This window comes from Peromyscus californicus, unplaced genomic scaffold, assembly GCF_007827085.1.
Source record: "Peromyscus californicus insignis strain IS unplaced genomic scaffold, ASM782708v3 Scaffold_11__1_contigs__length_118956290, whole genome shotgun sequence".
NCBI classification, from domain to species: domain Eukaryota; kingdom Metazoa; phylum Chordata; class Mammalia; order Rodentia; family Cricetidae; genus Peromyscus; species Peromyscus californicus.
In genome coordinates, this window is record NW_026294402.1 from 73,349,531 (window position 1) to 73,593,323 (window position 243,793).

The 243,793-nt window shown below is 43.0% G+C and overlaps 3 protein-coding genes and 1 long non-coding RNA gene across 4 annotated transcripts; 2 read left to right on the forward strand and 2 right to left on the reverse strand.

Moving 5' to 3' along the window:
- Positions 1–7,846: 7,846 nt before the first annotated feature.
- Positions 7,847–11,182, reverse strand: Eef1a1 (eukaryotic translation elongation factor 1 alpha 1). The gene is made up of 8 exons (XM_052715068.1): positions 11,079–11,182; positions 9,913–10,090; positions 9,623–9,802; positions 9,239–9,535; positions 9,009–9,159; positions 8,669–8,925; positions 8,354–8,588; positions 7,847–8,259 (listed from the first exon to the last, which is right to left on the reverse strand). Exons 2-8 carry the CDS (start codon positions 10,054–10,056, stop codon positions 8,135–8,137), a joined length of 1,389 nt encoding a protein of 462 aa, XP_052571028.1. The 5' UTR covers positions 10,057–10,090; positions 11,079–11,182; the 3' UTR covers positions 7,847–8,134.
- A 37,846-nt stretch (positions 11,183–49,028) lies between these two features.
- Positions 49,029–50,829, forward strand: LOC128104511 (uncharacterized). Its single transcript, XR_008216035.1, has 2 exons — positions 49,029–50,368; positions 50,478–50,829. It is a non-coding gene; the product is annotated as an uncharacterized LOC128104511 (long non-coding RNA).
- A 7,805-nt stretch (positions 50,830–58,634) lies between these two features.
- Positions 58,635–98,801, reverse strand: Slc17a5 (solute carrier family 17 member 5). The gene is made up of 11 exons (XM_052715081.1): positions 98,608–98,801; positions 87,711–87,907; positions 86,343–86,576; positions 83,752–83,839; positions 81,507–81,593; positions 78,518–78,636; positions 76,951–77,109; positions 75,883–76,015; positions 72,810–72,957; positions 62,548–62,638; positions 58,635–60,400 (listed from the first exon to the last, which is right to left on the reverse strand). The coding sequence occupies exons 1-11, from the start codon at positions 98,699–98,701 to the stop codon at positions 60,263–60,265; spliced, it is 1,488 nt and encodes a 495-aa protein (XP_052571041.1). The 5' UTR covers positions 98,702–98,801; the 3' UTR covers positions 58,635–60,262.
- A 22,849-nt stretch (positions 98,802–121,650) lies between these two features.
- On the forward strand, positions 121,651–228,891 carry Cd109 (CD109 molecule). Its single transcript, XM_052715092.1, has 33 exons — positions 121,651–122,111; positions 123,146–123,318; positions 141,706–141,734; positions 143,755–143,985; positions 148,590–148,715; positions 164,308–164,347; positions 168,390–168,474; positions 170,106–170,202; positions 170,738–170,879; positions 171,521–171,630; positions 174,008–174,232; positions 175,640–175,741; positions 175,830–175,892; positions 177,417–177,593; positions 179,693–179,845; positions 184,549–184,623; positions 185,331–185,391; positions 190,295–190,436; positions 191,096–191,213; positions 194,431–194,544; positions 197,863–198,081; positions 198,851–198,995; positions 200,384–200,560; positions 209,080–209,161; positions 211,416–211,644; positions 212,703–212,868; positions 214,525–214,712; positions 215,157–215,312; positions 216,208–216,273; positions 220,619–220,758; positions 223,749–223,896; positions 226,323–226,425; positions 228,416–228,891. The coding sequence occupies exons 1-33, from the start codon at positions 122,032–122,034 to the stop codon at positions 228,580–228,582; spliced, it is 4,329 nt and encodes a 1,442-aa protein (XP_052571052.1). The 5' UTR covers positions 121,651–122,031; the 3' UTR covers positions 228,583–228,891.
- Positions 228,892–243,793: the final 14,902 nt, after the last annotated feature.

A 243,793-nucleotide genomic window follows, 5' to 3' on the forward strand; every position in this document is an offset into this window, starting at 1 on the left:
GAACCAACTCCGGAAGAAGACAGACAATTCAGTCAGTGAGTGGACACGCTGAGGGTTATCAAGGCCCCAGAAGGCCTGTCTGCTAGTATGCAAATAGATGAGTTAATGTGACAACCCCATCCCCATATTGTGTGCAAGGGGCTAGTGTCCTATTGCTGTAGGCCGAAGGAATATATCATAAGAACTTAGCTGGTTATGGCAAAGTCACTACCTGGAGGAATCAGGGAATTCCTCCAGAGGAAGCCAAATCCCAAGGAGTTTTTGGTGTTACTTGGCTTGTTATATATCAGCTGTCTTCTGTTATGAAAATCATGTGTGCCTTCATAGTTTTCCCAATTGACTTTTCCCTAAGAAGGGCTAACAATGTGGACTGATCACTCTCTAGACATACACATTCCAGGCATTTGGAGAACAGCCTCAGGAAAGGCTTTCTCTGGAATCAGATATCTCCCTTGGCCACTTTCAACGACTACAGGAAACACCACCCAGGTGGTCGCCCAACTTCCGAGGACTAACAGTGATAACCACCCACAGGTGAGTCTCCTGACTTAAGGTAAATTCCACAAGGAGACACCGCCTAGGTCAGGTGGACGTTAAGTAATAGCTTTACACAATTCAGCTCGGACCCTCCTTATATATACCGGGACTTCCAGGGCAGAGGGAGGAGAAGAGAAAAGAGAATGAAAGAACGAGATGGGTAAGAACTTGAGAGGAACAAACTGAGATGGGGAAGAACTAGATTGAAGGGCTAGAAGAGAGGACTAGAGGAACGAGATGGAAGATGTGGAAGAGCCAGATGAGAGAGAAGGAGACGGGAGAGGAGCTGATAGCAGAAAGAACTAGATAGATGAGAACCCAGAAGGGACAGAACTAGATAAGGAATTAAGATAGAACCTAGAGGGGACAGTAGACAAATATAGAGAGAAATCAGGCAAGAACGGAGCTAGACATGAGAGCAGAATAGAAGCTGTGCAGAGAGAGGACTATCACAGAATAATAAAGTGTATGAACTAAGGAGTTTCGTGTACATAGATTCATTTCTTTTCATCAAAGATTAATTATCAGCTGGTTGTAGATTCTTCCTGGACCCTGGGAGGGGACTATCGAGGGGCTGGGCCCCCATAGTCCCCGATATCCTATGATGTTTTTACAAGTAAACAAGATAGGAAAAAACTTGAAAAAGAAAAAAAAGATCAATTTGTAGATTTGCTACCCAAGCCCATGTGTAAAGTTAATTTGGAATACTTTACTCATAAAGTACACCAAATCACAGGCTTAACCTTGTCTGCTTACTGTAGGTTAGAAAGCAAGGATAAGAAATGAAGACTGAAGCCAGGCGGTGGTGGCGCACGCCTTTAATCCCAGCACTCGGGAGGCAGAGCCAGGTGAATCTCTGTGAGTTTGAGGCCAGCCTGGTCTACAGAGGGAGATCCAGGACAGGCACCAAAACTTCACAGAAAAACCAAAAAAGAAAAATGAAGACTACAAAACCTGCCAGATCTCTCTTAAGTTTTCAGCACATGTGCTATTACACTATTACACACATATAATCCTAATACTGGGAAAGGCAGCAGAGGAAAGAGGAGAGCAGATGAAGAAATGAATCAGCAGTTAAGTGCAGTGAGATCAAGTCTCAATACACACATGGTGGCTCACAACAGTATAGAACTCCAGTTCCAGGGGATCCAACACCTGGCCTTCATGGCCTTGTGGCACACAGACATACATTTAATTTTAGCACTTGAAAGAGGAGGCAGGAAGCTCAGAAATTCAAAGTCATCTGTTTAGGCTAGTCTGAGCTACATCAAGACTCTGCCTCAGGTGTATGGGTGGGTGGGAGGCTATATGTGTAACCCATGTAGTTTTGGAATTTGTAGGTTAAAAGCTGACTTAGGACATTTAAATCTTAGATTTCAGTACTTTGGAAATTTTCAATAATCATTAGTTTTGAACATTAATGAAAGTGCTATAAAACACAAAGTTATTTTGTAAGCTGGTTACGGGAGGTTAAAGATGGACATATTTCATACAATAAAAATGTTTGCTGATGTAACTGACCTGGCCATTATTTAACATTAATAAAGCAATCCATCCATAGTAACTGAATTGTGTCTAGTAATGCCATATCCTTTTCTGGTACACAGTATGATTCAAGAGCAGGATTGGGGTGACTAATGTGGCCCCTTGACTAGCCTTTATGGGTAGACTAGGGGATGAACGTAGCCAAATGGGCCAGATGATCCTGTTTCTTTAATGCCAGCCAGTTTGTTAGCCTACCTAGGAAGCAGCACCTGTGCTTGCTTAGGCTTCAGCTAGAACTTAGTGTTCCAAGGGCGCCAGTCACTTTGGCCGTATATCCAAGGTCTGATTATGGGGGAGGCAACCAAATGTTTTATTATATATGATATAGCCATTTGGATTTGTATGTTTCATCTAGTTTTAGTCTTCCCAGGTCAGGTCAGTGTCTTTTGTTCTATAAATTTTAAAATATATTTTTATGTGCATTGGTGCTTTGCCTGTATGAACATCTGTGCCAGATCCCCTGAAACTGGAGTTAGTTTGGTGAGCTGTGTGGGTAGTGGGAATTGAACCCGGGTCCTCTGGGAGAACAGCCAGTGCTCTCAACTGCTGAGCTATCTCTCCAGCCCTGATACCTTTGAAAAGGTAGCTTTTCTTTTAGTCCATACCGTGTGTGTGTGTGTGTGTGTGTGTGTGTGTGTGTGTGTGTGTACACAAATACATAGAATACATAGCAAACTTTAGCCAGGCACGGCAGGTGACTGCATTGCACATCTGCAGCTAACGGGCTGTACAGTGAGACTATCTTTAAATTAAAAAAATGGAGTGCACACCTGTAATCCCAAGACTTGAGAGGAAGGAGGATTGCCTCAAATTGGGAGGCAAGCATAGAGTATGTAGCAAAACAAAGCCAGGCCAGCCTGTAATCCCAGCAGTGCTGGGGAAGCAGAGACAAGTGGAAAGTCGCAAATTCAAGGTCAACCTGGTCTACCTAGTATTAGGCAGTTCCAAACAAGCCAGAACCACACAGCAAGGTGTGCTCAAAAGTAGGGGGATGAGGTCGGGTAACTAAAAAGATGGCTTACCAGGTTAAGATCACATGCTGTTCTTTCAGGACTTGGGTTCAATTCCCAGCATCTACATGGTGGCTAACACTCATCTGTAACTCAGGTCCAGAGGATCCAAAACCCTCTTCTGGCCTCTACAGGTACTAGGCATGCATGTGGTGCACAGGTAATACCTGCAGGCAAAACACGTATACATAATAGGAAAACGCTGTATGCAAAAATGGATGAACCTTAAGCACATGCTGCTAAATGGAAGAAAAGGGGGGCAGGGGGAGGGCTAGACTCAGATCTACCATGAGCTCCAGGCTAGCTGGGCTACAAGAGTTGGACTTGTCTCAAAAAGGGAAGAGATGCCAGATGGTGGTGCAAGGCGTTTACTCACCAACCCCACAGTTTCCCAGAGTTTTCTTGAGTGAGAGCAGCAGGAAATATTAGAAGGATTTAGATTGTGGAGACAAATAGAAAATACAGGATAGCCTCGAGAGGGCTTGGAAACTATTCCAATGAGCCCTGTCTCTGCCCTACAGCATTTATAGAAATGCCAAGGAGTGGAGCAAAAGACCTCCCCCCAGCACAGCCAAGTGCAGACATCTCAGACACCTGCACTCAGGCCCGTGGTCCCATCAACTTCTGTGTGCAGACCTGCTGGGTAAAGCCACTAGGAACCTGAAAACAGGCTCCCACATGGTGATGGCGCAGGCCTTTAATCCCAGAACTAGAGAGGCAGAGGCAGTCAGATATCTAAGTTCAAAGCTGGCCGGGTCTACAGAGTGAGTTCCAGGACTGCCAGCCAGGAAGAAACCCTGTCTCAAAAACAGCAAAACAAAAACGGGGAGGGGGGGAGTGGTGAATTTTAGTTATCTAAATATCTTAGCAAATAGGCTAAGGGGGTGGGGGTGGAATCTCTTGTGTAGTTTACTTTTGCAATTTAATGTTCTTTATTGTCATGTCTGCTATAGAGATCACAAACTGAACTCTTCAACCCTTATTCATAGGCCTTTTGGAGATTTCCACTAGATGAAAGTCAACACTATTTGGTACCCAGTTATACAGCTTTTTCCTAAAATAATTTTTCTTCAGAACGGGTACTGAGAAAACAATGTATGTCATGGAAGTTCCCAAAGACTTGCAGATGATGGAAGTGACTTTGGTGCCAAATAAGCAATACTGGGTAAGGGAGCACCTAAGTAACATGAACCAGGTCAGGAAAGTAAATTCTTAGGGAAAACAAGATGAGGCCTCCTTTTCGTTTCATACAGGACCTAGAAGCTACTGTTCACTCCTATCAAGTTATCAGTCCTACACAACCAAAAATTCCCAAGAGACAAGAAAAACAAAAAACCCACTGACTGGATCATGATGAACTAACATTGAAGGCCTAAAACACATGTAAGGCCATCTTTGACACACTAGTTTTCACCCTTGTTTTCATAAACGGACTTCTACAGTCAAACTTGCTTTGCATCAGCTTAGTTCTCAATTCAGAGTAAATAAAACAATTCATGCTGAAATGATCCTTCGTCTCAACTTCTGAAAAAGCTGAGACTAAGCACCCCAAATTTAATAAAACTCAGCTGTACGTGGTGCTATGTGCCAGCCTTGCCTACATAGCAAATTCAAAGCCAGTCTAGACTACAGGAGACCCTATCTCAAGAAAGAACAATTTTATTTAGTTTTGGTTCTTCAAGATTCCTGTGTTGGGCTTGAGAGATGGCTTAATGGTTAAGAGCACTAGCTGTTCTTCCAGAGGTCCCCGAGTTCAATTCCCAGGCACCACATGGTGGCTCAAGAACATCTGTAATGAAACCTGGCACCCTCTGCTGGCCTGCAGGCACACGCAGGCAAAACACTGTATACATAATAAAAAAGTGTTATCACTGGCTGTCCTGAAACTCGCTCTGTAGACCAGGCTGTCTTCAAACTCAAATCCACCTGCCTCTGCCTGGAGGTGAAAAAGTACCCTCTGTTATGTTCCATTTCTTCCTAGTTCCTTGAGGGATATATCACAAAATGAAATGTCAATTCCAGTCTTCCTGAGAATCTCAGCAACAGGGGAGTGCTGGAATAAAAGGTGTGTACCACCACCACCCAGTTGAAAAGAACCAGTTTAGATTTAAAACAAACAAAAAAACTGTAGCTGGGCGTGGTGGCATTATGCCTTTAATCCCAGCACTGGCAGGCAGATCTGAGTTCAAGGATAGCCTGGTATACAGAGCAAGTTCCAGGACAGTCAGGGCTGAATACAGATAACCCCCAACCTCCCATACTACACCCCCCCCAAAAAAAAATGGTAGAGCCAGGTTGTGGTGGTACAGCCTTTAATCCCAGCACTTGGGAGGCAGAGAGGCAGGCAGATCTGACACCAGCCCGACCCTGTCCCAAAACACAAATAGTATTTTGAAATTCCCATATTGGAATAGGTTTGTAATAATATTCTCAGGAGGCCACGATGGGGGGAATCACAAATTTAAGGATTGCCTCAGCCTAAATTTCTTTAAAAAGGAATGATAGTTCAGTAGTATGCCTGCCGACCATGTACAAAGGTTCAACACCCAGTACCTTCCCAAGAAAAATTGCCAAACTAGGTTGATTTTAAACACCTGGGGTGGCTGAGAGTAGCAGTGTAGGCAACAGCATTCAAGAGCATTAAAAATGATTCATCCATTTAGAAGAGCATGTGCCTGTGGACGAAATACAACTTAATAGGCTCTTCTGCTTGTGTCCTAGTGACTGAGCTTTTATCAGGCTCAGCAGCACATACCTTTAACCACTGAGCAGTCTCACCAGGCTTTGATTTCTTGAAACAAAATATAGTCCAGTCTGGTTTCTAAGGATGTTGGTCTCCAAAACCTATTTAACCCAGGTAGGCCTGCAACTCCCTGAGAATGAGCCTGAGAATAACCTTCAATCCTATATTTAATAGCAACACCCCTAGATTATTGATGTGCAAAAGGCTTAGGTGTTTGCCCAAGCACTGCACTCAGGCAGAGGCCAGCCTGGTCTACAGAGCTAGTTCCAGGACAGCCAGGCTACAGAGAAATCCTGGGGGCGGGGGGGATTCTCTAGAATGGCCTTTCTCAATTCTTTAAATTCCTTGATTTTTGCCTAAATTTATGTGCACATTTAAGGCCTGGTACACAGGCCATCAAATCCCCCAAATTATGAGTGTTGTGTACCACCATATGGGTGCTAGAAATTGAACCAGAATACTCCCCTCACTTTCCATACCTGAATGAGGGCAAATTCAACACAAGTCCACACTAAAGTCATTAACTGTTATCAGCTAGCCTACTTAAAGCAAGCACTAAATATTTAAATCAGCTTTCACTTCTATGCTTTTTCATCAATGCAAAAACTACTGGTGCATACCTGGCATGTAGCTAACTTGGTAGAGGGCTTGTCCAACAGGTACTGGATTCCACCCCCAGCTCCAAACACATGCTCCTTTATCCTTTTCAATTTTAGAAGTTATCTCTGAAGTGCCAGTAGGTGGTGCTATTCCACTAAACTACCACTTAATGCATTCACAAACTAGTTTGACAAATTTCCATATGCAACAGACATCTGCTCTTACAGATCAATTTTCCAAATAGACGCCATTCTTTGAGAGTACAGCTTAGTGAAAAATTTTAGTTTAGCTAAGACTTCTCACATCTGCAACCCATCATACTTGCACTAAACTGAAAAAAGTATAACTGAGAATCCCAAAAGCCCAATCAATCCCACAAGCAAACACTATAATGGGCATTCTTAAACCCAGGTACTTCAAAGTGATGTCTAAACTTAGACCACCTGTTATGATCACATCTGTGCTTCATGAGTAGCAAACCCTTACACCAACACATCCTACACAATTTTGCCCATCCATTCAGAGCCTAGAACTCATGTTTTGCCACTATTTCAAACTCAAAGAAGATCCTGCATCTTACTCAAAATTAAGTGTTCTGGCCATCCCTTTAATATGCAGGATGTTTCTGGGCTGGAGATAATGGTGCTCTGCTCTTAAAGTCCCAGCAACCACATGGTGCCCCAAAATCCATCTATAGTGGGGATCTGATGCCCTCTTCTGGCATAGTCATGCTACATGTAGAAAGCACTCGTGTCTTTTTCCCAGTCTATTTCAAGTCTATTCCCAAGTCTATTTCCCAAGTCCATTCTGAGAAGTCTTACCTTGATCTCTTCAGCTGAATCAGGTTTGTGCCCCAGGAGCTTGAATTCCTGATACCACTTACAAATACTTAGCAATGTTTTACATCCCACAAAAGCTTATATATCCCAGCCAAAAAAAGCTAAGAAAAACTGTAGGCAAGTAGATTTAACTTTTTGCTTACCATTTATCATTGCTTAATTCTAAATCAGACCAAAGCCTGTCTCACATTTTAATGTTCAAATATACTGTAAAGTTCTACTGTATGGTGGCACATTGCCTTTTATAAACCCCAGCAATGGCTCAAGGCAAATCAACTTGACATCTGTTAGCCTGGGTTCATCCATGCCTGCCCACTAGACTATCCTGTATCTAACCTTATCAACTTCTTTACATACCTTCAAATGTCCCAACCACTAACTAGAAACCAGGATTCCCATAGCTAATTAAGATTACAAGTTTACAGTTTTAAAGCCATCCCTTGGGCCCTTGAAATGGCTCAGCCCTGGGTAAAGACAGATGACAAGAGTTCAATCCCCAGGGATGCAAGTTGGACACCATCCAACTTGTCTAAAGCACTTAGTGATGACGTTTCAGCATTGACCGAGACAGATTTCTCATTAAACTTGTTTTAATGGGTCTCAAAATTCTGTGACAGATTTTTGGTCAAGTTGTTTCCATTAAAAAGTACTGATTTTGAAAACTAATAACTTAAAACTGCCACACACAAAAAAAAATGGTCCACAAAACATTCTCCTTTCCTTCTGAAGGTTTTACGATGCATTGTTATCATTAACCAGTCTTTTACTATTAAACTTAAATGGCCAATTGAGACAAACAGTTCTGAGACCGTTCTTCCACCACTGATTAAGACTGGGGTGGCAGGTGTTAGAGAGAATATTCATTTAGCCTTCTGAGCTTTCTGGGCAGACTTGGTGACTTTGCCAGCTCCAGCAGCCTTCTTGTCCACAGCTTTGATGACACCCACAGCAACTGTCTGCCTCATGTCACGAACAGCAAAACGACCTATTACAGAAAGACCATTGGTGAGAATTTGTTCATACACCATTTCACAGTCCATAAAAGTATTTAGTGCAACAGAAACTTCAGTTATGCTTACCCAATGGAGGATAATCAGAGAAGCTCTCAACACACATGGGCTTGCCAGGAACCATATCAACGATGGCTGCATCACCGGATTTCAAGAATTTAGGGCCATCTTCCAGCTTCTTACCAGAACGACGATCAATCTTTTCTTTAAGCTCAGCAAACTTGCATGCTATGTGAGCAGTGTGACAATCCAGTACAGGAGCATAGCCAGCACTGATTTGGCCTGGATGGTTCAGGATAATCACCTGAAGAAAAACAGCTCTTAAGTACTGCCTTCAGCTTCTGCGTGCAACCAACTTACACACTTGCCACCCATCTTAATTACCTGAGCGGTGAAGCCAGCAGCTTCCATGGGTGGGTCATTTTTGCTGTCACCAGCAACGTTGCCACGTCTAACGTCTTTGACGGACACGTTCTTTACATTGAAGCCCACATTGTCCCCAGGAAGAGCTTCACTCAAAGCTTCATGGTGCATTTCAACAGACTTTACTTCTGTTGTCACATTGACTGGAGCAAAGGTAACCACCATTCCAGGTTTTAAAACACCAGTCTCCACTCGGCCCACAGGGACGGTTCCAATACCTGAAACATTTACAGTATATAAGGTGAAGACAAGTGGACATACCTCAGAATAGTTCAGCCCAGCATCCCAATGTTCTACTTACCACCAATTTTGTAGACATCCTGGAGGGGCAGTCGCAGAGGCTTGTCAGTTGGACGAGTTGGTGGCAGAATGCAATCCAAAGCTTCCAGCAGTGTGGTCCCACTGGCACTGCCATCTTTGCGGGTGACTTTCCATCCCTTGAACCAAGGCATCTAAAACACAGGGTAACCAATGTTATATAGCCTCCCCACTTCCAGCTTTTTCCATTGAACTACCTGCAAAGTCACTTACATTAGCACTTGGCTCCAGCATGTTGTCACCATTCCAACCAGAAATTGGCACAAATGCTACTGTGTCAGGGTTGTAGCCAATTTTCTTAATGTAGGTGCTGACTTCCTTAACAATTTCCTCGTATCTCTTCTGGCTGTAGGGTGGCTCGGTGGAATCCATTTTGTTGACACCAACAATTAGCTGTTTCACACCCAGAGTGTAAGCCAGAAGGGCATGCTCACGGGTCTGCCCGTTCTTGGAGATACCAGCTTCAAATTCACCAACACCAGCAGCAACAATCAGGACAGCACAGTCAGCCTTTAAGAAATAAGGTGTCATACTCCGTTAATTAATGATAACCTTTCGCTGGTTAATAAGAGTCAGGAGTCTGTAAATTTTACAAACCTGAGATGTGCCTGTAATCATGTTTTTGATAAAGTCTCTGTGTCCTGGGGCATCAATGATAGTCACATAGTATTTGCTGGTCTCAAATTTCCACAGGGAGATGTCAATAGTGATACCACGCTCACGCTCAGCTTTCAGTTTGTCCAAGACCCAGGCATACTTGAAGGAGCCTTTTCCCATCTGTTGAGCAATTCAGAATTACTACACTCAAACCTCTAGGTTTTCAGAAAAGTATTTCCTCCTTAGAGTATATTCCCACCCTCCTTCCTTTCCCTTTGCATCAGACTTGCCTCGGCAGCCTCCTTTTCGAACTTTTCGATGGTTCGCTTGTCGATTCCACCACATTTGTAGATCAGGTGGCCGGTTGTGGTGGACTTGCCTGAATCTACGTGTCCAATGACGACGATGTTGATGTGAGTCTTTTCCTTTCCCATTTTGGCTTTGAATTAGCGGTGGTTTTCACAACACCTTTTAAAATGAAAAAAAAAAAAAGAGGTCGAAAATCACCTTTGAACCGCTAAGCAGCTCGAGACATTAGCCTTCGCTCCAAACGCAAAGGGGCAAATTCCAAGAATGACTTCCCTCGCCAGGCTGGCCTGCCTGCAGTCTCCACCCACCAAATGTGAGCAAACTCCAACGCCATTAGCCTGCTCCCCCTCCCCCAGCCGAGACGAGCGCGGCTCCGAAAGCAGCAGCCCGAGGTGACTGAACTGCGGCCGGGTACACTACGGGGTCACAGGAAGCAGCGGCCGGCGAGGGGCAAGGCCCTCTTCCTTTGTGTGGGTGACTCACCCGCCCCGCTCCGCCGGGCTGCCGCGTCCTCCATTTTGAGCTGCGAGCTACAGGGCCCGGGAGCGGCCATCTTTCCGCGCACGCAACTGGTGCCGGGCGGGCGGGCGGGCCGGCCTCGCCCTCGTCGGGGGCGAGAGGACACGGCGCCGCCAGGGCAGACCGCGTCGGGCGCCGGGGACCCCCTGGCCCCAGCACCTCAATCCCACGCCTGGTCGCCCCGGCAAACCACGGGCCTCGCCCCGTCCAAGTGGCGTCGGACATGTGCTCCGAGACGGGCGGGCCCCAGTGCCGCCCGCACGCCTGTCGCCGATCCCACCCAACATGAGGTCCACGGGGTCCGTAGGAGCAACTCCACACCCGTCCTTTGTTAGCCCGGGCCGCCGCGGAGGTAGCCGGGGACAGCGGGGCAGAAAGCCCCAAGTGCGCTCGGCGCGGCACGCGGCGGCGGCGGCGGCGCCGCAAGCACGCTAGGCCGCAAGCCGGACACGAGGCGAGGCTCCGGGGCTGCCGCTGGGCCGCACACGCTCCCTCCCGCACGGCCCGCCGATCGCGGCGGCAATGCTCGCAGGGAAGCCTGGAGGTCGACCCCCCCCCCCCTGCACGCCAGCCCGGCCCGCTCAAAGAAGGGACCCCCGGGCCCGCGGGAGCCACATCCGCCACTCACCTGCGTTCTGACGGCAAACCCGTTGCGAAAAAGAACGTCTAAGGCGACTACCGCACTTTTATACCGTCCTCCCCCCACCCTCGGGAAGGGGGCGGGGCCGGCACACGACACCACTTTCCCAGTTTGCCCCGCGCCGGCTCCCCGGCCCCCGCTCGGCGCGCCCTTCCCCCACCGCCGGGGACTGTGGGCTTGTGCGCTCCGGCCGACCCGCGAGCAGCCCCCGGCGCATGCTCCCCCCGCTGTGCAGGGCGGGCACCGCGATTCGGGGCTGTGAGGGCGGGGGGAACTTAGCGACGGTCCCTGGATTCCCCGGAGGCGAAGGCGATCCCTCCTTTTGTATGAATTACTCTCGGCTCCAGCCGGGGGTGGGGCGGTGAGGCGCTGGCCAAGAGGGCGTCCGGAATCCGTCCCTACCCTTCCTGGCTCCACTGCCTGGGCTGTGTCGAGATCTGGGTGTCCCTTCCCACGGAGGCTACCTCCCGACGTCACCCCGCCATCCTCCCGCTCGACCCCCGCCTCCCTTGCTCCTCCAGCCCGGAGAGGAGCACAATGCTGGGGACCCTTCAGGGTCCCAGACCCCAAGGGCTGAGCTCGGTGGACGAGAGAGCTCGACGGATCTGCCCCTGTGCTGGCCTCTTGGTTCATTCCATCCAACGCCAGCTGCTTCTCTGGAAGCCTGAAGCGCGCTTCACGCCCTAGGAGTTCCGTTCAGAATATGCTTCAATCCTACAGTTAGCTTTACTCCTGATTCTAGGCTTGTTACGCTAAAAATGATGGTGGGTGCGCGCATTTTTTTTTTTTTCGTGTGCAGTTATTTGGTAGAGCATGAGGAATCCGAAAAGAATCTAGTCACTCCACATGGTCTCATTTAGAGGCCAGCATCAGCAATCTTACTCTCCCAGTGCCCATCCCTAACACTTTTGTGAAATCAGAGCTTCTCAAAAATGGCTCGTCATATTATTTAAGTGCTTTTCTTCCCTGCAGTTCCAGTGATCATAACTGCATTTTTTTTGTTGTTTTGTTTTGGTTTTGAGACAAGGTCTCTCTTTTTAGCCCTGGGTGCCCTGGAACTCACTATGTAGACCAGGCTGACCTCAAACTCAGAGATCCTCCCTGCCTCTGCCTCCTGCGTGCTGGAATTAAAGGCGTGCACCACCATGCTTGCGGTGGCCATTTTTAAATGCCTCTCAGGGCAGGCACTTAGAAGTGTTTCTCAGGAGAAAAACTTCTTTGCTGTTTGTTTCTTAAGGTTAGCGGTGGAAAAAAGTATTTTGAAATGGGATATGGGGTGGTGGAGATGGAACCCAGGGCCTCTGCACATCAGGCAAACACTCTTATCACTAAGCTACATTTTTAGCCCATAGAGCATTTATTTTTAATAACCTGATTATGGATCATTAGATCTCCTCTTCCAGATGTACAACATCACTGCCTAGTAACAAACATTGGGTGTTTTTGAACCAACCTAATGAGTATTTGAGGACCTACTGTTCAATGTCCACGGAAACACGTGACATCTGCAAAGGAACTATTTGCTTCTGGAGAGGAGTCCACAGTCAAGCTAGAAAGGAAAAAATGAAACAGTTCAAAGCAAATTTACATGGTGCTTACTTGCTTCTAATCTATTATCTACTTCTAGTTTTCAATTATATTTCACAAGCCAAACTGTTGTTGCTTTTTAACTTTATAAAAAAAATAGCACTTTTTAGTGTGTGTGAATGCACATGCCACAGCACTTGTGTGGAGACCAGAGGACACCCACCTTTCAGGAGTCGGTTCTCTCCCTCAGCTGTGTAGGTCGAAGGGGTCCAACTCGAAGTCAGGCTTTGCAGCGAATGCCTGTACTCACTGAGCCATCCTACCACCTCCTTAAGTTGTTTTTGTTTGAGACAGAACCTGCCATAGCCCAGGGTAGGTTCAAATTCACTATGTTGCTGAGGCTGGCCTTCACCTTCTAATCTACCTCCACCTCTCAGATGCTGGGATTACAGACTTGCCCCCACCATACAGGCTTCTTTTCTTCCATAATTGAAAAAAAAAAAAAGCCTTCTGTGATAGCCTTCCTAATCCTTACTTTACAGATCCTTACAACCTTCTAAAAGCAGGTTTTCTCATTCATCAGGAGGTTTCTACCTTCCTTTTCCTTTAACTCGGGTCATTGTCACCAAAGCATCTCGGACAAACTTTCTCTAAAGTATATACAACTAATCATTTTCTATCCACAGAAGCCTTTTCTGGCCAAGGAGGGTCTTGAGGGACCAAACACCGGGTCTATGCAGGCTAGGCACACAAAAGCCTTTTCTGTAATGTCCACATTACCCTCTCTCATTTCACAAATTCTTTTTTCACACGGAATTTTTCTAGGGTTCTTAGCCAGTCCTATAAAATTATCTTGATACCCTAGTGCCTATTTGTAACCAGAGAAATCGTAAGAAACACACGAAAACCAACCCCTACCAATAGACCCAATCTGTCTGCTCTCATTTATTTCCTTGGAAACACTGGTTAGTGATTCCTCTTTGGAATCCCACAGTCGGCTAGCTATGTTAGTGTATTACAGTAGTAGTAACTGTGCCACACTAGATATTATTTTCCATGCTTGCTTTAACAGCGCATGCTTCTAATGGTTTAGGCTTATATATTACTGGGGTAATACGATAGTACACTTTTTTTTTTTTTTTTTTTTTTTTGCTTTTTTCTAGACAAGGTTTCTCTGTGTAACAGCCCTGGCTGTCCTGGAACTCACTTGGTAGACCAGGCTAGCCTCATTCACAGAGATCCTCCTGCTTCTAGCTCCCCCAATGCTGGGATTAAAGACGTGCATTGCCCTGCCTAACAACAGTACCATATCTTAACAACAATGGCAAATTTTTGACCATGTAAAGAAACGATTATTTCATGACCTGGGGTGTTGAAGCAAAGACTAAATAAAGACTGAAAGTTTAGGGGGTTTATTTGTTGTAATTTGTTATCTTATGTGTATGGATGTTTTGCCTACATCTGTGTCTATGCACTATGGTGTCTGCCTGGTGCCCTCTGAGGTCAGGGTGTCAGGTCCCCTGGAGCTAGTTACAGAAGGTGGTATGCTGCCTGATCAGGGTACTGGGAACTGAACCCCTGTCTTTTGCAAGAGCAGCAAGTGCTCTTAACTGTTGAGCCATCTCTCCAGCCCTAGTTGTTGTGTGTTTGTTTTCTGAGGCAGGATTTTACTGTGTAGCCCTGGCTGGCCTAGAACTTACAATGTAGACTATGCTGGCCTCAGAGATCCTCTTGACTCTGCCTCCCAAGCTTGGGGGTCTGGTCTTTGTTCTGTTCTGTTTGTTTGTTTGTTTTCTTTTTTGTGTGGGGGAGGGTTCAAGACAGGGTTTTTCAGTATACACCAGGCTGGTCTCTAACTCAGAGATCCACCTGTCTCTCTCTACCTCTCAAGTGCTGAGGTTAAATTAAAGGCTTGCACCAACACAGCCTGGTGTATTTGTTTTCTTAAGACAGAGCCTCAAGTAGCCTAGGCTGGCCTGAGACTCATTATGTAACTAAGGATAACCTTGAACTTCTGATTCCCCTGCCTCCACCTCTCATGCGGAGAATATAGGCATTCATCACCATACCTGGTTTTATGCGGTGCTGGGGAATCTAACCCTGGGCTTCACAAATGCTAGACAAGCACTCTAGCAACTAAAACTGGTCTTCAGTCTTGAAAGCTGAAAGATGAGCTTTTGAAAGTTTTAATCGAGGTCCAGAATCAAGGCTAAAATCTAATCCTTAAAAAGAGTCAGCCGGGCGGTGGTGGCGCACGCCTTTAATCCCAGCACTCAGGAGGCAGAGCCAGGCGGATCTCTGTGAGTTCGAGGCCAGCCTGGTCTACAGAGCGAGATCCAGGAAAGGCGCAAAGCTACACAGAGAAACCCTGTCTCGAAAAACCAAAAAAAAAAAAAAAAAGAGTCTTGAAGCCGGACAGTGGTGGCACACGCCTTTAATCCCAGTACTCGGAAGGCAAAGCCAGGCCGATCTCTGTGAGTTCAAGGCCAGTCTGGGCTACAGAGAGAGCTCCAGAACAGCCAAGGCTGCACAGATAAACCCTGTCTTCAAAAACAAAAGCAATAAAAAGACAAGGTTGGAGAGATGGCTCAGTCGTGAAGAGCACTGGCTGTTCTTCCAGAGGGCAGAAGTTTAGTTCCCGGTTCTAGGGGATCCAACACCTCTGGCCTCCCAGGGCACCTGCATTCATTGGCAGATCCACAGTACAGACATGTAACACACCTACATATAATTAAAAATAATAAAAATAAGGGCTGGAGAGATGGATCAGCACTTAAGAGCACTTAGTTAACTGCTCTTCCTGAGCATACAAGTTCAGTTCCCATCTTCTGGGGAACCTGATGTCTCTGGCCTCTAAGGATAACCCACCCAAAGACATACACACACACACTTAACATAATAAAAGTAAATCTTCAGCCAGGTATTATGGTACCTCTCTTTAATTCCAGCACTCAGGAGGTAGAGGCAGGAGTAGCTCTTTGAGTTTGAGGCCAACCTGGTCTACATAGTGAGTTCCAAAAGAGTCAGGACTATATAAAGAGATCCTTTAAAACAAACAAACAAAAAATGAGGGCTGGAGAGATGGCTCAGCAGTTAAGCTTTTGCAGAGGACCCCGGCTCAATTCCAGAACCCACATGATGGCTCACAACCTACCAACCCTCTGTATCTTCAATTCCAGGGGATCTAGTGCCTTCTTCTGACCTTCCTAGGCATGAAGTGTGGACATGTTGCACATGCATACATGTAAGCAAAATACTCATAAAATAAAATTAGAGTGAATCTAATTTTTAAAATAGATGGACCTATTACAAACTGTCTTACAGAGGTGTGTTTGTGTATATCCAGCACCATGTTGCATTTCTTTAAGAAACTACAAATAGGGGCTGGATTTTTTGGTAGGATTGGTTGATGACCAAAGGTGGTGGTTAATTCCTTATACCCATTTTTGCCCTCCTGATACAAAAAACTATTGATGAGTGGGTATGTACCCTAAAGATTTAAGGTAGAGCTGACTGAATCTTTTGTACATATAAAAGTTTAGAGTTGTGATTCCTTTAAGATTCCGTATAAGATTACCTTTCAAGATAAGCAACAAAGTAATTGGCCCTTTCTTTGTAACTGAAAAATGCAGCCTGCCAGTAAAAGACCTGACTGAGAAGAATATCTTGCTTGCCCACACGGTTAATCTACAACAAGTTGCTTGGGGCGGTGGTGGCGCATGCCTTTAATCCCAGCACCTGGGAGGCAGCGCCAGGCGGATCTCTGTGAGTTCAAGGCCAACCTGATCTACACAGCAAGATCCAGGACAGGCACCAAAACTACACAGAGAAACCCTGCCTTGAAAAACAAACAAACAAAAAAACAAACAACCAAACAAGTTGCTTGGGTATGAATGTATGTAGGTTCTTGTGACAATTTGTTTTTCACCTGTAATATGTAAAATGTTTAATCATGTAAGGGATATGTAAAACATGCTATTTTTTATTTGTATTCATTGAAAAAAAAGAAAAACCCTTAAAACAAACAAACAAACAAACAAACAAACAAAAACAAATAGGGGCTGGAGAGATGGCTCAGAGGTTAAGAGCACTGGCAGCTCTTCCAGAGGACCTGAGTTCAATTCCTAGCACCCACATGGTGGCTCACAACCATCTGTAATGAGATCTGGTGCCGCCTTCTGGCCTGCAGGCACACATGCAGACAGAACACTGTATACATAATAAATAAACAAATCGGAAGAACATTTGCTGCTCTTGTAGAGGACCTGCATGCTGTTTTTGGCACCCACGTGGTGACTCACAGCCATCCATAACTGCAGTACCAAGGGATCTGGATCCGACCTCTTATGACCTCCTTGGGCACTGTGCATACATGTTACACATGCAAACAGGTAAATTCTCATATACAGGACAGAAATGAATCTCTAATTTTTTTTTCTTTTAAAAAAAAGTCAAGCCGGGCGGTGGTGCCGCACGCCTTTAATCCCAGCACTCGGGAGGCAGAGCCAGGCGGATCTCTGTGAGTTCGAGGCCAGCCTGGGCAACCAAGTGAATCCCAGGAAAGGTGCAAAGCTACACAAAGAAACCCTGTCTCAAAAAACGAAAAAAAAAAAAAAAAGTCAAGCTGGACACTGGTGGCACATGCCTTTAATCCCAGCATTCCAGAGGCAGAGGCAGGTGATCTCTGTGAGTTCAAGACCAGCCTGGTCTACAAAGCAAGTTCCAAGACAGTTTGGGCTGTTACATAGAGAAACCCTGTCTGGAGGGTGGGGGTGGTAGTAGCAGTTCACGTATATCATTTCAGCATTTGGGAATGTCAGAAAAACATCCATGAATAAAGCTGAGTGAGGAGAATTCAGAAAGCTTGGAGAAAACTCCAAGAAAACAAAAGGAGAGTCTTGTAACCTCTGTTACTCCATAACATGGGTTGTTCTTGGAATGTGCTTGCATGTCCTTCCCAGGTAGAATAAATAGGAGTGGGTTTGCTTGGAATTACACATTGCTATTACTTTTGTTATTCAAAGATGTTTCCAAGCACAGGTTGTCCTTGTGACTATATACAGCCTAAACTCACATGAACATGTCTTGCCTTTGTAACTGTATACAGCTTGAACTCAAGTGAACTTTGCTTATATGACCTTGCTTAACCCTCAGAATATCAACTGTCTGATGCTCTGAATAAAGTGGGTTATTGCATGAAACGAAAAAAAAATCTTTAAGGGGTTGGGGACTTAGCTCAGTGGTAGAGTGCTTGCCTAGCAAGCTCAAGACCTTGGGTTCGGTCCTCAGCTCTGAAAAAAATAAATAAAAATAAATCTTTTAAAAAAGGAAAAAAAAAGAAACTACAAATATTTCCACAGCTTATGGAAAATACATTTCCTGATTGAAATATGTCTAGAGCTTTTGCCTATGGTTAAAAAAAAAAAACCCAACATTCTAATCAGACATTCTAAATATAATTGACAGAATGGATCCAAAATTACTCCTGAAACAAAAGTGATGTTTAGCCGTATATTCACCATCACTGTCGTTATTGCTATTATTATTGTTATTTGATAGTGGGAAGTGAACCTAGACCCTTGCCCCATGCCAAGCCAGCATTCTATCTGTATTCTAATGCAGTGAAAAAAAATACTTTATTTCCTTGCATTTAGAGGCAGTTTCACATAGCCTAGACTGGCCTTATCTTCCTAAGTGCTACCATTTCAGGTGTGGGTTTCAAAGCCTGCTTCACTTTATTTTTTGAGACAGGGTCTTGCTAAATTGCTCAGGCAGGCATCGAGCTTGAGGTGGTCTTGCCTCGGCATCCTGGGTAGCTGGAATTACAAACCTGTCACCAGGTACAGCTCACATTATGATTATGCTAAATAAGGCAGAAAAGTAATATTCAAAAATTGAACCACTCCTCCCAAAGCTATCCTAGAATGTAGATCTTTTCTTAGATATTAGAGAATGAGAGCATACACTTTATAAACGCCATAAGGAGCATGCATGCTATCTACAATACCAACCCGAAAAAGAGAAAAATCGCTCAAGACTCCTAAGGAGCCTACAGGGTGCTTTTGAAGTTAGGTAATGGTTGGGACTTTCTACAAAGGAAGAGAAATCTCGAGTCTTGGGTTTAAGCGTAGATAGATACCATTTAGCCGAGGGGAGTCTAATGTTTATGTATTTCTGGTAGACACTGGCTGCAGCCTGCGCTGCTGGCAGGGAGCCACTTCCGCTTGGGGGGGGCAGCGCAGTCCCCTCCCCTCCCCCCGCGGGACCACAGCGCCTCCCTGTCGCCTCCGCCGGGACACCTGCTAACCTCCTGCCCCACCGAGGGCCACGTCTGTTCTCCCAAGAATGAGGTGGCCCAGGCCACCCCTCCACCCGCCCCCACGCTGAGGTCACTTTCGTGTGTCCTCCGTCTGCGGAGGAGACCTGGAGGGATGGAAAGGTTCAAGTGCTTCGCCTCTGAAAGACTGAAGTTAGTATCAGGATTCATTAAAAGCACGCACATTTTGCGCAATCCCAGTTTTGAGCGCAACCCTAACTCGTTCTGGCTCCCCCCTCCCCACTTCATGTTACAGCAGATACGGTGTGCTTTTTGCTAAAAACAGTGACTTCAGCCGGGCGGTGGTGGCTCACCCCTTTAATCCTTTAATCCCAGCACTCGGGAGGCAGAGGCAGGTGCATCTCTGTGAGTTCGAGGTCAGCCTGGGCTACAGAGTGAGTTCCAGGACAGGCTCCAAAGCTACACAGAGAAACCCTGTCTCGAACCCCCCCCCCAAAAAAAAGAAACCAGTGACGTCGTTGAGACTATATCTATCTATACACAAACACACACACACACACACACACACACACACACACACACACACACACACACACACACATGTTTTCGAAATAGGATTTCTCTGCATAGCCCTGACTGTCCTGGAACTCCCTCTGTAGACTAGGCTGGCCTTAAACCCAGAGATCCTCCTGCCTCTGCCTCCTGAGTGCTGGGACTAAAGGAGTGCACTACCACCACCCGGCTGTTTTTTTTTTTAACTAATAATCATATTTTGCCTGATACTTTCCTTAATTTGCTCACACATCCACAAGGGTGCACTCTTAGGAAGAAAGGTAAAGATTACAGGTATTAACAGAGTAAAGAGGCATACTAACATTCCTCTACTATACAATTGCAGACTGACTATACTGTAGGTCCTAATTTTAGGCACTTATAGACACTAACATTTTTCTGTGACATTTTCATCCTGCTATACCAATTGAAAATGATCTCTCCTGAACATTGCAGTGTATGACTTTAATCCCAGTGCTCAGGAGGCAGAGGCAGGCAGATCTCTGTGTTCAAGGCCAGCCTGGGCTACAGAGTGAGTTCCAGGACAGCCAGGGCTACACAGTGAAACCCTATCTCAAACAAAAGAAAACAACATCAGCAAAAAGAAAATTATTTCTTCACTGCATAGCCCAGGCTAGCCTTGAGCGGGGGCTCTTTCCCTTAACTTCTAAGTACTGGGATTATAGGTAGGCCTGCACCACCTGCTCACTCAGACTTTGAAAGGTACTTTTTAGAGCTGGGAATATAGCTCAGTAGTAAAGCACTGCTTTAGCCGCACAGTTCAGATTCTCGAATTTTCATTTTCTTATCCCCTCTCCTGCTCTCTCCCTCTCTTCTCATGTAGCCTGAGCTGACCTTGAACTCCCTAAGTAACCAAAACCTGCCTTAGAGCCCTGAACTTCTGGCTCCAGCTCCTGGGTGCTGGGATTACAGGAGTGCAGGATGAAAGCGATTTTTTTTTTTTTTTTTTTTTTTTGGTTTTTCGAGACAGGGTTTCTCTGTGCAGCTTTGCGCCTTTCCTGGGACTCACTTGGTAGCCCAGGCTGGCCTCGAACTCACAGAGATCCGCCTGGCTCTGCCTCCCGAGTGCTGGGATTAAAGGCGTGCGCCACCACCGCCCGGCCGAAAGCGATTTTTTTGTTTGTTTGTTTGTTTGGAGACAGGGTTTCTCTGTGTGGTTTTGTTGCCTGTCCTGGATCTCACTCTGTAGACCAGGCTGGCCTTGCACTCACAAAGATCCGCCTGGCTCTGCCCCTCCCCCCCTACTGCTGGAATTAAAGGTGTGTGCCACCACCACCCAAAATCGATTTATTAAAGACTATTTAAGAGTAGGATTAGGCCGGGCGGTGGTGGCACATGCCTTTAATCCCAGCACTGGGGAGGCAGAGGCAGGCGGATCTCTGTGAGTTCTAGGCCAACTTGTTCTATATAGCAAGCAAGAGTTCCAGGAAAGGCGCAAAGCTACACAGAGAAACCTTGTCTCGAAAAACAATATCAAACAAACAAACAAACAAAAAAAGTAGGATTAGGCCAGGAAGTGGTGGCGCACGCCTTTAGTCCCAGCAATCTGAGGCAGAGGTAGGCGGATCTCTGTGAGTTCTAGGCCAACTTGTTCTATATAGCAAGCTACATAGTGCAACCCTATATAAACACACACACACACACACACACACACACACACACACACACACACACACACACACACACACACACACACGGCAGGGAGAAGACAATTAAATAATGTTTTGAACGGATGATAATCCAACTAAAATGGCCCATCTGTGTGGAAGACATTTTCTTAAAATTTGCAGTATGCAATATGTAATGTAGTCTCACTACCAACATTTTATAGATGTAGAAGTTATAAGCAACAGTGTGGGAGCAGGGGAAGGCCTGAGTGAGTGAAGTCCTGAGAGAATGTTTATTGATGACAATAGGCAGGGCCATGTAAGGACCCATAGCCCCAGGCTCACAGAGATGGCAAAGCCTTCCTAGGGGACACTGAGTGCAAGTGTTGACAGAGTGAAAAAAAAGATGCCCACCAAAGCTTTCATCCCCCTCCCCCATATTTACAGCCTGGTAACTGCTCCCTACCTAGACTGTCCTACTCACATTACCTAAGCCTGTCTCCTTGGCCCAGCTGTATACCATAAACTGTGCCTCCTTGTTTGTCTGTACGTAATAACTCGCCTCCTTGTTCAGCTGTCTGCAGTAACTCCACCTCCCTGTCCAACTCTTTATAATAAACACATGGAGCTTCCTAGTTGCTGCAGCTTCTCCATCAGAGAGCCCAGACTGCCCAATCCCTAGCTTTCTGTCTGTGTTTATCTTTTCTTCAGGCCCTTCCCTGGAGCAGTGGATGCACAAGTTTATACATAAGCCATGTACATTCTTTTCCCGAGTTTCACTATTTTTACATAAAGTAGTAAAATACAAACTTATCACCTTGCTTTTTTCATTTAATGCATCTTGTCAGTCTCTTTGGGGGAGGACTCCATTGGGGTCTAGCAGAGAAGAATCAGAATTTGGAGGTGGCCTGGCATAATGAAATGAGCAGGGTTTCTGGAGCCTGAGAATTAGGGACTAAGTCTCCATACTCCTTGGTTCACAGACTTTGTGACAAGTGGCGGTTGTGGGTCTCTCGAGAGCGTCTACAAAACAGATGGCTTCTTATCCATACTTAGTATCTACCTCACAGTCCTAATATGTCATGACCCAAAGTGACATTGGACACATGCTTAGCTAGTGAAAACATGTGCCTATAGACTTTCTGAGGAAAGTCTGCTCTCAATTTATATGCTTTGTGACATCGATTTAAGTCAGTCCAGAGAAGTTCATTGTTATCTTTTAAATTGCAAACATTTAAAAATGACTGGTGATACAAAAACATAGTAAATAATTGTCAGAGGTTGTACAGAGAACTGTCACCTTTTTTAAAGACAGGGATAGGTTCTGACAATATATAACCCAGGCTGGCCTCACACTCACAGAGATCCCCCTGCCTCTGCCTCCCACGTGCTGGGATTAAAGGCGTGCGCCACCACCTGGCCTCACAACTGGCTTCTTACATTCTTTCTTGCAGTTGAAGAAAACTTTGGCGAGGTGCTCCAGCAGGTAAGAGCTCCTGCTGTCAAGCTTGACAACGTGTGTTCCATCCCTGGAATCGACATGACGGAAGGAGAGAACTTACTCCTGCAAGTTGCCCTCTGACCCCCATGTGCATGCTGTGGTACTTACATGTCCTCCTCGTGCACAAAATACATGAATTAAAAGAGGCCGGGGATACGACTCAGTTTATGTGTGTTAAGCCCTGGGTCTGACCCCCAGCTCCACGTAAACTGGGCACAAGGCTCCTTCAAAAAACAAGAAAAATCTAGCTTGGTGTGATGGTATGTGCCTACATCCCAGCACTTCCAGTGTTCAGAGGTAGAAGTAGAGAGAACACTTTTAGGAAAAACTAGGCTACATAGCAAGATACTGGGAGCAAATGGGGAGGAAATAATATTTCCCTTATTAGTTCCTGGTGAGGATTAAATTATACAACCAATAGAAAATTCCCTCTTTTTTTTTTTTTTTTCTTTCCTGTTGTTCTGGAGCTGAGGACTGAACCCAGGGCCCTGTGCTTGCTAGGCAAGCGCTCTACCACTGAGCTAAATTCCCAACCCTGAAAACTCTTAGCTTGAGGCTGGAGAGAGAGCTCAGTGGTTAATGGCTTTGGCTGCTCTTCCAGAGGACCCAAGTTCTATTCCCAGCACCCACAGAGAAATGTATCCATCTGAAACTCCAGTTCCTTGGGTTCTGACACTTTCTTCTAGCCTCTGTGGGCACTGTACACATACGGAGCACAGATAATACATGCAGGTAAAACATCCATACACATTAAATAAGTATTTGAAAAAAAGAAGAAAACTCTTAGCTAGGCACCTGGCTTCTAGCAAGTGCTTAACAATTATTTTGTTCCTTTTAGGACTAGAAATTGAACCCAAGGCCTTCTGCATCCAAAGCACACACTATACCCCTATACCAATATGTTGAACACCCAGCCCCAATAAAACATACTGGCATGCTCTCTCTAAGTCCCCACTCCCCTCATACTGAACCTCACTGTGGAGTACTGGCATGGAACTTGCTATGTTGCTCAGACAGGCCTTGAACCTCTTTAGGATTAGATTATAAATACGCACCAGCATGCCCAGAGGGTCTTGAGAATGCAAGGTAAGTACTCTACCATTAAGCTATATCTCAGCCCTATCAGCTTAATTTTCAGTCTGCTCGGGCTACTATAACAACATACATTGATTTGTAAATAGTCCTCTTTCTTCTTGAAACTGATTATCTTAAAAATAAATAAATGTACTTATGCGTTTCGTCACCATGGCTGCAGAAAGCTGCCCAACAGACGTGAACCTTCTTCATCAGAGTAGACTCCCTCAAGATTTAATCACTTCCCAAATGCCCCCACCTCTTAATAATATCACATGGTTACTAGGCTCCAATATATGAAAATGGGGGTGAGCATTAACATTCAAACCATAGCATGGGCCTTGTTTTAAAAATTGCAAAGTTTAGCCTGGCCAGGTGGAGGTGGTGGCTGACTTTAATCCCAGCACTCAGGAGGCAGAGACGGGCAGATCTCTGTGAGTCAAGTCTAGCCTGGTCTATAGAGCGAGTTCCAGAACAGACAGGGCTACACAGAAGAACTCTGTCTTGGAAAAACAAAAGCAAACAGCCAGTTTAGCCAGATGTGGTGGCACACACCTTTAATCCCAGCACTCCGGAGGCAGAGGCTAGTGAATCTCTGAGTTCAAGGCCAGCCTAGTCTACAGAGTTCCAGGACAGATTTGCAAAGTTAGATATTAAATAAAACATTTTTGTTGTTGTTTTGAAGCAGGGTCTTTCTGTGTATCCTTAGGCTGTCCTGGAACTCCCTACTTGGAATAGGCTGGCCTTGAACTCAGAGACCCACCTGCCTCTGTCTCTGCTGGGACTAAAGGTATATGGCACCATGCCCAGAAATTGCACGTGTTTGTTTTCCCAGACAAGGTTTCTCTGTGTATCCCTGGCTGGCCTCGAACTCATTCTGTAGACCACGCTGGCTTCAAACTCAGAGATTTGCCTGCCTCTGTTTCCCAAACGCTGGGACTAAGGGCATGTACCACCACCACCACACCAAAATGACATGTTTTTTAAAAGCAACATGGACAGTTACCCTTAATTTTAAAATCCTGTCGTGTTCTTGTGCACTCTATGATTAAATGTCTTTTATCTTTTTCTTTTTAAGTATGATATCGTTTTAGTTGCTGCTGTTTTTCTAGTACCATCTGCTTCCTTATATCAATTAGCAAGCTATTCCTGCTGCCAAAGGAACTTTCCAGACTTGGTTTAAAAAACACCCAAACTTTGCATATGTCACACGGGAAAACCAGGTTTCAGCTGGGTGTTATTATGGTTAAGTTCTTAGAGCATCTTTTTCTAATAACAGACTCTCCAAGAATCAGGAATCCTGCCTCTGCCTTTAATCCCAGCATTCAGGAGGCAGAGGCAGGTGGATTACTGTGAGTTCGAGTTCATGCCGGTCTACAGAGTGAGTTCTAGGACAGCCAGGGCGGTGTAGAGAGTCCCCCATCTCAAACAACAACAAACAAACAAACAAAGAATCAGGAGAACATCCCATGCGTGGAGACTGCTGGCAAGGGGTTTTGTTTGAGGTAAAAAGTCATAACTAAAATCTAGTATTTAAAAAGAATCTTGAGCTGGGCGGTTAGTGGCACACGCCTTTAATCCCAGCACTCGGGAGGCAGAGCCAGGCGGATCTCTGTGAGTTCGAGGCTAGCCTGGGCTACCAAGTGAGTCCCAGGAAAGCCGCAAAGCTACACAGAGAAACCTTGTCTCAAAAAACTAAAAAAAAAAAAAAAAAAAAAAATCTTGAGCCGGTCGGGGGTGGTACATGCCTTTAATCCCATCACTGGAGGCAGGCAGATCTTTGTGAGTTCGAGGCCAGCCTGGTCTACAGAGCGAGATCCAGGAAAGGCGCAAAGCTACACAGAGAAACCCTGTCTCGAAAAAAAAAGAATCTTGATATTTAATCCCCAGTACTGAAACTACAGAAAAATGAAGTGGATATTGATGAGAAAGAAAAGTACCAGAGATAATTTTAGCTTAGTTAAAAAAAAAAAGTGTTTTACAATAAGTATGCACAATTTACTGAAATGACATTGCAAACCAATGATTCTGTACAGTTCTGAAATTAATAGTCAGAGGGGTGCTTTCAGGCAAGTTATTCTATTGAAAATATGGGCAGGGCAGGAGAGATGGCGAGGTACTTAAGAGTACTAGCTGCTCTTCTAGAGGGGGGGTGTGTGTGTGAAGTTCGATCCTAACCTAATTAGTTTTATTAAATTAAAGTCCAGAGTCAGATATTGAGGGTGAAAGCTGAAAGATCAGAGAAGCAGTACGAATCTTCAGACCGAATGGGGGCCAAGAAACTGTCTCTACTCGCCTTATATTCCTGACTCCATCTCCCTAGTGCTGGGATTAAAGTCATGCACCACCACTGCCCACTGCCCAACTCTGTTTCTCTTTTAGACTGGTTCAATCTCCTGTAGCCCAGAGTGGCCTTGAACTCCTGATCTTCCTGGTTCTTCCTCCCGAGTGTTGGGATTAAATGTGTGTGCCATCACTGCCTGGCCTCTGTAGTTACCTAGTGGTTAGCTCTGCCCTCTGATCTCCAGGCAAGCTTTGTCAGAACACAAATAAAATATCATACGTGTGTGTGTGTGTGTGTGTGTGTGTGTGTGTGTGTGTATGGTTGGTTGGTTGGTTGTTGTTTTTTTCAACTTGACACAGGTAGAGTCCTCTGGGAAAAGGAAATCCCAACTGAGAAAATATCTCTGTCACATGAGATTGGCCTGAAGGTAAGTCTTTGGGGGTATTCTCTATATTAATAATAAATGTGGGAGGGCCCAGTCTGCTATAATTTATTTAAAAAGGGCGGAAGGGGACCTTGGAGCCAAGGGGCCCCAGAAAGTCATGTCACACAACAGAACTCACGTGGAGGATTTTTTGGGGAGACAAGAGCTGAGGAGAGAAGAAGAAGAGAAGGGGGCAGAGACTGGTCCCTGGGGACAAGAGCAGCAGAAGAGAAAGAGACGGGAGGTGGACATGGTGAATGTGCACAGGGGGTTCTCTTAGTTGCTGCAGCTGAGGATATATCCTGTCAGGACCCTAAGGGCAGGTCAATACAGACGCCTGAATGCTAACACAGCCCCCTGTGGGTAGTGCCACCTCTGGGCAGATGGTGCCAGGTGGTATAAAAAAGCAAACTGAGTAGCCCACGGGGAACAAGGCAGTGGGTAGCATTCCTCCACTGCCTCTGCCGCAGCGCCGACCCTGACTTCCCTCAGTGATGTACTATACCTGGGACATGTGAGCCAAAGAAGCAGTTTCCTCCCCAAGTTGCTTTTGACCATGATCTTTTCTGTTTGTTTTTCCAGATAGGGTTTCTCTGTGTACAGCCCTGGTTGTACTGGAACTCACTTTGTAAACCAGGCTGTCCTTGAATTCACAAAGATCCGCCTGCCTCTGTCTCCAGAGTGCTGGGATTAAAGGCGTCCGCCACCACGCCTGGCTGGCTTTGGTCAGGGGTCTCTATCACAGCAACTGAAAGCAAACATGGACGGTGTGTATGTGAAAAGTTTCCGTCTAAATTACTGTGGAGTGCTGGTTCTCATGATCATTCATTGGCAGGTTTTAGTCTCAGAAGAACAGCAAAAGCTGTAGCAGGTCTAGTCTTAAATTCTTTGATCTAAGCCGGGCGGTGGTGGCGCAGGCCTTTAATCCCAGCACTTGGGAGGCAGAGGCAGGCGGATCTCTGTGAGTTCAAGGACATTCTGGTCTGCAGAGTGAGTTCCAGGAAAGGTGCAAAGCTACACAGAGAAACCCTGTCTCAAAAAACAAAAACAAAAACAAACAAACAAAAAACCCAAAAAATTAAATAAAATCAAAAAATAAAATAAAAATAAAAATAAAAATTCTTTGGTCTATGATATATGTCAAGGAGAAATAACGACTATGCACTTGCCAGTCATGGCAAAAGACTCATTTCCTATTAGTGAAATTCACACCTGTTATGGAGACCTTCCAAGACACATTGTAGTCACCAGACTGCCTAAAACAAAAACAAAGACAGAAAAGCAGGAGAACACTGGGAGTCGGAGAGGAGAGTAGCTGGCTACATGCAGGGCACAGGGAGTCGGTGTGGATGGCCCAGAAAAAAAAAAAAAAAAACTAAGGAACTGTCTTAAACTGTTGACAGAAAATAAAACCACCCAGATTTCTCTATCTAGTGTAAATCTTTCACAAGTGGAGGTGACGAAATCAGAGTCCCTTTCATGACTTCGAAAACATGCTGACAGGGACAGGCTTTGGAGAGCAGCCGGGCCTCACATAGGTGCCGGGCTGTAAAGTGGAACAGGCTCTCAAGCAAGCAAATTTGATTTTCTTTAAAAGATAAATGAAAGTTGAACATCAAGGCACAAGCCTGGAATCCCAGCACTTGGGAGGTAAAGTCAGTAAGATCAGGAGTTCAAGGACAGCCTGAGGTACATGGTGAGTCACGTTAGGCCAGGCTGAACTACATGAGACCCTGTCTCAAAACAGACTAGAAGGAAAGCTGGACACAGCGGTGCATACCTGTATGCTTATGACTTTGGTACTTAGATGGAAGAAGAAGGATGGGGAATTAAGGCAGCCTTATCCATACAGTGGGTTTGTGGCTAGCTTAAAACCTAACCAAACACTAAATATATCAAAACATTAAACACCTATAGGAAGAGCTAGCATTTTTTTGTACACCTGTGGTCCCAACTTTGGAAACAAGACAAAGGGACACTTGGCACAGAAAGCCAAGAACTCCTGGGAACACGAGATAGATTCTGTTTCAAAACACAAGTGAGGCTGGGGATGATACACCTTTAATCCCAGCATCAGGAGAGTAGAGGCAGGTAGATCTCGGTGAGTTCAAGGCCAGTCTGGTTTACACCATGAGACCCTGTCTCAAAAAGCAGAAAAGAATAAAAGCTGAGCATGGTGGAGTGCACGCCTTTAATCACAGCACTTGGGAGGCAGAGGCAGGCGGATCTCTGTGGGTTTGCATTGGCCTGGTCTATATATCAAGTTCCAGCTAGGGCAACACAGAGAGACCCTGTCTCAAAATCAATAAGATAAATAAAAGAGCTGGGTATGTGGCTCAGGAGTAGAGTGCTTGTCTAATATCTCCAAGGCCCTAGGTTTTATCCCCAACACCAAAATAAACGAAATATATAATACAGCCATCATCCCACTTCTAAGGTTTTTGTCTTTGAAGATTTTACTGCTTTCTTTCCAAACACCATCAGAGGGTGGGTAGGGTTGGAGGTGGCAGTGGGCTACATCTGCCTTCAGACCCCCCACATGGGGCTTAATCCAAAACGCTTGGAGAGAAAGAGCCTCTACCGGACAGGAGCGTGGATTGTGAAGCTCTGTTCTGCTCCTGGGGATGGAGGGACTGCTGCAGTGGGGGAGGGGTTGGAAGATGTCTTGGTTGAAGCTCAGGCAGGGGTGTGGACTCAGGCAGGCGCCACCAGGCCTGTCTCGATTTTTTATGGTAATCAAGGAGCCAGGCTCCTCCTGAAGCCAGCCATCACTCTGGGCATCTGCAAGCATGGGTCGGGAGGTCAGTTAGCAAAATCCACAAGTCCAGAGGCAGAACATAGCAGAAACAAACTCTTCCCTGAATCGATTTCTCTTTCTGTTTGGTTGTTTTTTTTTTTTTTTTTTTTTTTTTTCAACAGGGTCCAACTAAGTAGTCCAGGTTACCCTGAACCATGGTCCTCCTGCTCTGCCTCCTGAGTATGGAGATTACGGGTGTATATCACCATGTTTGGCATGATCCACTCCTGCCCGCATCAGTTCTCTGTTTCTAGGAAGGAACTGAGAAAAGCAGGTTTGAAACAATGCAAAGTTTGCCACACATTCCTACCAATCTGTTTGCACTCCGATTGGTAGATATTCTTTTCCCTCCCCCATGTCTATCTTTCTTTTTTTTTTCTTTCTTTTTTTTCCTTTCTTTCTTTTTTTTTTTTTTTGCATTGTGGTACATGCCTTTATTATTATTATTATTATTATTATTATTATTATTATTATTATTGAGCTGAGGACCGAACCCAGGAAGCTCTACCACTGAGCTAAATCCCCAACCCCACCCCCTTTTCTTTTCTTTCTTTCATTAATTTTAATTTTTTGAGATGGGGTTTCATGCAGCCCAAGCTGTCCTCAAACTTACTATGTAGCTGAAGATATCCTTGAGCTTCCAATGAGGCCATATGTTGGTGCTGGAGTAATCCTCCTGCCTCAGCTTCTCCAGTGCTATACGCCATGCCTGACTTCAGTTTTAATTTGTGTGTGTGCTTAGGTCCTAGGGATTTGAACTCCACTCCTTATGTTTACACAGCAAGCATTCTTCCGTGATGAGCCATCTCTCCAACCCCAACACCCGCTTGATGTTGTTAGTCTTTATAGTAAGGCACATGATGGGACACAGGACAATCAGGAGCTTAGACATTGGAGACTGAACTTCAAAAACTGTAATATACAGGAACAGAAACCTGAGTGCTCTCACGGAAGCAACTTGTAAAGAAAATGAAATTCTCAACCAAGTGTGATAGTATGTCGGTAATCCAAGCACTTGGGAAATAGAGGAAGGAGGCTCAGAAGTCTGTGGAAGCCAACAGATGTTTCCTAGTGAGATCTGAGTTTGCTTTACCGAGCAGGGCCGCATAAGGGATAGAATGACCACGTGTGTGATTACTAGGTTTTTGGAAGGGTCTGCACTTGGTTGTGCTGGGGGGAGGTCTTTTGCTCCACCCCTTGGCATTTCCATAAATAGCCCTTTAGATGAGGCAGAAGGGGCTGGTAGGTTTTGATCCAGGCCCTCCTGAGGCTATCCTATGTTTCTGTCTGTCTCTCCCCTATGTCTATCTAAACATTTCTCACTTCTCCCTACTCAAGAGTACCCTGGGGAAAAAGTGGGGCAGGCCTCCCACAGAAGTCCAAGGCCATCCTTGGCTACCTGGAAGTTCAAGACCAGACTGAACTACAAGAGACCATGTTATCAAAAAGTAAACAAGAGGAGGGGAGGGGAAGGGAGGAGAAGGGAAGAAAGCCAAGTCCTTAGGACCTTCAGGGTGGGCTCTGTGCTTACTCATTCCCCAACCTTTCCGGTAACAGCAATAGGGTTGCTGCCCACGAAGCGTCCCCACACAGAAAAGCCTAAAATGGATCCTGTAGCTACAAGGTATTCATGCACCGTTGGATAAACTGAAATTTTCCATGTCAGGTGGACATTATGATTTCCCAAGTAGTAGCAACTGTAGTTTTCCAGTTACTAACTGGAGTCTGTTTCATGGCTAGTGGCTCATATTTGTAATTCTAGTTACTTGGGATGCTAATTGGAAAGACCACAAGTTTGAGGCCAGCTTGGACTACAGAGTGTGACCCTGTTTCAGAAACCTCGAAATAAATATTAAATAAAGAAATACAAATAAAAAATAAAAGTTAAAGAAGATTGAGGATGTAGATTAGCGGTATAGCACTTGCCTAGCAAGTAGAAAGTCCTGAGTTCAATTCCCAGTTCTACAAAAGTAAATAAATAGGAGACTGGAGAAATCTCCAGGCAAGCTTTATTTGTCAGAACACAAACAAAATATCACACAACAAATAAACCTGGTAGTACATGCTTGTAATCTCAGCACTCAAGAGTGGAGACAGGAGGACCAGGAAATCAAGGCTATCCTTGGCTACAAGAGAATTCAAGGCCATCTTGGGCTACATAGAGAATTCACTCTTTCTCTCTTTCCTTCTTTTTTTCTTTCAAATTCTTTTATTTCGTGCATATGGAAAATTTGTCTGCAGGTACTCATGGAGGTCAGAAGACATCAAATCCTCTGGGATTGGAGTTAGAGACAGTGTGAACCATCATGTGGGTGCTGGGAATCAAACTTGGGACCTCTGAAGAGCAGCCAGTTCTCTTAACTGCTGAGCCATCTCTCTAGTCCCTCTTGCTTTTTCTTTTTCCTTCTTTTTTTAAAAATTTTTTTATTTTTATTTTTTTTGAGACAGGATCTCTCTCTATAGCCCTGGCTGTCCTGAAACTCACAGGATGTCCCCTTTATTCCCTGGCCATCCTGTCCTGTAGGCCAGGCTGGCCTCAAACTCAGAGATCTATCTACCTGTCTGTACATCGGACGATCAGGATTAAAGGTGTCTGCCACTACACCTGCCCTGTTGTTGGGTTTTAATTTGTTTGTTTTTGAAACAGGGTCTCATGGAATTCTCAAAGCTATACCGTTTCTGCCTCCACCTCCTGAGCTCTGGAATTCCAGGCATGAGCTACTAAGTCCTGCTGAGATGGAAATGCGATCCACATACACAAGACCTATCCAGCTGTAAAAATGATGACCTCTCACTTCTTCACAGCATGCATGGAACTGGGTTTAGTGGGGTAGGTGAGCTCAGCGGACGCTGCCTTTGATGGCTTCTCACCCATGATTTCAGCCTTCTTTCATTTTGAGACAGGATCTTACTAAGTTACCCAGATTGGCCCTGATCTTACTCGGTAGCCCAAGCTAGCCCAGTATTTGGGACCCTTGAACCTTCTGAGTAGCCGTGGTGACAGGCCCAGGCCCCTAGAGCTGTCAGATGAAGCATTTTAAGTTTCAATTTAAACATTTTTTTTTCTTTATAGTTTTAGACCTGCAAAATATATTATGTTTTCTGGGATAAATTTAAGTAAGCATGGTCCTTCTATAGCCATTGCTATAAATCCCTGAATTAGGAAGTATATTATGTTTCCCTAGTTATTCTTTTTTTTTTTTTCCCAAAAATGTCTTTATTTTTATGTATGGATATTTTGCCTGCATGTGTGTTTCTGTACCGTTTGGGTGTCTGCTGCGCTCAGAGGCCAGAAGAGGGTGTTGGATGCCCTGGAACGAGAGTTAGCCGAGTTAGCCGGCTAGCTGCCCTGTGGAAATTCACTACTTAACGAAGTCAGCATGGCTTCTTGTTTTTCATACAGTGTTCCTGCATTATCACCGTCCTCCAAGCCAGCAACCGACTTGAATTTTAATGAAAGAAAGAAAAGGAAAGAAAAACACATTCTCTCCAGGTTCAGGGAGAGATCTGCCTCAAAGGACGAAGTTGGAGAGTGGTAGAGGAAGACACCTAACACCTTCCTCTGGCACTTGCACACACAAACACACACACACACCACACACACACACACACACAACACACACACACACACACACACACACACACATACACACCCTGCATACACCAGAATTAGAAAAGCAGTTAAAGCAGTTTTTTTTCTTTCTTTCTTCTTTTTTGGGGGGTGGGGGAAGGCAAGACAGTTTCTCTGTGTAGCCCTGCCTGTCCTGGAACTTGCCCTGTAGGCCAGGCTGGCCGCCAACTCAGAGATCTGCCCTATCTCTGCCTTCCAAGTGCTGGGATTAAAGACGTGCGCCACCACCCGGCCCCATTCAATATTTTAAAGATGCTATTTCTCTTTTAAACCTTTTCTTCATTCACCCAATCATACAAATTCAGTGTATTGCAATTTTTAATCATAATTTTTTGAGATTACAATATAATCACATCATTTCACACTTCCTTGTCCTCCCTTCAACCCATCCTCTGGACGCCGCGCCCTTGCTGTCTCTCAGATTCACGCCTCTTTTTCTTTATGATCTCAGGATTGACCTCTAAGTGTGCTAGTCCCTGGGGAAGACTATTTCTCCCACCCTCAGCACCCCAGGCGCCCTGCAGTTCTTTGTCTAGGGCTGAGGTCCAACAGGCTTTCCCCATTCCACACTAGCATGCTTACTGTGTCCTCATTGCTCAGGTCTCCTTTGGGCGCCATGTGGACGAGACGTTATGGGTGTAGCTTCCCTGGCATTTCTAGGAGACACCAACTCAAAACAAACTTCCTGTTCCTCTGGCTCTTAACAATCTTTCTGCACCCTCTTCTGCGATGATCCCTAAGCCCTAGGCACAAGAGCTGTGTTGTGGAAGAGTACCAACTAGAACTGGGAACCACGTGATCTCTTCTCTGCATTTTGATAGGTTGTGGTTTTCCATAATGGTTTTCCTTCTTTTCTTTCTTTCTTTCTTTTTTTTTCTTCGAGACAGGGTTTCTCTGTGTAGCTTTGCGGCTTTCCTGGAACTCACGGAACTCACTCTGTAGCCCAGGTTGGCTGGCCTCGAACTCACAGAGATCCACCTGCCTCTGCCTCCCGAGTGCTGGGATTAAAGGCGTGCGCCACCACCGCCGAGCCCATTATTGTTTTCATTTATTGCAAAGACAAGTTGCTTTGACAAGGGGGTGAGAACTATATTTATCGGGGAGTATAAGGATAAATATTTAGGCCGAGCAGTGGGGGCACACACCTTTAATCCCAGCATTTAGGAGGCAGAGGCAGGAGGAGCTCTGTGAGTTCGAGGACTGCCTGGTCTACAAAGCGAGTTCCCGGACAACCAGGGCTATACGGAGAAACCCTATCTCAAAAAACAAAACAAAACAAAAAACCACACACACAAAAAAAAAGAGAGGGAGAGAGGAAAGGAGGGAGGGAGGGAGGGAGGGAGGGAGGGAAAGGGGAAAAAAAAGCCAGGTGTGGTGGCACATGCCTTCAATCCCAGCACTCAGGAGGCAGACACAGGTGGGTCTCTGTGAGGTCGAAGCCAGCCTGATCTACATGATGAGTTCCAGGAGAGCCAGGGTTTCATAATGAAACCCTGTCTCAAACAAACAAAAGAGAAAATAAAGTTATTTAATGGGTTCTTTCTTCTCTTCCTGTGTGTGAGAGAGAGCAAAGAGGGAGAAGTGGGTCTGATTCTGCAGCCCAGGTTGATCTCAGGTTTGTAGTGATCCTGCCCCTGCCTCCAATTACTAGGATTGCAGAGGGGTACCACCATGTCTGGCTCCGACGATCTTGCGCAAATTATGGTTCCTGGACTGCAGCAGCTTAACACTGATGAAGATGAGGTTGAAAAGTGACTAAGCAGAATTGTGAGCCCATGTGGAGGTGTGAGAAAAAAGAATTAGGCTTTTGTTAATGTGTGATTAGCAGTGTAACTTCAAAAATTGCTATCAGAAAGGAAAAGAATAATTAGCAAGAATGTTAACTAAGGAGCAGTTTGTAGTTCTGACTAGGGACCTGGAGTAACTCGCTAACTTGAGTAAGATCTTTGTTTTTGATCCTCACTTTCATTTGTCTAGACTTGAGTGGGACCTGACATTAGAAAAACATTATACCCTGGGTCTGACAGTGTACCCTGTCACCTTGCACTCCAGAAACCACAGGATTGGGATTTCAGTCCCAGCCTGAACTACAGGGTGACCTCTTGTCTAAAAAAAAAAAAGCAAACAAATGGAAAAGAATGTGGACTGACAAGTTATAAAGCCTTGGGGAAAAGGAGTTCTTGTCCCCAGCCATCAAGAGATTCTTAGAGAACTCCATTCTCTCTCTCTCTCTGACTTTTTTGAGACAAAGTCTCTCTGTGTATTCTTGGCTGACCTGGAAATCACTATGTAGACTAGGCTGGTCTTGAACTCATGGAGACCCTCCTGCCCGTACTTCCAGTGCTGGGATTAAAGGGATGGCCCACCATGCCTGGCTGAGAATTGCATTTTCTTGGGATCCATTGTTTAAACAGTCTAAATAGCCAAAGACAATAGCACAAGAGGCATATTATTTTTTTAAATCGGACTTATTTTAATTATGTATATGTGTGTATGTTTGTTAGGGAGTGGTGTGTGTACATGAGTCCAAGTGTCTCCAGAGGCCAGAGACAGGATCCCTTAGAGCTGCAATTACAAGTTATTGGGAGTCATCTGATTTGGTTGCTGGGAGTTGAACTCGGGTCCTATGGAAGAATTTGAGACCAGCCTTGCTTGGCTGCATATACTATGAGACCTTGTTTCAAGAAAAAAAAAAGTTTTGGTTTTTCGAGACAGGGTTTCTCTGTGTAGCTTTGCGTCTTTCCTGGAACTCACTCTGTTTTAGACAGGGTTTCTCTGTGTAGCTTTGCAACTTTCCTGGAACTCACTCAGTAGACCAGGCTGGCCTCAGACTCACAGAGATCCGCCTGCCTCTGCCTCCCGAGTGCTGGGATTAAAGGCGTGCGCCACCACCGCTCGGCTTCCTGAATTATTTTGAAGCGCGTACCGGAACTGAATGTAGTAGGTTCATATCTTAGTGAGTCCCAAAATGAAAGGAACACAACCAAGACGTCAGCGAGTGGGGAAAGATTTACTGCAAAGACAGTGCAGTCTTTCCAAAGCGACGCCCTCTCCTAACAGAGGAAGTGCAGAGATTTCCTATTCAGGAGAGTACTCCAGCCTGGGGACATTTCTGAGCATGCCCAGTTGAAGATTCCAATCAAAGAAGAAAAGATGACATTTTTGGGAATGCTTAGCCTACAGTCATAGATCACACGTTTCGAAGGTTAAAATGTCAGACAGGAACACGTCACCTCTTCTGGGTATGCTCAGCTTGCATCATACAATTTTAGCTGAAAAGAGAGGAAAGGACATTTTGAAGGGGCATTTGGTTAGGTGTTTGCCCTTGCTTCCTGGCTCACAGTGGCAGGCATAATATTCTGGGTCATGCAGAAGTCATCAAGTCAGGCTTTGAAGTTGTGTAGGCACTCACTAACCGAGAGCATGGTAGGGAGACTTTGAGGGACTGGTTTGAACTCCAGCAGGACAGCAGGTCTAGACTGTTTGACCTAAGAAATTGTGTAGGTATTTGTGAGGAATAAGTTGGAAGTTGAGTTAAGCTAGAGTGAGCCTGCCTTTTCCCCTTTTCTACCCGTTCTCCTCCCTCGTTCCTTCCCCCTCTCCTTCTCCTTGCTCCTCGGGGGCCTCATTCTTTCTAGGATCTCATTAATTCTTTTCCATGTTGGCCTTGAATTGGGACCTTCTTTCAGCTTCCCAAGTAGATGAGATTACAGGCCTGTACCACTGGGCTTGGCTCAGGCTTGTTTTTATTTTATTTTATTAGACAAGGTGTTCCTGTGTATTCATGGCTGGTCTGCAACTCCCTATTTAGACGGGGCTGGTTTTGAACTCACCGAGATCCACCCACCTCTGTCTTCTGAGTGCTGGGACTACAGGTGTGAGCCACTAAGCCTGACCTTCTTCTGGCTCACACTTGTCTTCTGGGTCTTTGTCCCTCTTGAATCCCCTGCGTGAGGGAGAGGAGCACTCTGTTAGATAAATACCACAGGAAGCTGCTGTTTTGCTCCAGGTGACTTCACAGACTAGACTAAAAGTCAGGATGGAGTCACTCATAATACACTTCCAGGTTACACAACCAGAACAGAAACTGTTTATCTGATTCTTGTAAAATCAGGAAATCAGGATGAAAGTCGTAACAGCCTGAGCATGCCTGTAGTCCCAGCACTTGGAAGGTGGAGGCAGGAGGATCAGAATTTTGAGCTCAGCCTGGGCTACGAACATACATACACATGCAGAGATAATGCAGACTGTTGCTCATTTCCCCAAACTGGAAAATGTCAATGTTCCTTGTGCTTTTGTACTCACACAAAAGAGATGCTAGTTCATCTAACTGTTCATTTATACTCACACAAAAGAGGTATCCTAATGCTAATTCATCTAACTGTTCAATCCCTAGTCACAATGAAAGTAACATTAGGGGGCTGGAGAGATGGGTCGGCAGCTAAGGAGTGCTTGCAGCTCTTGCAGAGGACTCAGGTTTGGTTCCCAGGTTCACATCAGGAGGAACACAACAGTTTTTAATTCCAGTTCCAGGGTATCTACAGCCTTCTTCCGGCCTCCTAGGATACCTGCATACAAGTAACACATACATACATGGAGACACTCACATCTACACATAAAGCAAAAATAAACAGGGTGTGGTGTGCACGCCTCTAATCCCAGCTTTTAGGGGAGGCAGAGGCAGGTGGATCTCTGTGAGTTCGAGGCCAGCCTGGTCTCCAAAGCGAGTTCAGGAAAGGCACAAAGCTACACAAAGAAACCCTGTCTCGATAAAAACAAAGAAAGAAAGAAAGAAAGAAAGAAAGAAAGAAAGAAAGAAAGAAAGAAAGAAAGAAAGAAAGAAAGAAAGAAAAGGCCAGAGCAGGGATGTAGCTCAGTGTTAGAGAACTTGCCTTGTGTGACTGAGGCCCTGGACTCATTCCTTGGCATTGGGTAAAATAAGAAAAACTGGAGCCAGAAAGATGGCTCAGTGGGTAGAAGTGTGTGTGTGTGTGTGTGTGTGTGTGTGTGTGTGTGTGCGCGCGCGCGCTGCGCGCGCGCGCAGAATGAATAGTTAATGAGGAAGTGATTGTGATATGGTTAAATGGATTTGTAGAAGATGAATTCATATAGCGTTAAGATAATGTATCATTAACATGCCAAGTACTCTACAGGTGTAAACAGTTTCCAGGGAGAAAGCTTAGACTCTAGCAGCCCCAATAAGCCAGCTTCAGTCATCTGTCCTGATATACCAACTAAAGAGGCAACTTGATGGTGGAGAGAAAAGAGACTTATTCCATGTGGCCACATTGAGCAGATGAAGGGGTTTCGTGACCCCAAGCTTTGTCTTCATGGTTTTGACATGAACTTTAGGAGTAACCAAAAGAAAAATCAGAACAAAAGGCAAGTGGTGTGTATAACGAAAGCATCCAGGTTTAGATGTGTTCTCGGGTGATTGGCTGAGCTCTGGGCCTGCAAGTTGATCTGAAGCAGTTCTGGCTGCTCAGAGGCACAAGCTGGTTTTCAAGAGATGACCACTTAGGCTCCAGGCTGTGACCTCACTCTTCCGGACAATTGCCTTCATCTGGAGTGAAAGCAAGAGGTGCTGTGCCAGGTCCTGCTGTCCCTAAAGCCCAACGTGGTTCCAGAGGCAGAGATGAGGATAGAAATGAAGTGGACATGTCATGCTTTCATCTGACTTTTAGTGGCCTCGGGGGTACAAGCGAGGATGACAGGGGTCAGGGGAACACATAGGGCACTTTAGCACTCCATGGTGTAGGAAGGATGTGCACACACACACTGTTATGGTTTGCTTGCTCTGAGTTAATCCCTAACCTGATGTCAGAAGGAATGCAGGCCAGAAACCAGCAGATACTGATCAAGCTCGGCGTCCTCACATGTGGCCAAACCCAGCTGTCCAGAGGGACAAAAAGAGAGAGATAAAGAAGGGGACATGCAGCTGGGCGGCAGAGCCAGGTGGATCTTTGTGAGTTTGAGGCCAGTCTGGTCTACAGAGCGAGATCCAGGAAAGGCACCAGAACTACACAGAGAAACCCTGTCTCTAAAACCCAGGAAAAACAAAACAAAACAAAAAAACAGAAGGGACATGCAGGAGATCATAAGGAGAGTGGCACCAACTGTGTGACTCTCAGGGACAAAGCTGACCTCTGGGTGCAAGACTGAGTTCTCCAGTGGTTGGCTGCCTGCCTTTGTCCTATCCCTCCCCATCATGCTCCCCCAAACTTGCTGGCTGGAGATGACATATAAGTTGGCCTGTTTCTCAGTGTGTGAAATTGCTGCTTCTTGGCTTGCTGGCTATCTGAATCAACCATGACTTGAAGGCTGCGTACCTGCCTCTGCTCTGGTGTTTGTGTTGACCAGCAACATAAACTCCAGTTTGAGTTATAGGCAGCCAATGTGCTTCAGTAGAAGCCTCTTCTCAGCATCTGTCTCGCAAGGATTGGCAGTCTCTGCAGGAACTTCCGGATCAAATGTTCACTGTCCCCGGGCCTCAGGAATCACGGAGCTCACTCAACTTTTTTTTCTTTCTTTCCCACCACCAACCTTGAAAATAATGATCCCAACTATGGTGGTATATGCTGGTAATCCCAGCACTTGGGAGGCTCAGGGGTTCAAAGCTAGGTTGGGAAATACATGAGATTCTGTCTCAAAACAAACAAACAAACAAACAAAAAAAAACACGGAAAAAAAAGTCTAAAAGAAAATAAATAAAATAAACAATGAAGTAAAAAATAAAAATAGCCGGGCGGTGGAGGCGCACGCCTTTAATCCCAGCACTCGGGAGGCAGAGGCCAGCCTGGGCTACCAAGTGAGTTCCAGGAAAGGCGCAAAGCTACACAGAGAAACCCTGTCTCGAAAAACCAAAAAATAAATAAATAAATAAAAAATAAAAAATAAAAATAAATATAAAAATAAAAAATCCACAGCTTTGTTGGGTGATACGTGTTTGTCATTCAATTGTATATTCTGTTATTTTGCTAACTAAACACGGGCTCAATGTCACGTCACCAAGTTGACACTAAATGCAAACTGGTGGATTGTTGTGTCAGACCACTTGGCCTTTCAGAGTACTAATTAAAGCAAGATATACAAGCAGATAATTCCAGCGAAGGAGAACACAGAGGTATGTTCTAAATACACAGTTGACGGAGCCCAGAAGAGTTTCTGAGAAGCTGACAATGGGTCTGCGTCTTGGGAGATCAGTGGGGACACTCTGATCTTGGTCAAGGAAACACTGTAAAGGCAAGGAGGCAAGAAAGCCAGCAGCTTGTGCAGTACGTCTGCCCTCCAGGGTGTGGTAGCAATGGGTCTGGAAAGGTGAGCAAGGCCTGCACACAGAGCAATGCACACACAGCAAGATGCAAGATACACCTGCTTCACTCCTGGATCGTGTGTAGCATTTGCGATAGATTGGTTGAAATGATAAAGCAGGAAAATTTCATCAGCTGTGACCAATAACTGGAATTTCTAGTTTGAGTGGATGAATTTAATTTGTAAGGGTTATCATGAACTGCAGACAAAGCATTCCGTGAAAACGTGAGTTAGGAAGGGCAGTTTATCTGTTTTTCTAAACATTTTATTTAATTATGTGTATGTGTGTGTTTCTGAGTGTGGGTATGTGTGTCTCCATGAATACAGGTGCCCATGGAGGCCAGAGGTGTTAGATTCCAGGTAGCTGGAGTTACAAGTGATTGTGGGCTACCTGACATGGGTGCTGGGAACTGAAATGTAGAGGCAAGTGGATCTCTGTGAGTTCCAGATCAATCTGGTCTACACAGAGAGTTCCAGGCCAGCCAGGGCTACATCGTGAGACTCTATCTAAATAAATAAATACATAAAATTTTTAAAAAGTTTCATTTATTTATTGTGTATGTGTGTGCCCATGCTATCAGGCTTGACAGCAAGCACCTGTACCCACTGAGCCATGTCTTGGTCCCACCCAAGTAATTTAAAATCAGGAAACATCCTGAATGTGTAAAAAATGACATATGCAGAAGAAAGTTTTTTTATTAGAATTTTTACATAAAAGTTATTATATTAATATTTTTATTAATTCATTGAAAATTTCATACATAAATACAATTTATTTTGATCATATCCCCAACTCCTCCCAGATTCCCTCCCAACCCTCTACCCCTCACCATGCCCTCCCTCGCAAATATACCCTATCAAATCCAATTTATGTTGTCCATATACTCATGGGTGAAGGCCACCCACTGGGGCACAGTCAGCATACTAGGGGCCACACTCCTAAGGAAAACTGACTCTCTCCTTCCCAGAACCCAACCACTGTTAATGACTCCTCAGCTAAGGTTATGGACTAGTGAGCTCCTTTTCTCTCCAAGCTAGAATGCTGACTGGCTTATAGGATATTTTTTTTATTTATTCTTTGACAATTTCATACATGTAATGAGTCATAACAATGTCCACCTCAATTTCCATCTTCCACTCCTCCTGGGCCACCCAACATGTCTTCCTCTGACTTTCATGTCCTCTTCTTTTTTTGTATCACTCACTGAAACCAAGTAGTACTGCCTGCATGCATGTGAGTGTGGAAAGAGCAAGCAGAGTGTGACCAACCTACCAGCAACCAACCTTGCCAGTAGCCCTTCAGCTAGGAGTGGAGCTTCAGGAGTCCCTCTCTCTTCCATGCCAGAATATTGACTGGTCTTATGCTGTGAATTCATGAGTGCAAGAGACATCACATCCAGCAGACAGCATTTGGGATTACCAACAATCTTGCAAAGATGTATCTGCCTGTGCAATAATGGCACGATGGTTATGGGTACAACCAAATACTTTCTGATTGGATTTAAAGTTCACACTACAAAAACGAACCCATATTTGGTACTGTAGGCAAAGACAAAAACTCTGTAGCTAGGGAAGTCATAGATCTAGTGGGAAATCTGTTGCTTTGTTAGAAGGCTATGATGTGCCTGTCAGATTGCCTTTTAAGCATTTGTTTATGACCATTGATTGCTGCTGCTGTTTGCCTTGGTCAGAGAAGTCACATCTTGCAGTAGATATGGCTACTGCAGAGACCCATAACCAGTCAAAGTTCCGAGACTAAGTGACTATTACAATGGACTAACAACCCAATGCTCCTCACTAAATGGCAAAAAATACAACTAATCACCACTCCTGCCCCGCAAAAGAGGCTCACGGAATAGTGAGGCAGAGGGAACTAAAAGAATGTAAAGGCAGAGGAAGAGGTGGAATGTTGTGGAACTCTCTTCTCAGCCCGGCACAGACATTGCCATCTTGAAACCAGAACGGTTGTAATTTTCCTCATGAGACAGTCTATATTGCTATTCCCTCGTAGAGGTGGGGGAGGGCTCACAAGGCAGCGCTGAGGTGCACGAAGCGTCTCTTCTCTCGGAGGAAAGCTGTTTGACTAGAGGAGGAGGAGGAGGAGGAGGAAGAGGTGGTGGTGGAGGTGTGTTAGTGATGGTGGTATAGCTGTCCACAAGTTGTTCAGGCTCCCGTAAGTAACTTCTCATTCATGCTCCTCAAATAACCTCAAATAATTAGGCTGCTTCACCAAGCTGTACTTGGCTGAGATTCTTTAGTCCGTCATTGGTGACGTAGCTGGGGTAAAGAGACATTTATTCACACCACCCTAGGAAATGTCACACAACAGAAATAGTTTCTGGATAGTAAACACCTACCAGATAGGTTAGGTGTGGTGTCGAATGTCTGTCTGTCATTCCAGAAACTCAGGAAGCTGAAACAGAGGACTTCCAGAGCTTAGAAGTTAGCTAGCTTACGTAACATAGCAAGACCCCATTTCAAACAAACATATATATAAGAGAAAAAGAGCACCTAGCAGGGGTAGCTTTTCATTTCTTTCTTTCTTTCTTTCTTTCTTTCTTTCTTTCTTTCTTTTTCTTTCTTTCTTTCTTTCTTTCTTTCTTTCTTTCTTTCTTTCTTTCCTTCCTCCCTCCCTCCCTCCCTCCCTCCCTCCCTCCCTCCCTCCCTCCCTTCTTCTTCTTCTTTTTTTGAGACAGGATTTCTCCGTGCAGCTTTGGAGCCTTTCCTGGAACTCACTCTGTAGCCCAGGCTGGCTTCAAACTCACAGGGATCCACCTGCCTCTGCCTCCTGAGTGCTGGGATTAAAGGTGTGCGCCACCACTGCCCGGCTCATTTTTTTTTTCTTATAAAGGAGTCGTAATGTAATCAACATTTACAGCGCACAATAACTCACAAAGAATCTTTTACTGTAAAGTAGACATTCCAAGGGCTGTGAGCGATAACAATGCACATTAGGGAGGAGAAAATATCCCCTGGGGGTCTGTGGCTTTCCCACACTGTCCTGGCACTGAGACCAGCTTTCTGCCCACAAAGCCACATTCTTCTTTCCATACTACTTTCCGCCAAATGGTGCATGGTGTGTGTTCCCCAAGACACACCTGGAAGTGTCTTCTTTCCTGATTGCTCTGTCTTCTATTTGGGGGTTACCGTACCTGTGCACTGTGAGTGAACTATTAGCTGTTGGCCTCAGAGAAAGTTCATCCACATGATGCTAATCAATACTGTGTAATGAATTGAATATATGAGCGATTTTCTCTCAGTTCTCTCTCTGCAGGTGCCCTTCCTTGCAGTCTAAGGCCTCGTAGTTGTTAACACTCTTGTCAATCTTTCTGACCTTTTCTCCATATTCCTCACACCGTCGGTTGGCCTAGGACCTGCTGATCCTATTTTCAGTGCCTGCCAGAGAAGGTTGCCATAGCACATTGGAATGACTTTCTGGACAGCCCCACCGTCTACTGGATCCAGGAGAGGTGTTAAAAGGCTGTGACAAATGACCAACCTGGCGGACTGTACAAGCAGAGCCTAGCTTATCTGAGAGGGACTTCCCATCCTCCCATGCTCTTAAAATGACATTTGCTGTTGTGCAGACTCACTTGGGTGGGTGGGGGTGAGAGGTCTTTACCTCAGATTTATTGGCAGTTACCACCACTGTGCCAAAGAAAGACTCTAAAAGGGATCCAAGAATTAACTAAATATCTTCCTTGTGAGGCACCATGGTAGAGAAACTTGGAGAACCTGACCGTCGTCGAGTGCTCTTGGATGCTCTGTCTCAGTCCGGCTTAAATAAAAGGAACTATTACTATTAGAAACAAGATGTAGACCTGTCACTATGTAGAGCAGGCTGACTTTAAGCTTATGGTGATCCTCCTGCCTCTACCTCCCAGGTATAATCATTGATCTTATTAAGGATGTGGGTTGTTTTGTTTTGTTTTGTTTTGTTTTGTTTTGGTCTGCCTATTCCTTCAGCCTCCCATGCTGGCATCCTCCTGACCCTGGACCTGACAGTTCATGGTTGCAGGACAATTCCTACTAGAGTCCTACTGATCAGAATCCCAGGCTTCTTTGGTCACTACAAGCCACAGAAATGTCTCGCAACTAGTCAGGAAATCATTTGCTTCAGTCTGGCTGGCACAATGTAGGTCCCCAGGCTATCACTCCTGGGCCTGTACTGAGCATATTTTGGTCTGCTGTGTTTTGAAGAGGGTGCTGATCGGTTCAGATCTGCCCTGACCAAAATGGATATACTAGCTCTGTGTGTCGGTAGAGCACTTGAATGGCGGCGACGGGTCTGAATTGTTTGCTTTGCAAAAATGTAGTACTAAATCTCAGAAATTTAACTCTCTGTGTGTTTTGGTTTTGGTGGTATTGGGGACTAAGAACACTAAACAAGTGTTCTAGTACTCTACCACTGAGATGCAGCCTCAGAATCTTCAGCAACCTCAGCATCCTTAGCAGCATCCTCAGCTCCCCAGCAGTGGCCTCATCCGTGGCCTCTTCCTCCTCATCATTATCGTCATTGCTATTTTACTTTTTATTTTGAAACAGGGTTGTCTGACTGGGCTTGCATGCCTCCTAACCCTGACAGACCATGGACTTGTGATTTCCCCTGCTGAAGAAAATCCTTCCCAGGTGCAAGGAGTAAAAGCCTGTATCACCATGTCTGTCTTTAAAAATGATTTTTATGTTGACAAAATGTTGAATAATTAAGTTGCTGTTCCTTTATGTGTGTATGTGGGTTTTGTTGTTGTTGTTTGTTTTTTGGAGACCGGGTTTCATGTAGTCTACATTGGCCCAAACTTGATTTTGTGTCTGGGAATGAACTTAAACTGCTGATCTTCCTGCCTCTACCACTTAAATGCTGAGGTTACTGTATTATGCTTTAAATTTGTTTTGTTTGGTTTTGTTTTTCGAGACAAGGTTTCTCTGTATAGCCCTGCCTGTCCTGGAACTCACTTTGTATACCAGACTAGTCTTAAGCTCACAGAGATCTGCCTCCTCTATGTTGGAGTGCTGGGATTAAGGGTGTGTGACACCACCCGAGAAGCTTTTTTTTTTTTTTAATAGCATTTGTTTAATTTTATTTACATATGTATAACTGTGTTTGTATATGTGCACCCTGTCACACACACACACACACACACACACACACACACACACACACACACCTACAACTAAATAAGGGAAAAATTTATTTTGCCTGTTTGATTTTACTTTCCTACTATGCTTATTGAAAAACTTAGTCAGGCGGTGATGTGTGACTGCTTTCTGTTTCTTTTTGAGAACTCTGGCTCAGATAAAACAGCCTCTATTTCCAGAACTTGAGAAACACAGACTCCTGAACCAAATCATGGGTTATTATTATTATCATTAGAAAAAGAAATAAGTTTTCTGCTTTAAAAATAATCAAGCCAGGCGGTGGTGGCGCACGCCTTTAATCCCAGCACTTGGGAGGAAGAGGCAGGCAGATCGTCGTGAGTCTGAGACTAGCCTGGTCTTCATAGATAAAAAAAAAAAAAAAAAAAAAAAGAAAGAAAGAAAATTAGTTCATCATACTTATTAATAGCTACTTATCAGAGACAATGAGTGGGAGGTAAACTGTGTGGGGCTATGCATGTGTGCGCATTTGCGTGGAGATGGGCTGGGCTAGGTGGTGGGTGTGAAAGCAATTGCCTACTGGGTGGGGGAGATAAAGCTTGCGGGCCTGCCAGTGGTGCAGATAAAGGCTGCAGGATTGCAGATGCCGAAGAGGTTCTGCCTCCCGAGGAATGAAAGGCCGGTATGAGCTGAGCCTTGATGATGACAGATGAGGTTTCCTCAAAAGAAGTTGGGCAAGCCAGTCACGGTGGTAGCACCTGGCATCCGGGAAACTTGGGAGGTGGAGGCAGGGGGACCAATTCAAGGTCAGTGTCAGCTATATAGCAGGTTTGAATATAGTGGCCTGGGCTACATAAGAGCATATTTCAAAAAAAAACAAAGCTAGCTGGGTGTAGTGGCGCATGCCTTTAATCACAGTGCTTGGGAGGCAGAGGCAGGCAGATGGATTTCTGAGTTTGAGGCTAGCCTGGTCTACAGAGTGAGTTCCAGGACATCCAGGGCTACAAAGTGAGACCCTATCTCTGGGGGAAAATTAATAATAAATGAAAAAGGGGTGGCTCAGGAGAATTCTAGTCAATAGAAACTGGAGGTTTTTTTGTCTTTTTGTTTGTCTTTTCAAGACAGGGCTTCTCTGTGTAGCTTTGGAGCCTGTCCTGGAACTCACTCTGTAGACCAGGCTGGCCTTGAACTCACAGAGATCCACCTGCTTCTGCCTCCCAGTGCCACCACTGCCCAGTGGTTTTTTTTTTTTTCTTTCTTTCTTTGTCTTTAAATAAATAAATACCTTACTTTGTTTTGTTTTTAGATAGGCTCTCTTGGAGCACAGACTGGCCTCAAGCTAGTTTCTAGCTGAAGCTGTCCTTGAATCACTGACCCTCTTCTCCCTCCCTGGTAGGACTGCAGGAGCATGCAGCCCCACTCAGTTTAAACTGAGTTTTAGTTTAGCTAAGGTTGCAGGAGAGAATGAAGCTAGTGTTCCTATGGTCTCTTTGTTGCCCTATCTGGGCACCAGAAAAAGTCACCCAACCTAGCTAACGTTCTTACAGCAGTGATGTGAGCCCTAGTGGTAGTCCTATTCTGGAATGGCTCTTGGGAACATTTATTAGAGTCACGAGCTACAGTAAACACCTTTTATGACCTAAACTAAGGATCCTAATCGAGTGAGTTCAAACTTCCTTAGGGAGCATTCAGAGGTTGGGCAAGCACAATGTAATTTTTGGTAGTACACTGGCTTCTAGTCCTACCTGTGATGTCTGTACAGTTTCAAGTTTCCCTGTGTGAAATGAGAATAATGAATATGACAATAATACCTGCTTCATGGAGTTATTACGAAGATTTAATGAGTTATGTATGTAAAGTTCTTAAACACATCCTATCTGCACAGAGTGTGTGCTCTAAAGCACGTGCTGAGATGTTGGGCGTGATGGTATACACCTTCAACAATCCCAGCACTCAGGAGGCAGAGGAAGGCTGATTTCTGTAAATTCGAGCTCAGCCTGCTGACATAGTGAGTTTCAGGTCAGCCAGGGTTACATGATGAGAACTTGTCTCCCAAAAAAAAAAATTGTTTTTGAAAAAAAAAAAATGACCTGTTATTGTTAACCATACACATCTAGGCAGCTAGGAATTTACATGAAAACATATCTACCTTTCCCAAACACCATCTGAATTAATAACCATGTGTATAAAGACAATTATGGGCTGGAGAGATGGCTCAGAGGTTAAGAGCACTGCTTGTTCTTCCAAAGGTCCTGAGTTCAATTCCCAGCAACCACATGGTGGCTCACAACCACCTGTAATAAAAATCTGGTGTCCTCTTCTGGCCTGCAGGGATACCTGCAGACAGAACACTGTATACATAATAAATAAATAAATCTTTAAAAAAGTAAATAAAGCCGGGCGGTGGTGGCGCAGGCCTTTAATCCCAGCACTCGGGAGGCAGAGCCAGGCGGATCTCTGTGAGTTCGAGGCCAGCCTGGTCTACAGAGTGAGTTCCAGGAAAGGTGCAAAGCTACGCAGAGAAACCCTGTCTCGAAAAACCAAAAAAAAAAAAAGTAAATAAAATAAAGTCAATTATATTGTCAGGCATGGTGACACAGATTTGTAATCCCAGTACTTGAGAGAAGGAGGCAGAAAAATCACAACTTCTAGGTCAAAAGAAAGACAGGGTGCCGGGTGGTGGTGGTGGCACAGGACTTTGATACCAGCACTAACGAGGCAGAGGCAGGCTGATCTTTGGAGTTCAAGGCCAGCTAGCTTGGTCTACAGAGTGAGTTCCATGACAGCTACACAGAGAAAACTTGTCCCCAAACAACAAATGACAATTAAAAAAAAAAAAAGAACCCAGGACCACCAGCCCAGGGGTGTCCCCACCCACAACAGAATCTCTCGCATAGATCACTAGTTAAGAAAATGCGCTGCAGGCTTCCCTGCAGCTGGATCTTCAGGAGGCGTTTTCTCAGTTAAGTTCCCTCTTCTCAGACGACTGTAGCTTGTGTGGACATAAAACTAGCCCGTACAAGCCTGTATCAAGGAACTAGGGTAAAGAGTGGTAGAGCAGAAAACCCGATGCTCTTCTCATTCAAACCACCACACACGTAAAATAAATAAAAAAATAAAAAAATAAAATCTGGGTTTAGTTGTTAAACATGTCATCTCCAGAAAAAGGGGAAAGGCAATGAGCTTGATGTATACCAGGGTATTGGGAACTGATGGTGTGCTGTGGGTTTTAGTATCTGTACGGACCAGAACACACAAGCAACGTTTTCCCCCCTGAAATATCACATTTTATTTGTTTTTTAAATTTTAATTAATTAACATTTTTTTTCCCATTTATTTTACATAACGACTACAGTTTCCCTTCCTTCCTCTCCTCCTGGGTCGTCATCGTGGTGCCCCGTCCCCTCCAACCCCTCCAAGCAACTTTTTATTTAGAAGGCATCCAAAGCTTGCTTGGGTGCTTGGCAACGAGCTGTTGTGGACAGGGACCCAGGTGGCCATGACACTAGGAGCAGGGGGCACTGGCCATCAAGAGTTCGCCTGAAACCGGGCGGTGGTGGCGCAGCCTTTAATCCCAGCACTCGGGAGGCAGAGCCAGGCGGATCTCTGTGAGTTCGAGGCCAGCCTGGTCTACAGAGCGAGATCCAGGACAGGCACCAAAGCTACACAGAGAAACCCTGTCTCGAAAAACAAAAACAAATAATAATAATAATAATAATAATAATAATAATAATAATAAAATAAATAAATAAAATAAAATAACCTTTTTTTTTTTCCCTTAGCAGAATATGTGTTTTCAGTGACCTGGGACGCCTGGGCTCAAATTACCTGGGATCCAAGCAGTGCTGGGAAGAGAACAGGAACCCTGTGGATATCGGTGGGACTTGTTGAGAAATTCAGAGTCAGCTTGTCACAGCCCGGGGCCTCTTTCCATGCTACACACTGGCAGACGCCCTGCCACCAGAAAAGCTGGCATCCAATGCATGCTACAGGCATTTCCACCTGCTCTTTAAATACATTCTTTTTTGAGACAGGGTTTCAATATACAGCCAGGCTGGCCTAGGACTGTGTAGTCCAAGCTGACCTTGAACTGGCAAGCCTCCCTTCTCTGCCTCACAGGTGCTAGGATTACGGGAATGCTCTACCAAGCTTGGCCTCTATTGACTTTCTCAATGTTGGCCGCAGCTTCCCTATTCCTTGAGAGTTCTGCAGGAGAAATCCCAAAGACAACCAATTCTGTATTAAACAACTGTCGGTATTTTTTAGGAACCTCCTTCTAACTTCAGGATCTCAGCCAACTGCTTTCCGAAGTCCCTGTTCCTGGCAGAAAGACAAATTGTGTACTGAGATCCATGCTGGCCTTCAGCTATAGCGGGAAGTTCACGCCTGGAATGGGGTCAGAGGTTTCAGAGATGAGGTTCTTGATTTGTTCCATTTTGAGAGAGAAGCATCTTCTTTTTGTAGTCCAGGCTAGCCACAAACTTGCAGTCTTCCTAATTCACCCTTTTTCGTGCTGGTATTATAAGCATATGCTACCATACCAGGCTCTTAGCCTGGGCCCTACAGTTTTGGTTGGTCTCAAACTCACTGTGTAGCTTAGGGTGCCTTTGAAGGTCTGACCCTTTAGTGCTGGGATTAAAGGCAATATTGTTTGGAGACGGACTATGTGGGCCCTGGCTAGAATTTGCTATGTAGACCAGTCTGGCCAGGAATTCAGAGATCCTCCTGCCTCTGCCTTGCTAGTGATGGGATTAAAGACGTAGGTCACCACACTTGGACAGAATTGCTGTTCAGACTCATCTTGCCTTTTAGAATCATATGGAAAAGCAAGGATCAAGAAAAGTCGCTTTTGCCCTGTGCCGCTGCTGCCCCCAGCGGCCGGAGGCGGGAGCGCGGGCAGGTGGCTCCCGGACTCCCGGGCCGCAGTGACTTTCCACTAAGCTGCGCCGCTGAGCCCTTTTAAATGCCTTTCTTTGCACGTGGTTGCTGTGAGTCATCTCCTTTCCCTAGACAAAGAAATCTAGGCTTTGCTAATCGGGTTTCCGGAGTCCGCTAAGGCGTGAGTCAAACTCGTGCTTCCCGAGAGCTGTAACCGTTTGCTCCTCTCCCAGGGGAAGCGCCCGTTGCACGGGTGCAAATCTGCGTTTCTGTGGAGTCTGGGACCAAAGGACCCACGCGGTGAGTGAGGCAGTGGAACCCCAGCTCAAGAAGAGAGGAGCTTGTGTGAGCTTTAAAAATACGTTCCTAAAAAAAAAAAAAAAAACCACAACATTCCTTCTTTGGGCAGGCGAGATGGCTCCTGGCTCCACGGGTAAAGGCGCATGCGTAAATCCTGACACCTGCGATCAGCCCCATGAGAAGGCGGGAACCGATTTCAACAAGTTGTTCTCTCACCTTCACACAGGTTTAAAATAAATAAGTAAATATCTAAATAGTGTTGTTAGCTGGGCAGGGTGGAGCATGCTTGTAATCCCAGCACTTGTGAGATGAACCCAGAAGGATCAGGAGTTCAAGGCCAGCCATGATTACATAGTCTCTGCTGAGTGTTAGGCCATTACATGAGACTCTGTCTCAAAACAGAAAAACGTGGTTATTTTAAAAACCTAATAAATAAGTAAATAAGTAAATGAATAAATAAAATAAGAAATAGGGCATTATACGGGGTTAAGGAAGTGGAGGAAGAGGCAGAACAGAGGGACATCCTCCAGGGAAAGTAAATGTGGGCCATTTGGCAAGCCCCCGTGGCTGCTGTGAATATCAACAAGAGCCACTTTGTCCCCACAGTGCCACTTTACAGCCCAGCCAAGCGGGTGTGGGCACTCAAAACCCAGTGCCAGAGAGACCTGCTGTGGCCTTCTCAGCCATCAGGCAGTTCTGGGTTGACCCTGAGTTGTTGTTTTTCTATTTCTTCCTGATTTTTTTTTTTTTTTTAAATTCTCAAACATTTTAACTAAAGAAAGGATCCAGGCCTGGTGGCACACGCCTGTAGTCCCAGCATTTGTGAGGTAGAAGCAGGAAGGTCAGGGACTGAAGGCCAGCCTTAGAGGTATGAGACCCTGTCTCAACAAGATGAAATAAAAATACCACAGAGAAAAAAACCTAATCCTTCCTTCACCGTTCATGAATGATGTTAACATTTTGCTCCGTGTTCATAGTTGTTAGTTTTTTCCCCCAGTAAATCTGTTTTATTAAAGCAAAAAATGGAATCACCATAATCAAGAAAAACAAACAAACAAACAAAAAAACACATGGGAATACAGAATGTCTGCTCATGAGGGCTGATTAAAAAAAAACCAAAACTTCTAAATTGCATTGTGTGCGTGCATGCGCGCGCTTGCATGCTGAAGCACATACCAGGTGAAGTGTTGAGAACAGAGAACAGTTTATGAGAATCACTCCTCTCGTGGAGCCTGGGATGGGACTCAGGTGGTCAGGCATTACAGCAAGTATCTTTACCCATGTAATCATCTCCCAGCTCCTCACACAAGCATTATTTTTTTTTTTTTTTTTTTTTTTTTTTTTTTTTTTTTTTTGGTTTTTCGAGACAGGGTTTCTCTGTGTAGCTTTGCGCCTTTTCCTGGAACTCACTTGGTAGCCCAGGCTGGCCTCGAACTCACAGAGATCCACCTGGCTCTGCCTCCCAAGTGCTGGGATTAAAGGCGTGCGCCACCACCGCCCGGCCACACAAGCATTATTAACAACTGCCTCACACTAGAAAAACCTGAGTATGCCCATCAAGGGATAAGTGTATAAACAAAAATGGTATGACAGAAGGGGACAGGCTGTGACATTAAGATCCTGTGAGAAAAATGTCAGCCACAATGGCTCTTCTCCTAAAGGATCCCATTGCACCAGCTGTCCACCATAGCAAATCTGCAGACATGGAGGACGAGTGGTTGTCGGCGCTGGGGGAAGGGAAGCCAGTGACTGCTGGGGGAGGTAAGGCTTCTGCCTGCCGCACTGAGATATGCTGGAATTAGAAACCTGATAGCTGTGCAATCCGGGACCATAATAAAAGCCACTGGAGTCTCACTGTGTGTGGGGCTGAGCTTGGACCAGAGCCTTCCACATACTAGACAAACATTCCACCCTCAGTTACACCCCTAATTTTATTTTATTTTATTTAAAAGATTTATTCATTATATATACAGTGTTCTGTCTGCATGAATACCTGCAGGCCAGAAGAGGGCACCAAATCTCATTACAGATGGTTGTGAGCCACCACCATGTGGTTGCTGGGAATTGAACTCAGGACCTCTGGAAGAACAACCAGTGCTCTTAACCACTGAGCCATCTCTCCAGCCCTACACACCCAATTTTAACTGTATACTTTCAAAGGGTGAGTTGTGTGGTATGTGAATTAAACCTCAGTAGTCACTACAAAAAGTAATGACACTGTGACATATTATGATTAGTCCTCCAATATTCCCAATAATTATTCTTCCTAACATTTTTACATTTTAATTACCAAAGTAACTCCAATGTCTTGTAAAATATTAATGCAGAGGAAAGAAAATTAGAAAGCATCTTCCTCTGTCCAACTTTAATATACAGAAAATCCACTTAAGATAATTTTTTTTTTTAAAGATTTATTTATTTATTATGTACACAGTGTTCTGCCTACATGCATGCTTGCAGGCCAGAAGAGGGCACCAGATCTCATTATGGATGGTTGTGAGCCACCATGTGGTTGCTGGGAATTGAACTCGGGACCTCTGGAAGAGCAGCCAGTGCTCTTAACCTCTGAGCCATCTCTCCAGCCCCACTTAAGGTATTTTTAAAACTGTGTTTATTTTAGTACTAGGGATCAAACCCTTGAGTGTGTTAGATGAACACGTATCTTAGTTACAGGTCTATTGCTGTAAAGAGACACCGTGACCATGACAACTTATAGAAGAGTTTGTTGGGGCTGGCTTCTAGTTTCAGAGGGTGAGTAATTGACCATCATATCATCGTAGAGAACATGACAACAGGCAGGAAGCCCAGGCAGGCAGGAAGCCTGCTACTTGCACAGTAGCTGAGAACTTATATCTTACCTGCAAGTTGGAGGTAGAGACAGAGACAGAGCCTGGGCATTCTGGGCTTTTGAAACATCAAAGCCCATCCTTAGTGATATACCTCCTCCAACAAGGCTACACCTCCTAATCCTTCCTAAAAAGTCCACCAACTGAGAACCACACAAACATTCAAATATCTGAGCCAATGGAGACCATTCTCATTGAAATAACTACAGTGCTTAACCACTTAGTTATACCCCAGTTCATTATTTATCTATTTTTTTTTCTTCTTCTCCTTCTTCTTCTCCTTCTTCTTCTTCTTCTTCTTCTTCTTCTTCTTCTTCTTCTTCTTCTTCTTCTTCTTCTTCTTCTTTTTGTTTGTTTTTTGTTTTTTCTAGACAGGGTTTCTCTGTGTAGCTTTGCACCTTTCCTGGAATTCACTTGGTAGCACAGGCTGGCCTCAAACTCACAGAGATCCGCCTGGCTCTGCCTCCTAAGTGCTGGGATTAAAGGCGTGTGCCACCACCGCCCGGCTGCAGTCAGTGATCTTAACCACTGAGGCTTCTTTCTCTCCAGGGCCATCCAACCTCCTTGAGACAGGGTCTCTCTGTAGAGCCCTGGATGTGTCCTGGAACTCAATTATGTAGACCACACTGAACTTGAACCCACAGAGATCTGTCTGTCTCTCCTGCCAAGTGCTGGGATTAAAGGTGTGTGGACCACCATTTCTGTCTGGGTCTTTTTTTTTTTTTAATCCTTACTTAGTTATTTTGAACAGTGCTGGGACTAGAACTAAGACCTTGAGTATTTTGAGCAAGCAATCTGCCTCGGTGAAAGGTAACTTAGACTGGCCTTAAGTCTCCTGTAGTTGCTTAGGTTGGTCTTGAACTCACAATCCTCCTGCCTTTGTCTCCTAAATGCTGGGATCATCGACATGCACTGTCATACCTATTGGTTCAATGCAAGCCCATGGTCTTTTTTATTTCCAGTTTCTCCCCCTCTCCCTCCCCTCCCCCTCCTTTAAATGTTTATGACTTACTCTCAATTATGTGGGTGCCCTTGAAAAATTATATTTTTGTAGCTTTAGAAGTGCTCACGTAGACGTGTACATACCTGTGATCCCATCACGTGGTGAGATGGAGGTAGTGGGGTAGTGGGATCAAGAGCCCAGTGTCATCCTTTGTTACATAGTAAGTTGGAGGCAAACCTGGGCTACATAAGACCCTGTCTCAAAAAACAAAAAACAAACAAAAAAAACAGAGCTAGTCAGATGCCTCTGTAAAATAAAGGTGCTTACTGCCAACTCTTGGAACTTGAGACTTGCATAGTGGAAGGAAGCCCACCACGGTATGCTCGATCTTGCCCCCCAGAATAAATGTGATTGCAAAAAAAAAAAAAAAAAGAAAAAAAGCATGAGAGAAGGTTTGGCTGTTAAGGCTAGGCTCACAACTAAAACATAGAACAAACAAATAAAAAAACAAAACAAAAAAAATCCCACAGCCTCCAGACAAAAAACTTTCCCAGCACTGGGAAACCAGCAACAGGAGGATTGCTGTAAGTTCAAGGCCATCCTGGTCTATATAGCAATTTTCAGGCCAACCAGAGCTATATAGGGAGACAGTATCATAAATAAATATAATAAATTAAAAAAAAAGTGTTGCTGGATGTAGTGGCTTATGCTGATAACCCACAGAACTATGAGACAGAAGGAATGCTATGAGTCAATGAAAGTGTGAGTCTAGCCAGGGCTATCAAGTGCTAGGCCAGCTTAGGCAACATAATGACACCCTGTCTCAATTTCTTCCCCACCGCCCCGCCAGACAGGGTCTCTCTGTGTAGCTCTGGCTGTCCCGGAACTTACTCTGTAGACCAGGCTGGCCTCAAATTCAGAGAGCCACCTGCCTCTGCCTCCTGAGTGCTGGGATTAAATGTGTGTGCCACCACCATCCGGCTAAAGGTTTTTTGAAAGGGATATTGTATTATGAAACTTTTTACTCAATATTTTTGAGGTCTCTGCATGTTCTTAAATTACATTATTTCACAGTAAACGTGACATTCAACTTAATATTACCATGAGGATGGACATCTGTGGGCTGCCTTTATCTCTGTCACAATAAGCATGAACCTAAGCAAGAATCACGCAGGACACATAGTCTGGTTTGGGGCACCTATCTGGGCACAGAGACAAGTTCCTATTTAATTGAAATACAAGCCACATTATAATGCTAGCACCTGGGAGACAGGGGAAGGAGAGTCAAGATTCAAGTTAAGATCCACTAACAGGGCTGGAGAGATGGCTTACATGCAGACAGAATACTGTATAATAAATAAATAAATCTTAAAAAACAAAAAAACCAAAAACTTACATAGTGAGTTCCAGGGCAGCCTGAGGTACACGAGACCCTGCTACCAAACCAACCCATACCAAAAACAAACAAACCCAGCCCAAACCTTTATCTTTCTAGGAGATTTGCCAATCTCTATCTTCCCCTTTCCCCTTGTGAACGGGCATGGTCATCTCTGAACACTCTTTGCCAACACTTAACGCACTCCACACTTCTCTCTCTTCCCTTTTTATGTAGCTCTGGGGTTGAACCTGGGTCCCACTCATGTGAGGCAATGCATTACGGCTGAGACAGTAGCACCAAACTTTTCCGTCTTTGCTGCCCCGAGGAGCCTGAGTCGCTGTGACCTTAGTGTGCTCCTCCCCCACTCCCTCGTTTTTCTCTGGTCTCTAGGGACGCTGCCTGTCCCTTGTATGCTTGTTTGGCATATGGTCTGCTACTAAGTGAATTGTCTTTCCACTGTTCCTCCATTTCCCCTTTTCTGACAGTTGGTGTTTTTGAGACTGGGTCTCAGGTATCCCAGGCTCGCCCGGGAACTCGCTGTGTAGCCAGAATGACTCCACACTTTTGGTTCTCTTGTCTCGCTTCTCCATTGTTAGGATTGTGCGTGACGCCGCCACCCACAGCTTACTTTTATTTCTGTTTCTTGTCGAGCTCCAAAAACTCTTAAATGTTTTAGATATTGACCTCCCCTACTGAGAAGAAGTTGCAAGCTCTCGTCTAGTCTGTTACCCATGAACTCCGTGGTCTCTTTGGACGAAGGGATCTCTCGCTTGGCTTTCCCTTACCTCCCCGGCCCTTGTGATCAGTGTTGAAAGAAGTCAGATGTGACACACGGAGTGCAGAAAACAGGCGGTGGGGATTACAGGCTGTGAAGCATCATGAAAGCTAACAGTGGGCAGTGGAACACTGGAATGCCATGTACGGGACCAGTGGCCAGAGAGACCAGTACGCTTTGGGCAGCTTTCATCAAATTCTCTAGAACAGCCGGCTTTCCTAAGGAATAGTTCCCTAAGGGACCCCCTGTCCACCTCCCCCATACAGTGGCCTTGAACTCACCAAGTAGCTGAGAATGTTTTGGAACGCCTGACTGCCTGTGGGTGACAGACAGACATGCACCACCACTCCCTGCTCTCCTGGATTGACTCTTAGGGAACTAAGTGGTACTGGTATGTCTTTGCTCTTTCCCACCGAGCCTCTGGCTAGACAGTCACATTATGAGCTTTTGGGAAGTTTAGAATGTCATCATGTCTCCATCACAGTTGCCACACAAACGAGGTTTTTTTTAGCATTAAAAAGACCCGACTATCCTGTTTAGATTGCTATCGATCTCAGCGAAACTAAAGTTCGTATTTCAGATTGCTGAGTGAAATTATAAAAGGCTTTCGATTAGGATTGTTAGCTGCGAGCTAAGGGCAAACGACCAATACGCATGCGTGACCCTGACAGGAGCCCACACTTGAGAATGGTAGGATGTTTTAGTTGTTCAGCCTAAAAATGCAACCCTGTGTCTGTATGTGGGTATTGATTACCGTCTCCCCCTATCTCTAGGGCCCAGAGGGTAGTCTCTGCGGCCCTGGGCCGGCTGGATGCTTAGCTGATGGAGTCGGTTGCGCAATCGCGGCTTCTGCTGCACTGAGGCGGGCAGTGCGGTGGAACTCGTTTCCTCCTCAGCCTCCAGATAAAGTCAGAACAGACACCTGGAAAACCACCAGTGTTCTTCCTCAAGGCCGGGAAATTGCGGCCTTTCACCTCTTTTCATCTTGCTCTCTGTTGACGAGAATCTGGAAATATCTTGTGTGTTTTCCTTTAGAGGAAAACCTTAGAGCCCGCAGTACAGCCTGTGGCTGCTCTGAGAGGCAGAGGCATCTAGATTTACATGTCGGTGAGAGTTTAATTCTTTAGCGGAAGTGACGCATTCGTACTGCTTCTATGAGGCTGTGACGTTTCTGCTGAGAGGATGCCGCCGCTGCCCAGTGTTCTTCCTGCACTGAGATTTATTCAACTTTATTTTCTGAAACAGGGTCTCATGTAGCCCAGGCTGGCCTCGAACTGGATGTGTAGCCAAGGATGATCTTGGAGTGATTATCTTGCTTTCACCTCCCGACTGCCAGATTACAGGTATAGGCCACCATCCGTTCTCACACCTGGCTCAGACTTAAATTTGACTTTTTTTTACTCTTCCAGGGAAGTTGTATTTCTAATGGTGGGATGTGGCTGTAAGACAAGTCAGGGAATCTGCTTTGCAACAGGTGCTAAATTCAATAGCCGACCAGAGTCTGGAGAAAGACGTAAGGGCTAAAACTAACTGCAGACCTCGGTGTCTACATTTCTTTCATGAGCCTGGTTTCTGAGGTCAGCTGGCAACTCATCTCCATCAGAGAGCCCAGACCATCCAATCCTCAGCTTTCTGTCACTGTTTATTTTTTCTTCAGGCCTTTCCCTGGAGCAGTTTATACATAAGCATATGTTTTTTGGTTTTTCGAGACAGGGTTTCTCTGTAAAACAGCCCTGGCTGTCTTGGAACTCACTCTGTAGACCAGCCTGACCTCGAACTTAGAGATCCACCTGCCTCTGCCTCTCCAGTGCTAGGATTAAAGGTGTGGACCACCAAGCCTTGCTGCTGGCAGGTTCTTAAGAAAGAAGATTGTTCTTTTCAGAACTAGGACCAGCAGAAGGATGGCAATAGAGTTTTTTTTTTTTTCTTTTTTCAGTTTTCTGGATGAAACTTGGTTCTCACACATACTCAGCAAGTGCCCTATGTGCTACATCTCCAGTGAGAGTAGCCATTTCTGATGCTGCCTCACTTCCCATTTTATAGCTGAAGGATGGCTTCAGGAGGATGCAGAAAAGATGTAAAACAGCCATTGTGGACAGAACAGTCAGATACAAAAGTTAACGCAGAGGGAGCTGGAGAGAAGGCTCAGACTTAAGAGCACTGGCTGCTGCTCTAGCAGAGGACCTGGGTTGAATTTCCAGCACCCACAGGGCAGCCCACACCCACCTATAACTCCATTCTAGGGCAGCCAAGCACGAAAGCGGTGCCCAGATGAAACACCCATGCCATACACGTAAGATAAAATAAATTAAAAACACAAAAAGTTAATGCAAAAGGATTTATTTTGATGATTTATAAAAGAAATGTCACATGGCAACTTAACCTATATTTACAAATTTAAAAATAAATTTATATAAATGTATTTACAACATGTTCTATTAACCAAGTTCATTAAAATGTTACAGATAAGCGCTGAACGGATACAACAGTAGGTAAGGCAGGCTTTCAATCCTTAGGTGCTCTTACAGTATGCCCAACAACCAGCAGACACTGGTCAGGAGAAGCTGCCGGAAGCTGACTTCAGGAAGCATGGCAAAGGGGATTCCCCAGCTTCGGGTGCCCTTTAGCTCTGTTTTGCTGTTGGATGGAACAGAGTCCTAGGTATGTGCTTTACCACTGAGCCAAACCCCCAGCCCTGAAAGTCACTTTAAAGTGTAACCAGAAGCATAAATCAAGACAGACTGAAGAAAAAAATGTAAAGCATTTAAAAAAAAATTCTAATGTAGCTAGAAAAACTGAATGTAAACATTTATGCTCTGATTCGTGTGCAAGTCATTTTAATCAAGGATGATGTTATCTGCGACTGGCTGGGCATCCCACTTTGCTTTGTAAGTCACCTGCCGGTAATCAGGCCTGGGTGCTGGCAAGGGCAGGCTGGCAGTGTTAGGACAGTAGCTGTGGATCCGACTGCTGGGGTCCACTTAGGGCTTTATCTACACGTTAACAGCCAGGGGGAAGGAGTGCCGGCCAGACACTTGGCATTGACCCGGCCCTTGGAAGCCGCCTCTGATAACTGCTGGGCATTCCAGCCCCGAAGCCAGGGAGGGAATGCTTGGCAGCTGCCTGGGCATGGATCCCTTGGTCCAGCTGCCAGGCCAAGGCTTACAGGGGCTGGTGGCTTTATGGAGATGTTAATGAGATCTATGTGTTAGGGAGAGCTGGCAACAATTTTTATGAGGGCAGTAGACAAAAACAGGCATCCAACAAGATCTGAGATGATTATCTAATTTAACTAAACAAGTGTACTAGTGAGGGAGGGTCCATTTCAGCTTCATTTCTTAAGCCAGTGGTTCTCAACCTTCCTAACGCTATGACCCTCTAATACAGTTCCTCATGTTGTGGTGACCAACCATAAAATTGATATACTGCTACTTCATAACTATAATTTTGCTACTGTTATGAGGCATAATGTAAATGTGTTTTCTGATGGCCTTAGGTGACTCCTGTGAAAGGGTCATTTGACTCCTAAAGGGGTCATGAGCCACAAGTTGAGAACCTTGTCTTTTGTTGTTGTTGTTGTTGCCCTGGCTGTCCTGGAACTCACTCTGTAGACCAGGCTGGCCTCGAACTCAGAGATCCACCTACCTGGGATTAAAGGCGTGCGCCACCACTGACCAGCCGAGAAACACTGTCTTAAACCCTCCCTTATACCATGCTGCCTAACGTGCAGCTGGGTATGTGAACCCCAATATAAAGTCTGGCAGATACATTATTAATAATTAAAAACAGCTCATTTTAAATAATCTCGCAACTCGTAACATTTCATGATTACCTTAAAAATGGAATACAAGTACTATTTTTCTCACATAGAATGCTTACACGTTAAAATACCAAAGGCACTTTCAGTTTACATGATAAATAAAAGTACACTAGTTGTTATTTGTTGTCGTCTTCAGTTTCTGTGTCCGTGGTGGTCACTGAGAGCCCAATTCTGCACCTCCCCTTTGGCAAAAAGCATGAAGAAAACGGCACCAAACACGTTAATAGCAGCAGCGATACAGAACACAGTCTGCCATTCTCTGATAGTGTTCTGGACAAGGAAGGAAAACGCAATGGAAACATTTGTATTAGAAAAAAAAAAAAAAGATGATATTGCAAGGCTGTGAGAACAGAAACGTCATTCCTAAAAGTCTGTACTTGGAACAAACCAAATACTCAGCAGCAGCAGGAACAGCAGGACGGTGGAGCGTTTTGTTTGTTTGTTTGTTTGTTTTTCGAGACAGGGTTTCTCTGTGTAGCTTTGCGCCTGTCCTGGAACTCACTCTGTAGACCAGGCTGGCCTCGAACTCACAGAGATCCGCCTGGCTCTGCCTCCCGAGTGCTGGGGTTAAAGGCGTGTGCCATCACTGCCCGGCTGAGCATTTCTTTAGTACAGGATCAAATGACTGAGGATGAACCAGTTGTACCAATATAGACAGACATAAGCAAAATGACAGACGGACACAGTGCACTGACAACTGTTTTTTTTTTTCTGTGACTGTTTCTATAAAAAGCTCAGACAAGGCTAATGGCTGTTGCTCTGGGTGGTGAGCAAGGAGTACTAGCTTGCTGAGGGGCGGCGTTCTGCTATGTGGGTAACAGCTGCCTGGAAATATCGTTGTTTCACTATGTCTTCAGCTGTATCATTAGGATTTGTGAATCTGCAACTTGTCTTTACAGAACTAAGTTCTCTCCTGTCTCTTTTCTTTCCTTCCTTTCTCCCTCTCTCCTTTCTCTGAGACAGCTTTCGTTATGTAGCCCTGGTTACGGCTGGTCTCAAACTAGTGGCAATCCTCCTGCCCTTGCACCCTTAGTGCTGGTTTCAGGGAGGCGAAACTGTGTCTGGCTTATCCATTTATTTGCTTTTGGGATGATCACATGCGGCCTAGGCTGGCCCTGATCTTGCTATGGAGCTCAATTCCTTCGTAGCAGCATTGTTTCCTTAGCCAGCCTGACCCATATACTGGGTTCCAGGCTAACGACCTTCACTTAATTCTGTTATTCTGCCTAACCCCCAAAGAGTGCTCTGTGGAAACAGTATACTTTTTTCTTTTATTGTGCTGGAATTATGGGTATACTCCATTATGCCCAGTTTTACATTGGGGATGAAACCCAGGGCTTCATGCATTCCAGGAAAGCATTCTACTAACCGAGGCACATCTCCATCCTGAAAACAGTATGCTTTCCTATCCCTAATGAAGGGAGCAGGCAAAAGCACCTTGGCCTAAATACAGCCATTTTGACTTCAGACTCCATTTTACCTGCAGGGTGAAACAAAGTTCAAGTTCCCAGGCCCTAGGGGAGCTGGGAACCTTCCACTAGCTGATCAACCTCCTCCTTAGACAATAGAAACAGTCTGCTATGCCCCTTAGTTCTCTAAGACATTATGGCTGTTCCTTACAACAGAAACAACAAATGAATCTGATTGGTTGGACTAAAAGGCTTATATTTCTGTCGGTTGACAGTGATGGACCACACAAGGAAATTCCCTAATCTTTGACTCCTGATTGGTGAAAAGTGTAACTGTCACATAGCAACAAATGCTTGTGGTTTTTGTGCTTATAAACCCTGCTTCTGTCCCTGCTGGGGGCTGCCAGGAGAAACAAGGCTCCCGAGTCCTTGTCCTGCAGCCCTGATTGATCAGTGACCCGCTTGTGTGGTGGTTTATTAAAGTCTTTGGAACCCGTAAGTGTTGTCTCTCTCCTTCCTCATGGTGCACAGGGACAGGGTGGAACACTAAGGTATGTGATTTTTTAGTCACTGACCCGTATCCCCAACCAATAAAGTAGCAGCTTTCAACAAACTTTATTTTATATTGTATTTTTGTCACAAAGAATTTCATCAAAGGTTGGAGAGTTGGCTCAGTGGTTGAGAACACTTGCTGTTCTTGTAGGGAACCTGAGTTTGGTTTCCAGCACCCACATAATGGCTAACAACCACACTCACATGATGCCTAATGATCTCCTGTAACTACAGGGCCATAGAATCCGATGCCCTCCCTCTTCTGGCTTCCTTGGGCACTGCATGCATATGGTACATAGCCATAACATTCAGGCAAATCACCCATATATATATTTAAAAAAAAAAGAATTTCATAAGGAATAAACACTCAGAATTTTATCATTACAATACACCAAATTTGACAGAGATGTGAAAACTCCCAAATCTTTTTAGTTTACAAGCAAAATTTCTACTTACATCAGGGGTCAGGGTTTTAGCAATGATGGGCCCAATCATTCCTGGAATAGTGGCAAATGTGTTTGTGATGCCCAGGAGGATACCAGCATACCTGGGGAGAGAGTTTCACAGAGGCTTGGGTTATAGGTCGGCTCCTTTCAGACAGCTCCTTCATTCTGTCTTCATGAAACGACTCACTAAACCAGGATTTTATATTTAACAAAAGCCTTGCATGTAGTTATTTTAAGGTCCAGGGGGTATCTATGCCTGAGCAAGAAAATCAGCCTTAGAGACAGGTGGGTCAGTTCAGTTTAGAGCAGATAGGTCAGGAGCAGAGCCTTTATGAGACTGCCTATATTGATTTCCTTTTTTTTTTTTTGGTTTGGTTTTTCGAGACAGGGTTTCTCTGTATAGCTTTGTGCCTTTTCCTGGAATTCACTTGGTAGCCCAGGCTGGCCTCGAACTCACAGAGATCCTCCTGGCTCTGCCTCCCAAGTCCTGGGATTAAAGGCGTGCGCCACCACCGCCCGGCGACTGCCTATATTGAGTTAGCAATAAAAATAAATGACCACAAAGGCCCATAAAACACCACAGAGAGCAGGGTGGTGGTGGCGCACACCTTTAATCCCAGCACTCGGGAGGCAGAGGCAGGGGGATCTCTGTGAGTTCCAGGCAAGCCTGGTCTACAGAGTGAGTTCTAGAACAGCCAGGGCTACACAGAGAAACCCGTCTCAAAAATCAAATCAAAACAAACAAAACAAAACAAAACAAAAAAAGAGTTTAAGGCAAGCCTGGGCTACATACCAAGTTTGAGGTTAGCCTGTTTTAAAACAAAGAGCTGGTCAGTGGTGGCTCATGCTTTTAATCCCAGCACTTGGGAGGCAGAGGCAGGCGGATCTCTGTGAGTTCAAGGCCAGCCTGGTCTACAGATCGAGATCCAGGACAGGATCCAAAGCTACACAGAGAAACCCTGTCTCAAAAGACCACCCCACCCCCACCCCACCCCCCCCACCCCCCGCAAAAAAAAAAAAAAAAAAAACAACAAAAAACCAAAAAAAACCAAAGAAAGAAAGAAAGAAAGAAAGAAAGAAATTGCCGGGCGGTGGTGGCGCACGCCTTTAATCCCAGCACTCGGGAGGCAGAGGCAGGCGGATCTCTGTGAGTTCGAGGCCAGCCTGGGCTACCAAGCGAGTCCCAGGAAAGGCGCAAAGCTACACAGAGAAACCCTGTCTCGAAAAACGAAAAAGAAAAAAAAAAAAAAAAAAAAAAGAAAGAAAGAAATTATATGTTGGAGTGTAGCTCAGTAGTAGAGCCCTTGTCCAGTAAGTTGTGGTCCTGGATTCCAATCTCTAGCAGCTAGAAGTAGCTATTTCCTGGTTATGAAGTTGAATTATTTTTTTTTAATTTACATATTTTTATTTTTATTTTTTTTTTGGTTTTTCGAGACAGGGTTTCTCTGTGTATCTTTGCGCCTCTCCTGGAACTCACTTGGTAGCCCAGGCTGGCCTCGAACTCACAGAGATCCGCCTGGCTCTGCCTCCCGAGTGCTGGGATTAAAGGCGTGCGCCACCACCGCCCGGCCCCACATATTTTTATTTTTTGTGTGTGCTTGTGTGTGTGTGTGTGTGTGTGTGTGTGTGTGTGTGTGTGTGTGTGTGCCACAGTATGCTAGCAGGGGTCAGAGGCCAACTTTTGGGACACGGCTCTCTCTTTCCACCATGCGTATTTCAGGGACCAATTTCAGGTCACCACGCTTAGTGACAAACTTATTGACACACAGAACTATTTCACCAGCTCCCTGAACTAAAATAATTTGAAAATTATATAGACAAGAAAAAAATTAAGGAAGTAAAAATCTTTAATTCTTTCATATAGAAATAATCACTTAATTAGCACCTTGGTAAATATCCTCATTACTGTTTGCGTATGCTTATATTTCCAAGTATGTAATTAGACATGAGATCATATTAAACATATAATTTCACAATTCACTTGTTTCACTAATTTGCTGACACTTAAATCTTCATACAGATCCTAATAGACAAGTTAGGTCTACCCTGTGCATGTGACAAAGATTTTCAAAATAAGTTTGGGAAAGTATTCTCAAACAAGTGATTTATTTTAAGGGTAAATCTTAGTAAATCAGATATTCTTATCAATGTTTAGATAAAAATCTTTAAAGAATTTCTGTCTGAACTGGTGAGACAGCACACGCCTTTAATCCCAGCACTTGGGAGGCAGAGGCAGGAGGATCTCTGTGAATTCTAGGCGAGTCTGGTCTACAAAGTGAGTTCCAGGACAGCTCAGATTCCCGTCTCAAAACAAAACAAAAGCCCCCAAACTCAATTCTGTCCTGTTGTTCAATATGCTATATTTAAGAAGCATGCCGACTAAACAAGGCTGCCGTGGCCAAGGCCTTCACGGATTTCCATCCCATGAAAAACAAAGATTTATCATCTGTAGAGGCCTACTGTAAGTCAGCAGGAACATGAAGACGCCTGTTAACTCCACCATTCAGAGTATGTGTGACCGTGGGCCAGCCAACAACAAACTATTTCTCTATTATCTTCAGGTTCTCACATAGAGGTGTATTCCCTTTATTCTATCAGATTTACTAAGGGAAAAAAGTCCCTTTTAAGGGACTGGGGATATATCTCAGTTGGTAGAGAGCTTAGCTAGCATGTAGGAAGCAATGGGTTGGATCCCTAGCACCTCATAAACCTGAGTTTGGGCTAATGAGACCAACCACCACCATGACCACCATGACCAAGACCACCGTCACCACATAGCACATACATGAAAAAAGTATATCCCATCAATATATAGCTTGTTACATTTTCCCAAAGTGAAACCATGCATCTCGTACTTCGTCAAGAAACAGACTACGGCTATAAACATTTTTACTATTACTATTTTGAGCAGAGCAAATGTAATTTATTATTTAGAAATCTTTATCATTTTTATTTATCTGTATGTACTGGCATGAGTGTATGTGCTCCACATGTGTACAGGTGCCTGAGGTGGGACAGAATGTTTTGACTCTACTAGAACTAGTCATAGCCGGTGGTAAAACTCCTGACGTGGGTGATGAGAACTGGATCTAGGTCTAACGGAAGAGCAGTTAAGTGCCCTTAGCCACGGAGACATCTCTTCAGCCCCAAATGTAGACTTATGAAAAAGTGATGAAGGCTTCTGGATGGGAGGGGTCCCAAGGATACCCTATCATTAAACTCTGTTTTAAAAGTTTTATGTTTATATGTATGAGTGTTTTGCCTGCAGGTATATGTATACCACATGCCCTCAGAGGTCAGAAGGGGGAGTCAGATTCCCCTGGAACTGTAGTTATGGATGGTGCTGGGACTGAACTCAGGTCCTTTGCAAGAACACGTATTCTTAACCATTTGAACCATCTCTTTAGCCCTCTTATTATTAAATTTTGAGGCAGATCAGGCTGGCCTAGAATCTCTGTTCCTCCTACCTCCTGAGTGGTGGGATTCCAGGTGTACACTACCATACACCCACTCATAAAGAGTTGTTTACCACCGAGTGGTGGTGTCCTCCTTTAATCCCAGCACTCGGGAGGCAGAGCCAGGTGGAGCTCTGTGAGTTCGAGGCCAGCCTGGTCTACAGAGTGAGTTCCAGGATAGGCTCCAAAGCTACAGAGAAACCCTGTCTCGAAAAACCAACCCCCTCCCCCCCCAAAAAAGAGTTGTTTACCAAGAACAGGTTGTAATACAGATTTAAGCACAAGGCATGAAAGTCCTTAGGGAAGGACAGTACACACCCCCAAGAGTGGGACATAGACCATGCAAGAGGGTCAGCTACAAACTTTTTGAGACAGGATTTCTTTTTTGTTGTTGTTTTTGTTTTTAGAGACAGGGTTCCTCTGTGTAGCTTTGCACCTTTTTCTGGAACTCACTTTGGAGACCAGGCTGGCCTCAAACTCACAGAGATCCGCCTGCCTCTGCCTACGAGTGCTGGGATTAAAGGCCTGGGCTACCACTGCCCAGCTGCTTTCTCATTTTAAACGGAATGGCTCCTAAAAAGAAGAAGAAGAAGAAGAAGAAGAAGAAGAAGAAGAAGAAGAAGAAAGAAGAAGAAGAAGAAGAAGAAGAAGAAGAAGAAGAAGAAGAAGAAGACAAAAGCAATACTAATTCTGCTGTGCCTAATCCAGCTATCTACAAACATCCACTTTTTTATGCTTTAAGCCCATACACAAACCATATAATAATTAAGCCAAGATCTTTTTGGCTCATTCTCCCCAGGGAGCACATCCTAAATTAACCAAGCTTGGCAGGCAGGACCTCTCCCCGCCCACCCCCTCTTTAAACCATTAGCACCTTGGCAGGAGGAGGAGCCAGCTGCCATGCTGTCAGGCCTTTTCACTGACAGATCCTAAGTCCGGAGGAATGCCGTGCAGTACTAAATGTCAGCACCAAGAAGCCCATTCAACTATTTATATTATCCTTGGCCAGGAAGTGTCACAGAAGACTGATGGGGAAACACGCTGACAGATTCAGTCAGTATTCTCTGGTACTGAAATTCGAGATGCCTGTTGACATAGCAACTGACAATCTATCCAGGTTCCGGGCAACAAAACTAACCACAGACAAATCATGGTTTCACCCATAGCACAATCCCAGCAAGCAGGATGTTGAGGGAGGGGATCGCTACAAGTTTGAGGCTGGCCTATTTCGAAATGAAACAAACAAACAAACAAAATCTTGGAAAATACCATGAGTACACTCCATGTTAATAGGAATATTGACTATCTGTTGGGAGACCTATGAGGAAGGGTTTATAAGGACTTCACACATTGTTATCTAATAGTAAGATCAGCTCTGTGAAGGCTCAGGAGAGATGGCTCAGTGGTGAAGATGAGAATTTGAATCCCAGCCCCCAGGAGATAAGACAAGCAGGGCATCCCTGAAAATGCCTATACCTCCAGCTTCAGAGCAAGTGCAGAAGCCAAGACGGCTGGGGCTTGCTAGCCTAGCCAAGAGGGTCGCAGCTGGCGCTCTCTTCTGGCTTCTGGATGCACACGGCTCATTCAGGAGCTGCGGCTCTGCTGCAGGGATTCTGCGTGTCCTTACCACCTTTATCTGAGAGGAGTGCCGAAGAACTCGGGACTATTTTCTTCTTCCTTCCCTCACAGATAAGGGGTAGAGTATGTGTAAAGCCCTAGGTTCAATGCTCTGTGTGTGTGTGTGTGTGTGTGTGTGTGTGTGTGTGTGTGTGTAATTTTTTCCTGGCTTGCTTCTGTGAGCTTATTAACATGCTTGGGTTAGGTCTTTTATCTTAAGAACAAACCCCAATTTTTTTCTTAATTTATTTTTTATGTGCATTGGTATTTTGCCTGCATGTATGAGGATGTCAGATCCCCTAGAACTGGAGCTACAGGCAGCTGTGAGCTGCCATGTGGGTGCTGGGAACTGAACCCAGGTCCTCTGGAAGAATAGCCAGTGTGCTTAACCACTGAGCCATCTCTCCAGCCCCCCAATTTTTTTCTTTATCAATGTGTCCTAGAACTAGATGGAAATAAAGTTGAATTGTTTAAGCTTCTTTTGTTGTGAGGGACCAAGACACACCAATTTCTTTCTTTCGCCTCTTCTGTAGAACCTCTGTCTCTAGCCCTTTTCTCTGATGTGATGCTGAGAACCCTGGGAACTCATTCTTAATGAGGGAAGTGTTCTACCACTGGGCTACATCCGGTATAGAAAGAGCATAGATACACTATTTCTTTCTTCCTTTCTTTTTGCTTTTTGAGACAGGGTCTCTCTGTGTAGCCCTGGCTATCCTGAGCTCTGTAGACCAGGCTGGCCTGGAACTCAGAGATCTGCTTGCCTCTGCCTCCCTGGATTAAAGGCCTGTGCCACCAAGCCAGGCTGATATTTGTTTGTTTGTTTCTTTTTTTTTTTTTGAAGATTTATTTATTATGTATTCAGTGTTCTGCCTACATGCCAGAAGAGGGCGCCAGATCTCATTACAGATGGTTGTGAGCCACCATGTGGTTGCTGGGAATTGAACTCAGGACCTCTGTAAGAACAGCCAGTGCTCTTAACCACTGAGCCATCTCTCCAGCCTGATATTTGTTTCTTTTGCTTGGCTAACCTCTTTGCACTGGTTCTTCAGGCTTCCGTGTTATTTAAAGGGCCAGCCATACTTTTTTGCTTTTATGAAACAGGACCTCACCAGGTAGGCTGTGCTGGCTTCAGCCTGTCATCAGACTTTTGCATGCTAGGATTATGGACATGCTCCTCTAATCACTGGAACAAAAAAAGGTTGCTTTATTTGTGTGGCTCTTTCTGTCTCCCACCACTGATCAGGTTGTGTCTGTTAGAGCTTGCACAAACAGATACCTAGCATTTGCTGAAAAAATAAATTACACGATACTACACCTGCTTAATTTTAATTGGTTCATTCCTGACTTTGACTGATCTGGTAAGCAGGCACTGAATTTTTTCTTAGTGTCGTGTGGGGTACTAAATGCGAGTACATAAACTCCACAACTGTGTGCTGAGGGGGATGGGAGGACAGAGCTGGACTAGTGCCTCCGACTCCAGTGTGCAAGGGGTTCACCCAAGGGTCTCACACTGTGCATCCTTGTTAGTAGGTCTGTGGTGGAGCTCAGGAGTCTACATTTCCATCAGCTCTCAGCTGATGGCCCTGGTCTGTAGAGCATATTGACAGGATTACTAAAAATCCAACTTATAACCAACTATATGCTCCTTTAAGTTATATAATCGGAAACATGCTTCAATTGCAGTGTTTTCCAGATTCCTTTTTTTTAGCGTAAGGAACAGCATTAATCACTGTATTTCCTGTCTTTATTGTTTGTAGTGCTGGAGGCTGGACCCAGGCTTTACACATACTAAGTAAGTTCTCACCACTGAGCCATGGGCCTGGACCCTCAACTTTAAAATTATTCTCTATCTTCTTGAGTCTGTTTTGGGTAATGGGGCTTGGTTCCTACTCTAAAGGCTGAAGGTTCCTCAGCCTTGAAATGGGTCAAGAACACTTACCTATCTCATTAGACTGCTTTCAGGATAAACAGGATAATGTTTCGTACAAGTTGTCAAGCACTAGACAACTGTGTTTACACACAGGTAGTGCAAGAATTGACAGCTGGAAAAATCAACAGCTCTCTATGCTTTGTCATGTAGTTATTGTTATTTGAGACAGGGTCTCATATGGCCTAGGCTATCCTTGAACTCACTAGGTATGTAGCCAGGGACGCCCCAGTCACTATGAAGTTCTTTGTTAATAAAATGGACATCTCTCTGTCCCCTTCCCAAAGGGACAGCTTCTGGTGCCCTGACCTTTTCAACTTGACGTGTTCTTCATCTTTACAGTTATCTTTCAAATTGTCACTAAATTCAACTAAGTTTCCTTGCAATTAGGTCCCCCCCGCCCCCCCCCCCCGCCCCCCCCCGCCCCCCCCCCCCCCCCCCCAAGACTGGGCTTCTCTGTGTAACAGCTCTGGCTGTCCTGGAACTCGCTTTGTAGACCAAGCTGGCCTGGCCTTGAATTCACAGAGGTCCACCTGCCTCAGCCTTCTCAGTGCTGGGATTAAAGGTGTGCATCACCACGCCGGCCTGCAATTAGTTTTTTTTTTTTTTTTGGCTTTTTCGAGACAGGGTTTCTCTGTGTAGCTTTGCGCCTTTTCCTGGATCTTGCTCTGTAGACCAGGCTGGCCTCGAACTCACAGAGAGCAATCAGTTTTTACAACTATTCCTTCTTTCAGTATTAAACTCCTTGAGTTTATACCTCACCAGTATGTACATTCGACAAACATTTCCTAGTTTGAAAAGTTCACTGAATTCTTTCCTTTATATTTTACTGTTAACGTTGGTAGTATAAATTCTTCTACCACTAGGTATTTAATGTTGTGACTAAAAATGAGGGGCAAGTGTTGCAATTAGAAGTGTGAGCCACCACATCTGGCTAGCGTTCTGTGATCGGTGTCTGCCAGGAGAGGGCGTATGTGGAGCTCTAAGAGTGTCCAGACCGAAGGAGTTAACCCCTCGTTGAGAAGATTCAATTATACTCCTTTTCAGCAGTGGTGATTGATCTCATTTCCTCACACACAGAGGCAAACGCTTTACCAGTTGAGCTCCAAGACTAAGCACCAACTTTGACTTCCTAAGACTTAAAAAAAAAAATTTTTTTTTTTTTTTATATGAGAGCAGATTAAAATAACTTTAGCCGGGCGGTGGTGGCGCACGCCTTTAATCCCAGCACTCGGGAGGCAGAGGCAGGCGGATCTCTGTGAGTTCGAGGCCAGCCTGGTCTACAGAGCAAGATCCAGGAAAAGGCGCAAAGCTACACAGAGAAACCCTGTCTCAAAAAACCAAAAAAAAAAAAAAAAAATCTTTAGGGGCTGGAGAGATGGCTCAGAGGTTAAGAGCACCGACTGCTCTTCCAGAGGTCCTGAGTTCAATTCCCAGCAACCACGTGGTGGCTCACAACCATCTGTAATGAGATCTGGCACCTTCTTCTGTATACATAATAAATAAATCTTTAAAAAAAAATAACTTTAAAGGTCCCCTCAGGTTCTTTCTGTAAAAAATTTGAAATAGAGTCTCAATATGTAGCCCAGAATGGCTTTGAACTTCCTGTGACACTCCTGTACCAACCTCCTCCCTAAGGCTGGGATCACAGAAGGGGCCACCAGGCCTGGTAAGATTTGCCCAGGGTCTGGGAGATACATGGACAAGGGCTTTTCTTGGTGTTCACTGAATGGAGCAGAGCAGGAAGGAGTCACGGGATCAGAGGCTCTGATGTCTAGCTAGGTGCGACTGGGGTGGTTCAAAGAGTGTGAAAAACTACCTCGCTACTCTAAAAATAAATAAATATTCATTGCTTTTAAAAAAATTAAGTACCCCAAATCTTCTGGGGGTAAAGTGCTCAATCTAGTCCTTTCCTCTATCTTCTCGGCTGGGATTTAGAACTACGTGGCTCAAAGAATGTTTCCAGAGAGGTAGATGCAGAAACAATTTTGGGCTTAAAGTAAGAATTTTAGGTTTAGTTTATGGGTTTAGCGTTTGTTAGCTATATGGCACAAGATAAGCCACTTAATTTCTCTGAACCTGAGTTTCTATAGAGTAAGTCAAGAGCCTCCACCTACCTCACTGGACAGCTTCTAGGACAAACAAGATAATGTTTGTGTACATGATTAGCAACCAAGTATTAGACACTTGTGTTTACACGAACATAATGCTCTAAATGTCACTGGGGCAAGTCAACGGCTCTACTTGTAATTCTTCTGCTTTGTATTTTGAGACAGGTTCTCCTGTGGGTCAGGCTGGCCTTGAACTGCAGCCAAGGCTGAACCTGAAGTCTTGTTCCTCTTGCCTCCACTTCCTCATCCATCACACACACACACACACACACACACACACACACACACACACACACACACACACACACAGTGCATTTGGAAGTCAGAGGGCAATTGTGTAGAGTTGGCTGTTTCCTTCTATCTTTACATAGGTTCCTGAATGTGGACTCAAGGTCATCAATCTTGTTGGCAAATATTTTACCCTCTAAGCCATCCTGGCCCTATTGTATTTATTACTTTATTGAGACATGGTCTCTTGTGTCCTAGACTGGCCCTGAACTTCCGATTTTCTTGTTCATCTTCCAAGTTCTGGGACTGCAGGTGTGCGCCACGGTGCTCAGTCTATGCGTGCTGGAGACTGAATCTATAGCTTCCTGACCATAGGCAAGCACTCTGCCAACTGAAACAAATTCTCAGCTTTGTCTTTGGCAAAGAAGGCTTTGCCAGTCATCTGTCACTCAAAGCCTCCTATGTGCCAAGCCCCACGGTAACGCCCCAGGATGGGCCTTCACGGAGCTCTTATTCCGGCCGGCATGGATTCATGTTACACCGTCACTGCAGCGTGCAGGAGAGCACCGTGGTGGGGCTGGAGGGGGTTCAGGGCTCAAACACTGACCAGTTGTGTAAACTGAAATCTAGCAAAAAAGATTTAAAGTCATTCCTCTAGAAGTCAAATGCACGGAAAGTAGAAACAAGAATGGTGGCTGCCAGGATGTGGGAAGAGGGGAATGCAGCACGAGTGGTCACTGAATGAATCCCGACTGGAGAAGATGTAAAAGTCGAGAGACTGTAGGCGGTGATGGTTACACAACAGTGTGCTACTTCAGCCCGCGGAACTGTACTGATGAATGGCCAACATGGCAGACTGTATGTTATCCCTGTCTTACTGATTGTCAGGAAGAAAATGAAAGACAACCCATCAAACCTTTCTGTGTGTACTCACGAAGGAGCTATATCCAGATGGTTGATGCTAAACCCAGAAGAGGCAAAGCCTCCTAGCGTCGTGGATATGGTCAGGAATGCAACAGCCAAAGAATAGTCACAGCCGATAAATCCAGCAGCGACCAGGAAAACCGCAGGGCCGACCATTCCTGGAGTCGCGGGGTTGAAGGAGAAAAAGAAGCGCCATTATTGTATTTGTTCTCTTTAAAACTGTAGAAACCTGAGTTGGATGGTGCTGCCACCTACTGTAGAAACACTGAACTGCCTGGAAGGCCCAAGGGCCTCCGTTACCTTTCATCACTAGAAAGCCTGCCCTTCCGGAAACAGGGGCTGTAAGCGTGGAATAAGAAACGGAAGTCCTCCCCCACCCCCTGCAGTGCTAGTCACTCTGCACATGATAAGGACTCAGTCTGCAGCTACAGAGCTGGCCCTCAAGGAGGGAAAGACTGAAAAATAGGGCTGAGAGGAGAAGCCAGGGCCGATACAGAATGTGATTAAAATTCACATAATCCAAGTAGATAAATAACACAGTAAACTCTCCAGGGGGCTGGAGGGAGGGCTCAGTGGCAAAGAGTGCTGCTTCCTGCCCTTCCAGAGGACCTGAGTCTGGTTCCTAGCACTCATGCTGGGTAGCTTACAACCATCTGTAACTCCAGCTCTGGGGAGATCCGGTGACTTATGTAGTGGCATATACTCGTGTGTGCGTGTACACACCCAGACACCCAGACAGACAGACAGACAGACACACACACACACACACACACACACACCTCAGAAAAATAATAAGCTTTGTTGGATGAAGTTGGAAATGTGATCCCTTGGTTCTAAGAATTATAACCAAGAGCATATGCCTTACACAGAGCAGGTCCACAGAAGAAAAAAAAAAATCAGACTCAGCCCAAAGGGAATTATTTCATTTAAAGATGTGCAATTTAAGTCAGAGCAGTATTTGAACAGTATAACATCTCCTATAGTGGGTGCTCAGCAGGTGCTTGTGGAATTTACGAAGAATGGGTTCTTTCACAGTATGCCTTTAAAAAAAAAGATTTATTTTATGTGTATGGGTGTTTCACTTGCATGTAGGTCTGTGCACCGTGTGTGTCTGGTGCCCATGGGGCTAGAAGAGGACATTGGATCCCTTGGAACTGGAGCTCCAAATAGTTGTGAGCTGCCTTGTGGGTGCTTCCTCTGGAAGGTCAGCCAGTTCTCTTAATGGCTGAGCCATCTCTCCAGTCCCCAAATTTGTATTTATTTATTTAGATAAAAATCTTACTATGTAGTTCTGGACTGCAACTTACTATTGTAGACCAGGCTGGCCTCAAACTCACTGAGATCTATCTGCCTGCCTCTGCCTTAATCTGGGATTAAGGGTGTATACCACCATGCCCAGACCAAATTTACTTAAAACATGTTACTTTTATGTATGTTGGGTTCTCTGGTCCCTGCAGAGGCCAGAAGAGGGCAGCAGATGCCCTGCAGGTGGAGTTACAGGCAGTTGAGGCTGTGGGAACCAAAGTCAGGTTTCATATGTGAACAAGGTAAAGGATTATTCTTTTCTTTGGCTGCCTTGGCTACTGTGATATGAAGAGACATGCATTCTTTTTTTTTTTTTTTTTTTTTTTTTGGTTTTTCGAGACAGGGTTTCTCTGTGTAGCTTTGCGCCTTTCCTGGAACTCACTTGGTAGCCCAGGCTGGCCTCGAACTCACAGAGATCCGCCTGGCTCTGTCTCCCGAGTGCTGGGATTAAAGGCGTGCGCCACCACCGCCCGGCGAGACATGCATTCTTGCTCTATACTCTTGCCTTATTGCCTCTGGAACTTCTGGAGTGATTAAGATTGTCTTTTGTTTGCTAATAACATGACTAGTAACATTGGGACCAGTGGCCCTAGACAGTATGTTTTTCCCAGTATTTTGAGACAGGGTCTCAGGTAGCCCAACCTGGCCTCAAACCAGTTACATATTAGAGGAAGACCTCGAACCTCTGATTCTGCTGGCTCTACTTCCCAAGTGCTGGGATCACAGAGATGTACCACAAGGCCTGGTTCTCAATGTCTTTTTCTTTTTGAGATGGAATCTCATTAAGTTACCTAGTCTGGCTTCAAACTCTTGGCCTCAAATGATCCTCTGACCTCAGCCTCCCCAGTAGCTGGGACTAAAGTATGTATAATGTTGACTGGCTATCAAAAAGACCAACCAGTCTTTGAGGAGGAGATAAAGGTGGGTCTGAAGTTTGAGTTGATCATAATGGCCACTGATTTACTCAATCATGCTGGCATAATGAAGCCTCCACAGAAACTCAAAAGGACAAGGTTTGGGCTGCGTGTGGTGGTCCAGGTCTGTAATCCCAGCTCTTGACAGTTGGAGCAGTTAGGGTGTGAATTTTGAAGCCAGACCCAGTTAGTATAGCATGAAGAATCTGTCTTAGAAACAAGCAACTAACCAGGTAATCAGGTCTGTAATCCCAGGACTCAGGATGGCGAAGCAGAAGGACTACTTTGAGTTCCAGGCCACCTGAGCTATAGAGTGAGTTCCAGACTTGCCTGGCCATATGGTTAGATTCTGTGTCAACAAACAAGCAAACCAATAACCAACTAACAACAGAGCCAAAAGAGAAAGATGAGGTTTGGATGAGCTTCCGAGTAGCAGAACTCCAGTGGAGGCTCCAGTGGAGGTCCCTGGGGCACGGTGTACCTATGAAGGGAGGGTGAGGCAGTTCCACAGCCCTAAGGAATGTTCTATGTGGCTATTCATTTGTGCCCCTTTACAATGAGTGAGTAGACAGAAATAAAGTCTGTCCCCTGAGTTCTGTGAGTCAGTCTAGCAAATTAACTGAACCCAAGGACAGGCCATAGGAACCCTAAATTAAAAGTATAGGTCACAGTCCAGTTCTTGTGACTAACCTCTAAAATGCAAGAGGGGGTCTTGTGAGACTCAGCCCTTACACCCAGCTTGTGTGCTGAAAAACAGGTTGTGTGGAGGGAAATCTCATATTTTATGGATCAGAGGGAGTTTTGGTGTCTTATGGACATAACTAGGAAAAAAAAAAAAAAAAAAACCTGATTCATCTCACTTACCCACAACAGTAAAAATTCTCCGAACACTTATAGTTGAAAAGTTCCACTTGACCCTTAAGTAATCAGCAGCTTGGCCACAGAGAATCATGCATATCCAACAGCCAAAATAAGGCAATGCAGATAAAATCCCATTCTGAAAGTGGGGAGGAGATACAGGGTTAATTATGGTAGAACACGCACACTAGTCACAGCCAACCCTAACTACTTGAAAACACCACACATATGGTGGAGCAACATGTTGATAATGTTCACATATCACAGAAAGTACGTTTCGCATTTGCAGGGATCTCAAAACTCAGTTTACCCATCCCTGTGATAGCCGGTCTCACGGGAAAACAGGGTATTGTGGATGCTACTTTCTTTCTTTCTTTCTTTTTTTTTTGAACTGAGGATTGAACCCAGGGCCTTGTGCTTGCTAGGCAAGCGCTCTACCACTGAGCTAAATCCCCAACCCAGGATGCTACTTTAAATTTGGAAAGTCTTCCAATCAGCCTGCACTGCTTCACAGAGAACAAGCTGTTTTTATTTCTTGCCTCCACCTCCCTAGTCTGTGTACCCACCCCCAGCTCCAGAACACTTTTAGTCTCCAAAATTTTATTTAAAATGATTTTTATTACAAAATCAAATGCATAGTTTAATACGCTGGAGATTCAAAAGTCAGTTATGACAAGTAGAGCATCGCCAGCTACCCAGACATCCTGTCTAGACTAGTCTCAACTCCACCTCTTCCTATAAACAAGCACCACTGAGTCACAGTTACAAACATTCACCTACAGTTATCACCCCAAATATGTGGGTGTCCCTAGACACTTTCATTTGGTACTGACTAAATTAGAATGGCATCTTCACTTACTTAAGAAATGTTCATCACGGGCTACCTACAGCCTGCTCTTTAAGGAGGCATCCTCTCCATTGAGGCCCTCACCTCTCAAATGCCTTAGCTTGTGGACATAAAAACCAGCTAGCACAGAAGGAAATGACCGAATTTAATTTGGGTGAAAAGGAATTGTGTGTGCAGTTCAGAAAACACGTTCTCTACACAGGAAGCAGATGACCATTTTCTCTTACCTCTTGAACGTTGAACCTTAGGATTTCTTTCATATAAGTGGGCAATAATGTCAGTAACGTATAAAAGGTCCAGTTGTAGGAAAAATGTGCAATGACAATCGCCCAAAGTGGTAGTGACTTCAAGATGGACACCCATGGCACCACCTTCTGGGAAGAAAGCTGAGGGAGACAGGCTCAATTAGGGGAAGCTGCGGCTGTGTTGACCTATGCCATATTAGCTCAACCACACGCCATATTAGCTACAATCAGCCCAGAGCACAGAACACCAAACTTGGTTGTACATTCTAGATCATAAAATCAACTCCTTTGAAATGCTAAGTAGCAAAACAATTAACAAATTTCAGTTGTTTCATTAAAAATATAAACTAGAGGACTATGGCTGAGATTAGAGGAAAAGATAAATATAGTATAGTAGAGTTATAACTGTCATGAAGCTACAGGTGTCAGTGCTGCTATAAATATGAACACTTCTGTAAAAGAGAGAACAGTGTCATTACCACAGTTAGAGGCTGATTGACATAAGGGAAAAGTAGAGAGACTGGAAGATCTTACTAGAATCTGTATTTCACTATCCAGTCTTTGCTATACTGAAAAGATTTACAAGAACCGTGCAAGCTGGGTGTGGTGCTGCACACCGGCAGCCTCAGCTAATCAGGAGGTTTCAGCTGGAGGGTGACTTGAGCTTGGAGTCTGAGGCTAGCCTGGGCAGCATCGCCATCTCAGGGATGAAAACAGGTGAGGGCTTTATATGCAGCCACGTGCAGACGTGACCTTCAGAGCAGGGGGACTGGGGGTGATGCACTAGGTCAAAGGTTGGAGAAAAGGTTTAGCAGTTAAGAGTGCATATGTCTCCTGCAGAGTTCAGTCTCCAGCACCCACACTGGGTGGCTTACACTTTTCTGTAACTCCTGGGGACCTGACACCTCTGGCCTCCAAGGGAAACTGTACTCCCATGCATATTGATACACAGACAAATACACATAATTTAAAAATAGAAAAATAAATCTTAATTTAAAAAGATATGAGAATTTCTATTTATACTCATTTTTATTTTGAAACAGATGTTAAATTATCCATATATTTGTGTGTTTGTTTTTTGGAAAAAAGGTTTCTTTGTGTAACAGTCCTGGAACTCACTTTGGAGACCAGGCTGGCCTTGAACTCACAGAGATCTGCCTGCCTCTGCCTCCCAAGTGCTGGGATTAAAGGCGTGCGCCACCACCATTCAGCTTTAAACTATTAATATTTAATAAATGGGTTGGCCCAGAGTATGCTGGATAGTCACATGAGGTAGGATTCCCCAAGTCAAGGGCATTAATAATGGCATCCTCTTTGTTTGTCCTCAGGTTGTATTTGTCTGCTCAGATGGATTCATGGCTGTTTATGCTCTTAGTTCCTAGAATGACCTTGAGAAGAAATTAGTTTTAGTGCAGAAAGAATTGCACTTCCCCAGACAGTATTTTAGACATTTATTTCATTTGCTTATCCTAATTTGCTTAAGGCATATGTAACTGAAAGTTCTATTTCAAAGATTATCTTAATTTTTAACATGTACCAAAGTCCATACCTGATTTTTTAACGATGACACAATGTATTCTTTTTCATAATGGGAGATTGTCTTGTGAGTTTCTGGTGTATCACTAACTAGCCACATCCATAAAATAAACCAAACTATTCCAATTATACCTTAAAATAGAAAGATGACAGTTAAATAAAATTTGAATATATCAACAGTATTTTGTACACACCTTGAGAAGATTATATATCTATAAATGTAATGGAAAATTAGACTTAGTTTCAAGCTTTGGATCTTCAATAGAACAGTAACTATTATTCTCTGTGAACAGGGGGAATGATTTGAGACAGAGTCCTGGCTGGCTTGGTATTCACTATGAAGCCTAGGTTAAACCTGAACAATTCTCCTGCCTCAACTGCTGGGACGACAGGTATGTATGACCATGCACAGTCTCAAATACACTCTGATAATATACATCAATTACAAGACTCAGACAATCAAGGTCTACAGATAGACAGACTTTTGTTTGGATCTTAGTTTCCCAAGTGCCACTACTGCCATTCTTGGCTCAGAACAATCTTTAAAAAAAATAAATTTATATATATATATATATATATATATATATATATATATATATATATATGTGTGTGTGTGTGTGTGTGTGTGTGTGTGTGTGTGTGTGTGTACACACACACACTTATTTCATTGTGCTACTATAATTAATTCCAGAACATTTTCATAACAAAAAAGAAAACCTGTGACAATTAACAGTTAGTTCTCTTCCCATGCTCTGATGTTCAACTATTAAACCTACATTTTGTTGTCTCTATGAATTGTCCATTCTGGAAAAGAAAAATCTTTAAGAGTAAATTTCTATAACGCGCGCACACACACACACACACACACACACACACACACACACACACACAGAGTCTGTTTCATTTATTTTGAAGGTCTATTTCCTATGAGCCTGTCAATCAATTTGAGAAATGAAATGCCTTCACACTAAGGGAAAGGAAAAGAATTAAATCCCTGAGGCAAAGACCACTTTACTTTGCTTGGGAGAAAGTATTTTGTTCTTTTTTTTTTTTTGTTTGTTTTTTTTTTTGTTTTTCGAGACAGGGTTTCTCTGTGTAGCTTTGTGCCTTTCCTGGATCTTGCTCTGTAGACCAGGCTGGCCTGGAACTCACAGAGATCCTCCTGCCTCTGCCTCCCAAGTGCTGGGATTAAAGGCATGCACCACCACCACCCGGCTGAGAGAAAGTATTTTCAAAAGACATATTTTCCTAACTCCCAGATAGTAACTTTTCACAGTGTGACACTAAAGTCCCAGGATTCAACAGCAGTTTCTACAGACGCACATTGCAAAGCTAACAGGTCAAACTGGGCTAGATCCTGTCCACTGTAACAACCTGGGAAATAGGTTTTCGAACACTGGTTAGCAAGTGAGTCCTTCAGTGAGTTAGAGCAGGGCTTCTTATGCTTCTTCTACTTAAGGCCCATTTCCTCCTAAGAAATTTTTACACAGCTCTGTGTATACAGGAATATAAGACCATTATACAAATCAAATATTTACTGATAACAAAAGAAATTTATTTTAAGTTCTTTGTTATTCATATAATTTTACTACTTATGAAAGATACAAGATAATTTGCATACCAAGACAGATGTGTTTACTATCACATGAAGCATTAAATACTGGATGAGTATTTCACACTTGCAGTGTGCAGAGCATGATCAAGGCTTTTCAGAGTTGCCTTTGATCTTGCAATGGTCAATTCTCAGAACACCCCTTTGTGTATATGGGTAGTACAAAATGCAGAAGCATATTTAGTGCCATTTCAAAAATCATTGGGGACAGGTGTGGTGGCACACACCTTGAGTCCCAGCACTCAGAGGCAGAGGCAGGTGGATTTGAGGCCAGCCTGGTCTACAGATCTAGTTCTAGGACTATTAATAGTCAGGGCTATTACACAGAGAAACACTGTCTCGAAAAAAAAAAATTAGAAAGAAATTCATGATTCTTTCTTATGACTCTCAACTCAGTAATTTTTTTGTTTTGTTTTTTCGAGACAGGGTTTCTCTGTGTAGCTTTGCGCCTTTCCTGGAACTCGCTTTGGAGACCAGGCTGGCCTCGAACTCACAGAGCTCCGCCTGGCTCTGCCTCCCGAGTGCTGGGATTAAAGGCGTGCGCCACCACCGCCCGGCTTGGTTTTTTCAAGACAGGGTTTCTCAAGCCTTTTCTAGAACTCACTCTGTAGCCCAGGCTGGCCTTGAACTCACAGAGATCCACCTCTACCTCCCGAGTGCTGAGATTAAAGGTGTGCGCCACCCCTGCCTGGCTCTCAGTGATTCTTTTTTTTTTTTTTTTTTTTTTTTCCGTTTTTCGAGACAGGGTTTCTCTGTGTAGCTTTGCGCCTTTCCTGGGACTCGCTTGGTAGCCCAGGCTGGCCTCGAACTCACAGAGATCCACCTGGCTCTGCCTCCCGAGTGCTGCGATTAAAGGTGTGCGCCACCACTGCCTGGCTCTCAGTGATTCTTAAAATCACACACTTAGATCCAGTCCAAAGGTACTGCGATTTGATACATGCTGAAGAATTACAGCCGGAGAAGAGTGTCTTTTGTTTTCCATAATAAACTACCATGTTTCTAGAACAGCAGAAAACTGCACGCACAGTGAAAACATACAGTGCTCTCGAATCTGAGCCGAGGTGTTTCAGGCAGCCTTCATCAGTACCGTGTGGTGCCGCAGCACGCATGTCCAAAGCACTCTTTCCCTCGGAACCTCGGCTGTGGTGAAGTCGGGACACAACGTGGGCTCGTGCTGCCGGAAGCACCTCAGACTCCTTACATGTTTGACTTTGAACGAACGTTTGGTCACTGGGTGTTCAGGAGCCCTCTACTAAATTCTTACGAACTCCCATGTTCAGTTATGAAATCTCTAAGTTAGAAAGTTGGGAGACAGACTCACATTTAAATGTAGTCCACTACTATTACATTCTGAATTTACATTATAACGTAGTCAAAAATTTATACTTACCAAAAAGATAGAAGACATAAGTCCAATCCATATAGTAGCAAATTATTCCAGAGAGAGGAAGTGAGATTACTGTCCCAAGCTGTGCTCCTGGATCAACACAGAAGACTTCATAAGCCTTGGCCAGAGGTGAGCAAACGGAAGGGCTACTGTTTAGGGGTGGGGAAGAGCATACAGGACAGGAAGAACTACTGCATTAGAGCCGGCTACATGCAACAGAAAATCCCACAGGGCCATGCTCTGGAAAATGTGACGCATATGCACTAGTACGGCCGCATAAGCTTCAACTGTGCAGATGTTGATGAATAGGAGGTACCAATCAGTAGAACTGCACAGAGTGGTACACAGCGCTAGAGAGGCTGATGGAGGCTCGTGGGTATGGGCACGCTTGTTGAAGTAAGAGCGAGGTTTTTCATAATTTTATATACTATAAACAACTGTTTCGTAAATAATACATTTTAACCAGAAAATGGAGGACATTTCAGTTAAATGCAGTGGGAGCGGAAATAATAGTTTGTGTCCTTTTCTCTTCTGTAACTGGGACAGGATTGTACCCTGGAGCCCAGGCTGGTCTTGAACTCACTATGTAGCTCAGGCTAGCTTCAAATTTACAGAAATGTTCTTGCCTCAGCTTCCCAGATGCTGGGATTACAGATGTGAACCACTTTTACTTTTAAAGACTGGGTCTCATGTAGCCTAGGGTAGCCCTAATCTCCAGATGTAGCTAAGGATGCCCTTGTACTCCTAATCTTCCTGCCTCCACTTCTGAAGTATGGGAATTACAGATACATGTTACCATTATCTGGCTTAGACATTATTTCTGATCCCATATTCTAGTCATAGGTAGGAGACAGATATAAACCAAATGACTTCCATATTAGGAAGTGTAAGAACCACAGAGCAATGTAGAGTTCAAATATGACAGTGATTTCTGACCTCTCAAAGTGAGGGAAAGATGTACGGAACAGCAACCAGACTTTGAAAACATGGCTAAGATTCAGTCCCAGAGCAACTAAGAAAGACACTAAGAAAGTAGTGACAGCTGGGCGCAATGGCACACGCCTTTAATCCCAGCACTTGGGAAGCAGAGGCAGGTGGATCTCTGAGTTTGAGGCCAGCCTGGACTACAGGGCAAGATCCAGGACAGCCAGGGCTACACAGAGAAACCCTGTCTCGAAAAACCAAAACCAAGAATCAAACAAGAACAGGAAGCAGTAACAGGATGAACAGGAAAGCGGACAATGGCTCTGGGAGCTTCACGTGGGTAAAGGAAAGGCACAGAGATAAAGCCTGAAAAACTGTACGGTCACCGAGTACTAGTCTGCCCTCTCCACGTCTCCTTGAATGTACTTCTTCCACACAGAGACCCTGGTGGTATGAGCCCTCACTGTCCAATGCGAGGTAGTGTGCTAACCAGTCACAGTCGACAGGCTTCCAATATCTCAGTGGTTGCTCATGTGCGATAAAGTAGATGCTGTTCCCTGAAATTAGCTCCTTGAGGTTTATCTCCTCACCTTTACCGACCCACAAGCATTGCTGTCTTGTCAGGGGATGCCCCGGTAATGACGGCACACACACTCAGACATACACAACACACACATAAAATTAAGAGCACAAACTGTTTCTTCTACAGAACCTGAATTCAACTCCGAGTGACCACACCAGGCAGCTCACAACTGCCTATAACTCCAGCTCCAGGGGATCTGATGCCTTTGTGGACATCTGTACTCATGTGCATATGCACTCAGAAACACATGCACGCTTTTAGTCCCAGGACTTGGGAAGCAGAAGCAGGCAGATCTCTATGAGATCAAGGGTAGCTTGGTCTACATAGTGAATTCCAGGCCAGCTCAAGATATATAGTGAAACCCTGTCTCCAAACAAACAAACAAACAAACAAATAACAAAAGACCCAAAACCAACAGACCAAACAACAAAATCACAATTAAAGAACAAAACCAATTTTTCCATCTACTGAACTATTTTATAAATTCCAACATTTGAAAAGACAAAACATATTTTGAGATAAATGATAGTACATAGAGGAAATGGTATTAGTCAACCATGGCCAATTATTCTCTTCCTGAGCCAAAGAGGAAAAACTGAGAGTCAAGGTGTACCCTTAGAAAGTTATTTCCCCCAGGAAGAGGCATCTACACTGAGTGATTCTGGCATGCATGTACCTTTCTCAAGGCTGGTACGTATGTATCAAATTACAACAAAAGCTTTATCAGGATAGTTATCTTACCTGCGTAGGAAATGGTAAGCAGCTTGCTTCTTTCAAGAGGGGGAGCCCAGGAAGACCACATGGCATGCATAGCTGGAAACGTAACACCCTGGGGGTGGATATTTCTGATGAAATACAAGGCAGCTTCAAAATCAGACAGAAAAGATAAAAGTTGCTGACCTAGCTTTATGGATGAGGCGTGTGGTATGTACAGAAAGAATGGTAAAAGATGAGAGAATCTAAGTACAAACACCATTGAAATTCTGTTGAAAGCTCCAGGGGCCATCTGTGACAGCAGCAGAGACAACAGACTACAATGTTAAACATCCACAGACAGGAAACCACACCAGGAGAATAGTTCAGCAAAGAGACAGTCACCGGATCAGAAGCAACAGACTACAAATAAATACATTTTACTTAGGTAAGGAGAAAAAATAAACAAACAAACCTGGGGGCTGACAGAGGATAATAGGATTTACTTTGTAACCAGGACGGAATTGTTTAATAGACATCTGTGAGGACTGCTATTTGGATATGGATGATAAGAACATGCAAACTACTAACAGAACTTTAAGCCACTGGTGGTGGTGTACGCCTTTGATCCCAGCACTCAGGAGGCAGAGGCAGGAGGATCTCAGTGAGTTCCAGGCCAGCCTGGTCTACAGAGTGAGGAGTTCCAGGATAGCCAGCGTTACACAGAGAAAACCCGTCTAGGGAAACAAAACAAAACAAACAAAAACACCTTTAAAATTAGACGTTGGGGCCAGGTGTGGTGGTGTATGCCTTTAATCCCAGCTCAGGAGGCAGAGGCAGGTGGATCTCTGACTTTGAGGAAAGCCTGGTCTACACAGTGCGTTCCAGACACACAGAGCTACATAGGTAGACCCTGTCTCAAAAACCCAAAAATAAAATAAAGTAAAACTAGAGCCCGGAAATCTCCAAAGCCTTCCAGCCAATTTCACCATATATAAGCTGTGTATGATTCCTGTGATTGAGGATGGGCAGTTACTTAAGTCTCAACTATTAAAATGACGAAGCTGAGGATTAGGGATTAGGCTTTACCCAATGTCTGACTGTGACCGTGGAACTTCTGTTCCAAGGCCAACGTTTTCACTCCAACATCCTCTCCAGTGCACTACTGGATGAGGCTACCTCCCAGCCGTTGTGAGCTCTGCAGACCTAGAGCCGCCTTGTACCTGAGTTAAGGCTCTTAATCACTGAGCAGCTCTCCAGCCTGGAGAGCGTTAATTATTCAAGATAGAGAGATAAAAAAAGAAGCATGGAGAGGAAAAGAAAGACAGAAATTAACAGATTTCTGAGTGGGGCTGTGGGGTCAGCTCAGTGGCAGAGAATATTTGCAGCATGTGCAAGGCCCTGGGTTTGATTCTCTAGTACTGAAACAAAATCAAGTAAGAAAAAAAAAAAAAAACTAAAAATGGTGAAGGGCATAAAACAAATAGTAATATTTTATTTTATTTTATTTTATTTTTTTTTTGGTTTTTCGAGACAGGGTTTCTTTGTGTAGCTTTGCGCCTTTCCTGGAACTCGCTTTGGAGACCAGGCTGGCCTCGAACTCACAGAGATCCGCCTGGCTCTGCCTCCCGAGTGCTGGGATTAAAGGCGTGCGCCACCACCGCCCGGCTCAAATAGTAATATTTTTCACAGCATAAACGTTTAGAAGAATCCTTGATGTAAATTTGTATAGTTAGATAAAAATAATAAATTATTTGTCTCTAAGTTAGAAGACCAGAAAAAAAAAAAGAACTAATAATAGAGAGGAATTCCCGTAAATAACAAATTTAGTAAAATAAGGCAATTTTTTTTTTTTTTTTGGTTTTCAAGACAGGGTTTCTGTGTGTAGTTTTGGTGCCTGTCCTGGATCTTGCTCTGTAGACCAGACTGGACTCGAATTCACAGAGATCCACCTGGCTCTGCCTCCTGAGTGCTGGGATTAAAGGCAGGCGCCACCACTGCCCGGCAAAATAAGGCAATTTAACAACATGTTTTGTAAAATGTGCCAAAACAGAGGCTGGAGAGATGACTCAGGAGTTAGGAGCACTGGCTGTCCTTCCAGAGGACCCAGATTCAGTTCTGCCACCCATATGGTGGCTCACAACTGCTTGTAACTCCAGTTCGAGGAATTCAATCCCTTCTGGTCTCCAAAGGCACTGCACTCATGTGCACACAGACACACAGAGACATACACATAATCAAAAACAGTACATCTTTTTAAAAAGTGCCAAAATGTATGTGTGTATGGTTAAGTGTGGGCCATCTCAGCCACTGTGACGGGAAATAAGCCCATTTCCCTGTCTTCTGAAGCATGAGCTACTTACTGTCTCCCTTAGAAAATGTTCTCTCATCTGGAAACCGCTCACTGCCTAAGGGCACTGTTAACACCCACTCGGTGGCTAGCAGCCACTGCAATCCAGTTCCAGGAGATCTGACGCCCTCTTCTGGCTCCTACAGGCACCTGCACTCACATCATGTACACACGTACATGCAGACGAAACACTTATCCATATAAAATAAAAATAAACAAATCTTTAAAGGCACGCAGGACAGAGGAGGAGATAAAGAATAAGAAGTAGATCAAGAACCCAAGTCCTCACCTCTCCTAATCCTTCCAGGGCTCTTAGCACAATGAGGGGCACCACTCCCAAGTCTGCAGCCATGGGTGTGAACAGGGTCAAGACAGCAGTGCCCAGGATGCCAAGGCCCAGCAGCAGCTTGCCTCCAATCCTGCTGGCCATGTACCCCCCAGGAATCTGTGTGATGATGTAGCCGTAAAAAAAGGAGCCAAGAATCCATCCTTGAGTTTCTGCATCCCACTGGTACTTTTTACCCTGTGAAAAAAGCAGAGAGAAGAACAATCTTTCCGACTTTGAAATTCTGAACTATTGTTTTGGACTGCAGAACATGCAAGCTGTGCTGTTTGTTTGTTTGTTTGTTTGTTGTCAACTTGACACAAGCTAGGGTCATCTGGGAAGAAGGAACCTCAATGGAGAAAATGCTGCCATCAGACTGTAGGAGAGTCTGTGGCATTTTAATGATTGATGACTGATGTGGGAAAGCCTAGGCTACTGTGGACAGGTGGGCTATAAAGAACAAGTTGAACAGGTTGTGGGGGAATTCCTCTGCGGCCCCTGCTTTGGTTCCTGCCTCAGGCTTCCTACCTTGAGTTCCTGCACCGACTTCCCCTCATGACGGACTGTGAGCTGTGAGATGAAATAAATGCTTCCCCCCCCCGCAAGCTGCTTTCTGTCGTGGTGTTCATCACAGCAACAGAAACCTAACTAAGACAAGCAAGCTTTCTAAGGCAGGTGGACCATGACAACATGCAGTTTCCAGAAGCGAGTGGGCAAGAACTGAAAGCCATGAACTTCTAGAAGCTTGCTGTTCTGTGGCACTAAACTAGAAGAGGGGATGCTGAGGCTATCACAGCCCTGACTGAGAAGATTCAAGAAAGAGCCCCGGGCTTGGGGTGGGCTGTGGTGACATATGCCTTTAATGTCAGCACTCAGGAGACACAGGCAGAGGTAGCTCTCTATTATGTCTGGTCTATATAGTACTATACAGCGAGTTCCAGGACAGCCAAGGCTATGTAGATAGACCCTGTCTCAAAAACAAAACAAAACAAAACAAAAGAACCTATTCAACAATGTCTTGGAGAAACTACTTACTAAGATATAAAACAATCCAGCTTTCTGAGGTACCAATGAAGTTTCTTCAAATTCTCCTCAGGAAACTGAAAAAGGACTTTCCAAACAGATCAATGTACGTGGTAGCTATACATCTTATAACTGTAAGTTAACTAACTGTTCAACTAACTCCCAAGAAAACAGAAAGAGATCTTAACCCGGGGAGAATACACACAAATATTTTGGTTTCTTTCTGATAAAGGCATATTTTTCCCATTATTTTTACTACTAAGCATTTCAGTATTAATCAATTTTTTTTTGTTTTAAAATAGCACTTACTGTATGATTGTGGTGAACTTTTATGGGAGCAGAATGTTCTGGACACTCCTTGGAAGTTCTATTATCGGTCAGAGTTGTATTTGAATCTACCATGTCCACCAACGCAACACTCAGGTTCACACGTAACGAATAAAGAACGAAAAAACCAAAGAAGGCCAGAACCGCTAAGTTGTAACGAGCAGAACAGCATGCTGGAGCTGAAATGAAGGTTGGGAGAAAACTTTAAATCATATGATCTCTAAATAGTGAAAGGAAAAAACATTTAAATTTTATTTATTTGTTTTTTCAAGACAAGGTTTCTCTGTGTAGCTCTGGCTGTCCTGGGCCTCTCTTTGGAGACCAGGCTGGCCTCAAATTCAGAGATCTGCCTCCCTCTGCCTGCTGAGTGCTGGGATTAAAGGAATGCACTACCATACTCCAAAGACTGATTTATTTTTTATCTTATGTATGTGTATTTTGCCTGTATATATTGGTGTACTGTATGTGTGCCCAGTGCCCACAGAGGCCGGATGAGGGTATCAGATCCCCTGGAACTGGAGTTATGAACCGGTTGTTAGCAGCCATATGGAGGATGGGAACAGAACCCAAGTCCTCTGCAAGAGCAATTAAGTGCTTTTAAACTACAGAGTCAGTGCTCCAGTCCCTCCCAAAGGCAATTTGTAAAGAAATATCCAAACTACTAATCAGTACTTTTTTGAATAGTCTCAGATTAAGCATGCCTACACAGATTTGTCCAAAGATAATTTATTCCCTCTTACCCATAGTTTTAGTAAAAATTCAGCTGATGGAAGATGTGGCATGAGAAAAATAGGTAAGGGTTTAAAAGCCTCACTATGCCTTTCCCTCTGTAACTGTAAGCAAGCCCTCAACTGAATGCTGTCTTTTCTAAGAGTTGCCTTGGCCATGGTGTCTGTTCACAGCAATGGAAGAGTGATTAAGTCATGCTCCCAACTGTTGACTCGTCTCTCCAGCCACCAGAAAAACGTTCATTTGGTATTCCTGAGTCCTTTTTCAAGGCTATAGCTATTGTCCTATGGTGCTACTAGACTAGGTAGATACAAACCTATGAGAATTGTATTTCTAAGACTCTAGTCAAGTCTATCATTTAAATTTGAACAGTTTTGGTTGTGAGCCTAGCCTTTAACGGCGGCGGTGGTGGCGCACGCCTTTAATCCCAGCACTCGGGAGGCAGAGCCAGGCGGATCGCTGTGAGTTCGAGGCCAGCCTGGGCTACCAAGTGAGTTCCAGGAAAGGCGCAAAGCTACACAGAGAAACCCTGTCTCGAAAAACCAAAAAAAAAAAAAAAAAAAAAAAAATTTGAACAGTTTGCTGTTCGTTCCAATCAAATGGATACCTCAAGGTGTGCACTACAGAAGAACACATTCCATCACTACTTTTTTTTTTTAAGATTTATTTATTTATTTATTATGGATATAGTGTATACTGCATGCCAGAAGAGGGCACTGGATTTCATTATAGATGGTAGTGAGCCACCATGTGGTTGCTGGGAATTGAACTCAAGACCTCTAGAACAGCCAGTGTTCCTAACCTCTGAGTCATCTGTCCAGCCCCATCACCACTTTATCAGGCTACATTATATGGGTGTTTGGAAGCAGAAGTCTAATCTCAAATTTGGGCAATTAAAATGTATCATTTTAGCCGGGGGGTGGGCGAGGAGGGTGGCATACACCTTTAATCCCAGCACTCAGGGAGGCAGAGGCAGGTGGATCTCTGTGAGTTCAAGGCCAGCCTGGTCTACAGAGTAAGTTCCAGGACAGCCAGAGAACCATGTCTTGAAAAACCAAAACAACAAAAAAAAAGTGTTACTTTAAATAATTGGGGAAGTGGGCAGGTTTGAGTAAATTTAAAGGAGAAATTAATAGTCCTCGACTAAATGCTAGATGTGGGAGTAAAAGGGAGGGATGAAGGATAATTAATCCTCTTGCTCTCAACCATTTTATGTTACTCTTGCTTGTAATACCATTATTCCATTCCATCCCATTTTTTATACACCTATCTTTTTTTTTTCAGAGCTGAAGACCCAACCCAGGGCCTTGCGCTAGCTAGGCAAGCGCTCTACCACTGAGCTAAATCCCTAACCCCCACCTATCTCTTTTATTGTATGCTATTAATTTTCCTTAGGTAATGCTTGATTTGGACTATAATATACTTTATTACTCGTAGCACGCTTTCTTGGACCTGCCAGCCCCAAATCATGACACGAAGAATTATTACTAATTATGAATGCTTGGCCTTAGCTTAGGCTTGTTTCTAACTAGTTTTTTTTTTTTAACTTAAATTAACCCATTTCTATTAATCTATGTGCTGCCCCAGGGCTCATTTACTTCATCTACATACTGTCCATCCTGCTTTCCTGTTTCCTCTGTGTCTGACTGTCTGTCCCCTGTCTGTCTGTCTGCGGGCTGGCTGGCCCCTGGCAGTCTGGCCCCCTTTTCTCTCTGTCCACCAGCCTCACCTATCCCTCCTCTGCCTAGCTATTGGCCATTCATTTTTTTATTAGAGCAATTAGGTGCCTTAGGCAGACAAGGTAAAAAGCAACACATCTTTACATAGTTAAACAAATATTCTATTCCATAACAATCACTCTTTTCCATCTCAATTTTTCTTATAGTCCCCCCCCCCTTTTTTTCTTTTTGGTTTTTCGAGACAGGGTTTCTCTGTGTAGTTTTGGTGCCTGTCTTGGATCTCACTTTGTAGACCAAGCTGGCCTCGAACTCACAGGCGTGGCTTATAAGCCATTTTATCATGTGAGTAAGATGTCGGTCTAGAGGTTGGGAAGTAAAAGAGGTGGAGAAAGAGCTGGCAACACGGCTCAGCGGGTAAGGCGCTAGCTTGTCTGGTCACTGAAACATGAGGAGAACCGACCTACAAGCTGTCCTCTGATTCCCCATCCCCAGTGACAACAAAATAAATGTTTTTAAAAGGTAATCAAGGGGCTAGAGATGGTTCAGTGATTAAGAGGACTGACTGCTCTTCTAGAAGGATTGGGTTCGCTTTGAATTTGCAGCACCCACATGGTGGCTCATAATGGTCTGAAACTCCAGTTCTGGAGAATCCGATGCTCTCTTCTGCCCTTCATGGTTACCGTATACATATAGTGAACAGACATACATGTAGGCAAAACACTCATACACATAAAAAGTTATAGATCAGGCAACTTACACTTCTAAGGTACTGTCAATAATCAGAAAGTAAAATACATGACTATGAAGTTTAAAAGTTATACTAAGCTGGACGGTGATGGCACACGCCTTTAATCCCAGCACTCAGAAGGCAGAGACAGGTGAGTTCCAGTTTGAGGCCAGCTTAGTCTACAGAGTGAGTTCCAGGACATCCCAGGCAGTTACATAGAAACCCTGTCTTAAAAAAACAAAACAAACAAATAAAAAAAGTTATAGTAAAAATAAATTGATGCCAGGTTTATGAAAATGGCTGTGACTGTAAATCTATTTAGTCAGAAATATTTTTAGAAAGTAACATGTGCCTAGGAATTTGGCTACTCTGTGAAATTGATCCAAGGTAAAACAAGCTTGCGTGGCAGAAAGAGCCGGTCCACTGGATACCCACCACACTGAGTTCAAAGCAAGATCATGCTTGCATAACGAACAGAGCACTCATCAAAACAAACACCAGCTTCTAAACCACGCTTTATAAACACAGGAATGTGGAGTGGGTGTGACTGAGAACAAAGGGAAAGACCCAGGGTGGACTCTCAGCTCTGGCCGTGTGTTTACAGAGTTACTTAGAGTGAAGTAACAACCCTCTCATTCCCAAGGTTTTCAGTTCTATCTGTGGCGGGGAGGGCTCTGCTCCCATTTGGAAAGTACATGTGACCTTTCCCATAAGCATGGGTCCCATAGGCTGAGAAACAAAGCTCAAGATAAAGGTGTCAAGATAAAGGAGGAAGAATCTCAGATAAACATAAAAGCCTGGGGGAGTCAGGTGTGGCCTGGTCCTACTGGTCACCAGGCTATTAACTATATCCAATCCCAGATTTCTGGGCAGAAAACAGGTTATACACCTCTCCCTCTGAAGAGACAAGCCTGAGTGCTTAATAACCCTGGTTTCCCTAGTGCTTACCTATGAGCACAAAGACCTCGAATCCTCTACATTGCCCTACTTCTAAGTTTTTAAAGAAAAAACAATGGGCTGTAATAGAGGTCATGGCTAAATACAATGCCTCTAAGACTAGTCTAATTAATATAGGCAAGCATAAGAGCATTTTAAGAATAACTAACAAGCCGGGCGGTGGTGGCGCACGCCTTTAATCCCAGCACTCGGGAGGCAGAGCCAGGCGGATCTCTGTGAGTTCGAGGCTAGCCTGGGCTACCAAGTGAGTTCCAGGAGAGGCGCAAAGCTACACAGAGAAACCCTGTCTCGAAAAACCAAAAAAAAAAAAAAAGAATAACTAACAGAGGCCGGGCGGTGTTGGCCCACGCCTTTAATCCCAGCACCCGGGAGGCAGAGGCAGGCGGATCTCTGTGAGTTCGAGGCCAGCCTGGTCTAGGAGTGAGTTCCAGGACAGCCAGAGCTACACACAGAGAAACTCTGTCTTGAAAAGCAAACAAACAAACAGAATAGCTAACAGAGGACCAAGGAAAGGGGAAAGGCACCTTAACTATGATGTCCTTTCAAAGGTCACTTGAGAGATTTTTTGCCAATCTCTATGCAAATCATTGCTTTGACCCTCCATAGTATGAGAAAAATCTGACATATTAAAGCAACACACACTAGGAAATTGTTAATAACCAAGATTGTGTTTGAGCAACAAATAATTTATAGTAGCTCTGTTTTTGTAAAATTGTGGTTCTCAAATCACCCATCTCTTGATTAATTTCTGTTAATATTTTCTTGTAATATTGATAGTTTTACTAATCACACAGGTCATCTTTGAGACCTCTCTTTTGTATATGAGTAATCATTCCTGAGATTGGCAATAAAAAAAGTCTATAAACAATCCTTAGCATGACCAAACAATATCATACTGTCTCCTACTACAGGTGTCTTTTTTTATCCCCCAACAAAAAGGCATTTGGATTCTGCATTAACAAGCTGAGAATTAACATGCAATTCAGTCGGTAACACAACAGCATCATTTTTGGGTCAACAGTATTATAATCTTGTTGCTTCCTCAAAGTCTGGGCCTGATGAGTTAGTCTTGCTGTCTCCCCAAGTTACTGGCTGGCTTACTCCTCCTCTTGACGGGTCTGTCACCTATCTTTAGATGATGCATTTGTCTGGTGGTCTCCGGGATGCTGTCCTGTTTGGATGCATCAGAGGGGGAGCCATCCTGGACTTCATTCATTTTCTGGAAAGACATAAGCATAACCCCGACCTGATGCTAGAAGAACATTGGACCCTTACCATTGATTCGTTTCTAGACCTTTTCTTTTAACATATACTTTAGGCTGTGTCCCCTTTAAGACAAAATACTTTGGGGCAGCAGAAAAAGCATTATCCTTTAAAGTGAAAAAATTCAAAGTTAGCATAGTTAACTAAATGTAGCATAGTACGTGGGGATCTGGGTGGGTATACCTCCTTTTATTTTGAAAATTTGCCAGCTATGTATCTGATGGTGCCATTCCACAATAGCTTAAACCTGTGGTTTGTAAGGGCCATTAGTGACATGATTAATGGTCCATAAATTGCAAACTTCTTTAAGGTGTTTGTTAGGACAAGCAGGACCATTACCACTTTTGAGTTGTAGTGGGTCCCAGGAAGAAAATGTCTAGGGTTACTTGACAGAGTCAAGCCCCACATGTGGCCTAATGGCCCTCCCCTGGAGCTCCCAGAGCCTCATGCTTCATCTGGGGCTGTGTTCTGTGGCTTCCTATTTGGGGAGAAGCACCATGCACGCCTGTAGCATCCTGGGCATGCCTGTAGCATCCTGTGCATGCACGCCTGTAGTGCATTTCAGCACAGATCTCCACACCTGAGAGCAGAGAAGGTGCGTGAGCACGGCTCCACTTTTGATGTAAAGGATGAGATAAAATTCCTTATTTTGCTAAGGTGGTGAGTGCACCATGGATGGATTCGTAAAGTGCCCAGCCACCAGCAAGGAAAGCACTTAGAGTCTCAGTGACAGACACTGCACCAACCCTTCTACGGAGACAGCCATAGCTGCTCCTGGCTTTCCTCCGAGGCAGGCGTTTCCTGCTTGAGTTCTTGGGAGACAGAGGTCCCAGCAGTGCAGTATGAGTGTCATGTCTCAATAGGATTGGACTTATTTCCTTATTTCACTTTCAAAGCAAGGAAACTCAGAGGAAGGAGCACATTGAACCTTTTTTCCATTTCTGTCTCCGAGCTATCCATGTTCCATGGGATCCTCCTTTCTCTTTACTGGACTCCATCCTTGAGGACCTCATTCAAATGTTTCCAGTCTTCCATTACACTCTCTCTACATTCACAATCCTTCTGCAACATTCCTTTTCCCTCAAGCTAGGCCGTTCCCATTCTCAGTGCATTTCTGCCCTTCGTGTTCTAGTTTACACATGGGGCCAGTTAAAATAGTCAATGGCTGACAAACATCTAATAAAAGCTGATTAATTACAGCAAGTTCACTGTTGAGCTGTACAACCGGGGTGAGTACAGTCTTTTTTGTGGAGCCTGTGGAATCTAAAACATATGCTCCTTGTCTTCTTGAAGGGTCATCTGGAGCACACCTTTAATCCCAGCACTCAGGAGGCAGAGGCGGGTGGATCCTTGAGTTGGATGCTAACCTGGGCTACAGTGAGTTCCAGAACAGCCAGAGCTTCATAGTGAGACCCTGTCTTCAAGAAAAACAACAAATCCAAATCTCTTTGGGGCAGCCTAAACCTACCTCATGCTGCACCAACAGAGTACCCTCCTCTCAGCCATTCCTGGAACTGGTGTTGCACTAAGCTGCTCCGAGCTCTGTCAGATCAGGGTGGCAGGAAGGGCAGCAGGGCAGCTGGGCCAGAGGGCTTTGAGATCCAGTTAGATGGCTCAGGAGGGTGAGCCGCTAACAGGCATAGGTGGGTGAAGCCTGAGCGGCTGAGGGAATTCATTAAGCCCACCCTGCTAAGACCTGCCAAGATGTGTCTCGGCAGAAAATTTTCTTTTCTCTGTTCTCTCTTAAATAATCCTCCTGAGAGGATCCAAGCAATACACGATTATTGTATTCTAGCTTGCAAAATCATTGACAGAGATTTCATCTTCCTTTAGATCCCACGAGCTTCCAGGATTCACATCAATAGGTATTTGGTCAGGAAACCAAGGATTAAGTTTTACAGTTACTTGTACAAAAGTTGCAGAGCTCTTGCTCTTAATATTTTACCTCTGGGTCTTTACATGTATTTATTTAATGATCTATTTATTTTTATTTTTGGTGCATTGTTGTTTCGCTTGCCTGCATGTCTGTTTGAAGGTGTTGGATCCCCTGGAACTGGAGCTACAGTCAGTGATGAGCTGCCACATGGGTGCTGGGAATTGAACCCAGGTCCTCTGGAAGAGCAGCCAGTGCTCTAACTGCTGAGCCATCTCTCCAGCCCTCTCCTCTGGGTCTTAACAAATGTCTCAATACTTGTATAAAGTTCTTTGTTTCAGAGGACTGACTGGAACCCATGATTATTTCCACTCTCTCACTTAAGGTCGTGAATTCTTCTGTTTCTATTTAAAGAAAAATGTTCTTACCTTCTCCGATTGTCAAGCCCCCCTCACGCTGGGTGCTGATGGTGGGGATCTGTGCAAACACCAGGGTCCGCGGAGTGTTGATACGAATGAGGCAAGAAGGAAATCGGGCTCACCACAACTCAGTAGCAGGCATTGGTTCAAATCCCAGGCAGTTTATTTTAGGCACATTTAAGTACAGTACAATTTTGGAAAATAGTTTCCTGGTGACAATAAACTCAATCCCATGAGTGCGGTAAAGCTTAAGGTACCACTACATCCAAACTCTTTGCAAAGTACATGTGACCTAGTCCATAAAGATGGGTTCTATAGATTGAGAAAAAAATACTCAATATAAAGGTGTTGGGAGGAAGAGTCATAAAAGCCTGGGGGAAGTCAGATGTGGCCCGGCCCTACAGACAGCACAGGTCACCAGGCTATTAACTACATCCAATCCCAGCCTTCTGGGCAGAAAACAGGTTCTCTCTTCTGTTGAAGAGACAACCTGTGTTTAACACCCCTGGTTTCCCTAGTGCCCTCTATAACTATCCATGCCAGTTGAGCTGTGGGGATTACATCATAGGAAATCACAGGGCACTCTCACTTAATCCCCACCTCCACACCTGAGGAAGCCTTGCTAATAAAACAGAGTGCTGCATACCTATACAAGGGAGAAAGGAGGCCCACTCATCTTGGGAGACAGGCCAGGGAAGGTCTTTTTGGAAGAGGGATATTTGACTGTGGCTTCCTCAATGAGCCGAAGTAGTCAGGCAGCTGTGGGGGCGGGGCGGGCGTGAGAACAGCCGGGCAAGCAAAAGCAACAGGATGTGCAGGGCAAGGAAACGAGAAAGGCACCGGGGAGAACTTAAGGCCTTAGCCTGGACCCGGTCTCAGAACGAATACTGCTGAGTGGGAGCGGGCGCTGGGTTTCCGAACCAAACAGCTCGCGTTCCTGAACGTTTACTGGATTGAGCTTGCGTTACAGACATTCGGAAGATGAGCTGCGATCTACTCAGGGCACTGTGCAGCACGCAGTCATCTCAGTAACCCAACTGTTATCACTGCCTTCTCTGGATCCTGGAGACCCAGCTCCTATGTTACGAGCTGCGGCTATTTTTCATTTGTGGGAAATTAAGTTACGGGGGGGGGGGGGTGGTGGTGGTGGTGGTACAAGGCTTCTAGTGGAACAGACGGGACTGACTGCTGAGAAGGGAGACACCCACGCAAGCCTGGTGGAAGTCTCCGCCTCGTGGAACTTCAAGTGCTGCGCGTCTGCCGTGGAGGCAGTTGGCACCAAGATGGACGTGCCGGCAAAGCGCAGGGGATCTAGGGTAATGGATGGCAAGACGGTAAAGTGCCAGACTTTGATTCTAACCCGAGAAGGAAGCAAAAGGGGCCGGAGTGTAACTCAGTGGGTAGAGTGCTTGCTTAGCACGTATTTAGGAGGCGGAGGCAGGAGGATCAGGAGTACAAAGTCACCCTCAGCTACGCAGTAGTTAGAGGCTAGCCTGGGCTACATGAGACTGTCTCAAAGAAAACCAACCAACCAACCAACCAACCAACCAACAAACAAAAAGTGACTAGGCTCAACCCACTGCTGCCTTAAACTTTACAAAATAAAGCATTCTTCTAAAAAAACATATATATATATAATATATATATATAATATATATATATATATATATATAATTTTATTTTTATGTGCATTGGTGTGAGGGTGTCAGATCCCCTGGAACTGAAGTTACAGACAGTTGTGAGCTGCCATGTGGGTGCTGGGAATTGAACCTGGGTCCTCTGGAAGAGCAGCCAGTGCTCTTAAACACCGAGCCATCTCTTCAGCCCCTAAATAAAGCATCCTTTCTTAGTTTTTTTTAATGTATATGAATATTTTGTCTATATGTATGTCTGTGTACCACATGCATGCCTGGTGCCTATGGAGGCCTCAGTAGGGTACTGGATCCCCTGGAGCTGGAATTATAGACAGTTGTGAGCTTCTGTGTGGGTGCTGGGAACTGAACCCAGGTCCTCTGGAAGAGCAGCCAGTGCTCTAACAGCTGAGCCATTTCTCCAGTCCCCAAACACACTATTCAAAAATAAAACAAAACCAAAATAGATCACCAAGAAAATAACAAAAGTGTCTGAACAAAGTCAGAAAGTAGTCATAGCAGGGTAGTTATACACACAAGTAAGAAGGGTGCCTATCTGCTTATGGTTAAAGCAGTTACGAAAGATCCTTTGGTAATGGTTTGTTGGTTTTTTTTTCTTCTTTTCTTTTGTTTTTTTGAGACAGGGTTTCTCTGTGTAGTTTTGGTGCCTGTCGTGGATCTCGTTCTGTAGACCAGGCTGGCCTCGAACTCACAGAGATCCGCCTGGCTCGGCCTCCCGAGTGCTGGGATTAAAGGCATGCGCCACAGCCGCCTGGCTATCCTTTGGTAATGTTAACAAAAGACATACCCACGGAAGACAGTCGTTCGTGGTCAACAAAGGCAAATTTCCAGTTCAAGTCTTTCTCACACCTGTATCCTTGGATGTGTGCAAGTCCATTTGTCTTTTAGTTTTCAGTAGCTTTCAGAAGCTACAGTACAGAAGTGTAGCAAAATCCAGTGAAGACACATACCTGGGTTTTGGGGCATGGTGGGTATGGAGACCAGAACCTTGCCAGGCAAAAACTCTTACCACTGAGCCTCATCCCCAGTCAGGGAAGATGCTTTTTGAAGTACCACTGCCACATTGAAGTACCTTGGGCACATTATCTTAGCGCACTACAGATAGCCATTTCGAGAATGATCTGTTTCTTAACTTACACTGTAGTCTGATAGACGAGGAAAAATGGAAATGTCTGCAATATTTTTAGTCTCTGACAGCACAAAGTCAAGATATTCGCGGGATTATGCAACTGTCCTCCGCACACTCAACAGCTGTTAACTATTCTTTTTCTCCCTGTGTGTGTGTCTCCTCCCTGCCCAAGGAGCTACCTGATCACATGCTTGCAGACGGGCATAAGCGGAAACCTGGCAGTCAGTGGGGAAGAGCGAGCGCCACTTTGGCCCTTTGCTCATTGACTGGTAGGATACCCAGGACCCCGAACTGCTTTAGTGCCCGGCCAGCGCGGGCAGCTCCGGCGGGTTCCGGGGGGCTGTACCCGTCCCCCCAGCCCGCAGCCACACCCTCGAGGCGCCCACGGCAGGGAACCACCCGCCGCCCGGAACGCTCCCACTAGCAGCCCCTCGGTGGTCCAGCCGCTCACCCGCTTCGGCCTGCCGGGCGCTCGGCAGGAGCGGGGTGCTGTCCGAGTTCTCCTCCTCGTCGTTCATCGCCGGACCCCGAAGCAGGGGCCTCATGACGCCTGGAGAGCAGATGTGCTGATGTTGTTCTTCAGCCAACGGAGCTCTCGGGAGGACAGCCGCCGGGGCCGCTCTGGCCGGGCGAGGCAGACTTTGGCCCCGCCCCTTGCGTCACCCAGGCCCCGCCCAGTCCTGGCCGCTGGTTCCTAAGGTGCCATCTTAGCTCCGGGCAACTCCGGTGTGGGCGTGGTGCAGCAGGGGTGGGCGTGGCTGGGCGGGGCTTGGCGCTTGCACCGTGCGCCGCGGGCGGTGGGGGAATCTCTGGGCCTCTGTTCCCCTAGCAAAAGCCGGGGTACACCGGTCCTTGAGGGACTGGGGGGCAACCTGGAGGCGGCGACGGGGCTTTCATCACGCAGTGATAGAGAGCGGGGGAAGTGGACAGGGAGTATTTGACCTCCGGATGTCTGTAGTAGAGTTCCTGACTATTGCAGTCTTTGTTCTAGGATAGCAGGTGGATTTTGAGGTGGAAAAGCAGTAAAGAAAAACACGTTCTGTCCGACGAAACTGCCTATTTCACAGGTGAACCCTAACGTAGGCAGCTGCTTTTTCTCTTTGCTTTTTTTTTTTTTTTAAATAATTCACTTTTATTTATTTTATGTGCGTTGGCATTTTGCCTGCATGTAGGTCTGAGTGAGGGTGTCAGATTTTAGAGTTATAGACAGTTGTTAGCAGCCATGTGGGTGCTGGGAATTGATCCCGAGTCCTCTGGAAGGGCAATCGGTGCTCTTAACCACTGAGCCATCTCTCCAGCCCCCTCTCTCTGCTTTTTTAATCTTGTAGTTTGAACCCAGGGCTCCAAACATACTAGACCAGTGCTGGTACCATTGATCTGGCAGGCCACATGATGTTCAAGCATTGAGGTTTTTCTCTGTAAATCTAATTTGGACAGTTTTTCCTACTGCTGACTCTAAGAAAGAGGAACTAGGCAACCGCCCCAGTCAGCCTTGTTGTGGCCCTTGGGCCTCTAAGTAATACAGGCCATATCTGCAGACAGATGGAAAAGATAAGATGTGGTAGATGTCCTTGGAGCATTCCAGGCAGACCAAAGAATAACAAAGGCTTGCAAATCAGTAAGCCAGGTGAGGTCCCCTGTCTAGAAGGGCTGAGGAATTCTGAAGACATCCCTAACTCCTGGCCTAGTGAACGCTGGGCAAGTTTTCAAGTTAAAACAACCATACCTTGTAGATTTCAAATCGACAGTTGTAGAGAAAGGCCCCTTGAGCACGCACACACCCACCTGGCAAATCCTTTTAAAATGTATGTTCAGACAGTAACTTTGGTGTGGCTAATTTGATGGGTCAGTTTGCTTGTCCACCACGGGGGTGGGTTTTTAATGAATTTGAAGGTTCGATTAGAAAAAAAAAGACCAGCTTCCCTTTTCTCATCTCCTTCCCCCGAGAAGATGGGGAGAAGGGATCCTCCAGGGGACTGTCTTCAGATTTCCTTAGCAAGAGCCCTCCCGTTCTGTCTTGTATGAGCCAATAGGTTTGTCCTCCACTCTCTCTCCTCTCTCTCTCTCTCTATTGATTTTGTTTCTCTGAGAAAAGATTGCTAATGCCCTCCTTGGTAAGCTCAGGGATCAGATTCCAATCACCCTGAACACTTCCCCGTCAGAGCAGCACCATGTGTCCTTAAGCACACTTTTCACTTGAGAAGGTTCAGGTTACAGGAAAGTTGCACAGTCGATACAGAGAGTTTCAGGGAGGATAGAAAGGCAGAGTTTGAGGGAACATGGGAAGGGAGCCCCCGGCCCCCAAGTCTGGGTGAAAGTCTCCTGCCAGCTGAGTTAAGAATGTCTGCACAATTAACAAAATTTGCTGTGAAGGTCATCTATATTGTTCTTTTAACAGAGATATTTTAAGTAATGTTAAAATAATAATGGACCAGGCCTACGGCCTAAGCATGTGTGTCCTTCAAGTATGGCCTGTCTCCTTTCCCAGCTGTCAACCTGGGAAGTTTCTAGGACTCTGACAAGAAGGCTCTTTTAGGTTAGACCCTTGTGCAACTTTATGACCCATGGTTTTATCATATCAGACTACAATCCTCTCAGGCACTCTGCAATCTCCTTTACAGTCTCAGACTTTCTTTGTTTTTGCTGACCTTGTCAGTTGTATAGAACCAACCAACGGTAAGAAAAGAAAATTTAATAAGGTGTTGACATTTCCCCCGGGATCATCTCAATACCCTCTTCACTCAGTGCATCCATTTGGAGGCCCTCTGTGTATGAAATCTAGCCTTTGGTGTAGAGCACAAGGCCCTTCCAATCCCTGGGGTGCTTCCAGGCTCCCCTTCCTCCATGCCGTCCATATCCTGTGTGCTTTATACATCATTCTATGCATTCAGCCTTATGCATAATGTAGATGCTTGCTTCATTTGTGTATGGTGAGTTACTGTTTGCTCTTTGAAGCTAAAATGTCACCTTTGAAAAAAACATTTTTAAAAATTTTATGTATGAATATTTTGTCTGCATGTATATAAGCGTATCACATATGTGTCTGGTGCCTGCAGAAGTCAGTAGAGGGTGTCAGATCCCCTGGAACTGGAGTTACATGGTTGTCAGTTGCCATGTGGGTGCTAGGAACCAGACCTGGGTCCTCTGTAAGGATATACTGTTCTCTTAACTGTTTAGCCATCTCTCCAGCCCCTGAAATGTCACTTTTTTTTGAGACAAAGTTTCTCTGTGTAGCCTTGGCTGTCCTGGAACTTGCTCTGTAGACCAGACTGTCCTGGAACTCACAGAGATCTGCCTGCCTCTGCCTTCTGGGCTCTGGGATTGAAGGCGTGCGCCACCACTAGCTGGCTGAAATGTCATCTTTCATTAAACAACGCCTCCACAGTCTCTCTTATCCTGTACTCTTATGTATGTTGTACAGACTTTCATGATAACACACTGTTTGAGAGTTACTGAAGACAGTTTATTAGACCGTGGGGTAGGTCTTCTATAGCAAAACCTTCACATGTTTCCATTTCTAGCTCTAAGCAGAGAACAAATATTTATGAAGCCCCATATTATGTATCCGGCAGTGTCCTGGTTGCTGTGGGGGTATGTGAGGCATGCAAACAAATTTTCTGGGACATGTTCCTTGAAGGAGATATTCCTTTGTACTGTCTAAAGGAAATATAAAATATTTCCGTAATGGTTATAAAAGTTAGGGGACATATTTTCATTTCTACACTTGTAAGCACAAGGGACACATGAGTATTGCGTTCCAGAGGAGGCAGGATAGTGTTTTTAGGAAGGGGTTTTCAAATTTGGACATACATTCCCACATGTGATAAGTATCTTGGCTGTCAACTTTGACTGGATCTGAAACTTGAGAGACAGAGTCTGAGCACACTTATGAAGGATTTTTTTTTTCTTTTTCTTTTTCTTTTATGAACATCAGTGTTTTGCCTGCCTGTATGTCTGTTTGAGGGTGTTGGGTCCCCTGGAACTGGAGTTACAGACAGTTGTGAACAGCCATGTGGGTGCTGGGAATTGAACCCGGGTCCTTTGGAAGAACAGTCAGTGCTCTTAACCGCTGAGCCATCTCTCCAGCCCGTCAGGATTTTCTTGATGAAGTTAACAGATGTGGAAATACCCACCCTAAATCTGGGCAGCACCTTTGAGTGTGGGCTGGTTCTAACGAGGTCCAAGGGGAAAAGCTTTGCGTTTTGCCTGCTTGCCTTTGTGTCTTGCCGGTGAGTTCCTCTTCCCCATGTGTGAGTTCATCTACATTGTTGCCGCTGCCACCATTTCTTACTGATGAAAGATCTCAAATGCTGTGGCCTTCCAATGTGTGCTGAAGACGCGTGGCTCTCCAGGAATCCTCCAGACTGTCAGCATCAATTGGATTGTCGAGCCATCCAGCCTCACGAATGGAGCAGCTACCAGATCTCAGCTTTCCCCAGTGTAAAGACAGTTACTGTGGAACTGCGCATGCCATACTTAAACCCAGTCCCTTTTGCGTACTCACTGTACCGGTTCTCTTCCTCTAGAGGACCCTGACACCTGACACCTGACACCACGTCCTGCTTCTTCCAGGAAGCTGTAGAGTTTTCTGCTGTTTATGATAGCATGTGCCCATTAGCCGAGTGTGAATCCCTCCCCTTAGAGATTTCCAATTTAATTGGGAAATTCTTACCTCCTATAGAGGTGGCTGTATATATATATTTTAGGTATGAGTGCTCTATCTGCATGTATGCCTACATGTCACCAGAGGGCATCACATCACATTATAGATGGTTGTGAGCCAACATGTGGTTGCTGGGAATTGAACTCAGGACCTCTGGAAGAGCATCCAGTGCTCTTAATCGCTGAGCCATCTCTCCAGCCCCAGGTGGTTGTTTATTTATTTCTTTGTTGTGGTACCAGGGGGTTGAACTCCAAGCCTTGATAATATTAGGAAAGCCTTTATTTACCTCTGTGCTATGTCGCTAGCCCACGAGGATTACAAATAACCATTTTATTACATTTTTATTTTGTGTATGTATGTGTGCATGTGTATGTGTTTGTGTGTGCATGAGTGTGTGCATGTGTACATGAGTGCGATGGCACATGGATGAAGGTCAGAAAATTGATGTTCTCTCTTCACCATGTGGCTCCTGGGGATTGAACTCAGGGTCATCAGTTTTGGAGGCAGGCACCTTTACCCACAGAACCGTCTTGCCCATCCATAATTAACCGTTTTAAAGGGGAGGGCAAGCATATGGCAGCTGAGTGAGGTGAGCTAAAAGTGCACATGAAACAGCTCAAAATTGGGTGACTCAGGCAGATGAGAAAATTAAGGGTACGGTCTGTTCGGAGTAGGTATCAAACCAGTGTGCTATTGCATCAGCTTTTCTTTTCAGTCAGAATTCTCCCTTCCTTCCTTCCTTCCTTCCTTCCTTCCTTCCTTCCTTCCTTTCTTTCTTTTTGGTTTGTTTTTTTTGAGACAGGGTTTCCCTGTGTCACTTTGGCTGTCCTGGATCTCGCTCCGTAGACCAGGCTGGCCTCGAACTCACAGATATCCACCTGCCTCTGTCTCACAGAGTGCTGGTTTTAAAGGCGTGCGCCACCACCTGGTGGTCAGAATTCTTTCTACATGTACATTTGTATTTTCCTGTTAATAAAAAGTGTAGTGTCTTATAAATTATTATTATATAACAGAAAGAAAAAAATCACCATAGTCTGAAAAACACTGCTGTGAGGCACAACCCATATACAAAAAAGTTTCCTCCATTCCTTCCTCTGCCCCGCTGAGTCTCCCCCTCCCTTCCTCTTTTTGTTCTTTTTCCTCCTGTACTTGGAATGGAAGCCATGACCTTTGTCATGCTAGGCAAGCAGTCCACCAGTCCACCACTGAGCTATACCCTAAACTACACATGTTTAACGAATACAGCTTGATGGGGTTGGATAGATGCCTGCCCCCGTGAAACCATCCATGGTGGTCAAAGTAACACCCAGTTGTGTCTCTTGTTGTGGTTGGGACACTTAACATGGAATCTACCTTTTTTTTTAAAATGGATAGTGCACTATTCCTAACCATAGACATTATGCTGCACAGTATGTTCAAGAACTTATTCGTATTGTTTAATTGAAATTTTATACCTACATGTTTTTTATTTTGTTTTTATTAATTTTTAATTGTATTATTCAGGAATAAAAATTGCAAACCTATAAGTCTAATACCAATTAATAATGTTATACTACTACTAAATCAGGATATTAAACTCACTTCTTTCTGTCTTAAAAAAAATTCTGTCAGACTCAAATTTTATCAATATAAGTAATAAAACAGACAAATGTAAAAAGAACTTGACAACAAACCCCAAAATGTAGTTTAGAGAATGTTCTAGGAGGAAAGTAGCTTCAAAAATATTTTGAAGGCTGGAGTAACCAAAGTTATTTAATCTGTTAGAATTTGTACTGTCTTCTGCATGGATTTGTGCTTATTTGGAAAACTAACCCAATAGTCCTGTTGCTTTATTATGACGCTACTGTTTCTCATCCTAGCCATACCCTGTCAGCAGAGACACACCCCGTACGTGCTTTTGTGAAGAGCCTCAGTGAGATGATGAGGGAAAATAGCTCCTTTTTCTTCACTACAGGCTTTTCCCTAGCAAAGCACTGTGGCTGGGCTGTAGGGAGGATTCCAACCTGACGGAGAAGAGATGACCATAGGATGGCTAAGAATTGATGTTAATAACTTCTTTTTTTTAAAAAAAAGATTTATTTATTTATTATGCACACAATGTTCTGTCTGCATGTATGTCTGCAGGCCAGAAGAGGGCACCAGATCTCATTACAGATGGTTGTGAGCCACCATGTGGGTGCTGGGAATTGAACTCAGGACCTCAGGAAAAGCAGTCATTGCTCTTAACCTCTGAGCCATCTCTCCAGCTCCCAACCCCCCCCCCCCCCCGTTAATAACTTCTTAAAGCAACTGAACCGACAGCTTGCAAGCTGTAACTCACAGTAAACTCACGATTTTGTTCCATGTAATATACGTGTCAGACACAGTGGTGCACATACTATTTACTTTTCAAAATATTCATAGGCATAGCTATCATTTTTATTATTTTATTTTATTTTTTACTTATTTGTTTTTTCATGATAGGGTTTCTCCATGTAGCTTTGGCTGTCCTGGAACTCACTCTGAAGACCGGGCTGGCCTTGAACTCAGAGATCCACCTGCCCCTACCTCCTAAGTGCTAGGATTAAAGGCATGTGCTACCACTGCCCAGCTCATTTTTATTTATTTATTTATTTATTTATTTATTTATTTATTTATTTATTTATTTATTTATTTTTTAAAGATTTATTTATTTATTATATATACAGAGAAGGGTGCCAGATCTCATTACAGATGGTTGTGAGCCACCATGTGGTTGCTGGGAATTGAACTCAGGACCTCTGGAAGAGCAGTCGGTACTCTTAACCTCTGAGCCATCTCTCCAGCCCCCTCATTTTTATTTTTAAAAGGATTTTATTATTATTTTTTAAATGTGTGTATATGTGTGTGTGTGTGTGTGTGTGTGTGTGTGTGCATATGAGTGCAGTACTTGTAGAGGCCAGAAGAGGGTGTAGGATCTCCTGAAGCTGGAGTTCCAGGCAGTTGTGAGCCATCTGACATGGTGGTGGGAATTGAGTTTGTCCTCTGCAAGAGCAGTATGTACTCTTAACTGCTGAGCCATCTCTCTAGCCCCTCCCCCATTCTTATTTTATAGCTGAGGAAACCTAAAGTCCTTGAGGGTAAATTGCTTAAGCACAGGATCCAAATGTGTGTCTCTCTGGCTTCTAATCCCATGTTCTTTCCGTGTTGTGTTCCAGTCGATAAATCCCCATACACAGGTGCTAAGGTGTCCATCAGTTTGTTGGTCCATCACCTGAACCCACAATCAGTGGGCAGAGTTTCAGGATGAGGACTTGCTGGTGTGCTAGAGAGTGCATCAGGCTAGGACTAAGGAGTGCAGAGTCTATTGGTAAGTCCAGTGGACTGGCACAGAGTCAATGGGAACCCCAAGAAAGTTAGAAGCCAGGAGGACATGAGATACTAGAATACAAGGATAAAAGAGCTTTGTGACTGGAGAGATAGCTTAGTGGTTATGAGTGCTTTGCTGTGTGGTCACGGGGACAGCTGTTTGGATCCTGGCACCCATGTAACAATCCTGGTGCCCTGCAAAGGCCTATAACTCCAGTTCCTAGGAATCTCATGCCCTCTTTTGGCCTCTGTGAGCACAGTAGCACTTACGTGTGAGCAGGCGCGCGTGCATGTGTACATGCACACGCACAGGCTCACACACACACACACACACACACACAAATACTGAAAACAAAACAAGACAAAACAAAAAGATCTTTTGGTAACATGTTTGTAAAAGTACCAAATGCTCAGGAAGCATATTTTTGGGAACCAAAATACAGTCTCAGCCCATATTTAGAGGGATGATATTAGCTAGTTCCATTACTGTAACCAATTTCTGAGATAATCAATTATAAAGAGAAAAGTTTTTCTCCTTCTGAGGATGGAACCCAGAACCTCACACATCCTTGATCTTGGGTTTCCCAATCTCCAGACCTGTGAGAAATAAATTTCCAGGTTTACATGTCATGCAGTCTGTTACAGCATCCGGAATGGCTCAAGACACATTGTAGCAGAATGTCTGTTCTTCCTCCTCCTTGACTTTGCTCAGTAAACTGGACTAAGGTGTAGAAAAGGATGGGGCTGCTCGGCAGTATACCGACTTTGGGAATATGGTGCATTAACTCCCGTGAGCCACTAGGTGGCAGGCTGGTGCAGAATAATCATTGCAGGAGAAAATTGGCCTTAGGTTTTCATGGCACTGGCTGGCTGAAAATCATCTGCGTTGCTTTCACAGGATTTGGAATGTAAGGCGGTTTGGGTAAATTCAAGTGTTCGTCACTTCACGAACCTATATTCCAAATTTCTCCTATTTTCTGATTTTAGACATTCAAATACAGACTACGGGTCTGACTGTAGATAAAAGAACTATTTTCTTCCTTGACGTTATTGTGCAACCCCCTAGATTGACATTTAGACCGTAGAGAGGCCAATACAAAGACTCGAATACTCTCTGAAATCTAACTTTGATCACCTAATGAAGGTAAAAAACCCATCTAACCAAACCAAACAACCAAGGATTCCAAAAGCGGTGAGTAAAGTTGTAAAGAAGAATGTGATCACGACAGCTCCTGGAAGACACTGCAGCCAATAAAAGCGCCCTCTTCCCACTGTTTTGAGAGGTCAAAAGGGCTCAGCCTGAATTGGCTCCCATCCCTGCAAGAGCTCAGACCCAGCTGTTGTCTTCTTTATCTTGTTCTTTTCTGCTTTGGGATGGTGTTCCCTCTACTAGTGAGGATCAACATCTCAACCAAAGCAAAACAGCTTTTGGATTGGCCAAACGTCCCATTTGGTACCCATCGCTTTGCCCCAAATGCCTCCCACAGGACTGATGTATCATTCGGTTACCGCCTTTGATGCTCCCCAGTGTCCGGTCCATCGTCCTCTCCACCCCTGCCCCTCCTGAGCGAGGCTGAATCCTTGTTGAAGTTATAACTTGGCCCTGTTAGTGTTGTTGCTATGTCACACATCAGGCTCTGGGACTGGAGCCTAAGCCCTGAACTGCTTACTTTCTTTTTTTTGGCTTTTCAAGTCAAAGTTTCTCTGTGTAATAGCCCTGGCTGTCCTGGAACATGCTTTGTAGATCAGGTTGGCCTTGAACTCAGAGATCTGCCTGCCTCTTCCTCCTGAGTGCTGGGATTAAAGGTTTTCGTCACCATGCTTGGCTAACTGCTTACTTTATTATTATTTATTATCATTATTTTATTATTTATTTATTTATTTTGGTGTTTTGAGACAGGGTTTCTCTGTGTAGCTTTGCACCTTTCCTGGAACTCACTCTGTAGCCCAGGCTGGCCTTGAACTCAACAGAGATCCGCCTGCCTCTGCCTCCCGAGTTCTGGGATTAAAGGTGTGCACCATCACCTCCCAGCTGCTTACTTTTTTAAAGAGTTGGTGTTTGTTTATTTTTATTATTTTAGATTTACTTTGTGTGTGTATGAGTGGTTTTTCTGGTGTGTGTGTGTGTGTGTGTGTGTGTGTGTGTGTGTGTGGTGTATGTGTGTGTGCATGTGTGAGCACACACGTGCACCACATCTATGCCTGGTGATCACAGACCACAAAAGGGGCATTTGTCAGATCCCCTGGAACTAGAGTTACTAATGATTGCCAAGATGCCACGTGGGGGCTGGGATTTGAGCCTGGGTTCTCTGCTGGAGCAGCCAGTACTCTTAACTACTGAGCCATTTCTCCAGCCCTGAAAACAATTTTGAAAAGGAACTGACAGGGACCAGGTGTGGTCATGCTTGTCTTTGATCCCAGCACTTGGGGGGCAAAAGCAGGTAGATCTCTGTGAGTTCAAGGCCAGCCTGGTTTTCATAGTGAGTTTCAGGCCAGCAAGGGTTGCACAGTGAGACCATGTCTCAAACCAACCTACCAACCACGTGATGAAACAAAGTTGGCAGGAGGCTTTCCTAATTAGGACCAAACTTAATACTGAGTCATTTGAATTAGGGCATTGTAGTGCTTGTTTCAGGGACAGAGCAACAAAAGGTTGAGACCTACATAGGAAATGAGTAGAAATGCACTATGGAAACCATGTTATTTTTTTCTTTCAGTGACAGGAAACTTAAAATAGCAATGAATGGCTTAAGAGTTATTAGTTCTTTCACCTAAAATCCAAGAGGACACCAGGGGCCTACACATGCTCTGTTATTATTATTTTAAGAAGTATTTACTTGCTGGGCGGCGGTGGTGCACACCTTTAATCCCAGCCCTCAGGAGGCAGAGGCAGGCGGATCTCTGTGAGTTCAAGGCCAACCTGGGCTACAGAGTGAGTTCCAGGAAAGGCTCAAAGCTACACAGAGAAACTCTGTCTCGAAAAACCAAAAAAAAAAGGAATAAAGTAATAAAAATATGTAATATTATATATAAATATATAATACATTAAAACAATTATTTATATATAATATATAAAATAATATATATTTTATTACTTTATAATATATAATAAAATCAGCTACGCAAAGACAGGAAATGCACAGAGAGTCTGGATCCTGTATGTTACTGTACTGTCTTTGAATTTTTTGACTGCTGATGAAGGAGCAATAGCTGCTAAGAGACATTGGAATTTGAAAGCTGCTAGATTAAACCAACCTAGATATTTTAAAAATATCTTGACTTCAAAATGGAAATCAAAAGGTGTGTTGTTTTAGGGAGAGGTTGTGCTTTTAGGAAATAAAAGGCTGTGGATTCATTCCAGGTTAATATGGATCAGGTTTGATCGGGGAAGACACCCTGAAAATCCTGGCTACAGACATACAGATAAGAACCTAGAAAAGCTAAAAAACATGTAACGAATATTTTACCTGCTCAAACATAAAACAAAAAAATCATCTTTGGCTAACTTCTGTACAACACACAGTCTATACTTGTACTAATGCAGCTAGGCATGTTACCTTTAAAAGTTTATGTATTTTCAGAGCAGGGGGACCAGATATCAATAAAAACAGAAGGCCCAGGTGATTCAGCATCCAGAACAGCTTCAAGGCTGCTGACTGAGAGGATCCAGGCTCACAGAATACTCCAGCTGAGACTTAACCATTATCCTAAATTTTCTCAGGGTCCCTCAAAGATTCCATTGCCCCTAGACAACAGGAAGCAGTCTAAAGAAAACAACACCCACGTTCCCAAAAGATTGGTTGTGAGTGTTTGTTACCACTTAAGGGGGGTTGGTCACAGGTTGTTATTGGTCATAGTCAGGAAAAAAGCTAAACAAAGGAGTTAAATTCAAAGGTCTCTTTGGCAGGGGATGTTGTCTACGTGCTGAGTTGTATGGCCTGAATGGTATTTCTATTTTGGAGTCAGTTTTGCTACGATCTGGGGGCCTCTAAGGTCTGGTGACCTGTTACATGCTCTGCCTTGAGAACCTGAGCAAAGCTGAATACAGGCATAATATACTGATTTGATTGGCAGAGGAACTTGTAAGACAAGGTAGAATTCAGGCGGTGGCATGGAGACTGCTTCCTGCTCTCACTCAGGTCCGCGGTGGAAGACCCAAAAGTGAGGCAGAAAGACCTGAAAACATGTGCAGTTTGGAAAGGAAACGTGTATGGAGGAGTTTAACCTTACAGACCAGGCAGGTTCAAAAGCCTCTGTAAGTATTAAAGAGATTATCGAGATTAAAGAGACATTGGGGGCTTTACACTGGGATAACAGGACAGGTGTTCTGAGAGAAAGACTCCATCCCTCAGAGGCTCCGTCCAATGGAAACGCGAATTCAGAAGGAGCCTGAAGTGAGAATGCCATGGGAAGAGCTTCCCTGCTCGAAACCAACTGCCTCAGAAAGTGTTCCCCAAGGGTCGATGTGCACAGGCTGTTGCAGTTACGGTCTATGGCAGTGGTCCTCAACCTTCCTAGTGCTGCGGCTCTTTAATACAGTTCCTCATGCTGTGATGACCCCCAACTGTAAAATGATTTTTGTTACTACTTCATAACTGCAATTTTGCTACTGTTAAGAATCATAATGTCGCCGGGCGGTGGTGGCGCATGCCTTTAATCCCAGCACTTGGCAGGCAGAGTCAGGCAGATCTCTGTGAGTTCGAGGCCAGCCTGGGCTACAGCGTGAGTTCCAGGAAAGGCGCCAAAGCTACACAGAGAAACCCTGTCTTGAAAAACCAAAAAAAAAAAAAAAAAAAAAAAAAAAGAATCATAATGTAAATATCTGTGTTTTTCTGATGGTCTTAGGAGACCCCTGTGAAAGGGTTGTTTGACCCCCCCCTCAAAGGGGTTGTGACCCACAGGTCTGTGGGGTCACACTCCATCCTGGGCTGGCAACAGAGTTCAACTGTGTCCTCCATTTGGTACTGGTTTTGCAGGCATGAAAGATGGAGAATAGATGGGGTTCTGGAGTCTTGTCCAAAGAGGCACTGAGGCCAGGCAATGTGTATCAGGGTTGGAGTCTTTACACAGAGGCCTAGAGTCCAGTGTGCACAGCTGTGAAGGAGAGTCTAGGATGTTGGACCATGGGAAATCTGTTGGGGAAAGCTGCACGTGAGAAGTGGACTAGCTCAAGAGGGGAGCTGTATGTGTTGTAGATAATAGAGCTTTGGAGTGCAGATGATCCCATCAAGAGCCAGGATGCCAGACATGGAGCTGCAGGATTTGGAGTTTTCCCGACAAGGTTTCAGTTCTGCTTTGATCCAATCATTTCTTGATATGCTCCTATTCTTCCCTTTTGGAATGGAAATTTTTTTTGGTGCCATTGCATATTGGAAACATATAACTTATTTTTTTCTTCCCTTTTGGAATGGAAATTTTTTTTGGTGCCATTGCATATTGGAAACATATAACTTATTTTTTATTTTATAGGAGCTCACAGTTAAGGACTGCTGGAGTCTCAGAAGATACTCTGCACGTAAACCTTTTGAACAATGTTCTGGAAATACTAAAAGAAAAAAAAAACATGAGAGTTTTTTGAAGTTGAACTAAATGCACTTTGCATTATGAGATGGCCATGAACCTCTTTGGAGGAAGATTATGGCTTAAAAGAGATGTGTTTGTAGGGTGTCTAGTTGATAAGGAGTGGACGGACTTCTGATAGTTAATGTTGATTGTCAGCTTGATGTGGAGTCACCTAGAGACAAATCTTCACACATATTTGTGAGGAATTTTCTAGATAGGTTAGTGGTGGGATAGATTTTCTAGGTAGGTTAGTCAGTGATAGAGGCAGGAAGACACTCCAAATGTGAGCGGTACCACTTCATGGACGGGGGCTTTTGACTGAATAATAGGAGAAAGTGAGCTGACTCTAAGGATTCTTCACTCTCTGCTTCTTGGTCCTGGATACTGTGTGACCAGCCACCTTACACCTCTATGAGCATGCATTCACTGCCATCAGGAGCTGTACCCTCAGACCCTAAGCCAAAATAAGCCCCTCACAACATAATAAATAAATACAGGGAAAGGCAGGGTTTTATGTTTCAATGCAGTAGCAACCCAGGAAAGCAACAATAAGAACATTGTAGATATTGTTAGTTGTGTTCTTAATGAACAGTGCTGTCCATGGGAAGTTTAGGATAGTGTTATTTAAGAAGAGAATAAAGCTACATATGGTTGAAAATTAATTGAGCCTAAGTTCTGTACTCAGATAACAAAGAGAGTGAAGCTGTGGCCATAAATTCAAGGAGCTGAGTGGATTAGTGATTGATTCCTACTTTGTTTTTAGTTCTTATTTGTATGCATGAGTGCAAGCACTCTTTTGTGTGTGTGGGCACAGTTGAGTGCACATGTGTGGAGGTCAGGACAACCCTGGGTGTCATCTTCAGGAATACCTTCCAATTCTTTAGAGAAAAAGTTCGTCACGGTTGGTCTAGAGCTCACCAACTAGACTAGATTCACTGCGTGGTGAACCCCTGGGATCTTCCCGTTTTTGCTTCTCCAGGATTAAAAGTGCATATCACCGGGTCTGCTGAGATGGCCAGGGCATTTGTTGCCAAACCTGAGTGCCGAGGACAATTGTAAGAGCCATGCCATAGTGCCTGCCTGAGTTTAAGTGTCTGTTGTCCAGTATTGAGTCACTAACCAGAAACTTTTGACATGCCTAGCCAAGCCCTGAGTTATTAGAAAATAACTTAACATTTCCTTATCTTTCTGCTATACAGACCATTAGTAACACTGTTTTGTGGTTGGGTTGCTTGGTTGGGTTGCTTGGCAACTCAACAGTCCCCTGATCTTTTCCCAAAGTTTCCTGATCTGCTTACTATAAAACCCATCTGAGAAAAATAAAATTTTGCAGCTTGATCAGAATACTGTCTTGCTGTCAATTCTTTGTGTCTCTTGTCCCTTTCATTCACCATTCCCCCTTCTAGGGACTCTGCTGAAGATCTCGCTGGCCGGGACACCTGAGGACCTGAGTTTGATCCCTGGTACCCACATGGTGGAAGGAGAGAATCAACTCCTGCAAGTTGTTCTCTGATCTATACACTTATGCCATGTTAGGCATGCATTCCTGCTTACCTCCAATAAACAAACAAACAAAAATATTTAAGAAAAAAAGGTGCATATCACCACACCTGACATTTTTATTTGGGTCCTGGGGATCAAATTCAGGTCCTCATGCTGCAATACAAACACTTTACTGACTGAGTCATTTCTCCAACTGCCAATATATATTAGCTACAGGTTATGATTCAATTTCCATGATTTTATTATTTCTTTCTTGATGCAACCCACCTTTGAAAAATAAATGCGTTTTTTTCTCTAGAAGTACAGCAGGCAAGCATATTTTAGTAGAAGAGAGTAAATATAATCTCGTACCAGCCACTGCAGTATAATTGAGTGATGCTTATGACTAAAATATGCCTGTGAAGGGTGAGCCATGCTTAAAATAAAACATGCTTAGGGATGGGTGGAGAAATTGTTTCCGGGCCAAGAAGGCTTAACTGTGGTGGAAATCACTGACCTCAAGGATATATAGTGTTTTGTGGGAGGTGATAGAGTAGGAGAGATTAGCTTTCACACTCTGGGCAAGGGGTGGAAGGGAAATGCTGTGGATTTTGACACAATAGGCTCCTGGTTTACCCATGAAAGAGTCCTGGGTGGTCAAGGTCCACACACACCTAAGAGTCTGGCTCTGACCTTTCAATAGAGGAGCACTGATGGGGCGGGGGGGCGTTTGGAACATGGCAGAGCTGTCGGAGACACTCAGTTGTCCACTCAGCCATCAATGGCTTTCCATCTTTCTTTTCATTCTTCCTTGTTGGGTAGGGTGGCATTTGGCGTCTGAGTGTCGAAGTGTGATGTCCACGCTGTGACGGAGAGAGCCAAAGGTTAAGGGTCCATTGAGGTGTCACCTCTCTTTATCAGGGACTGCTTTCCCTGGAGTCTTCCTTTTACATCTCATCCAGAACCATGTCATGTGGCCATGAGATTCGTCTATTTTAGTTTCCAGCCTCTTTGGCAAAGAAACAGACAAGAGAAGAGAGGCGGGAAATGGGTAGTTTTCCAGTAGCCAATCTACTCCTTTCGAGGGCAAATCTTACAGAAGGTTTATGAACCATAAGTGGACAATGAGATTAAAAGTAAGGTGATACCAAGGATCTAAAATGTAGATGGGCATCTGACGCATGGCTGCAATACACACATGCCATAGCATATGAAATACTAGATCTCATTATGACATTTTCATACATGTATACCATTGTGTCTTTCTCCTCATATTCCCCCCCAATACCTTCTTCTCTCTCCTCCTCCCACTGGTTCTCTTTCTACCTCTAAGTAGTTCCCACTATTTCGTGTCGATGTGACAATTCTGACACTTGGGTGATGTTGGCCTACTTTTAAAAATGTTGACAGAGACTCGGCTCTGCTTCCTTTGACAAACACGCATTACAAATTAATCCATTGCTCTTTCAAAACATAAAATTAAGTATGCACAGAGCCTAAAGACAATTAATCCTATGAGACAGTTCAAAAACTAAACAAAACTCAACAATCCTCTTTTCCAGTGTTTTATTCCTGGAAGGAGCATCTTAAACTCAGATGTTTCTTCCTTGACATTTCTGGATTATTTGATTTTTTTTTACCACATTGTTCTCTCTTCATTGAGGCCTTAATCTTGCTTAAAGGATGGCCATTTGGGTTACAATTTTGACCTCGGTGGTAATATTTTTGTTACTGAGTATTGATTATTTTTAAACTTCAAATTGGAATTTCTTCTATCCTTATATTAATTTTATTTTAGTACAAGAATCATTATTGAAAAATTCAATGCTTAGGAGGCAGAGGCAGGTGGATCTTTGTGAATTCAAACATATAGGAAATAGAGAATGCAGTGACTCCCTCGGTACCTACAGCCAGTTAGACATTAACAAAGGTTTGTATAGTCCCCTCTCTTCCACACTTACTCTCAAGGTGCTGTGCACTTATTCTCTATTGTGGTAAGGGCTACTAAATGTAATAGTTAGCATTTAAACCATTTTTTTTGAGACAGGGTTTCTCTGTGTAGTTTTGGTGCCTGTCCTGGATCTCACTCTGTAGACCAGGCTGGCCTGGAACTCACAGAGATCCCCCTGGCTCTGCCTCCCAAGTGCTGGGATTAAAGGCGTGCACCACTGCTGCACCGCGCTGTTTTTAATTTTTAAGAGCCAATAAGCCTAGGGTTTATATTTTTCAGTATGCATTTATGAAAGGCAAAAACCCTTTAAAATTAACCATATCTGAGACAATTAAAATCATTTAATGGTGAGCAGTGGTGGTGCATGACTTTAACCCCAGCACTCGGGAGGCAGTGGATCTCTGTGAGCTCGAGACCAGCCTGGTCTACAAAAGTGAGTTCCAGGACAGTCAGAGCTGTTACACAGAGAAACCTTGTCTCAAAAAACAAAATGAAACAAAACAAAACAAAAAAACAAAAACAAAAGCTAGTAGTCACAAATTTAATTGCTTCATAAATGCAAGCCCCTCCCCTTATGTCTGTAAATGGAGCCAAATAAGGTTTGTATACTGCTACTAGATTCCACCCCCACATCCCCTTGCCCTGGGATCTTAGTATGTAGCAACAGCAGGCCTAGAACTCCTTATGTAGACCAGACTGGCCACAAACTCATAGAGTTGTCCGCCTTTGTCTTCTGAGATCTAGGCTGTGTTCCACAGATGCCAGTTATTTTTAAAAGCCTGTTTAAAGCCATGGTTTCTGTCCTGCGCTCTGGGGGCCGAGGGGGAAGAATGGCCAGGCTGAGGGCAGCTTGGACTGTGTAAAAGATGCTGTCTTTCATCACTGCCTTATTATCTTACTAGTGCCCTCTCGAGTGTTCTTACCTACCCACACGGTCCCTTGTTTCCTATGGTTACTCCGGGTTATTTCCTCACTAGGATTTGAACATCTGCTTGACTGGTGTCTAAGGCAGTCAACGGCAGAGAGCTGTGAGCTGGAATTCGATTCCAGGTCCTCTGCAAGAGCAGCTGGTCTTCTTAACCACTGAGCTGTCTCCAGCTCCTCATTCCTGACTTGATGGGATTGCTCTGAGCTATGGACACGGGTATGTGTCGCTGTACCTGTTTTTTGTTAGGTTCATCATGGTGGGGCAAACATGTGGTTAGAGTGGCTTTGTTTGTGGCTGACTTTGCATCCACAGTCAGAAAGTCGAGAGAGAGGGAATGCTGGTGCTCAAGTGGCTAAATTACTTTTCTTATTGCTGTGATAGAAGAGTTGATAAAAACAACTTCGCGGGGGAAGGCCTTATTTTATCCCATAGTTTAAGAAGGGATAAAGTCCATCTTAGTGGGGAACGTATGAAAGTAGGAAGATGGAGGCAGCTGGTCACGTTGCTCATCTTCACCTTGATTTCTCCTTTATATACAGACCTCATCCCACGGGATGATGTTGACCACATCCGAGATGGATCTTCCCTCCTCAGTGAAAGATTTCTAGGGACACCCTCATAGACACACCTAGAGGTGTGTCACCATTGTGATTCTGATGAAGATTAATCTTCACAAGTGGCTTCCTTCTTTGTCCTCTTTCCTTCACTCTGGGACCCTCATCTATGAGAAGGAGCCATGTCTTTTTTCAGATAAACCTCTCCAGAACACTGCACAGGCATGCCGAGAGGGGTGTCTCCTAAGTAATTTCAAGTTCAGTCAAGTTGTCTTGAAGATTAACCGACACAGCAATGCTTTTCATTTTTTGAATTAGATTCGTTCAGTGCTTCAGTTACAACATTTTAATGTTTTTCAGAATCTTATCTTCCTTGCTGAATGTTTCTCACATGTTGCTGGCTTCATCAATATTCCCAAATTTCTTACCTATTTTACCTTTCCTCTATGTTGCTGCTTACTTTAAATTTTTTTTGACTTGATTCTTGCTTGTTTATATCCTCCTTGAAGTAATTTTTAAAAAACATTTTACAAGATCGTATTTATTCATTGTGGGTGTACACACACACGCACAGGTGTCACGGCACACGCAGAGAGGTTGGAGGGCAACTGGAGGGATTCAGTTCTCTTTTTTTCTGCCAAGTGAGTTCCACGAACTGAGCTCAGACCATCAGGTTTGGCAGCAAGCGCCTTTTCCTGCTCCTCAACCATCTCCATGACCCCGCGTGTTAATTACCTTTCTGTTGTTGTCGTAAGACACCATGACCAAAGCGACTTTCAAAGAGTTGGTGTTGGCTTATGTTTCTGGGTAGGTAAGAGGCCATCATGGCACGGAGGCATGGTGGCAAGCGGCAGGCATGATTGCTGGAGCAGGAAGCAGAGAAATCACATCTTCCACTACCAGGAACATGAAGCAGAGGGTGAACTGGAAGTGGGCTGAGGCTATGAACTCTGGAAGCCTGCCCTCGTGATGGGCTTCATTCAGTGTCTGCACCATCTCCCCGAACACCTCCACCAACTAGAGACCTGTTCAAGTACCTCAGACTGTGGGGGACACTCATTCAAGCCGTTACATCCCAAGAGACCTTGTTTTACTAGTCAACCTTTGAAACTGTCTTCCATTATTCTACGGATTTTAGCGTCTTTGAGCTCCTTTGGAGGAGTCATGTTGCTTTGCTCTTTTATGTTCCTTGAATTCCTGCACCATGATTTGAACACCTGTTGGTTTAGAGCTCTCTTCTGGATTTATATTGATCTTCTCATCGAACAGCCTACTTTGGACAGCTCAATCCCCAGGACAACTCAGGAAGGAGAAAACAAATTGCTCTAACATCGACCACATCAAACTGTCCAAGATATAAACATATAGATACATACCTAAAATTGGTTAAAACCACTAATATATCACCAGTGCTCATGAAATAAAAAAAAATTGCAAAATTAACACCATGTGTCACAAAGTTAAAAATTATTTAGGGAAAAATGTGCAAATTGTTAATGAAGGAGGCAGGGGAAGGGGAAAAATAGAGGTGAGGACAGTTTAAATAAATGAGAGGTAGAAGAAGAGAAGGAATGTAGAAAAAGAGAAGGGAAAAGAACAAAGAAAGAAAAGAAATAGAAAAAAAACCCACTGTTTCCGAGGAGTTTGAGAGAAAAATTGAACAAATGTAAGGAAAATAAAAAGTAGAAATGAGAGGGATTTTTTTTTTTTTGAGACAGGGTTTTTCTGTGTAGCTCTGGATGTCCTGGAACTCTCTCTGTAGACCAGGCTGGTTTCAAACGCAGAGATCCACCTACGCCTCCCAAGTGCTGGGATTAAAGGCACGAGCCACCACACCCAGCTGAGAGGAATTTTTAAAACAGGAAGATAAAGTCAAAAAGTGACTGAAAGGATGGTAGAAGAGGGAAAAGTGACAGGGCAGAAATAAAGGAAGAATAAAGAGGAAAGAAAAAAGAATCTCCAGTAATGAAAACAGTGTGCACACACATCATATAGAAACATATGACGAGGAATAAAAAACAACATGGTTTTTAAAATGGAGGAGATCGAGGACAGTGCCAAGAGGGCGGGAACAGAAAGAGGACAAATGGGGACGTGCAGGACTGCACAGCCTGCTCCTCAGAACACGGAGACTGTGACACATGCACCGGGTGGGGGATATGGAGTGAACTGGGGACTCCTGTCTTTCCTATGGTTTATGCTACTGTTGAGTCTGTACTGGACATGTGCCCAATGTCTGCCAGAGCTGTGATCACTTTGATAGTTCCCCTTCTATGAATCAGGGCCTCTTTAGCTTTGCAATCTGTGAGCCGACTAATCATACACCCTGGGTGGCTAATGGTGTAACTGGGAATTGTCTCCCGAGTGTATTAGGACTGTGGGACTCAGCCACAGCACTGAGTTTGGTATAGGTAAGAGGGCCTGTTCCCACGCTTTCAAGATCCTCCAAGTGCTTATCACCATGCTGGAGGGATGCTCTTCAGACTTCTTGGGTCTACAGCGATGCAGGGCAGTTTCCTCTCTCCCCATGAACCAATCACTTGGGGAATCTTGTCTCACTGAAACCTGCAGCTGGTTTTGAGGCTTCTGAGGGCACTGAGCTTTTCTTGGTTAGAAATGCCAGTCTTTTAACCTGTGCTGTGTTGGTTGGCTTTGGGATGGGGCTTCTCCTCATGTTGCTAGACTGTAGCTGCTCTGTCAAACTTCTAAAATTTATTTTTATTTTTTGCACTTTTCAGCCTTCTAGCACCAAGTTTTTGAATTTCTGAAGCTTTTCCTATTTTTTTCTCTTTCTTTCTTTCTTTCTTTCTTTCTTTCTTTCTTTCTTTCTTTCTCTCTCTCTTTCTTCCTTCCTTCCTTCCTTTCTCTCTCTCTTTCTTTTCTTCTTCTTCTTCCTCTTCCTCTTCTCTTTCTTCTTCTTTTGAGTAGAGTCTATTCTTATAACAGAGTTGATGCCTATATTTCTGCAAAGCCGAGTCTGTTACCTAACGTGTATTGTGAGGAGGAACACAGAAACCTGGAGGTTATAGCAATTTAAAAGTCTGCACAGTTGGAATTAACCCTTTGGTGTTGGGGGAATATTATTTAAAAGTGTGTTGCATTTTTTCCTACTGCTTTTGTTAACAATTCAAAGATATGTTTGATTCAATAAAATTAACCTGTGAGCAGGAGGCTGAGTCAGCAAGCAACTGACAGGAAGTGGTAGGGAGGAACCACGTGTAGCCACCGTGCAGCCAGGGGTTTTTAAGTGGGGGCTGAGAGAAGGATGCTGGGTCTTTTGGAAGATGCCAGCAAAGGGGGAAGGTTAACTACTAGCTATTCAGTCTCTCTGAGTGAGCAGAATTCCACCTAAATATTGAATGTGAGTTCTTTAGATCTAGATAAAGTTTTCCTTAGTAGCTTTGAAAGAGTCGGTGCCTGAGGGAGCAGAGTCCCCTCAGGCTGCAGCCCTTGCAGCCTCACTGCTGCTGGTAGCAGTGGAGTTATAATCTGATTAGGACAGCTGTTGCTTAAGGGGCATTCACTGCAGATAATAAAAAAAACAGATCACAACACTTTGGTCTTAACCCTTTCTGTTAATCTTGGAATGCAACATTATCCACTCACAGCTTGGAGTCCCTGGCTGAATTTTGTCCACTACTATGAAATAAAGTATTGGGAAGTAATTCACTTATTCCAACTTCTTCTGCTCACCAGAGTGCCCCTAGTTGCTCCTTCCTGGAGAGACTCCCTGTGGACGACTGTCTGGATGGAAAGATAAATTGCAGTTCCCACCCAGGACCTGCTGAGTCGACTTCCACATCTTGATGTGATTCTCACACACCCTGGAGTGTGACAAATACAGATTTAGAACTCTTTGTCCACACTTGAACCTGCTCCTCCTCCCTGTACCAGGGAGGTGAGGAGACCAGCCCAGCAGGAGCAGCTGTGCCAAGAACCAGTTGCACCCCAGGGCACGGTCAGACACTTCTCACCATACCCAAGTCCTGCTTGCACAGGAAGATGACCACTAACAATAGGCTGCCCTTAGAACAGGACACAAGGGACATCTTCAGACATTCAGCAGGGTGAACAAGGGCGGGACAGGAAAGGGAGGAAAGCAATTCCTGTTCTTCCAAAACCCTCACTTTGCCCAGGTGCCTCTTCCCCCCCTTTTTTAGCACACAGCTGTGCTCCCATGCAGCTCTTTGGTCGACGTTTCTCTAGTATCCTTTTGCCCCAAACTCGACTGTCACCATCTAAAATTCCTTTCTGGACCGAGAAAGTTCAAGTCGTCAGGCACTGAATGTGCCTGTTTTCCTAGTCGTTGGCAGTTGCCCGCTTTTATGGTGTAGCCATGGTGAAACCTGAGTCATCTCAAGACAGGGATGGTGCCGAACAGGGTGTCAGGGAAGCAGCTTCAGAAAACCTGGGCTCCGAGGAACTGGGGGTCAGTAACTGCTGGGGACCAGCGCCCCTGGACACCTTCCTTCTCAGGGGAGCCTTTCTCTCCCGACCTTGTGTTCTGACAAACTGTTAAAAACTCGGGATTTTAGTGAGGACTTTCCGTAGAAAACGTGTTTAGCCATAGCTACAAGGATACAAGCATCTTCCCAGGCAGCTGCTTCTGAGTTTCAAGTGGCATCACCTAACTTTTTGCTTGGGCCAGGATGTTTTTTCCCCCACTATGTCTTTTTTTTTTTTTTTTTTCCAAATAAAAATTAGGTGCTGGGGTTTCACTCAAGGCTAGGCGCCGCCCTCTTTTAAATCAGAGAAATCATAACATTTTCTTAGAGAGGAAAGTATACCTCAATTTTTATCTTAAGAAAAAAGTTATTTTCTGTTCTTATATATATACATTAAATAACTACCAATATATACCCACCTGTGTGTGTGTGTGTGTGTGTGTGTGTGTGTGTGTGTGTGTCCAGGCACGCGCGCGCTTGCCATTTCCGTAAACTTCTGACTCATCGTCTGAAGGACAATGATTGATTTTTTTCCACTTCTCATAGCTGCTATGAATTGCCGCTCACAAGGATGGGCCTGTTTATTCACTCCGGGCATCGCTGGTAGAGCGCTAGAGTAAACAAGCCCCTGGTTCCCGGTGGCCGAGGAAGTGGGCGCCCTCTGTTCTCTCCCCGGAGCAGGGAAGGTGGGGCCAGGTTGTGGCCACCGCGTGCAGAGACCGCTTTTCTCAGCCACCGGACAACCGACGTTAGCCCAGGAGAAGCCAGAAGCGCCATTGTGATGCAGCGGGATGGGTGGAGCCATCAAGTCTCAATTTAGATCTCTCTGCTTTTAGGCGCGCCCATTTCAGATTGCTAAACCCTGGCGCGGAGTGGGGGGGTGAAAGGCAGGCAGGAGGTGGCCAGCCACACCCCGCAGGGCGCACACTCGGTGGGCTGCAGACCCCGCGGGCAGACGCCGAGATGCGCAGCCGGAGCCTCCTGAGCGCTGCCCACCTTCTCTGCGTGTGCGCCGCCGCCGCCGCCGCGCTGGCCGCCCCGGGGTAGGAGCGCGGGCCGGGGTAGGGTGCAGGGAACGCGGGGACGCGCGCGCGGCCTGCGGGACCCACCAGGGGGCTTCTGCAGTGACCTTCTGCTGCGACAACTTGCCAAAGAACGTCGTCCTGGCTCTAGTCCTCGTTGCTTTGCCTTTTGCCTCTCAACTTGTTGCTCCTAAGTAATGTGCCTCTTTTTTTTTTCTCAGACTTTTCTAAACAGGATGTTTCTACTGTGACACTGTCGGTGTGACTGAGGGGACTGGAGAGTGCCATATCAGAGATTGTAGGAAGGTTAACAAGAAATTAGATAGTATAAAGTACTCCATTTCTAAAGCTTTTTTTAATCTTCAGGAAAGAAAATTATTATTATTATTATTATTTTTATTCCGGGGGTGATCATTTATAACTCAGCCTGGCCCCTATAGGGAGCCTGGGCAGTCGTCCTGCCTCAGTAGCTTCTTGAGTGTCAGGGTGTTAGAAGTTTAGGTGTGCACCACCACGGTCGGCCTCTTTGGGGGACTTAGATGCTTACTAACCTGGAGATTTCATTGCTAGCATTTATTTTCAGATGGTGATTTCAATCATCCCCCCCATCTCTCTTGGGTGGATAGGCAAACACGAAGATTTGAGAAGGAAAAATCCCAATTCTAGGGGTGTGTGTGTGTGTGTGTGTGTGTTTCCTAATAACGTGGAGATGAGGTCATCTCTGAGGAGACTTGGAGACTTGCATTCTGCAGTGACTTCTGCATGTTTTGTTTCCCCCTTTGGCTCCTGTGCGTTTGAACGGGTTGAGGAATTACGTTTTCTGTAGCATTTCATGGCATTACCAAACGAAACAGCAGTGGCGCCATTTTAATTGTAATTACTGTAAATGGAGTAGTGTGGAGACCTCACTCTTCCAGAGAGTGGGCACAGTGGAGGTGTGCAGGAGGAGAGGAGGGAGGGGAGACTGTGGTTGGGAAGTAAAATAAACGAATACATTTAATTAATAATTAAAAAAAAAACAAACCTCTGATTTTCTTTTGTTGGTAACTCTTCAGGTCCCGCTTTCTGGTGACAGCCCCAGGAATCATCAGGCCCGGAGCCAATGTGACAGTTGGCGTGGACCTTCTGGAACACAGCCCCCCACAAGTCACTGTAAAGGCTCAGGTGTTAAAGAAGGTTTCCAACAGAACGGTCCCCGTCCTAGAGGCAGAGGGAGTCTTTGAAAGAGGTAAGATAAACTGGGCAGTCTTACAGCCCTAGCTGGAGTGTGGCGATAGAGCCATGGGTTCGGTAGCCCAGCAGAGGAACACACGTTTTCAGCCGTTTCCAGAATGCCCGTCTGATTCCCAGGCCCGGGAAGTCTGAAATTGTCCCTGAGTGTTCTACCAAGTGGACAAAGACCCAGCCAGGTTCCTTCCACACGTGGCTTCATCACAGCGCATCTCCTGAGACTGCAGGGGAAGAGCACCCGGAGTTTTCTACCGGGGAGGTGTTTGGGGGCCAGGCCCGGAAATGGTGCTTGCCACCACTGCTCGTGGACAGACAACAAGGAGGCCGGAAGTGCAGCCCAGAGTTTGCCCCAAGAGCCATGGGCAGAGCTAAATGCTTGTCTCACATCATGCCAAGCTTATTGGGTGCGGTGGATTTTACTAAATAAGCTGGTGAGAAGGAAGAGAAGAGTGATTTGGTTATGTGGAATAGTAGACCCAGTGTTATTGAACAAAAAATCCCCAGTGACTTAAAAATGATGTGAGTATGTGGGAAGTGGAAGGGAGCCGTGTGAAAAAGTATCAATTATTTGTAAAAAAACCAACATCTTTTGTTTCGAGTTTGAATTCTAATCTGGTTCAGGATTATATTGGGCCCAGGAGTATCCTTTTTTTTTCCTTCAGTATTAAGGGAAAATTAAATCTAGGGGTTATTAATTAATATATAAAACATCTTTTTTTCATTAAAATGGATATTTATTATGTTTTTTTCCTGGCTACAAGAGCACTATTTGCCCAGTGAGTTCCAATTAAATGGCACCCAAATGTTAACTAAAAGTGTATGTATACCAGAAACTGAAGTGTAAGTTCCTCTATTGTTGAGTTATTTACTTTGAAATCATGTAAGAGTACGTAATGCAGGGTGGATGGGATTACACAGTAGTTCTTTATATAAAAATGTATCCTTGCTGGGCAATAGTGGCACATGCCTTTAATCTTTAATCCCAGCACTTGGGAGGCAGAGGCAGGTGGATCTCTGCATTCGAGGCCAGCCTGGTTTACAAAGGTAGTCCGAGGACAGCCAGGACTGTTACACAGAGAAACCCTGTCTCAAAAAAACAAACAAACAAACAAAAAGTATCCATTACCAGTATAGAAATTGGAAGACATCAAATGGGATGAAAGTTTCTGCATACCTGTGACTCTTTCTCTACAGGCAGTTGGCTGGCTACAGGCAATTTAAGATGGGGTTAAATTCAGAAGAGGGTTATATGTGCTGGGGCTAGGCTGTTTTGTGTATGTGTGTGCATTCACATGTGTGCCTTGTTGTTGAGAAAGGATCTGTCATAGACCGTGATCTTGCTCCTACGAGCTACTGTGATTCTAAACAGGCCACTTAACTGTTCTGAGTATCAGGTTCCTCATCAGTGGAACAACGGTAATGCACCTGGCCGCCTTGTGCAGTTACCAAGTTAAAATCTTTTAGTATGTAGTCCTGCTAGGCATTCGTTACACAATAGTTGCTAGCATTAGTAGTCATAGCCCTAAAGAAGCAGATCTAGGAAGCACATCCCTTCACACATGGGAGCAGACCTTAATTTCTATCATTAGACTTATCATTTCTGGAAATGCGCAAACCTTGGTTGGGATAGTAGCTAAAGACACACTGGAAAATGTGTCAAGTCAAAGGAGATAGTTCTTAAGCAGCTTCATCTTCATTATTTATTCATCAGGAAGGTATGATTTTTGACGGCAGTTTCCCTGGAATGTACCGGACCAGAAGAACGTGAATGAGTTTGACAAATATTTGGGCTTTGCTTGGACATTTACACACTCTTGTTTCATATTTTAAATTTAGCTGTGTTTTATTTTGTGTGTATGAGTATTTGCCTGAATGCTTGTGTGGGCACCATGTACATGCAGTGCCTGAGGCGGCCAGAAGATGGCATCAGATCTGGAACTGATGTTATAGACAGGTGTGAGCCACTATGTGGGTATGTGGGTGCTGGGAATTGAACCCAGGTCCTCTGGAAGAGCAGACAGTTCTCTTTTTTTAAAATTGTATTTATTTATTTATTATGCATACAGTGTTCTGCCTGCATCCCTGCAGGCCGGAAGAGGGCACCAGATTTCATTACAGATGGTTGTGAACCATCATGTGGCTGCTGGGAATTGAACTCAGGTCCTCTGGAAGAACAGCCAGTGCTCTTAACCTCTGAACCATCTCTCCAGGCCCACAGCCAGTTCTCTTAACTGCTAAGCTATCTCTCTTTCCAGGCCCCCTCTTATTTTAGAATTCTGCTCTTTCCCACACTTTATCACCTTTTCCTCTGTAACAAATAGAAACTGCATTAGGGATTCATATTATGGTTTGGTTTTAATGTCATTATTAAAAAATTTTTTTTTTTTTTTTTTTTTTTTGAGGAGCATCCCTCCTATGTTCAAGGTTAGAATGGAAGACCCTGGACCAGAATGGACCTTTAAAAAGGAAAGTGGGAAAATGCTGCTTTCCCTACCCTGTGTCTCTTACTTTTGTTGACTTTTTAGGCTATTGAAACTCACATTGCTGGAGGCACTCTCCCTCTTTGAAAGGAGGATCTTACTCTACAGTGGGAGGCTGTTAATTGTTCTCTGGCGCAGATGCTTCCTGTAAGGTTAGGGCTTAAGGATGAAGACATTCCTGCCTCCCTTTCCTCACATCCTTTGCTTTATCTGCCTTCTGCAGTCATGACAGCATGCAGATGAGTGAGGGCTTCTAAATCTGCAGGGCCTGAATCTTTATAGAATTTGTGTTTTATTTTTTCCCGTCACATACATTCAAACAGGTTCATTTTCAGTCTGATTAGTTCATCAGTTTCCTCACATAAAGGTTTTAATAGAGAGTTATCATCTAGCAGAGCTTAGGAGAGAGATGCCTTTGAGAGATTAGAAAAATCCCTGGGCCAGGGCTGTGTGCCACAGCACAAGCATGTATTTCTAGCTTAATTTGCATCAGAAATACTACCATTACTATTATTAACAGATTCAGATTGCACAATGGGCTTAATTTTAATTATTTTGGTGGTTTTTATTTTAATTATTAAATCTTTTTTTTTTTTTAGTTTTTTTTTTTTTTTTTTTTTTTTTTGTTTTTTTTTTTTTTTAGTTTTTCGAGACAGGGTTTCTCTGTGTAGCTTTGCGCCTTTCCTGGAACTCACTCTGTAGACCAGGCTGGCCTTGAACTCACAGAGATCCGCCTGCCTCTGCCTCCCGAGTGCTGAGATTAAAGGCGTGCGCCACCACCGCCCGGCTTATTAAATCATTTTTATATGTGTGTTTCAAGACAGGTCACATCTATCCCAGGCTGGCCTTGAACTCTTTATGTAGCTGAGGTTCACATTGAACTTCTGATCCTCCTGCTTCAGCTTTCCAAGTGTTAGTTACCACTCTTGGGATGTCCTTGAAATCAGCCTTCATCTCTCTTTCCCTTCTCCAACCTGAACCGTTTGTTTAGAAGCTCCCATTATTTTTTTCAAACAAAATTTACTTCAATAACAAACAGTAACCTTTCCCTCAGTCAAAGAAGTCATTGCCACTGGTTCTGTGTAAATCTGGTTTAAGAAAAAAAAGCCTGAACTGGAGATGCCATCTGAAACATGGAGCTCCAGTTTGGGAGCTCTACCTGGGCATCTCTAGTGAGTCCCTGCCCATCTGGAGGCACTGTTTATTTATTTGGTCTCTTTGAGACAGGCTCTCACTATACATCCTTGGCTGGCCTGGGGCTCAATATGTAGACCAGGCTGGCCTTGAACGCACAGAGCTCCTCCTGCGTCTGTTTGCTGAGTGCTGGGATTAAGTTGTGTGCCACCACCCCTACACTGTTTATTTTTTGTGTTGCTTGGTTCTTTGCCTTCCCTTTGAGAGAATGGGATGAAATGGGATCCATATCTGTGTCCTCTGATAACTTGATTTTTGGTTTTGTGCTAAACTCTTGGCGAATTAAAAGAATCTGTTTAGTTTATTTTTTAATAAGGAAAACTCTGGGGCTGGAGAGGTGGCTCAGCAGTTATGAGCACTTGCTGCTTTTGCAGAGGATGTGAGTTCTGTTTCCAGCACCACCCACATTGGGCATCTGTAATTCTAGTTCCAGGGTATCCGACACCCTCTTCTGGACTCTGTGGGCAAGTGTGTAAAGTAGTTAAAACAGAATTTGAAATACTACAGTTGCCCTCCCATACAAGGTATTAGCTGGAAAATGAAAGAAAAATCATGCAGCCTAGTTAGGATGGTCACTTGGTGGGGACAATACTGTCAAATGTACCTTTCATCTACGTAGATCAGGATCTGTCCCATGGTTTTTATGAAAGTACATTAATTAGTGTAGTGTGTAGGCGGATCCCAGGGCAGGTTTCTACAGGCAACTTTGGAAGGAGAACTCAGCCTAAACCTGTAGTTACATGAGAATGACTTCTAAAGGGTGTAGGTTCTTCATTTGTGTGTCTTTGCCGTTGTGTGGGATAAATATTAGTAGGGGTAGACACTGGGGGTCAGAGGACCTAGACAAGCTTGGCTTTGGAGCCAGATTATGTGTTGCAGGTGCTGGCCGTCCCCTCTAATGGTTTTTTGACTGTGGGGCGTGAGGACTGCAGCAGGCTTTAATTTCATTATCTGATAATAATGATTTCTGACCTAGCATGACTATGTGCTGATTGTGAGGACTGAATGAAGAAAGATGTAAAGCACTTAGCAGGAGATAGTAGCTACAGTTCAAGAAAATAGCTACTGTTATTAGAGGAGAGTATTAATAATTCCTGTCCAAGGTGATTATTCATCTCCTATGGAGATGACCCTGAATTTGGGACTCTATAAAAGGCATTTACATCATGGGAACGGGAAGGCATATAGCACATAAGTACTATTTGTTTACAATGCCAAGCACAAAGCATTTCATTTCTACTACCCAATGAAACAGGCACTCTGATGCTAATTTGGAGACTGAAACTAAGAGAGAACATTGAGTTTCCCTGACTTAAGCAAGTCAGTTGGTGCATGATGAAGCCTGAACCTGAGGTCGGTTCTGTCTGGGTCACAGACGGGGGTATATTATATTTACCGTCCTCTAAACCATCTTTGGATTTGCTTGCAGTAGACTAGACTCACATCTAGACCTAATGTGGATCTAAGGAACTGCAAGCTGAATTAGGCCCGGTGATACACGCCTGTAATCCCAGCACTTAAAAGGCTGAAACACAAAGATGGAATTTGAGGCCAGCCTGGGCTACGTATAGAGACTCTGTTCCAGAACAAAAAAAATAGTGACAACAGCAATCACAAAAGAATTGAAAGATGAAGTGTCACCTTCTCTCTGAATTTAGTTATGACCACTGTGGAGTTTTGGACCTGGAAGGGGACATCAGAGTTAAGTCAACTCAATTACCTAATTTGTGGCTGAGGAGAGGCCTGGTGTCTGATGCCCTGCCCAAAGTCTAAGTGCTTGTTGCTGGCAAAGTTGGAAATGAATCCTACTTCTCCAAATCTTCAGCCCAGTGTTTTTTCCACTGTCTTCCAGAAAATTCTCCTACCATCTGCGGAAGCTGTGTCTAAGATCTAGGATATGTTTATAAATGTCAATTCTTCTTATATGGAAGAAAGAAAAAGGCGAGTGAAGCTTACAAACCCCTGAGTACCATGCAGTGTCCTGTTTTAGCTCAGGGTGGAGTCGCTCTTGATGGACTGCTGAGAAGCAGCGGGAGAATTAATTGGTCAGGGCACACTGGAGATCTAAATTCCATCGCCGTGTTTCCCAAGGTGTGAATTGCACTTATAAAGTGTAGATTCACGGCCACCCTTCAGACATGGCTGAGGTCCAGGTACCTATGTCTCCTCTACCATCATCTCAGACGATTCTCAACAACATTCAATGAGAACACCTACCTGCTAGTGTCTCCCAAATTGTAGTTGACCAAGTTTTGGAAAGCCTGGGAGTGAGAGGCAAGCCCTGGCAAGCTTGATGACTCACCCACTCTGAGAGAAGGCCCCTCCTGATAAATTTCGATGCTTGCTTTTCAAGTATCCCCCAACCTTTAAGCATTGGTGTTAATTTTCAGTACTAAAACAACATGTTTGGGGGTTTAATTGTGAATCAGTGATTGAAGTTGAAAGTAAACACACGAATTCTTTTAACTGCAAGTTAAACATGCATTGCTCATCTAACACTGAGTCACTGTCCTCATGACTCACCGGAGGGCTGTGGTGGAAATAGAAAGCAGATCCTGTAAGAATTTGGGATGGGTTACTGTCGAGCCTTCATATTCTGTTAAGTCGGCTTTGTTATGCTAAAACTTGTCATGTTTTCAGAGATGTTTCTTTTCATCAATTTAGTATTCCGTGGATGAATGAGGGGTGAGGAATAAGAGGAAGGATAATATTGGAAGGTCTGGAAGAGTAATACTTGAAATTAAAAGTGCAAAGCTGAGTGAGTGTAGTGGCTCACACCCAGAACTTGGGATGCTGAGGCAGGAGGATTACCATGTGTTTGAGCCCAGCCTGGGTTACAGAGTGAGACTTTATTTCAAGAAACCAAACTCACCAGGCAATGGTGGCCCATGCCTTTAATACCAGCACTTGAGAGGCAGAGACAGGCGGATCTTCCTGTCTGAGGCCAGTCTGATCTATAGAGTGAGTTCAAGGACAGCCAGGGCTACATGGAGAAACCCTGTCTCAGAAAACTCAAAAAGCAAAACAAACAAAACTAAACGAAGAACCCAAACTTTACCCTCCCCAAAAGAGTGCAGAGAGGTTGGTCGGTGGGTACTATAGTATAGGTACCCGGGAGGAAGAAGCCCTGAGGAGCTGTTTCTCAGTAGAGTGACTAAATGTAGAGTAATGGATTGCACATCAGAAAGCTACAAAAGGTGCCAGATAGGTGGCTGAGCAGATAAAGACATTTGCCACCAAGCCTGAAATCCTTAGTGTAGTCCCCAGGACCCACCCACACATGAGAAAGAACAAGCTGTCTCTACAAAGTTGTCCTTTGATCTCTATACACGGTCTATGGCACACACACACACACACACACACACACACACACACACACATAACTTAAAAATATAAAAAAAAGCTGGGTGGTGGTGGCTTATGCCTTTAATTGACAGGCAGATCTCTGAGTTTGAGGCCAGCCTGGTCCACAGAGTAAGTTCCAGGACAGCCAGAACTACACAGAGAAACCTGTTTTGAAATCCCCTTCTCACCTTCAAAAACAAAACAAAACAAACAAACAAAAAAACTACAAGATGATCTTGAAAGTTTAAGCCATAAAGAACTGACAAATGTTTGATCTATGATTTAAAATTTATACAATCTATACATGCATTGAGACTTCACATTGTATTCCACGAATATGTATAATCTTAATGCATCCCTTACAGTAAATAAAATTTGTGGCTTGGAAGACTGGACCAGTTCTAGTCCCACACACTGGGTGTACCCAGAAGGGGAGGTGTATTTCCTTCCCATATGTGCAGATGAAATTCAACACAGTTTGCAAGCAACATTTTTTCTCTTGGACTCTGCACAATACTGTTGTTACCGTCTACTTTTAGAGGGCTACAGATGCTCATTCATAAGCCCCCTCCTTGGCTATGACATGCATATTTGGTGTTTGGTGGGAACCATTATTTTACACTTTAGAGAAGGGAAGGGTGTGCTGGAGGAAGGAGCTGACTCCCCGGGCGGCGGGGGGGAGTGGAGGTCTCGGGAGGGCGGTGGGGGGGGGGGGAGGGAGTGGAGGTCTCGGGAGGGCGGCGGGGGGGGGGGGGGGCGGGAGTGGAGGTCTCGCGAGGCGGGGAGTGGCTTCTGCATTTGTTTTCTGAAAGCATGCTTCAGTTTTTCTCGGTGAGTGTGGGGAGGCAGCCAGGTGGAGGCATCCGACAGGTGGGGGCCGGGGAAGGAATCTTAGGCCTTGTTTTCATAGAGAATGCTAGTATTTAAGATACCAAGACTACCTGAGCTGCAAGAAGAACGCTGGTGATGACAAGCCTGGGCGAGGAGACAAGTCACCCGAAGGCACCGACAGGCAGGAGTCGGGGGGCTGGAAGACGGCGTGACGCCTCCGAAAGCCAGGGCAGAGAGAGAAGAAAGTTCCAGGCAGGCAGCTCATTTTTGTTCTTTTTGACACACTCTCACCAGGTAGCCCAGGCTGGCCTCAAACTTGTGATCCTCCTGCCTCTCTTTTCTGAGTGTGGAGATGTACGGGTGTCTGTTCCCACCCCAGTACCACTTTTTTATCTGATGAAAGAGAAAACTGCAGAGTATGGGTCAGGGAAGAAATATTTTCTGAACGAAGGTGTAAAATTAAAGTGGAATTTGAGGAAGACTTTGGCATAGCTATAACCTTCCTCTTAACTGTGTAGATCTGTCTGTCTTCTTCTAGGTGGGGCAAAGGAGAGGAATGTCATAAAGAAAAACAGGTGTTGAGATCTTCCCTGGTGGTGCCCTAGACTGGGTCACTGCTGGATTGGAGCAAAAGGGCTGTGTGTGTGTGTGTGTGTGTGTGTGTGTGTGTGTGTGTGTGTGTGTGTGTGTAAGGATAAAAAGGAAAGGACTGGCCAGGCGGTGTTGGCACACTCCTTTAATCCCAGCACTCGGGAGGCAGAGGCAGGCGGATCTCTATGAGTTTGAGGCCAGTCTGGTCTACAGATCGAAAGGACAGCCAGGACTGTGCAGAGAAACCTTGTCTCAAAAATGAGAAAAAAAAGAAGGGTTGTTTGTGATGGAGGTATGCCTCCCGAGAGGTGCAAGGGGATGATGGGATGTAAGTTTATTCCCCCATGATTGCTAGTGTATGAGGTGGCATTCTGACTCACCATATTTTAGTCTGGGTCAAGATAACAATCACGCAAAGGTGCAGTGACAGGGCTTGAGGTGGAGGACTGTGCTGGGTCCCAGTCTGGCTCTCTCTTCTACTCTCTACTTTTCATAGGAAAGTTCTCGGGATTGACTTTCTTTAGACAACCAGTGTGTATTGCTTGTGCAAACTGGTGTATTTCATGGTGCCATTTTCACACACATCTGTCATGCTCACTCCCCCTTCTCTTGTCCCTGTCCCTCCTGGTTGTCTCCTTTCTCTCAGTCGTCCCCTTCCTTCATGTCATGCATGTAGCATCCGGGTTCCACACAGGAGGAAAGCACATGGTGCCTGTCTTAGGTATGGCCTCAGTTTGCCTGCCAGGCCCTGGCTGAAGGAGCTCCAGGGTCTAGCGGGGCAATAGCAGTGGGTAACACGTGGGCAGGTCTGTGGGACTTTTGGTTCTGAGGAAGTGATTCACGAACTGAAGTCTAAAAACCAGACTGAGTGGTGAAGAAGTTGGCCTAAGTGGAGAGGAATGTTTTCTAAGAATACCTCGTAGCTTCCTTGTAGCAGGCACAGTTAGGGATTTATGTTTATGAAAATATAGCTACAGGATAGTGTAGCATGACTCTGTTGAAATGTGTTAACTATCTTAAGGACTATAAAGAAGGCATTCATTATATTCAGTATTTAAAATATTTACTGTGTGCCAAACTCTGAGATTATGTTGTACTGAGTGTTTTGGAAATAATACCTGGGTCTGTACTGTCCTATTGGGAGGTACAGTGGTCAGAATGGGCGTTCTAAAGCCATGTTAGAGCTGAATCCCTTCTTATTTTATTTGTTTTTTCTTTTTCTTTTTTAAAATTTAATTAATTCATTTATTTTACATTCTGACTGCAGCCTCCCCCCCCACTCTTCTCCCCTCCCCACTCCACCCCTCCTGGTATTTGCTCAGAAAGGGGCAGGCCTCCCACGGGCTTCAGCAAAGCATGGCATAAGACCAAGCACCTTTCCCTGTATTCAGGCAGGGCAAGGCAGTCCAGCATGAGGAATGGGTTCCCAAGAGCCAGGCAAAGTGCTGGAGACAGGCCTGCTCCCGTTGCTGGGAGTCCCACAAATAGACCAAGCTACTCAAGTGTCACATATATGCAGAGGACCTAGGTCGGTCCCGTGCAGGCTTCCTGGTTGTTGGTTCAGACTCTGAGTTCCCATGAGCCAGGCTAGCCATTTCTGTAGGTTTTTTTCCGATGTCCCTGACCCACCTGGCTCCTGCAATCCCTCCTCCCTCTCCTCAGCAGGACTCTGGATCTGGGCCCAGTGTTTGGCTACGGGTCTCTGAATCTGCCTCCATCAGTCACTGGATGAAGGCTCCCTATAACAATCTCTGTACGTTTCAAAGCCAAGAATTGCTTTTCCATTTGTACTGAAACTTAGTTTAAATTTTTCTTACTTCTAGTGAGTTTCTGCTGGACTTTATTTCACTGAGCCACATACATGGGATGAAACATTATGTATGAATGTCATATCAAAATATTTATAAGCAAAGGGAGGTAGGAAAAAAGAACAAGAAGAATATGAAAGAGTCCAAGGGAGGGTTTAAAAGAGATTGTGAAATATTTATATTTTCTGTATTGACTCAATTAATTAGTTTTTTTTTTTGCCAAAATGACATTAAACTGTTAAAAAGAAACACTGTATTTTTAAAGTTCTGTTTTCCGCATATTTGTGGTGGAAAATCATCCTCCTTTTGTAGTTCATCTGGAGATGAAATAATTTCTGCATAAATAGAGAATATTTAACAAACTGGTAAAGAGGTAAAACATATTAACAGTGGGGATAACCATAAGTTTATTTTTGCACATGACCGCATAGCAAAGAACTGCCAAAGATATTATGCCTGCCTCAAATATTAAGTTGGGCAGATCCATGGTGGAAAAATCCTTTTTTTTTTTTTTTCATAGAAAGTATTTCTGGACCTAGTTTATTTCCAGATGTACACTATTCTTTCCGGTCAGTGATTCTCCGGAGCTGCTTGGTGGGGAAAGCTGTCAGGCAGCAGATGTATTACAGAGTAAGTTTCAAGAGTTAAGGAAAAGGTTCGTTCTTGTGTATGCTTATTACACAACTTAAAAATAGCCTTGACTCTATTTGTAAATCAAATGGCCAGTTTTTCGGCTGTGCCAAGTGTGAAGTCAGCAAACAAGGCTTCTTTTGAGGTGCTGGCTGCTGAGGGGCAGAGGCAGCAGTCTGGAAGGCTCTGAGATGGCCTCTCTCTGGTCATATGTGAAAGTGATCTGAGGTTCCAGTTGTCCAGAACAAGGAACTGTAAGAACCTTACATCACGGAGTGCATCCTCAGTGGTCGAGAGAGTGTGGCTTGCCTCCCAATAGCCATTGCCCTTGTCTGAGTGGAACCTGACCAAAGGAGAAATAAAAAATGTTCCCAAAGGGTTGCAAATACTGTCTCTTAACTGTTAACTAGCAACCGCAGAGAAAGGGGCTATTATTTCCCAACTATCCTGCCTCCCTCCCCCACCCCTACTTTTATCATTTGGTGACCCAAGTCATTGTAAAATCTTTTGACTTTCAAATAAGTCTGGTGCTAGGACTTAGTAAGTGCCTAAGAAATTCCAAGATGTACTTTTAAATTTGAAGAGAAAACAACAGCAATAGCAATAAATAATATTAACCATTTACAGCTGACCTTTCAATAAGGACTCATGGGATGAGTGGTAGGCCTCTAGTGTACGTCTGTCTACACAGTGTCTGAGATGCTCCCTATATCCAGCAGGAGCTAGAGTCTGGGCTGAGACCTCTCTGCCTCTGGACTCTCATGGTGGCTGGCTCTGTATCTTTCCTGGTTCTGGGACTGATGTGGTCATAGGTCTGTAGTGGGACCCAGGCAGGCAGCTTCTCCAGTTTTGCTCTCATGAGAGAAACCCTTCAAAGGTCTGAGTTGACTAAAAGCTACACCCCAAACAAAACAAAACAACCAAATGAGTGCTACTGTGGAACGAGATTTCTAGCGAGCCTGTTAGGAATTGCCGGCGTGCTTGCCCTCCAGTTAACCAGTTATGGCAGATTCCCAGCGGCTTTCCTCTTTCCCTTGTCTGATGTCACTTGGGTAGAAACCCATGCCCACATCCCCACCCCTCCTCAGTCTTTGTAAATCTGGTGGCCGTGGGAGGTGGCCTGCGTGTCAGACCAGAGGAGAGAGGAAGCACATGGTTTCCGACATTCCCTGGGCTGACAAAATAGCCGACCCTAAAAATTTCTCCTGAGGCGATGAAAACCGAGTCCCTCTCAGGAATGGGCTGTGGGGGAGCAGTTCCCTGCAGTTCAGCTTTTCGTTCTTGATTCTGCCGCGGGATTCTGTGGTGGCTGCTGGGTTCTAGCAACCCACATCCACTGCAGGAGCAAGATTCTTTATCTAAGCTGTAGGGTGTGTCCCAGCCCTCTGAATCTAGGGCTTTGTGGGCCTATGGTTTGTTTGTTTGTTTTTTTCTGTAGACAGGGTTTCCTCTGTGTAATTGTCCTGGAACTTACTATATAGACCAGGCTGGCCTCGAACTCTCAGAGATCCACCTGCCTCTGCCTCCCAAATGCTGGGATTAAAGTCATGAACCACCAGGCCTGGCTTTTTTTTTTTTTTTTTCCCCTTCTTCCCGGTTTTTCGAAACAGGGTTTCTCCATGTAACAGCCCTGGCTGTCCTGGAACTTTCTCTGTAGACCAGGCTGGCCTTGAACTCATGGAGATCCACCAGCCTCTGCTGGGATTAAAGGAGTGTGACACCACACCCTTCTTTTGTAGTCCTGTTAGCTAGAGACCTGACTTGCCCGGGTTGCCCCCTCCTGGGGATGGCTTATATAGGTACCAGAATCCACACAGAGACTGAGGAAAGCTAGGGATTCCAGGTGACTGAGATTTTAAACCTCAGTCATGATTAAGGAATTGGGGATATTTGCAAACAGACCAACCAAACGAAAACTCTGACAATACTCAGCAATACAAGAGAGGTAAACTGCTAACCATCCTGAGACCATCCAGATCTGGGTTGGTCTAATGCTGGGACCCAAGAGTCAGGCTGCCAGTTGAGAGTCTTGGGTGATCCAGGTCTCCAGATCTCATTTGTAAAATAAGAATAATAGACTTATTGGAACATTCGCCCAGAACACCTCTTTCCACGGAGCTCCTACTTTGAACGGACACTTCTACCCTGAACCAAACTGAAGTGGCAAGGCCCGTGGTGTCGCAGCCTTTACACTTGGCTTGCAGCCTTTACACTTGGTGCAAGCTGCGGAAAGATCTCATAGGCCGATAGTTCACTTCATTTCTGTCTTTTGAAGAGAGTTGGAGTGCAGGTCTGTGGAAATATACGTATTGCTTTGATTCATTAAATGCAAAAAAATTGTATTCTGTCAGGCCTGTTGGCTGCTTCATTGTTTCTAAATAAAAATTTCAGAGTCCCATCCTCCAGGACACGACTGTAGAACAGAAATACAATTCAACAGTGTAAATAATTGAGCATTCTCCAGTGCCTGTATTACAAAAGTAAAACAAAACAGATAAAAATTAATTTTGATAGTCCATTCTATTTGAACTAGATGACTTATTATTTGTAATTACAGATACTGTGATGACACAGAATCCTTATAAAAGCCATTGCTGAATGTTTCACTCTATGCTTTGTTATAAGTCTTAGGACGCAGGTGTATTTTACAGATGTCACAGGTCTGGTACCTGCTCTGTGGGATAGCATAACTTTAGAGGTTTGCTGGAGTTTTTTTTCCTGTTTCTCATCCCCATGTGCTTGTTTGAGATTTGTTTTCATATTAGTTATTTTTGAGCTCAGGCTGGCCTCAAACTTGCGGTCCTCCTGCTTCAGCCCTCCTGGGTACTGGGATTGTGGTGTGCCCAGCACTCCAGGCTTAGTTTTGCTAGGTCTATCTATCTATCTATCTATCTATCTATCTATCTATCTATCTATCTATCTATCTATCTATCTATTCATTTATTCATTCACTCATTTATTTATTTATCTATTTATTTGTTTATTTATGTTTTATTGAGACAGGGTTTCTCTGTGTAGCCCTGGCTGTCCTGGGACCTGCTCTGTGGACCAGGCTGGGCTAGAAGTCACAGAGATCCACCTGCCTCTGCCTCCCAAGTGCTGGGATTAAGGGCATGCACCACCACCACCGCCCAGCTGCTAGGTAATCTTGTTCGTTTCAAATATTTATTTGAGCAAAGCAACTCCTGGGTGGGTTCTCCAGTCCCAGAGAAGTCACATGCCCAAACGAAAGCAGGAAGCTTATATAGCCTCTAGGCGAGGAGGCATGAAGGCGAGTCTGCCACAAGTTGGGTTTGGTCCAGGATTTGAGGACTTAAAGCTGAGACCGCCCTAGTCGGCTGGCAATCTCAGGGGCGGGGGAGCTACAGTAGCTGCCAAGAGTATAGAATGGACTTGGTGGTGTCTTCCAGTTGTTTGGAGATTCTCTGAGTGGGCGGGACTTGGAGAGAGAGGAATGGGGTTTTCTGGATCATGCAGGGGAGAGCTGGAGGTTCCAACGGAACAACACACACATACACACACACACAAACACACACACACACACACGCACGCACGCACGCACGCACGCACGCACGCACGCACGCACGCACGCGCACACACACACACTTAAATATAATTAAAATATAATTATATCATTTCCTTCTTCCTTTTCTTCCCTTCATCCCTTCCCATGTACCCTTTTGCTCTCTACAATTGATGGATTTCTGTGTGACTGTCTTTTAAGATTTAACATTCTGCCCTCTTATGTTCTCTTTGCATAGCCTCTCTCCAGCTATATTCATGGTTAACTGACTCTTTTGTGAAGTTCTGTTCCCAAATTCATGCCTGGGAGGACTACCTCATTCCTAAGTGTGTATAGAGAATGCCCGTTAGCGTATTTCAACAACTTTAAAAAAATTTTGTGAAGTAAGTTGATTTACATATCTTTAAAAGGTTTTTACCAAATATAGTTGCTGATACAGCCTTTCAGTTTCATTTAAATTCAGTACAGAATTTATGTATCCCATGAGAAGTGAAAGCTTAATGAACATAGATTGTTCGTGTATAAACTATGTTTGGACCCAACAGGCATGAAATGAGCATGTCAGAAAGACACCTGCATGTCTGTGTTATTGCATCACAACTCATTCAGCTAAGAGGTGGTAACAACCTCAGTGTCAGTGAACAGATAAACGGGAAAGGAAGATAATGTGTGTTTTCCCAGTGGAATACTGCTCTCCTCTGAGAAAGGAACCCTGACATTTGCAACAGCATGGGTGAATCCGAGGACACAGAGTTGTCTCATGACACGTGGTCTTCAAATGTTGAGCCTAAAGAAATGGGGAATAAAATGGTGGTTATCTAGCAAGGGGCTTCGGGGGAGATGTTGGTCAAAGAACAAAAGATTCTAGTTAGACAAGAGGAATAAGTTCCAGGGTGCATCATGGCTACAATCCCTACTGGCATTTTTATGTCCTCGAAAATTGCCACCAGTGAAAGGTTCTAGCAGCAAATACGAACACCTGTGAGGTAATGCATCTTGAATTAGCCATTCCACAGGTTATACATGTATCAAAACATCATATTGTCCATCATAGACTTATTTAATTTTTTTCCTGTTAAATAAGATAATAAAAGCCTTCAAAAGATAATAGTCAAATTGGCCCCATCTCATAATTGCCCTCTCCCGGCTCTGGGCTCTGCCTAGCCAGCTCTTGGCTTTGGTGGGGTCCCAGTGCCCTGCCCTGCTATGCATTTTCTTCTCTGTTTCTTCTCCTTCCTCACCTGACTGATGCCTTTTATCGCACAGCACTTGAGGTCAAGGTTAATTTCTGAGGTACCCCTTCAAAGTGCTCCTTGTCCTCAGTCACTTTTTCCACATTTTGTCCAATGTCCTATTATGTCAGACTCCTGCCCTGTGCAGGAGTGCTTACAATCATTAGATAAGCTGACCTATGCTGGGTAAGAATGGTGGTGAATTGCCGGGTGGTCCCTGCAAACCTCTTCATATTCTCTTGAGTTTACCAGAAGAGTGGTGTTTGAAGTGGATGTGCACACATCTGCGAATATACAAGATTGTTCTTAATAGTGAAGGCAGAAAATATACTTATTTTTACTCATTTTATTTTTGAGACAGGTTTTTGATATGTTGTAGCACGAATCTTAACAGGTCTTATTAATAAAATCAAACCCGGGACCAGGTATTGGGGTGAGCGCTGAAAGATCAGAGAAGCAGAACAAGCCACAACGACCTCACCTCACCAATTCCTCAGCTGATCCTGTTTCCTCAGACTGGAAGCTTCTCAGTCCTCATCCAGAATGGATCTCAGCTGAACTGTTGCTTAAAAGCCTAAAAGCTTAACCAGGCTCTAGTTCACACCTTAAATACCTTTCTACATCTTGCCATCACTTCCTGGGATTAAAGGCTCTTGTTACCATGCCTGGCTGTTTCCAGTGTGGCTTTGAACTCACAGAGATCCAGATTTAATGCTAAGATTAAAGGTGTGTGTGCCACCATTTTCTGGCCTCTATATCTAGTGGCTGTTCTGTTCTCTGACCCCAGAAAAGTTTATTAGGGTGCACAATATTTTGGGGAACACAATATCACCACAATATGCAGCCCAGGCTGGTGTTGAATGCACTATGTAGTCCAAGCTAACCTCAGACTCAAGGTGATCTTTGCACCTTAGCATCCCAGGTGCTGGGGTTAAAGGTGTGAACCACAACATTCAGCTGCTTCTGTTATTATTTTTGAGCAAGACTAAGCAATTTGCACTTTTGATATTTAATATCTTGAATTAGAAAGAATATGTATTCCACTTTATAAATGTAGATTGAGGGTTTGGGGATTTAGCTCAGTGGTAGAGCGCTTGCTTAGCAAGCACAAGGCCCTGGATTTGGTCCTTAGCTCCAAAGTAACTAACCAACTAACTAACTAAATAAATAAAAATAAAAATAAATAAAAATAAAAAAATGTAGATTGGTATTGGCAATAAATGCCACATGCTTTACTGATGACATGCTTTCTCATAAACACTTGGAGAACTCTGCTACAGAGGCAAGCTGATATCCTGATGGATGCCTCTCCGAGCTCTCTTATACTTTGATGAACACCAAGTGCTGCCTATGTGTCCTGAACTATTCTGTATATTGAAGGCAACAACAGTCTTTCCACAAACCACTGTATGAGTTTGGAACAAATATTAACATTTTTTTTTTTTTTTTTTTTTTTGGTTTTTCGAGACAGGGTTTCTCTGTGTAGCTTTGCGCCTGTCCTGGAACTCACTTGGTAGCCCAAGCTGGCCTCGAACTCACAGAGATCCGCCTGGCTCTGCCTCCCGAGTGCTGGGATTAAAGGCGTGCGCCACCACCGCCGCCCGGCAAATATTAACATTTTATGAATGAAAATACTGAGCTGGAGAATCAGGTTCAAGGAGAGGGCAGGAAAGGAGCAGATTCATGATAGAACCCTGAGTGTGGTCTGAGTTCAGAGTCTGTTGTTAATTCCTGCTCTGTGCTGTGCCATGTTCTCTTATCTCCCTGCTCTCACATGGTAGACTCACATGAATTCCAAGAGGAGAGGGACACTGTGGTTCCTTTAATAAAAAGTTTTTCAATGAAAGAACCAAGGGCCTATTATCACATCTGATCGGAGCTTTGAATAAGTACTTTGTCAATTAACTTGAAAGCATTTTTCCTTGAAATAAATGGATCTGATGAGAAATTGGCATGTGGTAAACTATTGGTCCTATTTTTAGAAACTGTACATGAAAAATAGTCTGTACCACCCTGATCCTCATGAGTCACTTATGAGTCCCAGCTCACCCCTGACATGCCTGACATGACTAATACCTTCCTTTTTTTTTTTTTTTTTTTTTTTTTTTTTGGTTTTTCGAGACAGGGTTTCTCTGTGTAGCTTTGCGCCTCTCCTGGAACTCACTTGGTAGCCCAGGCTGGCCTCAAACTCACAGAGATCCGCCTGCCTCTGCCTCCCGAGTGCTGGGATTAAAGGTGTGCGCCACCACCGCCCGGCTGACTAATGCCTTCCTTTATCATGAGTATATGAGAACATAAAAAGTGAGCCTCACCGTGGGTGGAGCTCAGGGCAGAGCACATGCTGGATGGCATGAAGCCCTGGGCTTTATCCCTTGTACTACAATCCCCAAGTAAAACAGATCAATAAGCTTCGAACCCCAGGGTTTCCCCATATCCTTTCTGAAGCATCCCTCAAATATCTGTAACCTTAACAGCGCTAGAGCAGTGCAGACTGAGTGTGACGGTGACAGAGGGGCGGAGCTTACTGGGATTTGATCACTGGCTGATGACTTTTTAATCTGGATCTTTGCCACAAGGATAGGTTACAACTTCTTGGTTATTTTGGGCATTAATAAAGCTGTTTTGGTTTGGCCAAGTAAGTTTGTGGTTCTATCCATATCTCAAAGAGTGCTAAGAGTTTAGTAAGTCTTGTGCTGTAACATTATATTTAAATTTTGACAAATACCTTTTCTTTCATGTTTTCTTTTTCAGGCTTTTTCAAGATTCTTACCCTTCCATCAGTAAGTATCCGTTTAAATTATTTGGTTTCAATAAATAAACAAATAAGTTAAAAAATTGGTTTCAGAAATACATTTCAAGCTGGGTATAGTGGTGCGTGCCTTTAATCCCAGCATTTGGAAGGCAGAAGCAGGTGGATCTCTGAATTCGAGGCCAGTGTGATCTAGAGTGAGTTCAAGGACAGCCAGGGTTACACAGAGAAACTCTGTCTTGAAAACAAACAAACAAATAGACAAACAAAACAAAACCCTTAAAACAACCACAACAAAAAGAAATACATTGTAACTATGGCATATGTACCTTTTTATTGACTCTTTATTTACATTGCTTATAAACTTGGCTTGAGTTTAGTGCAGTTTTCACATATTTAAGAGCAATAATACTTTAGGGAGATTGGCTATTATGTTCTCAAAACTCCTAGCAGGGATTTTTCTTCAGTAAACTGGAGTAGTAGAGCACCTCAGTGTTTGCCCTACTTTCACTTCAATGAGATTCTTTTTTTCCCCTTTGTTTGTATTTTTATTTTTTTTATTTTTATTTTTATTTTTTTGGTTTTTCGAGACAGGGTTTCTCTGTGTAGCTTTGCGCCTTTCCTGGAACTCACTTGGTAGCCCAGGCTGGCCTTGAACTCACAGAGATCCGCCTGGCTCTGCCTCCCGAGTGCTGGGATTAAAGGCATGCGCCACCATCGCCCGGCTGCTGTTTGTATTTTTAAAGACAGGATCTTTCTCTCTCTATGCAGCCATGTATTCCTGGCTGGCCATGAGTTTATGGAGATCTGCCTGCTTCTGTCTCCTTCGTGCTGGGATTAAAGGCATGCATCACCACATCCAGTGGATTTTTAATTTTTTTTTTTTTTGTTTTTCGAGACAGGGTTTCTCAGTGTCGTTTTGGTGCCTGTCCTGGAACTCGTTCTGTAGACCAGGGTGGCCTCAAACTCACAGAGATCCATCTGGCTCTGCCTCCCAAGTACTGGGAAAAAAGGCGTGCGCCACCACTGCCTGGCAGATTTTTACTTTTTTAAATTAACATTTAAAAATTACACAAAGTAGTTTTCACTATGATATTTTCATGCTTTTATATACTCTATTTTGATCATCCACCCTTATTACCCTCTCCTGTCCCCCTCCTATCCCTGCTGACCCCTTCCTGTTCTCAGCTAGTTTTCCTTTTATTTCCGTGTCTTGTTTTAGTGAGCCAGTGCAGACTCCATTTTTTTTTTTTTGGAAGAGTGGTAGATCAGAGACTTTCTGAACATATTGAAAATCACCACATCAAGTTGCTACTAGATTAGTAAAGCACATGCTGGCTTTGGATGTGAACTGGTGGCCTGGACTGCCGTTCATAACTCTCTAAGCCTGTTTTCTCTATGAAATGGTTTTAGCAGGAGAATCCAGTTAAAGGGTGGGTGTGGTATTGGATTGAGGGATTATCTTCAGGTCAAATGATATAGAACATGTGAGCTGTTCAATATGGCTTCTGGCCTGTTCATACTCAATGGTAGGATTTCTGTTGTTATTAGTTCATTTAAAAAAAATGATGGTATAGCCAGCAAGACACATGGTGAACAGGGTGCAGGAAAAGAAAGCATCCCAGAGGAGGGCCTGAGAGAGCGCATCAAGGAAAGAGATTTTGGCCTTTCATAGGCTGCTTGCCTCAAGCCCAGAAAGCATGGGAAAGCTTATCGGGGAGTCAGGTGCCCAGCCTCAACAGGTGTGAGTGAGCACACACTTGGAAAGGAAGCGGCAAGGTGATGTAACAACTGTTGCTCAGAGAGACAGCTGTGGGGTGTGTGTCCCTCATTCCAGACGCTCAGTGATCTAACTGAAGAACAGAGGGCAGGATTTTCAAGGAGAGAAAACAAATTGTTCTGCTTCAGTGCCTGTGAAGGATACATTTCCCCCAACACTGGAATTCCTTCTGATAATGCTATGTGCTTAAGTTTTCTATTCTAACTTGTAATTACAACCTTTTTAAGGTAAAATGGTGAGACTTTGATATGTCTGGTCTTTCCCCACCCAGCTACCTCTGAACAGTGCAGATGAGATTTATGAACTACTTGTAACTGGACGTGCCCAGGAAGGGATTTTATTCTCCAACAGCACACGCTTATCATTTGAGACCAAGAGAATGTCTGTCCTCATTCAGACAGACAAAGCACTCTATAAGCCAAAGCAAGAAGTGAAGTTTCGTGTGCTCACATTTTTCCCAGATTTCAAGCCTTTTAAGACGTCATCGAACATTTTCATTAAGGTAAGTGGCAGACAGAAATGAAGGAAGGAACCCATGCCATCTTGATAAAGCTGTCTTGAGACTTCTGCTCATGTTACAGTAATTCCTTAGCATTTCACCTCAGAAAGGCTTCCTTTTGACATGGGAGGTGGTGGAACCTGGGTCAAGGGTTGAGGCTATGGAGTCTGTCTGTTCATATCTAGTGCTGGCTCCATCGCTGACCTTTCCATTCATCAGCTGCTTACTGAACTTCTGTATTCCAGGAACTGACAGAAGGCATTGAGCAGATTAAACCCCTATTCATGTTGAATTCAGCTCTCAGTGGGTAACGGGAAGACTGGTTAATGTACAAGCGTACACTTGAGGTGGTAGACATTCATGTATCTGTATGTAGGTGTGTGATAGTACATGGTGGGGAGAAGCAGAGAACCGGAGACAGGATAGAGAGAGTGAGTTCATCGTTAGTGCTTTCTCTAGAGCTGCCGGAGAAGAGCTGTGTGAGAGCAGAGACCTGAAGGAAATTACAAGAAGGAGCCAATGAAAACCAGAGGAGTCAGCACATACAAAGGCCTGAAGCACACTGAAGAAATAGTAGGCCATTGGCACACGGAGATCATGGAGTAAAGGGACAAGCATTAAGAAGTGATGTTAGCTCTAGGTGCTGGGTTGGAGGATTTGGCTCATATTCAGTCTTGTTGGCTGGTTAGATGGCCTGAATTTTATATGGAGTGAAATGAGAATGTAGAGAGCTGCACTTGACTTTCTGGGAAGGGTGCATAGAGACCTCCCTCTGTTAGGTCTGGCACTAAAGGATCCTACCGGCCTGGCCAACCTGTAGTGCTCTTGCCCAGGAGAGGACGTTTGTACCGAAGTTCAGTGCTTAGAAACAGTGAGCAGGGGTGGCTAAAAATCCCCTGTGATCCTGGGTCGTCAGTTCAGGACATGGGTTCAAGTCTAGCCACACTCCTCACTGCAGAGGCCAGGTTGCTATGAATGTCTGCTTCATTGTTTTCCAGTGGAAGATGGTGATCTGGAACAGGGTGGGTTAGGCCGAAGTGGAGAAAGGCTTCTAGGGCAGCTTGTAAGCCAACTTGCCAAGAAGGGCTGTGACGAAGATGCTGGTATGCAAAGGAATCATAGTTCGGGTGAGCTAGTTATCATCGCAACATGTGGATAGGCTCATAGGCTATTTATTCTCCGTCCATCTTTCCTGTCTCAGTAACTGACCACAGGAAGGACAGGGGCCTCAGAGGCCTTTAAACAGCCACGGAGAAAGCATGCTCTATGTTGCCCTGAATTCTCTCCTACAGGCAGGTTAGCATTATAATATGGAAGTAAGTGGCTTTGACACTGTGGTGGCAGCTGGCACAGATTTTGCTCTGAGTGCAGGTGAGTGACCTTGTATGGATATGGTCGTTTCTAACTCAGAGGGGTACATCCCGTCTGAGTGCAGGTGAATATGTGTGGATACAGCTAGTGACGGTGTGGAGGGTGTATCCCGGGACTGTGCTCTGGCACTCTGGCCCTCCAGCCCTAAGAGCGACTTCTTGAAGCAGAAACATTAGTTCAGCCTCCTTTTGCTTGAAGGGCCATGACACCAGTAGGAGAAAACCTCACCCCACCCCCATAACTCCCCAGCAGAGTTTTTGTATTCCTTTCCCCTTAGGCAACACTGAGAATTACCGTTTTAGTATTTCTTAAATCTTTGTCCATCTGATCGAAGAAGCCCAGCGTTTCATTGTTTTTATTTCCTCAATCACTTGACAGCATGTATTTATAGCCATTTGTATTTCTTCCTGAGCCCTTTCGCTCCACAGCTCTCCCATGCATCATGCTGTGGCAGGTACAGCAGAGGTAACTGCTGCTTACGATGCCTGACCCAGGAGTTTGCCCAGGAGACAGTGACCTGCCCATTGTTGACCTGTTTCCAGTCACTGATTTTCAGTTTCTGGCTGCCACTACCTCCTCAGTTCTCAGCACCCTATTTACCTCCAACTTTCATACCCCTTCTCTAGGAGAATTTTTTTTTCGGGTTTCTAGTAACTGGACCAGCTCATTATGTTTAGACAGAGGATAGAGAATAGGAAAGCATGCGTGATCCTTGCTCTCAAGAGTTCATAGTAGCTGGAAACAAAGATTAAAAAAAAATATTTAAAAAAAGGACTTTGCTCTATTTTACAGTATGTCATAGTCAAGAAGAGTAAACTCCAGGTGTGCAGAGGCTATCCTCAAAGTAAACTCCAGATGTGCAGAGGCTGCCCACAAAGAGATCACTGCTGCTGGAGGCTTATGCAGCAGACAGGAAGTTGAGCTTACTTTACTAGTAGACAGGAGAGGGAGGACATTCCTTGCAGTGGAGTCCAGAGGTCTGGACTTTGGTGGCGAACAGCAAGCGAATCTGTACATTGGGAAGAAGGTGACCCTTGGGTCTGCAAGTGTGTAGACTTCACTCTGTGGACAGAGTGAAGCCTTCTTCGCCTAGGGTCCTGCTGTGATTATAACCGACACGGCTTATTTGCCTGGGTCTGTGTCAAGCATTTCAACCCTCTGCTTCCTTCTCAGATCCGTTGTTCCAGATGAGAGTGGGCAGGAGTGAAAGGATGGGGTTAGTGGCGTTAGCTAGAGAGTGGGGCGTGGTGGGCATTGAGTTCGGAAAGGAGACAAACTAGAGAGAGAACGGGACAGAGTCAACAGGCTTAGAATGTGGAGATGAATGCTTTGCATGGATACTGCATGAAGCCATTCTTGTCTGTGAGCTTATGGGAAGACTAAAGCATTTCCCGTGGACCCCTGGTTAAATAGCTCTCTGGCATATTTGGCTCAGTGGAGAGTTGACATGGGTTGGAATTCTGAGTCCCATCATGTGTTGTTGCTATAGTATGGGGCCATGCCAGTCAATTACCGTTGTACTTAACCTCTCCAGCAATCAGCTTTTTTAACTATAAGGAGAGGTTACTTCTGATCCTCTTTCTGCCTCCTTATAGTATCATTTCTACTTTCATATCACACACACATGGGGCATACACACACACAGACACACCCACACACACACAGACACACACACCCCACTCCCTCTGTATTGAAATGTAGATTCCATGTATGAGAGAGAATGTGTTATTTGTCTTTCTGAGTCTGGTTTATTCATGAAGGAGAATTATAATTAGAGGCAAGCTGGAGTACCCAGCACAGTGGGCCTTTAATGAATGATGGTGCTGTCTCAACAGTGAGAATTAATTTCCTCCCTCCCTCTTTTTCAGTAAACACAGTCATTTTTTTTATGACATTTAAATACATGTATATCATTGTATTTTGTTGATAGTTATCCTCCATCACCCTTCCTTCTTCCCCTGGTTCCCTCCCCTCCCCTAGAGAGGCTTTCATGTTATATGTTGTGACATGAATATATATCTGTGTATGATGGCCAAAGTAGTTTTTGTTCTTTTTCCTCTCATTTCTCTGTCCTTTAGAATTCTTTCTCCCCTCACACAGTACCATTTCTACATAAAACACACACACACACACACACACACACACACACACACACACACACTCCCTCTATATTGAAATGTAGAGTCCATGCATTTGTCTTTGTTAGTCTGGCTTATTTTGCTTAACGTATTGTCTTCAGTTGTTCTGTTTTCCCATTAGCAACACACATGACAGAACTTCATCCTTTATTGTGTGTCCATACCACATCTTCTTTGTCCATTTCTATGTAGACGGCCATTTAGGCTGGTTCCATTATCTTGGCTATTGTGACTAGTGCTCAATAAACATGGACGTGCAAGTGTGTTGACCTAGATTCTTTCAGATGTATGCTGAGGAGTGGCAGAATCAGATCATGTGGTAATTCCAGCTTAGTTTCTTGAGGACCCTCTATTCTGATCTTCATATTTCACTGGTTTGTATTTTCGTGGGGTTTCTTTAGGCCACTGATATAGATTTTCTGGGATGCATGCTGGCTGTGTGTTCTCTGTAGAAGGAACTATGGCATCAGGAATTAAAAGGCGGATCAGAATCAGCGTGGTCTGAGGAGAAGTAATGGGAAAGGAAGAAATTTCGATTTTTTTTTCCTTAGTGGTATAGAGCTGTCATTTTCCAAAAACTATGTGTTGTTACTTTTCTGGGTGCCGTGACAAAATACCTTTTAGGGGCACCTTAAAGAAGGGTTGATTTTAGCTCATAGTTTGAGGGTGCTGTCTGTCATGGCACGAACGTGGTGGTGGTAAAATGCGGCGGCTGCTGTGGTGGCAGGAGCGAGAGGCAGCTGGTCACGTGACATCCTGTTGGGGCAGCAGAGGGAGATGAATGTTGCCTGTCTTCAGGCTTCCTTTCTCCTTTCCCCTTTGATTCAGTCCGGGTCTCGAGCCCACTTCTAAGGTGGGTCTTCCGTCCTCAGCTACACCTTTACAGATCCCCCCAGGGGTGTATCTCTTGGTGGTTCCAAACTCTAATCCAGTTGACAATGACGTTTAACCATCACACTCTCCTAGTGCCGTATTCTGGGGGAAAGTTCTGGATTGCCTAGGGGAGGTGGGTGCTGCCAGGCACCGTTCCCAAGTTGGAGACACTTGCACTTGGATAGCCTTCCACAGTTAACACACATGGTTTGGTTTTTGTTTTAGGATCCCAAGTCTAATTTGGTTCAACAGTGGTTTTCTCAGAAAGGTGATCACGGAGTCGTCTCCAAAACTTTTCAATTATCTTCTCATCCAATACTTGGTGACTGGTCCATCCAGGTTCAAGTGAATGTGAGTATAAATACGTTTTTGGGGAGGACATCAAAATTATTTAAATTCTTCATGTGGAGAAATTTCTCCCAAGTCATTCTATGAACAGAAAAAAATTACTGTGAACATCGAGACAATTTGAGTGACTTATTGCTAATTTGCTATATTTCTCAATAGGTTGGCCTCCATTACAGTCATTGTCTTTTTCCATCACAGGATGTTTGAAGGTTTAAGCATTTTGTCATTTTGTTCTAACACAGAATAAGTATTTGCTTATTAATCGCATGCATTGACTCTTTGAAGACTGAGAACTGAGCACAAAGCTGTTCATCTGGCACATTTTCTGTTTCAGAATAATGATTAAAATGAGTGATTGGACAAACCTGCTTTGTTCTTGTGACAAGAAATAGTGGCTTTACAGAGTCACACTAACCCTGTTCCTCAGGCCTTTCTCCTCAGGCTCCTGTGTTTGCTTCCCTCATGAGCGTGTCTGTGAACCTAACAGGCAGGAACAGTGCCCTCTGTAGTTCTCGGCCTCAGCTCTCTCAAGTGCACCACCATTTTTATTTTTTATTTTTTAGTTAGGGTTTATACTGCTGTGATGAAACACCATGACCATAAGGACTTTGGGGAGGAAAGGGTTTATTTCCCTTCCACTTCATGATCGTAGTGCATCATTGAAAGAAGTCAGGGCAGGAACTCAGAGGCAGGAACTGATGCAGAGGTCACAGAGGAGTGCTGCTTACTGGCTTGCTCTCTCCATAGCTTGCTCAGCCTGCTTTCTTATATCACCCAGGACTACAAATTGCCAACCCCAGCAGCCATCAATTGCCAGCAGTTGCCTAGCTAGCGGTAGGACTTTATGAGTCCCTCCCTCATCCATGATGGGATTTTGTTTGGCTTGGTCTTGTGCATGTATTACTCATGAATTTACAGACCCTTTTGTGGCCCTGTCATGGCTGTTACCACTGGCTCTTTGTAATTGTAAAAATTGTAATTCTTTCAGCCTCTTTTCCATGATGATACCTGAACCTTGAAGGTGATGGGGTGTGACATAGATGTTCCATTTGAAGCTAATTACTTCATAATCTAACTTTCTACATGTTCTATGTTGACCAGTTGTGGGCCTCTGTATTAGTCACTGTCTCCTACAAAAAGAAGCTTCATTGATAAGAGCTGAGAGATGCATTAATCTATGGGTTTAAAGATAGGAACTTAGGGGGAAATTTAATTCTGTGTTGACTTAGCAGAATAATAGTATTGGGTTCTCCTCTGGGGCCTGTGACCTAGACAGCCATGGGCTTTTGGCCTAGTTAGTAGTACCTGGCATGAGTTCTGTCTTGTGGAGTGGGCCTTAAACCCAAGTAGAAAGTGGTTGGTTACTCAGATAACGTTTGTGCAACTATTACACAAGTGGGCATGTCTTGCCAGGCAACTCACTATTGTAGACACGTGGTCACACCTGAGTAAGACTTGGTTATTTTCATCCCCTAGTGGCACATATAGGACCTTCCAGATAGCCAGTAGGGAATAAACTTCCAGATTGGTACCAGCTTGATTTCTCCATATCCTGTAATTCAAATCAGGGTCTTACCATTAAGTTCTGGAGGGTAACCAAGAGCAATGGCAATAGCCAGTAATGTTTGGGGGAACTATGGGATCACACAACAACAACTTGAAAGGAAACTCATACCACAAACTGGGCTTTTTGTTTGCTAGTTTCTGGTGTCTGGGAGAAGCATCCCCCATCTCCCCATCTCATTATAGGGTAACTCCATTTTAACTTCTTTTATATGTATATATTTTAGGAAGCTTTCAAAGTAGTAGTTTTCTATATGTAGCAGGTTTCTATATGGCCTTTTCAAAGGTCTTTAGTATTAGTTGTCATGACCCCCCTCCATGTTCCCTTTTCTACAATAAGGTTATTCTTGATTCAAACATGACTTATTGATAAGAGGATCTTTGGCAAGTACGTAGAATGCAGATTTTATGACCTCTTAGAACTGCCATTCCATTATTAAGATATTCTCAGGGGAGAAACCCAGAGGAATAATTTAGTTCAGTTTTTGAGATATTAAGATATTTAACTTCTTGGATCTTTCTAGTTGGTACTTTTTCTTTTTATTTGTTTATTTATTTGTTTATTGTTATTAAGAGAAGGTCTCATTATGTCTGCTTCTGTCTCTGGGGTGCTGGGATCACAGGCATGTACCTCTACATATGGCTTGCTCTATTTAAAATTAACATGACCAGGTGGTGGGTCAGTGTGCTTGTCACATCTCAATCTTGGGGTGCTCCTCCTTAGGATCGGATGAAGGGGTCATATCTGGTGTAACTGGTAATCTCATTTGTCTAGTCTTTCTGATATGAGTTGAAATATTCACAGATTTTATTCATTATTGGCAAAAATCAGTTTGTGCTTCAAAAAAGTAAAGGGGTCCTCACCTTAGAGAGGAAGGTTATTTGCCATGGAATAACCCCCTTGCATGCTGTAAAGATTGTCACTTGAATTTGTTTAATAAAATGTTGATTGTCCAGTAGCCAGACAGGAAGTATAGGCGGGGTGACCAAACTGAGGATGATGGGAAGGAGAAGGGAGGAGAGAGGAGTCACCAGTCAGATACAGAGGGAGCAGGTGATGAATGTGCCATACTAATAAAGGTACCACCACATGGCAAAACATAAATAGAAATATGGGTTAATTTAAATGTAAGAGTTAGTTAATAACAAGCCTGAGCTACTGGCTGAACATTTATAATTCATATTCAGCCTCTGAGTCAGTTAATAGGGCCCAGTGGTCAGGACAGGAAATGTCCATTTACAATTGTTCAGTCATAAGTTGCAACTCAAATGAACCTTGATATTACTTTGAGTGAAATCAGCCACAAAAAGACAACTGCTGTGTGATTTCAAGTAAATGCAATATTCAGGATATAGAAAATCAGTGAAATATAAAGTAGAATGGGGGATGCCAGGGAGTAATGGGACAAGGAGGTGGAGTTGGTTTGATGATGTAGTTTCTGTTCTGCAAGATGAAATTCCAGAGATCATTGCCAACAATGTGGGTAACAACACCACAGAACACCACTCAGCAATGGTTAGATGGCAAATTCATGTCACTGTAATTAAAATAAGTAAAAAAATCAGTGTTACCTATTTGTGAGATATGTTGGTCATCAGGGTATAATATTTACATTACTCTATAGTTTATGATATACAGATGAGTTTATTTTTAACCAGTTTTTATGTAAATCCCAGAAGAGGTGCGAGATGATGGGTCAGGTGAGATGTATGAAATGGGGCTTGCTTGAAGCAGCATAATGAAGGAGTCCTGTGGAAACTTAGTTGTGGGGACTGGCTTACAGGTCAGGGTCAATGCTAAGGTCAGTGCTGTAAAAGAGGTTCACACATACAGTGAGTGTTCATAATATTTAAGTATTAAAATAATATCTGTAAGATTTGTAGCTGAGGTATTTATTATTTTCCTGATTTGTAGCTTAGTGTATTAATAACCGAAACAAAAATCTAGACATTAGAAAAATATGAAATTTGAAAAGATCAAGGAACTTTCAGACACCGTGAGAAATGCTGATCTTCAAATTTGTCTCAGTATAAGCACTGGGCTGACCGACTACTATAATTAAACCTATCTATATTATATAATAAATATATAATGTAAATTTTATGATGGTTGACATCTACTATTGGGAAAGCACAGACACAGGTTTTTTGTTTTTGTTTTTGTTTTTTTTTCTCGAGACAGGGTTTCTCTGTGTAGCCTTGCACCTTTCCTGGATCTCGCTCTGTAGACCAAGCTGGCCTCGAACTCACAAAGATCCACCTGGCTCTGCCTCCACAGTTTTTATATATGTTCTCATTTGTTCTTCATATGTAATTCTGTGATATGAGTACAGCTGTATCCATTGTACAACAGGAAGACCATACCCTAGCAAATTAACTTCTCAAGTATACTGATATAGGAGAGGAGAGTTGTTTTGACCTCCCATTTGATCTTTATTTAGTTCAGTCCAGAATCAATGGCAGCTTTCTAGCCCCTATATTCCTGTAAGACTCAGGTCATCCACACTAGAGCAATGAACAATGGTAATCTACAAATAGTTAATGAGCATGTGTTCCAGCCCCTGGACCTGACACAGTGTTTGCACAGAAGTTAGCAGTTATTAGATGTCTTGATCTAAGTGCAGTTTTCCCCTTTTCATGTTTTAGAAGGTATCATTATCCTTTTCAAGACAAACGCTAAGTGCTTATTGTTGATGAAATGTCAAAATGAGGCATAACAACTAAGAAAAAAAAAAAAAAAGACCCCCTTTAGCGAAATTGATGGCCACCAGGGGTCAGTATAATCAAAGGCATGTTTGAACATTGGCCCTGGCCGCCTTGCTTCTGGTTTTCATCTGCTTGACTCCTGGTTTGCATCAACGGACTTTGTGTTTTATCACCTACTTTTGCTTTAGCAGTGAAATGGAATATACTCATTATTTGGATGCTCCACTATTATATACTATGTCTGTATTTTTTTTTTGAGGCAGTGACCATTCTCAGTACAGAACTGGGGAGAATTATTTTCAGGAGAGAAATTTGAAACCTCATTCTACCTGCAGAAAAACTATGAAATAATATCAGCATCGCAATGGAAAGACACTGTCAGAGGTCTCACGTGCAGTGACTGTAGATAACCAGGAAGTACAACTTTTAGTCACACGTCCCCCCAGGTCAGGAAAGGGATGCTTTAGTGAAACACTCTGTGGGCTCCTTGGCATTTATCCAGTTCTAATGTTCATTTATAGGAGAAGACAGTCAGTCATTTACTGACTGTTAGCCTTTCTAGAATAACTTAAATTGCATTTGGTCATCATGCATTACTTCCTTTCTTTTTTTTATTATATAATTTAAAATATTTGATTCTTTGGGAATTTCACATTAAGCATCCCAAACATTGCTTTCATTTTCAGGGTTTTGAAGTAATGATGAGTTGTGGTATGTGTGTGTGGTACGCATGTATATGCATGTGTGGAGGCTAGAGCAATTTCTTCTATTGTTCTCCATCTTATTTAAAAATATTTTTTTTTTAAAGATTTAAACTTAACTACTGAGCTCAACTTTTTTTTTTCTTTTTTTAAGATAGGATCTGTTTCTAAACCTACAGTTCCTGTGGGTACCTGTTTGTCTGTCCCTCAGTTCGGGCATCTGTCTGTCTGCCCCTCTCAGTTTGGGCATCTGTCTGTCTGCCCCTCTCGGTTCTAGATGCATGTCACTACACCCAGCTTCTATGTGGTGGGTGCAGGAGATTTGGACTCAGGTCCTCATGCTTATGCAAAGCATCTCACAACTGAGCCATCTCCCCAGCCTAGCTGCTTTCGGTTGACATTTCTAGGTCTTTATTCCCATTTCTCAGTCTTTATCCCATTTCTTGGTCTTTATTTCCATTTCTCAGTCTTTATTCCATTTCTAGGTCTTTATTCCCGTTTCTCGGTCTTTGTTCCCATTTCTAGGTCTTTATGCCCATTCCTAGATCTTTCACATGTAGATGAGGCTGATTGCAGGTCTAAGTGAGTTTTCTATGCATTCATAGATGTGCCAGTTTTTCACGTTGTTATGTAATAAGTTACAAAGCAACATAATGTTGGGTTTGGAAATGGAGGCAGAAGTTTCTGTCCTGCCAGAAACTCCTAAATACCTGTTTCCCAAATCACCACACAGAAGCTTATATTAATTATAAATGCTTGGCCATAGCTCAGGCTTATTACTGACTAGCTCTTACACTTAAATTAGCCCATAATTCTTTTTTTTTTTAAATATTTATTTATTTATTGTGTATACAGTATTGTGCCTGCATGTGTCCTTGCAAGCCAGAAGAGGGCACCAGGTCTCATTACAAGTGGTTGTGAGCCACCATGTGGTTGCTGGGAATTGAACTCAGGACCTCTGGAAGAGCAGTCGGTGCTCTTAACCACTGAGCCATCTCTCCAGCCCATAGCCCATAATTCTTATCTGTGTTTAGCCATGTGGCTTGGTACCTTTTCTCAGCTCTGCTTTGTTATTTTGCTTTCTCTGTGTCTGGCTGGTGACTCCGGACTCCGCCTTCCTCTTCCTAGCATTCTTAGTTTGATTGCCTTGCCTAGACTTCTTCTCTAGTACTGGCCAATCAGCGTTTTATTAAATTAGTTTGAGTGACAAATCTTTACAGTGTGCAAGAGGATTATTCCACAGCATGGGTTTTAATGCTGGACCTCACAGATCACTTAGATCCATCTATTCACAGAGGCAGACACTGAATAAAGGCATGTGACTAACGAGGATTATACCGTTCTAGCAATGTTGGGACAACAAACTAGACTTCCTAGTATTTTAAATTGCATCAAATTAAATTAATTTATGTGGCCATTATTGCAGCTTTTCAATAATAGCCCTTTTGTTGAATTTCAGTATCACCAGGTCTTGCTTTATGCATTGGTGGAGACTTTTCATCTCTGCTACATGGTTTGCGGGAGGCAAGGTGGATTGAATTCTCACACATTACTTTGTTCCCAAGGTGTCTCAGATTTTGGCCACAACAATCATGCTTTCAGTTGCAGATTTGAGTCCAGGAGATTCATATTTTAATATATAAATTACTAGATAGCCTCTATCCAGGCATATCTTTTATTATATTATTAGGGATTATCTGTCACCTATTCAGTTTATAACCTTGACTACATGAGACATAATAAGATTCACTTTTACTTATTTTTTTATTTTTAATTTATTTTTATTTTATATGTGTGAGTATCTTGCCTGCATGTATGTATGTGTACCATGTGTATGCCTGGTGCCCCCAGAAGCCAGAAGAGGAACTGGAGTTATAGCTGGTGGTGAGGTGGTGTGGTAAGCTGGAGTGTTGGTGCTGGGAACTGAACCTGTGTCCTCTGGAAGAGCATTCAGTGCTATTAACCACGGCACCATCTTCCAAACCCTCATTAAAATAAGTTTTAAGTTTTAGGTTTTATGGAAAGATCCAGGAGATGAAGGGATCTAAACTGAAGAAGTAGAAGAAGTCAGGGGTTGATGGTCATGTGTATGGATGTTTTGCCTGCATGTATGGTGTTTTTTTTTTTTTTTTTTTTTTGAGAGAGGGTTTCTCTATGTAGCCTTAGATGTGCTGGAACTCGCTCTGTAGACCAGCTGGCCTCAAACTCACAGAGATCCACCTGCCTCTGCCTTCCAAGTTCTGGGATTAAAGGCATGAGCCACCACTACCTGGTACATGTGTATTTTTGTATCACATGTAGGCCTAGTGCCCTTGAAGGCCACAGAAGAGGGTGTTGGATTCCCTGAAACTGGAGTTACAGATGGTTGTGAGCTTCCATGTGGGCTCTAGGATTTCAACCCAGGTCTTCCTCTGGAAGAACAGCCAGTGCTCTTAATCACTGAGCCATCTCTCCAGCTCTGTTAGTCTTTCGTGTGAAAGATTTCATTCAGCTCACGCCTTTAATCCCAGCACTTGGGAGACAGAGGTTTTATGGAAAGATCCAGGAGATGAAGGGATCTAAGTTGAAGATGTAGAAGTCAGGGGTTGATGATGCTGTGAATCTTGGGAAACAGAAAGGAGATGCCAGATGTAGGAACGTCTACACTACTGAACAACAAGAATGGAGACACATAGACAAGACGAATCTTTAAGAAAGACTAAATTGAAAGGATAATTTTGACTCTACTTCTTTTGGTGGTGTCACTCTCTGGTTAGTCTTCCAAAAAGAAAAGCCATCATCTGATCTCTCTGCCTACTTTTCCCCTGTCACTCCAGTTTTGGTAGGTTCCTGCTTGCTTGTGTTTATCATTTGTCATCTCGCACACATTGGCATTTTGCAAAGTTTGCTTTTCAGTTCATTTCATAATTCATTTTAGGCAAGTCCACTCATAGGCACGCTCTCAGCTTCCATCTGCATGCCAATGACTCTCAAGTTTGTCTCTTTGAGAAAACCTAGGCCTCCGAATCATCCTTGCCACTGTCCCCCACCATAGCTGGCTGTTCTTCAGCATTTTCTGCTTGACTGAGTTATTCCACCCTCCTTTCAGGCTGTTAGCTGGTAGCCTTAGCATTCTCCTTGACACCTTGTGCTCACTTAAGCACCCACATCCAGCCTCTACCAACTTCTGTGGTGTCTATGCTTACGTACATTTTAGATGGGCTCATTTCTCCTTTCCTGCTCTACATCCCCTTTCAAAGCTGCCATTAGTTTCCCTAGATATTGTCAATGTCTCTTAGTCATCTTCTGTAAATTTACTTATTTCCATACTTGCAACTCATTCTTTACACAGCAGTAAACGTAATCTAAACAGTAGTTGGATCAGGTTATCCTCCAGCCTAAGCTTTCCAAACACTTCTCATTGCTCTCAGAGTAAAATTCACATTCCACTGTTCCTTTCCCAAGGCCTTGCTTGATCCCATTCGACTTTCCATCTCATCTCCAGTTTTATTCTTTGCAAATCTGACCCATACTGTTTATTATAGTTTGTAACTACAAATACGTATATTTGATAAGCATCTTTTCACTGGACCAGACTCTCCTTGCAGGGAGGGTACCTCCCACGCCCACCACAGTGCTTGACACTCATTTTCTGTAGAAGGAGTAGATGAATAAATGGATGGATGAATGGTTCCATTATACTTGAACTCCTGCCTTGGTGATTCTGATTTGGTGGCTCCAGGGTGGGAATTGGACATCTCTTATTTATTAAGCTCATCATAGATGGCTCTGATCAATTTGGGTTGAAATCCCTAGAGAAATACATCGTAACTACAGTTTAGAGCACAGATGTTTGTGCTCTAAACACAGCAAGGAAAGGGCAATGTAAATATTAATAAACACTTTCAGTCACTTGGCAAATCTTTTTATTGGCTGTCATTCCTCCAAGTAAGTCAGCATAAATACAGTGACCCTTTTATATGACGATGATTCCATTGTGATTTTTTAATTTTTATGTTTTTTTTTTTTTATCAATTTTATGGTAAACATCAAAGAGGAAGAAGATTTCCTAATACTTTATAGATAATAGGTTCAAGCATATCCAGGTTATTAAGGATTCAAATGATGCCGAAACATGGGACTTTTTTCTTGTGTGCAAGGCCAGAGGCAGCACCAGTCGGCACATATGTGAAAGTGGCAAGACATAGCCCTACAACAAGGAGGTGAGGTGGTTTATGTAACAAGTAGAGAGAGCTCTGAACTGGGAGTCCCAAGGTCCCCAGAGGGCCTTGGCTTCATTCAGCAAATGCAGAGAGTGATAGACTAGGAGTCCTTCTAGTCCTTCTTCTTCTTCTTCTTCTTCTTCTTCTTCTTCTTCTTCTTCTTCTTCTTCTTCTTCTTCTTCTTCTTCTTCTTCTTCTTCTTCTTCTCCTTCTCCTTCTTCTCCTTCTCCCTCTCCCTCTCCCTCTCCCTCCTCCTCCTCTTCCTCCTCCTCCTCTTCCTCCTCTTCCTCCTTTCCCTCCTTTTCTTCTCTTCCTTCTTTCTTTTTTCGGTACTGGGGATTGAACCTAGGGCCTCACACATGCTAGGCTATTTTGTTTTTTTTTTCCTATTTATTTTTAATTTTTAATTTTTGAGGTAGGGTCTAATGAAGTTACTCAAACTGGCCTTGAACTCAACTCATAACCCTCCTGCCTCAGCCTCTTGAGTAGCTGAGATTGAAGGCCCGAGTTGCCACAAGCAGGACTTTTCCTTCTTTGAACTAACTTGTGGAATTCTTGACACTCTTGGTATTGCTAGGAGATATTTTGTTAGTCTCCATTGATTGGCAGCTCATAACCCCTCCTTTAGCTCCTGCGCATCCAGAGCACACACCTCCTTTTTGTCCTCTTCATGGTCCCACCCAGCCTGAAGTTGTTTGGATCTGTACAGAATACGCCCACCATGATGATTTACACTTTTTGTAAATCCAGTTGAGGGAAATTTCCAAAGCCTTCTTTGCTTTTCAGCATTCAGGTGGTGCAGCTCAACCCCATCATGTAGTCTTTGTGTTTTCTTTTCTTTCTTTTTTTTTTTTTTTTCTTTTTTTGGTTTTTGAGATGGGGTTTCTCTTTGTAGCCATGGCTGTGCTGGAACTTGCTCTGTAGACCAGACTGGTCTAGAACTGAGAGATCCACCTACCTCTGCCTCCTGGGTGCTGGGATTAACAGTGTGCACCACCCCCACCGGCACAGCATGTACTCTTGGCCCTGCTGTTCCTTGTAGTGGGCCAGTGAGTAACCTCTCTTTAGTTTTCCAAGTGTTCCGAGAGCATGTGATAGATTTATTTTTAGCTTTTTGAGACTTCTCCTCACTGATTTCCAGAGCGGCTGCACCAATTTACAAACCCATCAACAGCGAGTGAGGGTTTCCCTGGTCGCCACAATTTATAGATTCAACACAATCCCCAAAGTCTCCATAATACTCTTCACAGAAATAGAAAGCAAAAACATCCTAAAATTCACAGAACCATAAACAAACCCCGATAGTCAAAGCAATTCTGAGCAAAAAGAACAGTGCGGGACGGATTACCATTCCAGATTTCAGGATATTTTGGGTGCTTTTCACTATCATGATACTGTTGTATAGTTGGAACGGAGACCATCTGGCCTCTACAGCTTAAAGTGTTTAGTGTCTGGACTGTCTGGCCCTTTACAGAGAAAAAAAAAAATGTAGATCCCTGTGCTAGACCACCGGAAGCACTTGGTATCCGCATTTTGGTTTTTGGATTATATATGGCATTAATGGCTACTGATTGTCAGAATTGTTATTAACTTTAGGTAGTTCAGTGTTTTCTGCCATTTCCCCTCTGTTACAGGGCCTCACTATGTAACCCAGACTGGCCTGGAATTCTTTTCTAGCCCAGGCTGGTCTACTTTACACTTGCGATTTCCCCATCTCAGCCTCCCCAGTGATGAGATTTCCATTGTGTGTCACCGTGCTTGGCTCTCTTGTACCATTTTTGAATATATATTTTGTAAAAATGCTTTACAAAAATAACTAAAATAGAGCCCAGTGGCGGTGGCGCATGCCTTTAATCCCAGCACTCGGGAGGCAGAGGCAGGCGGATCTCTGTGAGTTCGAGGCCAGCCTGGTATACAGAGCGAGATCCAGGACAGGCACCAAAACTACACAGAGAAATCCTGTCTTGAAAAACAAAGAGACAAACAAACAAACAAACAAACAAAAAAAATAGCTAAACTCATTGAAAAATTGATTTAGCTTCTTGACTGTCCAACAGACAATTTATTCGTTTCCGAGATCCTTTGCCCGGTAGAATAATTTACATCTTGATTTGCATTATGCCACTTGTGAACACCCTGGGAAAATGCCGTGTGACCTAAAGCGTTCGGTCATCACTCAGTTATGAAATGATTTCTTAGTTTACTGTCACAATTAAAGGGATAACGAAAGGAAGGCCAAGGCTTCTTTTCCGCCAGCTTCCTTCGATGCCGGCTTCTTCTCGCCTTGGCGTTGTTTCCCTGGAAACTGGGAACACAGTCATCGTTGTCTGCCTCGTCAAGGCAGCCTGACTCTTTATAGGAGAAAATGATTTTAAGATCTCATGTCTGGCCGGGCGGTGGTGGCGCACGCTTTTAATCCCAGCACTCGGGAGGCAGAGCCAGGCGGATCTCTGTGAGTTCCAGGCCAGCCTGGACTACCAAGTGAGTTCCAGGAAAGGCGCAAAGCTACACAGAGAAACCCTGTCTTGAAAAACCAAAAAAAAAAAAAAAAAAAAAAAAGATCTCATGTCTGATAACTGAGGCTCCTAGAGTACCCTAGCAACTGGCCTGGGGACAAGAGTCAACTGGGTCACTCATTTATACATGCTTTCATTCAACAGATACCAACAGCATGCTGAACTAGCTGCTGTCCCCCGAAGATTTCACAGTTTCTTAAAGAGGATGGAGCAAAGCAAATGATGATGCAGATTATATTAAACAGGGCACAGGATATTGTGGGAGAGAAGGGTCATGCTGAGTGGCTTGGGGAGGTGGAGCTTCTGGGGAGAATCTCTATCCAGAGAAACAAATCTAGGACATTTGGGAGGACATGACAGCAAGTGGGTCTGAATCTCTCAGCTGAGATTTGGGCTAGAGATGATGATTTAGGAGTCGTTAGTATAGAAACAACAGTAAAAAAATTCCTCAGGACTGATAGTCTTTACAGAACTTCATTCATTATGTTGTTTTTCATGTACTAATTAACGTTTGTTGTATATGACTTTATTTACTTATTTTACATTTTTTTATTTTTTGAGACAGGGTTTCTCTGTGTAACAGTCCTAGCTGTCCTGGAACTTGCTTTGTATACCAGGATCCTTGAACTCAGAGATTTACTTGCCTCTGCCTCCCAAGGGCTGGGATTAAAGGTGTGCGCTACCACCGCCCGGCTTGTATATGACTTTATCTCAACAGAGATCATCTCATTCCCCAAGCTTTTTTTTTTTTTTTTTTTAATTTAAACCTTTAAAGATTAATTTACTTATTTGGTTTATAAAATGTCCTGCCAGCATGTAGGCATGTATACCATGTGCGTGTCTGGTACCCTTGGAGGTCAGTAGAGGACACTGGATCCCCTGGAACTGGAGTTACAGATGGTTGTGAGCCACCATGTGGGTGCTGGGAATTGAGTCCAGGTCCTCTGGAAGAACAAGTACTCTAAACGCTGAGCCATCTCCGCTCACCCCTGTGCTTATTTGTGTTGGCCTCAGTAGGGAGGCCAACTATTTCAAAGACTAGGATTGTGTATCAACAAATCGGGCAACACAGATACATCACTGAGAAGAGATTAGCTCTCTGAATCCTATTTAGAGTGACACCCCCTTGTGGCTAGCTGTTCTGTGTGCCAGACGGCAGCAAAACGAGTGCCGCTTCCCATGGCTGGACATGTTTGCTGAGACCATCAGAATCCCTGATGAGACAGAGTGCAAATAAACAGAGAACATGCCTAGAGTCTGTCTTTGTCCCTCACAGTGTCTGAGCTTGTAGTCATTTATACTTTGTCGTTGTTGTTTGGGACAGAGTTTCTCTGGGTGGCCCTCTCTGTAGGTCAGGCTGGCCTCAAACTCAAAACTCTGCCTGCTTCTTCCTCCCAAGCACTGGGACTAAAGGTGTGCACCACCATGTCTGGCTCACTTCTGCTTTTTTTTTTTTTTTTTTTTTTTTTGGTTTTTCGAGACAGGGTTTCTCTGTGTAGCTTTGCGCCTTTCCTGGAACTCGCTTTGGAGACCAGGCTGGCCTCGAACTCACAGAGATCCGCCTGGCTCTGCCTCCCGAGTGCTGGGATTAAAGGCGAGCGCCACCACCGCCCGGCTCACTTCTGCTTTTTAAAACTGGGTAGCTCTCTGTTGTCTGAGCTTGTAGTCACTTCTTCTTAACACTATGTAGGACTCTGAACGCAGATTTGTATACATTCTACCTTGACTTTAGAGTCCTAGAATATAGGAACTTGGTGGTGATAGTAGGGACAGTTTCCGAAAAATGCAGTTATCTCTAGTTATCCACCACTACATAAGTAAGCCCTAATAAACTCATATTATGGGGGCTGGAGAGATGGCTCAGTGGTTAAGAGCACTGACTGCTTTTCCAGAGGACCCAGGTTTGATTCCCAGCACCCACATGGCAGTTCACAACTGTCTGTAACTCCAAGATCTGACACCCTCACACAGACATGCATGTGGGCAAAACACAAATGTGCCTAAAATAAAAACAAATAAATTATTAAAAAAACAACCTATTTTACTCATCATGACCTTTTATGGGGCTGTTGTTACTGTCTCATTTTGGGGGCAGATGTTAATTTTATATCTCCCTGGAAAAGCTCGGCAACAATTACCTTCTTGATTTGGTTTTTGAAGATAACAAAGTGTAGTGAATCAGATACATGCAGCTTATAATACTCCTATATATGACATGGAAACAGTTGAAGTAGGGGTCATCAATATGGAGATTCTTAAGGCTGATCCAAATGACACATTTATTTAGAATATATATATATATATATATATATATATATATATGGTTCATTTCAAATTATGTTGATGTGTGTGTGTGTTTGTGTGTGTGTGTGTGTGTGTGTGTGTGTGTGTGTGTGTGGTATGTGCATGTGTGTGTGCAGGTGCCCACAGCGGCCAGAAAAGGGCATCCGATGTGGAGCTGGAGTTATAAGAGATTGTGACCTGATTGTAGGTACCTGAAACTAAACTTGAGTCCTTTGGAAGAGCAGCAAATATTCTTAACCACTGAGCCATCTCTTCATTCCCTATTCAGTATAGCCTTTAAATGATGGTATTTAAACCAAACGTTAAACAACTATATTTCTTTCAGCATTGGTGATTAAGCCCAGAGACTGATATGTGCTTCTTAAGTGCTCTGCTACTGATCTACATCCTAGACCTAGACAACTATTTTGTCAGCATATAAAGATTTGTTTTATATTTTGAAGTGAACTGTGTTTTTTTTCTTTTAAGGTTAAGTAATATGAGCCAGATGTGGTGCCTATGGGAGGCTGAGGCAGGAGGATTACCATTAATTTTAGCTTAGCCTCCTGGACTACATAGTCTGTTCCAGGCCATCTTGGGCTACAGAGACAGAGAGACCATGCCTAAAAAAAAAAAAAAAAAAAAAAAAAAAAAAAAAAAAAAAAAAAAAACGGGCTGGAGAGATGGCTCAGAGGTTAAGAGCACTGACTTCTCTTCCAGATGTCCTGAGTTCAGTTCCTAGCAGCCACATGATGGCTCACAACCATCTGTAATGAGATCTGGTGCCTTCTTCTGGTGCGCAGATAGAATACTGCATATATAATAAGTAAATAAATCTTTAAAAAAATTCTTAAAGTAGACACTTTAGATTAGTTGTGATTTCTAGGAAAGCTACAGTTTTTTCATTATAGCTCTGTTTGCTATGATAAACACAGGAGATCAGGTTTAGAGTGCAGGTTCATAGTGAAATTACTTAGCTATTTGACCATGGTTTTTGTTATTTAGACTTCGGAGTTAGTATTGTAAGTTAGAAAATGACATAATAGGAGACCTGTTTTCTTGTGACTCTCGGAAAAGAGATGAATTAATGATATCTGTTAAAGTAGGGTAGGATTTATTGATTGAAATGCTACAGCAGATAATAATTCAAGGAGTTAGAAGGTGGACTATGTTGATTCATGGTAACTTTGTCTTCTTGATTCTTTGTAAACATTTTAATTATGAGTAATTTCATTTTTCCCATGCTTGTCTAAAGTCATATCCAAAACAAACTTGAAGTCATTTTCTGTTAGTTTGATATGTATTATCATGGCTTCATAAATTTATGAACTCTTTAACCTAATTTTTGTTTTGCAAATGATGTTTATCAGATTAAACAGTTTGTTTAAATGACTTATAATTAGAGAAGTTACCTTTTTATGTGAACAAATTGGGAAGAAAAACTGTCTCACAAGCTTGGTACTGCAGTTGACTAAAAATAAATTTCTACAGATGAAAATAAATTATTTTGATCTTTAAACCATTGTAAATGTAATTCAAAAATTAATTTTCTAAATATTTTTATATAGATAAGAGGACAAACTAAACTAACTCACACTTTGTTTTTGTCTTTTCTTCCCAATAGGATCAGCAGTATTATCAATCATTTCAAGTCTCAGAATATGGTAAGAGTTCCTCTATTTATTTTGAAGGAAAACACCCATTTATTACTATTTATAGAGATGAGAAATTTTCAAGAGACATGCTACTTAAAATAAAAACCCCAATAAGGGTAAAACTTTAGTATTCCTTGTAGGATCAAACATATAATTTCCTTTATAAATGTTCTGAAATTTCATTATAAAGAAAAAAGTAGGCAAAATATCTAACATTCCATAATGTCAGTTTTTTTCTTTCTTTCTTTCTTTCTTTCTTTCTTTCTTTCTTTCTTTCTTTCTTTCTTTCTTTCTTTCTTTCTTTCTTTCTTTCTTTCCTTCTTTCTTTCTTTCTTTTTTTTTTTAAGACAAGGTTTCTCTTGTGTAGCTTTGGAGCCTGTCCTGGAACTCACTCTGTAGCCCAGGCTGGTCTCGAACTCACAGAGATCTTCCTGCCTCTGCCTCCTGAGTGCTGGTTTAAAGGCATGCGCCACCACTGCCCAGCTGTCAGCTTTTCTTAAGAGAATTTTTCATTTTGTTTTTATTTTGTTTTTTTTGATATTTATTTATTTTTATTTTATGTGTATAAATGTTTTTTCTTCATGCATATCTGTGTACCACATATGTGTAGAGCCTGTGGAAGCCGGAAGAGGTTGTTAGATTCCCTTTGAACTGGAGTTACAGATGGTTGTTAGCTACCATGTGGGAGTGCTTGGAATAAAACCTGGAAGAACAGTCAGTGCTCTTAACTGCTGAGCCATCTCTCCAGACTTGTTCTCTTTTTTTTGAGAGAGGGTCTCTTTACATAGTGTTGTCCGGAACTTGCTTTGCAGACCTTGCTAGCTTCAAATCTCATCTCAGCCTCCCGAGTACCGGGCTTCCCCCATACTGTTGTACATATAAAATATTAAACTTTTTTGACTCTTTGAAAACTGAACATTGGAGTTGAGGACATGGTTTAGTTGAGAGCATGGGCCAATGCCCTGGGTTTAGTTCCCAGCACCACAAAAAACACAAAATCACCAATTTGACATTGGTGTTTTTCTGTATCTTGATTTGGTCAACATGGTGGAGACAGGGCATCTGACTCAGGCAGGTCATCTTCTTGCAGGCTCCACATTGCTTTGTAAGCTCACAAACAAAAGTAGTGGATCCAGCTGTTTCTCTCGGTGGATAGAGAGGAGGCAGAGACGAGAAAAAGCCCAGGACCTCCCTAATAGCTGATAAATTAAGTAGTGGCTTTTTGTTTATAGGTGAGCCTTTTAGTTTGATTTACATAACATTCGATGATCACTCTTAATTTAGGCAAAAGAATTCTGAAACACAACTTGTTCCATCTTTGTGACTCTAGCTCCTGTGTTTCCCAGAGTATTTTCACATCCATATGTCATGGCCTGGAACAGGATTTTCCTGTCCTGGGACTGAAGGTAGTAATTTGGTCTCAGTAGACCTTAGGCATTTGTTATAATTGCTCGTCTTTGTCTGTGTAGAATGTAGCAGACACAGACAATACATAAGCGAACGCTGCTGTCATGTGATAAACTTATGCATCACCACATATTTCTCTTTTGACTTTTCCAACCAATTAACATTAGTAAAAGCTACTCTTAGCTTATGCTGGCCATACTGTTCTGACCCCTGATCTGGAACTGTGTGTGTCACCCAGAGGCCCTCACCATACACAGGTGTACAGTCCTTGACATGTATCTAGTCCCAATAGAGATATGTTATACATGTAAAATTCACACCAGATTTCCAAGACTTCATATAAGAAAAAAAAAGTTGATTAATAATAAATTTTAAGTTTTGGCTAAATGTTAAAACAAGATTTTAGGGCTACAGAGATGGCTCAGAGATTAAGAGCACTGGCTGCTCTTCTAGAGGTCCTGAGTTCAATTTCCAGTAACCCACGTGGTGGCTCACAACTATATAATGAGATCTGGTGCCCTCTTCTGGCATGCAGGCACACATGCAGGCAGAACACTGTATACATAACAAATAAATAAATCTTTAAAAACAAAAACAAAAACCCATGATTTTAGATGAAGTAAGAAAAATATTATTGTACTGGCTGGTTTTGTGTGTCAAACTGACACAAGCTAGAGTCATCAGAGAGGAAGGAGTCTCAGTTGAGGAAATGCCTCCATGAGATCCAGCTGTAAAGCGTTTTCTCAGTTAATGATCAGTGGGAGAGGGCCCAGCCTGTTGTGGATGGTGCCATCCCTGGGCTGATGGTCCTTTGTTCTACAAGAAAGCAGGCTGAGCAAGTCAGGGGAAGCAAGCCAGTAAGCAGCACCCCTCCATGGCCTCTGCATCAGCTCCTGCCTCCGGGTTCCAGCCCTGCTTGAATTCCTGTTCTGAATTCCTGCAATGGTGGACTTTGATCTGGAAGTGTAAGCTAAATAAACCCTTTCCTCCCCAACCTGCTTTTTTGTCATATCAGTATAAACTCTAAGACAGTTACAAAATTGATTTTATGTGTTGTTGTTGTTTTTTAAAATGTGATCACTAGAAATGAAAAATTATAAATGTTTTACTTTTATTTTATTTTATTTTTGTTTTCTTTGATCAATGTTCTAGAACAGTGGTTCTCAACTTGTGGGCTGTGACCCCCTTGGGGTCGTGTATCAGATATTTACCTTATAATTCATAACAGTAGCAAAATTACAGTTATGAAGTATCAACAAAATAATTTATGGCTGGGGGTCACCACAGCGTGAGGAACTGTATTAAAGGCTCAAAGTGTTAGGAAGGTTGAGAACCACTTCTCTAGAAGAAATCATAAGGAAGCAACCTTTTTTTTTTTTGAGAACGGATCTTACTGTATAGTCTCTGCTCCTTGGAACTTACTAAGTAGACCAGGCTGGACTTGAACTCGCAGAGATCCACCTGTCTCTGCTTCCCAAGGGCTAGGATTAAAGAAGTAGGCCACCATGGCTGGCAGTATCAAAATTTTTGTGTGTTGTTTTCATATTTCACTGTACTAGGTGGTTACATGACCTTGATGAGGTACAGTTGTGGGGTGATTGGTGGGCAACGTATGATATTTGAAGAGAGAGCTTTTACGTTTCTTTGGAGAGGAGTGTGTAGGAGGATCATAGTTGCTCTATGGCACTTTTCCAAGCCTCCCTCCCAGACTGGTTTAGAGTCTAGCAGTGTTCTGGCACAGTCAGTGCCTTTGGCCCATGGGTTTGCCAGACAACACTGACTTACTAGCTCTTTTGATATTCATACAATGTTAATTGTGTGGTGAGGTCCGTTATAGGAGTCTTATCTGTTTCTTTGATCAGTGACATTATAAAAACATTTCTGTAGGCCCAAATCAAAATATCAAACATTTTTTACTGTGGTAGAGTACTTTATTTAAAGTGGTATTAATGGTAAAACATATTATGGCAGCCATAGAGATAGTTCAGTGGTTAAGAATGCTTCTTGCACTGGGTGGTGGCGGTGGCGCACGCCTTTAATCCCAGCACTCAGGAGGCAGAGGCAGGTGGATCTTTGTGAGTTCGAGGCCAGCCTGGGCTACAGAGTGAGTTCCAGGAAAGATGCAAAGCTACACAGAAAAACCCTGTCTAAAAACTTAAAAAAAAAAAAAAAAAAAAAGAATGCTTCTTGCTTTTGTAGAGGGACCAGGTTTGGTTCCCAGCACCCACACGATGGCTCTGTAACTCCTGTTCCTCCAGGAACACCTGTAACTCCAGTTACAGGGGATCCAGTGCCCTCTTCTCATCTCCACAGGCTCCTCCTGCACATGTGTAGTGCACATACATACACTCTGGCACTCACACATACATGCAAAATGGATGAGCAACTAAATAAATAAATAAATGTAAAGCAGTCAAACAAAATCTATTTCATTATTAGATAAAGTTGACCCTAAGTAAGTATTTCTAATTTAAATTACCTAAAGGGCTTTTAAATTTATGTTAATGTGTGTATGAATAAATCCAAGTTCAAGAAATACCAATTATCAACTAGTTAGAACAACTCATTTTTTTGTTGTTGTTGTTGGGTTCAGCTGAGTATGTCGGTAAAATAGAGTCTTTAAAAGATTGCTTTTCTTTTCCAGTGTTACCGAAGTTTGAAGTTACTTTGCAGACACCATTGTATTGTTCTTTGAACGCTAAGAATTTAAGTGGTTCTGTCACAGCAAAGTAAGTTGCATTTTTTTTCTTTTGGTATGGCTCTAAACTGTTGTAAAACAGCATGACAAACAGCTCTGTACGCACTTAATACTAGCACAAGGTTTTGCTTTTTAAAAAGACCCTAATGTATAGTAAGCAAACGTCTGTAATACTTCATTTAGCACAGCGCAGATCTCCACAAGTCTTTGCATCTGTAACTCTACTTTGAGCCACCATTCCTAAAATGTTTCTCACAGACTAGTGACTAAGGGATTTGTAGAATACACTGTCAGGTTTCTACAACATTGTGTATTTAGGGGTTGGGGAGATGGCTCAGAACAGGAAAACAATCTTAACCACGGGGTCATCTCTGTATCCCCAGCCTCACATTTAAACCAAAATAAAAAATTGTCTTTAAGAATTATATTAAGTTATTATTTTAAACACTCTGAGCTATCGTATGATACGACTGTTTTAAAATATAATATTCTGGCATCATTCTGGTTTTGCTTGTACTTAATATTTAAGGAGACAAAGGCCATGTTAGGTGCAGTAATTTTGATGCTGCCAGGTCTCTGCTAACTTCACCGCTTTTGTTTGGAAGGATGGTATATTTGAAGGTGGATTTTTTTTCTTCCTCATAATTTGGAAACTTCTGTATTTGCTTTGGGGTTGGCCCAGAAGAGAGGTTATTTCTGTATCTAATTAACAGGTTCAGGAAACGTCAGTTTACTCTTACAATTTGTAAAATGCAAAGCAAAACTGGCTTTAAGGGTTGGCCCAGTGTTTGAAATAGAGATGGGAGGAACACAGGAAACACATTTAAAAAGATTTTCTGGCAGTGAAATGGTTTACTGAAGATCACCTTTCTTTTACATGAGGAAATGTTTCTACTATGAGAGGGAATAATTAAGGAAATAAAAAAAGACTGTGAAGTAGCAGAGAATGAAATTTGACACAAGAAGATGAGTTTGAAATGATGGTTAAAAATTACTATTTAAAGTTTCCTTGCAAAAAAAAAGTCAAGTTTTTTGGTAGCTGTATATGCATTTGGTACTCTATAGTCTAAGATATCCCCTCCTGGTGAATCCTGGGATGTGTGACAGTTGGCTATGGTGACTATAACTTCAATTAACATTCAAACATTTTTACAGGCTGTAATGGCCAGTCCAGCGTTGAAAGATTTTTCATAGTCTTTTAAAGCTCACGGCGCCTTCCTGTAATGCTGGCACTTCCTCCTTATCCTCTCAGTGGGCGGAGGCCATGGACAGGCAGTGTTTGAGCCGATTTTAGATTCTCTGGTTCCGAGTTCTGTCTGGACCTAATCTGAAGACTCACCATTGTAAAGGACATTCCTCGTTCTTAATGTTTTCCTTGTTGTTTCATGATTTCTTGAGACAGATGGTTGAGAAGTAGCTCACTCCAGCCTTGAATTTGTCCTGTCTCAGCTTCCTGACTGCAGGAATGACAGAGCTAACATGACTGCCTTGTGCCCCCCCCCCCCTTTTTTTTTTAAATTGTGGAAGAGGTGTGTTTTAAAAATAATTCTTTTCTGTTGGATTGCTAGTGTCTGCTTATAGAAAGTGATATGTTTGTTGTGTTCCTCTGACACCATCAAGTTGAAAATGTAATAATACAACATTTTAAAAATTGTTTTCCAGGTATACGTATGGGAAGCCAGTGAAGGGAGATGTAACACTTACATTTTTATCTTTATCCTTTTGGGGACCGAAGAAAAATATCACTAAAACCTTTGAGGTAACTTTTGTAGATATTTTATAATTTACAATGGGGACATTTTTAATCTTGATTAAAAAATAATTATAGAACCCAGCTGGTTGTGGTTGTGGTGGCATATGCCTATTATTTCAGCTCTCGAGGGAGATGGAGGAAAAGAGGATCAGTAGTTCAAGACTAGCCTCTGCCATCTAGCAACTCTTAGGCCAGCTGGGGCTTTGTGAGACTGTCTCAAAAATCAAAAAGGAGCCAACAACAGAGATTAATTATAGGAACCACAAGAGAATGTAGTACTTATTGAAAGTTTATACCCATTTTCAACATAATGATATAAAGAATTCTGACTCAGATCACAATATGGAAAATTTAACTTTTTTTCTAAAAATAAAGTTTCATACAGAATTACCAAAGTAATACTCTAAGAACAGCAAGAACTTTCTAGCATTAGAGATGAGTGAACAGAGCAGGACAGAACTGTCCAATATGACTTAGAGTTTTGTTTCTAGAATCTGAATTCCTAAAGTGAAAAGTAAAATGGAGTTTTTAAACAAAACAGATACATGGATCCACAAACTTCTCTTTTGATGATAAAGAGATGAAGAAGGTAATGGATTCCTCGGATGAGCGTTCTGAACACATGGGCCCGTTCATCCCCGGGCCCATAGAGATTGTAGCTACTGTGACGGAGTCACTCACAGGTTTGTAGCCATAAAGAAGGTAAAGCCCTGTGCTGTTTCTTAGCTGTCTGCTGTACCAGCACTCTCAGGAGAGGGTGTTCACTCCTTCCCGAGAGAGGTTATTTCACATTGAAAACTTTAACTTGTAGGGTCTTTGACAAAAAAGTGAAATTCACTTTCTATGAAAGTCTGTATATCAACTACCTATGATAATAGTAGCTCCTGCGTATTTTCCCCATCCCAACTCTGTTTTTCTAGCATGAAAAAACGCATAGGAGGCCTACATCTTCAGCAGACTGGCTTCCTCCTTTTTTTCTTCTTCATCACTTACTCTGAAGTGTCCCCTGTTCCTAGACAGTTTGCTCTTTTAATAAGAACACAGGAGTTAATTGTTAGGAGCCTTTATTACTATGTTAACAGATTGGTTCCGTTGACCCAACAAGCAAACCCTCTCCTGTCTGTGTGCTTTCTTCTCCTGGTGTACAAACCACTGAGGGAGACTAACAAGCTGGAATTCTGTGCTGATCTTGGGACCGTCGTCAGTAACGGGAGTAGGCTTATGTGCCCTGATATCTTCAGCCCTTCAGTAAGAAGCTTAGGTGGGCACAAGCCATCGGTGAAATACTGCGTTTGCTTTCTAAATGGTGCAATCCCCAATACAGGTATCTCAAGAAATGCAAGTGCCAATGTGTTCTTCAAGCAGTATGATTACATCATTGAATTTTTTGATTATGCGACTATCTTGAAGCCGTCTCTCAACTACACAGCCACTGTAAGTCGGTGTATTTATTACTGGTCCATAAGCACGAGTCTTAGTGGGAGGTCACGTGCTTAGTATCTTTAAAACTAAGTCAAAAAGGAGATTGGTTCCTTTTCTTCTTTAGCTATATGGACATGGAGAATTGCTCTCAAATGACCTTTGTCTTATATATATATATTTTTAAATTGTGGTTTCTAAGAACAGCCCCCAATTTTTTTTTCCCCAAAATACACTTAACTAGCAGTTTGTTTGATATGGAACACAACATTGAAGCTTTTATTAATGAAGAAATGACTGTCAGAATTTTTTGTTTGATGTTAAGGACTAAATTTTAATTTCATCAAAGGTATAGTATTAAAAATTATTATTGCCGCCGGGCGGTGGTGGCGCACGCCTTTAATCCCAGCACTCAGGAGGCAGAGCCAGGCGGATCTCTGTGAGTTCGAGGCCAGCCTGGGCTACCAAGTGAGTCCCAGGAAAGGCGCAAAGCTACACAGAGAAACCCTGTCTCGAAAAACCAAAAAAAAAAAAAAAAAAAAAAAAAATTATTATTGCCAGGCAGTGGTGGTGCGCGTCTTTAATTCTAGCACTTGGGAGGCAGAGGCAAGTGGATCTCTGTGAATTTGAGGCCAGCCAGGGCTACATAGAGAAACCCTGTCTCAAAAAAAAAAAGATTAAATAAATAGATAAATAAAATTATTATCAAGGATGTTCTTTTTTTCCAGAAAGAATATTGAATTAATACTTAATATTTGAGTTAATTAAGAAAATAAACGTTTTGAAAGCACACAAAATGATGTATTTCCTTATGACATCTTCATAAGTATGCCGTTTGCTCATTGCTCATATTTATGCTCCCTCCCTGGCAATTTGAGTGAATTTTGACGATGTGCAGGTACAGGCTTATGAAACTGAGGGAAAGTTTGCTTTGGAGGTGGGGATGGAGGTTATTAAGGGGTGGTTTATGGAAGAGGAAGCCTTGAATGATGACAACAAGATTAGCAGTGTTTTAAATGTTTGAGCACTGGGGTGGGAGGCAGGGAGAAGATGACGTAAGACCAAAAGAGCTGCTGGCAAGGATCAGGGTGCATTCAGGAAAATGACTGGACCTGGGCACACGCTGCTGAGGACTTGGCTTGGTTACACAGGAAGAAAGCTTAGGGAACTCTAGAAGACCTCGAGCTCTGGAGGGCCTCATGATTGGGTTGAACTTTATGCCTTAGGCAGTGAGAAGACTTGGAGCCTCTGAACATGGTTGGGTAGGGGTGGGGTAGAGCATGCATGGGGGAGGGAGGGAGGGGGAGGGAAGACAAAGGCAGTGCTGGTGGAGCACTGTTTGAGGTCTTCGAGACTAGGAGGAGCCCTGTGGTGGTGGCTATGGGCGTGGGGAGGGAGGGCAGGGAAATATGGGACTTGGTACTCACTGAGTTTAGGAGATGGAGGCTAGTCTGTCAGGACGGCGGTGGTGAGTAAAAACAGAAAAGGTAAGATGGTTGCTGGATGTTAATGAGCTGAATTTGAAGTGACTGGGTATCAGGTGGAGATTTCCTCAAATGGAGCAATTGCGTATGAGCTCCAGGGTACCGGGAGGATAGGAATTCTGAATTTGGGGTATAATCACAAAGAACTATGATGCTAAGCCAGCTGAGTGTTGGACATTTTGTAGAAAGGAAAAGAGTAAGGAACCAAAGGGGACACAGAGTGTTACCAGACTTGGGGTCATAGCTAGGGACCCAGTAAGCCATGTTTGGCCACCTGTCCTTGAGAAGCTAATTAAAGCAGACAAATTAGTGGTGAAAACCAAAAAGGAGATTTATTCATTGTGGCCACAGTGGGAAGAGGACAAAGATCCAGCGACCCCATCCCTCCAAGTCTAGAGGCCCAAGTTGGCATATCTAAGTAGTCGCAAGACACGGCAAGGCATGGTCCCACCAACCAATGGTCCATCATTGTCTCTCCTGTAAGGTATCTAATCAGCTGGAGCTCTGGGAGAAAGGTTTTCCCTCTGGCTGGTCCAGGCCTTTCTCGTCTCCCAGCATGAGATTCCTGGGGAAATTCCAATGTCTTATGTTCCGTATTTTAGTAATCTGATAGCCGAAGCACAGGATACAAGTGTCTATTTCAAATATCTTCCCTCTTGCCAGGCCAGTTACAATAGAGTGCCAAAAGAGTGATAGGAAGCAAAAGCGTTGTGGAAGGCAAGGAAGCCATGAGTAAGGAGGCAGTGATCACATGTCAGACACTCCTGGAGAAGGGTTACTGAACATAGTAGATTGGGGTGCTACCAATAATTGTAGCATTGTGGGTTCAGCATTTGGGAACAGCACAGGCAGAAACTACATTCAACAGGGCTATAACCTGTCTTAAAATATTTTGTTTTAACAATCAGGTGAAGGTCAGCCGCTCTGATGATAATCAACTAACCCATGAAGATAGAAGAAATAATCTAAGCATAGAAGTGACCCAGAGGAAAAACACCAACATCTGGAACATGTGGAACAGTGGAGAGCAGGAAACGGATGATGTCCAGATCCTAAATTATACTGTCCCCCAAAATGGAATCTTGAAGATTGAATTCCCGATCCTGTACAATTCCAGTGAGCTATACCTGAAGGTGAAGTCTCTTTCCATGTCACAGCAGGGGCATTATTGCTATTGTAATTTTGTGGGAGACACCTTCTCAGAGTTCACAGGGCACAGGTAGTGGACACACATCTGCTTCAGACACAGGGAAAGTGTTAGAAGTCATTTCCCACAGTGCTAAAGATCTACGTTAGATGTTTCCTTGTAATTTCATTTTAAGGACCATGGAAAAACATACCAATGTGAAGATTTCATGGAGCAGCTCCCCAAACTCTCATCTTGGTTGATTTTTCAGTTATTTGAAATCACTGTTCCTGAGCTTTCTCTCCCAGTGTGGCTTGTCTGGGAGTGCCCCATAATTCCTGTAACCTTTCTTTTGGTATCAGTATTACCCAAGTCAGAGCCCTAACTGGGTAGGGACCAACACTGTTGGGAGCTCTTTCCTTTCTGTTATTCGTTTTTGAGATAGGGTCTTGTTAGGCAGCCCAGCCTGGCCAGGTGCTCACTGTGTAGTCCGGGCCACCCTCGAACTCGTGATCCTCCTGCCTCCGCCTCGTGAGAGTTGGCATTACAGGTGTGTCCCACCATCCCTGCCTGATTTTTTGACTCTTTATTTTGGTGGGTCAAGCAGGACACGTTGTTTCTTACTTCTGTCTGAGCATTGTGTAGAAAGGAAAGGATCCATTTTTTGTTTAATTCCCTCTTCTGCCTGTGTTTTGTAACAAGACAACTTTGTCTGAAGTAATTGAGGGCTATGATGGCAAAGACCCTTTTTTCCTTCCTTCCTTCCTTTCTTTTTTTCTTTCTCCTTTTCCCTCTGCCTCCCTTCCCCTCCTTCCCTCGCACTCTCTCCCTCCCTCCCTCCCTCCCTCCCTCCCTCCCTCCCTCCCTCCCTCCCTCCCTCCCTCCCTCCTTTCTTTCTTTCTCTTTCTTTCTTTCTTTCTTTCTTTCTTTCTTTCTTTCTTTCTTTCTTTCTTTCTTTCTTTCTTTCTCTCTCTCTCTCTCTCTCTCTCTCTCTCTCTCTCTTCTCTCTCTCTCTCTCTCTCTCTCTCTCTCTTTCTTTCTTTCTTTCTTTCTTTCTTTCTTGGTTTTCCAAGACAGGGTTTCTTTCTGTGTAGCCCTGACTGTCCTGGAACTCACTCTGTAGACCAGGTTAGCCTCAAACTCACAGAGATCTGCCTGCCTTTGTTTCCTGAGCATTGGGATTAAAGGTATGTACCACCACCACCCAACAGCAAAGATCCTTTCTTATGCTTTAAAGCTATCACATTCTTTATAGTATGATCTGTAAAATGAGGAGGAGCCAGTGTCTGGTGAATGTGTTTCTGCCTGAAAACAAAAATGCAAGTGACCTGGCTTCCCATAGTTACTCCGCAGCTCACATTCTTTCTCAGGTTACTGAAGCTGAGCATTTATAGCTTCATTTCTTTTGTTGCAGGCTTCTTTTCTTGACAGTGTAAATACTATGGCAGTTCACGGCATGTTCACCTCCCCTAGTAGGACCTACATCCAGCTTAAAGCCAGACATGAACTTGTCAAGGTAATGCTTGTGACTCACTTGATAGTTACAACATGATTTGATATTCTTATAATTAGGGTGTACGTATTAATTAATATTTCTTTTCTAGGTGGGATCCCCGTTTGAATTGGTGGTTAGTGGCAACAAACCCTTTGAAGAATTAAGCTATATGGTAATTTCTTTATTTTAAGGTTTTTATTTATTTATTATTGTGTGTGTGTGTGTGTGAATATGTGTAATGTGTATGGATGAATGCTGTCACATGTGTGTCATGGCATGCATATGGAGGTCAGAAACAACTTTTGAGAGTCAGTTCTTTCCTTTTACCATGGGTTCTGAGGGTCAAACCAAGGTAATTAGACTTGTGTGGCGAGCACCTTCATTCACCTTGCTATCTCGAAGGCTGGTGATTTCTCACAGTGTAAGTTCATGACCTGTTAGAGAACATCTTAAGGGTTGTTTACGTCTTCATCAGACTTACTAAATTGTTACAGATTACTTTGCTCTTCTTATTGTGTAATTGGTTTTCTTTCTTCAACTATATTTGCATTTTCATTTAAAATAGATAACTAAATGTTGCACCAAGTAAGTATAAGATGTCAATTTCTAGTATATAGACAACATCGATCCACTGTGGAGAATCATGAAATATAAGAAAGAAAATAAAACTTGCCATCATGGCCTTGTAGTTTTGCTAATCGAGCCCTCCCATTAGATCTCTCTGTTCCTTTCCATTAAATAGTAGTTTCCAACACAAAGAAATGGTCAGTGCAAGTGAGTGCTGTCTCAGAAATGACACTGATTTGACATACCAAATTCAGTGTTGGACTGGAGAGATGGCTCAGAGGTTAAGAGTATGTGCTGCTTTACAAAAGGCCTGAGTTTAGTGCTAAGCACACACATCGGGCAACTTACAGCCACTTATAACTTCAGTTCCAGGGGATTTGAGGCATCTGACCTCTGTGGGCACCTGTACAGATCCCCCATACAGAAACAGACATAGACACATAATTAAAAAAGTACATTAAAAATATTGATGTAATAGATTACATGAAGAAAAAGCACTTGTCTCAATAGATGCTGGAAAAGTTTTTAACATCTACACTTTTATGTTAAAATATTCAATGATGTTTTATTGGTGGGAATTTACTCAACTTGACAAAGGACAATAGTAATAAAAATTACTGCTGACACTCAAAAAATAAGTGGTCAGTGTATGAGGGGCTAGATAGACCAGTTACCTTAATTAAGACAATGTATAATAGTCATTATACATTGTATGCACTGTATACATGTATTGAAATGTTGCATTGTGTTCCATAAATATGTATGGATATTATGTATCAATTAAAAATGCAAAAAAATTGGAATTAAAGATAACATTTGTGAAGAATAACATGATTGTTACTGCAATCTAGTGTTTGTTTTAATATTATCATTTTCTTTTTTAAACTATTTTTGTCAACTATCATTTATTATTCATTGATTCATTGCTGGTCTTAACAACTACGATATCTATTTTTTGTTGAAATTTAACTCCCATCTGAAAATTTATCATATAGATTTTTGCATGTAAAAAGGTTGTGAAGATAATTTAAGAATTTGTGTGTATGCTTAGATTATTATAAATATAACTTCAGTTGAAATATGATAATCTTTAGCAAATAATTGCACTCTCTTCTTTTTTTATTTTTAGGTAGTATCAAAGGGACAGTTGGTGGCTGTAGGCAAACAAAATTCCGGAAATTTCTCTTTAACACCAGAAGCTTCCTGGACTCCAAAGGCCTGCATAATTGTGTATTATGTTGCAGATGACGGGGAAATTATAAATGATGTTCTAAAAATCCCTGTTCAGTTTGTTTTTAGAAATAAGGTATGATTTAAGGTGGTGATGTTTAAAACTTCATTTTAGTGAAGTCTGAGAAATGTAATTTTGTGAAAAGTATCTCCATATTGCCTAGAATCTTGTATTGCTCTCTATACTCAGTAGATACGTATTTTCATATTAAGCCCACAGTTACTGTTTGTCAGCTGTGATTCCTGGCTTTTACTTAAATTCATCAAAGTCATTTCGGTATTTTTTAAATAGTTGAGTCAATATTGCTCTGGCCTGGAATGCCAGTGGCAACCTAGACAGGCTGTAGCGTTGACCTTGGTGTGATAATGAGGTGGGTGTAGGGAGAGAGCAGGGAGGGCCGTTGAAGATGTGTGTGGAAGCAGAACTGGGTTTTAGATTCTTTCCTTCTTCAGCTGGAAGCTAATGAGGACAGACCGTCAGTGAGCCTGATGCCTTACTTTTGGGGGTCTGTATGGAGCCTGGTCTCCAGTATAGTATTGGAGTCCTTATCCTGAGTCACCAGCTTGCACAGGAGACTGCCTCAGCCCCAGCTCTAACAAGAAACCCAAAGCAATCATCTCACAGACTCGAGAATGAGCCATTGTTCTCACTAAACAGTTCTGCTTTATCTTCCTAAGTGAAAGAATCAGTTTCAATGTCATGATTTGTAGAGTATAGCTCTCTTAACATTTCCTTTAAAAATTGTGAAAAGGTTGAGAAGTAGCATCACTTATTTATACTTTCTTTTATTTAAAATACTTTATATTAAATTTTTGCATGCCAGAGACTGAATCTAGGGCCTTGTGCATGCTAGCAAATGTGCTAGTATTGAGCTGCACCCTAGGCCTGAGTAACCTAACTTTCTTTCTGTTTTTTTTTTTTTTGTGTGTGTGTGTTTTGAGACAGGGCTTCTTTCTGTGTAGCTCTGGCTGTCCTGGTACTCACTCTGTAGCCCAGGCTGGCCTCAAACTCATAGAGATCCACCTGCTTCTGCCTTCGGAGTGCTGGGACTAAAGGCGTGCGCCTCCACTGCCCGGCCTAACTTTCTTTAAGTATAATATAAATTTTTATTTTTTATTTTATGAAAAGTTTTTTTTTTAAAGAAGTAGCAATATTTTTTCTTAGTTTCAGGCAAAAAAGATCACTTTATAATAATCACCTAAAACAAGTGAATTTTAGAAAGGAGTTATGGAGGCTTAAATCAGGATACACACCTCTGTGGACCAGGCATGAAGCCAAGAACAGCGTGAAAGATTATCGACAAGGGAAACAGAGCATAGTAAAAGATATTTTTCAAGAAATATTTTTGGACAAATGAAATAGAAAAATTCAATTTCATTTTCAAAGAGAGACTTTCTTTGATTTTTTTTTAGATAATGATGATCACATTTTCAGACTGAAAGGAAAGACCCCAGTTAGGGGCCACACCTGGCAGGAAGCCAGTCTACAGTTCAGTGACTTAGAAGGAACATCTTGGGTGGGCAGTGTAATCGAGGATGCAGTTTGATGTTAGGACTGAGCTAGGTGGCACGGAGGTCCTCAGTAGGAATGGGACTTTCCCTAATGACAGAGTCATGGTCTTTTTGAAGTATAAGTTGGACCATGCTTTGAGGAACATAAAGACGAAGTTCAAGGAGCCATGGAGTCAGCAGAGTAGGGGAGCCTGATGGCAGTCTGGTTCAACCACTCCCTTTCTGGAAAGAACCTTTTCCACTCACACTGCAGATAGTTCTGTGAGGTCCCAGAGAGCTGTCATTGCGCTCATTTCTAAGTCAAGTTACCAACTTGTAGGGACCTTCAGCAGTTTTTCCTCTTTCCTATCTCTTCCTCTCGAGGGTGCCTTCCCCAGGGATGCTAGACACTGCTGGCCTGCGTTCAGCACCAGCTGAGGACTGAGAAATGGAACATGGGATAGGAGGGAAGCAGGTGGAGAGATGAGGGATAACTGGTGTTTATGTCACAGGGAGATGTTTCATGGATCACAGACATGTGGGAGCTTAAAAAATTCCTTCCTTAGAGAAACGTTGTTTATGGTTTTGGAATTATCCCTGGGCCAAGGCAAACGTAGAATCAATGGTTTTGAGTCATAGCTAGAGAAAATGAAATAAATTAATTTTGCCTCCTCCTTTTCTTAGATAAAGCTATTTTGGAGTAAATCTACTGCCAAGCCCTCTGAGAAGGTCTCTCTCAGGATCTCTGTAACAGAGCCTGACTCCGTAGTTGGGATTGTAGCTGTTGACAAAAGTGTGAATTTGATGAATGCCTCAAATGACATTACAATGGAAAATGTGAGTTTCATTTTTTTTTTTTTGGTGAAAATGTGTGTTAAAATAACTATTGCATTACCTTAAATATTTAAAGGAAAATCCCTCTGGATGTATAAACTGGGAAACAGAAAAGCCTTCAAAGAAGAAAGTATCTGCATTCCATGTATGTTGGGCAGAAGCACATTTGTAGTTTAAATTTACTTTTCTTTTGGTACCTATTATATTTTTAATACTTATTTATTACCTTTTGATCTTAATTTTGTTCTTATTACTAATACATATAAATATATATATTACTAATACTTCCTTGTATTCCTTATGCTTATTTACTGTGCTTACTTTAGCAATTTTAATTTGTTTTAATATTAACTTAAGGTGTTTCCGAAGCTCTAGAATTGGATGATCAGTGTGTTTTCTGAGCACTTGTGAACCCCTATGAGTCGTGTGTGTGTGTGTGTGTGTGTGTGTGTGTGTGTGTGTGTGTGTGTGTGTGTGGTTAGAAATTCAACCTAGGACAATGTACCATGCTAGACAAGTCCTCTGCCACTGAGCTACATCCTGTGGTTATTTGTTTTATTATTATTTTTTGAGACAGATACTTCCTATGTGACACAGACTGTTCTCAAACTCATGAGTCTCCTGTGCCAGCCTCCCAGGTTACAAGCATGTGTGACCATGGCTTTCCTATGCTTATTTTAAGTTCTAGAATTGACCTTTGCCATAATTCTGCATCACATGATGTGTGCCTCATTGGATTCCTTTACAGTAGGTCTAGTTGGTCTGTGACTGCTGTGATACTGTCTACTGGGGAAGGCTGAGCATCAGGTATATTAGGACACAGGCCTGCACCTTGAGGCCTTATCCCATAGCCTGAATCAGAAGATGCCTCCCTGAGGCTCTGTCTGGATCAGAGAGTTAGGAAGCAGTTTGTGCTGTGACTTGTCAGCTCACAGTCTATGGTTCCTGCTATCGTATGGCACTACTCCTTGGGAGATGTGAACAGGCATCATTCCCTCCAGATAGGGAACTGATGGCGAGGCAGAGTAAGGATACTGCCGAAGTACAAGAGGTAAGCCGATGAATTTATTAGGTTCATTATAGAAGCAGAAATGACTCAAAGACAACTGGATCACCAAAAGTCCACCGTAGCATGGGTGATGGCTGGAAGCCTGCAGATAGTTCAGTAGTCTGGAGAGTGTCCCTTCTAGGTAGCTTAGTGGATGTGAACCTCTTCCAGGCAACTCGGCTAGTCTCTGTTTCTTCCAGGCAGCTTTGATGGTCTGCCTCTTTCAGGCAGCTCGGCTGGTCTCTGTTTCTTCCAGGCAGCTTTGATGGTCTGCCTCTTTCAGGCAGCTTGGCTGGTCTCTGAGTCTTCTAAGTATCTCAGTTGTCTCTTTATTGCTTATGTGTACTTGGGGAAGGAAGGGTCCTAGTGACTGCTCAGTTTCAGGAACTTTCTGAAACCTTTGGATTGCTTACTTCCTGAGCTTAACAAACTCCTAATGCTAGATGGAATGTTTGTTTTACCCTCTCTGTAGAATATTCTATGCTACCTCAGAGAGCTCCCCTACAAGACAGAGGTTTGATCTCAGCAAGTTCCCACACAACATTGGCTCCTCCCTGAATCTAGTCATGAAGCTATGGTGAACTAAATCATGTGAAATGAAGCATCCTACCACCTCCAAAAGCTGAAGAAGTCACGCCTTACCCTTTCTCTGGTGATTAGGAGTATTTGGACCAGAGCAGAAAGGCTGCTTTCTAAGGAAGCCTTCCCCCTACATCCCCCTCATGGGGGCAAGCTCTCTTATTCTCCCCATCTCTCTCTCATTCTCATTTTATTTATCCATTTATTTTTGAGACAAGGTCTCTTTATGTGGCCCTGGCTGTCCTGGAACTCACTGTGTACACCAGGTTAGCTTCGAACCCACAGAGCTCCACCTAGCTCTGCCTCCTGAATGCTGGGATTAAAGGTTCCTTCCACTATGCCAGATTCTCATTCTCAGTCTCAATGAAGCTACTTTCCAGGCTTTAAAGCTAAGCCTCTCCTTCCCTTTAAGGCCCTATCATGATAAATATCTTCATATATTGCATTGTTTCTGTCTAACGCTCTTTTCTCCTTGAGGCCGACCATGGCCTTGAGGACATTTCCCTACAATAAACATCATCCCTGAAGGGAATTTATGGGTCAGTTTTCTTTTGTGGCTTGACCAGCGAGGCCTCCTTTTATTTCTTTTTAACAAACTCCTAATTTGTATTGTAAATCCTGAGGGTTTAAAAAGAAGGAGGAGACTTAGGAACTGGAAAATTACTCTGGATCCTCAAGGTTTTCTGCCATCTTTTATTAAGTTTACCCATAAGCATTTGAGGAAAAACCAGCATGGAGTCTCCAGAGGTTACAACCCACGAGCTGTGAGAGGCTGGAGGAGAGCGGAGGAAGTGTGGGTGCTTGAGGACTGTGTTTCTCTCTTTCTCACATCCAAAGGGTAGAAAAGTGCTGAACAGGAGTCCTCAGGGTACGGCTGCTGCTGCTGATTTCACAAGGAAGTACCCGAGGCTGCTCCACATGCCCAAGCAAGAACAGAAACTTAAGACCTGTCTTCCAGTCTGCAGTCTGCTGGCTTCCGCTCTTGCTGTCTTCTGCCCAGTGTCAACCCACACACTTCCACCGTTAACTCAAGATAGCCTCACCTTTCCATTTAAAAACAAAACTTTCTACTCATCCAGGTTTCCTGTTTGCTTCTGTTCTTTCTCCAGAGTTGGCTCTGGAGTGGGGTGTAAGGAGCCTGTGTTAGATAATAGCTTGCCTTTGTGTTAAATTTACATGTGTTGTCATGATTTCCCTGAATGCATTAAGGATATTTCAATGTATGGGATCTTCTGGGTATGATTTCCGAATGCAGCTTGGGCAATGCTCTTTTACTGAGGCAGGGAGAAAGGGAGGTTTCCTGAGGTAGGTGCTGCCTGGTGAATGGTTCGTCTGAGCAGGAGTAGAAGGGGATCCTCACGTGAGCCAGCGATGCGGTCCTGAAGCCTTCTCCCCTTTTATGTCTGGCTCTGGCTCCGACTCCATTGTCTATCGTCGGGCTGAGGACACTTGCCGGCTTGTTGTGGATGAAGCGTTTCTGTTTGATCTCTTGGGATTTTCTTTTTGACGTCTGTCCCAGCATTGTGTGTGCACTGTCCATGCAGGGAGGTTGTTGCTCTCACAGCAGGATGCAGCAGCGTGGTTGTGAGTGTTTCACTTTGTGACAGAAAGTCTTTTTTTAAAAAAGGTTATTTTTATTGTTTTTGTTTCCATGTATGTGTGCATGCGTCGGTGTGAATGTATACCTAACGTGTATGTGACTGAGAAGTCCGAAAGAGGGCATTGGATCCCCTGTAACCGGAGCAATAGGTGGTTATGAACTGCCTGATGCAAATGCTAGGAACCGAACTCAGGTTGTTGTAAGGGCAGCAATTGCTTTTAGTCACTGAGCCGTCCCTCCAGCTCCTAGGAAGCCTTTGTTAACTTTGATTTCTTCATGCCTTTTAATCCTGAATTTGTCTCATTTGTGTGTATAATGATAACACCAATAAGAGAGAAGTATCAGACATTACCTAAAAGCATATAATAAATACATGAGGCTTTTTTTCCTAGTAAAATACATACAAAATTGTCACTAGTAGCATGTGAGTGCACACAAGTTTTCTGTTGCTCTCCCCATAGACTCTAACTATTAAGCAACAATTCCCTACCCCCCCAACCCCTGCGCCTAGCTTCTATTAATCTCTATCTACTTCTTATAATTTGCCTATTCTAGATACGTTACGTTAATGGAATTCCATTGTCTTTGACTTTTTGCTGGGTTTAGTTCACTCAACACAGGGTGTTTTCATGACTTAGCTATGCTGCAGCATGCCCCTTCAGAGTGCTTTTCATTGTATAGCTGTCTAGTATTCCATTAAATGTGTGTGCTACATTTTGTCCAGTCCTCTGCTGATGGGCACTTGAACTTCCAGCTTTTGACTGTTGTGAATGCTGCTGCCGTGAATGTTGGCAGGGAAGTACCCCCGAATTTTTGCCTAGTTCTTTTGAGTATATATCTAGGAGTAGAATTTCTAGGTCAGATTCCATGTTTACTCTTTTGAGGAAAAGAGAAAGAATTTTTATCAATCCTTTTAGCCTGCTTTACCCAGTCTTACTTGCAGTGTCCTCAAAAACAACTGTATTACTAAAGTGATGCATGCAACTATCTCATTATTGAGAAGAAACTCTTACTATGCTATCCTAATGCTTTTGTTACCAATGAAGCTGAGTATTTTTCTGAGTATTAATAACTTACATTTACTCTTTTGTGAATTTAAGTGACTGACTTCTTACAGAATTTGTGTCAACCTCCCTCATGTTAGCCTGTTTGTCTCTGTTAAAAGTATGGATACATTTTAATGCTGACCTCTATGTGTTTATCATGCCAATCGGTGACATTTCAGTTCCTCCAAGGAAAGCCTCATTTGCATTTATAAGGAACTCTGTATTGCTGAGCAGAGTAAACATAGTTTTAAATAAATGTAATTGTGATTCATTGAATGATGAACAATCATTTATATATTTATGGTACCTTGATTTGTGCCATTTTCAAGTTCAGTGGGCATGAGGACTGTAGACTGAGTTACTTCCAAGGAATGAGCAGAGGGCAGGAGAGACTGATATGAGTCAACTCACTCTGTGTCTTTTCTTTGTGCAGGTAGTCCATGAACTGGAACTTTATAACACAGGCTATTATCTAGGCATGTTCATGAATTCCTTTGCTGTCTTTCAGGTATGGATAGTTGGCCAAACAATCTGAAAAGATGTTAGTGTCTTTTTATTTTTAGGTTTTAAAATTAATTAATTAATTAGTTTAAAAAAAGATTTATGTATGAGTGCTCTATCTGGATGTACGCTTTTATGCCAGAAGCAGGCATCAAGTCCCACTTGAGATGGTTGTGAGCCACCATGTGGTTGCTGGGAGCTGAACTCAGGATTCCTGGAAGAACAGCCAGTGCTCTTAACAGCTGAGCCATCTCTCCAGCCCTGATATGTCTTTTACTATTGTAAACACTTTCATAACTAATTATAATGAAGACTAACCTCTATTGCAAGTGTGACTGAAGTTCACTGTTCCATAAATCTAATCTGAGTGGGGAGGTACATCCTTTCAGTTTTAAAAGCAAATGGAAAAATTCACTGATTGTTAGGTTAGTGGGATTGTCATTAAACACATTTTTTTTTCTTTTAGATTACTATATTTGACTTTGAAAAGTATGCTTGTGTGAGAGAAGAAGGGAAGAGGGAAAGACACAGGCACACATGAACACACACACACACACACACACACACACACACACACACACCCACACCCCCCCCCACCCACCTGTATACCTAAGTCCCCCAAGTGGGAGTGTGGGGGATTTCTGTGATTAAAGAACATTCAAACTTTGATTTTTATTTCATTTTATTAAAAATTTTTATTAAATTTTTTTCTAGGAATGTGGTCTCTGGGTGTTAACAGATGCAAACCTTGTAAAGGATAACATTGATGGTGTTTGTAAGTAAAACCTGACAACATGCATAACTGGATATATTTTACCTCATATATTGAATATTACTTATAACGGGGCAGGCACTTTCTGGTTCAACTTGACTGCTATGGCTAAAGTATTTGGACTTTGGAAGTACGTGTGAGGGTGACAAGTAATGTTCTCTGGGCTCCTGACTCCATCTTTGAAATTGCCTTCTGCAGTTTTTTAAGGTGGGATTATAGTTTGGGATGTATTGGATGAGCCTGTGATTTTAAGTTGTAAACTGTGTTGTTATTTTGGAATTAATTGAAAGGAGCAAGTTTTTGAAGCATTACTAGTCTCTGACTTTTAGGTGCTTACCTAAAAAATAGTCCAGACCTCTCTTACACACACACACACACACACACACACACACACACACCCCTTATCAGTCTGGCAGGCATAGTTGTATCTATGTGTCATAGATCTCCAAGTGTGTCTTTAGGAGCAAGTCATTAAAAGTTTTGACTGAAGGAAATATATAAATAATAATGGATAACCGTGGAAGTTATTTTTTGTAGGTAAAATTATACTAATATCTTCCTTTTAAAAAAATAATTTATTTTTATTTAATGTTCATTGGTGATTTGCATGTCTGTGTGAGGGTGTCAGAAATCTTGGAACTGGAGTTACAGACAGGCGTGAGCTGCTATGTGGTTGTTGGGAATTGAACCCAGGTCCTCTAGGAGAGCAGTCAGTGCTCTTACTCACTGAGCCATCTCTCCAGCCTCGCTAATATCTTCTTGAGAGACACTGGCATTGTTTCTTTCTCAAAATTTCCTACTTCCGGTAGCAGTTCTTGGTTACTTCTCAAGTCCCAGGCTACTGCAAGACACCTTGATCTCTGTGTTTTGAAACTTCAAAAGATAATTTTCTTATCTTGAAGGTTTATGAAGTATTATCATCACTGTGCATTAAAATCATTGGCATGTTTAAGTTTTCCCATCTTATTCTCTATACTACGTAACTTTCCAAATCTGTCTATATCCAGTTTTTACTAAAACGTTTTTTCTGTTGTTCCTCTACGCATACAGCCCTGTCTGATGCCCACAGCAGTACTCAGTTTATTGTCAGCAATGTGGCTATGTCCATGTGTTCCACATTGGTGGACTCACCAATATAATTTTTTTAAAGATTTTTAAAATTTATTACATATACAGTGTTCTGCCTGCATGCATGCCTGCAGGCCAGAAGAGGGCACCAGATCTCATTATAGGTGGTTGTAAGCCACCATGTAGTTACTGGGAATTGAACTCAGGACCTCTGGAAGAATAGTCAGTGCTCTTAACCTCTAAGCCATCTCTCCAGCCCACCAATATAACTTTTAAAGAATGATTTCTGTACTGAACATATATAGACTTTTTCCTTGTTATTGTACTATAATAACTTTTTATAACCTTATATTTTATTATATTATATTAGGTATTAGAAGTAGTACAGAGGTGATTTAAAGTACATGGGAATGTGTAGGTTATCTGAAAAACTACACAGCTTTGTATACAGTACTTGAGCACTAAGAGATTTTGGCATTCACCCAGGAACTGGGGGAGGACTGTACCTATTATGTCCTTGGTTGAGAATCTTTCACTTTTTCACTACAAGAGAAATCCTATATTCTCAATAGCAGATATGTCTCTGGACAGCTACTCAAGTGATGGACATTCACTTCTCTTCTTCTGTCTCAGAAGCTACATAGGGATCAAGATATTCTTGGCCACTTTTAGACCATACTGAGATAAGAACTACCTATGGTTTGAAGCTTAAAACCATCAATCATCAGTCTTTAGTTATTATTAATGTCATCAAATTCCTTTTATATCTAGTATTCTAAGTCCTTAATTTTGTTACCCTGGAGGATTTGAAGTTTCATCTAACTTCTATTATCTTTTGATCACCATTATGCAGGTGCCAACTCAATTGTTTAATCTTGCTTCTGTTTCTATACTTTCATGCCTCGCAAATAGCTCAAATTCACTATGTTACAAATCAAGTTATTAGTCTCTACCATTACAGCCTTGCATTTCCTTTCTTTGACAAACTTAGTTGATATATTTTCATTTTTTTCTGGTATGAAACAGTTGTTTTTCTCAGATGTCTATTTTTAGTTCTTGCTAGAACTTATCCTTAATTCTTCTCTGTCTCTGAAAAGTAGTGTAGTGTTTAAGACAGGAGTTTGTTGTCATATACTGCTGGCTTTGATTCAGGAATTATGACTGTCTTAGTTAGGGTTTTTATTGCTCTGAAGAGATAACATGACCATTACAACTCTTATAAAGAAAACATTTAATTGGGGTGTCTTGCTTACAGTTTCAAAGTTTCAGTCCATTATCACTCATGGCAAGGAGCATGGTGATGTGCAGGCAGATGTGGTGCTGGAGTAGCAGCTGAGAGTCCTACATCTTGCAGGCTACAGGAGGTTGACTGAGACACTGGGAAGTATTTTGAGCATATGAAACCTCAAAGCTTGCCCCCACAGTATTATACTTCCTCCAACAAGGTCAAACCCACACCAGCAAAGCCATGCCGCTTAATAGTGCTACTCCTTATGAGATTATGGGGGCCAGTTACATTCAAACTACCACAATGACCTTAAGGACTCAAGAGATGGTTCAGTGGTTAAGAGCACTGGCTACTGTTCCAGAAGACCTGGATTTGATTCTTAGTACCCACATGTTGGTTCACAACTACCTGTAACTACAGTTCCATGGGATCTAATGTCCTTTTCTGGTCTCTGTACCTGCTTCTTGCACATGGTGCACAGACATGTATGCAGGCAAAAACACCTATATACATTAAAAAAAGTTGTGTGCTGTAGAATATTATTTTGAAGTGTGTTACTTTTGTTTATGTTGCATTTGTTTAACTCTGTGAAGCTGTGTTACTGTGCCTGTCTAAAACACCTGATGGTCTAATAAAGAGCTGAATGGCCAATAACAAGGCAGGAAAAAGGATAGGATAAATAGAAGGAGAAATCTGGGAGAAGGGACAAGAGATCTAGCAGCCAGATAAGGAGGAGGACACCAGAGGTCAGCCACCCAGCTACATAACCAGCAAGCCACGGAGTAAGAGATTAACAGAAGTAAGAGAATGGGGAAAGCCCAGAGGCAAAAGGTAGATGGGATAATTTAAGATAAGGAAAGCTGGCAAGAAAGAAGCCAAGCTAAGGCTGGGCATTCATAAGTAATAAGCCTCCATGTGTGAATTTATTTGAGAGCTGGGTGGTGGGTCCCCCCAAAAAGAGTGAAAACCACTAACAACAGTTGTGACCCAGGGCAAATCAGTCAAAGCTTTTAAGCCTTAAATTTCCCCCTTCTACATAGAGTCAATAATATTATGTATTTTGCAGGATTGCTAGGAAGTTAAATGTAAAATGATAGATTTATCCTGTATGGAACAGCTTCATATAGTGTATTGTTTAAGTGACTCAAGATGCGTCACACATGCTTGACACTTTGTTAGTTTTCCATTTATCTTATCCCTTTGATCCAGATCATTTATTCACTATTCAATTGACAGTGATGAAATTGAGCACATACCTAGCATGTGAAATGGGAGTTCCAACTTGGGGGCACTCCAAGACACACAAACGGCTGTTCTAGGGCCATGTTGGGAGGTATGGCATGCTATACGAGTACCGAAGGGCACCCAGAGGCAGAGCGGAGTTGTCTCTTAACTATTGTTTTGAATTTTAAGTTTTTTTTTTTATTTTTAAAAATTATTTTTTAAGATTATAATATAATTATATTCTTTCCTCCTTTCTTTCCTCCCTCCAAATCCTTCCATATATCTGTCCTTGCTTTCTTTAAAATTCATGGCTTCTTTTTTCATTGATTATTAAATATATGTCTATATTCCTATATATATATATGCATATTCCTAAATACACAAATATAGCCAGCCCTGTGTTTATAATGTTCCTTATATGTATATATTTTCAGAGCTGACCATTTGGTATTGGACAACCAATTGGTGGCTCTTCCCTGGGGAAGACTATTTCGCCCACCGTCGGCATTTCTTAGTTGCCTGTAGTTCTTTGTATAGGGTTGAAGCCTCCTGGGCTTTTCCCTGTCCACGTTAGCATGTCCACATAATTCTTGTTGTCCTTGTTCATCTCATGTTTAGGAAGTCATATTGGTGAAGCTATGGGTGTAGCTTATGACATTACTGTTAGACACAGTCTCATTCCCTGGTCCTCTGGCTCTCACAATATTTCCATCATCTCTTCTGAAATGTTCCTTGAGTCTTAGGTGCAAGAGTTGTATTGTAGATGTATCATTGGGACTGGGTTCCACATCTCTGCATTTTGATTACTTGTAGAGAGTCACCTGCCTCTACGTCCTGAGTACTGGCATTAAAGGTGTGCACCACCATGCCCAGCTCATATTTTGAAATAATTTTAGACTGACAGAAATTGAAAAAAAGGAGATAGGTGACCCAAGTCTATATAGTCACATGCATTTTTTTTTTATTGTAAAATTCAACAGATGAACTGACTATAGTGTCTTAGACTGACAAAGCCAATGATAATCAGCATCAAGGAGTTTTCAAACAAGGAGAGTATAAAAGTCAGGTGGGATTAAAAATGTGATGTGTTTTAATAATTTAAATGAAAAAAAAATAGACAACTAACCCCTTAAACTTTCAGTTATTGATCATTGGAACAGAGTAGATTGAAAAAATATTTGTAGTTCTGAGGTCACTGTCCATGTGGTTTTGGTAAATCATATGACTTGTCTGCTGCTCAGGCTTCTTCTTCAGAAATGAGAGAGTTGAATAAGAAAATTTCTAAACTTCACTCTGCTGCAAGGTGAGGGTTCTGGGAGCCAAGCTTGCAGCCCTTCCTCTCCAGTGCCTTTCCTTTCTCACTGTCATCGTCAATGTTTATTGCAGATGACACGGCAGAGTATGCTGAGCGGCTTGCAGAGGAAGGTGTGGGCAACCAGATTGATTTTCAAGACTTTTCGCTGGTTAGCAATCCACATGTCAGGAAGCACTTTCCAGAAACATGGATTTGGCTAGACTCCCACATGGGGTAAAGATTTGTCAAGTTCTTTGTCCGTTTATGTTTGCTTAATGTATATTTTGGATAATACTTTCCCATTGTCTAGTGTGTTTGAAGCATAAATGTTGTGTGTCAATGGATTAAGTGGATTAGGGAGTTTGGGGTTTAGAATGCTGTTGATTGAATCTAGCTGTAGTGTTTGGTTGAGCCATATGCAGATCGAGGCCATAAAGTATTATTGAGGAGGGGGTGAGGTTTTGTAGAATGAAGGGTGAATTAAACTTCCTTGAAGTCTCCTGGTTTTTGTTGGAAGAAAATCCATAACAGAATTGATAAGGATTCAAACAAAAACAAATAAATAAACACACACTCACAAAGTTATCTGTATATTGAGAGAGGAATATTTGGAGTAAAGTTTAAAAATATGTGTTGAAAAAAGTTTGTGAAAATATAGTAATCAATTGTGAAGGTATGAAGCTTGTAGAAAGATTTTATCGGAGTGTGCAAAGTATGATGCTATAAAGTATTTCCTGAGAAATTGAAATGCTACGTGATTTTAAACTTAGAAATATAAATGATGTAAATATGAAAATTAAAAAATTTCCAAAAATTGCTGGTTATGTTTGTTGACTTATTTGGGATTATGTGAAATCTTGGTTTTGTAATTTCTGCATTTGTCTTGACTTCAGATCCAAGATTTATGAAGACTTTGAAGTTACTGTACCTGATTCCATCACTTCTTGGGTGGCTTCTGCTTTTGTGATCTCGGAAGACTTGGGACTTGGGCTAACAACTGCTCCAGCAGAGGTAGATACAGAAGGGGGTCTCTCCAATCTAATGAAATGAGGCTCAGAAGATGATTGACTATCCATTGCTTTATTTATCACAGTTTACTGTGCCTATACCTTTCTGCTTTCATCTGTGTTAACATCTTTGAAAAAATTATTGTATTATTATCTATAATTTTATTTATTTTTATTTTATGTACATTGGTGTTTTACCTGCCATATATGTCTGTGTGAGGGTGTTGAATCACATAGAACTGAAGTTACAGACAGTTGTGAGCTGCCATGTGGGTACTGGGAATTAAGCCTGGGTCCTCTGGGAGAGTAGGCAATGCTTTTAACTACTGAACCATCTCTCCAGTACCACCACCACCACCACCACCACCACCACCACCACCACCACCACCACTACCACCACTACCACCGTGTGTGTGTGTGTGTGTGTGTGTGTGTGTGTGTGTGTGTGTATGTGTGTGTGTGTGTGTGTGTGTGTGTGTGTGTGTGTGTGTGCCACAGCACACATGTTGTGGTCAGAGGACAACTTTGTGGAGTCAGTTCTCTCCATCTGTCTTTAAATGAATTCTGGGAATGGGAATTGAACTCAGGTTGCCAGATTTCCAAGCACCATTTCCCACTGAGCCGTCTTGTTGGCCCTGTGTTAAATTTCTGAATCTGAGTTACATTAAATTGATAGATTTGGCCCTAAAGTTAAAAATATTATTACTTAGACACTTTTTTGAGTTCTAGGTTTTTTATATTCTTTTAGGCAGAAGTCTTTTAGTAAAATCAGAAAATGCAGACATTGTTGAAGTTTGTTCTTTTGAAAATGAGGTCTTCTACCGTGTTGTAATAATGCCTGTATAAACTCTTGACAGAAGAGCATGGTGTGCACTACGGTGCCCAGCTGTGGTGGTCCCACATTCTCTGCATTTACTGTAGGCTGGAGGCAGTGTTCCAACTTTTCATACACAGAAAGAAATTCTAGAGTAAAACTGAATGTTCTGTCAATGGTGCATATTTTCTGAATAATAAATACATATAGCTAATTATAATTAAGGTAAATTCATCAACACCACTAATCAATAACTAATTTAGTACATCATAAATGTATCTAAAATATTCAAATTTAGATAACGTAATATTTTATAGAATTTTTTGTACTAAATTTTAAGTGTCAAGATTTGTTTAATTTTTTCCAACAGTGTAAGCCTTAATTCATCTTGTCACATATTTGTAGACATTTCTCCCTAATTATCCAACTCAAGTAATTACTTTTATTCTTATTATTTTTCAAAATTTCAATGTTGAATGAATTTTTATTTTATTATCAATTACTTGCCACTACCTCCACCGGGATAAAGTTCCATATTATAATCAATTTATGATAACTCAAATATTAATATGTTATGTATGACTTTGTTGATAGACACTACTATCTATGAAATGAATTCTTCTCTAGGCAGGAATTTCCTTCTTATTTGTTGTTAGAAACAAACAACCAGGTATAATTTGTTTTATAACTTACATTTAAGCTTGTAATAATAGAGAAAAATAAGTCTTTTGCTAAGATCAAGTGTAATATTTTAAAATTTTATATATATGAGTGTTTTCCCTGCATCTATGTATGTGCACTGTGAGTGTGCCTGGTACCCAAGAAAGCTAGAAAATGGTGCTGGAGCCTCTGGAACTGGAGTTGCAAGTTGACTTGTGAGTGCTGGGAATCAGGTCTGGGTCCTCCGCAAGAGCAGCAGGTGTTCTTAACCTCTGATCCATTTCTCCAGCCCCTATTTGGTTAAAAAATTTATTATTGACCTAATGCCAGATTACTTTAAAGATGAGTACAGCTTCTCAAAGTATCCAGCAGACAGTCCCTCAGGTCTGTGCTTAGGAATATGAGGATCACGAATGGCCTTAGCCCAATAGCTATCACTCCTATTATACCCCAAAGCCTCTATAACAGATGTTTGTGTTGCCTCCTTACCATTTCTAAGTGAAATTTGTAGAAATAAAAGTGCTTTGGATTTATATATGGAATTATGGTAGAAGCTCAGGTCATTTAAACAGATGGTTTATTTATATGAATGTCTAAGCAAATATTCAGTATCTATATAGATACTTACATGGCGTCCTAAATGATATGATCTGTAGAGTCAAATGCACCAAGCCACAAATCGTATTTCTAAGTCCCAAATACCAAACTTCATGCTAATAATAGACAAGTCAAGAATCATGAGGGATGAGGTAGTAGTTGTTCATTGTTTGGGACAATCCTAAGTATTGTAGAACTTCATTCCACAAAGTGTCACTAGTGCCCTTCAATCACTGTGACAATCTAAAATGTTCAATCTACAAACGTCCACAGAAACACGGCAGTATGTCCAACTTTTTGACATTTGTGTGATGGTCTTGTCATCTACAAAGTTCACAATTGAGAAATACGCAATTAAATTTCAAAAAATAAACATCTCAAAAAACCCCTCCATGTTTAATTTTGTATTGGTCCGTAATCATGTTGGCTTTGGCTGCATGTGGCCCACAGGGGCATAGGTTGGACATACTTACTAGAGGGACTTACTTCTGTTATTGAGACCACTGGTCTAAAATAACCAGGCTTAATTTCAGGCAGGGGAGGAGCTTGGCCTCTCCTGTAGGTCTTGGTAACAGTTTCAGAGTTCCAAGAGGGAGACATGTTTGTCTGTGTACCTGTGAGAACACAGTAAGTAGAACAGTCCTGGGCGGGCCACATTGAGATTTCCCCACGGGAGTCTCAAACACAGACTGATTGGAGAGTAACTTTTGAAGCAAATGATGGCATCAATACAGACTCGATAACAGAGGGGCAACTTGTTTTGGTATCAGAGAGAATGGGATATGGCTCTGGCACTTTCACTTGTAGGTAGTATGAGCTTGTAGTAGTTTCAGAGATTTATGAACATGATTTTTTTTAACAAATAAAATAGGAACATAGCACCCTTATAGGTGTATAAGGATTGTGAATAATTTACAAAGTGCTTGGTCTCTACTGGGTCCGTAATGTAGTACAGTCGTTACTATGCTAAGTAGCTGTCAAGTCAGCCACTATTTATTTGGTGTAAGTTGTTAGCTGGTGTTGGTTGATAGGCAACAGGATACCTCTGTGTGTTACAGGCTGTCCAGGTTCTGTGGATAGTGTTCTTACTTGTATATAATGTGAAGCATTTCTATCTGATCAAAACATGTATTCATTGTGTTCTTTCTAGCTGCAAGCCTTCCAACCATTTTTCATTTACTTGAATCTTCCCTACTCTGTTATCAGAGGTGAAGAATTTGCTTTGGAAGTAACCATATTCAATTATTTGAAAGATACCACTAAGGTAATGTGTTCAAGGTTTTGTTGATTATTTATACTTTGGGACAAAATTGGGGGATTGAGGATTGATTGGTTGCATAGTACTTGAGCATCAGGGTCTCCAAGCATTTTTAAAAAACCATTTTAACCTTATTTTGCTTACACACACACACACACACACACACACACACACACACACACACGCATTTATTGGTTTATCCTTTTAACTTGGTAATTTATATTTTTAAGGAAAATTTAATTTATTCTTTGACAATTTCACACCTGTATATAATACATTCTAGTCACATTCACCTTGACGTCTCTTATCCTTCTTCTTCTCCTCTCAATAGGTTCCTTCTCCAACTTCCATGTCTTTTTCTTTTTCTTTTGTTTTTGTATTGCGGCCCACTTGCCTTTAACAAGGGCCACTCCCCCACGTGAGCATGTGTGTGGAGCTGTCCACCAAAGTATAGACAGCTTTCTGGTGGCTACACCACTGAAGACAGTGACTCTCCCTCCCTCCACAGTTACTGGAACTTCCAGTAGCTCCTCAAGGATGGGCTGGACCCTGAGTGTTGTGGGCCAAGTCTTGGCGTTAACCTCTGCTCTTGCTTTGGCTGAGACTGAGAACAGCACTAGTCTATGGGTGTAAACATAGAGTAGGCCTTAGGACTAGTCAGAGGCAGTTGGTTACAACCAATGCTGTCATTCCACTGTTGCACTGATGGGCATATCTTGCCTGACAGGTTGGTATTATAGCATGCAAGATCCACACATGGGGAATTATTTTAGTTAGGGTTTCTATTGATGTGAAGAGACACCATGACCACGGCAACTCTTTTACAAAGGGAAACATTGAATTGGGGCTGGCTTACAGTTTCAGAGGTTTAGTCCATTATCATCATGGTGGGAAACGTGGCAGTGTTCAGGCAGACATGGTGCTGGAGAAGGAACTGAGAGTTCTACATCTTGATCCGCTGGCAGCAGAAGGAGACTGTGAGCCATACTGGGTGTAGCTTGAGCATATGAGACCTCAAAGCCACCTCCACAGTGACACATTCCTCCAACAAGGCCACACCTACTCCAACAAGGCCACACCCACTCCAACAAGACCACACCTACTCCAACAAGGCCACACCTACTCCAACAAGGCCACACCTACTCCAACAAGGCCACACCTTCTAGTAGTGTCACTCCCTATGGGCCTCTGGGGGCCATTTTCTTTCAAACCACCACAGTAATGCCATTGATAATTTTTCTCCTTAAGTTACCTTCATAGTAGCTTTTGGCATTACGAGGGTTAAGCCAACAAGGAGGAAGTTTCTGGCTCAGTTGTAGCATGATTTTCTTTGTAGTATAACTAGAGTATATGATTATCTTTGGCAATAGGGACTTACCTCTTGTGGGCAACCAAGACAATGGCAGTAACCTGTATTTTTCTGGGGTCCTTGGGGCCTCCCTGACCAACAGCTCATAGGGACAAATCAGATACCTGACATTCCTCCAAGCTTTTTGTACTTTGCTGGGAGATTGAAAATATACATATGTTGTTAGTGATTTCTTCTGCTTATTAATGTCTGGGTGTATCATTAGAATGTCTGTACATTCTCTTAGTTTCCACTATAGATCCTCCCATTTAGCCAGGGGACTTCCTTTTGGTCTTGGGAATATGCCTTTCTTTCTCCCACCTCCCTGCATTTCTTACTGGTCTTCTGTATCTAGAATGTGTTTTCTCTTCTCATTACCATTTTGTACCTGCAGCAACTGGTAAGAATTTATTCTCTCTGAGACAGATTGCAGCTCGGATTCCTTTCCTGAGAAACTTCACCTGCTCTGTTATGTTCGTTGTCTCCATGGCAATTCAGTGTGTTATGTTTTCAGGGGTTTATTTTGTGAGTCATGCTCCTGTGTCTCCTCAGGCAGACAGTTTGCTGGAAGGCGGGGCTTAGGACTTAACTACTGTTTATACTGCACTTACAGTTGCTTTAGCCAAATGGTTTAGTTTTCTGCCCTCGAGTTATTAGGCATATGCTGTTAACTTTATTGTACGAAATACCTTACTACCTTTTAAGTATGCACATCTAGATACATGGTAAATCAAAACATTTACTTACTGTTTTGGTGTTGCCGATTGGATAGGCACAAGTGTACCACTGAGCTATTCTCTCAGCTCCAGCTTTTTGTTTTCTAATTGTGCTTTTTAATGTGGTCAGAATGTGACAGTATAAGAAGCAGAGGTCTGACCAGAAAGCCTATTATCCAGTCTGCTGATCATTAGCAGATAACTTAACATGATTATAGCTTCCTTTTCTTTTCTATGAGAGTCATAAATATTAGTGAACAAATTGTCCTGAGAAAATGAGAAAATAAATTGGAAAATACTTTGTAACATGTAAGGCTCATGCTGGTTGTGGTGGGAACCACCTATAATCCTAACACTTGGGAGGCAGAGTCAGGAGGATTGCTGCAAGTTTGAGGCTAGCTTGGCCTCTGTAATAAATTCCAGGCCAGCTAGGCATACAAAATAAGACTCTAAACCCTCCCTCGCCTCTGGGCATAGTGGTGTACACCTTTAATTCCAGTACTTGGAGACAGCAGCAGAGGCAGACATATATCTGTGAGTTCAAAGCTAGCTTGATCTACATAACAAGTTTTAGATCAGCCAAGACTACATAATAAGACCCTGTTGTAAGCAAAACAACAAAAACCTCAAGCCTGGAAGAATATTATTTAAGGAGAGTAGAAACTTTTGGCATTTTAATAAAAGTGTGTAAATCAGGTATGCTTTAGAGCTGACAGTGATGGTACCACTTTAATCTCACCACTCAGGAGGTAGAGGCAGGCAGATCTCTGAGTTCGAGGGCAGCCTGGTCTACAGAACAAGTGCCAGAAGTTCCAGGACAGCCAAGGCTAATATATATATGTTTTAGGCATAGTAGCTAGAATAATATTTCAACCCATTTATCTCATGCTTCCCTAATAGGACCTGTATCTCTTAAGATGGCACAGTTAAATCAAGAGGTGGTGAAACTAATATTAGAAATGGCCTTTTTGTGTATAGTCCCACCACTCAAGGGGTTTGTGTAACGAGAGAAGTTAGTGAAAGGGCTGGTGATGAAGCCAAAGAACGCCTTTCCCCAGATGTATCTTGAGGGGGAAGGGGAATGCATATAATGCATCCAGTTTTCTCTGCTTTCCTTTCTGTTTTTCCCCCTTTTGGCCTCATCTTGGTCTCATTTTCCTCTGGTTTTGAGTCTCATCCTTGTAACAGCACTTAAAATAGCGATAGAAACACATTTTTTTTATACAAAACTTTTGGCTTTTGTTTTTTTTTCCCTCCCAGGTTATCGTGCTCATTGAGGAGAGTGTTGACTTTGATGTTTTAATGTCTTCAAATGACATCAATGACACCACGTACCAGCAGACCGCCCTGGTTCCCAGTGAGGATGGTGTCACCCTTCTCTTCCCTATCAAGCCGACACAGCTGGGGGAGATCCCCATCACAGTGAAGGCCGCCTCACCCACTGCTTCTGATGCCATCACCCAAAAGGTTTTGGTAAAGGTAAATATTGGGGGTTTAGATGGATAAAATGGAAACATAACATGGAATTGAAAAGCAAATGGGAGACGGTGTTTCTGTGTCAAATTTGTTGACAATCCTAAAATGTCCTCTCCTCCACCCTCTTGATAATACCTAGTTGTTTTCTCACGTCGGTAAAAGTATGACACACAGACGCTATAAAAATATTGCCGTTTTCCTCTTTAAATCTGAGTAGAGACATGATTATTAGGATGTTCAAGTATTTTTAAACAGTCATTTACATCCACAAACTGTGGTACTGGGATCCTGTTGGGTCATGGTCAGGTTGATAAGGTAGAGTGGGCATTTTGGAATACCTCAAAGTAGATTTTGAAGACTATTATTTTGGAGAACATTGTGCATAAAAACACAGCCCAGCATAGTAGATGGCTGGCCACTCTTTTTCTGGGGCAGGATTGCTTTGGATTTGAATCTCTGTCTGGTGAAAGGTGATTTCAGTTAGGGTATTTAGTGCCTCTGTTTGGATAACAACAGGTGAATTTGCTCCCCAGTGGTTTCTTTGCCACATCTTCACCTTTCCCCTGGTCATTTCCATTCTGGTTCTATGAAACGCTTTCTCAGTATAATGAGAAAGCAAACGCTTAATACATTTGAAGTCAGCATCAAGACAGGGTAGGTAGGTATGTACTTGTGCAGCTGCGTCTCTAGCAGGCTAGATACGTGTCTTCCTATCTGCACAGCTCTCTGTTAACAGATAATCAGACACCATATTGTGTTCCTTTCCCTACAGGCTGAAGGCATAGAAAAGTCATATTCACAGTCTGTCTTACTGGATCTGACCGACAACCAAGTACAAACTACCATGAAAACTTTGAATTTCTCCTTTCCTCCTGATACGGTCAATGGCAGCGAAAGAGTGTGGGTCACAGCCATTGGTAAGGGTAGTGTGTGTCACCACATACTGGCTGATTTGCATGTGAAAGTACATTTTTCATCTATTTATAGATGTATTGTCTTACTTAGCCCTCTTAAGCTGTGGAAGGTTTTAGTTGGCGTCAACTGCTGTAACGTTGATCAGTGCATTTCAACATGCAGCATGCATATGGGGGTCTTCCTTGACAAAAAGTCCTGATTTAGTATGTCTGGGGTGGGTCTGAGCTTGCTTCCTTTTCTTTCTTTCTTTCCTTTTTTCTTTCTTTCTTTCTTTCTTTCTTTCCTTCCTTCCTTCCTTCCTTCCTTCCTTTCTTTCTTTCTTTCTTTCTTTCTTTTTCTTTCTTTCTTCCCTCCCTCCCTCCCTCCCTCCCTCCCTCCCTCTCTCCCTCCCTCCTGCCTCTCTCACTTAAACTTCCTTCCTTTTTCCCAAGATGAACACAGGGGTTTGTGTGTGCTAGACAGTGTTTTACTCCTGAACTATATCGCTGGCTCTTTGTTTTATGAGATAAGGACTTAGTATGCAGCCAAGTCTGGCCTTGAAATCCGTATGTAACCTGGGCTGGCCTTGAAATCCGTATGTAACCTGGGCTGGCCTTGAACTCCGTATGTAACCTGGGCTGGCCTTGAAATCCGTATGTAACCTGGGCTGGCCTTGAAATCCAGATCCATGCATCCTAGCTTCTTTGCTGGGATTCTATTCATGCATCACCATGCCTGCCTGGAATCTTTGAATTTCTGAGGTGATGGTGTTGCTTCTGGGGTACAGATACACTGAGCAGCAAGGCCACACCACTGTAACTAGAGGAGGAGTATCTTGTAGAGCAGACTCCTGGACTCTGTGACTCGTGGCTACTGCTGAGGATCCTAATCTTACACAAAATGTTTTAAAACACAAATATCTGGGTTTTTCTCTAAACCTACTAAATTAGAATTTCTTAGTCTATGATCAGGACAAATATAGTTTGAAAACTTCTCACCAGTGAGTCTGGAAAGCAAGACTTGAGAACCCTTGCTTAGAACAGTTTTCTGGGCAAGATCTAGCGACCTTTATAATAGGAACATTACTTACTTCTAGTTGCCTTAACCTAAAATGCTTTTAAATTAGAAATAGCTTTTCCAATGCACCCGAGTCTCCTTCAGAATTAAATGTCAATTCTGCCATTTTGATTTAAAGGAGTACTTAGTTTATACCCTATCATTATTTAGGCAGAAGCATTGTGACATCACATAATCCATGAGTCAAGTTCTCCAGCATCACTGTTGCTTCGATTATGTCTTCTCTGCCCCACCTGCTTCTATCACAGATGCCAGTACTGAGCTGAGCCTACCTGCACCAGCAGGAATGAGCGAGTGAGCATTACCCATTGAACCGAATGTCTTCTGCTTTCAGGAGATATTCTTGGTCCTTCCATCCATGGCTTGGCCTCACTGATACGGATGCCTTACGGTTGTGGCGAACAGAACATGATAAATTTTGCTCCAAATATTTACATTTTGGATTATCTGACTAAACAGAAGCAGCTGACAGATACTTTAAAAGAAAAAGCCCTTTCATTTATGAGGCAAGGTAAGCACTAGATGTAAACTTTTATTTGTTAAAAAAAAAGTTTGTGTTTTATAGGTCAGGGTCTCCCTGGGCCATGTTTCAGAATAGATGGGGGTTGTGTCTGTGTATGACTGGTGGGACTAGATGGTGCTGATGTGCTGAAGGTCAGGCAGTGGGAGGTTCCTCTTGTCTTCCCGAAGCCAATTGCTCTTTAACTGCTGCTAATTTAAAACTCTTTAAAAACCTGCAACAAATGAATGAATGCTCATTTGTGATCATTTATTCACTACTTTTTCTTGATATAGAGTCTTATGTAGTTTAGGTTAGCTTCAGGGTAGAACTGTGTGTATGGAGTGGATTGCTTACACCCCTCAAAATGATAGATGTGACTCTCTGAGCTGTGGGAACTGCTCAGCTGTGGTGACCACCTGCTTATAGCAGAGTTAGCATGGGGTGAATGCTGCCTATGTATCAGGCAGTGTTCTCATTTTCTTTTTTATTTGTTTTTTATTGATTCTTTATGGGTTTCACATCATGCATCCCAATCCCATCCATCTTCCTGTCCCTTCATGTCTGCCCTCTGCCCTTGCAAACCTCCCCCCAAAACAAAACAAAATTCAAAAGAAAAGCAAGAACAACAACAACAACAAAAAACCAAAAACAACAAAACAAAACAAAACAAAAAACCAAACAAACTAACTAAAAAAAAAAAATCTCAGCTTGGAAGCTGTCGTGTGGCCCAGTGAGTCACGCAGTAAGCCCTTTAGTCCATACATCTTTACTTGTAAATGTTCATTGCAATGAGTCATTGGTCTGGTTCAAAGCCTCTGGCTTCTGCTGCATTGATGCTGGGCCCTCACTAGGCCTTCTCTCTGATATCCTGTTGTTGCCCTGTGTCATGGAGATCCTGCAGTTTTGGATCTACAGGTCCTGCCCCTTCACATGCTTATTCATAGATGAGGTGGATGTTGGGCTGGGCCAACTAAGCCCTGGTTCTGGGCTTGGATGGTAGCTGGGTTGGTCAGCTTGCCAGCTTTCCCTCATCAATACCAACAGGGTGAGCTCTCCAGCATTGCCCCTGGCTAGCTCACCCACTGCAGCAGGCGTTAAGGAGTGGGCCAGTTCTCCTTCTCTCCCGCCTTTAGGGCTGGTGCACCTGCCTCCCTGTCAACATAGTCAGCTCTACTGTGTTTCTTGGAAAGGTGCAGGGCCTGTTCTCCTGAGTGCTGCAGTGTGTGAGGGGCAGGGCCAGCTTTTCCACTCTCATGACCTCAGGGCCAGCTCTCCCACCCACCTTCAGGCAGCGTTCTAAGCATTCTCCATCCAGTAGCTCAAGGAAGCTGAGATAGAAGAAAGTTTACCAGGGCCATATGATGAGCTAGTGGCTAACCTGGGATTTGGACCCAACATTTGTGTTCAGTCCTTGCTCTTAGCATCCATGGCTAGAGAAGTTGAAGAGTGGTGAGCCATTTCTAATAGTAATAAAAATGCAAATTTTGAGTTCATGAAATACTACAAAAGTCAACTTCAGATAATAGTCCCAGGTTGTATTTGATAGCCCTGTTTATATGATATTCACCGTACAGGAAACTCATGAAGATGGGAAGGAATTATGCAAAATAACTGGGAAGGGCTTAACTTAGCACTATTTGGGAAAGTAAAGTTCAATTTTGTGTGTGTGTGTGTGTGTATTTGTGCTTGTATGTATGTGTTTCTTTTGTTTTTTTAAGATGAATGAGTTAAATGCAAAGAGAAGAGAAGCCCACCACTAGCCATTGTATTCCACATTTCCACATACTGCCAAGCTCAAGTAATGAGAATATTTTGATATAAACCTTTCTTTTATCTTTTCTCATTGTATAGAAAACTGTTTATCCTAAACTAAATTCTGAGAAACAACAGCTAATCCTATTGAAAAGCTTTATGTTTCATTAATTCTCACAAAAACCATAGGTAGTAGGTGAACTACTATTTCCATATTATAGATAAGAATATTGAGGCACAGGGAAGGTCAATAAGCCGTGGAAACCCCAGGAGATGGACTGCGGAGTCCATGCATCCACAGGATGTCTAGTGTACAGAGCTCTTGAATATTTAGAAAGAAGCAATAGAAAGAAAGATGGGGACCCGGAGGTGGACCAAGATACTTGAGTATACCGACATGTAGACTGTCTCAGTGGGGTTTCTGATAAAACAGTAGGGGAGAAACATGGGGTGCTATGGAGAAAGGAACTGTAAAGGTTAGAATCTGCAGAGTCAGATTACACCAGTGTGAGCTCTAAGGTGTCAATTCAGGGAGGATGGAGTGGGAACGAAGGGTCACACAGGAGCAAGACCATGTGTGGGAAGAAAGGGCAAGGGGCACCAGAATTTGGGATCTAGCTGAATGCAGCCTGAGGAGGGGATAGGGTATATTTTTCCTCCCCTTAGGAATACACATGAGGCGGACACTCTGGCTGGCTCTTCAATCCAGGAGCTGCTAAGGGACCCCAAGGCAGTTCCAAGAGAACAAGCACTTTCTAATTTTTAGGTAGAGATGTTGATTTAAAGATGCTATTCTTAGCCAGGCGGTGGTGGCGCATACCTTTAATCCTAGCACTTGGGAGGCAGAGGCAGGTGGATTCTCTATGAGTTCGAGGCCAACCTGGACTACAGAGTGAGATCCAGGACAGGCACCAAAACTACACAGAGAAACCCTGTCTCGAAAAACCAAAAAAAAAAAAAAAAAAAAAAAAAAAGATGCTATTCTTTTAGCTGAGAGGCAGCAGTGCACACCTTTAATCCCAGCCTTGGGGAGGCAGAGACAGGTGGACCTCTGAGAGCTCAAGATCCTTCTTGTCTAGAGAGCAAGTTCCAGGACAGCCAGGCTTACACAGAGAACCATGTCTCAAAAAACCAAAACCAAACCAAACTAAAAAAACCCAAAAACTATCCTTTAACTGTATGTTTATAGGTCATTTATATTTTAAATATATACACACAAGAACTATTATTTTTGAAAAAAAATATAATTCTAAAATTATAATTAGATTTAAGAAGGGGTATCAAGTGCTGTCTGTGGTAAACTGTGGCATGTTGATCTTTACATCTTGGCTTAATAGTCCTAGTAAGGAGATGAGTAAAATCTATGGCAGAGTATTAAAACTTAACTCTGTACTTTTAGAAACAAGATTTCATTTTTTATGAGATTTATTAGTTTCTCTGGTTTCAACTAGAAAGTGCATACAGATTAGATTGGCATTTTATAATTTGATATGAATCCATTGTTATATTTTAATAAAGCAAAAACTCATAAAATGCCACGTAATTCCATATTTATGTATGCTTTATGAACTGTAATTTTTGCTGATCAAATATTTTGAGCTCTATTAAATTTTTAATTTGTTTTTATTATATGCATATGAGTGTCTTGTATGCGTGTATGTCTGTGTACCACATGTGTGCCTGGTGCCTGCAAAGGCCAGAAGAAGATGTCAGATCCCCTGGGCCTGGGGTTGCAGATGTTGGTAACTTTCCAAGTGGGCATTGAGAATCAAGCTTGGTTCCTCTGCAAGAGCAGCAAGTGCTCTTAACTGTGGGGCTGTTGCTCCAGCCCTTAAAATCTATTTTGAATGATTTGAACCACTTAAAGAACTACTCACCCTTGGAGATGACTTGGCTTGTCCCTGTGACACTTTGCTCAGGGTTATTGTTGTTGTTTGTTTTTGTTCTTTTAAGGGGCCTGCCACCCAGGTCCCAAATAAATCACACACAGATGCTTATTCTTAATTATAAATACCCGGCCTTAGGTTGGCTTGTTTCTAGCCAACTTTCCTTAACTTAAATTATCCCATCTACCTTTTGCCTCTGGGCTTTTCCTGTTCTCTTACTTCTGTAAATCTTACTCTTACTCCGTGGCTGGCTGTGTAGCTGGGTGGCTGGCTACTGATATCCTTCTTCCTCTCTCATTCCTTCATCTTTTTCCTCCCAGATTTCTCCTTCTATTTATCTTCTCTGCCTGCCAACCCCACCTATTTCTCTCTCGCCTCACTATTGGCTGTTCAGCTCTTTACTAGACCATCAGGTATTTTAGGCAGGTACAGTAACACAGCTTCACAGAGTTAAACAAATGTGACATTAACAAAAGTTACACATCTTAAAATAATAGTCTACAACAGGTTATAACAGTTCAAGTCCCAGTCCTTGCTCTTTTCCAAAGACAGTATTAGCCCGGCACTTCAGTTCTGGCCAGGTTGTTGTCAAACCAGCTTTTCAAAGCCGGCTAAGGATGTAGCTCATGGGTTTATTTTTTTGCCTAGCATGAGTAAGGCCCTAGGTTTCATCTCCATCCCGGAAACAAAAGATTCCAAGTAGCCCTCTGGGGCTCTCCCCTGATGCTTCTTGGTTGCTAGAAGTGCATATCAACTAGGGGGAGAGAAAGCTTAGGTCTCCAAGTGCCTAGTAGTCTTCCAGTGTACAGCATGTTGACCTTATTGGTGCCATGGGAGAAAGGAGAGTGTAGTGGTTAGGACACTAGCCATGGGCCCTATCTTGGGGTCTGTTTCCTCAGCCTCTCAGAGCCTCAGTTTCCCACCTGTAAGATGAAATAATAAAAGTACTTACATGGTATTGAGAGACCAGGAGTTAGACTCCCTGTTAAGCAGACAGAGGGAGAGGGGCCAAGACTACGTAATAAAGGTGTGAAATTTCCAAGATGGTGGGCTTCTACCTCACCCTCCTTGACTTGAGACAAAAGCCTGGCAGCTTAAAACAAAAGTCTTGTAGGCTTTTGTCTCCCACCAGCAGGGTCTGCTCAGGACATGCCACATAATGCCTCTGGGCCAATCGACCATCCTGTCTTCAAACTGACCAACCCTATATGAGGAGAGGAAAACTCTTCAGAGGCTGTAAAACCACAGGCCTTGGGTAGAAACTGGGGTTTCTGGCTTCCTAAGTCCCTCCTCTGCAGAGGGTCTTTTTCTCTGTGTGCCTGCTGCATGTGTGTGTTTCCTCACCCGAATAAAATCCTCCTTCAACTTTTGATTCTATCTGAGGTGTTTGAGATTGCTCTCTTACTACCTGTGGCGCTTCAGATTTTTCCTGCCTTTTAATTCTTTAACTGGCAGAGAAAATGAACTCCATCAAGACCCCTAGATTGTATCATTTTGGGAACTTGTCTCAGCTTTCTTAAGATTGTATCATCTGTGTTGCTCCATTTTATATTCTTCATTTAACATTTAACAAAACTACCCTGATCATCATCTGTATTAATACTTCACTAGTGAGCTCTGTGTCTAATCCATTCCTTACTGTATCACCATGTGGGCACCTCAGTGAGTGCTGAGTAGGTGCATGAATGATCACTATCAATTTCTTGGACTTTTCAGTTTATCCTTCTAATGTGGAGTTCAGGATTAGAGTTCTGATGTACTTTCGCAGTACAGTGATTACCTGGAGACACTAACCATTCTACCTAGCCTTGGCACATTCTACCAGCCAGGAAATGGGACCAATGTTTCTGGCTTGTCCAGCAGATTCCATCTGAAGCAGAGGGTAAATGTTTTATGACATCACTCTTCATTGTGACATCAGACTCTCACTTTACAGACTAACTTTTTTTTTTTTTTTTTTTTGGTTTTTCGAGATAGGGTTTCTCTGTGTAGCTTTGCACCTTTCCTGGAACTCACTTGGTAGCCCAGGTTGGCCTCGAACTCACAGAGATCCGCCTGGCTCTGCCTCCCGAGTGCTGGGATTAAAGGTGTGCACCACCACCGCCCGGCCAGACTAACTTTTATAAGTCTTGTAAATGTAATGTAGTTTTTCTTTTTTAAGACATTAATATAATTTTCATGTGAATTATGATTATTCAAAGGTCACTTTGGAGCAGCACATTGTCTTAAGTCTTGGTAGCCCAGGGGTCCTATGAGCAACAGCTACATCATTGTATGAAATACATTTTGCTCAAGAAAAGAAAATAGAACTGTCAAACGAAACTTTCTGACAAGGACTGGAAATCCTGAAACTATTTGTTAACTGAAGGATTAAACTGCTTATTTTCCTCAGATACTTACATTTTTTAATTACATTTTACTGATTTTTATTTTGCCTATGTGGTTGTCTAGGTGTGGGTATATATGTGTGTACACGTCAGAGGACAACTTTTGGGACTTGGTTCTCATCTTCCCAATGTGGGTGCTGGGAACTGAACTCACATCTTCAGGCTTGGCAGGAAGTGCCTTTATCTGCTGGATCAGCGTGATGATCCTTGTCTTCAGATATTTAAATCACAATGCCTGCTGTTTGTTTTCATGTGAGACTCCAACTGAGTTGAAAACACATGCTTTTCTCTGTTAAAATATTCTCTGCCTTCCTCTCAACTGAACCCTAAGCCTGGGAAAGCGCTATACTGCTGAGCTACACCCCAGCCCTGGGGTGGTTTTTTAAATTTGTTTCTGTAAACAGTACTGTCATCTTTAGTTTGATAAGTTGTAACTACTTTACATCCGTGATTAGTCCAAAGAAAACTCATGACCCAGGAAAGTTTGCATCTTATCCAGCCCATTGTAAACAGCCGTTTATAGGGTGTTATCCCAACAGCTTCGTGACTTGTGTATTTTAATTTTCAGAGATGTCTGATAATTCTGATTATATTATTTTCCAAACCAAAGAACTATGTGTAAAACAGTGAACTTGAAAGTGATGCTCTTATTTCTTGGTAAACTTTTAGAGAAAACCAAGTTTTTGACTTGTTCATCTCTAGTGGTGAAAAATCTCCAACTTTGGTAACTGCAGTGGGATGAAGATTGTTATATTAACCATAAGCATCATAGTCTTGTCATCAGTGTCTTTTTCTGCAGATAGAGTGGAACTTAGGCCTGATACAGGTGGTTGCTTTGGAGGACAAGCAGCCAAGGCTTCTCTAAGCATGCATGGCCCGCTTAGGATGAGGAAGGGAATCTTAAAAGAGACTCAAAGAGTGGGAGAGTCAAACTAACTCTTCTCCCAGGCACTTCTTCCTTTGTGTTTCCATGGGAGCAGAGCTGGAGACCTGGGATCTGTTTATTAGTCCACTCTGCAACTGAAGATGATACAGCTCCTGTTTTCCTCTGGACCGGCTGCCCTTAGTGGGGGAATAGACTAGTCTTTGACACTGATGGGGAATGGTGGGGGGTGGCCACCTGTGCAGTAATTTCCATAAATGTTGACCTCGTGCCTTGATAGTGTCTCGTCAAAAGGTAATGATGACTTCACATCTTAGGGTTGTTAGACTCACCCGAGTTACTACTTGTAAGGGGTTTCTCACAGTTCTTCATACCTGCTGAGCACAAAATAAAGATTTGCTGTTTAATATTGAACAGTAATATTTCCTGTATAAACATAAAGATTATAACCTAATGTTCCCTTCTTAAAATCAAGAAAAAAATACTTTAAGCATGTATATATTCATTTTATTATCAGCTTCAAACATCACTGTGAAACATGCTGTTCTGTTTTATACCTTAATCCAGATGCTCAGATATGGGGTTCCTAGTGGAAAAGCCGAGGGAGAAAAGCTTGGGACTTCACGGGAGAGGCAGACATGGGAGAGGCAGTGGGCTTGTCACATGGACTCCAACACTGGACTTTGAACTCTTTGCATGGCTTTGCAAGCATGAACCAACCTTCCTTTATTTGAAATCATTTATTTGGAAGTATAAAACCTCTGCTTTCATTAAAGCAGACACATGAGCCTTAACCACTCCCCAGTTTTTTTATTTCAGTGTATATATTTGTGTATGCATGCTGTGTGTATGGGTACATGTATGCGCACGCCCATGTGGAGTCCAGAGGCTGACTTCAGGTGTCCTACTCAATCATTTCTCCACCTTACTGTTTTCTTTGAGACTGGGTCTCTCACTGAACCTGAAGCTTGTTGACTGACAGCAAATTCCAGGTATCCTCCAGTGTCTGCCTCCCCAGTGCTGGGGTTACGGGTGCGTACCTCTGTGCCCAGCTTTTGGGGTAGGTAGGTGATTGGGATCTGAACTCAGGTTCTCGTGCTTGCCTGGTGAGCACTTTATGACTGAGCTGTCTCCACAGCAACCCTAGTTTACTTATATAATAATACTTCATTATAACCACTGTGTGTGTGTGTGTGTGTGTGTGTGTGTGTGTGTGAGAATTTGAAGTGTAGAATCAGTGTGGAAGCAGACCAGTTGGTTTTATCACTTGCCTCAGATGTCCATGACCACTTGGTTTTAAGAGACACTCCCTTAGATTGTCATTTTCCCTCTCTCTTGCCAGCCTAAGAGACGGAGATGACCTGTGCTTTCTGTTTGGTTTTAAGCTTTAATTCTGACACCATAGATGGTGTTTCCCGAGATAGCAGACGGTTTAGATAGTGAACCAGTGAGATCCTTCTGGTGAATACTAGAAGTAAATGAAACGCGACCTTAACTTTGCTTGCTTTTGGGTGACCAGAGGGGTGCCTGATATTACTCCTCATTTCCCCTCTCTGCCAATGGCCCCAACGTGAGGCCACAGCAAGTGGATTGATTAGACATGGATTTTTGTGTCTTCAGGCTATCAAAGGGAACTTCTCTATCAGAGGGAAGACGGCTCCTTCAGTGCTTTCGGGGATAGCGACCCTTCTGGGAGTACTTGGTAAGTGGTTTTTTGTTTTTTTATTTTTCCTAATTAAACACATCTGTATCATGGAACACATGTTTACTAGGCCACAGTGGCCATGGGACTGACAGACATGCCTGTCTATGAGGACATTGAAACTGCTTGTTACAAAGCCTGCTTTTAAAAGAGGTTTCTTAAAAAAACAAAACAAAACAAAACAAAAACCCTAAATGATTCTAAAGCATTTGTAAACCCTACAACTCTTTTTTTTTTTGAGGGAAAAGCAGCAACAAAGTCTTTTTTTTTTTTTAAGATTTATTTATTTATTTTGTATACAGTATTCTGCCTGCATGTGTCCCTGCAGGCCAGAAGAGGGAACCAGATCTCATTGCAAGTGGTTGTGAGCCACCATGTGGTTGCTGGGAATTGAACTCAGGACCTCTGGAAGAGCAGTAGGTGCTCTTAACCACTGAGCCATCTCTCCAGCCCATACAAAATCTTATAAGATGATGATATCGATGACAAGAAAAAAATATGCTGTTGTGACATTGGCCTTGCCATACCGATTAGTGCAAGAGCTTTGTTAACAAAATCTGTGCTGTTTTGTTTTTAATATATTTTTTGAAAAAGAAACTGATGGGATTATGATTTGGGACAATTAACCTGACTCCTTGTTCTGTCTGTCATGGCTGACTTCCAGGAAGGTCTGCTCTGTCCACCTCCGGTGGGAGAGACCTGAATGTTACTGAGCATGCTCAGCACGTTAAGCTGTGCCGAGACAGATTGCTTCGGTTTTCTCTTGTCCGGGAGTCAGGATGTCAGTCTGTAAATAGGTCTCTTTATCCTGTCACTGATGTTCTTTGCACGTTACTGTGCTCTTCTTGCTGGGCACAGTGGCTCATGCTGGTGATTCCAGCCCTTTAGATGTGTAGGCGGGAGGACGGAGGCCAGCATGGGCCACAGACTGAGAGGCTGTCTCACCTCTACCCCTCCCCACATATACAATGTTTTGTATCATGGTTCTGTAAAGTGTCACCTAGTATCATAAATACTAGACATTTTTGCTATGAGGAGTCTCTGTTATATAATCTCCCTTCCTGCTTTCCACTTTTTTTTTAATCCTGCCTACCAACCTACCTACATTTCTTTCTCCTCATATGTATCTCCTCTCACATGTATATAGATCTTCTCTCCTCTCCTCTCCTCTCCTCTCCTCCTCTCCTCTTCTCTTCCCTTCATACCTCTCGCTCCTATTCTATTCTTTTTTCTTTCTTCTTTTTCCTTTCTTTTCTTTCTCTCTTTAAACATCATTTATGGGGTGGTGGAGATGACATGCTCAGTACCAGTTCCTATCATGTAAGCATGAGACCCAAGTTTGGATTCTAGAACCCATGTAAAAGGCTGAGCATGGGTGACATGTGCCTGTTACCTCAGGCTTGGGGTAGAAGGGATTGGGGTGTGTGTTGAGACAAGCACTTAAACTCTGTGGCCATCTAGTTTGGCACAATTGGTACACTTCATTTTCAGTGAGATATCCTGTCTCAAAAAACAAAGGTAAGAGCTAATACAGAAAGACATTCAGTGTTGATTTTGAGCTTCTAACACACACACACATGCACACCTCCCTACTCACAGGTGCCCACACACACACACACACACACATGTACACCTCCCTACTCACAGGTGCCAACACACACACACACACACACACACACACACACACACACACACACACACACACACACCATTTCTAGGTATTGGTGGCAGGTAGTAGTTATACCCATGTGGGTCAGGCAGGTTTGACCCTTAGGCTATCATCCTAGAGTCCCGAAAACTACCCATTTCTCTCACTTAAAGTACTGAAGTTTGCTTGGGAACTCCAAATATTTCATCTTCAGCTTTGGGCTAAATGTGTGAGGTTTTCTTTGGGTGCATGTCTAGGGCAGTCAGAAGTGTTGGGCAATTTAACTATCATGAAAGGCTGGATTCTCAACCTGTAAAATACTGGGACAATATTATTTCTAAAGAACAATTAGATGATCCATCAGTTCATTTCTAAATGGGATGTTGTATGAATTGATATGAGATTTCTGAGCCATGTTCAAATGAAAACCAGGTCCACCGGCCAAGACAAGTTTTTTACGTTGTCTCTCTGCTGTCTTCCTGTTTGTCCTTCAAGATGCTACGTCTGGTGAATTGTCTGAAGGGGAACAGTGGCTTTGTTTCATGTGCTCAGCGTGAGTTCCAGGACTTAAATGTGTTTTGTGTGCTCTCCCCTGCTTTCTCCAAGGCTGTCAGCGTTTGTTTTAAAATGTTTCATGGAAGCTGATTCCTATATAGATATTGATGAGAATGTGTTACAAAGAACGTATAATTGGCTGAAAGGACATCAGAAATCCAATGGTGAATTTTGGGAGCCAGGAAGAGTGATCCACAGTGAACTTCAAGGAGGCAATAAAAGCCCAGTAACGCTTACAGCCTATATTGTGACTTCTCTTCTGGGCTATAAAAAATACCAGGTACGTAATCTTCCGCAAATCCCAGGAGAGTGGATCTTGTAGGGTCAAATATGTGTCTTGGAATGAAAAGTACTTTGTCATTTTACATTGCATTTGAAATCTGCATTTGCATAGCCCTGTGCTTTGCATTTGGGGCCACATTCCAAAATCTGGAGAGAAATAATAACCAAAGCTTACAGAGTAACTTAGGGAAATCTGCAAGGTTTTTAAATACATGCATCGTGCTTGCTATTGGTAATAAAAGTCAGTAATATTTCACTGTTAGGAGAAAGCATGTACTTTAGAATTTGGGAATGTGTCCTAAGCAAGTTGAGGTGAAGGTTTTTTTGTTTTCTTTTGCAGTGCTAAGGACTGAGCCCCAGGTGTTGATTATAGGTGGCGAGCACCCTGCTGAGCGATGCCTCAGTCATTCTGAATGATTTTTTTTCTTTGTTTAGATCTTAAACGTTTAGGGAGTAATTGCAGTGTCTGTTAATTTAGTGGAAACCGCTTACCTCTGAAAGTCTGTGGAAGGGGTGCAGGCATGTGGATGAGAAAGAATGTGCATGGGAGGATGCTGAGGGTCACAACATCGCCTCAGAGCTCTCTGGCTGATTGATGCCTTATTACTTATTGAACCCCATTTCTCAACATCAGTAGCCATCCTCTTTACAAAGCTCTGACTACTTTCCTAGTTTAGCACTAGGCCAGTGGAAGGCAAACTTTTCTCTGAGCTTAGAGATTCAATTCCTAGTTATAAGTACGAGAAGCATACTTCTGAAGCTGTATTTTCTTTTGCTGTTTGGGTTTATAGTACTCAGTAGGATAAAAATTTTGCAGAAGTTTTTTTTTTAATTCCCTTTAAAGAATAGTGTTTACTTAATTATAGCAAATGAACAGAGTATTATTACTTTCAGAATATGTGGCAGATGCTTAAATGTCAATGAACGTTGTTGACTCTCATTGCTTAACCTGAGGCCAAATGCTTAACAGGCCTGGAGTCATTATTGGAGTGAATGTTTCAATGTAGTTTTTATTTTCATACGAGGTGTAGTAAAATACGTATTTTTTCTTCCAAGTCTGCTGTCGATGTACAAGACTCTATCAAGTTTTTGGAGTCTGAATTGGACAGAGGAATTTCAGACAATTTCACGTTAGCGCTTATAACCTATGCCTTGTCGTCAGTGGGGAGTCCCAAAGCAGAGGCTGCTTTGCGCATGCTGACCCAGCAAGCAGAAAAGGAAGGTAATGCCTGGGACCTGACTGAGGCTGATAAGAATGTGGGGCTTCGTGGAATAGATACGAAAAAAGTGTGTACGCTAAGTATGGCAGTGCTAATGTTTGCGTCTTTAGACTGAGATGAAAAACACAATGCAGAACACCAGCAGGATGGAATCTGCATGCTTTATTGTTCCTGGCCTCCCCAGGAGCTGTCTGTAGAACTGCAGACACTGGACTTGGACAGTTTATTTGTCTGTCTATCGTCTGTCTGTCTGTCTATCATCTATCTATCTATCTATCTATCTATCTATCTATCTATCTATCTATCTATCTATCTATCTATCTATCTATCTATCTATCTATCTATCATCTATCTATCTATCTTGTATGGATGTTTTGCTTGAATGTTTGTATCCTGTATGCATGCAGTACCCACAGAAGCCAGAAGAGGGCAGTGTATTCACTGGAACTGGAGTTAAGCTGGTTGTGAGCTACCAGAAACCAGACATCTTTTAGAGGGGTTCTCCCTTGAGTTTCCCTTTGAGTTGGTTACTCTTTGAGTTTCTGATGTTATTTCTCCCAAAGTCCTTATAAAGAGGTCAAAGTGTGTCTTAGGGTGAGTTGCTGTGTGCAAGTAACTTTAGTTTTGAACTTCTGTTCATTCAAAAAGGGTAACATGGGGCTGGAGAGATGCTGTGTAGTTGAGAGCGCTTGCTGCTCTGTTTGAGAACTGGAGTTTTGATCTCAGCACCCAAGCGGGGCAGCTCACAAAGGCCTATAACCCCAGCTCTGAGGGAGCCAATGCCCTTTTCTGGCCTCCATGGGCACACACACACACACACACACACACACACACACACACACACACACTCACACCACATTAAAAATAATTCTCAAAAAATGGCTGTAGAAACATTAATATTAGTAATTTAGATTCCGTCTTCATTGCTTATTCCAGGCTTGAGGAGTGAATGACTGGCGCGCAGAGGCTGAAGTGGGACTTGACATTTGTTCTGTGCTGGGCCACAATCCTACACCACATTCCACCGACGTGCAATCACTTAGGTCTTTGTAGCTGAGAGAAAGCAGAAGGCCTCCACCCAGGACGGTCTAGCGAGCTAGAGCAGGATTATCTCAGGAAGGTTGTTGACCTGGCTGGGATTGCTCAGTTTTTCTTTGGCTTGGATTTTGAATTTTTACCATAAACTTTGAGAAGAGAAAAAAAAAAGGAAGAGGTTTCTCAGAACATGAGAGCTGGTTACTGATAGATTCCTGGAACAGGATCCTTCCCCAAGTGCCCTAAATTATTTGTGGGAGGAAATTTTATATATATATATATATATATATATATATATATTTCTTTTTATTTATAACTGTTTAGTCTTACACCAAAGCCATATGGTATTTCCCTTGGGAAAAATATTTTAATCAAAACATTCTCAAATGCAGGCAACAAGAAAAGGATGAACATTTATACACTGTAATAGTTTGAAATGTAACATATAATGCACGTTTATATATGCTTATATTTGCGTATACTTGCATGTATTATATATATACCTATATGTATACAACATCTGCATTTTGCTAGTGAAGTAGAGCTGGATGGGTACAGGATGATTTAATGGTACAAAACGTAAGCTTTTGGTGGTTGCCCAGTATGTTATGTTCTCCTCCCAGGAGACATGCAGTTCTGGCTGTCGTCAGCACCCACGCTTTCTGAGTCCTGGCAGCCACGCTCCCTGGATATCGAGGTTGCAGCTTATGCACTGCTCTCATACCTGCAGCATCGTGTTTCTGAGGGAATCCCTGTTATGAGGTGGCTTAGCAGGCAGAGAAATAGCCTTGGAGGCTTTGCATCCACTCAGGTGAGAGATGATAGTTTTTTTTTTTTCCTGAAAAATTAAAAAAAAAAAGATCTATGAAGACTATAGCTGCTTTTTCTTAGAGTCATAAAATCACTTAGATTACAAGTTCAGTAAGTTAAGTGACAGGTTTAAGGCGGTAATTTTAATGATTTTCTCATTTGAGCCTCGTATCTGGTATGTAAATTGAATACATTGGTTCCACATCTGTATTAGCTATTTTGTGTCTGTGGTAGCTGGCTTAAGGATGTTGCTCAGTTCTGTGTTGTAGTATTTTGTTGATCCTCTTATGTACGCCCAGCAAGAGACCCACAGGGGACCGAGGAAGCAGTCTTCTCGCAAGGGTAGAAAAATATCTAGGAGGTTCCCAAATATTGCCAAATGTTTCCTTCGGAGATTTTTCTGGATAGTTCTAAAAATGCACTATCATTTTTCTTCTCTCAACAGGATACTGTTGTGGCCTTGAAGGCTCTCTCTGAATTTTCAGCCCTAATGTACACGGAAAATACAGATATCCAAGTGACTGTCACAGGGGCCAGCGTATCGAAACCTGTACACTTTCGGATTGACACACACAACCGCGTTCTCCTTCACACGGCAGAGGTGTAGACAGGGGTGGTCATTTAAAACCCCACGTAGAATTCTTGATTCTGGAATACTACTTTAATTTTTGCCTTTTGACCTCAACCAAGAGTTTTTTCTCAGAGAGCCCCATAGAGAGATGGAGATGGGTGGCCCCCTTTTTGGTTAAGTTTTCTGAACTAAGGAAGGGTAGAGAGGGTGGGAACTTTGGAAGAAAGATGGGCAGATGAGAAGAAAATATGGACACTTCACACTGGGAAGGAGTGACACCCACTGAGCCCCAGTTTGCGTCGACACTGTGTTAGGTTAGAGAAGACATGCTACTGCATGCATTCTTCAGGCCAAGTGTGCCACCATTTGACATGTGAGAAAGCTGGCCGAGGGGCTGTGTGGAGAGTAGTAGAGCTGATCTCATAATTCTTCTGCCTCTGCTTCTGGGGTGCTGGGATTGCAGGCATGTACCACCATACCTGACTCAAATCCTTACTTTCAAATGCAATAAAAGATTATGCTAAGAGCTAAGTGGAGAAGAGGGGCCATGGCACAGGAAAAAAAGGATATAGCTAGGCACAGTGATTGTGTACCATTGTGTTCATGGTCAGCCCCGATGAAGGGAGGTTAGGGGAGACATGCCTCCATCCCAACAGGAGGGCATCTGGTCAGGAGCATCCGTGTGCCTTCCCAAAGGCTTGAGGTGAGGGAGCTTGGAGAGCTTGGAGAGCACACTTCACCCAGGTCCACTGGTTGAGCCTTTGGTATTTGGGACCAGGCAGAGCTCCTAGTGTTCTCCCAGCATTCTCCAGGACTGCCTCTGCTTCTAATGTGGGGTACCAGCACCAAACTTGTGCGCTCCTGGGAAGAATTTGTCTGTGGAAGCTCACCTTCCTCACTTTCCCTCTCTCTCACCTTTCTTCAGCTTACGGCGCTAGAGCCCACGGTCATTGACATTTCTGCACACGGTTTGGGGTTTGCTATTTGCCAGGTATGTGTATATGACTGTCTGTTTTTGAAGTTAAATGTGACTTTTTGTAACGATTCTTTGCTAAATCTTTAACTTAGATAGCTTGTGTGAAATTCCTAGTGAGGGCCAGTAAGATGGCTCATCCAATAAAGCTGCTTGTTGCCACGCCTGAGTTTGATCCCCAGGACCCACCCAGTGGGAAGAGGAAACCTACCACATCAGTTTGTCCTTTGACCTACACACAAATGCCATGCCATGCATACCCCCTCACAATAAATAAATGAAAATATAATAAAAATAAAATAAAAGTCTTAATGATTTGCTTTTGTGACTTAGGCAAGATACGTTTCTTTCTTTAATAGAAGTATTGGAGCTGTTATTAACTAGTGAGTAGACAGTAATGAAAAACATCTCTTAGAGACTACTTGCTTTTTGAGGTTAATATTGAAATCCTCCAATGTGATTTATGTGAACAGTTGGGAAAACCTTTTCCCCTTTTGAGACACAATCTTGCTATGTAGACATAGTAATATACTCAAATTACCAGGCTCGTCTCAAACTTGTGATCCTTTTGCCTCAGTCTCCCAGGTGCTGGGATTTCAGGCATGTGCCACATTGCCTAGTTTCTACATTTTTGTTGTATTTGAAAATACAGTTAAAAATTATGATTTAACAGGCCAGAGAGACAGTGGTTTAGTGGTTAGGGACAGATACTACTCTTCCAAAGGACTAGTTACCAGCACCCATGTTAGGTGCTCACAATTGCCTATAACTCCATCTCTAGAAGGATCCTGAACCTCTTGCCTCTGTGTATATGACCACACACACACACACACACACACACACACACACACACACACGCACGCGCAAACACACAGGCACACACATAATTAAACTTTAAAATGAAACTAAAAAATTATAATGTTGATAGTTGATAGAATTTATATTGTAATGACCTGATAACAAATACGTATTTTACTTATAGATTCTTAATATTTAATCTAAGAATATGAAGGTCAGTATGGCTTTATAAGTTGTCTTGATAGACAATGTGTTTCTTTATGGTAAAATCTCATAAAATAGCAAATTCAAAAATCTGAGCGTGAGTACGTTCGATGCCATGGTATAGGCTGAAAATGCCAACAAACCCACTTTTGATGGCTGCAGTTAATGAAGTGCTGCGATTAAAAGGGAGATAGTATAACCCGGGCGGTGGTGGCGCACGCCTTTAATCCCAGCACTCGGGAGGCAGAGCCAGGCGGATCTCTGTGAGTTCGAGGCCAGCCTGGGCTACCGAGTGAGTTCCAGGAAAGGCGCAAAGCTACACAGAGAAACCCTGTCTCGAAAAACCAAAAAAAAAAAAAAAAAAAAAAAAAGGGAGATAGTATAGAAAGTACTGGCTGGAGTAATTACACTAAACACATCGCACAGCATGGAGCCTTTCAAATAATCTTTTTTTTTTTTTTCAAATAATCTTAATGGAAACCTAAGAGAACAAGTGATAAGGCCCAAAACGATTATGACTTGGGTGGAAACAAACCATATAACCACTTAGAAGGTAACAAAATGTCTGCTGGAGAGAAAAGGTATTTTTAAAAGTTTTTAGCATGGCATTTTCATAAATACATATAATATATTCTGGTCACATTCATGCCCTTAGTTATGCACACTTATCTTGCCCACTGCCTCTCCTAGTTTGCTCTCTTTTTCAAAATAGTTCAAAAATTACTTTTTAAAAATACTGGTACAATGTTTAGAGAATGGCATCTTCATTTGCTTTCTGTTGCTGTAAAAAACAGTGGCCAGAAGCAACTTGGGCAGGTAGGGGTTTATTGGCTTCCTCATCCCAGTTATAGACCATCACTGAGGAAAGTCAGGGCAGGAACGTGGAGGCAGGAACTGAAACAGAGGCCGTGGAGGAGTTCGGCTTGCTGGCTTTCTCCTCTGGCTTGCTCAGCTTGCTTTCTTATACAACCCAGGACCACTTGCCCAGGTTACCTGGGACCCCTCACATCAATCATTAAATGCCTGCCCCTCAGAGAAGGCCACAGGCCAGTCTAATGGAGGCAGTTCCTCAACTGAGATGCCCCCTTTCTGGATGTCTACATTTGTGCCAAGTTGAAAGGAGGTAAGCAGCACAGGTGTGTTTATCACCCACACCTTATCAGACAGATAGAATTTGGAAACTGCCGCATAATTCTTAAGATTTTCGGAAAGGATAATTTATTTCTTTATTTTTGGGGTGTGTGTGTGTGTGTGTGTGTGTGTTGGTGCACATGTACCAATGTGCATGTGTGGAGGTCTGTTTTCCCCTTGCAGAGTGGGTTCTCGGGAAAGAGCTCAGGTGATCTGACTTGTATAACAAGCATTTTTATTAGCTAAGCCACCTCTCTGGCTCTCTAAGATTACTTTGTATGATACTCAAGACACAGAAAGCATCTTTAAAAAAAACAAGGAAAAGTAATTATAGTGAAATGGAATGTTTTTAGTGAGAAGGAAAGAAATATGGGATAATTTATGTGGTTCTTTAGTGAAGATCATTGGAAACTCTTTTTCCCCAAATTGTCATTCAATGCAAAAAAGTAAATCCAAAAGTAACTACGCAGCCTGTTTTAGACAAAATTGGGAACTTAGTATTCTTAGATCATCACATTTGTTGGAATTACCACATTGTTGGAAGCTGTTTTTGATCAACGACATGTAGATAAATCATTGAAACTAAATGATTGTTGATTGAAGTTTGAAGAACACTGGTAAACACAGATCTTCTGGTCAGAGTGTTCACTAGTCAGTGTCTGTATCAAAATTCAAAAGACAAGAGAGAGGGACTAATAGGCATTTCTTATGAAGAAGGGAACATGTAAAAATATTAATCATGCAGAAATGAGAACTGGGATTGTCTTTGTTAATATTTTTATAAGTGCTCTGGAAAGAGAGTGCTCGGGTTTATAGTAAATGTTTACCTACTTGGGCACTAAAAGTCTAAGCAATGATGAATGAATTCTTTTGACGTTCTGTGAGTGGATAGTTGAGCTTTACTGCCAGCCAACTATAAACTCCAATACTTAATAGATAGATGTTAATCATTACCCTAGTAAGGAGCCTAGTCATCTTGCTTGATGACGTTGGTCCCTCAAGGGACAGTTGTATGCCATAGGAAGGCAGAAGATAACCTACAGCTTTTAGATGTTAGAAAACTGCTCCAGGAATGATCCTAGTTAATATTATACTCAATAATTAATTGTTGTAGTTTAAAAAAGAGTTGGAAAATGTCCAGTGTAATACAACCAGAAGGATCAAGTGATGAAAGATGATATGATCTTCTATTGTGGCAAAAAAGAAAAATTAGAACTCTTAGATTTGAGAGGAGAAGGCTTAGCAAGAGAAAATTTAAAGTGTATAAATCTGAGAAGGGTACTAGATGTTTGCTTCTGAGGTGTGTGTATACTTATTTATCTGTTTCAAATAGAATTAAAGGGAAATTCAGTATTACACAGTAATATTAAATTCTGTGAACTTGGTTCCAAAATAAGTGGTTGCATTAAATATTTAAAAGTTCCATTCTGTTTGGGATGAGGCAGCCTAGGAAAATTTGAACACGTTGCTAAGCTTCAGCTTTAGTGTGGCTTTGAGAAAGACACTGGTCTTTGCACTACTCTAGTGTTCCCATGGCTCCTTTCACATCAGAGAGAGCACAGCAGACATGCTGAAGAAGACTCGGTTGACCCAAAATCTATCAGTTATTTTTGTCATCTTTGAAAAATGTTTTGTGATGAACAAGAATTCTCAGCAGTTGGACAGGTGGTATTTTAGTTTGATTTGTCTTACTGGGAATTTATGAGGTTCCATTTGGGTAGCAAAACTTAGAAATTAGTAAATTAATTATACACCAGTAAATGCTTTCAAGAAAGTTGTCTGTAGCTTTTCTTTTTTCCTCCAGGGAGTGTTTTCTATTCTTTGAGAAAGCAATCCATAAGCATCTTTTCTAGTGTTCTGACATTTGCTTTGGAATATTGCCTAATAATTTTCTCAATAAAAATGACGAACACTTATAAAAACATTAGATAATGATGCTTTCTTAGCTGGTAATTTTTTTTTTTTAGTTTGAAGACTATAAACCTAATTGGCTTTATTACAAAAAGACTCATTACCTACATTTAGACTACAGTAAACAGCTAATTTATCCCATATGCTAATTTTCAAAAATAGTGTTTTGATGAGGAAGGAAAGCTACACTCATCTGTGGGTATAAGGACAAATATTTAGACTGTAGTTAGGAACTTTAGTGGTTTAATAAAGTGGCAGTTGTTGGTTTTACTGCAAGACCCATGACTTCACTTATGCTAATTTTTAAAATTTATTGCAGCTTAATGTTGTTTATAACGTGAAAAGTTCAGGTTCTTTTAGAAGACGGAGATCTATCGAAACTCAAGACGCTTTTGATTTAGATGTTGATGTGAATGATGAAGATGATGTCAATCACGTGAATTTGAACGTGTGCACAAGGTAGGTGTCTGCTTAACAACTCCTTTAAGAGAACATATTTTCAGGCTTAATTTATACCGTTATCAAGTGAGATCAGGTAAGGAGTCCTTTTTAAGAGACTTCATCCTACCACCCCACGGATTATAGACTAGAAGCACAGTTAAGTATGTTTAAACCCTTCTTGGGCATGCTAAAATTGGTCACAAGTTTTCTCTGTATTTGTAACAAATTTGGGTAGAAAAGAAATTCTTTAAAATGATTTTATTTTATTGAGGGAAGCCATGAAAGCCCTGAGTGAACACATTGTTGACATGGGCCCTGCCATGTCCACTCCTTGAGGTCTCAAGCCACGGAAATGGCAAAGCCTTTCCTGGGGGGAGTCTCAGGGGGATGGCAGAGTCTCCTTCTGTTTTAAGTATAGATGCTGGCAGAGTGTGCAAAAATGAGCAACAGCAGCTTTCTCCTGCAGGATTACTGCAACCTTCTGCTGAGATGAGCTAACTCATGCCTCTGTGCTATCTATACCATAAGCTCTGAGATTCCTGGCTGCGTTCCTTGCTACGTCATCAGAGCAAGCACAGCCCACCGGATCCTAGCCTTTCTGCCTGTGTGTTTGTCCATTCTTTATTCCCTTTATTATTTTAAATTTTCTTTCTTTCTTTCATACGTATGAGTGTTTTTGCCTGTTTGTATGTCTGTGTATCACATGTGTGCCTGATGCTCATGGAGGTTAGAAAAGAGAATCAGATCCCCTGGGACAGGAGTTACAGACAGTTGTGAGCTACTCTGTGGATGCTGGGAATTGAACCCAGGTCCTCTGAAAGAACAGCCAGTGCTCGCAATCACTTATCTCCAGCCCCTAAAATTTTATTTTTAATTTATTATTGCTGTGTTTATGGTATGTGTCGGTGAGTGCATGCATGTGACATGGTGTGTATAAGAAGTTGGAGAAGAACTTTCTGGAGTTGATCCTCTTCTTCCACCTATGGCTCGCACTCCAGTTACAAAGCTTGTGTGGCAGACATTTTTCACCAAGTGAGCCATCTAGTCAGAAACTTTTAAACAAGAACCCCAGTACCAGCTGTGGAATACTTCCCTAGGAGTTGTTGGCTGGAGAGGTCTCAGAGGACCCCCAAAGTAGGCAGGCTATTATTGCCTTGCTCTTGGTTGCTTGTCAGAACCAAATGGTAAAACCCTATTGCTGAAGACACCTCACTGGTTACAGGACATGGAGAAATCAAGGTGGAATGAACCGGAAGCTCTCTCCCTTCTGGCTCGTGTTCATTTTGCTGGAAGGTGCTGTGTAGGGGGAGAAAACTCATCAACTGTCTCGCCCTGCTATAGATCAATGTGTGTTACAATTCTAACCCAGCAGGCAAGAGTTGCCCATTGGTGTGATAATGGCGCAAGTATTTGGGCACTAACTAGCTACTTTATGATTATATTTGAGGCCCATTCCAAGTGAGGGAATACAGTCTTCTTGCTGTAAATCTAGTAAAAATACAAGCTAATAAAACTCAAGGCTAATGTAGGAAAACTGTAAAATATTCAATCATATTTAATGCTACAAATGGTTATTTTTTTGTTGAAATCATTTCATTTAGGGTTCAGATTTATCCTTAGCTTTTGTACTTTTGGCCCCAAATTTATAACAGCATGCAAATCTAGCAAAAAAGAATAATTTTTTTAGATAGTGAAAACACTTCTGTTCAGAAGATTCTGGTCTTGGGTAATTGTGTACTGGTAACTTAAGCTTCCAGAAGTGGTTCTAAAATTGGCCTGCAGCCAAAGCACCCAAGGGTCTCCTTTCTGCAGACATGCTGACTTCACAGTAGAGATGCGAAGTTGTCCTCCCAGCTCCTCGGTCATCTTGTGCACAGGATTTTGAGAACAACCATGAGAAAGTTCTTGAATCCAGAGGCTTCACAATTTCTCTTCTGTCAGTTTTCTCACCCCAGCAGTGTTTGGGGTTGAGTGTGAGGGAACTGTCAGAATGCACAGGCATTGAGGACCTGCTGTCTGCTCTTTTCAAATATCCCAAGGCATCGTGGTTGAGCTCAGCTTGTTGTTTGGCTGGAAGCCCCTGATGCTCCGTGAGGGTCATCTCTGGGTGTTGATCGAGCTGCTCAGCTTTCTTAGCCATTGCCTGAAGCAAGGCTTCCCATCATTACCTCCATCTGTTCTATCTTTAGACCTCATCGTCTGACTGAGGTGAAATATCCCATGTGTTTACCCCATTCCTCCCTTTCTGGTGCATTTTTCACCAGTAGCTAGGGCTATTAGCATTTCTATAGTGCCTTCCTTCTCAGCTGGGAAGGAAATAGGACTTCCATTATTTTATCTTAACTTGGTCTCTATTAAGTAATAAAAACATCATGTTATTATTTACTATCAACAGGAGGAATCTATATGGATCATAAACCTATATGCCAGACACTGAACAAAATCTTTACATGTTTCTCATTTAGGTCTTACTAGACTAGTTCTTTTCAGTCACTAATATCATGCCCACTTTTCTCTTTGATTTGTTTATTCATTCATTCATTCATTCATTCATTCATTCATTCATCAAGGAGTGATTGAGTCCTCTGTGTCTCAGGCTGGGGTCTACGCTGAGTGGCCAAGTGACACTCTCTCTTCATTTGTTGGTTTAAGCTGGGAAGGTTGGTGCTGCCAACTTTTGAGAGAATGTCAATGTTTCGAATTTAGTTTAGAACCAGTACAAAACACGACTAGAATCTATCGAAGAGTTATGCAGTGTACCTGCTGTACCCTGCAAGCACACGCCTGCTTCCTCGCTGGCACTTTATCCTATTCAAGGGACCAAGTTAGCTGCCATTCTACTTGCCACTGAAGGTCATAAGACTGCCAGCGCTGTACGAAAAGGATGCATAAAATCCCCTGGAGTGAATTCTACTTGTGCTCGAGCGGTATTTAGAATACTGGGCAGCTTTAATTTTTACATCAAGAACATTTGTTTAGTTTCTCTGTCTCCCTCATCTCTCGTGTAGGCTTTTGGGTCCAAGCAGGAGTGGCATGGCCCTGATGGAGGTCAACCTTCTCAGCGGCTTTACTGTACCTTCAGACGCGATTCCTCTGAGTGAGATGGTGAAGAAGGTGGAGTATGACCACGGGAAACTCAACCTTTATTTAGATTCTGTAAGTAGTAAGATGTTTCATAAAGCTAGGTATTGGTAAGGTTCTATGTGTTGTGTTTAGAAGCCCGCCACCTGTTAAGTATGTTTTCTGTGAGTCATTATTATTTCAGCTCTTCGTCTTTGAATGATTTTGGTATGTCAACTGTATGTTTTTTTTCCATTAAAAAGGCATCACTAGGGCTGGGGAGATGGCTCAGTGGGCAAGAGCACTTTCTGTACAAGTGTGATGACCTGAGTTTCAATCCTCCGGACCCACGTGAAAAGCTGGGTGTGACTACACATGCTTGTAACCCCAGCACTTTGGAGGGCAGAACCAGGAGTATGGCTGAGCCTTACTGGTTGTCAGCCTAGCTCAAGGTTCAGTGAGAGACCCTGTGTCATGGAATAAAATGGAGATTGATACAGTAGGATGCCTGATGCCCTTTTGTGACTTCCACATGGGTAGCTGAATGTATCCCCTGCACACAAATGCATATACACCACACAGACATACACACACCACACACACTCACAAACTTAAAAAAAAATCACTATGAAGTTCATGGAAGTTACTGTTAATGATGAGCCTAAGGAATGTCTTTTTTATTTATTTATTTATTTATTTATTTATTTATTTATTTATTTATTTATTTATTTTTTGTTTTTCAAGACAGGGTTTCTCTGTGTAGCTTTGCTCCTTTCCTGGATCTCGCTCTGTAGACCAGGCTGGCCTCGAACTCACAAAGATCCGCCTGCCTCTGCCTCCCGAGTGCTGGGATTAAAGGCGTGCACCACCACCGCCCGGCTAGGAATGTCTTTTTAAAAAGAGCTTATTAATTGTTTATTGGACTTCTATGCATATCCATTATACATACACACATATAATACCATACAGTCATGTGGGAGATAATTTCTTTTGTGTGTACATTTGGTGTATGTGTATGTGTATGTGTGGAGACCAGAAGTTGACAGTGGCTGTCTCCAGTTACCCTACCTTGTCATTTTGAGTCAGGATCTCTCAGAGACCTTGGAGCGTATGATCCGTGTAGGCTGGCCAGTCCGCGAGCTCCAGGGACTTGCCTGTCCTCACCTCCTGAGTGCTGGATTGCAGGGTCGTGCCGTCATGCCTGGCTTTTTGTATGTGACTTCAGGAGATACGAACTTAGGACCTTGTGCTTACAGAATAGAGACTTCACTGACTGTGCCATCTCCCCTCCCCTGATAAGCAGCTTTTTAAAAGTCATTTTAAAAAATTATTTTTATAAGTGGACAAACAAAGCAATGAGCTTCATTGTGGCACCTTCATATGTACATGGTTTTATCCGTTTTTCTTCCTCTGCTCTGCCCACTCTAGCTAGCACCCTTTACCTCTCCCAATATCTCCCTTTTCTGTTTTCATTTCATATAAATTCTGTTACCCTTTCCTCACATTAGGATCTTTCCCCCCTCTTTTTCATGGCTCCCTCTTTTTCATGGCCCCCTCTTTTTCATGGCCCCCTTTCTAGTTTAATGTCTCACACCTCCTCCTCTCAAGCACACATCTTAGGATCTGCAGATGAAAGAAAACATATTGGTCATTCTGAGAGTGACTTTAACACAATAATTTCCAATTCCATCTCTTTTCCTGCAAATACCATGACTTAATTTTCTTTATGGCTAAATTGGCCTTCCATTGTGTATACATACATTTTGTTTTATTCATTTTATTTTATTGTATTCATTTTATTCATTCACCTCTTGGTGGCCATCTAGGCTGGTTCCATTTCCTGGCTGTTATGAATGAATAGTACAGGAAGAAACATGGATAGGCAGGTATCTCTCTATTGCTGACTTAGAGTCCTTTCAGTACATACTCAAGAGTGGTATATCTTTGTCATGGGTTGTGTGTGTGTTTACATATGTATATGTATACACACATGCATACACACACATATATACATAAACATCCACATTGATTTTCCATGATTGCGGGACCAGTTTACATTTCACTAGCAGTAAGCCAGGGTCATTTACATATATAAATAAGTAGCAGTCCCTCGTTAGTTGTGGTATGCACCCTTCACCTGAGGTTATCTGGAATTCTCCTATGGGCTGACCACTGTCTGCAGAGTTAGGCCTCTCCGAGTCATTAGCAGCAGCTGGAATGGAGATGCACTGCCTGAGAGGGATTCGGGTTATCCCAGGAACAGGCTGGATATTTACTAAATAATTCTAAATCTCAACAATCCCTTTAAGGACTAAATAGGACTAAGAAACATTCCTATTTTATAAGAATTGTTTTGGATTTAAGTAAGATTAATTTAGCAAACGTTCTTAAGTGTAGTTCCTGGTAGGCAGAAGCCCTCTCTAGGTACTCAGCTCTGTTTGTTTCCTAAAGTGAAAAAAGTCTCTGGCTTTCCTTATGAACCACAATGTGACAACCCCTTCAAACCTTTTGTATTTTTCCAGGTAAATGAAACCCAATTTTGTGTTGATATTCCTGCTGTGAGAAACTTCAAAGTTTCAAATACTCAAGATGCTTCAGTATCTATAGTGGATTACTATGAACCAAGTAAGTGGGGTCTGGGGTTCTTAAGATTAGAAATCAAGCCAGGCATTTTACTCATTGAAAGTGACAATCTCACTGGATCGGTTGTGGGGTGGTTGGCTGGGAGTGAAAAGTGTTGATGGAGGAGATGCAGGAGGCAGGCTGTCCGTACATGAAGTCTATCCACAATTTGTAAGGCTCACACGACGGCATCATTTAGCATGGGGATGTTCAAAAGTTGCTCATAGTATTTTGTTTTTAAGCCACAATTACAAACTTCACAGGAAAAACTGATAGTGTCTAGTTATGTTTGGTTTCCAAGGCTTTGCTTCTTTCCAATCCTCCATTTTGTCTGACCCCTGACATGAATGGGATGTTCCTTGAGAGGGATACAACCATGAATGAGGAGTTCCTCAGGAGGGATACAAGCATGAATGGGGCGTTCGTCGGGAGGGATACTAGCATGAATGAGGAGTTCCTCAGGAGGGATACTAGCATAAGTGGAGGATACAAGCAGTGCATTTGGTGGAATAATTGTGGTGGAGGTTAGTTCTTTCTTCATCAGGAACTTGAATGCTTTGGTAAAACTTGTACACATAACATTATTTTTAGTATCAAAAAAAACTGAGTACTTGGAATGATAATTTGAACTTCTTTGATTTGACTGGTAACATCTCATTTTATAAAATAGGAATGTGACCTAAAACATGAGAGTAGTCAGCTGGTCTGGCAGACTCCCAAATTAATTATGAAAAGTTACGCTCGGAGTGAAGCTGTGTGAGTGTGTAATCTTGGCTACAGTTTCTAATATTCAGGTTTTTTTTCTGAATGAGCACTCATGGTGTTCACAGACACTGGAGGGCATGAGAAGGGCAAGCATAACCATGTCAGGTAGCTGCAGATAATATCGCTTGAAATAAGGTGAACCAGCTCGAAGTTTTGGTAATGCTTGATAGAGTCCTCAAGACAAAGGTATGGCTCCAGGTAGTTCTCTGTCCTAGAACAAAAGCCAGCCCCTTTTGTCCTTTGCTTCCAGCTGCTGTTGATGATGGGGATACACCCATGGGATATTTGGAACACAGGCATAGGACCTTTTTCCTGAGGTGAAGGGATTGGCTAGATTGTGAGGCCCCAGTGACAGTCCTTTGCTATCATTTTTTGGTGGAGAACAACTTATTTATGAGGGGGCCATTTTACAGTGAAATTGGGAAAAGATAAGAAAAATTAAACCTACTATTTTTAGTATCTGAAGATACATTTGTGACAATCTTTAAAAGTCATGAAAAAATTAAAAATAAGATTTTATTAAAATTATAAAATGAAATGTTTTGTTTGCAGTGAGACTTTTATAGTGTGATATGCTCCTTATATAGTTTTTAAAGTATTATCTGTACTATAAACTATACCCCAAATTGAGTATTTATTAGTTAGTATGTGCTCAGTGTTTTAAAACATTGAAATGAAGCTGTTTTTGTTTTGGTGAGTTTATTATTTTGTGATTGGTTATTTATGCAGTTTAAAAACATGCACTATGACTTGTACCTGGAGTGAACAGAGTTTGGTAGTATACCCCTTGTCTAACAACAGGCACGGATGAATTCCCATCATCCTTCGATTCTCTTAGTAAAGCCTGGGTCAGACACTTCCCAGTAGTTCTAATGGCGTAGAAAACATCATCTCCAAATAAACTCTCGAGAAGATTAAATAACTCAAAATTAAAAAATTTTCCTGCTCTGGTTAGAGTTAAAGTCGTGTTTGCAGCTTCCACGAGCGGCTGCAGCCCGTTTGCTGCCTTTTGGTGCCGGCCAACTGATTGGAGATGGATTGGGCTGACCACACCGTTTCTTGGCATTTGCTTACAGTCTGTGCCTCCTTTTGAGCATTTCATTTGTTTCCGGTAAAGGAAAAATAAACTGTGTGAGGAATGGTCATCTCATTATACATTTATGCTTAGCAAAAGTGATATTTCTCGACAAGGGAGACGTGTAACCCCTGTGTCTGCCTCTTTAAACAGGGAGACAGGCCGTGAGAAGCTACAATTCCAAGATAAAGCTGTCCTCATGTGAGCTCTGTGGAGAAGCCAGCTGCCGTCCATGTGAGGATGGAGCCGTGGGCTCCCTTCAACACTCTTCCAGCCTTTTTGCTTTTTCTTTCATCCTTCTGTACTTGGTGGAACATTGATTATGATTTATTTTTCCAAGGACTTCATCTAAAACTAGCATTTCCAGAAAGTCAAGTGTGATTGTTTTCTTTCTACAACTGATGATTGCCGCTGATGATTTTGAAAATCAATTGTTTCCCTTTCTTAGGGGGTTCTGGGAAATGTCTGCAATAGGCCGGAGCTTGTGTAGGCATGTAAACCTCTCCACCTGATCTTTGTGTGGAAGACTATCTGAATGATGACACTTGTGTCTTTTTATTTTCCCTTCTCAGAAGGATTTTTTTTAGACGCATTTGTTTTCTCCAGAATAAAAATGTTATTTTCCATTATTCCTGTTTTGTAAGAGATATGATTTGGGGTGTGTGTGTGTGGGAGGCTCTCATACATCTGTCCTTCAGTATTTGGTTTGGTGTTAAAGAAGCAGCAGGTGGTGCTTTCTCTCTTCCTTCCCACATCTGTCTGACGCTGCTTTGGGTCCTTCCTGCTGTCTCAGCAAAGCTTTCTGATAAGTACATTGTTTTGTTTTTTTTTTTTTTCTTTTTAGAATGTAGCTGGTAAAAATTTAAAAGTAAAACGGACCCTTTCTGATCCAGATCTGATGACATGCCCCAGCCTCTACTCTCCCCAAATTCTTAATAGAGAGACAGTGTCTGTTCCTGTCTTGTGCAGCTCAGGGGGTGCTGAGACACTGAGAACTGCCTTTAGGGGTGCTGAGGTGCCCTCTTCTGTCTTGTTGGCAGTCTCACCCTGGCTCTGCTTCAGGGGTGGGAGCTGGAGAGCCCTGTAGCATGTGCCCGTGTGACTTGGACTAGAAGAGCTCAGTCCAGGAGACACTATGGACCAAAGACACAAGAAATACTGCCCAGGTCACAGTCAACACATCTTCCTGGCTCTGGGGAAGCAGCTGAGGTTGAAGGTCTCAGAGTGTCTGGGCATAATTGCTGCCCTGAACTACTGTAGTGCTGGTCTTGGCTTCTGTTCAGTCTCTTCCAGCCACAAGGTCTGGGTATTGGGCTGCCAGGTGTCCAATGATGCTGTGAACCATTATGGAGTGTAGCCGGGCTTTCTTTGGACTGCTAGTTCCCAAATAATGACTCGGAGACTTCTTATTAAATATGAAAGCTTGGCCTTAGCTTAGGCTTGTTCCCAAATAGTTCTTATAACTTAAATTAACCTGTTTATATTCATCTATGTTCTGCCATGTGGCTCGTTACCTCTCTTCCACACTGTACATCCAAATCTGCACACCTCAGAGTTCTTCTCTCTCTCTGGAAGTCCCACCTATTCTCTCCTGCCTAGCTAGCTATTGGCCATTCAGCTCTTTGTTAAACCAATTAGAAGACACCTTAGGCAGAGACACATCTTTACAGTATACAAAAAGATTATCCCACAACCAAAAGAGTATGCCTGAATTCCGAGTTATACTTACTCTGAAGTATGAGATTCATTTATCTGTGAACATGCAAAGAAAAATTATTTCCTCATCTCTTCACTCTTTCTCTTCCTTTCCTTCTGAGTATACTGAAATAGGTTAGATATGTAAAAAAAAATTAAAGATTAAAAACCATCTAAGAAGTGGTTTAATTTTGCCCCTAACTCTATGGCTTTTCTCTCAAGTGGATATGTAAAAATAATCACACAGACTTCAAAGAATTTGCTTTCTAGTATTTTCAGCTATTTAAAAATATCTCTTGATGATGGATTAGAAGTTGCCTCTGTGTGACCAGGTAAAGAAGGGTGAGGATAGAAAGAAGAGACTTTTTAAATGACAGAAAGAGCTGAAGGAAAAGGAAGGAGGCCGAGGGGAAACTGTTGTGGATATTTGTTTACAGTGTGTGAAGATGTGTCACTGTGATTGGTTTAATAAAGAGCTGAGTGGCCAATAGCTGGGCAGGAGATAATAGGCAGGACTTCTGGGCAAAGAGAGGAACTTGGGATGAATCTAGGTGTGGGAGAGACACCACGACGACACTGAAGAAGTTGGACATATGGTACAGAGAAGAGGTAACTGAGCCACCTGACAGAATGTAGATTAATAAAAACGTGTTAATTTACATTAAGAGCTAGTTGGGAAAAAGCCTAAGCTAAGGCCAAGCTTTCATAATTAATAGTAAATCTCCATGTCCTTATTTATGAGCTGGTTGCCCAAAGAGAAGGCCCAGGAGACACATGAAATCCTCTGCGCAGAAGCAGGCCAGAGCAACTTCTCATTGACATCTGATCAAACTGCAGTGGAGGTAGCCACGGTACCAGGCAGGTACAGTCCCCCCACCATGGGGGTGTTACAGAAAGACAGACCTAGGGGGAGGAGCCTGGGGCTGTCTGGAAACATTGCGGATGGAGGTGGGCGGAGGTGGCTGTAGAGACAATGTGAGGAAGTGTGGTAAGGGAACCTGAAGCAGAGACTTTCCAGATGCCCCAACAGCAAGTCTGATAAGGCACCACAGCTGCAGGTCACTGTGTTGGTGAGTAACCGCTGGAGAACTCAAGAAGTGTGCTGAACTTGGAGTAGGTCACAAAGAAAAGAAATAAAAATAAACACAAAACAGCTGTGATCCAGCTGGGGCGGTGAACAGAGTCCTCTAGCACTGTCAGAGCCTTGGGCACTGATGAGTCCAGTGGGAAGTGTGATGCCCGGCTCACCACACACCAGTCACAGTGTTGCACCTGGGGAGGCCTGGGGGGATTAGGATTAGGGAATCCCTATAGAAAGTGGAGTTCCACACAATGCCTCCAGTTTCCAGTTGAGTTACTAAGGATGGCAGCCCTCTCCTTGTGCAGAGCCCAAGACATAAAACAACTAGAGGAAATTGGAAGAAACCATAATCAGTCCCACCAGGAAAAACACTGATGGGAAAGTATATTCTATTTCATTGTGTTTCTTCTTTTTTCACTTTTTAATCATTTATCTATTTATGCTTTTGCACTTAATTGTTGTGTCTCATGGGAACAGGCTTTTATAGTATTCTTTTTCTGTGCCTCTCCGATGATATTGCTCTCCTGTGATACACACTTCTAACCTATAGACTTTTCTCCATTTAAAATTTGTCTCCTTCTCTTCCCCTTTCCATTCCCTTCTCCTTTTATTTCTTGTTTATATTCGTAGCTCTAAGAAACTATAAACAACACCTTCCCTGGTAAGTACCCCGGTAATATGTCTCTGAAACTTACCAGGGACAGAGGTGAAGGATCATGTCTTTCACTACATGGGAAAGACAGTCAATAATGTGTCTACTACTGCAACCAGATTTTTCTTTAAAAGTCAGTGGGGACATCAATGCCAATGGAGACTTCTCACCAGGAAGGCTACGTAAACAAAGAGCAGGAGGAGGGTGTTGGTAAAGGATGTGCTCTTCCCTTTCCTGCTCAAAGAACCCTGTACTCACCATCAGTACCTTCTAGTCTGCAACCATTGGTTCTGCTTATTGTCTACTGATGTGTGCTAGGAATGTTAGATTGAAAGGCCACGGAAAGATGAGTTATCTTGGCGTAAAAAGGTTTCCTCATTTAAAAACTAGAATCCAGTGACCAGGATGTACAGCTCAGTATGTAGAGTGCTGGCCTAGCATTCGTGCAGTCCTGGGTTCGATGCTTACCACTGAGTAACATTGGGCATAAGGGTGTACAGCTGTTATCCCTGGACTCAAGTGGATGCAGGAGGGTCAGAAGTTCAAGGTCATCATTGTATGTGTTTGAGGCCAGCCTGGGCTGTATGGGACCCCATCTCAGAAAAACAAAGAACAATAAAAACAAAAAACAAACTAACAAAAGCCCAAGACAAAACAAAATAACCTAGCATTCAGGTTGAGGGTATAGTGTAGTGGTAGAGTGCTTGCCTAGCATGCTCGGTGAGGCCCTGGGTGTAGTTCCTGATCCTCAACCAGAACCCAACCAACCAAACAAAAGTTAGAATTAAAATACTTTTGTGAAGTACTTTAGCTTTTCAGGTCCTAATTTACCTTGTAACTCTCTTTTCCTTATCCATTTACTAAGAGTGAGCAGGGGGAGGGGCAGAGGAGGGCAGCAAGGGTTAACTGGCACCGCCTCATGGTGGAGTCTGTCAACGGCTTTGGTCTCTTCCTGCCTCATAGGTCTCTTAGATTACACTGGTTCTCAACCTGTGGGTCGTGACCCCTCTGGGGGGTCGCACATCAGAGATTCTGCATATCAGATATTTACATTACGATCCATAGCAGTAGCAAAGTTACAGTTATGAGGTAGCAATAAAATAATTTTGTGGTTGGGGGTCACCACAACACGAAAACCTGTAGTAAAGGGTCGCAGCACTAGGAAGGTTGAGAACCACTGTCTTAGAAAGCTGTTCTGCCACAGCAGTGAGGTAGAAGTGACTGGAAGGCCCCAGGCAGGCGAACTGGAGGGCTGAGTGGATGGTAGTGCAATAGTGATGAACAGGGAGGAAATTTTTGTCACATGCTCTGAGCAATGATATTAAGAAATGTACTTTTCCTTTAAATTTGCTTTGGCTGATGCACTACCATTGGTGAATGCTGTCGATTTCACTTAGTGATGTGGTCTGATTGGAAGTCTTTCCCGCTGCTTTGGAAACTGGAGATGCCAGCATAACTCATTTTCACGTTTGCCTGTTCACTAGTTCTACAGACCGAATACTGTGGTATTCAGTGATAACTGGTAGCTAAAAAACACCCAGAACACAACGTGCTTCTGTGTGTTACCACCTCACCACCTTTTGTTACTGTTCTGAAAAAGAGGTGAAGGACCACTAAAACATGCCCTGTGAGCGAGACGCTGCCTTGAGCACAGTACTCCTTTGTACATGGAGTGCACACTGCTTTTTGAAATACTCTGAAAGTAGCATCTGTGGGTTAGCGTTTCAGCTGTGAGATTGGGAGAGTTGTGCTCATGTGGACTCAGATACTCAAATGTCCCTGAGGATTTGTTACCCATACAGGGAATATTACAGCAAGCACGTGAGAGTTTTCAGAATTGTAGGTATAACTCTGGATCCTACTCTGTTGTACCTGGGTTTATTTTTTATTTCTTAAATCATGCTTACTCTGTACTTATACTGATATAAATATAGTTATATTTTTTTCTTGGTAATATAACATCCATTATTTTTTTTGTTTTGAAACAGTTCAATGTTTTTATTTGACATTTCTGGCTATCCCATGACATTAAAAAATGGCACTATATTTTTTTTGTTGTTGACATTAATTTTTAAAAAGAGCCAGCATTTCCCTCCTGCTGGCATATACTCTGGAGTTCTTTGTAACATCTTCTTCTTTTTTTTTTTTTTTTTCTGATTTGCTTTGTTGAACTATTGATGCTCATCTAAAGAGAAGTTGCAAATTCTGCCTTAAGATTTTCAATTTAAGGATGATAACTATCCTGAGTCTTTTGAGAGGGTACAATGGCTCAAGGTACCATTGCATGTGCTAGAGGCATCATTTTCACAGAATAAATTTAGGATACTCAGAGTGACCAGGCTCACTCTTGAATAAGTTTCAGAACATTCTACATTCTTAGCAGAAGCTTCCATTAAGCAGAAGAATGCATTGCTCATTGTCCTCTCTTTTAAACGTCTAATAAAGTACAGCGCTTTTAAGAGCTTACACTTATCCTGTCATCTCTGCCAATGATGCTCACATTTTTATCAAATATCTTAGTTGTGTTGGGAGCAGCATGAACTGCAGTTTTTATCAGCACTTTGAATAGAGGACCTCTATCCTACTTCAGGAAACTCAGCAATGGATGTAAGTTTCAGTTAAGTTTTTAGTTTAGTTAGCTTTGCTTTAATTCAAAAGCTTGTTTCAAATCTTTCTCAGCCAATGAGTTCTGTTTTTGTATGCCTTGTCCAAAGTCCCTCACTCTGTTATGCCATAAAATATATGGTCATTGTCATCTCAGTTATAAGAAAACAGATATTTCGTAGAAGTATTCTGAGACTTACTTCAGGGCACTTATACATGGGTATTGCTTGTCTGTAGTAGAGATGATAGTGATATATGTGTTGTTATATTTACATTTTCCCATCCTTTGCTGTCATGAGGCTGAGATTTATACTTGTCTACTCAGTTTATTGAATGAATGGTAGAGGGCAGTTCATGTCACATTGGTAGATTTTAAAGAATTATCTTTGATAAGGTAATGGTAAATATTTGATTGTTAACTCGACAGAATCTGGAATCAACTAAGAGACATGCCTCTGGGTGGGTCTATGAAAGCATTTTCGGAAATGATTAATTGAGGAAACTCTCCTGTAGAGTGGGCAGTCTTTCTAATGGGTGGCCCAGATTTAAAGAGATCCAAGGAAGGAATGCTGCATGCCTTCACATCTTGCTCATTGGGTGTATGTATCAAACTTCCTGCGGCTGTTTCCCTTTGCTGAAACCAGACACCTGTTTCTTTAGCCTTCCAAGGTAGACCAAGACCAGCAAGTCTTCAGGAATCTACTAGGGAAGTACTGGATCAGGACTTTGAGACATCCAGATTTGTGGCCTGAGCACGTTATTTGGTTCTCAGCTTCTCCAGCATGCAGGTAGCCATTGCTGGATAGCCAGCCTCTACTGTGACAGCCAATCTTATAAACCTCCTTTATAATATATACAGATTATATCAGTTCTGTTCCTTCAGAGAACCCTGCCTAATACAGATTGCTTCAGAAGAGTGTGTCTTGATTTTGGTCCTTTGAGCCTCTATTTGTGCTGAAATGTGATTTTATTTGTATGTTAATAAATAAAGTTTTCCTGGAGATAAAAGGTCACATAGGGAGGTCACATAGTGAGCCATAAGCAGAAGTCCGGCATGGTAGCACACGCCCTTAATCCAATCACATGGCAGGCAGAGTCTTTGTGTAGTCAAGGACACAGCCAAGTGTGGTGACACGAGCCTTTAATCCCAGTACCAACCATAGAGATCTAGAGGTTTGTATAGACAGGCAGTGACGAGGAAGTCATGTGGCTGGGCTTAGAACCAATGAGAAAGCAGAACAGAAAGGCAATAAAAACACAAATCAGACAGGAAGAAGCTCTCTCTGGGGAAGCTATGGCTGCGAGATGGTTAAGATAAGGTAGTTGTGGCTTTCTGATCTCTTTGGCTGTTACCTCTGTATTTAACTTTGTGTTTCTTATTTAATAAGACTGTTCAGAAATTCATCTACATTTATGTTTTTGATTTTTAGTGGGATATAGTTGATATGGTAAATAGATCTCATCTGTATGCAGGAAACATAAAATTTCACTCAACAAATTATTTATTTCTAGAATTCACTTTGCATATGAGAAGAGTATTGTGGAACTGTAACTTTTTTTTAAGAAATGGCACTTTATATGTTGATTCAAGTAACTGCAGATTTTAATATTAAATGTTGGAATACATTATTTTTTTAATTAATTAGTTAATTAATTAATTTTACATCCCAACTGAAGTTTCCCCTCCCTCCTCTCCTTCCATTTCTTCTTCCCACTTTCCCTCCCCCCCACTCAATCCACACCTCTGTTTCTGTTCAGAAAGGGGCAGGCCTTCCATGGGTATCAACAAAGCATGGCATGTCAAGTTGCAGTAAGACTAAGCACCTCTCCTTGTATTAAGGCTGGGCAAGGCAATCCAGTATAAAGAATAGGTTCCCAAGAGCCAGCCAAAGTGTTAGGGACAGCCCCTGCTCCCACTGTTAGGAGTCCCACAAGCTACACAACTGTCACATAGGAATATGTTATTGTTAATTGTACTCAATTAAGTCCTTCACAGATGTGGTAGTTTGAAAGAAAATGGCCCTCGTAGAGAGTGGCACTATTAAGAGGTGTGGCCTTGTTGGAGGAAGTTTGTCACTGGGGGAAGGCTTTGAGGTCTCAGATGCTCAAGCCAGGTCCAGTGTGGCATTCTCTTTCTGCTGCCTGCTTGTCCAGATATAGAACAGTTAGCTCCTTCTCTAGTACCATGTCTGCTGGCATGCTACCATGCTTCCTGCCATGATGATATTGGACTAAACTTTTGACCTATAAGCCACCCCCAATTAAATATTTTCCTTTATAAGAGTTGCTGTGGTCATGGTTTCTCTTCACAGCAATAGAAACTCTAACTAAGACAGAAGTTGGTGCCAGGGACTGGGGCATTACTGTGATAGGCTTGACCATGCTTTTATTTGGAGGAATGTTGGCATTGGGATTTAGGATTAGAAAGCAGTTGAACGCTTTAAGTGAAGCTTACTAGGCCATTCTTGTAGGAACACGGAAGACAGTGGTGCTGAGGGTGATTTGAACTGTGGGGGCCTGGCTCAAGAGGTTTCAGAGGAGAAAAATGTTAGTATATGTCCTAGAGACTGTTCCTGTGATATTTTGGTGAAGAATGTGACTGCTTTCTGCCCTTGTCCAAAAAAACTTTCTGAAGGCAAATCAAAGAGTTTTGGATTGTGTTTGCAGAGGAAATTTCAAAATAGCCTAGTGTAGACAGTTTCATGTGGTTATTAGTGGCCATGTTTATGCAGATCTATAATGAAAATGATGAGGCTGAGCAAGCGAAGTTACAAAACGTACATTAAAGAAAAAAGAGGCACCAGGAAATAGAGTGGAGCTAAGTCCTGAGCTCAAGGAGATCAACAGATGAATGAAAATCCTGACGTTAAATGGAATAAAGGGAGTGGTGACCTCAGGGCAAGATTCCACCCAGCTAAGCTTCCAACTTGTGAAAAGGAATTAAAGAAAAGCTTAGAGGGGCTGGAGAGATGGCTCATCAGTTGAGAGCACTGACTACTTTCCCAGAGGACCCGGGTTCAATTCCCAGCACTCACATGGCAGCTCACAACTGCCTGTAATTCCAGTTCTGGAGGATCATGAATCCACACACAGACATACATGCAAAACACCAATGCACATAAAAAAAAAACAAAACAAAAACCAAAACCAAAAACTCAGAGCTGTGTGTGGTGGTGTATACCTTTAATCTCAGCACTCTGGAGGCAGAGGCAGGAGGACCTCTGAGTTTGAGGTCAAGCCAGTCTACAGATCAAATTTTAGGACAGCCAAGCTTAGGCAGTGAAGGAAACTATTGAATACAGAAGAACAAGGGAGTCATGTTCTAGCCACAGCAAGCAGCAGAACTTGGCAGCTTCAGCCACTTGGTTCTGGCTTTAGAGTCAAGGATACAAGAAAAAGGGTTACGGAATCTCCCTCCACAACTAAGGAAAGCTACTGAGGCCAGGCATGTGGCAGGGATGTCCCTGCATGGAGGCCTAGAGAGGCCATTTTGTGGAAGCTGTGAAGATGAAGCTTGGATTGCCTTGGAGACCACAAACTATTGGAGATGCCAGAGCCATGGAATACCTGTGGAGGAGAGCTATGTTATGTGTTGGAAGTAAGTGATCTGCTTTTTGATTTTGATTTTATTGAGGATTACAGTTAAGAGATTGCATGAATTTCAGAAGAGACTTTGAACTTTGGATTTTCAAGTATTATTGAGACTGTGATAGACTATGGGACTTTTGAAGTTGGAATGAATGCATTTTTGCATTATGTAATGGCTACAGCTGACCCTGACCCTAGAGGGGATGGTTACAAGAAGAGATAACAGACTTTAACAGATATAACAGGGGATGAGGGCTCACAAAGAGGGAACCTCCCAGCCACAGAAGCCTGAGGACAATGTCTCTATTACATTCTCCAAGACATGCTTTGCAGGATGTCAACAGGTGTGATCTGTTCTATTACTGACCAAGTTTAGCCAATTGTAGATATTGCCATTGATGTATGGAGATGATAACGTATATCTCAGAGTTAAGTGGTGGAAATGATAGTCTATTCCTCCCATACCTTTTGGTTGCCACATACATCCTATTTTCTTCAGAGTATTCCTCTCTGGGAGTTTTCCAGTGACATTGTTTTGATAAAGTTCCTTTAAGATAATACACAGCCTTAAAGTATGGAACTTTAACCTAATGGTATGGAACTTTAAAACACAGTGAAATGTGTTTATTAAGATGATTTAAAAGTTTATAGTAGGTATAAAATACAATAGAATTACTCTACTGGCAGAAATAATCATCCGATTGCATCAAAATATGCTGCCACTAGAGGGCAGAGGAGGGGTAAGGAAAGAAAGTGCATCCCCAATTCAAACTCCAAAACCAAATTCCTGTCGTGAACTAAAAATAAAATGAGATCTGAAGTTCTTCCCCGCCTCTCATTTCTGTGCAAACAGATATCCTGCTTATTAAAAGTCTGCTTACTCAGATTACCACACACTTTTTAGGATCCATCCTTATCTTTGGCATGTAACTTATGTATATTAATTTGTTATTCTTAGAGGAAAAATCCAGCCAGAGTCGGGGGTGCCTTTTGATTTCATAAAAATAAATGCTGGTGTTTTAAACCCCGGCGATCGTTAACCTTTGGCCAGTTTAGAAAGAGATAATGATTGCCAAATTCCACTATCATTCTTCTAGACTGTTTTGATTAGGGAATAAGTTACAGCAAGTAAAGCTTGACCCAGAATTTGTGGAATTTTAATCTCCTAATGGAATCAAAGAGTCTGGATTAATCATCTGACAAATATTTATTGCTATCTTTCCCTACCTACTTTTGCCTTGTGCCTTAACAACCCCATCCACACTTTCCTTTCACAACCACAGCCTGAGAAAGAATAGACTCAGAAAATAGATGCTGTGAGCAGCGGTTTGAGGGCTGTGTGTCTGTCTTCATTGTATGGCATCGGCCTCACCCATGCTCATCTTCATTTTGAACTCATTTATGTGTGTAGAAAAGAGAGGAAAATGCCTCTCATTCTGGAGGATTGTCTAAGATCTCTGAGAGGAAAGAGTGTTATTGTGTCCAACACTCTGTGAAAGGGTCCTCTTCTCCACAGCCTTCCCCACTTCCTTTAGACAAATTTGTGACATGATTTTCCTGGTGAGAGACAGAAGGTGCTAGGATGGAGGTTGCATCTTCCTCAAAGGGAGAGTCAATCTTTTAGTCATATTTCAAAAAGTTGTGGGTCCTCAGGACACCAGAAGTCAAGAGATGAGAGAGGCAGCTTGCCTTTCTGGGCGTGTGCTGCCGTGTGTGTGTGTGTGTGTGTGTGTGTGTGTGTGTGTGTGTGTGTGTGTGTGTGTGTGTGTGTAGTGGGTAGCTGTTCCAGCTTTGACCTGGAAGTACTACCCCCATTGAGGCTTCCGGCAACTGTCATGCCTACGAGGTGGGGCCGAGAGAGAAGCCCTTAAGACCCGAGATCCAGATGTGCTGTCTCTCTTGGTTCCTGGATCCTGGATGCTGGATGTAGACCGAGCAGAGTTCTCCAGAGAACACTGCTGGACTGCACTTCACCTCTCCCAGACCATAGGAGTGACAGATTTTTTTCTCTCAGACACCCACACTGGAATATAGGTAATGGAAGAAGCAGGGGTAGTGTTTTTTCTAACCCCAGATGCTACAGAGCACCCCCACCCCCTGACAAAGTTTTTCCAGATCTCTCAATTATTGGGAGAGAGTAAAAGGAGTGATTCCTGCTGGTGGCCATGTCAGAGGAGCAGCAGGTGGCAATTGAGCTTCGGGAGATTGGCCCACCAGGAAGCAAAGCACTGATGGATGAATCTGGGATAGGCAAGACCTGAGGACTTCGGCTCCAGAATGTCTCTTGCTGCTGCTGTGCCTTTACATGTTTGCTGCTGCCATTTTTCTCTGGTGTCTGGCATGGTGTGAATGGGTGTGGGAGGATCCCTACTGCCTTTAATGTAGTGTGATTATCTCATGGAAATATCCCATTCTACTGGGCATTTTTACCCATGGATTATTGTGAAGATGATTTCTTCAAGCTGTACTGTTTAACTAAAGCAATGCTTTTATAGAATAATAGTGTTAGCTTAAATAGAATTTTGATGGTTGAAAGTTTTTAATAAATATAGTAAGAGATTGTGATGGAGGTTAGTTTAGTGTGAAAACTAAAGTTTACTTCATATAATAAAGGCATGATACGGTGTTTTCCTCACCCCTGATAAAGCAAGGGCTGCAGAGATAGAAAACAGAACTAAGGAAGTGTCATGCAGCTAGGACTTATATGAGTTTCTCTTAAGGAACTATATAGACTGTGTCTTAGGTTAATCATTAAGAAAAACAATTGAGTCCCAAAAGATAAGACAGCTCAGGTGTTTTTAATCTTAATGTTGGGAGATGTGCTCACGGGTTTCAATGTGCATCATAGCTAAGACAAAACTCTAATTACTTAAAGTTAGGTTAAGATGTTTTTTCAATGGCTTTGAGGTAGAAAATCTTGGGGAACAATTTAAAGTTTATAAAGACACACTTTTAATAGGTGAACAAGGGACTCAACAAGTTGATGTTAGGGACCAGGAACAATGGCAGCCTAGCTACTGCTGCCTGATGTACCTTTCTTGCTAGGATGGGTTGGTGATCAAGGGTGATGATTAATTCCTTATACCTGTTTCTACACTCAGCTTCCTGATATAAAAATAATGTTGACGAACGGGAATGCACCCTGAAGATTTAAAGTAGAGCTGACTGGTCATTTTCATATATAAAAGTTTGGATTTGTGATTCTTGTAAGATTTCTTATCAGATTATCTTTTGAGATAAATACTAAAGTGGCTGATCCTTTCTTTGTAACTGCAAAATGCAGCTTGCCAGCAAAAGAACTGGCCGAGAAAAATACCTTCCTTGCTTACACTCTGTTAATCTATAATAAGTTGTTTGGGTATGAATGTATGTGGGTTCTTGGGACAACTTGCTTTTCACCTATAATACGTAAAATGTTTAATAATGCCAGGTGGTGGTGGCACAAGCCTTTAATCCCAGCACTCGGGAGGCAGAGGCAGATGGCTCTCTGTGAGTTCGAGGCTAGCCTGGGCTACAGAGTGAGAGCCAGGAAAGGCTCCAAAGCTACACAGGGAAACCTTGTCTCAAAAAACCAAAAAAAAAAAAAAAAGTTTAATCATGTAATGGATATGGAAAACATGCTGTTTTTTACTTCTATTCATTGTAATCATTCACTTAAAAAGTAGAATGTAACCACATTGTAATTTTTATATTGCCTGAGAGATTTTGCTGGGGTATGTAAGCTTTAAGGAAAAAATTAAGAATAGATAGAAGGGAAACACTGGGACAGACGAACAGAACAGAAAAGGAATAGAGTAGAAGAAGCAACAGAAAGAATAATAAAACGAAGAACTGACGACCCTCAGAAACGTCCTTGTGTGTCTGTTTGTCTGTCCAGTAGTTCACCTGCTCTTCATTTCCTCTTCAGTTTCTCTGACCTGCTGATGGCTTGTCCTTCATCAGCACCCTAGGTGAGATCCTGACACGTTGGAGATGTGTGTGTGTGTGTGTAGTGTGTGTGTGTGTGTGTAGTGTAGTGTGTGTGTATGTGTATGTGTGTAGTGTGTGTGTGTGTGTGTGTGTGTGTGTGTGTGTGTGTGTGTGTGTGTGTGTATGTTTTTCCCTTTCTCACCAGCCCCGGAGAGTCAAGTTTTGCCCCCTTTCTGGCCCCAGAGAATTAAGTTTTACTCCCTCAGATAGAAAAGTCAAGTGGAGTGATTAGTTCGCTGACTCTGTGGATCCCCTCAATCCCTGAGCTGCTGAAGGCTGGTCCTCACAGAAGCAATAGAGTCCTCTATGTTTACTGACAACTAAGAATTCATTTCCTTATACAACTATTTTCAAGAGAAGAAACAAAAAGCAGGTTTAGAGTTGAATGCTGCTTCCAAGTTGCAGGGTTAAGGTGATGCCAAGGAGCTAAAACTATGTCTACAAGTTGCTATCACATTGCCCCACCAGGGACATTTCCAGTTTCTTGGCCACATCTTACCTGCAGTGAGATGAAAAGAGACAGAACAGTTAAGAAGGTTTCTATAGACTGATTTCGACCCAGACGATATTAACCAATATTGGACATTAGCTGGATAGCTTCAGTTATGTTTGAAAACTGGGTTCTTTGAAGGTATCTGGGACCCTAGGCTGTGTGGCTTATTGTTTTAAGGGCAGACAGAATCTTCTTGAAACCCATGGCCATGCCTGTCAACAAAATGTGTGTTTCAGAGGACTTCACTGGTGTAGGTCTGGATGTGTTTTTCATTATTTCTTCTGACTAGAAATGCTGAACCAGGGTGGTGTCAATTCAGTATCCCTTTCCATCACCAGCACCACTGCAGGGTGAAGTGTCCATTCCCTGGACGGAGGCAGAAGAAGCACGCACAGTCAACTTCCAATAAAGCCATACTGATGTTACATTTCCTCCTCAGTGGAGGTTTCTACTCCTCATAAGAAAGGAGTACCCTAGGCCGGGCGGTGGTGGCGCATGCCTTTAATCCCAGCACTCGGGAGGCAGAGCCAGGCGGATCTCTGTGAGTTCGAGGCCAGCCTGGTCTACCAAGTAAGTTCCAGGAAAGGCGCAAAGCTACACAGAGAAACCCCGTCTCCAAAAACCAAAAAAAAAAAAAAAAAGAAAAGAAAGGAGTACCCAGATGTTAATCGCTCAATAATCTCAGATTATTGACATATATGTTCTGGTGAGAAAACCAGATGATAACATCATCAGCTTTCTCTATAGTGGCTGTCCAGGCAATCAGTTAATATGGCAGCTTTCTTGTGGTATCAGCTAGTGTGTGTGTGTGTGTATGAGTGTGTGCATACAAATGTGTATATGTGTGTAAATGCATATGTGTGTGTGTGTGTGTGTGTGTGTGTGTGTGTGTGTGTTCTCACAAAGCGTCTGTGGGGACTTAAGAGTAGAAGGATTTATTTCAGCTCATGGTTTTGGTGCTTGATTCGATGTCTCCATGTCTATGGCAGAGAATGATAGAAGGGACTGGTCTGGTGAAATCTCACGGAAAAAAACACAGAACAAGAACCAGGGCAAGAGCTAGCTCCAGAAGAAATGTTAACAATGACTGGGCCCTCCACCCAGGCCCCTTCCCCTAAGGTTTCTAGAACTTTCCAAAATAGCACTACCACCCAAAGACCAAACCTTCAGTACATGAGCCTGCGTGGGACATTTCCCTTTCAAATCAGGAATTAGAGGCACTGACGTTGATTGCTTACTTGCAGTGTTTCCTCATTGTTCTTAGCTTTTCATGTATTTTTTTGGTGTTACCCACCCATAAACACTTATGGAGAAAGTGCTTGTACTGGACAGTTTTTATGTCAACTTGACACAGGCTACAGTCATTTTGGAAGAGAAAACCTTAACTGAGAAAATTCCCCTACCAGATTGGTCTGTGGGGAAGCCTATTCTTAATTAGTGATTGATATG

Excerpts from the sequence above, each read along its gene's own strand:
- Slc17a5 (XM_052715081.1), bottom strand. The coding sequence starts at position 98,701 with ATGAGGCCCCTGCTTCGGGGTCCGGCGATGAACGACGAGGAGGAGAAC. Across the intron at positions 76,016-76,950 it reads TAAGGTTCAACGTTCAAGAG|AATGGGATTTTATCTGCATT; the intron begins GTAAGAGAAAAT and ends CCCCACTTTCAG. Across the intron at positions 60,401-62,547 it reads CTAAAACCCTGACCCCTGAT|AACACTATCAGAGAATGGCA; the intron begins GTAAGTAGAAAT and ends TTCCTTGTCCAG.
- Eef1a1 (XM_052715068.1), bottom strand. The coding sequence starts at position 10,056 with ATGGGAAAGGAAAAGACTCACATCAACATCGTCGTCATTGGACACGTA. Across the intron at positions 9,536-9,622 it reads TGATTACAGGCACATCTCAG|GCTGACTGTGCTGTCCTGAT; the intron begins GTTTGTAAAATT and ends TATTTCTTAAAG. Across the intron at positions 8,260-8,353 it reads CTCTGATTATCCTCCATTGG|GTCGTTTTGCTGTTCGTGAC; the intron begins GTAAGCATAACT and ends TTTCTGTAATAG.
- Cd109 (XM_052715092.1), top strand. The coding sequence starts at position 122,032 with ATGCGCAGCCGGAGCCTCCTGAGCGCTGCCCACCTTCTCTGCGTGTGC. Across the intron at positions 123,319-141,705 it reads AGAGGGAGTCTTTGAAAGAG|GCTTTTTCAAGATTCTTACC; the intron begins GTAAGATAAACT and ends TTTCTTTTTCAG. Across the intron at positions 174,233-175,639 it reads CCAGTGAGCTATACCTGAAG|GCTTCTTTTCTTGACAGTGT; the intron begins GTGAAGTCTCTT and ends CTTTTGTTGCAG.